This window comes from Pinus tabuliformis, chromosome X (assembly GCF_031772625.1).
Source record: "Pinus tabuliformis cultivar Carrire ecotype Pingquan chromosome X, CPIR1, whole genome shotgun sequence".
NCBI classification, from domain to species: domain Eukaryota; kingdom Viridiplantae; phylum Streptophyta; class Pinopsida; order Pinales; family Pinaceae; genus Pinus; species Pinus tabuliformis.
Window position 1 is genome coordinate 1,575,317,354 of NC_142308.1, and position 288,358 is coordinate 1,575,605,711.

Consider the following 288,358-nt stretch of genomic DNA (forward strand, 5'->3'; position numbering starts at 1 on the left):
GAGGATAACATTTGCTTGATTATAAGCTCATCCTTTGGATGAGTCCAATTTAGTTTAAATTCGAACCCTAAGAAGGAGTGGTCCGTTCCTATTTCTAATTGAAGAAGTCCTTTACTATTAGATTTTAATGAGTCCAGTATAGGAGAAACTCAGCGTTTTTCAATTTTAGAGAGTCCGAAAAGCATAAGAAGACTCCATGGTTGTCTTTTTTCGTAAATTTGTGTCTCTCAAGCCTGAAAAAGTATAAAATAATACTTGAGAGAACCACTTGATCATTACGACAAAGGAGTACTTTTCATAATTAGTGCCTCTGATCTGGAAAAGTAAAAAAGTGATCAACGACACATCATTTTATAACCAATATCGAATTTGAAACAACAAAAATCCGGTAACCTTTTCATGTTTTTACGATCACAAAAGGGCTGTAAGTGGACTGTCTTTTTAGTTCCGTTTTAACGAGCTTGAAAAGAAAAACTCGGCAATCTTTTCATGTTTTAGGAGTCAGAAAAGAGCTTAAAGGTGACTCTAATGTTTCACTTTTTCGTAAGTTTTAATGAGTTCGAAAAAATGATAAAAATGTACTCATATGGCTGACTTTCAATTTAATTTACGAGCAGGAAAAGAAGGAAAGAACTCAGCATTTTCATTTGTTTTATGAGAATGAAAGATAGCAAAATAATCTCGGGATTTTCATGAGTTTAACAAGTCTTGAAAATAACTAAAATTGACTCCAGATAGGTTTCATTTTTACAAAAGCTTGAAATAGAGAAAAACTATGCTTCAAATTAGTTTCATTTTTACATGAGCTTGAAATAGAGAGAAAACAGTGCTTCATGCCCCCTAAGTGTAACTGCTAGAGCGCATGCCCCCCAGCTTCATTTCATTCAACTAAGTACGTTGCTGGTAATTAATAGCTGGATGGAATGAAGGTTCAGTTACGAGATCATTTGAATGACTCGACCTAAAACTGTAAGAAAATTATGCAAAAGACTGAAATAACTAACCTAAATATACAACTTAACATTTATGAGATCTAGTCAAACTCTCGACTCAATTAGAGGAGGATTTGTTTCATTTTTAACGAGCTTGACACATGAAAAGAACTATGCTTAGATCTAGTTTCATGTTTACGCAAGCTTGAAACGAAAAACTATGCTTGTTATAAGTTCGCATGCCCCCATCATAATGATGCAAATCAAGGTACATGGCCCGCAAGCTTCATTGCATTCAACCAGGTGGATGAAATGAAGGTTTACTTTCGAAATCTTGGAAAGACTCGTGGGAGTTGTTTCATTTTTTAGTGAGGTTGACACAGGAAAAGAACTATCCTCAAAACCCTTATTTCATTTTTTAAACGAGCTTGACACAAGATAAGGAACTATGCTCATAACTACTCTCTACAATCTACCTAACAAGGAACTATAATCTAAAAAACCTTGATTCATTTTTTAACGAGCTTGACACAAGACAAGGAACTATGCTCTAAAATCCTTGATTCATTTTTTAACGAGCTTGACACAAGACAAGGAACTATGCTCAAGTCTACTCTCTACAATCTACCTATATAACCTATGACTCCTTGTTTCATTTTTTAACGAACTTGACACAAGACAAGGAACTATGCTCATGATTCCTTGTTTCATTTTTTAACGAGCTTGAAATAAGACAAGGAACTAAGCTCGCAACATCTAGTTTCATTTTTTTAATGAGGTTGAGACAGGAACAAACTATCCTCACTCACCGATTCATTTTTTAATGAGGTTGACATAGGAAAATAACTATCCTCAAACTAACTGATTCATTTTTTAATGAGGTTGACACAGGAAAAGAACTGTCCTCATGACAGCCTATTTCATTTTTTAACGAGGTTGATACAGGAAAAAACTATCCTCGTGCTCACTGATCATGGCTTCCAACTGGAAGAAAGACATGTCAATGGACACACCTTGATCATGACTTCCAAGAGGTCTTCATCAGAAGGAAGAATAGTTCTCTGGAAGGAACACATGTCAAGGGACTCAAAAGGGATAAGAACATCACATTCAAATAATCCCATAGAGTTTTCCATGTCAATTACCGGATCTAAATCAAAGGACGGTGAGCAAAAAATGAGAGGCTCACTTACATCGGTAACTGAAAATATGGGACCAGTTGCCACATGATTAACCCGTGGCGGGGCAGGTACGACTTTAGAATCAGGAACATTTAGGGGTGTCATATTATTTGTAGTTGAAACAAGACTAGGGAACGAAAGCCAATCTACAGTCACAATATTGCCATTGTGAGGGAAAGACATCATGTGATAGAGTGTCGATACGACAGCTTTCATTGCATACACATAGTCTCTCCGAAGGAGTAAATTGAAATCCAAGGGACCTCGAACTAGCATAAGATAAATATAGACAGTTTTACCTTCCAAGGTAATAGAAAAATTAGGAAGGATCCCTAAAGGTTCACAAATGGTTCTGTTAAAATCTTTCAGATTCTGCGTAATAGGTGCAAGCTAAGGGGAACCCAAATCTTTCCAGGTAGTTGAGGATAAAATACTAACAGAAGCACCTACATCTACCTGTGTGTGGTGCATGTCCCTACCACCAACCTTGACAATGATTTGGAAAGGGATGGAGGAAGGAAGACGAGGTTCTGCCAGTCTATTCCAATCAAAGGAAAAGACCTCAGTACTTGGAGGGGGTTCTGTAGAAACAGGTGAAATTCCCCTCGGCATAGAAGAATCTGATGTAACAAGAAGAACTTGAGTGGTATGAAGTTCACTCTCTAAAGGGAGAGTGGGATCGACCGAATGTGAAATTGAATCGACCACTTGATCAATTAATGGATCATCAACTTGAGTGATATTAGTTTCACTCTCCAATGGAAGAGTGGGATCGACTGTACTTGAAATTAGATCAATCACTCCGTCAATTGATGGTAGGTTGGGAGAAAGTTTACGGTAACCAGTTGGAAACTCTTGCTCTAGAATAGTAAGGTTTTCCAAAAATTTTGAGGCTTCGTCCATGTGAGGGAAAATGTGAGTTTGATGACTCCCTTTGCATAACTTACAAGGAAACCTAACTTTATCCTTTTTCCCAAGCACCTGACTATCACTAGTTGATGGATCAATCGAAAGTTGATGAGATTTTTCTGACCATACTTCAAACACCTTTGGAATACCAGGAAAATTGATAAGGATGTGGTCACCCTTACAAAGCCTGCAAGGGTATTTGGGTTTACGATGCATGTTGGAGGTTTCCTCAACACAACTAACACTTACAGCCATGGTTGGTTAGTTGACTTCTTTCTTATTTTGCTTCTTCTTCTTCTTCTTCCCTTTCTTCTTCTTCTTAGCCACCTGGTTACTAGCCTCAAGGCTTTTACCAAGCGAAGAGGAAGAAATGGAAGAAGAAAATTAGGTGAAGAAGGTAAAGGGTCAATAGAAGCTTGGTGATGTTGAGATGGTGAACTCTGTTGAGGTGAAGCATTCAGTTGAGGTGGAATAATTGGAGTATTTGGGGCCAACGAAGTTGAAAATAACCATATCGGTAAACCTATTATAAATCCAGGTAATGACAAAGTAGCCATATAAGGAGGACCAACATTTCCAAAGTAAGGAAAAGTACTAGGATTCTCGTTAAGAGGGATTCCTTGGTTGGTAAATTCCAGAATAGTTGCCATTATATTCAACTTCACTTAATTTTATTAACAATTTTAAACTAAAATTAACAATTCACAATTCACACCTATGGTCTCTAAAAGTAAAAAACAAACAAATTAACACGCGTTATCAAATCTAGGAGTCAAACCACACACAAACAGTAACTTTCCGTACCGAAAACACTAGTTGGTGATGAAATCCAACATCGCAGAATTCAATATAGAAATGGCAGTTGGAACAGTTACCCTGACAACCTGCTTAATGAATAGACTAACACAAGTTTCTCCACTAAACCGTCTCGAGTGAAGAGAACCCCCCAGAAAATCCAAGTGATTCTAGTCGACATCTGCTCCAGGTACAGTGGGATCTTCCCTCCACCGTCACCTTAGGAAAGAATCCTATAGATTATGGTCACTATGGTTACCAACAGAAACAAATATACCTGGGGGAACAGTCTGTGATCCGATACACACGCAAGGGCAGAGTAGCAAGCTCAATCCCCTTGAAGGCTCCTTGACATAATCCAAGGTTTACCAACAAGTGACCCTAGGCTCCTCGAAAATGGTTAATCTGAGGTTTATTGTTTTTAATACGTGTACATCTTCTATCATTCCCAATGAGGAAGGATTGATTACCCCACTGGTTCGGATACGATCTTGTGCTTGACTCCTTTAAGAGGAGCTTCCCAGAGCATATATGCAACAGTTGGAATTTATTTCCTACAGCAAGATTGACTACTTGTTTGTTTTATTGTCTTGGAGAGTTAACTAAAACCTATTCCAAGACACTAGCCTAAGCTAGATTGGTGGAAAGAGCCCTAAAAATGTAAAAATTACTAGATGAATTTTAATTAAGCACTGTGTTATTTAGGTTGTTATTACTCAGAAAGGTAAATGGATATGAAACCAATGGTGTTATGACCCGACCCAAAACTGAATACAATCGAATATTATAATGTAATCTTTTCAATTCGATGAATCCTAACTAAATTAAGGAGAGAGTTTCCATTCACTTCCAACAATGCAAAAAATTGATCACTAAGATAAAATATAACAAATTCTCCAATGCACTAATTTCATAAAGAAAAACTAATGAAAATAAAATCCAAAATAGTTTTTATTTTTATTTTTGTGTGTTAAAAACAGGAATAAAAATATGTAAATTCAAATCAAAGAAAGCTGATCTAAATCTATGATTGATTTTTCAGAATGTAAACTATGCAATTGTAATCTATGCACAATTCATTTGAAGAGTATGCAAATGTAAGCTATGCACATTTTTCATTCATATTCTGAAAATGAGAATTCTAATTATGCAAACGTGATCTATGCAAGAGAATTCTCAAACACAAGATGATTCTAATGTAATCTAAGAACCAATCAAGTGCAAGTCAAGAAAATTGGGTGAGAGTTCCAAAGATCAAAAAATAAAAACACTCAAAGGGAAATTTTTTTGCAAAAACAAAAGCAAAAAGATGCAAAATTGTGAAAACACTGAGACAAACCTCCAAGTAATGACCAAAGGAAAACAAATTAATAATTTCTCAAAAAATAGACTCAAAACACCCAATTAACTTAATGGAGATTGATGAGATGAGCAATTCGCTGAAAGAAACTCATGAACAAGGTTTTTTGACAGAACACATGCAGATCTAGGTAGAGGCTAAAACACAAACAAATCCTAAGCTGACTGAATCAGAAAATTTCAAGTTTTTCAAAATTTTGACAGGGTCCGCAGGCTCCCAAATTACCTAGGTGCGGGACTGCTCTGTGTGTAAAGCAAAAGTGCGGGTATGTCCGCACTATGTTACAAGCAGAGGGTGTGGTCCTCTCCCAAAAGTACGAAAAACAAAAAATAATTCAAGATCTACTAAACCTTCCCAATCCCACATACATCAAGCCAAAACATAAACAAAAACACAGTTTCTCAAGTTAAAGTAAAAACAAAGGAAAAATAAAAAATTCAAGTTCCCAGCGAGGTTGCCATTTTGTCGGCCGGATGAGTCGTTCTTGCGGAAAAGACTGACCTCCCTAGTATCTAATGATATCTAGCGACAAACAAACCAATCAACTTCTATCTTTCTCTAATATGCAATTTATAAATAAAGGCAAACAAGTGTTTTAGGCCTACCTTGGGTCCAATGCAAGTTTGTGGAAGCCTCGCTCCGTTCATCCAAATGAGCTCCCTTGTAGAGAATCTTCAAACACAAATAATCACACAAATTAAATAGCACCTGAAAAGCCAATATAATAAAGCATACTTATCATGATGATCAAGGAATTCATGAAACAAATCACATAAGACAATTTGTTGAGAAAAATGAATCTGATTGTATTAACTTAAATCAAAGAAAAACTTTACAACCTGTGCCTTGATGTTGTACAAGCTCCTCCCAGGGTCCAGTAAAAAGTCTCCTCTACTTTGACAAGTTTCACTCTCTTCCCAATGAAGCCAAAAGGTATGTGATCTCTCCTCTCAAGCTTAACTAGGAAGTCTCAATTCCAATAGCATTTACCCTCAAAAATGTTCAGCTTCTAACCTCTCTAGCAACCAACCCAATGCCTTAATTTATAGTGCAATGGAGGGAAGTTACTAGATCCACCTTCAAAGGGATAAAGCCCTCCTTCAAAGAGATAAGCTCCTCTCATCAAGGGATTAGCTACTTAATTTTTGGGATGCATGAACCACCTAGGAGCGAACCATCCACGTCAAGATTCCTTATAGAATCATCTAGAATTAACTACAAGTGATTTTTTAAGAATAAACTTCTGCCTTTTTGACTTTCACAGGGGTCCGCACCCACTCCTTTAGAGACAAAGCGGGCAGGTCCACAGGTAACGTGAACAAAGGGTGCGGGACCGCAGACAACAGTGAGAGAAGTTGCGAAACCAGAGCTTTTTTTATTTTCAAAGTCTTTCTCTCATTTTCAAAGCTTGACATGAAGAGCTGAGGTTTGAGACTTGCTTAGGAGGACAGTATGAATGATGATAGACCCATACTGACTGTAAATAGTCATGGTGACAATATTTTGTGTAACAGTTTGTCTCTATACATACTTTTAGAACTTTTTTAGGATTATTTAAACAATCATCAAATTCATTTCCATAAACATTAAAATCATCCATGTAAACTTCAACACATTCATGTATACGATCTACAAAGATAGCTAAGATTGCTCTTTGAAATGTAGCAGGTGCATTACACAGTTCAAAAGGAAAAACATTGTAAGAATATGTATCCCATGGAGAGATAAATGTGGTTTTATCCTAATCTTCTAATGCTATCTTGATTTGATTATATCCACTAATTCATCAAGAAAGGAAAATAACTTTTTCCCTGCTAATGAGTCCAGTACTTGATCAATGAATGGTAGTGGGAAATGATCTTTCAATGTTGCTTTGTTCAGTTCCCTTTAGTTTAAACATATTCTCCATTTTCCAATTTTCTTTGGTATCACAACTAAAGGAGAAACCCATTGACTATCATACATAGGGTAAATAAATCCTAACTGTAATAGTTTCTACAATTCTTCTTTCAATGTCTCTTTGATCATTGGATTCATTCTTCTTTATGGTTGTATTACTGGCTTGATTGTTTCATCTATTTAAATGTGAAGGAAACATGTTTTTGTATGGATTCCTTGCATGTCTGTATAGTCCTAGGCAAAAGGTTTTCAATATCTCCGTAATAATGCAATTACCTATTGTCCCTGTGATGATTGTAGATTATTACCAATATTTAGATTCTTTACCGGATTTATTTCAATAGTTTTTCTTTGAGAATTGGTAATTGAGTTTATAGGAAAATTGCTTTCAAATGAATTCTGCAATGATTGGATAGTACAACTTTTCTGAAAACATTGATTTAAAAGATTATTTGCAGCTTCATATTGTGTTATTCGTAATTTTTCAAAAATATTAGCTTCTGAGATAAAAAGGTCTATTAAATCCTCATTTTTTTCCTCTTCTCTAAAATTAAAGGCTTGATTAATGCTTAAAATAGGTTGAGTATTTCCTTGTTCATCATCAAGACATGATAGTAAATAAGGAGATTGAGTGGTAGGATAGAGTGTAATATGTTTCCTTCCATCTCCATGTTCTATGATCATGCTTCCTGATCTGCATCAAATGAAGGCATCTGATGTGGCTAACCATGGTCTACCAAGAATTAAAGGATGGCCTCCTAGATTTGTTTTTGGTTGCAAGATCAAACAGTCTACAAGGTATTTCCATGAATCCAAAGAAATAATGATTTCCTCAAGTATTCCTTCCGGTACGACTTTAGATGTATATTCTAGTTCTAAAATTGTAGTAGTAGGTTGGATATTTGGAAATTTTAAATATTTCATAGTTTCTGTTGTCATGACATTTCTAGCAACTCCTAGATCAATTAATGTTTTAGGAACTAAAAAATTATTGATTGAAATGGTAACCATAAGTATCCCAGGATCAATATATTTTTCAATTGTTGTTTTTGTAGACATGAGACTAGCTAACTTTCCAATGACATGGATTGTGGGTGGATATATTTTCTTTCTTCCAGTTTGCTTAATGCATAATTCCTTTATTATTTTTGTATAAATTGGAATTTCTTTAATGACTTGCAACAAAGGAATTTTTACATAAACATTCTTTAATTCATCTATAATATTAAATTCAAGAAGAGAAATTGAAGGTTTATGATCCACTAACCTTTCTGAGAAAGGTGGTGTTTGAGTCATAATAATTTTACTTTTCTAAATTTGATTCCTTAGATAGATTTTTTAGATTGTTCTCCTTATTCAATTTTGCTTCTACGATTGGTGGAGAATCTTTTTGTAGTACTTTTCCAGACCTCAAGTGGATATCTTGAATAGTAAGAATAGAATATGTAGGAAATATTGTTTTTTCTTCCATATTATATGTGGGCCTTTCTATTATATGACTCAGATTTGGTACTGGCTGAGCTGGTAATTGAGTTGGTCTAGGTGGTGGTTAATTAGAAGGTAACTGAAGCTGATGAGATTTAGTTAGTACAGGCATTGGTTTTTGTGTAAATGGATTTGATTGAGTGGATTGTTGGAATTGCTAATATGGGAAAGATTGTTGAGGATATGGTTGTTGATATGATTAAGAATATTTATATTGTTGAGGGTAAAATATTTGAGGAGGTTGGGGTTCATAAGAATATCCTTGCCAAATTTGTGAAGGTTGATTTTGGTTTTGCTGAGGAGACCAAACCTACCATGGCATAGGTGTATTCCATGAATTCTGATATTGAAAATTTTGGGGAATTTGTTGAGGAAATTGTTGATATGTACCTGCAAAACATAGTTTACAAGATCTTCTTGGTGCCATATAATAAAATTGTTCAGTTTATTCTAATTGACCTTATTGCAACTCTTTTAATGTTGGACAATCGTCTGTAACATGATTTTATATACATAGTCCACAAACATGTATACTATCCAAAGGAAATTCTTGTAAAAGATGCTTCTTCCTACACTTAGGACAAAAGATTGACATTGTTTGTTCTTATTCTTGTTGTTTCTTCTTTGATTTTAATACATAAACTTGTGTTCCTAAGGTACTCAAAAAATCTATTTTAAATTTTTCTAACAAACTCCCTATTTCTGCTCTTGTCACTCGTCTTGATGCTTATTTAGAAGCTCTAAAAGTTATATCTCTTTTTCCTTTTTTGCTTCTACCTCTGGAGTACTTTGGACATAATTCAGTAATCTCATCAAATGGTAAGCATGAAATGTCTCCTTTACCCATCACATTTAGAACATCAAGATATTAATCTCGTATTAGTTTGAGAAAAATTGTTCTAATGGCATCAGGATTTACAGACCGTTCTTTTGATTTTTGTAGGTTGTAAAGAAATCGTTCTAATGTTCTTCCAAACTCTCATATTCTTGTTGAGACATTCTAAAAATATCTTCTTTCGAATCTCTAGACCTGCCATAGGCTTGATATTTCTTAAGAAAATGTTTCTTCATTTCTTCCCAAGAAGTAATATAGTGTTCTCGTAATCCCATGAACCATTTTAATGCAGTTGCTTTAAGAGTAGCAGGAAAAAGATGAAGCTTATGTGTATCATCAGTGTAACCATAAGTTCTACATAAGATATCAAATTAAGACATGAATGAATCAATATGTTTAGAAGACATTCCATAGAAATTTGGTATAACTGAAGGTGGAATATTCTTCATTTTTACTTTTTCTCCTAGGATTTCTCTAGTATCTACAATCGGAAATCCAAAAGTAGCTTCCTCATATTTTCTTCGCTTATTATCATATTCTCTTTTGACATCTTCTTCTCTTTTCCTTTCTTCTTCTCTTTTTGCCTCTTATTCTCTTCTTGGTTTCCATTCTTTTTGTTGTTTTTCATATTGTAACCTTTGTTTTGGAGTGAGGATGGTAGATCATTTCCCTTCTTCTGCCATAATTTTTCGGTAGTTTCAAATGTTTCAATATCAATTTGAGATTCAGCTTGTTTTATTTGTGCAAAGATAGGTTGATCTATTTGTTTAAGAGTAGACTGATCAATTTTTTTTTTTGTTTCTCTTTGTTTTCCTATGGAAAGTATTTCTGTTTGTTTTTGTCTTCTTTTTACTTCATAAGCTAACAAAGTTTTCCTTCAACAAGAGTTAACATTTCTCCTGAAAGTTGTTTTTCCTCTAATTATTCCAAAGTTGGTTTTCCAGCAACTAGTGTAGTTAATTCCAATGGAGGTAGACCTAATTCTACCAATGGTTTAGTAGTTGGGGGGTCTTGTTTTATGTATCTTCCCATTTCATCTCTATATCTAGGCATAAATGACCATAATGAAAAATACTATTTATTTTTTATGTGTGTGTGTGTGTGTGTATATATATATATATATATATATATATATATATATATATTGGATATAACTGAATAGGAAGATCATATATAGATATATGATCTTCCTAATCAGTTATATCCAAAATATGCTTCCCCAGAAACGACGCCAAAAATGCTAGCTCCATTTATTGTGTAAATTAAGGTATGTATTTTGCTCTGAATCCAGGTTGGTAATCTTAGAAGCAAACCACAATTTATGTATTTTTGGATAAGAACTAATATAAAAAGTAGTTATGATAACAGAAGTGCATATTACAATTATAAATCATTCTACGTAACTAAGAAAAAACATTTAAGTCTATTTCATGAAAGCATACATGATTGGTCAATAAAATTAAACTATTTTAGAAAAAAAAGGAAGAGACCCTTTTCAAAGAGAGCTAGTTGTCCTTCCTCAATATTTCTATAATGACATTGCGAATATCTAAGTAAGCATAAGTAAATGTAATGAAAGCATAAGAATTTAATCTAAGAAAGTTTTGAAAGAAGTGAATCTTGTTTAATTTTATTCCTAGGTCACAGAGAAGAGGTTCTTTTCTAAGAGACCCGGTTGTCCTTCCACATTCAAGATAAATACTAAAAAGAAGAAATATTCACATAAAACATGGCCATAAAATGAATTTGTATTAAATAGATTTAAAAATATTTATAGCAAATGAAAATAATAAACATGGGGAATTAAACTAAGATATGCACAAATATGAACATCATACAACAAAGTGTAGTTAGCTTGCTATGGGGGCCCTCCAACCTTGTTGGTACACTATTAAAATACTCAGCTACAGAAACTCATTCACTCAAGAAAACACAAAGTAATCATAAAACAAAAGCTTTGTCCTCAATTATCTCAAAACAATAATCTTGAAGTTTTTCTACACGTTCTAAGTATGAATGTCTCTCTTTAAATAGGCAAAATAATAACCATATAAGCTAAAAATTTGAAACAACCATCATTACTTTTATCCCACTTCATCAGGTCTAAGGCATCCACTAGTTACAAGAAATATGGAAGAATTCAAAAAAATCCTAAAACTACCCCTTTCAATAGGGATTTCTCGGTGATAGGTTAAGTTTTACCATCATTGACCGGGCCTGTATTTTCTCAGTTTGATTGAACCAAGAGATGTTGATCCATCTGTGGTTCCCAAGATTTCAAAATATGTATTCAGCTCGTGCCCAGGTGTCCTACACATATCACTTTAATGGAGATATTACGAGAATTTTTACTGCAGTCTAAAATTAATTTTAAAACCCAATTTTTACAAAAAAAAAATTAAAAATTAAAAAACCTAATCTTATTACTTGAATATGAAAAATAAGGGTAAAATGAAGCATATTTGAGTGAAATAGGGTGGAATATGATGGTAAGTAAGTGGGCTTATGATAAACGAAATGACCAAAATTGAGGGCTAAGAATGTGATCCTCCACTCCTTGAACCTTAGAATTTTCTCATAAAGATGATGTGATGTATGGTGGATGATATCCATAAAGTGCCATGAGTGAGGTCATTTTTGCTATAGTATGGACAAATTATACATCCATTTAGCTAGAGGTAACCACCTGACCCATTATGTTTGTTTATCAGATACAAAGTAACAAAGGTATCCTTCCAAACATTTTTCACTATATCAATTTTCCCATCAGATTGAGGATGATAAGATGAGTTATGAGCTAATTGAATACCAAGACAAAAAAATAATTTTGTCCAAAAATTTCCACTAAAAATGGGATCTCTGTCACTTACAATAATATTTGGGTTTCCATGAAGCTTTTGATTTGTCTCCATAAATGCAGTAGAAACTATATTGGCTTTAAAAGGATGAGATAATGCACAAAATTGTGCATACTTGGTAATTATATCAACTACCACCATGATGATACTCTTTACATCAGACTTGGGTAATCCTATGATAAAGTCCATTGATACCTCCTCGCAACACTGACTTGGAATGCCTAAAAGTTGTAATAGACCCAAGCTCTTAATTATCTCAACTTTATTTTGTTGGCAAACCAAACATTCTGCCACAAAACTTTGAATATCAGATTTAAGGCCATCCCAAAAAAAATCTTTCTTGACCCTGTGGAAAGTTTTTAAGAAGTTTGAGTACCCTTCTAAGGGAGAGGTGTGTAATTCCAAAATAATCTTTTGTTTGAATTGGGAGTTCTTACAAAGATATAAGCAATCTTTGTACCATAATAAATCATTTTTCCAGCTGAATGTATCAGATGTATTGGGATCTTGCTGCAAATTTTGAAAGAGTTTCCACACTTCTTCGTCATTCTTCCATTCATCTATTACTTTTGTTATCCACTCAAGTTGGGTAAAAGAAATGGTACAAATCAATTCTTTGACATCCTCATTCTTTCTTGAGAGTGCATATGCAACAACATTTTTCTTCCCTTTTTTGTAAATGATTTCAAAGTCATAACCCAACATATTTGTGACCCATTTTTTCTACTCTTCTGAAGATAATCTTTTTTCCAAAAAGCATTTAAGACTATAATGATCTATTTTTACATTTAAGTGTATTTCCATTAGGTAAGATCGTGTTTTCTTTAGTGCATGTAGTATTGTCGACATTTCCTTCTCATAAATAGGTTTTTATAAATACTTTACTTTGATTCGACGAATTTCCTGAGGCATCACATTCCACAATAAAGGCTTTTGTGAAGTCTAGTGTAGCTAAGACCGATGCTTAGAGAATTGCACCTTTAAGATGTTCAATGGCTTTAGTTACTTTTGGAGTCCAAGAAAATGTGTATTTCTTTAGTAATGATGTTGGAGGTGTCATTGTTCTCCCATAATTCTTAACAAACTTGTGATAATACCTTGCCAACCCAATAAATCCTCGAAGATGCTTTATGGTTGTGGCAATTTTCTATTCCTTAATGCCTTTAATTTTTTTAGGGTCTACCTTAACACCCTCATGAGATAAAATATGACCCAAATATTCCACCTCCTGTACTCCAAAAAAACACATAGAGGTTTTCGCATATAATTGTTTCTCCTCCAATAGTTTGAGCACCGTATCAACATGTTGAACATTTTCCTTACAAGACTTGTTGTAGATTCATCAATATTAAGACTTTCTGTAAAAATACTAACACATATTTTCTAAGGAAGGGTTTGAAAATCAAACTCATCAAACCTTGAAACGTGGAACGTGCATTAATAAGGCCAAAAGCATGACCAAAAATTCATAATGACCCTCATGAGTTCTGAATGTTGTTTTCAGAATGTCTTCATTCTTATTTGATGATATCCTTAATGAAGATCCAACTTGGTGAAGTAAATTGCTCCATGTAATTCATCCAACAATTCATCAACGACAGGAATGGGAGATTTATCTTTAATAGCTATCTTGTTGGGTTCCCTATAATCTAGAAACATGCACCATGATCTAGCTTGTGCACCAATACTATTGGAGCAGAGAAAGAACTTTGATTAAGTTGAATTATACCGACCTATGGCATTTCTGCAACCATACGTTCAGTTTCACTCTTTTGGGCATAGGGACATCTGTAAGGCTTGATGTTTGGAGTAACAATTCCTGGAATCAAATGAATAGTGTGATCATGATAAAAAATAGGTAGGAGGCCTTTGGGAGTATCAAATACCTTGGAATGATTGTCCAAGACTTTCTTTAGATCTAGAGAAATAGATGATTTCAATGTTTGAACCTCTAGTGAGCATAATTGTGAAAGTACACACCATTATGATTTCTTTAGAAACTTTTCCATGCCATTAAAGCTAATTATATTTCATGGTTTTCCTATGATACCCCTTAGTTAAACTTCCTATCCTTCCCAAAAACTCAACGAATGTGCTTGAAAGCTAAAAGCTACCATCCCCAATGATTGTAACCATTAAACTTCCAATACAACATCAGAACCACCCATTGGAATGGAAGCATAGGACTATTCAATACATATTCCCCCATGGATAGCTTATTACTATGGAACTTTCAAGAGAAATGTATAGTTCCTCCATTTGCAACCATCACTTGACACTCTGGTGTTGGATATAGGAAGAAATTCAATTCCTTGTCTATCTTACAAAATTATGGGTACTACCTGAATCAATCAACACGATTACCTTTTTATTCTTGATATGTACTTCTATCTTGAGAGTTTGAGGAGTGGTAATTCCTAACAATGCAGTACAATACATGGTTAAATTGATTTCTTCTTTCTCTGGGGTTGGTTCCTATTGTATATCCTCTTCTTTTAACACTTCTTGTTCCTATTCCTCCTCTTCAAAATCTATGTAAAATAATTTCTTCTCAGCACACTTATGACCTTTAGTGTATTTGTTACTATAATTGTAACAAAGCCCTTTTTCACTTTTTTCCTCTAATGGTTGTGTCATCAACCTTGCAGGTTGTGGAAGGATAAGAGTAACAACATTTTCATAGTTATAGTTGTGAGTGGTAGACTTCTTTATTGCCATAATTTTTCTTTCCACCTTAATGCCTTCTCTAATGAATTAGGTTCCGAAAGGTGAACCTCATGTTGGATGTTATCATTTAAATTACCGGTAAGGACGTCAATCCTATACTCCTCCGGAATATCATTTACCCTAATATTTGATTTTTGGAAGTCCTCAATGTGCTTTGGAATTGAACTCTTTTGTTTTCAATTTATCGAATGGCTAAAGAAGTTGTTTCTCTTTGTATCCTCATAATGTGCTATCATTTCCTCTGTAAAAATTGACCAAGTGGAAATTTGTTTACAATAGAAAATCCATATACCATACAAATTGATTAGGTTCTAAATATAAATATGCATTGTGTGCCTTTTGTGTGTGTTTCACATTATGCAGATCAAAATATTGCTCCATTTGTAGTATCCATGTTACCCAATCCTTGCCATCAAAATTCCTCATATCGAACTTTGGAATATGGTGGTTCTTTAATCCAAAGTTAGAGCCCATGAAACCATTATTAACAATTTTTTTCTCATCACGAGTTTCATCTAATATCGTTTCACCATTAGGAAGCATTTCTTGTAGCAACTTTGTCAAACCTTCCTTCAAACATTCCATTTCTGCTTTTAAACCATCCTTCAAACCTTCCATTTTTTATTCTAAAGCATCTATTTTCGCTTTCAAACCATCCATCTTAACATTCATCATCACTTCCAATTCATTTATGGTAACTCTTTGTGAGAGTGAAATTTGTTGCACTTGGTCTCATAATTTTGATATATCATCTTGCATTTCTTCCTCTTCTTCATGCGTTATAGAAGAGATTTCTGTTTTCTTACTGTGTGTCCATTTTTTTGTTTTGACGCATTTTGGAATCAAACAATTATATCTATGCTTCTCTATGCCCTTTGAATCACTTCAAACTAATTTTTTCAATCAAAAGTTACAAAAATTTTAAAAAATTGCACACATTTATTTTTTAGGAGCTCGATCTTCAAACAATTGTAAATCTGTAATTTTGGATTTCCAAGGTCTAAGATTTTGTCCTATGGTAGCCCTCTAAATAATATTTCCAATGGCACAAGTCAGACCAATATTGGATTATCCAATTAAGGGTGATGCCAAATCTTCTCAATGACTTAACTATGGACTAGGTCATTAGAGCGATGTTGTATTGGATTCCACATGTCACTATTTCAACCTTCAACCCTGATAATAATACAAAAAATACTACAATCCATGCACATTTAGAAAAAATTTACCAAAATTCCAATCTGATGCTCAAATAGCAAGTTATGATGATTTTCCCCCAGTCACCTATTTAAGACTAAACTTTGGAGCCTGCAAAAGCCATAACTTCGTCAGATCATATTTCCAAAAATATAGTGAACCAAGATATTAAATTCTTACACAATTTTCATCAATATTTCCTCTCCATGTGATTAATATTTTAGTTTCTGAAGCCTCATAGAAAAAAAATTATTGTGAAAATTCCAAGATGTCCTGTTTGAAGAAGCAAAAACCTAGAATTCCAAAGCTTTAATACCAAATGTTATGCAACCAGCTCACAAAATAGAAGAAAAGATATATCAACGACCTAAAAATTATCCTCTTCGAGGGGCAAACCTCATTTACATTACATAAATGAACAATTCTTGGATGATACAAATGACAATACCTTGTTTGTATATATAGGAGTCTAACGGGTCACAATATAATCAAATCCTACATAACAATAATAATGTAAGGGCGCAACAATAAAAATAGTGGGAATATGCGGGGCACAAAAATAATAATATGGGGGATACATGGGCACAACAATAACAATAAGGGGGCTACACTAGTATTATAGGGATGTAACAAAAAATCAAAAGGAGGAACTATCTTAAACATCCTTTAAGGTAACTTTTGTACAAAAAAATCATCAAGAAGACCAAATCAATGGAAATTTGGATGGAGGAATAAAAAATCAAATAAATATGACAAACACATGAAAATGGAATGATATTTCCATGCTTTCCATAACATAACCAAACAATTTCACTCAAGTTAGGATCCTCATTAGATAAAACAAATGGAAGAATAGATTAACCAAGTTGAAAGGAATGGAACATGGGAGCTAGTACCACATCCAGAGGATAAGAATGTCATATGAACCAAGTGGAAGTATAAGAACAAAATGAATGAAGATGGAGAAATCATCAGAAGTAAGGCAAGATTGGTACGCAAGGGATACACTCAAATTGAAGGAATTGACTTGTAAGATACTTTTACTCTTGTTGCCATACTACAGGCTGTAAGGATGTTTTTAGCATTTTCTTGTTCAAAAGGCTTAAAAGTCCATCAAATGAATTTTAAGTCATCCATTCTAAATGGATATCTAGAAGAATAATTATTCATGGAACAAAAAGAAGGGTTTGACTTGTCTAAAAATAAGGACTTCGTATCAGAACTCATTGTATGGATTAAGGAAAGTTATAAGAGCTTGGTATGCTAAAGTTGATCACTATATTAAAAAAAAACGATTCAAGAAGGTTTTCAAGAAGTAAATTTGCATGAATATGGACAAAGAAAAAATTATAATCACACTACTATATGTGGATGCTCTAATATTTGGAAGAAACAATGATGAAATGCGTCACAAATTTCCCAAGATATGTCAAAATAATTTGAAATGTCGATGATTGGTGAGTTGTCTTACTTTCTTAGACATCAATTAATTCAAACTGAACCAAGAATGTTCATATCACAATAAACAAATGATCTCATAGATATGCTTAAGTGATTTGCGATGGAAGAATGTGTTATTGTGAGCACACCTATGACTGCAGGTTGTAAGTTATGTAAATATGATGAATACCCTATGCTAGATTCTACTCTTTACAGTTCAATGACTGGAGGTCTTTTATATTTGACATATTCATGACCAAATATCATGTATGAAATAGGAATGGTGGAAATATTCCAATCAATCCCTAAGTAATCTTAGATGCTAGTTATAAATAGAATACTCAAATACCTAAAAGGAACTCTTGATTTTGGGATATGGTACCATAATATCACAAATATTACTTTGAAAACATATACTGATACAGATTGGAATGAAGCATTGGTGATTGAAAAAGTACTAGTGGGAATGAATTCTTCTTGGCAGACATTCTTGTGTCTTGGCTTAGCAATAAACAATCATCTATATCTCTCTCTCTATAATTGAAGCTAAGTACATAGTAGTAGTAGATTGTTGTACACAAATCCTATGGATTAATGAAACCATGAAGGATATCAACATAGAAAAACATTATCCTATCACCATCTACTATGACAATACTAGTGCAATCATCCTCTCAAAGAATCCATTCATTCATTTAAAGAGAAACGTACCACATTGTTCCAGAATAGGTTGGAGAGAAAAACATCAAAATGGAGTATGTCAAAACTAAGGAACAAATTCTAGATATCTTCACAAAACACCTACCTTGAGAAGCATTTGAATATCTTCATCAAAATATGGGGGTCATGTTTCTTCCATCCCATTATAACATCATTTTTCTATTGATGTCAAAGGGAGGAAATATGACAGTGGGAGTAGAAGAATGATACGAGGAGTAGCATATGAAGAGATTATTTGCATCAATACCAAATGAGGAGATTTTTGGGAAATTAATTTTTTATTGATTTCAAAGGATTATTTGATGAAACTAACGATGCTATGGATTTTTTCCCTCGGGGAAAAATCACAATTTTTCATTAATATAGAAAAATTACATGTAGTAGATTCCTGTATGGAATATGCAACATGTTTGGCCATGGCCATAAAAAATATAAATCTGTGGAGTAGATGCATGTATGGCATGTGAAGTAAGTTTGGTCGAGGCCATAAAAAATATAAGTTTGTACACAATTTACGACGTAGGGTATACTAAAACTATTCATAGAAGGGATATATACAATGTATAAAAACAAGTATTGAAAGTAATCACTGCTACATACAACAAAAATTATGGCCTGTTAGCCCTCTGATAGAACCGGTCTATGTAGGGATGATGATAATATTGGTAATTTTCTTCTCCCTACTACTTCTGAATTATCCACAGTCCTCTGGGATACACCGTGGTCACCTTGGAAAGCTGGTTGGCAAGCCATATTATGCTCCCTGTAAATATGTTGACAAGAAATGCAAGTAAATTGAGATTTTAGGAGCATGACTTCATCCAAAATGTTTCTGGGAGAGTGCATATGACATGCAGATATGTTGTTGAACTAGTTTATGATGATTTTACAATCTCGAAATATCTGAATATGATTGCATGCATTTGCAAGGGAAAAATGGAGGAGGTGTCTAATATAGATTAGTTCAACATAATTGCTTGTCCCCATCCCCAATCCCATCTAAATTTTGAAGTAGTGATTTCAGATTTATGCAATATTATAAACTCTCCCCCCGCCACCAACATCCCTTTTCTTGTGCTGCCCCATCAAAATATGTCCAACATAGGTTGTGATCAATGACTTCAGGTGTCACAACTTGGCCAACATGTGTGATATTTTCTTCCGTATTCCATGGTAGGTAGATACAAGTTGGGCAATAAATGATGGCGAACAAGCCACCCTATCTCTGAAAATGATCATGTTTCTATTGAGCCAAATGGCCTAGTAGGTTATCAGTGGAAGACATTCAAATTTTAGGTTTGAGGACCCATCCCTCCATTGGTTCTAGGATTCTAAAACATTGTGTTTGTGACATCCATTAGGCAAGAATAGAGTAGCTATAACATGATCCCATAAGTGATTCACTAAAGGGTATAGAAGAAAAAGATGATCATTTCATTCCTCTGCTTGTTGATGGAGCACACACCAAGGGGGTCTAGAGAAGGATCGTTTCATAAGATTAACCCCAGTTAGTATCTTGTCCCTTAACATATTCCACATGAAAAGTTTAGTTCAAGGGGGTGCTTTTAATTTCCAGAGACTGCGCCACAATTCCATTAGCTCAGGTAGCATGTGGGCAACATGAATGATGGGATAGCCAGCTTTGAGAGTGTATGCATCATGCAGAGTAGACAATGCTATAGATTTCAATATCACATTAAGACCTTTCCAATGAGTTATAACATGCCTTCGCCCTATTCCAAATATTGATATGATAAATTTTGATGGCAAGGATACGGTAACATGGATACTACAAATGGAGTAATATGTTTATCTTCATAATGTGCAACATACACAAAATGTATGCATTGCAAATTTATATTTAGAACCCAATTAGTTTGTTTGGTATCGATGGCTTTACTCTCGTAAACCACTCGTCACTTTTTCAATTTTTACAAAGGAAATGATAGAACATTATGAGGATACAAAGAGAAACACCTTCTTTACCCAATTGATAAATCTCAAACAAAAGGGTTCAATGGTAGAGCACATTGAGAACTTCCAAAATTGAATATAAGGGTAAATGATATTCCAGATGAGAATAGTGTTGATGACTTCATAGCGACTTTAAGGGATAACAACAAACATGAGGTTCTCCTTTGGGAACCTAATTCATTGGGGAAGGCATTATGGTTAGCAAGAAAAATTGAAAGAAAAATAATGGCAATAAGGAAGCCTACCACTCACAAGGATAAAGTTGGAAGTGTTTTTGCTCCTAGCCTTCCACAACCTACAAGGTTGACACCACAACAAATAGGAGAAAAAAGAGAAAAAGTGCTTTGTTATAGTTGTGATAGAAAATACACTAAATGTCATAAGTGTGATGAGAATAAATTAATCTACATAGATTGGGAAGAGGAGGGAGAAAACGAAAAAGAAACATCAAAATAATACGATATACACCATGAACCGACCCCATACAAAGAAGAAATGAATCTGACCATATCTTGTAATGCATTGACAGGAATTACCACTCCTCAAACTCTCAAGATAGGACATATAAAGAAGAAAAAGGTAATAGTGTTGATTGATTCGGGTAATAACCAAAATTTTATTCATTTTAAGATAGCCAAGGAATTGAATTGCTTCCTATATCTAGCACCAGAGTGTCAAGTGATGGTTACAAATGAAGGAACCATAAATTGCGCTAGAAATTTCCACAATATCAAGCTATCCATGGGAGAATATGTATTAAATAATCCAATGCTTTCCATTCCAAGTGGTGGTATTGATGTTGTATTAGGAGTCCAATGGTTACAATCTTTGCGTATGATAGCTTTTAATTTTCAAGACAATTTCTTGAAATTTTTTTGGGAAGGAAAGAAAGTTGAATTAAGGGGTATCACCCAGGAAAGATAATAAACTCTAATGGCATGAAAATTCTTATAAAGAAAGAACAATAGGGCGTAATTTCACAATTATGTTCACTAGAGGTTCAAACATCGAAATCATCTATTTCTCCAAATCTCCAACAAGTCTTGGAAAATCATTCTAAGGTTAAAGTAGTAGAAGATCACATCAAGCATCAATAACAAGTTCTCCAAATCTTAAAGGATCACCTCACTTTGGTGTAGAATAGAATGAAAAAACAAGCATATCAACATCACAATGAAAGAAGTTTTGATGTAGGTGACTCACTATTTTTATGGCTACAACCATACAAACAAATGTCCCTCAAGCAAGCTAAGAAGGATAATATAGTATCACCAAAGTATTATTGTCCTTACTGTTGTCCTTTGAGATAACCTAAGGTCAATTGTTTATGCCAAAGCATATATAACGTTTTTTTGTTTTAAATGGTTGGATGACCAGTGAAATGTTTATAAACATGTGCATTAAACTTAGATAGATTTTCAATAAAATAAAAGGTTGTTCTTTACATGCACATGGTTATTTTTATTTTAGTGGGATGGATAAGTAGAATATGAAGAAATATAATTGGTTTAATATTCAAACTGAGTATTTAACCTTTTATAATAAGAAATCAAGAAAAAAATGTTTCCTTGATCAGCATAATATAATTAAACTGTTACAGAAATTTAGTGTAATTTACGTTCAAAGGGGAATTTACAATAACAAATAGTTCTGCAAATTAATCTCTTATTTAAATTACAACTTCACAGAGGATTCAAAATGAAACTTATATTCAATTAAATTTTAAATTGGATATCTATAAAATAATTAATTTAGATGAAGAAGAAATAATGAATAAATAAGATGAAAACAACTCCCTGAGAGATAAACCATATGAGGAAAACCCAAAATCTTTTATTATCTAAAAAATGCTCTAGCTAGTACAAAGCTTCTTAATAACTGGTTCAAGGGTTCAACCCTGAATACTTCGATAGAATGAAGTATTTAAGAAGAATTACAAAAATATTACAATTAATGCATGAGTGACATGACATTCTATTACTAACTTAGAACTAATAGAAAAGAAGTAATACGATCAAAAGGAATGGATATGCACATCTCTCCCTGCTTTGAAGGAGAACTGTTATTGAATGGCCACTATTCAAGTGCTGCACTAGTGAAGTTAACATGTCCTTTAATCCTAAAATTCACACAACTTATCCCACCGTTCTAAATCTGGAATAGAAATATTGGTTACCTTGCAGTAGATTTCATCTACCTCAGTATACCGAGAAGAAGCAGCTTTTACTGTAAAAATGTGTTTTATCTCATGTTGGATAAAACTTATGTTGCTGATAACTTCATAAAAATCTCTACCTATCATAGAACCTTTGATGTTGGAAGACTTAGTTGTATCCTTGGAAATTTCCTGAAGCTTCTTCATGTAGTCTTACCTGGTCTTTAATTTGTCATTGATTAAAAAACATTAGAGGTAGAACTTTCTTGTTCAATGCATCAATCCTAGTGAACAACATGTTAACTGCTACCTCTAGAGTGTGACACTTCATTGTCAGTTGTACAACTAAGTTCTTCTTTATTAGAACTTTATTTACCTCAAGAATAGTCTCTATTCTGTCATCCACTCCTAGATCATCCAGCTCATATCTTTTTTTGGAATTGAGGAACTTTATGATGTTGTTGGTTGTAGCAGGCATTTCTCCCATTTGAGCATTGATAGTGGCAATGGTCTGCTTTGGCTTTTCCATGAGTTCCTTCCGTTCGAATATAATCTGGATACATGGCCAGATTTCATCTATTTCTTCAATGATATTATTCTAGATGATTTCTTTAACATGACCAAGGGTTTGGCCAATAGAAGATTCAACTGCTAACTTCTTCCATGTCTCTATTTGATTTTGAGCTCTCTGAAGCTGTGTTGCATGAAAAATATCAGTTTTCTTTTAATGATCCTTTAGAAGTTTCACTTGATCATGTAGCTTTTTGATCTCTTTAGTTTGGAGAGACATGTTTTGTACTGCATTTGCCAACTGATTTGCAACATCCCCTGTAGTTTTTGTAGAAGATACGGTTGTAGGAATGGTTATAATAGGGAGTTCTTGCAAAGGGACAATAGCCATTTTGGGAGGTTTCTCCTTCATCATATCTGTCTTTTGTGTCTCTTTTTATTCAATATCCTCGGCTAGAGGATCTTCTGTAGATGTCAACTTTAACTTCTTCGTTAATGTTGCTATGTATAAATTATTTTTCTTTATTATCTCTTCTGTAACATCGATGTTCAAAGGCTCATAACCCATTTTGATTACGAAATCCTCCAGAGTTTTAGTCTTGGTGTCTTTGGCAAGTGCAAAGAACTTCTCCATCTTCAGTTGTGATTGGGAATTTTCTAAGGTAACCTATAGTTTTGACAAACTCATGGCAATATTAGTGATAGTTGAAAATATCATTTCCCCAGTCTTCTTATGCATATCAATTTGTTCAATGGGATGTATATCTTTTACATCAAATTCAAAAGTTGTCTTCTTGTAGTTTGATGTTGCCTTGGGCTGGGGAACCTGTGCCTGGAGGAATGCCATTTTCATCTTCCATTTTTATAAATCAAAGGTTGACAACAGCCTGCTTTGAGCACTAGAAGTCTGCTTCTAGAACTGATTGTAGGTGTTACTTTTCAAGGCCTCATTCCTCACTTTTATCTCCTTAATTATGTCCATTATACTTTTCTCTGTCTCCCCTAAAGTAGATGTGATGGTCTACATAATATGTTGTTCCTCCTGTGAAGTCAATGATGTGGTGGGAGACTGTGTTTTCTTCTCTGCCACTAATGTGGAAACAAGTGGCTCATTAGTGGTGATAATGGTCTCCTGCTCTGAATCTTTATTGAGGCTTAGTTTGGAACTAAGATTGGCCTTATTTTTGTACATGATATTGAATCCTTCACTGACAATGTCAGTCCCTAAAAGGGACTCTTCCTCTCTTCTTCTATTAGTTGTTTTCTGCTGCATGGTAGGAGTATCTACTGTAGATGATGATACAACTGTTCTTCTGCCTCTTGCAAGGTATACTCAACCCACTCTAACTTATTTTTGTACTTCTCTATCTTTGGCCTAGCTATGTGAAAATAAGGAGTAGATTCAGTTTCTACTCATAATTTAGAAATGATCCCTAATGGATTATATGACTAAATAAAGCTTATGCTGAACTGCATTTCCTTTAGTAGCTTGTCTTCTTCTTCCCCTGCTTCTTTTGTGTTGCAAATTAAAGGCCCAATCTGTATTTTGATTTTAAAATAGGACTTATTCTTATCAAAAACAAAGTGGATTTCATCCATATTTAGCATCTGCCTTATGTACTCTAGGGAAATAATCCTGATTGGGAGGAATTTAGGTAGCTTGTAAGGTGCAAGCTCACATCCAAATATTATCAATTCTATATAGTTTTGGTAAAGGTACCAATCCCTTGTCTGAACTTGGTCTGGTAGTTGCAACACCTTTTCAATTTGCTCACTGATCCTTGGTTCTATCCTGTTACTCAGAAGATTGATTGTTGGATGAACAAACATTTATGTAAACTATTTATATGTATATTCCTTTTGTTCCTTCATCACCAAAGTAGTCCAAAACATGACTAACTGTTGGTTCTCTTCTGCATCCAACTTTGGTAAGGAATGATTGATGTTGTCTCACTGAAAGTATAAGAACATATTAACTAATACAAAAGAATACTTCAATACCCCCTTAGTTGGGAATTTGATAAGCTACTGATGAATTCATTCTCCAAGATATTGGCTAAAGTTAAACACAATGCAGGGTTTAGAATCAGTAGAGAAAATGGACATAAATCCTATTATGGCCTCATCTACCCACTGATCTAAGGAGTAGCCAAGGAGATAGGAGACAAATATGATGATTTGTTTGGCTCTCTCAGGAAAAATACAAGAAATATAGGGGGGAATTTTCTTTGGCAATTGGGCATATTGTGTCAAAAACAACTCAAGAGTTTCATCCCTTTTGGCAAAGTCTAATTTATGGTATTACTCAACAGGTGCTTCATAGGAAAAGGGGGTGGCATTCTCTACTATGGGGGCTTGCATCATATGTTCTATATCCTGAGGAGTAATAGTAAAGAGAATTTCTAAATTGGGGGTAGTGATGGCCCTTTGGCTTGGTAAATAAGATGGATGGCACTTCCTAACAAAATCTGGGGTGCTATGGGTACGAGGAAAAATATAGTGGGGTAAATTGGACTCCCACAGCTGAATGTCATCAAATTTGTCAACGTATTTGTCCTCAAGACAACAATACATCTCAAAGAGGTCCTATTCATAGAGAGTGTCATGGATTTTAAAGTCTCTATCAGCCAAAGGTATGTGATGAAAATCTATGGGAGGATAGATAAGAAGATTAACAGGTTTCTCTTGTCCTTTGTCCTTTGGAGGAATTTTTGAATAAAGCTAAGGATAATAGTGAAAATTGGATGGAGTTTTCAAAACATGGAGAGGATTTAGGTTTTGTAGGGGAAACAGAGACAATAGGATGAAAAGAATGAGTAGAGAGTATCGTTGGCAGGTAGAAACAGTTGAAGTTTTAGTCCAGCAAACCTGTAACAAATCAATAATAGTGATAATGCATGAATTCAGTAACATGTTCACAAGCGAAAGGGAGGTTTATATAATTATTTTTTTTTTCCATTGGAGGTGGTGCAGATCCGTTGGGTTAACAGCTAAATAATTAATTTCTTAATAGGTTAATTCTGGAGGGAGTGGAAGTGATTGGTGGATTTAACGGGCAAATGTCCTAGTGGAAAGTGAGTGGCGGGAGTGCAACAGTTAGGATAATGGTATCGAAAGTAAAGGAAACAACTTTTTAGAGGGTGGGGAGAGTGATTAGTGGTTTCACCTGAGGGGGGTCCAAAAAGCCATGGTGCCGACATGTAGGTGCGGCCGCAGTTTTGTATACTGCCTATTTCGAACCCCGCCCCCCCCCCCCCCCCGACGTAAAGTTTGTATGGTGAGGGGGGGGACTAAATACAGAATGGGTCGTTAGATTTTGAGAGATGAGTGCAGATGGAGTGAGAGGTGGCAGATAATTATCGTGATATGGTAGGACAACCGATGGTGCCAACCGGAATTATTTAATGCATAGAGGGATATTTGTAATGTATGAGAGAGGTGTTAAAAATTTAGGTTTAAGTGAGTGGAGGATAATATGAGTGAAGTGATGATTTGGGGGTTTCAAACATAGGAATAAGGATTAATACCAAAATTAATTGATACATAAAACCTTGGAGTGAAACCTTTACTCGCCTTTTTGCTTCTGCACATGAAAATCACATTTGATATTTGACTTGTGGTGCATTTTGACTAGTAGCCTGTGCATTTATAAGATATGAAATGAAGCCATTCTTTTCTTTTTGCTTCCCTAACATTTTATTTCTCTTTTGCCTTCTTTATTGAGAGCAGCTAACACCTAACATTTTATTGACATGTATGCCTATAAAACATTAAATTGGCCTTACATTTTAACTTTTCTTACTTTTGCATCCAAATCCTAACATAACATTCTAAAATTATTTTTGGCTAATATACTAATTTATCAAAACTGAATGATGTTACAACATCGGATCCATTTGGGGACTGCTTCGCCCTGTGGGATGCAAAGAACAAGCAGATCCAAATGCCTTCTACTCGGGCTATGCAGTCTTTGCTGAAATAGATACTCACATGAAATTTTTTCAAAAATCAAATAAACTCTCTAGATATTTACAGATGACGAATGAATGAAATATCAATAATGAATGTAATTTTTCAAGTATGTCCCATTGACTGGCAATGAGGAATACTCTCCTTCCAGATTCTATAGGATGAATGTATTATTCCATTTGAATTCTGCAATGCTAAATGAACCAAACGAGAGGTTTTCAAATTTTTCATGTTTTCCTTTAGCTTCTCTCCTTGTATCGCATCTAAGCACTAGGTTGCCTTTCTTGAAATTTCTTTCCCTAGCCTTTCTGTCAAACAGTTCTTTCATCTTGTTTTGGTATTTCCTTAGATTGTATTGAATTTCATCCCTATCTTCATTCAACTCAATAATTTGATTAATTCTTCTTGAGAAATCATATTTTTCTTCATAGGATTCTTGAAGGAATCTCATAACAGGTAAAGCTAAATGAGTAGGAAAAATTGCTTCCTTGCCATAAACTAATTGGAAAGGAGACTTTCATGTTGATCTCTTACGAGAGACTTTGTTTTCCAAAATTGCATGGATTAGATGGTTGTCCCAACTATTTTTATGGTATTCATGAGTCTTCTTCATGGCCTTAACTAAGCTCTTGTTGGAAGACTCTGCTAGGCCATTACCCCATGGATAGTATGGTGTAGAATGATGTAATACGATTGAACGCTTTTGACAGAACTCAATCATTTTAACACTACTAAAATCTGTTGCATTATCTGTAACAATCTATTAAGGACATCCAAATATTGATAAGATGTTTTCTTCAATAAATTTAATGAAAACAGTATTAGTCTCATTTTTAACAAGTATAGCTTCTACCCACTTGGTAAAATAGTCTGTAGGAGTTAAAATCCATATGTGTTGATTACTTGATCGTGGAAGAATTTCCCCTATAAAGTCAAATGCCCATTGTAGAAAAAGAGCATGAACCAATACTGGAATGAAAGGAAGTGCCGACAGTTTCTGTTTTCCTAAAAATAATTGGCATGGTATGCAACTTCTTACTCTTGCTCCAACTTCTTTAAAGACTGTGGGCCAATAGAAACCTCCTTTTAAAATTGTGTAGGCTATTGCTCTCTAGGCATAGTTTTCACCACAAAACCCTGCATGGAACTGATCTATAATTCCCTCTGTTTCATTTTCATTTAAACAAAGAAGAAGGATATTAAGAGTGTCTTTCAAATATACATTACCACTAATAATGCAATATTTTACTACTTTAAGCTTCATGGATTTGCAATGCCTTAAGTTAAAATCAACTCGACATTGAAAATCCCTAAGAAACTGCACAATATCAGAGTGTTAATTAGAGAGTAGACTTTTTTGATCTATGTGAACAAGAATGGATTAATCTAAAGAAATACGTTGTTGTGGATTATCCCCTTCTATAAGAGGAGGAGGTTCTTATGGATTCTCCTCATATATTAAGGAAGGTTCTTGTGAATTCTCCCCAAATGTTAAGGAAGGTTCTTCTGGATTCTCCACTGATGAAATTTCAAAAGCCAGATTTATTCCCAATACTTTCCAGTTGGATTCAACCAACAATTTGACCAAGCATTGGCCTTTTAATAGCTTTGTGGTCTTAATTTCAAGGTCAAATTCAAGGATTTTAGCAATCCACTTCCCTCTTCTTCCATCATTATCAGGCTGGGTCAAAACAATTTTAACAACATGATATGGGACATAAGTTGTAATGTGTGAATGCAGGGCAAAGCTTCTAAAGACTTTGAGGGATTGAATTAAGGCATAAGCTTGTTTTTCAATAATATTGTACCTAATTTCAACATCCCTCATAACTTTGGAAAAGGAGGCTATAGGCTGGTCATCACCATTTGTGTTCTTTTGTAAAAGTACAATAGCTAAGGTTATCTCGGATGCAAAATAATATATGCTAAAAGGTGAATAATAATCAGGGTTAACTAATGTAGAGGCCTTGGATATATCATTTTTGATCTGATAAAAAGAATATCTAGCAGGAACTATCCATTTCACTTCATTGTTTTTCTTTAGCATATCTATTATATCTTTAACTATCTCAGCACAATTTAGGATGAACCTTATGAGAAAATTGATCTTTCCAAGGAAGGTTTGAATCTCTTTCTTATTCCTTAGTAGAGATAGGATCTGAATATATGAAACTCTCTTTGGGTCAATTATAAATCCCTCCTTAGAGATTATATGCCCTATTAATTTCCCATCCTTTACAACAAATAAAGATTTCTTTGGATTGATGGATATGCCAAATTTCCTGCACCTGTCAAAAAACTTGCTCAAGTGTTTTAACTAATTTTCATCAGAATCAGAGAAAGAAGTTAAATCATCTAAAAAAATGTCAGTAAATTCAAATGTTTTACCTACAAATGATAAATCCATGTCTCTCTGGAAATTGGCTCCAGTGTTGGTTAACCCAAATGGCATTCTAGCATACATAAATGTACCCCAAGGTGTGGTGAAAGGAGTTTTGTCCTAAAGCTTGACATACCATGATCTGGTTGTAACCAGAAAATCCATCTAGCATAGAAATCCTATTTGCAGTTGAAACTTTTGGAAGTAGATGTTCCATTTTGGGAAATGGATAATTATCCTTTAAATATTATTTGTTTATATTTCTAAAGTCTACACATAGCCTAATCTCAACATTTTTATTTCTGCCAGGAATTGGGTTGACTACCTAATTAGAATACATTAAAGGTAATATGATATGAGAATCAAGCAGCTTTTTAAGTTCTTTTTGAGTGGTTGGAAGTAGTATGGGATTGATTCTTCTTAGTTTTTGCTAAAAGGGTTTTTCTTCTGGTTTCAAGGGAATATTATGCTCAATCAAAGATGTATAATAATTTTTTAACTCATTATAAGACCACGAAAAAACATATTTGTAATTTTTAAGAAGAGTTATGTATTTTATTTTTACATTCGAAGGTAAGAATGATGACGATTTAATATTTATCACACCATTCAAAGTACCAATATTACATTCTTCAATTTCTTCTTCAGGTGAGTTAAACAAGGTATTTCTATAGACATCATTATTATCAAATAGTTTTTCCAATGGAACTAATCCTTTAGGAATACAATTATTAGATAATTGGATGATATCATGATCAAGAATTTTAGGACTGAATGGAGTTTTTGGACGTAGGTGATTTGATTCTTGAACATCATTTTGATGTTCTTCAATTTGCATATTTGAGAATTCATCAATGACTTGAAGAAAATATTTTAATTGTTCATCATCTTCAAAAATGTTCTAGTGTTTAAGGTTATCAAGAATTGATGGTCTATACTTTACTTGAATTTGGTATTCTAACAATACTGGCTTAGGGATTTTGAAAGAGCTTGTTGATACAACTAGTGAGTCAGCATGCATATTTTCATCTCTGAGAATAGCAATTATGTTAAATCCTTGAAATAAATTTTCAATTGTGTCCCAAGCTGCATTTCTATAGGACCTAAGCCTTGGGTGTTTTGTTTGACAGAGATTTCTAACTTGGTTCACTATAAGCTCAGAATGAGAAAATACAGTCACATTTTTAACCTTTAAACTCCTAGCTAGCTCAAGAACAAGAATAAAAGCCTCATACTTAGCCACATTATTGGTGACCTCAAATTCAAGTTTTAATGACTGAGTTATGTTTTCCTTATTTGGTAAAATTAAAACTATTCCTGCTCCTGCTCTTTCTTTTGAGCAAGATCCATCCAAATAAAGTTCCCAAATATATGATTCTACAACTTTAGGTTTGGAAACTATATTTTCAATGGAAAGTTGAGTTTTTGATGCATTTTTGTGAAGATAACTGAAAGCAACCAAAATCTTGATCTATTGCATAGATAGGGTGTTTTTTTTCTTGATGAGATCTACAAACAATATGAAGGAATCTGAATTCCCTATATAACCTTAAATATTCACCTTTGTAGACTGGAATAATAGCAAAAGACATGTCCATCCAAAGTGATCGTCCAAGTTTAGCACAACATACTCTAGATATAAGCATGCGAAAATTGGTAAGAATATTAATGACAACTATGTCTTAAACTATACTCTTGACAGGTATTTGAGCTAAGGTTACAACTAGGTCTTTGATCAATTCTAGGCATGGTACTTTCTTTGAATCAAAGGTGTAAATATCATGATAAGAACAGGTAACTTGTAACTGAAGCTAGTCCATAATTACCTTTGGCATAAGGTTATGCAAACATCCAGAATCCAACATGCATTTATACGAAAGAAAATCATGAGCCTTTAAAGTTACATACAATGGTGTAACAATTTCATCGATCATATCAAAACTAGGGCCAAACACTACTGAGGGCTTTTCATCTTGCAAACTAATAACATCTCTCTATGCATCTACACTAGAAGACTGTATCCATTTACACACTTTCTTTTTATAACCATGGTTTTTAGAAAGTTCAACTAAAGGTATAGGAATTTTGACCCTTTCCAATTCCTTTTCAATATTAAAAGTTGTCAAAATAGTCTTGTCAGATGAAGAGGTTTCAGTGGTTGACTCTATAGTCTGAGGTGTTGGAGTTTGTGTTTGAATGGATTTTATTATAGGTTCAATTATAGTGGTAGATTTTGAAGGTCTATTATGACCTGATCTAGGTCTTAGACCATACCTCTTATTCAATTCTGCAATAAAAAATTCAGAGAATGCTAGGTACTTTGAAAGCTAAGCATTTGCATGTTCTTGTTCAAAAGACTGAGGTGAAGATGAAGGAAATGTTTGCATTTGTACTGTTGAAGAATCAATATTATTGATATCTTTAGTGATTAAAGTGCATGTATCATGTGGTTGTTGATCATAAATCAACAAAGGTGCTTGAACATTTTGATCAGAAACTGGTCTCTGAAGAATCTACATTTGAGGAGTTCTTCAAAATTAGAGTTTGAGCTTCAGGTTTGACAATAGTTTGCTAAATAGTTCAAGGCTTTGTTTCAATTTTATAAATCCTATTAGAAAGGTTTGTGAGTAAAGATGTAATTTCATCAATTTTCTGATCTTCAAGTTTAGATTTGGAAGAAGATGAGTCATCAACCCTAGCTTTTATTTTTCCTTCTTATTTTTCTACTTTAGCTTTGAGTTTTCTAGAAGTTGACTCTTGGCTTGTATGGGCCTGACCCAGGTTTAGAGGTGATTTAGCCAAGAAAATCCCAATATTACTAGCCCTTTCGGCAATAGTCCATAGAGCGTGGACTGAGATCTCACCCGAAGTAGTATGGGAGGTTGCTAGAACCAAGTTTCTGCACCCTGGGGATGTCTGATGAGCTTCTGGAGGTCCACGATCTGACCCGTCGCTACGCGCACTTGCTATCCCTTTGCAACCTGTGATGTTGCTTCCACGCAGCCCTACTCAGGGCACAACCCATATAATACCCAAGTCCCTTGCTATTTAATCTGTTATTATCCGATTACTTAACTTGTTTAGGTAAGACTAATGATTATTATAGAATATTCAACAATCATATTAGTAGGCGTGATAAATAAAACCGTATAAACATAAAGAAGGCAATGCATAGCAGATACACAAAAATAGGAATCAACTTCTCTTTATTAATCTTCAATCTATATTACAGACTCGACACCGCCCTATGCACTTAACTACAGGGGTCCACACACTCAGCTGTGGACTCTACTAGGCCTCTGTGCACTCAGCTGCAGAGTCTCTTCCTACTACTATGACCCAATACACTTAGACTCCTACTCTAAGCTCGAACCATTAGTATTATTCTCTCTTATTCCTTAGATATATTTACAACTTAGAGCCTAACTCTTATTTATACAATCCCATGGTCTGCAGACCATGGGTAGGCTGACATGACTTTACATTACATTACAATACTTTAGGGTGGACAACCCTATAACTTAACCTATACTCTGCGTCTGTGCTTTTCGGACTCTTACCAAACTGTCATGCGGAAAGAGTCGACAGTGCGGACACAACCGACCTCCCTAGAAGCCTAAGACTTTCTAGTGACAAAAAAGACAAATAAGAGCAATCCTTCTCTAAATATGCTTTTACAATATGAGAAATCAAGTGTTTAGATCCTACCTGTAACCCAACGATGTTGTAGTAGTCCAGCTTCGTTGTTTCAGACGAGCTCCTCCTTCCCTTCGAAACCTGCATTCACTAACAATCAAACGATTAAATAGCACCTGAATATCACATAAAATAAAACATATTTAACATATAGACCAAGGAGTATATGAAACAACTCATAAATAGCAAATTGTTGAGAAGAATGGACTAATTTGTATTAAAAGGTAACAAAAGGAACCATTACAACCTTAGCCTTGGTGTTGCGCAAGTCCCTCCCAGGGTCCACAAGAGTTCTCCTTTACTCTGATCAGCTCACCCAATTCCAAATAGAACAAGCAAAGATGGTAATCTCTCCTCACAAGCTTCTACAAGGAAGTCCTAATTCCAGCAGCATCTACCCTTAGGAATATTCAGCTTTCAACCTCTCCTCCCTTTGGCCCAATGCCTGTATTTATAGTGCTCTAGAGGAAGTTATTCAGGTCCACCATCAATGGGATAAGCCCCTCTTTGGATGGGATAGCTCCCCTCTTGATGGGATAAGTTCCTCTTTGGTAGGGATACATGAACCATCTGGAGGCGCTTCATACACGTCAAACAAGCTTCTAGAAGACTCTAGAAATGACCACAAGTAACTTTTTTGGAGTGAAACTTGCGCCTTTTGACCTTTACAGGAGTAAGCACCCATTGCTTTACATACAGAGTGTATAAGTACGCAGGTATTGTGAACTTGGGTTGCGTACACGCAGGTAAGGCTAAGAGAAACTGCGTACCAGAGATAATTGACTTTAAATGACTTTTCTCTCTTTCTTGAAGTTTGACATGAGGAGCAGAGGCATGAGACTTGCCAAGGAGGATAGTATGACAGTGGATGGAGTCATACTAACTGCAAATAGTCATGGTGGCATTTTTTAGGGTAACAGATTGCCCCCTAAAGTGCGAAGCCTGTAGTAGATTAGGGTTTTATATGATCTAGGAAGGGTGAAGTACTTTATCATTTCAAGGAGTATCTTGCGGAGAGCCCAGTCAGAACCTGCAAGTATTCAACACAAAATACATATATAAGATCATATCATCGCTGAGGTAGGCATTCCCATACTCAGATCAAAAACTTTAACTAAGAAACTAACTACTGCTCTGATACAGGAATGATTCTGCAGTACATCATAATCATAGACTTTTGTAGACACAGTATGGATGCATCCATCTGTTTATGATTAGTCTACTGTACAATGAATACAAAACTCCTTGCAGCCTGGATGGTGGAAACTAGATCCAGGGTCTTCATTTCTACTTCCCGAACAGGTACGATTCTATCCATGCGAATAAATGAGTTGATGTCGAACATGGTAGAAACCACTTGATTACCAGTCAATGATGTAAACTGTTAACAAGCGTGAGAGAGACCACCAGTGATGTCAATGGTTCTCAAAGTACCCAGTACAATCCATGAGATGTGAATGAATGATTTGATGTCGAACATTTCACGGAATCCTTCGATCGAAAGTCAATGATGTAAACTATCGTCAAAGGCGAGAAACCTGCCATTGATGCATGCAGACTTCAAGGTACTGACGATTCCTAGGTCATCTTTCTAGATAATGTGCTGATGTCGATAGAAAGTGACCTGTTGCAGGCAAGCCCACAACATGAAATCATAGATCAAGTTGAAGAAATGTAGCTGTAAGGACTGACTCAGGGATGGTCAAAATGGATGACGAGTATTTTGTAGATGAATGTTTATTGAAGAGACCTCTTGAACACATAACGACACGACAGATGGCTCGGTGACATTTGACCCAAAGTTAATACCCGGCTAAAGACTTTCAATGTGTTTGATCAACTGTGAGGCAAAGGATTTCCCAACCCAGGTGAATGAAAAGTGTCGTGTTCAAGAGTGGTAATAAGGCTTCTTCTGAGACAAAGGATAACAAATGGTCTCATTTTTCTCTCTTTTCCCCCACCATTTCTAGCAAGTACCTCTTTATTTTTTACAAGCTTGAGGAGGATAACATATGCTTGATTATAAGCTCATCCTTTGGATGAGTCCAACTTAGTTTTGATTCGAACCCTAAGAAGGAGTGGTCTGTTCCTGTTTGTAATCGAACAGGTCCTTTACTGTGAAATTTTAACGAGTCCAGTATAGGAGAAACTCAGCATTTTTCATTTTTAGAGAGTCTGAAAAACCTTAAGAAGGCTCCAGGTTGAACTTTTTCATAAGGTTGTGTCTCCCAAGCCCGAAAAAGTATAAAATAATACCTGAGAGAACCGCTTAGTCTTGCGACCAAGGAGTACTTCCATGATTAGTGCCTTTGACCTGAAAAGTAAAAAGCGATCAAGGACACGTCGTTTTATTTCCAGTATCGAATTTGAAACGACAAAAATCCGGCAATCTTTTCCTGTTTTTACGGTCAGAAAAGGGCTATAAGGGGACCGTCTTTTAATTTCGTTTTAACGAGTGTAAAAGAAACGCTCAACAATCTTTTCATATTTTAGGAGTCAGAAAAGGGCTTAAAAGAGAACTCCAAGGTCTCACTTTTTCGTAAGTTTTAACGAGTTCGAAAAAATGATAAAAATCTACTCATAGTTTTCACTTTTTCATAAGTTTTAATGAGTTCGAAAAAGGGATAAAAATGTACTCGTATGGCCGACTTTCAATTTTAATTTACGAGCAGGAAAAGATGGAAAGAACTCGGCATTTTCATTTGTTTTACGACAATGAAAGATAGCAAAATAATCTCGGGATTTTCATGAGTTTAACGAGTCTTATGGTATATCTTTCATTCTCATAAAACAAATGAAAATGTCGAGTTCTTTCCGTCTTTTCCTGCTCGTAAATTAAAATTGAAAGTCGGCCATACGAGTACATTTTTATCCCTTTTTCGAACTCATTAAAACTTATGAAAAAGTGAAAACTATGAGTACATTTTTATCATTTTTTCGAACTCTTTAAAACTTACGAAAAAGTGAGACCTTGGAGTTCTCTTTTAAGCCCTTTTCTGACTCCTAAAATATGAAAAGATTGCCAAGCGTTTCTTTTACACTCGTTAAAACAGAATTAAAAGACGGTCCCCTTATAGCCCTTTTCTGACCATAAAAATAGGAAAAGATTACCGGATTTTTGTCGTTTCAAATTCGATACTGGAAATAAAAGGACGTGTCCTTGATCGCTTTTTACTTTTCAGGTCAAAGGCACTAATCATGAAAGTACTCCTTAGTCGCAAGACTATCCTCAAAACCCTTGTTTCATTTTTTAAACGAGCTTGACACAAGATAAGGAACTATGCTCATAACTACTCTCTACAATCTATTTACTTAACCTATCCTTATTTCATTTTTTAACGAGGTTGACACAAGACAAGGAACTATCCTCGTAGAAGTTCGCATGCCCCCAGCATAATGATGCAAAGCGAGGTACATGCCCCCCAGGCTTCATTGCATTCAACCAGATGGATGGAATGAAGGTTTACTTTCAATATTTAACTTGAAAATAACTGAAATCGACTCGAGATAGGTTTCACTTTTACAAAAGCTTGAAATAGAGAAAAACTATGCTTCATAGTAGTTTCATTTTTACACAAGCTTGAAACAGAGATAAAACTGTGCTTGATGCCCCCTAAGCATAACTGCTAGAGCGCATGCCCCCCCAGCTTCATTTCATTCAACTAATTATTAGCTGGATGGAATGGAGGTTCAGTTACGAGATCATTTGCAAGACTCAACCTAAAACTGTAAGAAAATTATGCAAAACACTGAAATAACTAACCTAAATATACAACTTAACATTTATGAGATCTAGTCAAACTCTCGACTCAAGTAGAGGAGGATTTGTTTCATTTTTTAACGAGCTTGACACAGGAAAAGAACTATGCTCGGATTCGGTTTCATGTTTACGCAAGCTTGAAATGAAAAACTATGCTTGTTATAAGTTCACATGCCCCCAGCATAATGACGCAAAACGAGGTACATGCCCCCCAAGCTTCATTTCATTCAATGAGGTGGATGGAATGAAGCTTTACTTTCAAGATCTTTGGAAAGACTTGTGGGAGCTGTTTCAATTTTTAGTGAGGTTGACACAGGAAAAGAACTATCCTCAAACCCTTGTTTCATTTTTTAAACGAGCTTGACACAAGATAAGGAACTATGCTCATAACTACTCTCTACAATCTACCTACTTAACCTATCCTTGTTTCATTTTTTAACGAGGTTGACACAAGACAAGGAACTATCCTCGCAGAAGTTCGCATGCCGCAGCATAATGATGCAAAGTGAGGTACATGCCCCCCAGGCTTCATTGCATTCAACCAGATGGATGGAATGAAGGTTTACTTTCAATATTTAACTTGAAAAGGGAGTTGTTTCATTTTTAAGGAGGTTGACACAAGAAAAGAACTATCCTCATACCTGATTCATTTTTTAATGAGGTTGACTCAGTAACAGGAACTATCCTCATACCTGATTCATTTTTTAACGAGATTGACTCAGTAACAGGAACTATCCTCAAAAACCCTACTTTCTACAATCTACCTACATATCCTAAAATCTACCTGATTCATTTTTTAATGAGGTTGACTCAGTAAAAGAAACTTTCCTCGTACACACTGATTCATTTTTTAATGAGGTTGACACAGTAAAAGGAACTTTCCTCACGACCAACTGATTCATTTTTTAACGAGGTTGACACAGTAAAAAGAACTTTCCTCGTGACAGCCTATTTCATTTTTTAACGAGGTTGATACAGGAAAAAACTATCCTCGCACTCACTGATTCATTTTTTAACGAGGTCGACACAGTAAAAGGAACTTTCCTCATGGACACCTGTTTCATTTTTTAACGAGGTTGGCACAGGAAAAGGAACTATCCTCGCTTCATCCAGTTTCATTTTTTAACGAGGTTGAGACGGGAACAAACTATCCTCACAAAATTGATCATGGCTTCCAACAGGAGGAAAGACATGTCAATGGACACACCTTGATCATGGCTTCCAAGAGGTCTTCATCAGAAGGAAGAATACTTCTCTGGAAGGAACACATGTCAAGGGACTCAAAAGGGATAAGAACATCGTGTTCAAGTAATCCCATAGAGTTTTCCATGTCAATTACTGGATCTAAATCAAAGGAAGATGAGCAAACAATGGGAGGCTCACTTACATCAGTAACTGAAAACATGGGACCAGTTGCCACATAATTAACCCGTGGCAGGGTAGATACCACTTTAGAATTAGGAACATTTAGGGGTGTCATATTATTGGTAGTTGAAACAAGACTAGGGAATGAAAGCTGGTCTACAGTCACAATACTGCCATTGTGAGGGAAAGACATCACGCGAAAGAGTGTCGATACGACAGCTTTCATTGCATAAACATAGTCTCGTCCAAGGAGTAAATTGAAATCCAAGGGACCTCGAACTACCATAAGATCAATACAGACAGTTTTACCTTCCAAGGTAATGGAGAAATTAGGAAGGATCCCTAAAGGTTCACTAATGGTTCTGTTAAAAGCTTTCAGATTCTGCGTAATAGGCTCAAGCTGAGGGGAACCCTAAGCTTTCCAAACAGTTGAGGATAAAATACTAACAGAAGCACCTTCATCTACCTGATTACGATGTATGTCCCTACCACCAGCCTTGACAATGATTTGGAAAGGGATGGAGGAAGGAAGAGGAGGTTCTGTCAGTCTATTCCAGTCAAAGGAAAAGACCTCAGTGCTTGGAGGGGGTTCTGTAGAAACAGGTGAAATGCCCCCTAGCATAGAAGAATCTAATGTAACAAGAAGAACCTGAGCGGTATGAAGTTCACTCTCTAAAGGGAAAGTGGGATCGACCGAATGTGAAATTGAATCGACCACTTGATCAACTAATTGATCATCAACTTGAGTGACATGAGTTTCACTCTCCAATGGAAGAGTGTGATCGACTGTACTTGCATTTAGATCAATCACTCCGTCAGTTGACGGTAGGTTGGGAGAAAGTTTACAGTAACCAGTTGGAAATTCTTGCTGTGGAACAGTAAGGTTTTCCAACAATGTTGAGGCTTCATCCATGTGAGGGCAAATGTGAGTTTGATGACTCCCTTTGCATAACTTACAAGGAAACCTAACTTTACCCTTTTTCCCAGGAACCTGACTATCACTAGTTGATGGATCAATGGAAAGTTGATGAGATTTTTCTGACCATACTTCCAGGACCTTTGGAATACCAGGACAATTGACAAGGAAGTGGTCACCCTTACAAAGCCTGCAAGGGTATTTGGGTTTACGATGCATGTCGGAGTTTTCCTCAACACAACTAACACTTACAGTCGTGGTTGGTTGGTTGACTTCTTTCTTATCTTGCTTCTTCTTCTTCTTCTTCTTCTTCCCTTTCTTCTTCTTCTTAGCCTCCTGGTTACTAGCATCAAGGCTTTTACCAGGCGAAGAGGAAGAAATGGAGGAAGAAAAAATAGGCGAAGAAGGTAAAGGGTCAACAGAAGGTTGGTGATGTTGAGATGGTGAACTCTGTTGAGGTGAAGCATCCGGTTGAGATGGAACAATTGGTGTATTTTGGGCCAACGAAGTTGAAAATAACCATATCGGTAAACCTATTGTAAATCCAGGTAATGACAAAGTAGCCATATAAGGAGGACCAACATTTCCAAAGTAAGGAAAAGTACTAGGATTCTCGTTAGGAGGGGTTCCTAGGTTGGTAAATTCCGGAACATTTGCCATTATATTCAACTTCAGTGAATTTTATTAACAATTTAAAACTAAAATTAACAATTCACAATTCACACTTAACAATTAAAATTCACAATTCACACCTATGGTCTCTAAAAGTAAAAACAAACAAATTAACACACGCTATCAAATCTAGGAGTCAAACCACACACAAACAGTAACCTTCCGGACCGAAAACACTAGTTGGTGATGAAATCCAACATCGCAGAATTCAGTACAGAAGTGGCGGGTGGAACAGTTACCCCGGCAACCTGCTTAATGAATAGACTGTACCAAGTCCCTCCACTTTAACCGTCTCGAGTGAAGTGAACCCCCCAGAAAATCCAAGTGAGTCTAGCCGACGTCTGCTCCAGGTACAGTGGGATCTTCCCTCCACTGTCACCTTGGGTAGAACCCTAAAGATAATGGTTACTAAGGTTACCAACAACAACAAATGCACCTGGGGGAACAGTCTACACTCCGACAGCATGCAAGGGCAGAGTATCAAGCTCAATCCCCTTGCCGGCTCCTTGACAATAATCCAAGGTTTACCGACAAGTGACCCCTGGCTCCTCGACAATGGTTAATCCGAGCTTTACCATTTGTAATACGTGCGTGTCTGGCGTCGTTCCCAATGAGGGAGGATTGATCCCCTCACTGGTTCGGACACGAGCTCGTGCTTCTCCTTTAAGAGGAGCTTTCCCAGAGTACAAATGAAACAGTTGGATTTATCCTACCACAAGATGAGCTACTTGTTTGGTTTTACTGTCTTGGAGAGTTAATTACTCTCCTACTCCAAGACACTAGCCTGATCTATATTGGTGTTTCAGAGCCCTAGAAATGTAAAAATTACTAGATGAATTTTAATTAAGCGCTGTGTTATTAAGGCTGTTATTACTCAAATGGGTAAAATGGATACGAAACCAATGGTGTTATGACCCGACTCAACTGAATGCAATCGAATATGATAATGTAATCTTTTCAATTCAATGAATCCTAACTAAAGTAAGGAGAGAGTTTCCATTCACTTCCAACAATGCAAGAATTGATCACTAAGAGAAAAAATAACAAATTCTCTAATGCACTAATTTCATCAAGAAAAACTAATGCAAATCAACTCCAAAATAGTTTTTTTTATTTTTGTGTAAATTCAAATCAACAAAACTGATCTAAATCTACGATTGATTTTTCAGAATGTAAACTATGCAATTGTAATCTATGCACAATTCACTTGAAAAGTATGCAAATGTAATCTATGCACATTTTCCATTCATATTCTGAAAATGAGAATTCTAATTATGCAAATGTGATCTATGCAAGAGAATTCTCAAACACAAGATGATTCTAATGTAATCTAAGAACCAATCAAGTGCAAGTCGAGAAAATTGGGTGAGAGTTCCAAAGATCAAAAAATAAAAACACTCAAAGGCGATTAACACTCAAACACAATTTAGCCCCCCCCCCCGGCGAATGAGGGGGAAATTTTTTTGCAAAAACAAAAGCAAAAAGATGCAAAATTGTGAAAAGACTGAGAGAAACCTCCAAGTAATGACCAAAGGAAAACAAATCAAGAATTTCTCAAGAAAGAGACTCAAAACACCCAATTGATGAAAGCTTAGAGTAGGAATGCCTATGAAACAAGCCTAGATGAAAACTTCTGACAGGTAACCAGTGGATCTGGGCAGCAACAAATTAAAAACAAAATCTAAGAGGCAAAATGAAAAATTTGGAATTTTCTCAAATTTGACAGGGGTACGCAGGCGACCTATTTGCACAAGTGCGGGTACGCTCTGTGTACAAAGCTGCAGTGCGTACAGGTACGCACTGTGCCTAACTCAGAGGCTGCGTACTGCTGGAAAAACTAAGAAAAATAAAAATCTAACTTAACCCTAAGCTATTCCACCCAAATACACAGTCAGACAACCAAAAATCAGAAAGCAATCGACTTTTCTCAGATCAAAATACCAAATCAAAAAGAACTCAAACACATTCATGGATTCCCCAGCGGAGTCGCCATTTTGTCATACGGAAAGAGTTGACAGTGCGGACACAACCGACCTCCCTAGAAGCCTAAGACTTTCTAGTGACAAACAAGACAAATAAGAGCAATCGTTCTCTAAATATGCTTTTACAATATGAGAAATCAAGTGTTTAGATCCTACCTGTAACCCAACGCTGTTGTAGTAGTGTAGCTTCGTTGATCCGGACGAGCTCCTCCTTCCCTTCGAAACCTACATTCACTAACAATCAAACAATTAAATAGCACCTGAATATCACATAAAATAAAACATATTTAACATATAGACCAAGGAGTATATGAAACAACTCATAAATAACAAATTGTTGAGAAGAATGGACTAATTTTTATTAAAAGGTAACAAAAGGAACCATTACAACCTGAGCCTTGGTGTTGCGCAAGTCCCTCCAAGGGTCCACAAGAGTTCTCCTTTACTCTGATCAGCTCACCCACTTCCAAATAGAACAAGCAAAGATGGTAATCTCTCCTCACAAGCTTCTACAAGGAAGTCCTAATTCTAGCAGCATCTACCCTTAGGAATATTCAGCTTTCAACCTCTCCTCCCTTTGGCCCAATGCCTGTATTTATAGTGCTCTAGAGGAAGTTATTCAGGTCCACCATCAATGGGATAAGCCCCTCTTTGGATGGGATAGCTCCCCTCTTGATGGGATAAGTTCCTCTTTGGTAGGGATACATGAACCATCTGGAGACGCTTCATACACATCAAACAAGCTTCTAGAAGACTCTAGAAATGACCACAAGTAACGTTTTTGGAGTGAAACTTCCGCCTTTTGACCTTTACAGTTGTACACACCCATTGCTTTACATACAGAGCGTATAAGTACGCAGGTATTGTGAACTTGGGTTGCGTACACGCAGGTAAGGCTAAGCGAAACTGCGTACCAGAGATAATTGACTTTAAATAACTTTTCTCTCTTTCTTGAAGTTTGACATGAGGAGCAGAGGCATGAGACTTGCCAAGGAGGATAGTATGACAGTGGATGGAGCCATACTAACTGCAAATAGTCATGGTGACATTTTTTAGTGTAACACAAACCTTTGACCAAAACTTGGGTCTTAAGCCCCAAAACATGATGTGGGGGGATTCCATGCCCAACAGGCCCCTAACACAATCATCATGACTTGTCTCGAGTCACTCTGCTGGTGCAGTGACCTTGGTTTGGAGCCCCTCCAACTTGTCCCATACTGCTCGGAGGTCTGCGATGCACTATTCTATACTTTGTTGGACCCGCTGCATGCACTCTTTTGATGCTTCTTTGTGAGGATCTGCTACCTGTCTTAGTGCATAGATTCCATGCATTTGTGCGAGCTTCCTCTTAATATTAGTCGTAATGGTGAAGGCCTCATCAATCCATGGCTGGACGCATGCCTTGAGAAGTGCCTCTTTTTGTCTGGCAACATCCACCTACTCTTTTAGTGCCATTGCTTGCTACATATTGGCCAGTTGTTGGGTGAGGATGACTATTTGTGCAGTTCCCCTCATATTATCATAGTGTTCCTACAGTTTGTGTGCCTCTGTTTCTAGGCACTGTATGTTGTGGTCCTCTTGCAAGGATGTGAGGGCGTCAAAAGCTTGGTCCAACATAGTAGTACAGTCCTGCACTGCCCATCCAATTTCTTCTAGTCCTATTTGAATCATGCTAACGCACTGCTCTCTAACTTTTGGAGGAGTGGAAGGCTGCGCCTTCAGCTGTAGCTTGACAATCTGGAGGTTCATCTCCAGCTGCACTCGCATTGTTTACTTGTGTTTGCTTCGGACTCCACTTGCCAAATAGTGGATCCGCATCTCTTTTGGTAAGTCTATGGTAATGGACAACTCGGGGACTTGCCGACATGCTTCATTAACTGTTTTCACGATCTACTGGTTTTGTGACACCAGTTCGTCCCGCTGTAGGCTGAGTTGTTTGATGTTGATCTTCTGCTCAATCATTACTTGGATCGTGTGGCCCTCCCTGGCACATAGCTCTACTCTAATGCCATCCTATAGTTGATAAAATGTTTCTCCCTGAAGGGCAGCCAAATTAAGGCCCTTTCCCTTGATCCTGCTTACTGCAACTCTGTCATCCTCTTTCTCTGTTGTTAGTGCTCCTTTTTTTTGGTAGCACTATGGTGTTGGCCATCTTTGCGCGTAACAGCTACTCTATTGTTGATGTGCCTGCTGCACCATAGGTGGCTATGGTTCCTTCTTGTGGTGGCCGCACCTGTAGTTCCTACAGCTACACCCTTATGGCCCCCAACACAATCTGCTGCTCAGACATGGCTTCCTAGAGCGCTTCCTTGGTGACTTCGCGAACTGTGTTACCGATGTCGTAGAGGTCACCTTCTGTTAATGTGATTGGCTCGATGGCCAATTTGGATGCCTTAGAACTTTTTCTGTGGACCTGATCTCTCTGTGATGCTCGGTCATTTCAGCTGGGTGGAAGTTGTGCCCGGATCTGTGCTTTCTTCTCTGTCCTTTGCTCCCTATCCTGTAGAAAATTCCTGACCTTCTTCTTGCTGTGTTGTGGTGGTCCTTGTTGCATGCACTGTTGTTGCTTCTTCAATTGCCTTTTCCTACTTCGAGGCTACCTTTGTTGTCTCGCAAACAACCCTTACCTGCTCGGTCGCTTGCTCATTATGCCTCTGCTGGGCCAACATCGTGACACTCAACTTGGTTGCATCCTTCTACTTTTGTGCTACTGTTCTATGCATATGCCAGATTCGGGGTGTGCCACTCGAGAGGCCATGATTCTAGCACTGGAAAGATCACATCATCAATAATGATGAAGGGGGGCTTGGTACATTGCTGCACTAGATCCTTACCTGCCTTGATGTACACATTATGCATGTCTACCTTGAAGTCTACAAAGCTCTGCAAACTATTGTACACCGTGGGGGACAGGCATGGCTATTTGTTGATCCACATTGAGATTCTCACCTCGATGAGCACCCAGAAGATCTTGGTCTCATGAATTCGCTTGGTGTCCTTGGTGGCCCAAAGCGACGAGTACCTTGCAGCCTCTGGTAAGTCCTGTCAATGCTGGGCAACTGACTATCCTCATGTAGTTCCCCTGTCACCAGTAAAATGGACAAGAGAAATCATGCATAGTGGAAGGTCTTACCCTGCTCCTGGGCTTCCTTGCAGTTAGTTAGGAACTCCTCATAGAGGAACTCGACCCAATTGAATTGGACCCATTCTGTGCATTGCTCTGCCAATGCAACTACCAGCGCTGGTACCTCATCTCCATGGAATTTTCTCATTACCTTCCCGGCCAGGAGTTGGGTGTCTACGCACACCCTTTTATCTTTAATCTTGTTGATTATGTAACCCTTGTTTTTCTTCTCCAATCTGTATTTTTTCTTCATGGCCTCTGCGAGCGCAAAATCTTCGCTTTTTCCTGCTATCATCGCAGGGTCCTTTCCCTTATAGGGGAGCCGAGAAATCCTATGGATGAGATCCGCTGTGATGGGAATAGGCACCTCTAGCCATAAGTACCAGTCGTGCACCAGGCAAAGTAGCTGCCTGTTGACGAAAATAGTGATAGGCACATGATGAAAGTGTGGAATCCATAACAGATGAAGTAATCTAACCTTCTCCATACCGCGCAGCAACTTCCATAGAGCTAGTGTCGTGACTGACCCCTTTTTGCTTTGCTTCATGAGGCTCTCCATCTACAATTGTGGGAAATTATCACTATCCACGAGGTCCCAATCTCCAAACATCATTGTGGGTACACGACCCAGGTGCGAGCCCTCAAACACAATTCCATCAGGGAGGAGCGGGGTCTGGAGTGTGCTCTTAGTGGCATCCAAGCCGTTGGGTATCTTAGCTTTCCCTTTTCACAGAGGGACGTACTTGCGCAATTTCGCTGTAGCGCGCACTGGATGGGTGTCCTATTGCATGTCTGCTACTACCTCTATCTCATTGATGAGAGCCTGTAGGTCCTCCTCCTCATCATCTGTCTCAATAGTGATAGCCTTTCCATTTTCTTCCATTGAAAGTTTACCGAACAACATATTCCTTGGGGACATGCGAACTGGTCCTGCTGCCTGGTTATCTTTCTTGGGCCTCGGCATTGGGGCGATTTCAGGATTTTTGGCGCGCCCCAAGTGTCTCTAGGAACATCATTTACTGTGGGGTTCTGTGGCCTCATCAGTCGTTCCTTCTGCCAAGCCCAAACTTCTCCTGCTAGCCGTCATCCTATTTGAGTTGTTTGTGGTCATTTACAAACTTCAGGGCTCAAATCTTGCTCGGCGCTCAACACTCTATGCTCTAATAAACTGCTCAAATCTCAAATGAACAAGTGTTGTCTCGTGGTCAGCCCCTAGAGTTTTATAGCACCTTTTGAATTCAAATTTGACCGTTCCCCCCTATTCTGAGCCATCAATGCTTTCTTGGTGAAAAATTGCCCCAAATATAGCCCTTAATTTGTGTCTTAAATGACCACCGCCTACTGCCTTTTGCCTTAAATTGGACATCTCATCATAAACAGTGACACCAATGGTTACTTCCCAGCCTACCCGTGTGGCAGCACAGTCCCCCGTGCATAGGTGCGAACTTTGTGTCATGCTGATTCTACACACACCTCCCTCATCGCGCAGCTCCCAAACAAACTCTTTCATAGTCCCGTGCTCTCTTTCAACTACCTGGGGTGCTGAGACTGTGCTCCCTATGGCTAGTTAGGTGGTCACACAACCTCTGCAAGACTTCAACTTGCCTTCTAGTATAGTCCGTGGAAACTCCTCAATTTCTTGCATGACCATCGGCACCGTACATTCTACTGTATGCAGTGCACTCCCCTGGTTACCGGATTTGGTGAGGTGCAGTTGTAGCCATGGCAGTAGAGTCATAACTTCTCAGCGAAAATCTTCTAATGTAGTGGTATGATTATCTGTATCGTGTCTTGTCATTCTTGCCTTATCGACGAGACATGCTTGCATGATCTTGTTTTCCAGCCTCTTGATCGCAGCGTCCATTAAAATGCTTTTCTTCCTCAATCCAACTTGGTTCTTTTCGAGCTCATGAAGTCTAAGGTTCCCTTGCCAAATGTTTTCATGAATCCTTATATGTTCCACCTCATGTAGATGTGTGATTTCTTCCTCCGAGTCATCATGCACTATCACCATTGCGGGGGCCAATACGTGCAGATTCCTTTCTAGATTTCCCTTAATAATTATAGTTTTCACTCTGTTTCGTACCTTTGGAATCGTCTCCATGTTCAGGGTTTTTCACATGGTCCTATATGCCCATCGAACTATTGGTACATGCAAGTCCCAATCAGTTCGTCTCGCTTAGTGAACCTTGTTCAATACTCTGCACACTCTATCAAATTCTTCGTCGTGGAGAATTGGTAGCGCACGTCGCCTTTCTTGCTACTGTGGTTTGTTTTGATTCTCTATTCTGGGGGTGGTGTGCACTTGTGTGGACTGTATAACATATATTTATACCCATGGGGATAGGTGGGCATGCAAGTTGCCCGCCCCTACTAATTGGCTTTCATTCGAAGCTGAGGTTTTCCAAACCATAGGTGCATCATCCTTCTGCATCCATGCCAGTCCTCAAAATTTCCTTGTTTTCTACCCCACCATCGTGTAGGTGTTGTGTGCAATGCCCACATCAGAGCATCAAATCACTCTTGTTCTGGTACTACGCTTTCAAATTTACTTAGAAATTCATCCACCGTTGTTAATCCATCATATGTCAGCAACTCCCTTTCCTCTATTGTCAAACAACGCAATGATCTAATCATCATGTTGCAATTAAGCTTTATTACTTCGTGCAGCCAATTCTGCCATCTCTCTATCTCTTCGCCTGAATCCGAAGTGTAGGAGCTTTCATGCTCCCACGAAAGCCTTCCATCTACAGTCAGATTCACCCAATCCTCCTCTCACACAGTTATCTTGTAGATACAATTGAGATCGTCATCACTATCATCGTCGCAGACCAGTTTAGTGTATCACACTCCTTCGGCTAGATCTGATAGTACTATTACACGTAGTTACTTTTTCTCAAAGATCATTTTGTGCTTCTTCATATTTATGACTCCATTCATATCGGGAGCCCAGTTTATTTCTAGTAGCGTGAGATAGGTATTGTTGTCATCGACAATCTCCATTACTTCAAAATCTGCCTGTACGCTCGCACCTTCAATATCGATTGTCACCCCTTGCAATATTCCCATGGGAAAAATATTTTACTGCTTCACCATTCATAACTGAATAGGAGACCACTTTAGTGTAGGTCTGCCTATGCATTCCCATGTTAATCCATGATTACCTAATCCATTTCATACTTGTCGATTTGCGCAGTCAACCTCATTTTTGTTCCTATGCGCAATGCATGCTCTCCAAGTTTTTGGACCACACATAGTTCTTCTGACCTCGCGCACCTAGTGATAAGTTCTTGTAGTCTTTTGACTACCTTGCTATCGCGCATCAGTTTCATGCATGTCCCCAGAAAGGTAGTGAGCATTGAAGGATCCATCCCTGGTTCTAGTTGATCCTTACTACCTGAAGTGGAGTCCTCCTTGAAGCTCTTCTTAACTTGCATGAATGTCTCCTTCACGCGTTCTAAATCAAATTCAGGTTCCTCTGTAGGAGCCTTGCGAACCCATGCACATTCTTCTGGCTACTTCCCTTTATCATCTCCCATAGTCATATTGCTCTTAAGCATCATATTTACATTTGGGTCTTCTTCGCACGGCTCGGACGTCATCATCTATAAGTTCTGAGTCCAAGGGTGCTGGAGTACCCTCTTTTCACGCAACCTTGCTATCAGTGAAGAACAATCTTCTACCTCATGGTCAAACTGAGTATACTATCTACATGATATTCTTGTCGGGTTTGTACAATCACGGGCATAGTGCCCTAGCCCTCTGCAATTGTAACAAATTAGTTGTTCGTGACCCCTTCCTATCCCCATTTCGCCTCAACCTCATCCGCACCACTAAAACCCAGCGTGCGCCATCACTACATTTGAGTCAAGGGATCGCGTTTTAGTTTGTACCCTATAGGTAGGAATCCGATCCATCATTAGTTCATAGCTTTGGCAGGTGCGTTCGTCATGGCCTACCGACCTGCAAAAATTACGAAACAATTGCTGGGACATCTGCATATACTTCTGCAACAGATGACAATTATCCGTGGTGTGTTTTCCTCCTATCTAGCAGATCGCGCACCGTAATTCAGACGCTACACTTGGCCCTGCCTATGCCTCAGGTCTTAACGGCATTGACCCTCCTCCTGCCATGTAGTTCATGAACACTGGACATTGGTCCTTGTCATGCCCCGAGCCTTTGCATTTACAGATTCTGTAGTTGTGCATGGATTTTTTGGACTCCCAACCCCGGGTCTTGTATAGGGGTCTCGTGTAATCTCATTACCATCTCCAATGCTTCAGCCTAGGTGGAAATTTTTTGTTGTGATATCACCATCCTTAAGTGTGGCGTAAGTGAGGCCACAAACCATGTGTGATTTTGTGCATTTGTTAACATCATATGGGCTTCACAGATCGTACTCTTCAGCCTTTGGTCTAGATCCGAGGTGGTATGGCCTGAGAGCATCACAATCTCCTTAAAACCGATGATTGATTGTGTTTTCTACTAAATTCCATGTTCAATGCAGCCTGGATCTCTGTGATTCCTATGTTCAGGTGGTCATTATAATGCTTGATATGCCACGTTAATGTGTGATCCTGTAGCACACTCACTAGTGTAGCCTTTTTAATACTATCATCCATGACGCATTGTTCTTCCCATACTGCTCTTACCGCAAACCATAATTGGTCTGGATCTTCACTTCCCACCCCTCTCAATACTGGTAGTTTGATCGCACTTGCCATACTGAACTATGGTGGTGGCCAAGGTGGGGTGGGTGGAGATGGAGGTGAGGAGGGTGAGACGAGTGGCGGTGTGGGTGGAGGTGGTAAATGCAGAATACACTGCCTTGTCACACTAACCGCACTTCTTGGAGAAACTTTAGTGAGCTCTTCCTCACTTTCCCATGAGGGTGAAATTAAGGGATTGTTTTCCAATTCTTCACTACTTATGCTTCTGTAAATCTTCCCACTTCGCGTAGTCCCAAACATTAATTTATTCGTAGAAATCACTTTTCACATAATAGCATCTTAATCTAAGTGTTCAAAGATTTAATATACTTAGCTCGTGGTCCCTTGAGAAAACGTCGCTCCGCCTCACTGTAGCTGACAATCGTGTCGACCGTGAACTCAGTGATAAATCCTCCTTTTATTTGATCGAGCTAATGGTCCACAGCTCACACTATCTTATCTCCTGATGCTTCTAGTTTGCACATTAATTTCGGAGTCCACACTATTGTTTTGTCAAGCCTACACCTTCCCTGGTTGTCTGCTAACTTCGCGATCCACTCATACAACTCAGTAGCAAAGGATGCAAAGAAATTTTGTGGATTTCCGTATACAGGTAGCACTCCAACCATTGTTCCTTAGATACTCGTGGATTCCTATTCTCATGCGTCGCAAACTCGTGAACCTTCTTGTCTAACCACTCTTCAACTTCTTTCTTTGTTGGATTCCAGAGGCACGACATTAGACATCCTTTATGCATATCCCGGTCCCAGCAATGAAACCATTTGTTGGCTTGTATGGGCCTGACCCAGATTTGGAGGTGATTTAGCAAAGAAAATCGCGATACTACTAGCCCTTTCAGCAATAGTCGTGGAGCGCGGACTCAGGTCTCACCTGAAGTAGTATGTGAGGGTGTTAGAACCAGGTTTCTGCACCCTTGAGATGTATGATGAGCTTCTGGAGGTCCGCGGTCTGACCCATCGCTATCTGCACTTGCTATCCCATCACAACCTGCGATGTTGCTTTCACGCAGTGCTACTCGGGCCGCAACTTGTATAATACCCAAGTCCCTTACTACTTAATATGTTATTATCTAATTACTTAACTTTTTTAGGCAAGACTAATGATTATTATATCATATTCAACAATCATATCAGTGCGCAAAATAAATAAAACAATATAAACGTAAAGAAGGAAATGCACAACAGATACACAGGAATAGGAATCAACTTCTCTTTATTAATCCTCAATCCAAATTACAGACTCGACACCATGATGTGCACTCAGCTGCAGGGGTTCGCGCACTTAGCTACAGACTCTACTAGGCCTCTGCGCACTCAACTACAAATCCTCTTCCTACTACTATGGCCCAACACACTTAGGCTGCTACTCTAAGCTTGAACCATTAGTATTCTTCTCTCATATGCCTTAGCTATCTTTACAACTTAGAGTCTCACTCTTATTTATACAATCCCATGGTCCACGAGCCATTACAACACTTTAGGGTGGACAACCCTATAACTTAACCTATACATCGCGCTCCGCGCGCGTGATTCATGGAGTCTTACCAAACCTTTGACCAAAACTTGGGCTTTAAGAGCCAAAACATGTTGTGGAGGGATTCCATGCCCAAAATTGACCTATTCGCTTCTACCTCTATAACATTTGTTTGCATACCTTCTAATACATTAGAAACCCTTTCCCTTAGCATGACTACAAATTCGTCATCAAATGCTTTGGAAAATCTAACCTTTGGAGCCGCTACTGGTGGTTTACAATCAACAGACATTTTATGATAGAGTTTGTTAAAACTTTTGATGAATTCAACAACTAGCTCACCAGGGTTTCTCTTCAATTCTTCAAATTTAGTGAGAAAGTAAACATTATATTTCTTTACCCCACATTGGTTTTTAAAGATAGTTATGAGCTCATTCCATGTTGTAATATATTCAGCTCTAAGTTACTTAAACCAGATCCTAACATTTCCTTCTAAAGAGTGTACAAATAATCTCATATAAATATTTTCCTCTTATATGTTCATATTGTCAGCAAAATCAAGGAAATATGATACGTGATCCTCTACTGAGGGACCTATTTCTCCATCAAATCTTGGTAGATGTTTTAGGTATCCCTCAGGAAAATTTCCTAAGTTTGCAGGGATAACTAGAGCAGCATAGCTTTCTTCCATAATGGGTTGAAAGGCCATAGTAGGAGGAGGAGTATGGGCTGGTTGAGTGGATGATGATGAGGAAGAGGAGGATGATGAAGATCAAGACGAATCTGTAGGGGTATTAGTATGTGGAGGAGAGAAAGAGGGAGGAGACCTTTTTGAGGATTTCAAAGGGTTTTTAATAAGAAACTTTTGAACTCCTGGTGGAAAGTATTCCTTATTATCAAACAAAGGATTCAAATAGAGAGAAAATGTCTCTTCAAGATTAGTAGAGGTTGATGGAATAGAATAAGGAGTTGTAGTAATGAAATCTTAAGGCTTGAATTCAGGTAAATGTAAACCCAATTCTTCCTCAGATGAAGGTGACTTGATAGGAATGGATGGGACTCGATATGACTCAAGTGATTGTATTAAAAAGGTTGATTGAAGGTCTACTCCTCTAGAATGGAGTTCAGAAATCCTAGGAGGTAGTTCAGCCTAATTACGATGAGATGGTATAGATGAAAAATGATCTCTATGTAAGATGTCTTCAACGTGTAAATATGAAGAAGAAGGGGTTCTATGTCTTCTCCTTGAAGAGGCTCCCCTAATAAGTCTTTCTGGGTTTGGTAGAGGTTTAACAATCTCAGAATCAGAATGTGATCTAGTGTGCTTAAAAGGATCTAGCTTGGACGAGTGGAATCGCCAAGTGAAATATTTTGACCTATATCCTTATCCTTTATTCACCTTAAAGGAAAGGGAGAATCGTTGCCCCAAGGAAAATATAGCTTTCAATTATTCGCTCCCCAACAATGGCGCCAATCTGACGTTGCCCTTTGAGATAACCTAAGGTCAATTGGTTATGCCAAAGCATCTATAATGTTTTGTTTTTTTAAAAGGTTGGATGACCAGTGAATTGTTTATAAACAGGTTCTTTAAACTTAGATAGATTTCAATAAAATAAAAGGTTTTTCTTTACATGCACATGGTTATTTTGATTTTAGTGGGATAGATAAGTAGAATATGAAGAAATATAATTGGTTTAATATTCAAACTCAGTACATAACCTTTTATAAGTAGAAACCAAGAAAACAATTTTTCCTTTATCAATAGAATATAATTAAACTATTACAAAAATCTAGTGTAATTTATGTTCAAAGAGGAATTTAAAATAACAAATAATTATGCAAATTAATCTCTTATTTAAATTACAACTTCACAGAGGATTCAAAATGAAATTGATATTCAATTAAATTTTAAATTAGATGGCTTTAAAAGAATTAATTTATATGAAGAAGACATAATGAATAACTAAGATGAAAACAGCTCACTAAGAGACAGACCATATGAGGCAAACTCAAAATGTTTTATTGTCTTAAAAATGCTCCATCTAGTAATAGATGACATCTTTTAAGTACCAAGTTATGATATGGATGGCTTATTTGTTTCTCAAGGTAACTCTATTTTAGGTGTTCATGTATACCTTTATTCAGATGATGTCCATGAGGTGAAATTCCCTCAAAGAAGCTCCTTGGACAAATCAAGCGCTTTGTCATGCAATATCTGATGCATATGGGAAATTTTCTTTTAGTTTTATTCCATGTGGAAAATGAAGGTTATTGCAATTCTACAAGGGTGAGAATACAATATTTGATGTTTCACTTCCATCTATAGAGGTTCTTGTTGAGCACAGACATGTTAATATATATCAACCATTTCAGGTCATAGGTTTCTGAGTTGGAGGACATGTGGTGACTTCTGAATGATTTTGTTTTGAAGGTGTTAACATATTAGTTGTGTTAGTGTCGGTATCTTCATCCCTCCATCAGTGATCAAATTCTCTTATTGCATCACATATTAGGCGTCTCATCTGATCAGCTGCATTCCATTAGGATCATGGATCATCTGATGGTAGGGGAATATTATACATTTTCCCTCATGTTCTTTACCTACTGCCCCATTTTCATTCATCTAGATCATCTGCGGTCATTTTTTGTCTTTAAATTTGCAAAAGTCATTTTTAGGGTTTTAGGTTTCATTAGGTCTAGGGTTTCATCAATAGGGTCTTGTAAATGTTCAATAAAGGTCAGCAGGTGCATGAGGCAATAAAATAAATTTTCAGCAACAATAATTTCCATAATCACATGCTCAGTGATTGATTTTTCCTCAAAACACTGTTTTGAGGAAAAACAGAGTTTTTTATGTTTTCATGTACAAATTTGTTGTAATTTCATTTGTTCCATATGTAATAACTCCAGAGGCAGCCCTGGTCACCTTGCCAAGCCTCTACAACTCCATCACCTGCAAAGCAAACAAAAGGTCAAAGCATTCAGTCCACCAAAGGCAAAAATAAAGAAAACTGCCCAAAAACAGAGTTTTAAAAGAAATTCAAAGTCAAACATTAGAAGAATGGGTTTTGTAAATGAAAAATCAAAACTATATGTATATAAACCATTTTTAATGTTTAAAGAGTTCATTTGTATCAAAGGAGAAAGAGTGAGCAATTGAAAAGTTGTGTTGAAAGCAAAGGAGGCAAAAATCGTAGCAACTTTGGTATTCTCAGTGGCGCGACGCATTGAAGGAGCATGGTGCATTAGGCAGCGCTCTACAGTGTAAATCTTGAATGGGCGCGACGCATTGAGAGGGCGTGGTGCACTCGATTTGTGGCGCGGCGCATAGGACCACAAGGCCGATTTTACTCACAACCTCCTCTAAAATTGCAAAATTGCTAAATCCTTACATTTTCCAAGTAAGTTAACATTCTTCCATGACCAATGAATGAGTTTATATTGGTGCTTATGGTGATTTAATGGGAAAAAATTAAAACCCTACCTCCTTGCATTTCTTGTCAAAAACAATTGCATCAGGTTTATAAATTGCATTTCTTGCTGCTAATTCCACTCCTAGCCATTTCTCACTCCTTCATTCCCTCACTTCATTTTCTCCCTCTCTTTATCCACTCCCTAATCCCAATATCCCTAAAATTACTAATCCTAAATCTCTAATCCCACTATCCCAAACCTTAGTTAAATATCCCCAAACCCTAATTGTTGTCCCAAATCCTAAATATTATTCCCTAAACTCTTCTATTCCCCAAAAACCTGACAAAAATATTCCCAAAAACCCTCATACACATTCCCTCCACATTACCTCATACATTCTTATATTTGGCAGCAAAAACCTAAAGACACCATAAAATCTCTTCATACTCATCCAAGAAAACTCAAACATTGGCAAACATGGAGTCGAATTTTTCCGATGACAGAGATGAGGAGATAGTCAGTGATTCTTCTAGAGAAATGTGTGCACCAAGGAGACCTCACAAGGGTGGTAAACATAATCGAGAGGAGCCTACTTCACTTGCCGAGTTGTTGGCCTGTCCTCTAGCTGTCACATGCTTTCAACACCAATCTTGTTATCAGTTCTGTGAGAGGGTAGAGAGAGTTAAGTACCACCATGAGCTGGCCATATTATTCGTGCTCCATCTTCATAATGTCCAAGTCACTTTGGAAAGTGTGACATTCACCTTGACACCTGCGACTATTTCTCAAGCAACTGACATTCCAAATCTCGGTGAGCAGTGGAATAAAAGGCAGCTGATTGAAAGAGAGCATTATGAGTCTTACATCAAGGTTGGTTTTCAGAGACATGTCAGTGGATTTTTCCCCTTCAGGTATCTGAAGGACACATATGCTCCCTTAATGAAACTCATAATTAAATATTTCAGCTGTGAGGGCCGATTTTCTCGCCTGTATGCCTATCACATCAGATTGTTGATGCACTTCACTAGGGTGAGAATGATGAATCTCCCCTATTTTATTTGTTGGAACATTGAGAAGATGACCACCTTAGTGCACAAGAAACCTCCTCAGCAGTAGTATAACAACACATATCATTTTTCACTAATCAAAATTGTGGTCTTGCATCAGCTTGGTTTACTGAACATCTCATGGGAGGATTTCATTTCACATGAGGTCTTTACCGGTCCTCAAGTACCCCCAGTAGTTTTTCATGAGATAGGATGGTCTTCACATCAGCAGCAGATTCATGAGACACAAACCACTAGTGTGCCAGTGTTTGTCACCTACCAAAGGGGCACTAGAAGGTTGTTTGCAGCAACAAATCAAGTACTATCTCCACCCGCGGTGGAATGGGTCTTATTTCCTCCATCAGTAGAGCAGGTATAGGACAAGGGTAAGCAGCCATTACATGATGAGGGGCCTTCAGGAGGAAAAGAGACAGATTTCATTCTTATTCAGGATGATGACACCGATTTGGGCTCAGAAAGCTCAAAGTTTAAAGAGATCATTCGGGAGCAGCAAGAGGAGATTCATGATTTCTCTCTCGACCTGGAAAGAGCGAAATGGATAATAAAATATCTGGAGCAAAGAAACAAAAAACTAGAGGATCAACAAACCGTTATGGAGCTACAAAACATACGAGAAAACTGGCAAGCTGCCAAGAGGAGGAAAATCACGATGACACCACTTGAACAAGAAATTGATGCTGATCATGAATATTGGCTTGAGAGAGAAAATATGCATTTGGAAAAGATGATATAAAAGGCCAACAGAAAGAAAAATATGTTGAGGCACATGGCCTACCACTACCTGGCGAGAAACAAGGTATGTAAAGCAAGAATTAGGATTTTGAAGGCCAAGTTGAAGAAAGCATCGAGGAAGCAAAAAGAACAATATAGACTCTAGATCTTGGCTAATACTTCCTTGGCCCAACATATCACTTAATGAAGGACACTCAGCCCAAATTTCAAGAAGTTTGGGACACTTTTTGCAATTTTGAAATTTTTGGCCTAAAAAACAGGTTTTTCTGCCTGATGCGCCGCGCCACTTGTCGTGCGCTTTTGCTAGAAACCTCCTTTTGAGGGAAACTCAGCATTTTTGGATTTTTCATGAAAAAAAAATGAATTCCCTCACATGGGCAAGATATTTTGACAGGTTTTGAGCTTCCAAAAAAGTCAAAAACACCTCAAAAATGACCTTTCTGCCTCTTTTTGGACACACAGGAAGCAATGTTGGGAGAACTCATTTTTGGAGGGTCAAATGGAGGCCAAATTCCAAAATTACACTTGTTATAGAAAGTAGACGGGTAGGCCTTTCCAGAAAGCCTACTTGGAGCAAATTTGGTGCACGGGAATGCCTCCAAAATCAGCATGGAGCATAGGATTAAATTTTCTCATTTTGGCCAAAAAACTCTGTTTTTCGCCTAGTTTCTTCACAGTTTGACTTTTCTCTTTCTAATAGTCAAACTCATGATGTAATTTAATTTCACTTGATGAATTTTGATGTAATTATGCAAAAGTTTCACTCATAGATGTAGATTCATCCATGAAAAGGTATTTTCCAACTGAATGAATCAGTTCCCTAGTTTTTAAAGGCAAGCTATTCCACTGCCTAGTTTCTAGTTCTCAATGTAGACTTTGTTGGAACAGCTCATAAACTTATGAGCTCGACCCCTAGAGGCTAGGATGAGTTTTTGGTTGCCCATATCTTGTAATTTTTCAGTCATTGGCAAGGGTTGGACTTTTGGGAAATCTTGGAGCTTCATTGTATACTCATTTCAACAGTTTTGCAAAGGAATAGACCAGGGTTTGAAGCACTTCATGGGATTCTTGTGGAAATTTTATTTGGTATTGTGTTTCGTTTTATAATTGCAATTTTACATGTGTTTTATGTATGCCATTATCTCTCTATGTTCATATTAACTAAGTGAAACAAGGATAAAGGTAGAATTCATTGTTTTGCAATGCTCTACCTAAAGTTTTGTTTAGTTTTTTATGTTTTCAGTTGTTTGAAGAGGATTCTTGAGACTTTCATGCCCTCTTCAACTCCCCACCAGTCTAAAATATCTCCACCTCACTCAATTTGGAGTACCAAACCATTTGCCTACCTCGCCCCATAGAGATCTCTGCAAAACTTAGCCTCATTCCCCAGACCCGAAATCTGCCTTTCACATTTGAGCCAACAAAACATCATCAAATTCAATCAAACTCTTCTGAACACATACCTAGCCCAAGATCAGTATTCACTTCAGTCATATCAAGCCTCATTGACCATATTTTGTTGACATTGACAAGGAGAGAATCCTCTCCTGACCTGGTAGGGCTAGATACTAGGTTAAGTGTGGTTTGATGTTATCCTAGATCATACCTTTCTTAGCCTGATGTATATTTGGGCCCTAACAAGTTGATGGAGAAGAAAGAGCTACAACAGATGTCCAGTGATATTACAAACTTGATCATGATACATCAAAATTCTACACAACAAAGGATAAGAAGGATCACTTTGAGTTTAGTAGTTTCGAGAATTTCATGGTTGTGCCAAACATGGCTTCAATCCCAAAGATAGAAGCAACACATTAGAGTATTTTTGGTTCCTTAAAATTAGTGACAAATTACTATTATGGAAATCATCAAGTTGGCTTGACACATGGGCCAGACAATGTTAATCCTCAACTAAAGAGGATTGATGATATGGGAAACTTCTGCTTTTTGGTTCAACCATGTTAATAGCAAATATCCCCACTGACCACAATAGGAGAACGTGATTTTGGTCTTCAATTCTCGGAATCACATATTGATGTGACAGTAACTAGACCAATGTTTGGCATTGAATTTATAAAGGCACTTGTTGATATCCATGGATCGGTGATATTCAAGGAAGGATGTGACTCCTCAGTTTCTATATCACTTACTTCTACGGATGTTGAACTCTAGGTTCAGAGAATCTTAACTCTTTAAGTTTAATAAATGAGAGTGGTGACTTAATATTTGAGAAAGTCTTACCTGGTGCATTGTGTCTTGAGGTAAAGCATGGACCTTCATCTGATTTGTTAGATTGGGATGATGACTGGTGTTGGGAGATAAAGTTTATTGATGTCAATGTTGGTGTTTCTGATCATTAAGAGATAGTCTTTATTCAAAAAGGATATTGGTTCCATATTATGTCTACTCATCTTGTGGCTCCTTACATCGTACAACCAAACAAAGAACCAATCAATTTGTTGATTGAGAGAGGATGGTAGAAAATCTGCTTAAAAGCTTCTCGTGTGCACATGCTTAATTTCTTGAACTTGTGCATTTTCTTTGGAATGTCTTCATTAGAATTCAATGTATTGAACCATAAGCCTATATATTTGAGTGGTCAAAAATATCTACTGAGTGGTGAAATACATGTTGATTCAAGTTCTTATCCCAAATAAAAAGAGTTGTCTCTAAGCATTATTATAGACATATGGAAAAAGGAGGGTGCATTTATAGATATGATCAATAATGTCAAATGTTTTTCATGTGCTAATGGACCAAGCAACATTGTTGTATATCAGTACGCTGAATGGGCCAATCTTGGAGATTCAATGGTCTTTGTTATGAGAGATAAAAGGAATGCTAGTGAGAAAAATAGTTTTGAAAAGGTCTTGTTTTATCCAAGAAGTTGGCATGTTGTTGTTAAAACTAATGGGTGCCAACCTATTGTTCCTTCTTTTGTAGGGTACCTAGGAAAGTACATTCAGGGCTAGTTCTGCCATCAATCCTAGGTGTTGACATTAAAATAATTGCTCAAAATGACAGTAGCAATGGTCTTCTAAAAAAGGGCATGACTTGGTTCTTCACACTTCGACAGGATCAGATGGTCTATTTTTGGGTGGTCCTTTGTATGATGATATTGATTACCGTGTTGAAGCTTCCAAGGGATATCATTTAAAAGCACATGCATAGGACCCCTTTTGAAGCTTACCTGTATGCTCATCCAATTTGATTGGGCACCCCACTCAACTAGCCAAACCATAAAGAATATTTGATCGTCAGTGTTCAACCTTCTATGCACTCCCTGCGTTTGTGGTCCTCGGTAGAGGAATCACTGAATTTGCATCAAAAAATCGCTAGATATGGAAAAAACCTCTTCAATCGCATTACTTCAAACTACAACCATGTAAATATAGATTTCACTATTACTTTTAATGCTTTACAATGAAACTAGTGTAAATGCAAGTTGTATGTGGATAAAATATAAACCATTGTAAATGCATGTTGTCTTGTATGTGTATGCAGGGGTATACATGATAAAATATTTGAGAGTGAATGGGATACTATTTCAAGAGATTCCATGGTCTATCTTGAGACTCAATATGCAACATGGAAGTAATTTGACCGTATTAGAAATGGACTCATATGCCGATAATGTATACAATTTCATTGTGGACATATTGATTGAGGTGATGGGGAGATTTAAATCATTAAAGGAGTTAGTCATATGCGTTGTGCCTTTTATTAAATAAATGTGTGTCTTCTTAATTTGTTGTTCGAGAGGCTTCCTAATCTCTAATGTTTGTTAATGGGTGAAAACATTATCTTGGTAAAAATAGAATTTCTGCTTTTGTTTTACATGTGCAACGAACAACGTGTTTCAATGTTTAGGAATTTTTTCATTTGCTACTTAGTTGTTAGGTATAGCATAAAAAAACAGTATACAAAGAATATATTGATGTAGCTTAGGTTGACTATTATGCTTTGGTTCATTATTATGTCATGTTTGCAAATTTAGTATATCCCATAGATATAAAACAAAAATAAGTAACAAATTTATTTCATATCTATTCCTTAATGAAAATAAACACTACCTAAACTAAAAAAGTTAACCTACTATAGGAAGTGAAAATACCATAAAATTCTTCCCTAGTTTTCTTCCATGATGTTCATAATGAATATTTATGTCTTTTACCTCATAAATGATTGTAGAGTTGGCTTATTATAGTTTTGAAATGTAATGCAAGAAATTTCAAAATATCCCATACCTCGACGTCTCAAATCCCCACTCTCTCATCTCTATATATACAGGTTTTTGTAGACATAACTGAATTTCATGATAGGGAAATCAGTGTATTAGGTTGCTTTCTTTAGAGCACCCCTACTCTAGAGATGAATGAACTTCATTTAATTGATGACTTGAATTATGACGATCCATGATATGTAAAGTTTTTGGAGGAAGTGATGTATTTGAATGGAGGTTCAAAGCAAGCAAGGATATTGGTATGAGAATCTTCTTTTTAAATACACGCTTCAAAATCTTTAAACTATTGACTAGTAAAAAGGCTTTCGGGCTTCATTTTCTTTTATTTTTTTATTTACAGAAGGGTATGACCAATACAAGTTGTATGTTTATACGAGGATGAATTCTACTGTGGATACGAGGATGTGGACACTAGTTGAATGACCTGCTTAGTATTGGGCAACATCGAGTATGGAAGTGGATGGAAGTCTCATGGAGTGGGTATGCAACATTTTGCCCCACTTGCATTTTCTTTATCATTTGTTGTTTGCACTGGTTCTAATAATCAATTTTAATTATTTATATTTTTATCATTTATATCATTAACATTCCATTTTTCCCAGGCAAGGTAACATCTTCGGTTGCTTTAGATGGGAAACCTATAGGTTTAGGATATTCCCAATCAATTTTGAACATTTGTCCAATATGTCTTGTGAATTTCGGATTGTCATTGCGGGTTATCACTTTAATTGTTATCTGGTTTGACATTTGATTGACAACGAAATTCCATGCTCTGATAAATTATTTGTATGTTAATTTTTAAAATTATTTAAGAAAATTGTCTTTAGTAGCCACACTTCAAACAATGGATTTCACACTACTAGGTTTAAATTTTGGGTTATGTATTTGGTTAAAATTTCTGAAAGTTTATATCATATCTCAAGTGTCAGGTTTGGGTTACTTATTTGGTCAAAATTTCCCAAGATTTATATCATATCTCAGCGTTTTGAAATTCATGCATTCATGCCATTCGAATGTAACACATCATGACAAGGATGAGCCCTATTAAGCTCACCAACTCTGTTACTATGCTTCATGAATCATAATTCAAATGGACTCTGAATATGGTTCTTTTCCTTGATTAAACAATATTAAGAAAAATCCTCTCATTCAAACTCAACCCCTAGTCATAATCAAAATTTTGACATGTGAATAAAATTGGCTCGGTAGCAAGTTTGACACCCAAGTCCTTGCAAATTAGACAAGACTGTCCATTTAAAAAAAAATGATCACATCCTTAAATTGTTAGCCCTTGGACTCCTTCATTAAAGAAAATATAATTCTATGATCTTGATAATTGGTCTATCAAAATGTGGATGGGGTGAAATATGAGTTAAGGAGTAGAGAAATAAATTTTCCTTGACATTTCCTAGAATATTATCAAGTTTTGGGGGCACATCACATGACACTACCATCATGAAACCAACATTTTTTGGTAAAGTTCCACTGCAAGAGACATCCACTGATTCACATTCCTCAACCCATGACCATAAAGATGATTATTCCTAAACATTTTTCCTAGATGATGATAATGATATCTAGTCCTTATCATCATAAATTATGAATTCTCTTTCTTCACCCATGCTCCACCTTCCCCCTCGTAATTGTATATAAGCATCAGTTTCTCTTGCATGCTTCCCTCCAATTGGAAGGTTATACCCATACCTGAAATCCTTGTCTTGAGCTTGTTTCTTATGCTTCTCTTCTTCTAAGCTAAGAAATCGGAAAGGCATCACCTCCCTACCACCACAAATAGATAAACCATATTTCCTACACTATATTTCAAGCTCCACACGAGGAATACTAATCAATTCTCAAGTTGTTGCTCCCTCTCCAATCACCATAGCAACATCTTGATTTGGACCAGATCCATATTTTATGCCTGTAAGATTGGATTCAGAACTATCAAGTTCCTTCAATGGTGGGGAATCTTCACATATCGAATGGAAGGGAGGGACCCCTGAATTTCCAAATCGGAGAAAGGTAGCTCTCTATCCATTCACATAAGAATATGAAAGGAGAAACCAATCTGACCAAACCTGTAGAACTTTCATCACTCTCTCCTTCAAGGATGTCATAATATAAATGTATGAAAATTCAAAAAAAGATCCACAAATTCATCACACTAATTATGATACTTTTTTTTTACGAGTAAAACTTACCAGTCACCTTGCTAATTGATGACCAATAAGGGGCTTGATCTTAATACATGATCTATTTTCATCATTACTATCCTCAACATGTTTTATTATTTAGAGTGAGATTTCGTAAATTGGTAGATGTGTTTTTCCACATTTCTATTTTTATATCCCACACAATTGGAATCCTGCTACATTTGGCCTCGTCTACTTCGTTAGGCTACATGTGTTAAAGAGGTTACAAAACACTAATGATATGTTCTTTTTCTATAAGTTCTTCTCATTTTTTGGATGAATTCTGTGGAAATTTTATTCATGCCAATTATGTGGCAGGAAATAATGTTCCGTTGTTCATTTTTATCATCTCTTGGTTATGAGTTAGCATGCTTTTATTGTACTAGTTCATTACGACTATGTAATGTAACCATCAAGTCGAGTGGGTTTTACATTTAATTTCCATTGTAGTCAACAAATGAATATATAAGTTCTCTATTAGGTTGAATGATGGGACAACACACTTTGATTTCCACTAGTGCTCTATTTTTCATATACTATCACAAGTGCACAAATACAAACCCACTTTTCTTTTTACCTGGATAAGAAAATGATGACAACTTTGTATTTTGTAGTGACGAGGATAACTATGTAATGGAGCTAGACCTTGAGCCCTTCAATTCATCCTTTCCTTACCCAACACGACCATCTCCTATTCATAACAAAGTTCAATTTTTTAACCTACCTTTGCCTTCAATACTATTTCATGATAAAGAAAGAACACAACCATTGTTGGATTTCCCCTGAGAACACAAATACCAAAGCCATGCCATTTTTCTTTCCTTGTTTAATATATTACATCATTGTGTTTGATAGTTAATTCATTATTATTCTATGCCAATAAATCTCCATCAAATAGTAGAGAAGGATGACCTGACTATTTTAGAGATATATAATATTAATCAATTAAAAATTCACAGGGTTATTTCAATTCTCATATTTCTATTTCACTTCTTTAGAGAAAACTATATACTCAAATAAAAACTCAACTCAAACCAAACTAAAATAGATAATCCTAGTTATGAAGATGTTTCTCTCTCCATGCCTTATAATGACATTATTTTTTTGAATTATAGTTGAAGTTCACTGATAATAACCTGGATTTATACACTTCTTTTAGCACCAAATTGAAATCATGGTAAAAATACAAATATCCCATTAAGTATGACCTAAAGATGATTCAAAGAATATCACCTTTAATGTGAGCACATGGTAGAGTAGTTTTTGAGGTGTGAAGTTTTATTAGAGGCATTCTTTGTTTATTTGTTTTGGTTAGAAAATGGTTTTCTCTTGCTTTTATGTGACTTTCAATTTATCATATCTAGAATGTTTAGAAATGGGAAAGAATAATGTGTGACATTTATCTTGTAGAAATTGATGTTGAATGAAAGGATAAGGAGTCTAACCAAAGTACAATCGGATTTGGTAAAGGTAGAGGGACATCCTTAAAAGTTACCTAAGAATACACCATATATATAGTTTGAACATAAGTAACATATGGATTTTTCATCTGTAGATATGTTCCTTTTTCTATCCAAGATATCATAGCAAGACAAATATTGATATTGTAGAAATTGTTAGAGGACCTCATTGCGGTCAATTTTTCTAATGTTCTACTTGATTGATACATTCTCATGATAGAGAGGCTTTAAATATAAATTAATATGTTACCAAAACAAATTATATTCAAAGTTTATACATATAAAAGATAAAAACAAATGTCAATTCCTTCATTTGATTATTACATGACTCTGGTGTGGGCAGGTTACATGAAATGTGACTGGAAAAAGGATGGGGAGACAATATGGAGATCATGTCTTGGATATGATTAATTTGTTGTTGGAGATCCTTCAGGCACTTCAACCATCAACTTTGGAAATGTTTCTAGTAAGTATTCCTATGGTTTTTAATGTTTTGATTCTTTCGCCTCATGGTTATTTTGGGCAAGAAAATGTTTTAGGAATGCATGAAAAGATATCGATGGACAGGTAAACAGTTTTTTTATAATTGCAATGTCCATTCGATGATATCCTCTCTTTATTGTTTGATTGTATTTTCAATGTTTATTTCAATTTTTCTTTGTATTTTAAAATTGAAAGTACTTGGTATTATGTCTATTTAAATAACAACCAAAGTTTGAAGATGAAATTAATATTACACAATCTTGATTAAAATCCTTTTAACTATTTTGAATTGAAAGATTTTCCTAATTATTATAGAAGTTTACTTTCATGTTGTTATTTGAGAACATGTTGTTTATATACTTGACTAAGTTCATGCATTAAGCAACAAATTGTTGTTGTGAATAAAATGGTAAAGATTAGACATCACACGTCAGAGTATTTGTTTTAACAAGTTATTTATAGCTTGAGCTTTTTAGCATGTAACTTAGTTGGTATGATTCTTCCTAAGCTTTCCTTGAAGGTTGAATACTAAGTTACTAAGGTGTTCTTTTCTATGGTGACTTTAACTTGTTTATACAGGTCATCTAGCCACATAGTGGCCACTATCGCTCAATTGAAGAAAACTTGTTCGAGTTTGTTGCTCTTATGGGGAAGAATGGATTTAACATTGTTGATGTTGAGGTATATGTAATATAAATCCTTTATAGTCTACTTTCATTTATATTCTATTGTTCATCATCTTTCATGTCTTACACTTTGCATTCTAGGTTCTTTTGTTTTTAGAAAAGGAACTCAGCATTGATGGTAAGCAGCGAGATTTGAAGAAAGAGGGGAACATTAACACTAGAGTGACAAATGCAAAAATAGAGAGAAGAGAACCAGTCTAGTGGTACCCTTAAATCCAATATCCCATATAAGACACACACATAGACATTGATGTTAATGTCTTCATAGTTGGTGAATTCACCTGCAATAACTTGACAACACAATGATAATGTTTTATAGTGATGAAACAACATTTCATGTGTAAATTGTAGTCCAGCCAATGTTATGTTGGAAACTCATATTGTAATACTCGACATTTCATATAATATAATTTCTGTGGCTGAAATTATTTATAGTTGCACTTTATATTGTTTAGTATTTTAACTAACTTATGTAATTTTGAATTTTCATATTAGATGAACCAATTCACATTGTATGATGTTTTTTTAATTTAGTTGCAAAATCATACTAATTAATCTATGTTGATTAATAATGAACACATAAAATCAATCTAAAACTACTAAATTAGTAGTTTATATTGATTAATGATGAACACAAATAAAATGAATATATGACTAAATTAGTCATTTCTAATGATTATTAATCAAAATAAATGAAATGAATATAAAATACTAAATTAGTCCTTTATATAATGAATTTGAAACTACCAAAAAAATATAAATGACTACTGCAAATGATTAATTTTTCAATACAAATGACAACTAAATTTTGCATATATATGACTATTAGTAGCCAATTTACAATATGTTATAATGCGACAAAAATTTAGGAATATTTCTTTGGTCATTAATTGGTTTCAAACGACAAATAAAATTTGCATATATATGACTATTAGTAGCTAATTTACAGTATTTTATAACACGGCCAACATTTTGGTCATATTTCTTTAGTCATTAATTGGTTTTCTTGGATGATCATATAGTAATATATTTTGTTGTATATTTGGTCATTAATTGTGGCAATTAATGACTAAATCAATAACTAAATTAATGACCAAATTTATGACTAAATATACTGCTAGATGATAAAATTGAGACAATTAATTAATGACTAAGCTAAAAATGACTAAAAGTTGGTCGCATTATAAGATACTGTAAATTAGCTACTACTAGTCACCGACTGAAAAATAGTCATTTATATGCAAATTTTAGTCGTTGTTTTAGTAACTAATTAGCCATTTTGTACTAGTGTGCATAGTTACTGTTAAAACCATTTTAAAATGTTTCATAAAAATTAAATCTATGATTTACTTAATACTTATAAGTAATGAAATTGAAATTATAAAACTTCTACCCAAAATAAAAATACGTATAATTATATCTATAAAATATAAGTATATATATTAAATATGTGTGCATTTAAAAATTCTAATTATATATAAAGTTTAAAAATCTCAAATATCTTCAAGGTAATACATTATAAATATTGAATAATTAAAAATTAAAACAAATCCCAAACACCAAATATATATAAGAAGCAATACTCTCAAAAACTAAGACATCATGGTGATATCAAATTTCCTACATTGTTTCAATTCTATAAGACTCTAGTAACCAATTCCACCTTGAAGAGAGTTACTACAAGTGGTTCGTAACAACAACGACAACAACATGTCTTAACATGTTGATTTTTTCGTATACATTTCAAAATCATTGCAAAAACAATTTAAGAGAACAATGATTCATAAAAATAGTCATCTTGGACAGGACCAATTATAAAATCAATCGAACATTATGAAGGTAGAAAGGCCTCTCCATCGCTTCTTGGGATTTATAATTAAATTTTTCCATGTATATATGTATGTTTACAACCAACCCAACATAGACCAAGAGATTGCCAATTTCTGGGATATTAATGAAGTGGCATTATTTTCCAACACATCTTTGTTTTCTTCATGATTATTATTTATTCAAAAGCACAGATTCAAATACCCATTATGTTTCACTAAAAATATTTAGGGTTTTGCCAAAGTCACTCCCAAAAGCCTTACTCCTTTTTACGTCATGGTTACCAATTCTTATGTCGTTGAGCATTCAACAGGTTTGACAAAAGGATGCAGATGCTCAATATTAAGCCTTCCATCGCCAGGACTAAGTGACTTTTTTAGGTTGAGACACAAGTCCATAGGTTGCGATGCATCACAATTAATGTCATAAATCCTTATTCAGATCATTTGATTAATGGGCAGCCCTAAGAAATAAAAATAAATTGTGTCATTAATGGGGTTTCATATCACATAGCAATGTAGGATACCTTCTCAAATTCTCAAATACGTCCGAGTCTCTGCTATATCTTGGCACAAAACTCATTTCACTACCCATTCTCTCTAGCTCTTGAAGGTTCATTTCCATTGATCTGGGTGAACCCCAATCCTTCAACATAACTACATCCTGCTTCGACTACCATCTGCTCTGTGAGATCCCCATGGCCAAAGAGTCTGATGCTTCTATCGTAGCTCTCTAGATGTCATCATCATGCCTGCCTTCTATGGATCAATGACCCTTCATTGCTTCGTTCGTTGTATGCTCTTCAGCTTTATCGCTACCAAACTGATCTTGGAGGGCGAGATCATGATATTGCATCCTCTACAACTTCATTGACAAAACAAAACTAAATAGGGAAATAATATGCAAAAGAGCAAGATTGCCTTTTTGAAAATATTTGAAATGAAGGAGGGAGATACAACTGGGCGTTTTGAAAATATTTGAAATTTGAAAATGACTATGGGGATAGGTTGTAGCATCATTAAAGTGTACAGATAGATGAAGCATTAAAGTGTACAAACATTGGAGGTATTTTCTGTTGACAGAGCTGTGAAGGAATCCAAATCCGGTTTCTCAAATATCAATGTTATGGTATGTATGATCATCCATGCCAATGTCACATCTATCTTCTAAAAGTTTCAATATAGACAACTCCTTTGTTGGGTACCCATAATACTAGTGATTACCCCATTACTATTGTAGTTATACCCCTTATTTATATTGTTGTGCCCCTATTACCCCCATGTTGTTATTTATGTGCCCCATAGAATCCCTCTATTGTTATTTTTGTGGCTTTATATTATTATTGTTAGGTCGGTTGGATTATATTGTGACTCCTTAGACTCCTATATATAGAAAGGAGGTTTTGTCATTTGTATCATCCAAGAATTGTTCATTTATGTAATCTAAAGGAGGTTTCCCCCTCGAAGAGGCTGAATTCTAAGGCGTTGATCTATCTTTTCTATCTTTTCTTGAGCTGGTTTCATAACATTTGGTATCATAGATTTGGATTCTAGGGTTTCCCTGCTCCAAACAGGTCATCGTGGCATTTTCGCTATAACTTTTTTCTGTGACATTTCAGAAATCGCAAAAAAAACACATTTGAGAAGAAATCGTGTTGAACCTTGGGTCCGAATTTCAGAGCTTTTCGCGTGATATTTGCGGAGATATGATCTGAGGAAGTTGGTCTTTTTGCAGACTCCTGAATTACATTCAAAACAGGTGACCTGGGGAAAATCGTCATAACTCTCTCTCTGGGGATTGGATTGAAATTTCGTAAGAAGGTACAGTAAGAGGACAGACTGTAGTTTCTTGTATGCATGTTTCAGATCCAAAGGTTGAAACAGTGACTCGTGGCACATCGTACAAGTTCGATCTACTGAACTAGTCTAAAAGCAAGTCACTGTGGGAGATTCACATAACTCTTCCTTGGAGAATCCAATTTGGGTCAGACTTGTGGCATTGGAAAGAGGACGTAGAAGGCTACTACAGGTCAGAACTTCAGAATTGGATGATCCAAAATTACAGAGATACATCAGATTCAATATCAGGCTTCTATAAACTGAAAAACGGTGTGTAGTTTTTTAAATTTTTTTATGTAAGCTTGGTTTAATGGAATTCAAAGGGCATAGTAAAGCATTATTATCAGTAACTGATGCCCCCAAGAAAGAAAATGCAAACACCTAGTAAGGAACCTGAAAGCTCTAGCATGACTCATGAAGAAGAGGAAGAAATGCTACATGATATATCAAAATTACAAGAACAAGTGCAACAAATGTCACGCTCACAAAAGCTAACAGAAGCTAAGATAAACGGCGTGGAATCTATGATAAGTGGCACGGAATCTAAGATAAATGGCGTAGAATCTAATATAAAGGGCATGGAAGCTAAGATGGATTATTCGAAGACAGATTTGAAGAGAGACATGGCAGATTTGAAGACAGCTTTGAAGACAGACATGGCAGATTTGAAGACAGATTTGACAAATTTTCTACAAGAAATACTTACTAATGGTGAAAAGGTTGTAAAGGAAACTCATGATGTGAACAAAAGAAATGTTAATCATGATTCCATAGACTCTAATGTTGGATCAAAGACCCACCATATTCCAAAAATCGATATGAGGAAGTTTGATGGCAAGGATCCCGCCACATGGATATTACAGATGGAGCAGTTCTTCGATCTCAATAATGTGAAAAACACAAAAAAGGTACGTATGGAAACTGTATATTTGGAACCAAATCAGTTTGTATGGTATCAATGGCTTTTCTCTCGTAAAAAATTTATCACTTGGGCAATTTTTATGAAAGAATTGATAGCACATTATGAAGATACAAAAAGCAACACTTTTTTTAGCCAATTGATAAGTCTCAAACAAAAGGGTTCAGTAATGGAGCACATTGAGGAGTTCCAAAAATTGAACATAAGGGTAAAAGATATTTCAGAGGAGCATAGGATTGATGTGTTCATAGGGTCTTTAAAGGATAATATCCAACATGATGTTCGCCTTTGGGAACCTGATTCATTAGAGAAGGCATTCAGGTTAGCAAGAAAAATGGAAAGCAAAATTATGGCAACCAGGAAGCATACCACTCACAACTATAAAGACGGAAGTGTTGTTGCCCCTAGTCTTCCACAACCTATAAGGTTGACACCACAACAATTGGAAGAAAAAAGAGAAAAAGGGCTTTGTTACAGTTGTGATAGAAAATACACTAAAGGTCATAAGTGTGCTGAGAAGAAATTATTCTACATAGATTGTGAAGAGGAAGAAGAAAAGGAGCAAGAAAGGTCAAAAGAAGAAGATATACTCCAGGAACAAAGCCTAGATGAAGAAAAAATAAATCCGACCATATCTTGTAATGCATTGGCGGGAATTACCACTCCTCAAACCATCAAGATAGAAGGACAAATCAAGAAGAAAAAGGTAATAGTGTTGATTGATTCAGGAAGCACCCACAATTTTATTCATTGTAGGGTAGCAAAAGAATTGAATTGCTTCCTATATCCAGCACCAGAGTGTCAAGTGATGATTGCAAATGGAGGAACAATAAATTTCTCTGGAAGGTGCCATAATATCAAGCTATCCATGGGAGAATATGTATTGACTAGCCCAATGCTTTCCATTCCAATGGGAGGTGCTGATGTTGTACTAGGAGTCCAATGGCTACAATCCCTGGGTACAATAGCTTTTAATTTTCAAGAACTTTTCATCAATTTTCTACGGAAGGAAAGGAAGTTGAATTAAGGGGTATTGCAGGGAAACCAGGAAAGATAATCAGCTCTAATGGTATGACAAAGCTTCTAAAAAAGGAGCAAAGAGGTGTAATTGCACAATTATGTTCGCTAGATGTTTCCACATCAGAATCATCTATTTCTCCAGATCTCCAAAAAGTCCTGGACAATCATTCCAAGGTATTTGAGACTCCCAAAGGTCTCCCACCTATGCGTGATCATGATCATGCTATTCATCTGATTCCAGGAAGTGTTCCTCCAAACATCAGGCCGTACAGATATCCCTATGTCCAAAAAAGTGAAATTGAACGTATGGTTGCAGAAATGCTAGAGGCTGGTATAATTCAACCAAGTCAAAGTTCTTTCTTTGCTCCAGTAGTATTGGTGCACAAGAAGGATGGATCATGGCGCATGTGTTCGGATTATAGGGAGCTCAACAAGCTCACTATTAAAGATAAGTTCCCCATTCCTGTCATTGATGAATTACTGGATGAATTGCATGGATCAATTTACTTCACCAAGTTGGATCTTCGTTCGGGATATCATCAAATCAGAATGAAGATTGAAGACATTCTGAAAACGGCATTTAGAACTCATGAGGGTCATTATGAATTTTTGGTCATGCCTTTTGGCCTTACCAATGCACCTTCAACATTTCAAGGTTTGATGAATTCAATTTTCAAACCATTCCTTAGAAAATTTGTGTTAGTATTTTTTGATGATATACTAATCTACAGCAAGTCTTGGAAGGATCATGTTGAACATGTTGACAGGGTGCTACAACTATTGGGGAGAAACAATTATATGCAAAAAGATCCAAATGTTTCTTTGGAGTCCAGGAGGTGGAATATTTGGGTCATATTGTATCTCATGAAGGAGTTAAGGTAGACCCTAGCAAAATTAAAGCCATTAAGGAATGGAAAATCCCCACATCCATAAAGCATTGCGAGGATTTCTTGGGTTGACAGGGTATTATCGCAAGTTTGTTAAGAATTATGGGAGAATAGCAGCACCTCTAACAACATTATTGAAGAAAGATGCATTTTCATGGACTCTGAAAGCAACAAAGGCCTTTGAACATCTTAAAGAGGCAATGTGCCAAGCACCAGTCTTAGCTACACCGGACTTCACAAAAACCTTTATTGTGGAATGTGATGCTTCAGGAAATGGAATTGGTGCTGTTCTAATGCAAGATGAAAGACCCATTGCTTTTGAAAGTCGTCCAATCAAGGGAAAGTTTTTAAGCAAAGCTATTTATGAGAAGGAAATGTTGAAATACTTCATGCACTTCAGAAATGGTGACCCGACCAAATGGGAAGACACTTCAAGGTAAAAACGGATCATGATAGCCTTAAATACTTTTTAGAAAAAAGATTATCCTCTGAAGAGCAAAAAAAGTGGGTCACAAAGATGTTGGGTTATGACTTTGAAATCATCTACAAAAAAGGGAAGAAAAATGTGGTGGTAGATTCACTTTCAAGAAAGGATGAGGATGTGGAAGCATTGTTGTGCGCCATTTCTATTATCCAACCAGATTGGATAAACGAAGCAAGGGAGGAATGGAAGAATGATGAAGAAGTGTGGGCACTTATTCGAAAGCTACAACAACATTCCAGTAAGTTTGATACATTTAGCTGGAAAAATGATTCATTATGGTACAAAGATCACTTATACCTCTATAAGAATTCCCAGCTAAAACAAAAGATTCTTGTGGAATTGCACACTTCTCCCTTAGGAGGGCACTCAGGATTTTTAAAAACTTACCACAGGGTTAAGAAGGAATTTTTTGGGATGGCCTTAAATCAGATATTCAAAAGTTTGTGGCGGAATGTTTGGTTTGCCAACAAAATAAAGTTGAAACAATTAAAACACCGGGTCTATTATAACCTTTATCCATTCCAAGCCAACGTTGGGAGGAGGCTTCAATGGATTTTATCACAGGTTTACCCAAGTCTGAGGGAAAGAGTGTCATCATGGTGGTAGTTGACAGACTTACCAAGTATGCACACTTTTGTGCATTATCACATCCATTTAAAGTCAGTATAGTTTCTACTGCATTTATGGAAACAATTCAAAAGCTACATGGAAACCCAAAGATTATTGTAAGTGACAGAGATCCCATTTTCACTGGAAATTTTTGGACAGAATTATTTTATTGTCTTGGTACTCAGTTAGCTCATAGCTCATCTTATCATCTTCAATCTGATGGGCAAACTGAGATAGTAAACAAATTTTTGGAAGGATATCTTCATTGCTTTGTATCTGATAAACAGACACAATGGGTCAAATGGTTGCCTCTGGCTGAATGGTGGTATAACACTTCCTTCCATATAGCAACAAAAATGACCCCATTTATGGCACTTTATGGGTATCAACCACCATCCATCACATCATATTTAAGAGAAAATTCTAAGGTTCAGGCAGTGGAACATCACATCGAACATCAACAACAAGTCCTCCAACTCTTAAAGGATAACCTCGTGTTGGCACAAAATAGAATGAAACAACAAGTAGATCAACATCGCAGTGAAAGAAGTTTTGATATGGGTGATTGGGTATTCCTACGGCTACAACCATATAAGCAAATGTCCCTAAAGCAAGCTAAGAAGGATAATAAATTATCACCAAAGTATTATGGTCCGTACAAGGTGTTGCAAAAGATTGGTACTATGGCATACAAATTGGAGCTTCCTGCAGCTTCTCGATTGCACCCAGTTTTCCATGTTTCATGTTTAAAGAAGGTTATAGGCGAAAAGCTCCCAGTTCCAACATATTTCCAGAACTTGATGAGGAAGGAAAAATTATATTGGAACCGGAAGCAGTCACAGAAACAAGAACTCGACAGCTACGAAATCGATCAATTTCAGAGTATCTTATCAAGTGGAAGAACTTATCCGCTGAAGATTCCACATGGGAGGATGAGAATTTTATGCAGAAGTATCCAGAACTACTCAAGCGTTGAGGAAAACACTTTTTTGAAGGAGAGGGGCATGTTGGGTCCCTATAATACTAGTGATTACCCCATTACTATTGTAGTTATACCCCTTATTTATATTGTTGTGCCCCTATTACCCACATGTTGTTATTTTTGTGCCCCATAGAATCCCTCTATTGTTATTTTTGTGGCTTTATATTATTATTGTTAGGTCGGTTGGATTATATTGTGACTCCTTAGACTCCTATATATAGAAAGGAGGTTTTGTCATTTGTATCATCCAAGAATTGTTCATTTATGTAATGTAAAGGAGGTTGCCCCCTCGAAGAGGCTGAATTCTAAGGCGTTGATCTATCTTTTCTTGAGCTAGTTTCACAACAAGTTAAGTACGTAAGTTTAACTAAAAATTAATATTTTATTTAATTTATGTTTATTGATTTTTAATTAATTGTATTTTATTTAATATGTTTTTTATATTTAATTTTGTTGTAATTATTTTAATAATAATGAGAATTATAATGAGAATTAGAACTTATAGTTAGATTATCTCTTCTGAAAAAATAAATTTAAGATTAGAATTTATTACTTTCATTTAATGTAATAATTTCTATAAGTTATAATGATTACTATAATGACCAACTTAGTGCAGGGAAAATAAGAAAATTCTATCATGAGAAAATGAGAGGAAGTCATAAGGAGAAACTAACATAAGGAGTCAAGATCTGATTGGTGGCAAATTGGTGACAACATTTGGCTCCAACTGGGGGTGATGCTCCCCTGCAGAGGATCAAGAACATAGATCAGAAGCCTTCGTATTGGGCATGTAGTAAAAAAAACGAAATTGAAGGGACAAAAAGTAATAAAAGGAAAATATTTTTCATCTTAAAGGCTCAATCAATCGATAACAAGAATGAAAAAAGAATAAATGTGAGGCCCCAGTACATATAGAATAATAAGTTCAATGATTATTCACATACATAAGACGTTTGTTTTAATACTAAGTTTATTGGGGTATGATAATCATTAAGGGAAAATAATCATAAATAACAAAAGTCTCACTTCATAAGAGAATCCAACACTACAACAAGTCATACTTTCTTACATTGAATGGTCAACAAAATACATAAATCATAGAACTAATTAAGATTCATAAGAGTGACTTCCATTTTTAAGTAAAATTTTATTAAAAATAAGGAGACTAGTCATTAGGGATTTGGCTACATGACATAATTTTCTAGAATTGGATGTCGCTCCAATGCTAGCGAGCATCTGTAGCCCCAATAAAGTCATCCACTATCTTAAGATAAGGAAGTTTAATTATTCTTGTTTTCTCTTCATGTTAGATGTCCTTCCTTCAATTTGTTTAGCCAACATAGAATTCAGATCATGGGAGGATTACACACTGGACTTAGTCCTATACAACTGACCTTGCTCCACTTCCATTGAGCCTTCATAACCCCATGAAGATGTCAGAATGACCCATCTAAAGTTACCTCAAGAGAAGGAGTGGGAGGATTACACATTAGATTTTAATATTATGCCACTGGCCTTGCTCTACCGCCATTGAGCATTTATAGTCTCGACGGAGATACCAGCATGCCCCACCCAAGAAAACTTCAATTCATATCCCTAGGTAGTATGTTGATAAGGGAAGTTCTCATGCATGGTTGTGATGTGACTAACTAGTTCTACTAAAGTTTCAATTATATATATATATAAATATATATATATATATATATATATATATATATATATATATATATATATATATAATATATATATATATATATATATATATATATATATATATATATATATATATATATATATATATATATATATATATAGATATATATAGACCAATTCTTTAAGTATGCATTACAAAATCTCATTAATATGGTTCATACTAAGGACTCATCTATGTGTATTTAATTATACTATGATCGCATAAAGACTCTTCAAGATGCAAAAAACTTCATCTTTATTCATTCTAAACCTAGGAAGCATAAAATGTTTCTTTCTATACATGGTTTATATACCTATGTGTTTCAATGACAATATTTATCAAACAAATTGAAAACCAAGTGTAACCAAACAAACAATTTATGAATGGGAAATTTCCTAAGAATGGGATCCATTGATGGGACCAGCCCAACACTTTTATAAAATGTTGTAATGGGAATGATTTTGTAATTTTTATTTGGTTGATTAAATGATATGGTGGTGATTACACATGGATGAAATGCACATCAGATATTTTGGGTTTTGATTTATGTGGCATTCAATTAAGAAATAATGAAAGGTACTTGCCTTGGAGTTTGTATTTCCTGCTCAACCCTATGCTTGTTCCCTTTGTTCGTTGGTCTTTTCGGTCATTTTTTATTGCCCGTCGAGGGTTTACTCCAAAGTGCTCTACAATATTTTGGTGGGTAGCTATGCTGCAAGTCCTAGGCACACCTCTGGTTGCTCCTTACTATGAATGTGTTGGTCTTTAATCCTTGGTTCGTTGACAGTTGTGGTTTGTCCTGTGGTTGCCTAGGTAAGTGACCTCTGTTGCCTTTTTATTTCCTTCTTCCATGGGTTCTACAAGCCATTGTATGTCAACTCATGCACTGATATTGCTCATTCTGGTTGGAAACTCAATGTTTGTTTGTTTCCAGGCTCGGCTCAATGGCTTTCATCCTTCTCCAACATAACACACAGGTAATGTCTCTTTCTCTGTTTCAACTTATGGTTTTTTTCACACAATTCCTGACCTAGGTTGCTCCTTTTTCTTCATAGTCAGTCAGAGTTGTTGGTGGAATGTCGGTCTTTGGTCTCACTGTAAATTCCCAGGTAAGATGAATGTAACCTTCATTGTTTTGTTTCCTTTTCCAGTTCTGTATTTCACTTCTACTACAATGTGTCTGCTAACACTTGTGTATCATGGTTGTGCAGGTGTCAAGGGTTTGTAGTTGGAGGGTTTGGTCAAATACATCTCGGTCTTGTCTGGTAGGCTCTGCCTCTTCGAATCTCTTTTAGTCTTCATTCTGGTCTTTAACTCCTCCTTCGGGTTGTATGGGTTTGTCATCCATGTTGCTTGTTGAATGGTTCACTGTGAGCGATGCTCTACGGCTCTGGAATTATGGGCTTCCACTGTGTCTTGACTGCAATATTCTGATTGTAACTGCAATTTCTTTCTAATCCCTCACCTATGGTGTTGTCGTTCTAGGGTCTATGTGTCTATGTTGTGTATGAATATGTGGCTGAACCCTCACCTAGGGTTTATCGTTCATGGTTTGAATGCTCACAACTTTGTCTTTACAGTTATGTTATGTAATTGTAATACGATGGACTTTGCAATTTTTTTTTGAAAGGAAAATTCTTCAGGGAGATGTAATAATATTAGGTTTGATTTACCTAAATAATGTTCGATGTTTGTTTGCTCTGAATTCCTAGTCGGAACTACCATTATGCTTGTTTAGTTTGCTTGATATATAACATATAAATATACACAAACCCTATAGTTATACTGGCAATTTTATATAGCTGCCAATTTAAATGTATTGTGGAAAGTTCCGCCCGGCCTATGGGTGTTTGGCCAGTACTAAATCCTGGTTGTATTACTCGTGGTTTATTTTCATTGTTTGCTTCGAATAAATTACAAACCCTTGTACTATATCTGCTCCTCGGTCTCACTACAAGAACTGGTTATTTCTCTCAAGAAACAAAAAGAATTTATTTTCAAGAATCTTTATATGGTTAGTTGCATGCTCAGATAGCCATCAATCAAAAAACATAATAAATTACAGTAGACATACAGATGGAGAGAACTTTGATTTCTCTGTTGTTGTTTTTATTTGAGTGCGAGAGGTATTGAACTGAACCCCTACATGATTTTGTCTTGTTACATTTATAGCTTCCCTGTTCCAGTTAATGAAACTGTACAGTTGCTTTTCAGTTACAAACTTTTACAGTTATTTGGTTACTAGTCATTCGTTCTATCTCATGACAAGATTTTCCCTTAAAATACATTTGTCTTTTTCTTTTTAAAATAATAGGACAATCATTAATCCCTGACTTGTTAACAACAGACAAACAAATGACCCTAACTGATCAACTACCCTTAGCTAAGTTGGAAATTAAAATAAGAATAAAAGTCCTACCTACTATTCTGTCAACCAACATAAAGACTAATAAAAGTAAATTCAACTTTTCTTTTTGACCTGGCAGAGACCGACACCCGGTCATGGTGCCTAAGTTGGATGCTCCTGCATCATCCATTCTTAACCAAATATTTAGTATAAGAAGAAATGAGTAAGTTTTTTTCAACTAAAATGCATCCTAGAAGAGAGTAGATGTATGAGCAACATGACATAGATGTTATTTTAAAAACTTGATTCATCCATTCCTCCACAAAGTCATGATATCCCATTTGAAAACTTAAATGATTAAAATTCTCAAGCATGAAATTTTTAAGAATTATTAAATAGAATGGATTCTTGTTGCTTTCGAAAACCATAATAGAGTTAGTCCCACAACATTCTTCAAATTCATGATTTAAAATAGATAAAGAGTATTCTTTGAAAAAGTCAACATGTTCCAAATCAAAGCTTGTAGTATTATGATCCAATTCCTTAGCATGTTGTGAAAGAGATTGTAAATAAAAAGAATTATGTCATCATAAGATGCAGTGACACAAAATTTTTGATTGAAAGTCTCATCATTAGAAACAAGAGAAATTACATTTTCATCATTATAAGACTTATGTTTAGAAAAATGTGAATTTAAATCATGATTATCTTGTAGGTTATTTTATCAATTATAGTTACAATAAATAGGAGGAGATGAAAGGAGAGAATTTATATTTTTAATTTCAATTTACTTTATAAATTCATTCTCCTCATAGTTATCATAAACATGACATTAAAATGTTGATTCAATTAAGTTATAATAGCCCTTATTCTGGTAAATATTAAAAATATATAAAGTATGTTCAAAGCAATAACTAAACTCGTGATCCTATTGTAAGCCCACTTCATTATTCGATTCATCATCATATTGATCATAAACATGGGGTTGGCAAAAGTCAACATGAACACCAGGTGAAGTTGAGTCAAAATAGTCAAAGATAAGTTCATGTAATAGTTTTCCTGTTGGATCACAAAAAGGTTTAAAAATAGGATCAATTGGGGAAGAATATCTTTGTTGATAAATTGTTGTTGAAGACTTTCAAGAATATGTAATATAATGTCTGGTTGGTTAGGTGTAGAATCAAATATTTCAGACATAACCTCTCCTTTATTACTATCATTATTATCATCTTCTAAACATGATATCAAAGATGGATTAGATCCACTAGGAGTTATAGAATCTGAATATTGCTTTAAGCATAAATTTGTTGTATGATATTCTATTAAAGAAAGAGAAGTGTCTTGTTCATGATCTTCAATCAACATATCTGGTTCATTAGCACATATGATAGAAGATGATTCTTCAAGCTTTTCAACGTTAGATTCATTAATGTGGTTCTCTATTTCATATTCATAATGCATTTGAGATTCTTCATTTTTTTCATCATATTCATTTTCAAGGTTATTATCATTATTATGTTCACAAAAGTCAAAGTCAAGTAATCCTATATGATACATACATCTATGATAGTAACGAAAACTTGTATGAAAATATTTGAGAGAGGAAATTGTACCAAGAGGGAGACTTTTGTACCACTTCCAAGTATCGCCTTCCAAGGACATCATGAATAACTTCATTAGAATGCCTTCGTGGTGTACTTCCATCTTCACAATGTTTTCATCGAAGTATCTGAGATGTTGTGCTAGATTATCCCCTTCATCATTTCAAAAATGGGGTAGGTAAGAATCCCATATATCTATATCAAGTAAATCATGTGGAGAACCTACAATATAAAAAACATTCAAAGGAGAAAAATGTGAAGAAATCCACGAAAGCATCATCGAAACAAAATCAACAATAAAATTAAAATAAGGAGTCACCAAGTGAACAAATAAACAAGAAAGATTTGCTTTGATAGCCTATAAGGTGCATACAATTGTAACCTCGTCAACCAACATGTCACAATCTTAACTAATTACCTTAGTTACCAAGAAGCCTAAACTTTAACAGTTTGTTCCCCGACCATGGCACCAAAATAATGTTGTAACTCAAATTGTTCCAAGGGGTAGAATGATCTGAGGATGCATTCACTGATGACTGATAAGCCCTCCCGCTATAGGAGTTTTAGGTAACATCCTTCAATATGCCGAAAAAAACTATTTGGAACAATATTTTACATCTTCTTTTAAATGTCTAGAATTTTGTTTCATTTTTAGTTCTTGTAACTTCCCAAATGAAATTATATTAATGATAATTATTCTAACTAAATGTAATACATATTCCGTTCTTTAAATAAATCCCCGCTCAAATCCTCCACGCTAAAAGTCCTTTAAATAATGTTTCCTGCATTAAAAGAAAAGATATAAATCAATTCTCAAATATAAAACATTATAATAAATGAAATTAAAATATAAATCAGCCTTCAAAATGTTCTCCTCATTATCTCACATACATTATTGTTGGGATGCGGTCCCATGTGTTAGTTTTGGGGTAAAAGCCCAAGTTTTGATGTAAAAAGATGTAAAGTCTCTGCAAATTGTGGTCGCAAAGTGCGTAGCTAGTTAATAGTCAAAAAGGGCTTTACCCTTATTTTATGTAACTTGAATCAGATTTTGAAGATCTACCCATGGTCCATGGACCATGGGATTGTATAAATAGGTGTGTCTTACAGACTCTAAATTAAGTAAGAAGAAGTCTATGGGTACGAGCGACGAAGTCTAGCGTAGAGATAGAAGTCTTAGAGGAGGGAAAGGATCTGAAGCTAAGTGCACAAAGGCCTAGAGAAGTGTCTGCAACTAAGTGCATGGACCCTCGGAGCTGAGCATGTGGACCCCTGCAGCTGAGTGCGAAATAAATTCTTCAGTCTGTAAGCTTAGCTGAGTATCAATAAAGAAGATTGTTGCACAAATACAATTGTTTTATCTATTAACTTCTTGTTCATGGTGCTGGGCCTGCCAACATGTAAGGGGATATCCCCAGTTAGAAGTCCCAATTAGACCTCAAACCATTTGGTGTAGGAGTCCCAACAGTGGGTCGTATGGTAATGACTTGAACACGATTTCGCACATAGGCAAGTAAGATGATTATGTTGGTACCAAGGGTGTGACAATTGTAGTGAGTCAAGGAAGCTGCGCGAGAGGTTCTAACACATAGGGGGTTGAGATGAGTGCACACCTTGGAAACCTATAATAGTACTCGGATGAGAAGGGAACACATGAGCAAAGACGCATCACAAGCTAGAAAGCAAGTTAGCTGGCAATCCAATGTGATGGTTAAACCAATAACACATTTCAGAAAGATTCATACATACTCATACGGAATACTCCATACATATTCCATTTAGAGTAAACAAGATAGCTTGAATACAATACAACATATACATGAAACATGTTGGCTCTTATTATATAAAGAAGTGTAAGTTCCAGTCATACAATACATCCATGTCCAATCACTAGCTCCAATAGTGGAATGTTATAGCCACATCCTCCTGATCCTGCAAAGAGATGTACTAGCTACGTGTAGTGGAGAAGCCAAAGTGTGTTACAATACTATCCAAGCTCTCTCCAAGATAGTCATATCAGAAGCTTGGATCACCAAAATCCTTTACAGTGAGTTATGAGGGACTATATATAGCAAAGGGTGGGGTGACCCTTGATATTACCCATTGTGACAGTTCATCTATCCTCATGAGTCTTCACCTACTCTATGACTGTTACATCCAACTATCGACCCTTGACTTACACTTGATAATACATCTAATTACAATGCACATGTACTCATGTGAGACAACATGGCTTGAGCAAGCCATGCAAGACATCACTGAAACTTGGTCCGTTGTGATGAGACCAACTATTTGACATGCTTGGGATGGCTAAGGTGGTGAGTTGATGCCAATCTTGGTTGTTGTGATGGTGTGCATGCACCCCATGGTGACATCTTGCTGAAGTGAACTCTTGCCTCCATTGCATTTGGTGCATTGGTATGGCTCCTTCATCCAACTAGTCCACTAACATGTGCATGGCCTTCTTGGGTGTAGTTGAACCGGCAACACACTAATGCATAGTGTCCATGTTGATATTAAAGTGTGTGTTCATGGTCATGTGCATCAACTTGCCAAGGTACATGTTTAGATCTAGTTGGACTTGCTTCTTGTCTTCTCCTTGGTGAGTGTGTTGAATGGGTTGGATCACATGTGTGCACATAATGAGATGCATGTTGTTGAATCCCTTATATGCGATCAGCAACACTGCTCACCATGTCTACCCCATCCCAGCTGGCGGGATAGATCTTTAACATGTACGGGCACAGTTTCATCCGTGAGTGCATGTTGCGCCCACTGCAATTCTTGTTCCTACTACAACTCATTCGTCTGTCTATGCAGCTTCATCTTGTTCCTTGAGTTTCTACTTCGGCACATGCAACTCCTTCTTTTCTCCATTCTCTATCTTCGTGCGATCTTCATGTCGTACCGTCACCTCATAGCCTGAGTCTAGAAAGTTTCTTTCATCATCAATGGATCTTCTTGAGCTCACAACTTTGCTCTACCTTTGTGTTTTCAACAACCTTCCTCTTACATTCGTTCCATTCGGTATGCTGCCTTCATCTGTTGTTCATGATGTTGCTCGATGTGATGCTACTAATGTGATATCTTGGTGTCCTTGTCTATGACCAACTTGATGTCTTGGTGGGTAGGCAAGTCCATAGACACTTGATCGACTGCAGTGTGCTATGAACAGTGTCTTCGACTCTCCTCTCTTAGAAACCATTGTACCTGTACTGCTGAGAGGCAGATAAACACCTATGATACCTGGAGATATGGAAACACTCATGGCAAGAAATCTGCCAGTTAAAAACCAAAATGAACTTGAGAACTCACTTGCAACATACCTATGTGACTGATCATGAAAGTTACACAAAATTGGCCAGGAGGTCGAGAGATTGACTGCCAAGACTGTCCAAGGCATAGTCTGAGCTGCTGGGAGGCTGAGTGAATGCTATAACTGTGCAATGCATAGTCCAATATGGCCACTAACTACTAGAATTGCGCAATGTCCAATCTCAATCGGTAGTGACTGCAAGTTCAGGGATTGCATTGCGCAATTTTTTGGGCTAGTAGTCACTATCCCTAAGAAATGCACAAAACAGTCCTAGAGGATAGTGGCTAGGAAGAAATGCACATTTTTAGAGAGGAAGACAAAGCCTTCCTTCCCCAGATTGCGCAATGTTTTCTTAGTGAAGGCAGAGTCTGGGTCGAGGTTTCCTAGATTCGGAGATGGGCAACTGTATGTGAATGTCAGTGCATATGTTTGGTGATACTGAGTCTAAGCATAAGTGAATGACCATGCATGCAAGCAGTGAATGACAGATTGAGAAAATGGAAAAACATGCACGTGGGTGAGGCGAGTTGTTGAATCGACATCCATTCGTCAAAAATATTTCATGTATGCGACATCAATGAGATATTGACAAAAACTAAAATGGTGCTAGTACAAGATAGAATGTATCAAAACTACAACAAGAGATCATTGAAATCAAGAAGACAACGTTCATACAAAGTGAAATACAAAAATCACTAGAAATGCAACAGAAGTCATTGAAAGCGGGCTTACCCCAAAATGGTTGAGCTGAGTGTGCTGACGACTCCTAGATGTGTTGTGAGATGTTAGAGCTGCAAGGTTGAAGTGAGGAATGAGCTCTACAATGTCTAGTTGATGAGTTTTGATAACATCGAGGTTGTGACGCATATGCCACAAATCTAGGGAAAGCGACACTTGGCGGGAGGCTTTTGAAATGATCCTTGCATGTAACCTCCAACCTCTAAAAATAGATCCTTAAAACAAGGGATGCCTTTGCATGTTGCCTTTGGAGAAGTAGTCCATGCATTCAAGTTGGTTTTTCTCTGTCCTAGAGGGAACCAATCATATCAGCTGCACATGAAAGAGACTGCTTGACTGCTGGGATAAAATGCACATTTTTGGTTGGGATTTGGGCTACCTACCTGGGGCATTTGCACAATTTCTAGGCAGAGAAGCTGACTACTACCTATATTTGCGTGAATTCTGGGCTAAGTAGCCTTGGTGGGGAAAATTGCACAATTTTCCTCGTGAGTGTTAACTGCCAGAACTGCGCAATTCTGAAGCCCAGCAGGCTGTGAGTCAAGATTGTACAATTTTTGGAGGGAATGTTGGTTCCCCTCCAAAAATGCACAATTTCTTAGGGGATCTTGTTACCGGGAAAACTAGTGTCTATGTAGAGCTGCTAGTCCCACTAAGGCTGGTAGCTACATTAGAAACAAACAAACTAAAACTACTTTTGTTTTCCTTTATGAGAAATAGATAAGAGGGGAATAAGGAGGCCAACCCCTATCTTGTGCTTGGTTCCTTGCTCGATTCCTCTCCCTTCTGATAGATCTTTGCTACTCACTTCCTTGTCTATCTAGCTTCAAAGAGCACATGTAGAACCAAATCGGCATAACACTATCCAAGAACATAGATCTATTATCATAAACAATATAGGACCAGATACATATTGACCACATAAATGCACATAACATCAATCATACAAGAATGTGGAGGAAAACTTGAATAGCTTTACTGATAATCAAGAAAGAGCAAAGAGGATTACAACCAATTGTTCTGACCCAGCATCATCCTCTCAGCAAGAAATCCCTTCTTCACCTCATGAAAAGCTTAGATCAGCCAACACTATGATATTGCACCAAGAAACCAGTAGCACTTCCTTACAAGATACAAAATTCCAGCCTCTGGATCTCTGGGATGAGGGATCCATATATAGATATTTGCAAGGGGGGTGAGTCAGATTTTGAGAGTTGATTAGTGTCCTCTCTCTGATAGTTCTTGATTCCACTTGGAGATTGATGATCTCTTACTCATCCCTGGGCGAATGCAGAGAGGCAAGTGTCACAGGTGAAGTTTCTAGAAGATTCCATGATCCTCCACCTTGCAGATTGATCCTGCCATTTGTCCACTCTCACCCATCACACCTGATAGAAGGGATTTTCAAGATGCATCACACCTACTCTGTGTGTTTAGGTGGGATGCAGCGCACTTTGACCATGGAGCAGGTGAGATGGTCTAGTTTTGACCAGTTCTGAGCAGTTTTTCATGGAGAACTTATGGGAGAAGATGTAATCAGTTGACCTTGTTCTTTTAGAGGTTGGAAAAACACTTTTAGGGAATTAAGAGCCCTTAGTTTATGGACATTTATGATTGGGGTTGCAGTGCCCAAAAATGTCTTTAACAGTTACCCACTAAAGCATGATGTCGTTAATCTGTTGATGTCGGGTGAAATGCTTTATCATGAGGATCTGAAGTTTTTTCAAGTTGGAAGGTGACCTATAATAAGATACAATACAATACATTATCTTCATAATATTTTCATGATCTAGCTGAGGCGGGCATTCCCATGCTCAAATTTATAAATTCATTTTCATGTACATAAGACAGGCAATCATCTGAGTGTAGACTGATGATTCTGGTAGAGCCATCATCCCTTAGGTTGGATGATTATCTATGCAGTAATTTTGTACATTTGATGTCTTTATTTTCATGAATATATATTGCAGCCCGGATGGATGAAACTAGATCTGGGGTCTTCAATCTCGTTCGATCTTCACTCAAAGTACAAGTCGATCCATGTGAGATATTTTCTAGAGTTGAACATGGAAAGACATCGCCTGATTACCAGGCAATGATGTAAGTTGTTAATAGGCGCGAGAGGAATCATCAATAATGATGATGACCCTCAAGGTACTACAGTACAATTCACGTGATGTGAATAAGGGACTTGGCGTCGAACACCACGCAAAATCATTCGGTCGAAGGCCATTGATGTAAACCTGTCGCCGGAAGTGAGAAACTTGCCATTGAGGCATGCAAGCTTCAAAGTACTGAGAGGGTTGTTCCTAGATCGACTTCTTGGATAATGAGCTGATGTCGACAAGAAGCGATCCATCATAGGAGGGTCGTAATGAATCCCACATCAATGACACAGAACGGAGCAAATGATGTTAATGGAGGTGAAAGAGATCTGGTGATATAAGGTTTAGGGTGGCAGTCATGAAAGAATGGAGCGTGAATGTATTGCAGTGGGTGAGACACAGGTGAATTCTCTGATCGACTTCTCTTGAACATATTGGTGACACTGACATGATGGATCGGTAGCATTAACCCCAAATATGGATGGTGTGATGGAACCACGGTGATGTGACCAGTGAATGGAACAACCCAACCCGACTCGGATGTGGAGTGAAAGTGTCATGTTCAAGAGCGACTTGCTACCAATAAAGTTTTTTTCAAGTTTTCTTCCCCATTTTTCCTTAGTCATTGCTGACCACTAACTCTTTGTTTTGTCAAGTTTGAGGAGGATAGCATATGCTTGTTCTATAATTTTCCCTTCGGGCAAACCCATCGCTATGTTTTAACGAGCCTAGCGATAGTGAAACTCATTCTTGTCTATTATGGACAAGTTTGTCGCTATTCGGTTTTAACGAGTTTAACAACAAGGATAACTCGGTCCTTTTCAATTTTAGAGAGTCTGAGAAAGGGACGTAAAGAAAACTCCAATGATCCTTTTTCGTCATATAATCCCTTGAGTCCAAAAAAGTATAAAACAATACAAAAGGGATGAATCTTCGATACTTTTAACGAGCCAAACAAAAGAAGCACTCGATCTTTTTGTGTAATAATCCCTCAAGTCCAAAAATATTAAAATCTAAAGGAGGGATAGCACTTCCAGTCCCTTTAATGAGCTAGAGAGGCCAATCGCTCAGCAATATTTTCATATTTTACGAGTCAGTTTAAAAGAGCTTAAAGGAGACTCGTTTTTTGAGGAACGAGTGATAAATTCGGGTAGCAGCTGATTCCAGGTAAGGTTTGGAATTTTCCAATCACGGCAGTGTCACAAGGATGGCTAACAGGATCACTCTTCACAGCGGTTCCTCAAAAAGGTAAACAATTAGATGGAGGTGAATGATCGGCCAAAACAAAGTGGAGGTGATGATGAGAACACAACCAAGGCTTCAAAGGATGATGGTAATACATTCACAATGGTTATTTACCTGGGAATGGTTCATTTTTTAATGAGCTTAAACTATGGGGGAACATTTGCTCATTGCTTATATTTATTTTTTAACGAGCTTGAAGTCTACATTAAAACTTCTCGATATAATAGTCATTGATTGTCTTGATTTTACCATTAACAACTTTGTTCTTTCAAAGGTTGTACCGCGTGTTCAATTCCTTCATCAAACTAGTTAGAAACGAACAATATACGTTTAAAAACGAGTTAAAACACTAATATTTTACTTGAATTACGTGAAAATTAATTTAAAAGTGCTTTTTACCTGTCATTTTTCCATTTCATTTGAACATTGGTTTGTTGGAGCTTTGGAGGTGCTTTCCCCTTGATTTTCACTAGCTGATTCTGGGAGATTCTGTGGATGATTCTCGATGCCGTCTGGACCACGTAGGAGATAGATCTGAGATCTTTAATTTCATCCTTTCCATTTTGCATTCTGGGCATGTTTTCTGGTTTTTCTGAGCCTTTGGGTTTTTAAAAACTCACCCTAGCTCCATCACACCTCTTCTACATCGAAAGGTGCGATGCATGCTATCTTGGCCATTGGCTAGTCATCATTCATCCCACCTAGAACACTGTTGGGGGTGCAATGGGCGCAAAGAGGGCCATTTATGCACAGTTTTCATGGAATTTTTTTCCTATTTCTCACCAAATCAGGACCTTGACTCTTCTCTTGTTTGTTTCAGAGATTCATTGGAGCAAAATGCCTATTACATGGTGAGAACGTGAACATGAAGAAGAAGACATTCTTGCTGTACATGATCCGGTTACGGTAAACGCACTGCAGAACTGTGGCCTGATCAAGTTTTTCCACATCTCTTGAATGAGGCAACAAATAAACTTGTTGCAGTATTTCCTTGATGCATGGGATCCTACCACCCACGTGTTCTAGATTAGGGGCAAGTCCATCCCCTTGACTATCGTGGACATCTATTTTTTGACCGGCTTATCGAGGCGGGGTGCCCCTATCTCATTATCAAGTTTGGCCGGTGGGGGTGAATATGTGAGAGACTACATTCGTAGGTATTTTAGAGAGGGATCTCAGCCGAGTAAGGATGACAAGATCATTATCCAAGATGTCACTGACAGGTCCCTAAGGACCATTCTATTCACTTTTGCTAGACTAGCCGGTAGTGTGGCACTTCACGTGGCCAAAAGGTCTTATATGCAGTACGCCTTGGAATGCCTTGAACCAAAGGTTTTCAACTGGTGTGATGCAGTACTCTCTATGATGAAAGAACAACTGACCAAGGTGAAAAATGGAAGATTGAAGAACTTTGGATATGGTTCTATCTTGACAGCTTTCGCCTTGGAAAAGATCCCGCTGATGCAGCCGCAGTATGTTTCACTTGGTTTACCTCCACCGACTGAGCCATGGATGCAGAGATGGGTCAACCTTATGGCTATACATGCTGGTCAATCCCAGATTTCTTTCTTTGATACCTTTTTCGAGTGGTTTAACCGTGAAGAGATGGTTTTTTCCGAGTATCCATATGCTGGTATGGACTTCCGGGGTGATCCGGATTTGGTACTGCCTGCTGGCGAGTAGTGGGGTGTCATCGGTAAATTCTTTGACCATATCTTTGTTTATCATTTCTCTTTATAATTTTCTTGTGCTTTCTTCTATTAGGACTAATCAAAACTCATGTGCTCATGCAGATGTTGGACCAGTTCGACCAATAGTATGCCTGAGAGTGCCAGCCACTGCTCCAGCAGGAGAGGGTGTGGGAAGGGTTATCCTTCGTTACCTTGATGTGGACAAGACTCTTTCAGCATTGTAGGATCAGGTCGAGGGCCTTACTCTTGGTATTCTAGATGTGAGGACCGATGACCTACCCCTGAGGTTTGCAGCGACATACCACTGGTGTGCCGAGTCAATGGACTAGGCTTTTACACATGATTGCATAGGCGGTGACTTGTTATCACCAGCATCATTAGACTAGGGTGCCCCCTAGCATTTTGAGTTTTGGGTAATTTGACCAATTTTGGCTTGGTTACAGAACATTATGTGTAAACCATAAACAATTATATATATATTTTTGATTTTCGGAGTTTTATTTTGGTTAAGTTACATGATCCTGATGCAAATAATAATGAAATGCTTCTTTTCACAAATGTCGTAAATGTCTATCTAACACATAATTTGCCAATGAGTTTGTTAATGTGTTTAAGTTTCTTGAAATATGCTGATATTGAATGAAATCAAATTGTCTTTCCAAAATCTTGACCCTCAGGAACATACGATAGATAGCTGGATTTCGGATGGAGTAGATACCAGTGAGTTGTAGTATGATGAGCTGTGAGTCTAGCCCAATGACAAGTCAGCTTATACCATGTGTGATGGCCTCAGAGAGAAGTTCTATCAACGCACTATATTCAGCAATGTTATTCGTTGACCGACCAATACATACTCCTTTGAAACTTACTAACTCACTGCTTGGATCAGAAATGGCCCAGGCCGCAGAAGATAGGTTCCGCGAACTACGACTCGCTCCGTCAGCATATCCAACAAAAGATTCCAATGGGTCTGACATCTGTGACAAATGTAAAAACTGGATTACTTGACCAAAACAATTACTCTTAGCGAAAACAAAAATGTAACAAAAGCACATAGGTTACCACATTGAATCATGCGTAGTAACGCTTAAGGTACAACCCATTACGGGGTTGCGCCAGTGGAATCTTATCATAATCCATTAACTCGTAGGCTCCTTTTGCTAACACTCACTTAACAATATAGGGGCCCATCCATAAAGACTTGAACTTACCTGCTCCCAATTTATTGGATTCCTGGTCATAAAGTAAGACCAAGTCACCTTCTGAGAAGACACGGGGTTTGACATTCTTGTCGAACTGCACCTTGGCTCGTTTCTTATGGGCTTCATTAGCCAAAGCGTCATCATGACATGTTTCATCCAATTGGATTAGTTCCAAGAAACGAGCCTCCTCTTCTGAAGTTCCGGGGAGAAGGTCCACTGCGAGTTTGAGGGACGAGATTTCACACTGAACTGGTAAGATTGCTTCTAGGCAATACACTAGTTGAAAAGGTGTAAACCCGGTTGCATTTCTTACCGATGTTCGGTATGCCCACAAGTCTGAGTATGAGATTAGGTGCCAACTCCTTTTGTGGACTCCAATCATCCTTTGTAGCATCCGCTTCAGAACTTTGTTGATTGCTTCAACTTGTCCATTGGCCTATGGGTAACATGGAGTAGAGCTATCGTGGGACAACCCTAATTTGGTAGCCAATTCAACCATCATGTGATTGCGAAAATGCAATCCGTGATCTGTGACTATAGCCGGTGGAACGTCGAATCTGGTGACTACATGATTAGAAAAGAAAAGGGCAGTTGATTTGCCAGTGTTATCTAATGTAAGCATCACCTCGGCCCATTTGGTAAAATAGTCTACGGCGACTACGATATACCCATGCCCCCTGGTCGAGGTGGGGTTACATGTCATGAAATCAACGCCCCATTTGGCAAATGGCCCAACAGCAACTATCGGTTTCATAGGAGCGGGTGGTTTTCTGGTTTTTCTATCGAAAATTTGACATGCATGGCAACTTCTGACTGCGGTTATGCAATCTTTGAACATTGTTGGCCAGAAGTATCCTGCTCGTAAAACTTTTTGCACTGTAGCGTAACCAGATTGATGCCCCTCACACGCGCCTAAATGGCAATCATTCAGGGATTTTTCGGCCTCCTCGCGGGTGAGGCACCTCCTCAGAACTGTATCAACACCACGATGGTAGAGTGTATCACCGACGATCATGTAGTCTTTTGATTGGTATCGAATACGTTTTTGTTCCAAGCGGTAGGTATTAGAACTATATTTTTGGGTTTGGAGATATATGATTATATCTCCATACCATGGATTGCTTGAAGATATCAGAAATAATGATTCATCCACGATTGTTTCTTCGGATGTTTCATCGTTGGACAACGATGGGAGACTGCATAGTAATTCCATGAAAACCAGGGATTTCTTTGATTTGTATTTTACGAATTCTAGATCAAACTCTTGGAGAATCGCTATCCATTTCAAATATTTTCCCCCCAGCAACTGTCGCGACAATATGTAGGTCATGGGGTTGCAATCTGACAAAATGGTAGTTTTTCGAAAGAGGACATAGTGTCGAAATCTCTGTATCGCTTGAGCAGCTGCGAGAGCCAACTTTTCAATATAAGAATACTTGCTTTCTGTATCATTTAAGTTTCTACTCAAATAATATATAGGATTTTCAATTCCGTTGTCTTCTTGAACTAAAACCATTGCGATGGTTGTATCCGCTGCAGCCAAATACAGGTTAAAGTCTTTCTAATAATCAGGAGTGTACATTAATGATGCTTTCATTAGGGATTCTTTTAAAGCATCAAAGGAAGCTTGCGCGACCTTATCCGAGACGAAGGGTACCTCCTTCTTCAATAGACGTGTATAACCTTTAATAAGTTCGGCATAATTTGGAATGAACCTCCTCAGAAAGTTTGCTTTCCCTTGGAGTTTCTGAATGTGAAGAAAATTTGAAGGTGGAGGCAAAATTATGATTGCCTGAACCTTACATGGGTCGAGACGAATCCCGTCTTTTGAGACTACAAAGCCAAGCAAATGACCAGAACTGACACAGAACACACATTTGTTTGGATTAAGTCGTATATTGCAGTGTCAGCAACGTAGAAATATCGCTCTGAAATGCTGTGAATGACGGTCCGCTTTCGCGAATGAGCCGGAAGGTCGTCGAGATATGGTTGAACGATGTTTTTGATGTCATGAAAGGCATAATTCGTTGCCCTCTAAAATGTTTCCCCTGCGTTCTTTAAACTAAAGGGTAATTTTCGATATGCAAATGTGCCCCACAGACAAATAAATGCAGTCTTTGACTGGTCATGTGGGTGGATATTTATTTGATTATACCCGGAGAATCCATCCATAAATGAAAATATTTCACATCCGATGCATTCATCAATTATCTGGTCAATAAAGGGTATAGGGTAGTTGTCTTTTGGACAAGCTTGATTTACATCCCTATAATCGATGCACACTCTAATCGTTCCTTGTTTTTCCATCACAGGAAAAAAGTTCGATACCCAATCGGTTAGAGGAACCGGGTAAATAAAACCAGCATGGAGAAGTTTCTCAACTTCTGCCTTTATGGCAGCAGCTTTCTTGGGGTGCACCTGCCGTAGCCATTGTCATACCAGTTTGACATCTGGATACATCTTGATTTCATGTTCAATTATACTCGAGTCAATGCCTGGCATTTCATCATATGACCAAGCAAAGACATCTCTAGATTTGCGAAAAAGAGCGTTATATATTTCCAGTTCTGAAGGAGAACAACATTTGACAACATAAATATTCTCTACAACATCCGTTTTGGTCGAGATATTTATGGCTATAGTCTCTTCAATATTGGACAAGTTTCGATCGAAATCCACCGTGTTTACAGTATTTGATAGGAAATCAAAAATTGAAGGATGATGCAGGTCATTAGGAGTATCTTCTTGACAATCCGGAAGATGGGAACGATGGTGGTAATCTTCCCATGGCGCCCTTTCAATTTTCATTGACTGAGCAATTCCTTCGTCAGTGTAATGAACTTGCGACCAAGGGTCTGAAGGGGTGCCATATTCCTTAGACCTATCTGTCTAGACGCTCGATGAGTGTTGATTTGGGTTTGCCTCCCATGCCAAAAACATTGATTGCTACAATATTTCTATTGGGCTTGGAGGCAATACCTGCGGATGATCCATGTTAATATCGTTTTTTGAGATCTTTTGAGTCGAAGATATCATATTGCAAGTTCCTACCATCGCCACTTCCGCTAGATTGATTGGAGGTGGGAGTGAAAAAGTCCCCATTAATATAGGGTCTTTTAGTAGGCCTACTCCGATATTTTGAAGCGAATGGGGGATTCCATGGATCATCAGAATGCTTCCCGTAACTTGAGAACTATTGGGGAGAAAATTTTGTTGGTCGACGATTGTAATTCCTCCTTGAAAAGGAAATGCAATCTTTCCAAAGTAGGTCGATACAACCGCAACCATAGCATATATCCATGGTCTTCCCAGTAGGATGTTGTAATCGAGGTTTCCATCGATTACTTTGACATCTATTTCTACTATTTTCCCCCCTAGTTCGACTTGCAAGTTACTTAGAATACCATACGGGGTATATGTTCGTCCGTCAAATGCTTTTAATGTCATCAAAGATTGTGACAAGGTCGGAGATCCTAAAGTTTTCCAACAACTCATCGACATAATACATGTAGATGCCCCCTCATCAATAATTGTTCGATGAATAGTTTTGTTGGGGGCTTTCACCTGAATGAGGAAAGCTAGTTGAGCTGGTAACTGAGGATCATATCCTTTGTGATTAAAGGACACAGGATTAGAATCCTTTGGGTCTATTCCACCTATAGCTGATAATAAAGCCTGCCTTTGGGATGGGCAATTTTGTAGTACTTCAAGTGTCGACATAGCAGATGGCGATTGGCCTAGATCTTCCACTATGTTATAATGTTGTGCTGCTCTGGCACAAGGATTAAATGTCGACTTGTGTACTACTCCCTTTGGTCGTTTTATTGTTAGCTCCGGAATGATGGGCGGAACAACTTCTGTCAAAGTCCTTGTCGAACTACTAGGTTGATCCTTATCCTTGTTGTTTGACAGCTGTGGATTCCCGTAATCTTTATTCCTTGTCGATATCAAAGCATCATTTTGCTGTTTCGAAACCGACAACATCAGCACTTGGGATGGGGAAGCATTTTCACTAGCAACCAGATTTGTCCCTGGATTTGGAAACGGATCAGTCAATACCGCCGAAGTTTTTGAATTCTTGAAGAATATTTTAAGCTCAGCTTTATGTGGACATTCTCTTGTCCAATGATCCTCATCACATATTAAGCATGGAATTTTTGGTTTCCTATCTCCAGGAGGGTTTGCAGAAGAATTTTCAGGTGATGATTCCTCCTATTTATTCTTCTTCACTTTGTTTTTCTTCTTGCCTACTGGTTGCTTGGTTTCTTTGCCTTTGTCAGTCGAGACGGCATTTACTTCCGAGGTGATAAGTTCTTCATTTTCATTTCGACTGGAAATCTTACGGGCCTTTTTAGACGTAGCCTTTGTCGATTTCATGTCTGTCGTGCCAATCACACCATCACCGGCATGAGAGTCATTATTTGATTTAGGAGGAGGAGGGACAGAAAATTCCGGTCTAGGAGAGTCAGGGATTTTATCGTAGAGCATGCCAGACTGGGTATAAATAAAGTGTAAATATTACGCACGAGAAATTACTTGCTCTTCAGTGACGACTCCTCCTTTTGCCACATCTTCTGTAATGGAAGGTAATAATGACTTAATAAACCATTCAGCTAAAAGCTGATCAGGAACATATGTTTTTACCATTCTACGACGACGTCGCCACTGATGAATATGATCGGATATGTGAGTGTCCATTGTTTGCTTGAAATTGGTAAGAAGTTCTATTCCCATTTCGTACCTTATCGGTAACTGAAAATGGGTTAAAAAGGTTGTGGCAAGGGCACTGAAGTTGTCAAATGAAGCTCTAGGTAACTCGATATACCACTTTGCTGCCAGACTAGTTAACGTCCTTTGAAAAAGGTGAAGCCTAATCAAATCATCGTTTAGGGTGTTTGATGAACACCAAAGATGAAATTTCATCACATGATTCAATAGGTCTTTACCCGGATTTCCATTAAATTTAGGAATATCTGACGGAAGTTTATGCGGAATCGCTGGCCACCAAGGGGCGTAAGCAATTGGATCATTTCTTAGCCGATTTAGATCTGGTAACTCTAAAGTTGCCACGAAGGGTAACTGTTGATTCAGGTTTGGCGAAGCATACCCAAGATATGACGGAATTTCCTGAGTAGTTGGTATTTGCATACTAGCATAATGCATTTGATGCTCGTAACTTTGGTAAGGTTGATGGGCATAACCATTATAGAATGGTTGATTTTGACTGTTTTGAATATATGGCTACCCACAATTTGCAAAGATTTGTTGCTCAGATCCTTAGTATACTTGTTGGAATTGCGATTGTTGGTATTGCAACAGCCATGGTTGCGAAGCCATGTGCTGTTGTCCAATACTGACCGTTTGACCAAGATGAGGGGTAATTGTACCCGTTTGGGCCTGTGTCATTCCACTAGTTGGCGATTGTGGTTGAGTCGCATAGACAAGAGGTTGTTGCATTACAACTTGAGAAACCTGAGGTTGGCATACAACAGACAACACTTGTACTTGCGACACCATTACGATAGCTGGCGTAGTTGGTATATTTGACATAGGTAAACATTGTTGCATCGAATATACAACTCTTGGTTGTTGAGGCAGTATTGGCACCAAACCGCTAGATGTAATTCCAGCGCAACCTAAATTTTGTTGTGAACTCACGTATGGTTGTCCTCTAGGAGGTGACAATGAAAGGGTATACTGCCTCCCATACGGCGGTAATTTGATACTCAAAGGAATTATTTGTCCTTCAGAACTAGACTGCCGAAATTGACACCCTGGAGGATCAATTTGCTAAGACTCAACATAAGATTTCCCGGATACTATTCTAGATGAACAAACAGGAACAGACCATCCTGTCAAAATAGCCCCTAAGTGGGCCCCTTCTAGCGATTGAGAGCTAGTTGGGACAGATGGTATGTCGGCGAACATTGTTGTAGTGATAGTAGGAAGTTCTGCCGTCACTGTGTCAGATGACATAGTCCTAGATGTCGACAGTTGTTCAGACATTTCTAGTCTATCCAAAAGATTTCCTAGTGATTCTATAGGAGTTTCCAATAACGGAAGACTAATTTCTGATGAAAAAGGATATAGGGTGATCCCGACTCCAAACTGCGATGGAGTACTAGATGGAGGATCTTCCATAATCTCTTCTATAGCAATCAGACCAGGTGGAAGAGGTAGACCGTTAGGTCCGTAGAATATTTCTGGTGCCGAAGAAGGTATAGAATCTGCAGCGATAGATGTTTGGGGAATAACACCTTCTGAATCAGCTGTAGATGGAGCTGGTTTAGTAATACAAGTGTTTACCTTCACACTAGGATCAGTTCTACTGTCCTTTGGTGGCTGCTAAACTTCTTCTATAAAGGCAGGGATACCAGAAATGTTTGGAGTAACTGGAATCTCCGATGGTGTTGGAACACTTGTTCTAACTTTACCAGGGGATTTGGAACTGGTTAAATGAGTTCGCTTTGTCTGTAACAGTTTCGATTCTGGAGACAAAGACGGTTGACTCGTAAGCCTTCGTGAATGACGGGGTTTCAATTGAATTTCTTCCACGATTGCGGATTACTCGATCAACTAAAAATCAAGGGGATGCATGTTTCCGAATTAGATGAATTTTAGATGCCTTTACACAACTTGTTTTTTCAATTTTAGGAGTCGAGAAAAAAAAAAAGATGACTCTAGTCTCCTTCGATTTTTAATGAGCCTGAAGTGACAAGTGCTCAGATGGACCTTTTCCTTTAAGAAGTCTGAAAAGGAACGAAAGGGACTTCTCTGGAAATCTAGACAGAGTGATTACCAAACCAATCACAAAACTGCAGAATACTTGTTATGGTACAGAAGTCAATCTTCCCGAATGCTATGTTCAGTGTATTGCGATCAATAGGGCGGCAGACACAGCTTCCTATGGATAAAGGATAAAGCCTATTGTGGTATCCCAATATATACTCGACGGTACGTGGGAGCACAAGTCCGTACTGGCACTTGTCGTCTCAAGGTGGAGGAATCACCCAACCAACAATGAGAGCAACAGTTACCAGGCTTTACGACGCCGGAATACGTCTCTAGCCTAGACTTCTAGATGTTGTGTGTTAGCTTCCAAAGCGTTTTTAGATTCATTAAATTTATTTTACAGTTGATCTTTCTTAAGAAATTTTCCTTTCAGGTTCACCGCGTGATGTAGATGTACAATTCCTAAAATGCAATCTAAGATGATAAACAGTCGTTTAATATTCTTTTTGCAATGAAAATCCTAGCTACTAAGGAAAGAGAGATGGCATTCTTTCAACATAGAGCAGAGAGCACACACTATATGCATTGTCCTAAATCAAACCAACAAACAGTCTAAATGCAAATGCATGTGCATGTATTTGTTTTCAACCTTCTCAATGTGTGAATGATAAAAAGAAGGCTAAGCACAAATCTGAATTATTTTTCAAAGCGACGTTACTAACAAGTTTCTTTTCAAGACAAAATGAGGACAATGACGACACTTTGCGATTTGGAAATGAAAAATTGCTTTCGACACTTGAAAAACTACTAATTCAAATCAAATACAAGAGTAACAGTGTAATCAACTATCAAGAACAATCAGATTCTCTTCTATGAATGAAAACGACACTTGCGACACCTTCAAATCAAGAAACGGCAGTACGATTACGCTACTTCTTTGTAAAAGAGAACTGAAAATGGATCAAAATACATAAAAACATTTACATTCCTTTGCACAATAGAGGTGGAATGATGGCAAGGAAGGGGGTTTCAACATAGGTGTACTGACTACAGGCAGCAAAACTCTTGAATAGAGCTGAAAAAAGTGAACATAGAAACCAAATCTAGGAGTAGGAAAGGCCTTGTCTGATCAGCGCACCTGTAACATAGTGAACTAGAGATGCAGCGTACCTACTACACTAGGGAAGTGCGATGCATCTGGAATTCACAGAAGAGATAGTGCGTTGGACCAGGGACGAGACTTTAACTGGGTTCCGGGTCACAGTTTGCATCTCAGTTCAGGGATTTAGGCCGAGCAAGTGGTAATGAGTAAATCAAGCATAGGGGTATATCTAAAGAGGTTACTAGAGCCACCACAAGGGCAATTAGAGAGTTTATAAATCAATTGTTCAGTTCATAAACAAAACCCGGAGATAGACTGAAGTAGCATTGATCTAATTTGCTCTTGCATAGCAAATGCAGTTCGAAGACTAGCTGGCTTAACTTCAGGCTCCGTCTGTAAGTTTATAAAATGAACAAATGTATATAAACAAACCATCGCACCACACAAAAGGGCTTTTCAAGATGAATCACACCTACTGTGTGTATTTAGGTGGGATTCAGTGCACTTTGACCATGGAGCAGGTGAGATGGTCCAGTTTTGACCAGTTCTGAGCAGTTTATCATGGAGAACTTCTGGGAGAAGATGTAATCAGTTGACCTTGTTCTTTTAGAGGTTGGAACAACACTTTTAGGGACTTAAAAGCCCTTGGTTTATGGACATTTATGATTGGGGTTGCTGTGCCCAAAAATGTCGATAATAGAGCTGCTCAGCATGCAGCTGGACGATTTCCATGTGATCAACTTGTGAGAGGAATACATCGAGCTGTGATCGATAGGCTGCATTTGTGCAAGAAAAACATTGAATCTTGTGTACTTGATGAAGAAAGACATGATGTTGTGAAGGTTGGAAGGGAGGGTCCAAAATGAAGCATAGGAAAAATTTTAGAGGGTGGTTGTAGCCGCTAGAACACTTGGTGACACACTGGTATAACTCCATCTCTCTGAATGGGCCTTGTTCATGAAAATTATGTTTAACACCTCTGAAAGTATTGTTCAGTTCTCAGCTCCTCTTGGTTTCCACACTAGCTTGATTGTAAGATGTAGCACCTACCAAGCTCTTGGTCGATTGACACACATTCCAAGCCAAGGAAACATAGCTTTTTTTATTGGGGTTGAGGGGTATAATGCTGCACAAGCAGTATAGTCGTCAGAGTCTTAGTTTTGTTTATGTTGTTGCTCCACTGCGAGCAAGCCTAGACAGTACCCCGACAGAGTCATATAGGAACACAAGCATGGCTCTGCTACCAGCGAGCCTAGTCAATACCCTGGCAGAGTTACTTGCATCACCTCTCTGTGCATGAAGCCTTTCTCTTCTTTCACCTTCTTCATTTTCATTTTTTCAAACTTTTTTCACCTTTTCATTTTTTCATTTTTCATCTTCGTAGCTATGCATAGCAATTATTCATTCTAGAGGCAGAAGAGGGGGGTTTTGAATTTGTTTAAAAAGAGAACATCATAGACCAATGTCTTGGATAGATTAACAATGATTGAATCAACATCATGATCAGATTAGGAAGTGAATAGATCATGACAACCAAGATCAAAAAATTTGAGATGTTCGTCTACATCCTCATGATTTAGTGAATTGGGCAGAGGGGTAGATGGGAAGAAAATATGTTCACCCTTTGTGTTTTCAAGAAAGATAGATGACAGATTGGATGGATTTTCGATGGGAGATGTGTCTTCTCCACACTGTGATGATAGACTGACATCTGACGTGTTCTATAAATGATTGGAAGTAAAAGCATCCAAAAATGAGTTTTTACAGGAGCAATCATCAACGAAAGAATCACAAGGGATGTTAGCATGAAGCAGATGAGGCATGGCTAGAAGGGAGTCATCCTACACCACAGGTTCTTCTCTAGATTCCCACACACACTCATCATTAATGATGGCGCAGGTTGGCTGCATAAAACCAACTCCGTCAACAACTTGATCCTCATTCACAATACGTGAGGAGTCCGGAATGGAAGAACACAAGAGAGTACAATCTGGAGGATAAATAGAACACGACGATGGAGGTCAAGGGAACAAATCCAAGTGAAACCCAATAGCTTTGCAATCCAAATCTATGTAGATCTCAATAGTAGGTGGCGTGGGAGGATGTGACAATTCAAAATATCTATGCACATGTTCTCCCACATCACTTAGTGGTGGTGGAGTTTTTTGATGAGGTGAAGGTGCACAGTCACTTGTGATAGTGACTCCGCCTACTCATGATTGCATAGTTCCATCATTGGAGTACCATGTCTTTCACATGAGCTTACAACACCGACTACATGCCTAAACCAGGATACATAGCGTCCACCATCAAATTCCTTATGAGAAAAGTTATCTGAGATCATCTCTGAGATGAAGAAATCGTTCCCATAATACATACATTCCGGAAGAGCAACTCGGTAGTTAGTGATGGTAGATGTGTAGAGATTCAAAATAGATGTGAGGACTTAGCTTGTCATCTGGCCCTCCTTCAGGCACCAAAATGTTGATGGTGTTGGACCCACCAACATGTAAGGGGATCTCCCTGCTAAGAAGTCCCAATTAGACCTCAGACCGTTTGGGTAGGAGTCCCAGTAGTGGGTCGTATGGTAATGCCTTGACTGTGATTTCGCATAGAGGCAAGTAGGATGACTCTGTTGGTAGCAAGGGTATGACAGCTACAGTGACTCAAGGAAGGTGCATGAGAGGTTCTAACACATGTTGGTTGAGATGAGTGCACCCCTTGGCAGTCTGTAATAGTAATCGGATGGGAATGGAACACAGGAGTGAAGATGCATCACAAGCTGGAAAGCAAGTTAGCCAGCAATCCAAGGTGATGGTTAAACTAGCAACACATTTTAGAAAGATTCATGCATACTCACACAGAATAGTCCATAAATGCATGCGTAAGAAAGAAAATGCATATGCCATTTACAGTAAACAATATAGTTCGAATACAATACAACATATGGATGAAATGTGTTGGCTCTTATTATATAAAGAGGTGTAATTTCCAGCCATACAATACATCCATGTCCAACCACTATCTTGAATAGTGGAACATTACAGCCACATTCACCTGCTCCTCCAAAGAGATGTACTAGCTCCAGGTAGTGGAGAAGCCAAGGCACATTAGAATACTGTCCAAGCGCTCTCCAAGATAGTCTTATCGAAAGCTTGTATAACCAAAAGTCTTTACAATGTGTTATGAGGGACTATTTATAGCAAAGGGTGGGGTGACCCTTGACATTCCCCTTTGTGACAGTTCATCTACCCTCATGACTCTTCACATACTATATGACTGTTACATCCAACTATTAACACTTGAATTACACTTGACAAGACATCTGATTACAATGCACATGTACTCATGTGAGACAACATGGCTTGACCAAGCCATGTAAGACATCACTGACAATCGGTTGATTGTGATGAGACCAACTCTTTGACATGCTTGTGATGGCGAAGGTGGTGAGATGATTCCAAGCTTGGTCATCCATGATGGTATGCATTCACCCCATGGTGACATCTCACTGAAGTGAACTCTTTCCTTGGTTGCATCTGGTGCATTGGTATGGTTCCTTCATCCAACTCATCCGCTAACATTTCCATGGTCTTCTTGGGTGTGGTTGAACTGGAAACACATTGATGCATAGTGTCCGTGCTGATCTTCAAGTTTGTGCTCATTCGTCTGGGTGGATATTGGAAGCCACCACCAATTCCACTTGGACCCCCACCATTGTTTCTTTCTTTCTTTCAGTATCCTTAATTGTAGCACAATTTACTATTTTTAGCAGTTTTTTTGGTGCTAAAATTTTAGAGCCATTTTGAGGCCCTAAACGACATATTTTTGGTAATATATGCCAGCGGTTTTTTCATAAAATCATTTTTTCTATCATATTCCTCGAAGAGATCTTTCTAATGGGGTATCATGCATCTCAAACAGAGATAATATGACCAAGTCGTGACCCTGGGAAGTTGGTTGTCGAACTAACCCCAACGGGACTCATAAACTCTTGGCATTACATCTCCTTGGGTTATGGTTTTGGTTGTTTAGGGTTTTATCTTATTGTTAAATAATAAAAAGGTCGTTGAGCCTCATTGTAACATAGTTTAGAGGCATTTAGCTGTCACATCTCTTCTCAGACATAATCTACCATCGCCCGAGCTAGTCTTATTTCCATTCTGTTTCTAAGCATATTTTAGTATTTGATATTAATGAAATGAAGTGTTGTTTCTACTGCATCTTTGTATTTATGGTTATATCTGTGATTTTTTCCATTCATGTTTGAATCTAGATTAGTGGTATCAGAGCGATTTCTCTTTCTCTGTTATTCTTTGCATGTCCCCAATAAGGTCAGGATATAAGGAGTTAGTGCTCAAACTAGTCGAACCTTTGGAATACCAACCTCACAAATCCCAAAGGCCTCCCATGGCAGATGAAAAGAAATAATAGGGGCAGGAGATCCTATCAAAATCTTGCTCAAAGAAGCCCTTGAGCGACAAAGGAACGTGATGATGGACAACTTTTCCCAAACCCTTCAGAGGCTACCGAAGGGCAACACATCTACCTCCAGCAACTACTCTGGAAGCACCACACCCTTTAAGGTACAAGTTAACTTTGACATTCCCATATTTTAGGGTCAAATAGATGCAGACACTGTAGATAAATGGTTAAATCTGCTAGAAGGATATTTTTCCATTCATTATTTTTCTAGCCGGGAAAATATCACTTTTGCACTTCCCAAAGCAACCCCCCATGTCAAGGGCTAGTGAGAAACCTACTGTGAGCAGAAGGATGAAAGTATGAACTCACTACTTTTAGCCGCACCCACTTGGAACTCATTTTGGGATGCCATCAAGGAGCAGTACTACCCTGTTGGTAGCTATGAGGATAAATACATAAACTAGACAATGCTGCAATAGGGAAGGACCAAGATGTGCCAGATTTTACCAATGTTTTTCATACCCTTCACACGAAGTTGGGTATCAAGGATTCTGAGAAGAATTTGATTCTCGTGTATCTGGCTACCTGCACAGGTACATCCAGGATGAAATGGAATTCTTGGACATCTCCTCACTCGGCACGACATACCGTTATGCCATCAAGATCGAGAAAAATTTTAAATAGGAGAAGTGAGACTTTGGATCTACGAATCTAAAGCAAGGGAAAGGTGCCCCCAAACTATAGAAAAAAAGGAAAAATCCAAGGTGTGGTGGCCCAGGACAACCCACCAAAGCTAAAAGCAAACAACAACACCGTGAAGCCAAGTAAGGACATGGGAAATTGGTGTGAGTTCCATAAGAGCTCCACTCACAACACAAGTGACTGTCAAACCAAGAAATCACTAGTGGCCGAGCTAAAGGCTTCATAATCAGATGCATGTTCTAACTCTGAGCTAGAACCTGACAAGGGGAATGAAAAAGAAAAGTAGGTTATCGATGCGGAGCCCAATGCCACTATTTCCACAATGAAGATCCAGAAGGAGGAACCCAAAGATCCATAGGAGGAGGAGCCCCTCTTCCGCTCCCAAATGTGGGTAAAGGGTTCCCCGCTATAGTTCATTGTTGACAAAGGGAACCAGAAGAACCTCATTTTGGTAGAGATCGTGAGGTGGTTGGGCTTACCAACGATATCACATCCACAACTGTACACCATCGGGTGGCTTCACCAAGGATGGGATCTTCACATGAGCCAGCAGTATCGCCTTCCATACAATATCAATCCGTTCACAAATGAGGTATTATGTGACGTTGCTCCCCCTGATGTTTATGATGTATTGTTAGGCTATCCATACTTATGGAAGTGACATGTTGTGTATGAGTCAAGGCCTCATGCTGTTATTGTTATTTTGGGAAATAAGTTGTACAGGATATCGGAGGTAGAATCGCTTACCACCATCTCTTTGGTTACTACAAACCAATGCAGTAAGCTCATTTCCAAAACTAGGAAAATTATTTTCCTGATGATACGCCCTCACGAAAAGAAGAAGATGGTGGCCACCACCTTCAGACAGGGTCCCTCGGCATGACAACAACAAATGGACAAGGTCATGGAGGAGTACGAATACATCTTCACCTCCCCTGTAGGGGTGCCTCTACATTGTTAGGTCAAGCACTCCATCGATCTGAGCCTAGGTTCGTCACTACTCAATGGACCAATCTATCGGTGCTATGTTCTGGAAAACAATGAAATCAAGACGTAGATTCAGGATTTGTTGCAGAAAGGTCACATACATGTGAGTTCATGGACCTGTGGAAGCCCAATCGTGTTGGTACAGAAGAAGGATGGGACTTGGAGGCTCTGTATTGACTATCGAGCATTGAACATGATCACTGTCTAGATTAGGTACTCGATCCCACAGATTGATGACCTTCTGGACCAACTGAAGGGGGGGAATATTTTAGCAAGATCGACTTGAAATCAGGATACCACCAAGTACCAATCAAACCCTCCGATGTGTGCAAGACTGCCTTTAAAGCCAAGGAGGGCCTTTTCGACTGGTTGGTTATGCATTTCGGTTTGATGAATGCTCCTACAACCTTCATCAAGCTAATGGATGACATCTTACAACCATTCACCAACTCATTTTGTAGTGGTGTACTCTCATGACATCCTGATCTTCAGCCAGAGTTGGGAAGAGCACCCCCACCACATCCAACAGGTTCTCCAAATACTACGGTAGCACAATCTATGTGCCAATTTGGAGAAATGCACTTTTGGCATGACCCAAGTTCAGTATCTGGGATACACTATTGATGAACGGGGGGTGTATGTGGATCTAGCCAAGATCCAAGTCATTCAGGATTGGCCAGCTCCAACCACTCTGATAGAGCTCTGCAGCTTTCTAAGTCTTGCCTATTTCTACCATGGGTTCATGCTCGGATTCTCTCATATCACTTTGCCCTTGAGTCAACTCACCAAGGTAGGAGCGAAAGAAAAATTATTTTTGTCTGAATCTCAACGAAAGGAATTAACAGAGTTGAAACATCGCCTCTGCTCTGCACCATTGTTCACATTACCAGACTTACAACAACCATTTGAGATCAAGATAGGTGCCTTTGACTATGCTCTTGGGGCAGTCCTTATTCAATAGGGGCATGCAGTGGCATATCACAGTGAGACACTTTCAGACACTATCCTGAAGTATCCCACTTATGACAAAGAGATGTATTCCATTATGTAGTCCTATCGACAATGGAAGCATTACATTTTGGGGAAGGAAATGGTCATCCACATAAACCATTAGCCCCTGCAGTTCATACAGATGCAAGGGAAGTTGCAAAATGATTGCCATCAGAAGTGGTCCAAATACCTACAACAGTTCCATTTGAATATAAAGTATAAGAAGGGAAATGCCAATAATGTTGTAGATTTCCTCAGCTAACCAATGATCATGGCATTAACCACCATGCTCAACTCTTGTGGGCACGAGATTTCTAACTGGCCACTTCTTTACAAAAGTGACCCAGAATTTAGCCACACATACCAGACACTCTTGTAGGGTCAGCAAGTTCCAGATTTTCACCACCAGGATTCCTTATTATGCCACCTGGGACACCTTTTTGTTCCTTCAAGCGAGTGTGCCAAGATGATTTTGGAAGCACACTATTGTCAGACCGTTGGGCACTTCAGGGTCAAGAAAATGGTGGCAGTACTGTAGAAGTATTTCTATTGGCCAAATCTTCGACGGGATGTCGGGAAGTACATAAGATCCTGCATTGCCTGTGCCATTTCCAAATTGACAGGATGTCGGGAAGTACATCAGATCCTGCATTGCCTGTGCCATTTCCAAATTGAACCTGTTCCTCCCATGCAATTGGTTTAAAGGGTGGTGAAGTCGACGTCTTCAAAAATGTAAAACTACAGTCTGAGCATAAAATTGCAAGCGCCGTCTTCCGTTTGTATGAATTGTTGTTGAAGTATATGTGGGGTTTTCTACAAGATTTGATTTATAATTGAGCCCCTGTCAAGGCTCATCTGTAGATAATCTTCACGAATTGTGTGCATGACAGAGGCATAATTCTACGCTCTGTCCCAAAGAAATCTGAAAGGCCATCTTTTGATATGCACCCGCCACCTCCGGTTAACATAGCAGGTTGTCACCATGCTGGGTGGATTCATCAGAAAGGAACCGACAGACTCAAAGAATCTAAGGGAGAACCCTGAGGTGGTGGAACTGTTCACTCGTGCGCGATGGATGTCGTTCTGCGACAAACTTCAAGGTTATGATGATGAGGTGGCAGAGGATTTCTTGCGAGCTCTGAAGCCAAAATCAAAAATGCTGGCCACTGTCAATTTCATGGGTTTGAGTCTCAGACTCACCCCACAGTTCATCAGCAGAGTCACTGAGCTCCCAATGGGGGTACTGTGGGACAAGGAGGAGAGGAAATTGGGCCAAAAGGCTAAAAAGGAGTTCTTCCCACCAGAGGAGCAATTCTCAGAGGATAAGAACGGGGTTCGTAGAGCTAGCTTACAGCCACTTTGGAGCGAGGTCAGCCTCCAAATTATGAAATACATCACATGCGAAGGACGGTCCTTCGCATGTGATGTATTTCATAATTTGGAGGCTACTCACAGAATTAAGGCATCATATGGACCTACCTGCAGAAAGCAAACTAAGTATTCCCTACTTCCTCCTGCAGTCTATGACTGAATGTGCCACCAAATTACGAGAGGGCATGCCAGACCAGGTAGCTCATCATGGGCTCATTAAGCTCCTCGTGGAGAATGCACTCCACACATACAAAGTCCCTCTCTCGTGGGAAGCCTTCCGGAATCTGACTAAGGATGGCGATATCAAAATGTTGACCGAGGAACTCACCTCCTCCAGTAGCAAGGAAAAGGGGTCTGTACGCACAGAGAAGAAAGGGAAAGGCCAAGAACCCATGGCAAAAGCACCGAAGAAAGAGCAAAAAGGGAAACAAGAGAAAAAGGTTGCCGAAGAGAAGGATGACAAATCCACATTGACACCCAGGGAGAAAAGGTTACAAAGTAGGGTGGACAGGACTGAGTAAGTCCACGTCAGTAAAGGCACCTCGACAGCAGCCTCAACCAAGTCAAAAAGAAAAGCACCTGCAGTCAAACAAGCTAAAACGGTGCCACCTGTTTCTACAGGAAAACCAAAAACGACGTCTACACGAAGCCAGAAATCAGCTGATATAGGGCCTTCTACAGGAAGCCCTGAGAAAGGAAAACCAAAGGAAAAGAGAGCCGAAATTCTTGCAAGGGAGGCAGCAGCCGTGCTGGCCGCCCTTAGTACACCTCCTAAGACGAAGGAAAAGTGAAAGAGGGAGATCCCTCTGTATTTTAAAGCCCGGAGAAGTGTGAGAATCAAAACAGGTAGGCCACAGCCTCCATCCAGCAGCCCAATTACTATAGAGGATGCCCCTACTTCGCCTAGGGAGAGGTCCCCCTCAAAAATATCAGTCACTTATGAGCGGGGGAGCCCAAAGACAACCACTTGGAAAGAGAGAATGGATAGGTTGGCTTCACAAGGCCGGCTACAGGATGCTGAGGCCGCTCTATAGGAAACCTTAGCCCGGCTTAAGGAGACAGAGAGGATGGAGGGAGAGGCACCCTCATCACCACCGAGGGAAGACGAAGTGGAGCCACCAAGAGAAGAAGAGAAAGAGCATATTCCGGAGCCTAGTCCCCAGCCAAGTCTGAGCTCATATTATAACTTCTTAGAAGCTAGAAAAATTATACCACAGAAATTCACTGTGCCACTTTTCTTCGTGTTGGAGGAAGAAAGAGTGAGAAATCACACGTGGATGAAATTAGCTAAATCAAAAGGAGTGGCTGATATAGGCCCCTTGGAGGAACAACTCAAGGAGGCACGAAAAGAATTAGCTATGGCCAAACACATGGCAAACTGCCAGCGGGTGTTCCTACAGGAAGAGAACGAGAAACTTAGACTGTAGCTACAGGAGCTAAAGAAGGAAAAGGGCACATCCTCAGGGGACACTACAGCAGAACATCAAGGCAGAGAAGGACTGCAAGTCGGTCTTGGGGAGCCAACCTCGCATCTACAGGAAGGGGAACTGCAAGCACAAATCGAGATACAAGCTCTCAAATAGCAGTTGCAGCAAAATGAGGCACAACTGGCTTGCATGGCCAGTTGGGCCATGGATGCTATACAATGCAGACAGCCGGCCAAATCCGATGGCCTGTACCTACGAGACCAGTGGCTGCAATTTCAAATCAACGCATTAGCACAGAGGGGTATCTCCCAACTCCAAGACCCGCAGTAGTTCACAGCATTATGTAATAGCAGCTCATCAGAGGATAAGGCCAAACTCTCGAAGTTCTATCTCCATAATTTGGCCCTTCCTAACGTGACTACATGGGATCCCAACACAGTTGTAGGGGATATGCAATTGATGGCATTTGCCTCATGGTTGAACCATGAAGAAAAGAGGGCAGCAGAAGTCAAGGAGGTCATGGACCGAGAATTACATGAGCCACTGCTGATCAGAGCAGAGCCAGGGGATCCCACTGCGTTGATATCGGCCCACCAACACTTAGCCACCAACCCTCAAACTTTATTGAAATACATGGATCAGCAGGCACAGGCCATAGCACATTTCGAGGATATGGAGCAACTATTAGGGGACAACTGTGTTCATGCTTGCACCCGCCAATGGAACTCATTGTCCCACAGCCTTAAAATCAGGGAATCCCATACTCCAACTCGAATGAGGGAAGCTCTAGCACGGGTGCCCCTATACAAAAAGTCCATACAGAACCTTCAAGCCAGTTGGATTGGCCTCAAGCTAAGCCCACCTCTGCTGTTAGGATTGATGGAAGGCAGCACAGAAAAAGAAGAGAAAAAGCAGTGGGAAGAGGTGGAAAGGAAGGCTGGGTTCCATGACAGTAAGGAAGAAACCACTTCAGAAGCCTGGGATGTGAGGGTGGCAGTGAAAGCAATGAAGGACGAGGAGCTGGATTAGTTGCTCAAGGATGAGCAATCATTTTAGCTGGGGGGTGATGATGAGCCCCAAATTTGGTAACATTTTGGGCTCATTTGGCCTAACTACCCTTGCTCAACCCTTCATTTTTCATAACTTATGCATCATTTTTTAGTATATTTATGTCATTTGTACGAATAAGGGCAGTCACTATTCCTAGGTGGCTAACACGTGCTTATTTCAGGTTTTTTGACACATGATTGGAACAAAACTGAGCAGATAAGGACAGAAGACAGCCAAGATGGGGTTGCGGATTCGTAGGAGGGTTTTCCACAGCATTAAATGACCTTCCTCGGGATCTTCACCCCCAACTCCGAGCTCCAGCAGCCACCACAACCGGATTTAAAGACAGCCAAACAGATTTTGAGGAAGCAGCAGTTCACTCTTAGTTTGGTCAGCCAAGCCCCACTGATTTAGGAGGCCAGCTTGGGGCCTCGTGATGTATAAATGATGAGGCTTTAGCCTTCGAAAAGGACTTTTGAAACCTTGTTGCACACTCTGGACTACGAGCTGCTAGCTCTATTTTGCTCTTTTGTAGCCATTATTGGCATGTTATTAAACTTATGATTATTATCTTTTAATGGAAAGCAGGCGGATTTGAGTTCAGTTTTGAGTTCTTAAAGGAGCCATAGCTCTCGGGGTTGGGCCAAACCGGAGAGCCTAAGGCCTCCTTCCTTTCTATTGTTATCTTTCTTTCAGCATTATGGTTTTTATTTACATGCAATTGAAACACAGTTTGCTGAGATAGATTTCTTGGTGTGGTTAAGTAGGTCATTGGTAGAATATAGAGTTGCTTTAGCTGTTTAGAATAAATTGAAGAGATTGGAGTTGATAAAAGTTCCAGAAAAGGGTTGCTTGCACACTCATTTTCACCTCTTTCTAGGGGCTAGAATTGCAGACAGTGCTACCCACCAAAAACATTGGTTTACGTGTTCATGCAATCTTTGATGCAGTATTTTTGTTTGTAAGTTTCCATGCATTCAGATCTCTTGGAATGTTTCTTTGTTTCAGTACCATTCATGATTCTCCTTAGAAACAACGTTGCTGTTCATTGGTTTTATTAAACAGTTAGAATAGGTTAATAATATTTCGGTTATGTGCAGGATGTGGATGATTTGTTTCGGTTACATTGTGCAGCGCTACTCCCTCACTCTCTTGTCCTTCTAAGCCGTGCCCAAGCCAACTACTCATCTCCCAATTAGACCCCTTGTCTCTCAACTATTCTATTACCCTCGTTATTCTACCTTCTTCGGCCTTCCATTCCCTCTGCCCTCTTTAACAAACTTAGCCTTGCACACCCCCTCTTCATCTCATCTCTCTATCCCTAAGTCATTATAAACCCCTCTCCTACCTCTCTATCCACCCATGCAGCCTCTTCCACACACCCATCACCCAAAAATCCGATTGTAGAACATCCATTAGGAATTACTGAACTTCCTGTAGAAATTCTGAACATCCTGTAGAACCCCTGCAGACTTCCTGTAGGAGCTCATAAACACTGTTGCTTGGCATCCAAACTTTGTGAAACTCTCTGAAAGGATGTTAGGGACTCCTTAGACCCTCTCTGAGCCTTCCTGACCTCTTCTAAGCATTTCCCCCCTTGATCTACCTTGCACAGTAAAGGTCCAGTTAGAAGCACATGCATAAAAATTCCAACAACTTGAACAAAAATACAAAAATATGTTCTCTTCAGATCAAAGGAGTCTAGACACATGCATTTCACCTTCATAGAAGTAATGGCATCACTTTCAGTAGTTTTCATCCCCATCTCTGCATCAGTAAGACTAGCTGGTAGAATTAGGGTTTGCTAGGGTTTGCGTTTCTTGTTGGCTTTCAGTTCCTTTTTGCAAATAGACTAGCTTCTTTTGATATTAGCTTTCGCCCATCAGTTCAAAAGCTTCTTCTAAGAGCTCATAGAAGTTGGCTTGAGCCCCTAGCGGACTTGTGCCAGCTGACCAAGTGACAGTTGCGACAAGAGCTAGTACTTGTGCATACAGCACTGTCGCTTCCAAGTTTGTTACGAACTACCGGGTTGATAAAATTAGAGAAGGAAGCTCTAGGAGTTGTAGCATTATTGCTACAGTACTGGAGCCCACCAATGGTCCGATAGTGTTGACCCCGGATCTCATGCAGAGGTTGCAAGCTTCTGAAGATAAGATCGTGCGCATAGTTGATCACTAGCTTGATCAAGTCATTGGAGGATTTGTTACAGGTTTCATGGTTGATACCTCAATGAGTTATAGCGAAGCAGAGCTACACTTCTTCAAGGTACCATGAGGTAAGTATTTGATATCTTTGAATACTTGGATTAAGATGCTTTTCTATGAAAAAAGGGTCATACCATTACCTTGATGTTTGGATCGACACGAAGTGGACAAATCTTTAGAAATCAGGGAAAAACAGGTCTTGAATATAGTCCATTGATTGGACACCCTTCAAATGATGATGAGAGAGCAGCACAGGCTTCACTATGGAGTATTGTCTAGTTGATAAGACATGTTTTTCCATGGATACCTCTTTCTCCCACACCACCTCCACCTTTTCCTCCACAACATACACCTTTACCCACACCACCACCACCACTGCCACTAGTCAACATGTCGAATACAATGAAGTTGCCAGTTTTCGAAGGCTTAGGAAGTGAGGATCCAGATCAGTTTTGGTTTGTTGTGAAGGTTGTGTGGATAACACAACAACTTACGGAAGAAGGTGGTTGGGTTTGCAAGGCTCCACAAAAGGAGGTTGGCTTTGATCTAGATTGTGCGAAGGAAACATTCATGGAAGCGAAGAAAAGATTCGTTGAGGCCTCCACCTCAAGAAGTCAAGACAAACTATCTGCAGAAGTTGGCCCCTCTATGCTTACCACCTTCTTGGAGACTTGTATCAAACTATCCGTGATATCAAGCTTGTGAAAGGGCTACAAGATTTGATAAAAAAATGTGTCAATAAGTATAATACTTCTGATGGACCCTGTGTAGTCAGAAAGATGGGTAAGCATAAGGCAAGAACAGGGCGTGAGATGAGGCTTACCGCACAAATAGGAGACTATGAGATGGACCAGGTTATTTTGGATTTTGGGTATGACGTGAACGTATTGCCTAAAAAAACCTGGGAGAGAATGGGAAGACCTACGTTGCAGTGGTCTCCAATTCAATTGAGGATGGTGAACTAACAAGTGATTATCCCTATGGGACGATTGCAGGGAGTCATTGTAGATATAAAAGGTGCGAGTGCGCTGGCTGATTTTCAAGTAATAGAGATTGTTGATGATATAAATCCATACCCCACGCTCCGACGAATTGATTAGGCTATCGACATGAATGGGGTCATCAATTTGAAGAAGCAGATGATGTCATTTGAAAGGAAATCACTCTGTGTTGTAGTACCATTGGACCCTGCAGAAGCACCACGTTATACTGAACTAGCCCGCTACTATGAGGAATGTGATGATGATTTGGATCTGATCTCTAAAATAATAATGCAAGACCAAGACTGGGTTAATCTAATAGCTCATGGATGAATTGCATGGGACCAAGAATGTTCCTGTACATTGGATTCAGACAAAGAGTTGGAACATTGGCAAAACAGTCTCCATGAAGTATCCACACTGCGCTGCAACATGATGACCAAATCGTTGTGTTGTGTGTCGTCAGACGTAAGATGTTTACCTTATTACAATGGGTTAACTGACGTAGATAAATTTTTGGATTCTTTTGAAAGATAATTTCCAGAGGGTTACCGCTGTCAAGTGTTGGACTGGGCACTATGCATTATGCCTGCTAAGTGGCAGGGTATGCACAAAGACAACTTTGATGAGTGGTGTGATTACAGAAGGATGATGAGAACGTGATTTGGTCATCCTAAAGTATGGGTAACTGAGAAGTATGATGGGAGGAATGATCCATGCGATCATTTGGCCAAATGGACTAAGGTATATGGAACGGAGCCACAACCAGAATGGGTGCATTTATTCTATCACACTCTGGACCCAATCCCTATGAATTGGTATTTGGAAATGGAGCTCCACCATGACACCACAGAGTGGGATGTCTTAAGATAAGGGTTCATGTGGGCATTCAATTTTGAAGACGGGTTATAAAGCATCGATGAAGCACTATAGGAGGTTAAGGTAGTGATCTTCTAAATCCCACAAGATCCTTTGGAATTGGTTCAACCAGATTGGAGCACCCAGCTACGTCATGCACTGGAATGCTATAATATGATTGCTGAAGCAAAGGATGAGGATCCAAGGAATATCAATATCCCAGAAGCAGAAGGCCACCTCTAGGTTGAAGGTCCACATATAGAGAACCTAGATATCACCACACCGTTGAAGACTAGGAAGGTAAACATTGGTCCTAAAGAAAAGTCTAAATTCACAAATATTGGATATTATTAGGATGATGCCATAGTGGATAAAGTTGTTGAGTTACTCCACGAGTATCAGGATATTTCTCCTAAAAAAATTTCAGACTTGAAAGGTATCATAAGCGATTTTGGAGTGATGAAAATAACTCTGAAACTAGAGGCAAAGCTCGTTAAGAAGAGGCCATATTGCCTTAATCCCAAATACAAGGAAAAGGTCTACTTGGAGTTGGATAAGATGCTTGAGGCGGGTATTATTGAACTAGTGGAGGAATCTCATTGGGTTAGTGTAATAGTTGTTCAAGAAAAGACACAGAAGGGAGAGATTTATGTATATCTAAGAAAGCTTAATAATGCCTGTGTTCATGATCATTTCCTGACACCATTTACCGATGAGGTACTGGAGAATGTGTCAAGAAAGGAAGCCTACTGATTTACTGATGGGTTCTTTGGATACCATTAGATCAAGATCAAACTAGAAGACAAGAGTAAAACAACCTTTGCGATGGAATGGGGGTGCTTTCAATACACAGTATGCCCTTCAGACTCAAGAATGTGCTGGGAATATTCTCTCATGTCGTCATCGCGACATTCAAATAATTTATACACAAATTCTTGGAGGTATATTTTGATGACTGGACAATGTTTGGGCTTGTAATGTGCCATGTAGCCAGTCTGTGCTTGATGTTGGATACATGTCAAATGTATCAGGTCATGCTAAACCTGAAGAAGTGCTCATTCTGTGTCCCCTTTGGGATTTTTCTGGGTCATGTGGTATGCAAGAAAGGGCTCATGGTGGATCCTGCCAAGATCATGGTAATAATCAATTTGGTAGCCCTATGGAGTGTCAAACAGTTGTTCACAATGTTGGTCCATACTAGGTATTATGCAAAGTTCATCAAGGCTTGTGCTCATATTATCATTCCCATGGAGAAGTTGCTAAAGAATTCTGCTACATTCTATTGGGATGAAGAGTGTCAGCACATTCTCGATGTCTTGAAAGAAAAAATGGTCACCACACCGATATTGGTCTTCCCGTATTGAAAGAATGAATTCCATATACACTTTGATGCCTCATGTATTGTGTTGGGAGCAGTACTAACATAGGCTGGTGAAGGGGAGATGGATCATCCTATAGTATTTGTGAGCAGAAATTTGTCAAAGGCTGAAAAGAACTATTCGACAATAGAGTGTGAAGGGTTGACTATGGTGTACACACTCCAAAAATTTAGACCCTATCTGGTGGGCAGGCATTTCAAGATGTACACAAACCATTCTGCATTGGAGTATCTAGTCAATAAGCCTGTGTTAGGGGGGAAATATGTAGATGGCTATTGTTATTTCAAGAATATGATTTTGAGGTAATTGTGACTCTAGGAAGGTTGAATGTAGGCCCTGGTCATCTGTCGCGTAGTGAGACAGGAGATGAGCCTACTAATTTAGAGGAAGACTTTCTCGGCGCGCAACTCTTTGTGGTGTGCTTAGCGGACAACCAATTTATAGATATTATCCATTTTCTGACCACAGGGACAGCTCCAGAAGGATACACCAGCTAGCAAAAAAAGAGTTTGTAGTGTGCGCATGAGATTTCTCTATAATACTGGACATTTGTATAAAATGGTATCAGATGAGATGCTTCGACGACATGTGCCTGATTTCAAACAAAATAGTATCCTCACTAAAGCACATGGAGGAGTTACTGGAGGGCACTATGTAGGACATGCAATAGCACAAAATATTTTGCGTGTTGGGTATGGTGGTCAATGCTTCATAAATATTCTAACGCATATTGTAGGACATGTGATGCATGCTGAAGAATAGGGAGACCATCCTGGAGGCATGAGCTACCTCTGAATTAGCAGGTGTCATTGTAGCCATTTGAGAAATGGAAAGTGATTTTGTATGACCAATTCAACCCCCAAGTAAGAAAATTTTTGTGCAATATATCATCACCGTGACCAAATATTTGACCAGATGGGTGGAGGTAAAATCAAAGGACTATACAGGGGCAATAGAAGCAAAGTTTTTTTTTTAATATGTGTTCACCAGGATTGGTTGCCCAAAGCTATTGATGAGTGAATGTGATACACATTTTCTCAATGAAATGATCAGCGCACTGACAGAAGGGTTCCAGGTTTACCATCATAAAAGTGCACCATATCATCCTCAGGCCAATGAAACAGTTGAGGCTTTCAATAAGATATTGGAAAATGCGGTGTCAAAGGTTGGCAATGTGTAGCTGACTGATTGGCACATGTGCGTACCAGTGATGTAATGGGCATACAGGAGTACTTGTAAAAAGCTAACAGGTCAAACAACTTTCTGATTGGTTTATGGTGTAGAGGTTATAATACTGATGGAATATATCATGCCTAGTCTACACATAGTAGCTTTCACAAGAATGGCGAACCATAGACCCTTAAAAAAATAGCTCACGTAGCTAATGGAGCTTGAGGAAGACAGATTTTTGGCTAGATTCCATCAACAGGTTCAGAAGGAACATGAAAAATCTTTCCATGATCTGCATATCAAATTGTGCACCTTCATGGTAAATGAATTGGTTTTATTACATGATAGCAAGTTTCATAAGTTTCGAGGAAATTTTCAAATGCACTGGCTAGGGCCATATGTCATCAAAGAAACTACAGATGGTGGCATAGTTCAGCTTGCAAATTTGAATGGAGAACCATTTTCGGGAAGGGTAAATGGCAGCTGATTGAAGCCATACACAGGGGATCTGGGTCAGTTACTACATGACGACAGGATATTCTTAGTGCTCCAAGCAACTACAAGGGAGTGCGGGACTATAAAATATACTGCCTAGTTGGTGGAACTATGCAACAGAGAGGTTGTGTAGAAATGGGTGATGTCACAGTATCAGAAGGTGCGCGAAGGGACCTACGCTATGAGGGGAGATACCACGCAGCACAACTAGAAAATGACTGTTACAGTCATTGTTCATGACTTAATAGTCGGGAGACACTTATGAGGAGTGGGGGGGGGTGGCATTTAAGGCTGGAATATTTGAAGATATGCTGCCAAATCAGCATTTATGGGCGTGTTTTAGGGAATGGTCGAATTTGAATTCAAATTCCCCTATAAATTACACGTGGCCATCCAGTAGAGAACACTTTGCATCGTTAGAAATTTTGAGTTGTGTTGTCCATCGTTTATGAATCCTCAGTTTTTCGCAAATTTGGTCGCAAGATCCATGTTTTATAATTTACGTAAGGATACCCAGCAGTTTATTCTTAGGACTATGTCCAAACCAGGTGAGACCGCAAGCACCTGAAGAACTGTTGCCTTCAAAGGAGCGGCTCCAGAAGTTGTCAGCATGGAGGCTCCAACACCTGTGCCTATGGCACTAAGTTCACCTAGGCCGAAGCCAACACCGGTGCATCAAAATCCCAAGCCCAAGAAAGACAAGTAGAAGAGGCCAATGTCGTTGCGCGAGTTGCCAAGGAAGCACTCTGCTACCCAAACCTAGAAGAAACATAAACAAATGGCGAACGATAAGGAGAAAGTTATAGATTTGGAGACCGAAGAGGGCGTGGAGGATATATGTTCCAAGGGCATGGAGCCCATCTCTAGATTGTAGGATTACATCCCTATGTCTAAGGTAAATGTGAAGGTCACTAAGTGTTGGGATTGGTCCCTTAAGGTCAATTTGGGTCAAAAAGCCAAAGTATTGTTGTAAAGAATGTAAAGTCTCCGCAAGTTGTGGTCGCGGAGTGTGTAGATAGTAGTGTGTCATAAAGGGGTTTACCCTTCTTTTATGTAAGTTGTGTCGAATTGTATAGACCTACCCTTGGTCTGTAGACCACGGGATTGTATAAGTAAGAGAGCCTTAGAGAGTCTAAGGCAAGTAAGTCATGAAAAAATATCAAAGTAATGGGTCAGTAGAAGAAAGAGAAAAGAAGTCTTAGAGTAGAAGAGAGGCTCTAAAGCTATGTGCACAAAGGCCTAGAGTAGAGTCTACAGTTGAGTCCGCGGACCCCTGCAATTGAGTGCACAGGGAATTCTTTAGTCTGTAAGCATAACCAAATTATTAATAAAGAGATTATTCCATAAATTCTAACGTTTATCTATTTTCTTCTGTTATGAATGAATAGGCTACTATGTTATGATGAATGATGGGTTTATGAATTAATGTTGTATTGATGTGCGATTTTACATGATTTATATTGTCATATGAAAGCAAGTCATAGTAATTGTTTACACGAAGAATACCTTATTGCATGTTAAAGTTATCAAATGATTAAACCGATTTGGGTAAATATGAGATTAAGGGTAATCAGAGAGGTGTGTAATTGTTTGATTCACTTATTTAGGGTCCACAAAAGATAGTCATGAACGTTCGCGGAGGTATAGAATCTGATTTAGGGAAGCTATATTCATAAGCCCTAAAGGCTTATTGATTTGCGTGGACGTATATTTATTGCATAAATGGAAATTACACTAATCGCTAGGTGTGGAAACTTGATTCCAGCAGCCCCCCATACTGCTTCGGGTGAGACTTCAGTCTGTGCACTGTGAGTTGATGCGAAAAGGGCCAATAATGTAGGGATTTGATTGGCACAACTAACTCTAAACCTGGGTCAGGACCCACTAAGGCAACAAATTTTTCCGTTGTTGGGACCTGGATCTTCATAAAGAGATCTGTGATGTCGCATCACAGGAATGAAACAAAGAAAGAAATTGAGTGGTTGGATAAAAAGATCCACGAATTTGTGGCACAAGAAACTAGAAATATGCACCTGAAAAAGAAACAGTGGTTAGATAGGTATTTGTACACAAAGATACATGAAATTTTCTTATGTTCCTTCCCGATCGACATATATCAGTGGATCACTAAATTGGTAGAAGGCGAGGGAAGTTAGAGCCTTGACAGTCCAATAGTGTGGACCTCAGAGCTAGTGTGGAGATTGGAAGCCTCTAAAGATAAGGTCGTGCATGCTGTCGATCACTGGCTTGATCACGTCATAGGAGGATTCGTGACAGAAGTCGCGGTCGATACCTCAGTCAGCTACAGCAAAGCAGAGTAGCACTTCTTCAAGGGACCACGAGGTGAGTATTTACGATATTTGAATACTTGGATTAAGATGATCTTGTGTGAAAAGTAGGTTTTGCCATTACTTGTATGTTTGGAGCTACGCGAAGTTGAAAGTTATTTATGGATAGAGGGAGAAAAGGTCCTGAATATAGCCAGCTGATTGAGCCTCCTCTGAGTGACAAAAAAGGAGTTACATAGGCTTCATGGTAGATTGCTATCCAATTACTAGGGAAAGGATTTTCATGAATACCTCATCCATCCACACCACCTCCACAGCATACAGCTTCACCCACATCGCCACCACCACTACCACCATTCAATATGTCGAATACTATGAAGTTTCCTATTTTCAAGGGCTTAGGAAATGAGGACCTAGAATAGTTTTGGTTCGTTATGAAGGCCATATTGACATCCCATAATATTACAGATGACCATATGAAGAAAGCGCAATTGGTTACTGCACTACAAGATCGCGCATTGACATGGTACATTAAGTACTGCATTGATAACCCATTGGAATCATTGGCGGACACTCAGAATGTGCTGAATAAGGAATTCAGTAGGCCCAAGTATAAGTCGTAATCAGTTGTCGAATTCAAGGAAATCATGATGAGGCCTAGAGAAAGACCCTGAGAACTAGATCAGATTGAAATGCGAGATCCATGAAGATAACATGAATCTTACGGATGGACAACATCGTGAATGGTTTGTAGCTTTGCTCTTACCCCATATAACGGTTTCTTTATTGCAGCAAAATATTGCGACCTAAGTGGAAGCCTTGGAAATCACCGATTCAATACACTGCTTTGAGAGTTTAGTAGATTCATGTGGAGTTGCAGAATCTTTGCCTAGAGTTTCAAAGCCTGAAGAAGGATAGAGCATCTCGTCCAGAGATGTGCGAAGAAGTTTGGTGTCTGAAATGTAAGAGTCAAGGTCATGATAAGGATCACTACCTTGTCTTCGTGAATTATGTTGCAAGAAGAGGGCCAATGCCTATGAGGCTGGAAAGTAAAGCAGGGCCAAGAACAGGGCCCATGCTGTGGTGTGTTATCTATCACGTAGCTGGAAAACATGTAATATACAATTGTCACTTGCTGCAGAAATTTGTGTAGACACCACAGCATCTCTTCTCCAACTTCTGTAAATCGGTGGGCCATGACGAGCGTAACTACCATAGCTATGAGCTGATGATGGAAAGAACCCCGACGTGTCAAATGCAGACAGAGACTCGACCTACCGATCAAGGTGTTGGGGGAGCGCATGGAGGATATCAGGTGCGCAGACGGGGCCAAGGAGGAGGAGGACCTGTGAGAGGTCAGGGAGAAGTTATTTGTTACAATTGTGGAGTGCCCAGACACTACGAATAGAGTGTACAAGCCACATGCATCTGTCATGTCGATATTGTACTCAGTTTGACCACGCAATAGAAGAATTCCATATATTAATAGCTAAGATGCTGGAGAAGATGGCGCAGCCTCAACAACCTACCCAAAATCTACACATGATGAGGGTCGAACCCTGTGAAGGGGATCGTTATGTGAATATCATGTTGCGAAGTGGAATGACGACTGGAGAAGGTAAAGGAAAGCAACCTAAAGAAGGTGAGTGGGTCTGCAAGGCTCCAGAAAAAGAGGTTGGGTTTGAATTGCAGCGTGTGAAAGAAACGTTCATGGAAACAAAGAAAAAGCTTCACTGAGGCCTATACCTTAGGAATTCGAGATAAGCTGTCTGAAGAAATGGACCTTTCCATGCTTACTACGTTCTTGGAGACCTGTATGAAGCTACTACATGACAGCAACGCCATGAAAGGATTATAGGAGTTGATAAATAAATGTTTCGGTAAAGAAAATTCCCCTGGAAGACCTCATGTAATCAGAAAAAATGGTAAGCATAAGGTAAGAATAGGGCGTGATATGAGGCTCACCTCGCAGATAGGAGAATATGAAATGGACCAAGTTATTCTTGATCTTGGGTCAGATGCGAATGTTTTGCCTAAACAGACATGGGAGAGAATGGTGAGACCTGCACTACAATGGTCTCTAATTCAATTAAGAATGGCAAATCAACAGAATATTATCCCCATGGGAAGATTGCAGGGAGTGACAATAGACATTGAAGGTGCAAGTGTGTTGGCTAATTTTTAAGTGATATAGATCGTGGATGACAACAATCCATACCCCGCGCTCCATGGGATCGATTGGGTTGTTGACAAGAATGGGGTAATCAATTTGAAGAAGCGGAAGATGTCATTCGAAAGGAAATCACTACTCATAGTAGTACCTTTTTACCCTATAGAAGGACTGTGCTATACTGAATCAGTCTGTGATTATGAGGAAAGCAACAATGATCTAAACTAGATCTATAAAATAAGAGTACGAGATCAATATTGGGTTAATTCAACAGATGATGGATGCATTGCATGGGACCGCGAAAGTTCCTATACATCAGATTCAAATGAAGAGCTGGAGCACTAGCAGAATAGGTTGCATGAAGTATCTACATTGCGCTGTAACATGATGACAAAATTGTTGCACTGTGTATCATCGGAGGTACGAAGTTTGCCTTATTCTTAAGGTCTACCTTACGTAGATAAATTTTTGAATGCATTTGAAAGGGAAGTGCCTGAGAAGCATCGCTTCCAAGCACTAGAATTTGCGTTGCGCGCTACGCCCGCAAGGTGGTGGGGTACACATAAAGACAGTTTTGATGGATGGTGCGAATACAGAAAAATGATGAGATTGTGGTTTGGTCACTGTTAGGTCCCTATACTACTAGTGTAACCACTATTATTATTATTGAAACCCTCTTATTATATTGTTGTGCCCATGTAGTCTCCATATTGTTATTATTGTGCCCTATATATGCCCACTATTATTATTGTTATGTCGGATCAGATTATATTATGACCCGTTAGACTCCTATATATAGAAAGGAGGTCTTGCCATTTGTATCATCCAAGAATTTTTCATTTGTGTAATGTAAAGGAGGTTGCCCCCTTGAAGAAGCTGAATTCTAAGGCATTTATATTTCTTTTCTATCTTTTTGTGAGTTGTTTTCATAACATTTGGTATCATAGCTTTGGATTCTAGCATTTCATTGCTCCAAATAGGTCATTGTGGCATTTTCACTATAACTTTTTCACTACAAAACTTCAGAAGCTAAAAAGAAAAAATATTTGAGAAGAAATTAGTCTGATCCTAGGGTCCGAATTTCAGATATTGTCTCGCTATATTTTCGAAGATATGATCTGAGGAAGTTAGGGTTTTTGAAAGCTCCATAATTGCATCTCCAATAGGTCATTGTGACATTTTCACTGTAATTTTTATTCTAAGAAGGGTTAGACTCTAAAATTAAACCCATTTGAGCCGAAATCTTGGTGAATCTCGGGCCGAAATTTCATATCTTTTGTCGCTATATTTTAGGAGATATAATCCGAGGAAGTTAGGGTTTCTTTAGAATCCCAAATTACATTCTAAACAAGTGACCTTGGGAAAATCATCATAACTTTCTCTCTAAGCATCAGATTGAAATTTGGTAGGAAGTTACAGAAAGAAGACAGACTGTAGTTTTCTTTTTGTAATTTATAGATATGAAGGTCAAACACTGACATGTGGCACATCATACAAGTTCACTCTACTGAAACATTATATAATCAGGTCATCTTAGGATATTGGGAATAACTCTTCCTTAGAGAATCCAATTTTAATCAGACTAGTGGCATTGTAAAGAGGACTCAGAGGAATACCATAGGAAGTAATTTCAAATCCTGGAGAGCCGCAATTACATAGATACAACATATTCAATATCAAGCTCTTACAAAGTGAAAAAATAGGAAGAAATTCAACATGATATACCAAAATTACAAGACCAAGTGCAACAAAAATCACTCTCACAAAAAGTAACAGAAGCTAAGATGGATGGTTTAAATAAAGACATGGAAGATAAAATGGATGGTTTAAAGAAAAGCATGGAATCCAAAATTAATGTCGTGGAAGCTAAGATGGATGGTTTGGAAGCTAAGATGGAAGGAAAAAATGGACGATTTGAAGATAAATTTGACAAAGTTTCTACAAGAAATGTTTACGAACGAAGAAAAGGTAGTAAAGGAAACTCATGATGAGAAAAAAATAAATGTTCATCATGATTTCATAGACTCTAATGTTGGATTAAATACCCACCATGTTCTAAAGATTGATATGAGGAAGTTTGATGGCAAGGATCCCAAAACATGGATAATACAGATGGAGCAATTTTTCGATCTCCATAATGTGCAAAACACACCAAAGGTACGTATTGTAACTTTATATTTGGAACCAAATCAGTTTGTATAGTATTGATGCCTTTTCTCTCGTAAACAAATTCTCACTTGGGCAATTTCTATGGAAGAAATGATAGCACATTATGAGGATACAAAAAGCAACACTTTTTTTATCCAATTGATAAATCTTAAACAAAAGGGTTCAATGATGGAGCACATTGAGAACTTCAAAAAATTGAACATAAGGGTAAAATATATTCGAGAGAAGCATAGGATTGATGTGTTCATATGGACTTTGAAGGATAACATCCAACATGAGGTTTGTCTTTGGGAACCTAATTCATTGGAGAAGGCATTCAGGTTGACAAGAAAAATGGAAGGAAAAATTATGGAAACAAGGAAGCCTAACACTCACAACTATGCAAGTGTTGTTGCCCCTAGCCTTCCACAACCTACAAGGTTGACACCACAACAATTGGAAGAAAAAAGAGAAAAATGGATTTGTTATAGTTGTGATAGAAAGTACACTAAAGGTCATAAGTGGGCTGAGAAGAAATTAATTTACATAGGTTGTGAAAAGGAGGAAGAAAATGAACAATAAACGTCAAAAGAAGAGGATATACACCAAGAACAAACCATAGAGAAAAAAGAAATGAATCCAACCATATCTTGTAATGCATTGGCCGTAAATAATACTCTTCAAACTATTAATATAAAAGGGCATATCAAGAATAAAAAGGTAATAGTGTTGATTGATTAGGGCAGTAACCATAATTTTATTCATTGTAAGATAGCCAAGGAATTGAATTGCTTCCTATATTCAACACCAGAGTGTCAAGTGATGGTTGCAAGTTGATCCAGATTTAAACAGGAAAGCAACAAATTACAGAGATAACCATATACACAAAGATGCAGCGGAAATAATACTTCATTTCATTAATGGAAAATACTGAAATATGCTTACCACCAGAAATGGAAATAAACCAGCTAGGGCGATGGTAGCTTATCTCTGAGAAGATATGTGGTGGCTAATTGCCTCTGAACTATGTTACAATGAGGCTCGAAGGCCTATTTATTCTTGAGAAACAATGGAAAACCCTTAACATTCCAAAACCTAACCATGGGAGATGAAACGCCAAACTGTGGGCCCCGTTTGGGTAAATTGGTACATCAACTTCCCGGGGTCGTAACTTTGGCATACGATCTTCGTTTGACGCGTACAATAGCTCATTAGAAAGATCTATCCGAGCACTACCACTTTGGGACCTAGATTTCCCAAAAAACGTCGTTTAGGGCCTCAAAACGGCTCTAGAAGTTCAGGACCCGAAAAACTGCTAAAAATAGTAAGTTGTGCTACAATTAAGGAAACTGAAAATGCTGAGAGAAACAAGGGTGGGGGTCTAGGTGGACTTGGCAGGTGGCCACCAATATCCCCCTGGATCACAAGTAGATGAACCATAATTGCTCTGGAAAGTGCCATAATATCAAGCTATCCATGGGAGAATATGTATTGAATAGCCCAATGCCTTCGATTCCAACGGGTGGTGCTCATGTTGTACTAGGAGTCCAATGCCTACAATCCTTGGGTACAATAGCTTTTAATTTTCAATAACTTTTCATGAAATTTTCTTCAGAAGGAAAGGAAGTTTAATTAAGGGGTATCATAGGGAAACCGAGAAAGATAATTAGCTCTAATGGAATGAAAAAGCTTCTAAAGAAATAAAAAAGAGGCATAATTTCACAATTATGTTCGCTAGAGGTTCCCACATCGAAATCATCTATTTCTCCATATCTCCAAAAATTATTGGACAATCATTCCAAGGTATTTGAGACGCCCAAAGGTCTCCCACCTATTCGTGATCATGACCATGCTATTCATTGATTCCAGGAAGTGTTCCTCCAAAAATCAGGCCTTACAGATATCCATATGCCCAAAGGAGTGAAATGGAATGTATGGTTGTAGAAATGCTAGAGGTTGGTATAATTATCGAACCAAATTCGATAAAAGAACAAAGGGACAAATGGAAGAATGACGAAGCAGGGTGAAAACTCATTCAAAAGTTTCATAAGATCCCAGTTCAAACAATATTTACAAAACTTGACAAGGAAGGAAAAATCATATTGGAACCTGAAGTAGTCACAGAACCGAGAAATCAACAGCTACAAAATCGATCAATTTCAGAGTATCTTATCATGTGGAATAACCTACCCACTAAAGATTCCACATGGATGGATAATAACTTTATACAAAAGAATCCGGAACTACTCAAGCATTGAGGACATCACTTTTTGAAGGAGAGGGGCATGTTAGGTCCCTATACTACTACTGTAACCCCTATTGTTATTAGTGAAACCCCTTTATTATATTCTTGTGCGCATATAGTCTCCATATTTTTATTATTGTGCCTCATAGAAGCCCACAATTTTTATTTTTGTGCCCTTATATTATTATTGTTATGTCGGCTCTAATTATATTATGACCCCTTAGACTCCTGTATATAGAAAGGAGGTCTTGTCATTTGTATCATCCAAGAATTGTTCATTTTTGTAATGTAAAGGAGGTTGAACCCTCAAAGAGGCTGAATTCTAAGGTGTTTATATTTCTTTTCTATATTTTTGTGAGCTAGTTTCATAACAATCGCCCAAATGTTTAGCTAACAGAGAAATATGATGGAAGAAGTGATCCGCTCGATAATTTAGAAAAATGGACTGACATTTATGGAGCGGATCCACAAGTTTAGTGGGTACATTTATTATGTCATACTTTTTATGTAATACCAATGAATTGGTACGTGGAAACAAAGCTCCGTCATGGCACTAAAGAATGGGACGTTTTGAGACAGGGATTTTTTATGACATTCAAATTTGAAGATGGATTTCAATGCATCGATGAAGCATTGCAGGAGGTCAAGGCAGCGATATTTAGAATACAGCGAGATCCCTTGGATTTGATTCAATCATATTGGATGTTATGAAACCATCTCACAAAAAGATAGAAAAGAAAGATCCACGCCTTAGAATTCAGCCTCTTCGAGGGGGCAACCTCCTTTACATTACATAAATGAGAAATTCTTGGATGATTCAAATGACAAAACCTCCTTTCTATATATAGGAGTCTAAGGAGGCACAATATAACCCAGCCAACCTAACAATAATAATATAAAGCGACAAAAATAAAACTAGAGGGATTCTATGGGGCACAGTAATAACAATATGGGGGCAATAGGGGCACAACAATATTAATAAGGTATACATCTACAATATTAATGGGGTAATCACTAGTATTATAGGGACCCAACATGCCCCTCTCCTTCAAAAAAGTGTTGTCCTCAACGCTTCAGTAGTTCTGGATGCTTCTGTATAAAATTATCATCCTCCCATGTGGAATCTTCAGCGGATAAGTTCTTCCACTTGATAAGATACTCCGAAACTGATCGATTTCGTAACTGTCGAGTTCTTGTTTCTGTGACTGCTTCTGGTTCCAATATAATTTTTCCTTCCTCGTCAAGTTCTGGCAATATTGTTTGAACTAGGAGCTTTTCACCTATAACCTTCTTTAAAAATGAAACATGGAAAACTGGGTGCAATTGAGAAGTTGTAGGAAGCTCCAATTTGTATGCCATAGTACCAATCTTTTGCAACACCTTGTATGTACCATAATACTTTGGTGATAATTTATTATCCTTCTTAGCTTGCTTGAGCGACATTTGCTTATATGGTTGTAGCCATAGGAATACCCAATCACCTACATCAAAACTTCTTTCGCTACCATGTTGATCTGCCTGTTGTTTCATTCTATTTTGTGCCAACACAAGGTTATCCTTTAAGAGTTGGAGGACATGTTCTTGATGTTCAATGTGATGTTCCACTACTTGAACCTTAGAATTTTCTCTTAAATATGATGTGATGGATGGTGGTCGATATCCATAAAGTTCCATAAATGGGGTCATTTTTATTATTGTATGGAAGGAAGTGTTATACCACCATTCATCCAGAGGCCACCATTTGACCCATCATATTGAGGATGATAAGATGAGCTATGAGCTAACTAAGTACCAAGACAAGAAAATAATTCTGTCCAAAAATTTTCAGTGAAAATGGGATCTCTGTCAATTACAATAATCTTTGGGTTTCCATGTAGCTTTTTAATTGTTTCCATAAATGCAGTAGAAAATGTACTGGCTTTAAATGGATGTTATCATGCACAAAAGTGTGCATACTTGGTAAGTCTGTCAACTACCATCATGATGACACTCTTTCCCTCAGACTTGAGTAAACCTGTGATATAATCCATTGAAACCTCCTCCCAACATTGGCTTGGAATGGATAAAGGTTCTAATAGACCTGGTGTCTTAATTGTTTCAACTTTATTTTGTTGGAAAACCAAACATTCTGCCACAAACTTTTGAATATCTGATTTAAGGCCCTCCCAAAAAATTTCCTTCTTAACCCTATGGTAAGTTTTTAAAAATCCTTAGTGCCCTCCTAAGCGAGAAGTGTGCAATTCCATAAGAATCTTTTGTTTTAGCTGGGAATTCTTACAGAGGTATAAGCAATCTTTGTACCATAATGAATCATTTTGCCAGCTAACTGTATCAGACGTACTGGAGTCTTGTTGTAACTTTCGAATAAGTGCCCACACTTCTTCGTCATTCTTCCATTCCTCCCTTGCTTCATTTATCCAATCTGGTTGGATAATAGAAATGGCGCACAACAATGCTTCCACATCTTCATCCTTTCTTGAGAGTGCATCTGCCACCACATTTTTTCTTCCCTGTTTTGTAGATGATTTCAAAGTCATAACCCAACATCTTTGTGACCCACTTTTGTTGCTCTTTAGAGGATAATCTTTGTTCTAAAAAGTATTTAAGGCTATCATGATCCATTTTTACCTTGAAGTGTCTTCCCATTAGGTAGGTGTTATAGACATTTTTGGGCCCTACAACCCCAAGCATGAAATGTCCATAAACCAAGGGCTCCTAAGTCCCTAAAAGTGTTGTTCTAACCCCTAAAGGAACAAGGTCAACAGATTACAGCTTCTCCTAGAAGTTCTCCATGAGAAACTGCTCAGAATTGGTCAAAACAGGATCATTGCAGTTGCTCCACTAGCTAAGTGCGTTGCATCTCACCCAAATACACTATGAGGGTGCGTTGCATTTCAAAATTCCCTTCTGTGGGGTGCGATGGGCGAGAAATGACAAATGGCAGTGTCATTCCACGAGGTGGAGAGGTAATGGAAGCTTCCAGAATCTTCTCCTGTGAAACTTGCCTCACTGAATTCGACCAAGGATGAGTAAGAGGCCATCAGTCTCCAAGTGGAAGAAAGAACTATCAGAGAGAAGACAATAATCAAATCACAAGCTAACTCATGCCCCTTACAGATATCTATATATGGATCCCTCATCCCAGAGATCTAGAGGCTGGAATTTTGCATATTGTAAAGAATTGTTGTTGCTTTCCTGAGACAAACATAAGATTGTTGGGTGATCTAAGCTTTGTTTGAGGTGAAGAGGGGCTTCTTTTGCTGGGAGGTTGATGCTAGGTCAGAACAACCGGTTGTAACTCCTCTTGGCTCTTTTCTTGTTTATCAATAACATCTATTTGAGTTTTCCTCCATGCTTTTGTGTCATTAATGCTTGTTACATTTGTATGGTCAATTTACATCTGACCCTAGATTGTTTATGATTATAGATCCATGTCTTTGCATAGTGCCATGCTTCTGTGATCTTACAGGTACTTTGTCAAGCTGGGCGTGCAAGGGAGCAGGTAGTTGAGGACTATCAAAGAAGAGAGGGATCAAATCAGGAGATTGGCGCAAGACAGAGGTTGGTCTTTCTGTTCCTCTCTATCTATAATTCATAAAGGAAAAACAAAAGTAGCTTTTCTCTGTTTGTTTCTAAGGCAGCTGTCACACCTTAGTGGGATAGAGCAGTTCTAAATAGACACTTTTCCCTATAATAGTAGGGTCGCCATTTCTTAAGTGCATGGAGTAATGCCAACATTTCCTTCTCATAAATAGATTTGTGCAAAAACTTCCCCTTGATTGGACGACTTTCGAAAGAAATGGGTCTTTCATCTTGCATTAATACAGCACCAATTCCATTTCCCGAAGCATCACATTCCACAATAAAGGTTTTTGTGAAGTTTGGTGTAGCTAATACCCGTGCTTGGTACATTGCCTCTTTAAGATGATCGAAGGCCTTTGTTTCTTCTGGATTCCATGAAAATGACTCTTTCTTCAATAATGTTGTTAGAGATGCTGCTATTCTCCCATAATTCTTAACAAACTTGCGATAATACCCTGTCAACTCAAGAAATCCTCGCAGATGCTTTATGGATGTGAGGATTTTCCATTACTTAATGGCTTTAATTTTGCTAGGGTCTACCTTAACTCCTTCCTGAGATACAATATGACCCAGATATTCCACCTATTGTACTCCAAATAAACATTTGGATCTTTTTGCATATAATTGTTTCTCATCCAATAGTTGTAGCACCTTCTCAACATGTTCAACATGATCCTTCCAAGACTTGCTGTAGATTAGTATATCATCAAAAAATACTAACACAAATTTTCTAAGGAATGGTTTGAAAATCGAATTCATCAAACCTTGAAATGTTGAAGGTGCATTGGTAAGGCCAAAAGGCATGAACAAAAATTCATAATGACCCTCATGAGTTCTAAATGTTGTTTTCAGAATGTCTTCAGTCTTCATTCTGATTTGATGATATCCTGAACGAAGATCCAACTTGGTGAAGTAAATTGATCCATGGAATTCATCGAGTAATTCATCAATGACAGGAATGGGAAACTTATCTTTAATATTGAGCCTGTTGAGCTCCCTATAATCCGGACACATGCACCATGATCCATCCTTCTTGTGCACCAATACTAATGGAGCAGAGAAAGAACTTTGACTCGGTTGAATTATACCAGCCTCTAGCATTTCTGCAACCATATGTTCAATTTCACTCTTTTTGGCATAGGGATATCTGTATGGCCTGATGTTTGGAGGAACACTTCCTAGAATTAGATGAATAGCATGATCATGATCACAAATAGGTGGGAGACCTTTGCGAATCTCAAATACCTTGGAATGATTGTCCAAGACTTTTTGGAGATCTGGAGAAATAAATGATTCCAATGTGGAAACATCTAGCGAACATAATTGTGTAATTACACCTCTTTGTTCCTCTTTTAGAAGCTTTGTCATACCATTAGAGCTGATTATCTTTCCTGGTTTCCTTGCAATACCCCTTAATTCAACTTCCTTTACTTCCATAGAAAATTTCATGAAAATTTCTTGAAAATTAAAAGCTATTGTACCCAAGGACTGTAGCCATTGGAGTCCTAGTACAACATCAGCACCACCCATTGGAATGGAAAGCATTGGGCTAGTCAATACATATTCTCCCATGGATAGCTTGATATTATGGCACTTTCCAGAGCAATTTATTGTTCCTCCATTTGCAACCATCACATGACACTCTGGTGCTAGATATAAGAAGCAATTCAATTCTTTTGCTACCTTACAATGAATAAAATTGTGGGTACTTCCTGAATCAATCAACACTATTACCCTTTTCTTCTTGATTTGTCCTTCTATCTTGATTGTTTGAGGAGTGGTAATTCCCACCAATGCATTACAAGATATGGTTGGATTCATTTCTTCTTTATCTAGGCTTTTTTCCTGGAGTATATCCTCTTCTTTTGACCTTTCTTACTCCTTTTCTTCTTCCTCTTCACAATCTATGTAGAATAATTTCTTCTCAGCACACTTATGACCTTTAGTGTATTTGCCATCACAACTGTACCAAAGCACTTTTTCTCTTTTTTCTTCCAACTGTTGTGGTGTCAACCTTATAGTTTGTGGAAGACTAGGGGCAACATTACTTCCATCTTTATAGTTGTCAGTGGTATGCTTCCTGGTTGCCATAATTTTGCTTTCCATTTTTCTTGCTAACCTGAATGCCTTCTCTAATGAATCAGGTTACCAAAGGCGAACATCATGTTGGATATTATCCTTTAAATTCCCTATGAACACATCAATCCTATGCTCCTCTAGAATATTTTTTACCCTTATGTTCAATTTTTGAACTCCTCAATGTGCTCCATTATTGAACCCTTTTGTTTGAGACTTATCAATTGGCTAAAAAAAGTGTTGCTTTTTGTATCCTCATAATGTGCTGTCAATTCTTCTGTAAAAATTACCAAAGTGATAATTTGTTTATGAGAGCAAAGCCATTGATACCATACAAACTAATTTGGTTCCAAATATAAAGTTGCAATATGTACCTTTTGTGTGTTTTGCACATTATTGAGATCAAAAAATTGCTCCATCTGTAATATCCATGTTGCGGGATCCTTGCCATCAAACTTCCTCATATCGATTTTTGGAATATGGTGGGTCTTTGATCCAATGTTAGAGTCTATGGAATCATGATTAACATGTCTTTTGTTCTCATCATGAGTTTCCTTTACTACCCTTTCACCATTAGTGACCATTTCTTGTAGCAACTTATTCATATTTATCTTCAATTCTTCCATCTTATCATCAATAACATCAATTTTAGCGTCCATGCCATTCATCTTAGCTTCCATGCCATCTATATTAGCTTCTACGCCTTTCTTTAAACAATCCATCTTAGCTTCTACACCTTTCTTTAAACCATCCATCTTAGCTTCTACATCTTTCCTTAAACCATCCATCTTAGATTCTGTTGCCTTTTGTGCAAGTGACACTTGTTGCACTTGGTCTCATAATTTTGATATATCATGTTGCATTTTATTTCCTCAAGGCATCAATTACCGATTCAAACTAATTTTTCAAACCAAGCTTATGCAAAAATTTTAAAAAAAACTACACACCTTTTTTCACTTTGTAGAAGCTTGATATTGAATCTGATGTATCTCTGCAACTTCAAATCATATAGTTCTAAAATTGCAACCTATAGTAGCCCTCTGTGTCCTCTTTCCAATCCCACCTGTTTGATCCAAGTTGGATTCTCCAAGGAATAGTTATGCACAATCTCCCAAGATGACCTGATTATAGACTAGTTCAGTAGAGCGAACTTGTACGACATGCCACGAGTCATTATTTCGACCCTTTGGATGTATAAATAATAGACAAGAAACTACAGTCTGTCCGCTTTCTTTATCTTCTTACGAAATTTCAATCCGATGCTCAGAGAGAATGTTATGATGATTTTCCCCAGGTCACCTGTTTGGAATGTAATTCAGGAGTCTGCAAAAACACCAACTTCCTCAGATCATATCTCCATAAATATAGCGTGAAAAGATCTGAACTTTGGACGTGTGATTCAGCACAATTTCCTCTCAAATGGGTATTTTTCTTAGCTTCTGAAACATCACAGAAAAAAAAATTATAGCTAAAATGCCACAATGACCTATTTGGAGCAGCGAAACCCTATAATCCAAAGCTCTGATACCAAATGTTATGAAACCATCTCACAAAAAGATAGAAAAGAGAGATCCACGCCTTAGAATTTAGCCTCTTTGAGGGGGAAACCTCCTTTACATTACATAAATGAGAAATTCTTGGATGATTCAAATGACAAAACCTCCTTTCTATATATAGGAGTCTAAGGAGTCACAGTATAACCCATCCGACCTAACAATAATAATATATGTGTGGTTATATCTTCCAGATCCATCACATTTCGTTATTTTATGCATCGACGTTTCGAATGATCCTTTGTGGTTCATCATCGGGATTTAAATAGAGGGATTCTATGGGGCATAGTAATAACAATAGAGGGATTCTATGGGGCACAGTAATAATAATATGGGGACAATATGGGCACAACAATATTAATAAGGGATACAACTACAATAGTAATGGGGTAATCACTAGTATTATAGGGACCCAACATTGGACTACCCAGCTGCGCCATGCGCTGGAGTGCTACAATGTGACTGTTGAAAAAGAAGACAAGGATCCAAGGAACATTAATATTCTAGAGGTAGAAGGTCATCGTGAAGTTGAGGAACCACAAATAGAGAATCGAGATATCACCGTCCCACTAAAGACTAGACATGTGAATATTGGCACAGAAGTAGAGCCAAAGTTCTCGAAGATAGGGGACTACTAGGATGATCCTACGATGGATAAGGTCGCTGAGTTGATTTGCAAATATCAAGATTTATTACCCATAAAATTTTTGAACTTAAAAGGCATCATCGACGATTTTTAAAACTTGATGCGAAGGCTGTTAAGCAAAGACCATATCACCTTAATCCCAAATACAAGTGTTATAGACATTTTTGTGCCTTACAGCATGAAGCATGAAATGTCCATAATCTAAGGGATCCAAAGTCCCTAAACATGTTGTTCCTACCCCTAGAGGAACAAGGTCAGCAAACCACAGCACTAAATAGCAGTTCTCCACTTGAAAACACTCAAAAACAAGGCAATTCTGGATCATGTCAACTGTTCCACTGAGCATTTGCGCTGAATGTCAACTGCTCCACTGTCTACCTGCGCTGAATGTCAACTGCAAAGAAGGCTACCTGCGCTGGGCGAGTTGGGACATGTGGCACAGTCATTCCTCAAGGTGTCAATGCCTAGGAAGCTTCCAAAATGACACTTGGATCAGGGAATTCGACTGGTGATGAGTAAGAGGGTCTAGATCTCCAAGTGGAAGCGATAACCTCCAAGTGGACTCAAGAACTGAAGAATAACTAAAGTGAGAGAGGACACTAGTCAGATTCATGCCAGCCTCAAGCTGACTCATCCTTTCTCCAAAACTCCTATATATAGAGCTCTCTCATGAGGTCTAAAGGGGGCTGGAATCTTGTGAATGTAAGGAAGTGCTGTTGGTTTGAGTTTAGAACTATTGGGTGATTTGCTTTGAAGGAGGTGAAGAGGAGATTTCTTTCTGCTGGGAGGTGATGCTGGATTGGGCCTTTTATGGTTGTATCACTTCCTGAACTTTACTTCTTCCATTAAGAAAGCATTTGAGGTTCTTCTATATGCATGTGTCTCAATGGTGTATTGTTATACTTGTGTATTTGATTTATTCTAATCCTTGAATCAATTATGAATGTATGCTTCTTGTAGTTTCCCTCTCTTGCCATTTTGCAGGATCTTGGTGTAGCTGGGCCAGTGAAAGAGCAAGGAGCTGGGAGCAAGCAGCAAGGAGAGAAGATTGGATCAACCATTAGCGAAAGACATCGGTTAGTGGATCTCTTTCTCCCCTATTTTACTTTCATAAAGAAGAAATCTTAGATAGCTTTGCTTCGATTGTTGCTGAGGTACTATCACCCTTAGAGTGGGATAGGGTCATTCCATATTGGATACTTTTCCCAACAACAACAAGGAAAATGTCGGCTTGGAGATAGATAAGATGTTTGCAGCAGGTATTATTGAACTGGTGGAGGAATCTGATTGGGTGAGCCTAATGGTAGTTAAGGAAAAGGAGCAAAAGGACAAAATTAGAATTTTCATAGATCTCAGGAAGATTAATGATGCGTGCATTCATGATCCTTTCCCAACTCCATTCATAGATGAGGTATTGGACAATGTTGGAGAACAGGAAGCATATTCATTCACAGATGGGTTCTCTCGGTAACATCAGATAAAGGTCATGCCAGAAGACAGGAGTAAGATGACCTTCGTAACTGAGTGGGGATGCTTACAGTATATGGTAATTCCTTTTGGGCTTAAAAATGTGCCATCAATCTTCTCATGCGTAGTCATCACACCATTCAAAGAGTTCATTCACAAGTTTTTGGAGGTATATTTTGATGATTGGACAATGTTTGGATTGGTAAGGTGCCATGTAGCTATTTTGCACTTGATGTTGGACACATGATGAAGGTATCAAATCATGCTAAACTTGAAGAAATGTTTGTTCTACATCCCTTTAGAAATTTTGTTGGGTCATGTGCTATGTAGACAAGGATTAATGGCAGACCCTACTAAGATCACAATTATAATTAATTTGGAGGCACCAAGAACTGTCAAACAATTGTGTGCAACACTAGGTCATACTAGATACTATTAGAAGTTCATCAAGATTTATGCCCACATTACCATGCCAATGGAAAAGCTACTAAAGAAGGATACTACATTCTGTCGAGATGAAGAATGTCAGCGGAGTCTGGATGTATTCAAGGAGAAAACAATCACCACACCAATCTTAGTCTTCAGGGATTGGAAGAAGGAATTTCATGTGCATGTCGACACTTCATGTATTGCGCTAGGAGTAGTGATAACATAGGTCGGTGAAGGGGAATTGGATCGCCCTATAGCATTTGCAAGCAAGAAGTTCTCTAAGGCTAGAAAGAATTATTTTGCGATAGAGCGCGAAGGGTCAGCAATGGTGTACATGCTCCAAAAGTTCAGACATTACCTAGTAGATGGACACTTTAAGATGTATATAGACCATTCTGCATTAAAATATCTAGTCAACAAGCCTGTTTTAGGGGGGGGGAATATGTATATGGCTGCTATTATTTCAAGAGTATGATTTCGTGGTAATTATGATGCCAGGGCAATTGAATGCAGGGCTAGACCATTGAAACAAGAGAGAAGCTTACCAATTTAGAAGAGGGGTTGTCAAACGCGCAACTCTTTGTGGTGCACGTAGCAGATAATCATTTTGTAGACATTATTCACTTCCTGTCTACGAGAATGGCTCTAGAAAGATACACTCATCAACAGAAGAAGGAATTCATGGTGTGCATCACAGACTTTTTTGTTATTACAGGCCACTTGTATAAGATGGGATCAGACGAGATACTGCGATGCTATGTCCCTGATTTTGAACGAAACATTATTATAGCTGAAGCTCATGGAGGGGTTGTAGTAGGCCATTACGCAGGAAAAGCAATAGCGCAGAAGATTTTATGCATTTGGATGTGGTGGCTGATGCTACATAACAATTCCAAAGCATATTGTAGGGCATGTGATGCATGTCAGAGAACCAGAAGGCCATCGCAGAGGGATGATCTTCCTTTGAATCCGTAGGTATCACTGCAGCCATTTGAGAAATGGGAAATTGATTTTGTAGGACTGATTCAACCGTCGGGAAAGAAGATAGGTGCGTGGTATATCATCATCGCAACCGAGTATTTCAGTAGATGGGTGGAGGCATAGCCCATGAAGGACTGCACAGGGGCAACACCAACCAATTTCTTATTTACATACATGTTGACCAGGTTTGGTTGCCCAAAGATTTTGATGAGTGATCACGGTACGCATTTCCTCAATGAAACGATCAACGCACTGACAGAAGAATTCCAAGTTTATCACTGAAAGAGTACACCATATCATCCTTAGGCTAATGGATGGTTGAAGAATTTAATAAGATATTGGAGGGTGCACTGACAAAGGTTTGCAATGTGCAGAGGAATGATTGGGACGTGCACATACCAACAGTATTATGGGCTTATAGAACTACTTGTAAGAAGCTTACTGGTTAGATGCCTTTTAGGCTGGTCTATGGCGTAGAGGTTGTGATGCCTATGGAGTACATTGTGCCTAGTCTACGCATAGCAGCATTCACAGGAATGGAATACTGCGAAGCCTTAGAAAAGTGGCTCGCACATATAGAAGAGCTCAAGGAAGATAGAGTTTTGGTTGGATTCCATCAGCAAGTTTAGAAGGAACACGAAAAGGCATGGCACGATCGACACATCAAACTGTGCACCTTCAAGGTAAATGATTTATTTTTATTATGTGACAGTAAGTTTGAAAAGTTTCCAGGAAAATTTCAGATGGAATGGCTGGGGCCATATGTTGTCAAAGAGATTATTGATGGTGGAGTAGTTCGGCTTGTGAAATTGAATGGAGATCCATTTCTGAAGAAGGTAAATGGAACTCGATTGAAGCCATATAACAGGGATCCGATCCAATGACTACATGACGGTAGTACATTCTTAGCACTCCAGGCATCTACAAGGAGGCACAGGACTATAAAATACACTACCTGATGTATACAGCGGCGTGATAGGGGCTCTACGTGAAATAGGAGGGCGTCACAGTACCAGAAGAAGCACAAAGGGAGATGCGCTATAGAGGGAGAAACCATGCAACGCATCCAGAAAGTGACCATCACCCTCAATGTTCATGATTTGACAGTGAGGAGACAGTTGCGGCAATTAAGGAATTTAAGGCTGAATTTAAGAGTGAAATATGTGGAAAACTGCTGCCAATCTAGCATTTATGGACATATTTCGGGGGGAACAGTCGAATTTGAATTTAAAATTGCCTATAAATTACGCGTCGTCATCCAATGAGAAACACTTCGCATTTATGTCTTGAGTTGTCGAATGTGTATGAATCCTCAGTTTTACATGGATTTGTTTGCTACTTCTGTATTTGAGAAGTTACATGCAGACACCCAACAGTTTATCCACAGCATAATGTCCGCACCAGCAGAGACCACTATTATTGGGGGAGCTGCTCCAGAAGTGATGACTATGGAGGTTCAAGTAGTAGTGCCTACGGTGCAGAGGTCGTCTAGGCCAAAGTCTACGCTGGTGAGAGAGGTCCCCAAGCCAAAGAAGGACAAGCAAAATAAGTTAGTGCCAGTGTGCGAGTCACCGAGGAAACATGCATCTACCCAGGCCCAGAGAAAAGAAAGTTGAGCGCGAAGGAGAAGGGGAAGGTGGTAGATCTGGAGACTGAGGAGGGCATGGAAGATATTGACATTGATGGGGTAGACCCTAATTATAAGCTACCAGAGTATATCCCTCCATGCAAGGGCAAGGTGAAGGTCCCAAAGGACCCATATGTAGGACAATTCCTCCTCAACACACCCCTATTGCTGGAGAACATCACCTTTGAAGGTCTTCGCTTGGCATGGATCCCACACTTAAAGCTCGAATACTAGGATTTGGTGGACCATGAGTGGTTCCCCCACCTGGCTACCGACACCTTCATCTAGAGGGTCTTCTACAAAGAGTCTGGTGTCACCGCATTGGAGCCAGTGGAATGGATTCGCCGAGTCAACAAGTCAAGGTTGCTGAACCTGTTCTGGGTGCCCCACTAGCATCAGTCAAATATAAACCTAATTGTCATTAAGCAATTGTTGTTCTTGGTGAATGGCGGGTGCTTATGATTAAATGCATCGATCCCCATCACCTATATGTTGATCTGTCGGGTCATGCTATTGCTCCATTCATGACTGAATTTAGCCAAGGCGTTTAGCAGAAATATGAGCGAGCACGACCCCACTGAGAAGATGAAGGACAAGTTTAAACTTGTCAAGAAGCCATGCGGATACTCGATTACTTCAATTTCTAACCCCGCGGTCATGATTGCTACATAGGTTTTGGCTGGACAAGTTATGAGAAAGTGTCACACAAACAAGGTGCTGACACCAATGGTTTCATTGCCAGCTTAGTGCGCAAAGAGTGTACAGCTCAACTGGGCATGCTACCTATGTAGTGAGTTCCTCGCAAATAGCAGAGAAGCATAGAATGACAGTAAGACATTCCACTATTCGTGATCATTGATTTCGATAGTGCTCATTGTGTGGGATTTAATGGATGACAACTAGTTTCCTCCAGTGGAGAAATATTTACTAGAAGCCGCCAAGTTTGCATCTCTCTGGGCCAACAAAGACGTTGCACAAGTCATAGAGAGAAAATTATTTTGGGTGTTGATGGAGGCGAGTATTCGCATGGCCATCAACCAGAAGCTACACTTGTCACCAACCATGTTTGAGCAACTTTTGGGGTACGTGGATTTCAAAGAGCACTTCCACCATGTCTATATCCAAGTGCAAAACGACCCTGAGCAGAAATGGTTCAACCTACCATACCTTGCTACGAATGACGCTATTGAAGAGGTCATCAAGCGTTGTCCAACAAAGTGGCATTCTCGTTCTGACCTAGCCGTAGGGACTAGCAAGTCCGCGAAGAAGAATAAAAAGTAAGCTTCCAAGTAGAAGGTTCAGTAGTTTGCTGAGAAGAGGAAGAAAGAGGGTGAGGAAAAGGCCTGAGTTGAAGCGGCTTGTGCCGCAAAGGAATACATAGAGCAGGAAGAGCGCGGCTCTGAATGAAGTAAGAAGTCTCTGTCGCCCCAAATGGAGGAGGAAGAACAGCTAGAATATGGTGGTAGTGATCAGTAGGAAAGAACTCCATTCCAAATAAAGTGGTACAGGGAGCAGGAAAAGGAAGGACCGCGAAAGAAGATGAAAGCCACCAGGTCATCGCTAGATTCAATTACTTTGACAAATGTCGACTTGGATGAAATTGGAGACAAGGTGTGGGATACAATAGAAGAACTACTGCAGTAGTTTGAGCATCAACAGAAGTAGACACTAAGCACCATCTAGACCAGGTTGCATGAGCTATAGATCCAAATGATTAGACTCCAGGCAGGTGCAAGACAGAGCAGTGCAGCATCAACCAATTTGGCATTGGGGACTACTCAAGCAGCAGAGATAGTTTAGTCATTGGATCTCTAGGAAGTCACTACCTGATGGAGATTTGAGCATAGAGGTGGCTGCTAAAAAGGATATTGTTAGCAATTTTAAGAATATTGGCCTGAACCTAGCCATGCTCCCCAGCGAGTTTCTTCACACACTACAAGCAGGTGTGATAGTAGATGTTAAGGCCTGGGAGTAGCGCATGCTAAGCCTGATCAACGAGTACAAAGTCAACAACGAATAGATGTTCATGGAAAAATCAGCAGCGCTGGAGGCCTAGAAGAAAGTTCAGTTGTAGAATGACAACTTGCAGCTGTAGTAGCCGAGGCATGCAAAATAGTCCTTGAATTGCATATCCCAGAGGAAGCATCGTTGGAGGCGAAGATCCAGAAGTTGGCTGTAGGTGTGTGTGATGCAAATATGGAAGTGACCAAGGTTTAGTTTGAACTAAACCTGAAAATCATAGTTAGAGTTGAAGTCACAGCCTTCAACTCCGCCAGAGTTCAGAGAATAGTGCGAAGCGCAATGAAGGATGGAATTGCAGCAATGGATGTCATGGTGGTGGATTGTACCGCACTCTTCGAGAAATCCATGGAGGTAGTCACAGCTCTGTAGGAAGATCCTAACCTGTAGAGGTTAAAGACAAATGCCTGTGAACTGCAGTAGCGGTATGATGAAGCGAGAGCGATGGTGCACACCATCGTTATAACACAACGATTGGCCACACTGCATGAGGCAAAACAATTGCTTGAACAGGTGGAAGCGGTGCAGAGGAAAGAGGCGGTCCTCAAGGCCATATTGGGGCCTTGGTTGGATGAGGCCTACGTTATCTCTACCAACATGGAGGAGAAGTTGGCAACCCTACAGAGAACGTAGCAGAAAATCAAGGAAGACAGCGCGCGACCAGCAACAGAGTAGCTGGTGGAGCAGATCAAATAGGTAGCGGCACAGAGCGCGACCGAGGTAGCAGTGGCAGAAGTAGAGTTGGGAGGTCTCCGCAGTAAGTTTTTTCCACTAGGAGAGTGACTCGAGGGTGAGCCACGATATTTTTGTTGGGGGGCTGTTGGGACAAGGTCCCCTAGGGTCAATTTTGGGGTAAAAGCCCAAGTTTTGGGGCAAAAAACCCAAGTTTTGCTATAAAGAATGTAAAGTCTCTACAAGTTGTGGTCATGTAGCGTGTAGATAGTAAAGTGCCATAAAGTGTTTTATAATTCTTTTATGTAAGTTGTGTCAGCTTGTATGGACCTACCCCTGGTTCGTGGACCATGGGATTGTATAAGTAAGAGAGTCTTAGAGAGTTTAAGGAAAGTAAGTGATGAAAAAGATGAATGTAATGGGTCAGCAGAAGAAAGAGTGAAGAAGTCTTAGAGTAGAAGAAAGGCTTTGTAGCTGTGTGCATAGAGGCCTAAAGTAGAATTCACAACTTGTTGGCATTATGATACAAGTGTTGTCCTTGATGGTAACTCACACAGATGACAGATCATAGTGCTGCAGATCAGTAGCAAAGAATTGATGATCAGACTACAAAGAATGAAGAAAGAAGAGTATATATGCAGGTTCAGAGTATATACGCAGGTTCACTATATACCAAGTAGGGTATACACAGAGGTTATACACAGGTTCACTATGCACCAAGTCGCGTATATATGCAGGTTAACTATATACCAAGTAGGGTATACACGCAGTTTATCTATATACAAAGATGCGTATACACGCGGGATTGCCGATCAAAAGTCGCGTATGCATATGCACGCACTTTCATGCATGGAAAAGCGCGTACATGTGGGAAAGATTATTTTTGGGTCCGTGGTAGTTAGACCTATGGTTTTGGTCCTTGGTATTGTGTCCGTAGTGTTGAACCCAGGTATTGGGTCCCTAGTATTGGTTCTCAATGGTTTTGGACCATGGTATTGAGTAAGGCCTAAGACTATAAAAGGAGAAGAAGATCATTAGGCAAGTGCAATGGAAAAAGTCTTGAATATCTGATGAAGTACGAAATTTAGTATGCAGGCTATGGGTTTATGATGCATTGTTTGATTTGAGTTAAGGAGGAATCTCACCGGTTGATGGAGAACAAGATCTAAAGATAGATCGAGATCAAATGGTTTGAAATGAACTATCTCTATATGGTTGATTATGCTTATTCTAGATCTTTATACTGATGCATGCAATGTTCTGAACTGGGTATAACTTAAGTTTGAAATAGTTGCAAGTCTTGATTGAATATTTATAGATCTCTACGTGGGTTGGCTTTGGTAAAAGCGCGTATGTACGCAGGTTTGGTTCATCGTAGTAGCGTATACATTATGAAGTATGATATTTGAAGTTGCAGTTGGGTCTGATTGTTATTAAAGAGTTATATTGTTTTCTCTGTGTCCTGGTGACTGTGTTGTTGACATGGTTTCAGTGTTTCAGTGATTTAGAGATTGATGATGCTAGTATTGATTTATTTTGTGCTTCAATGATATTGATGGGTCCAGTATGAAAATTGGATGAAACGTGGATTTTCAAATTATAGTGTTGTGCTTCAGGAGTATCCAGTCTGAAAATGTATGAAATGTAGTCCCTGGAGGATGGAAGGAAATTGTAGGCCAGTGCCTACGTACTAGTACATCAGCTAGTACAAGAGCTAAGGGGGTGGTAGCTCCCTTCCAGTAGCAGCTAGGGATTGAGTGAATATTGGAGCATTCAGTAGGCAGGCACCTACGTAATAGTAAATGGATCGGCTGGTACAAAAGCTAAGGAGGTTCTAGCTCCCATCTAAGAGAGTCTAGAAAATGAGAGAGGGTTGTAGCCCTCTGCAGGTAGAAGCCGGCATACTGGTATAAGACTGCACTAGTACAGAACTATTGTAAAATGAAGTTTCTTATTAAAAGAAGATAGAGACGAATTGCAGTAGGTGGTTTTCACCCACATTGGGTTTCCACCTTATATCATGGTTTTCATGTGTGCTTCTTGTGTGTGATGATCTGTTCGGTTTTACTGCACCTGCTTACTGTAGATATGGTTAATGAAGTTCTGATGCACTAACTAAAGATCAACATTTAATGGATTAACTGAATCATAAGTATTCTGGATATATGCTAGTTGCATTAGACACAATTGCGTATACACATGGGTTCCCTTAATTGAAGTAGTGTATATATATCTAAGTATGGAAATGAAAATTTTTTATTGATTTGATAATACTGATTCACCCCCCCCCTCTCAGTATTATTTCCAACACAGCTGAGTGCATGGACGCCTGCAGGTGAGTCCACATGGAAGTCTTGAGTCTGTAAGCAGAACCGATGTATTAATAAAGAGATTATTCCATAAATTCTTGTGTTTATCTATTTTCCTTTATTGCGAATGTATAAGCTATTACGTTACGATGAATGATGGTTTTATTAATTAATACTATATTGATGCGTGATTTTAAATGATTTATATTGTCATGTGAATGTAGGTAATAGTAACTGTTTACGCAAAGAATATCTTGTCACATGTTAAAGTTGTCAAACGATTATACGGATCTGGGTAAATATGGGATTAAGGGTAATCACAGAGGCACGTAAGTGGTTGATTCACCTGTTTAGGGTCCATGAAAGAGAGTCATGAACATTCATGGATTTATATAATATTAGTAAGGGAAGTTATATCGATAAGCCCTACAGGCTTATCAATCTATGTGAAGGCAGGTTTAGAGCATAAAATGACATTACACTAATTTCTCGATGCGGAAAATTGGTTCCAGTATCCCCCAATACTACTTTGGATGAGACTTCAGTCCATGCACTGCACATTGATGCTGAAAGGGCCAGTAGTGTAGGGATTTGTTTGGCAAAACTAACTCTGAACCTGGGTCAGGACGCACTAAGCCAACACTAAGGACCTAGATGCATCAGAATTCCTCATCAATATGCCCCTGCTACCAGAAAGTATCACCTTTGAAGGCCCGTGCCTGGTGCGGATTCCCCATTTAAAAATGGAAGACTTGGATTTGGTGCACCATAACAGGTTCCCCCACCCCGCAATAGAGAACTACATGAAATGGGTGTACTATAAATAATTTGGTGTCACCGCGTTGGAGCTAATCGAGTGGATTCGCAGTGTGAATCAGTCAGGGTTGTTAAACCTACTGTGGGTGCCCCACTATCATCGCTCCAACATCAATATCATCTGTATCACGCAATTGTTGACCTTGGTACATGGTGGGTGTTTTTGGTTGAGCGCAACGAGCCCAATCACAGAGTTGTTGATCCATCGAATCATTCTCCTACCACATGCTGGCTTGAATCCGACCAATTCATTTAGCAGAAAAACTAGTGAGAATGAAATGGAAGAAAAGATGAAGAAGAAGTTTGATATAGTTAAGAAGTGGTGCGGGTACTCCATCACATCTATCACTGACCTCGCAATGAAAATTTCCATGCAGATCCTCGCTGGTAAGGTCGTGAGGAAATGTCGTGCGGACACGGTTTCAGTGCCAGTAATCGCTTAAGCTACACAGTGCACAGAAAGCATGCAGTTTAATTGGTCGCGCTACCTCTGCAGCAAGTTCTTTGTGAATTTTCGTGAGGCTTAGGATAAGAGAAAAACCTTCCACTACGCATGGTTGTTTTTCTCCATTGTGCTAGTAGATTGGGAGCTACTGGAGGACATCCAATTTCCTCCCTTCGAGAAAGGATTGTCGAAGGTGATGAGCCTCATAAATGGGTAATTATATGGGCTCATTTTACCTCCTAACCTAGTCAAATCAATCACTCTCTTAGCTTATTGTATGATTTTATAATTATATTTATGCTTATAGAGTGAGTTGAGTTAGTTATGATGCCATGTGGTCTAATATGTGTTTAATGTAGATTATTGATGAATTTTGTGGTCAAAGTCAAGGATCCATTGGAAAAATGGTAGCAATAACTCAAAGTGGAAAAAGGAGAGGACTTATAGGAGGGAATCCCCCTCATTTATTAGTCCTCACTTTGACTTCCCCTTCATTTAGCTCAGAGTACAAGTAGCCAAGTCATGCACTAGAAGGCAACCAAGCAAGTGAAGGATGATTGATGATTATCTCGAGTTTTAGGAGCCAAGCCTCCCTGATTTTAAGGAAGCTATTGATAGCTTCATTTGTATAAGTAGAAAGCTATAGGGCCTCACTAGGGTCGGATTTTTGTTGGATTTTTGTTGTAGTTTTGCTTATGTAAACTCTCCTCAAGTTCGAGCTTATTATCTTGACAGTTCACGTAATCTTGTTATTGTTTTGGAAATAAAGATGGAATCCTTTTTGAGTTAGCACTGAGTTACCTCAGAGGTATGAAGCTCTTGGGTTAAGGCCCAATCCAAGTAGCCAAGCTCCTATTTACTTGTATTTGTATTCTTTATTTTAGTTGGTAGATCAGGTTGCCGTTAGATGCATTTCCTTTCTGGTTAGGAATAGGTTTCTTTTGATGATATAGTAGTTTGCTTCCATTTGTGCCTTCTATGGCAGGTTAAGAAGTGATAAAGAAAAGATCCAAAAGGCTAGCAATAGTGCCTTAGCCTTTCTTCCTCCCTTTGGGACAATGATTTGAGGCAAAGACCCTCTTGCTACCCCAAAAGCGCAGATTTTCCTCATTCAGAGGACTTTTAGTGTTTGCAGCTTTTTAGTTGGTTAATAGTCTAGTTTTTCTTCGCTTCAGAACTTCTTCATCATGCAGCAGTGATCAGCATTTCCTTTCATTGATCATAGTTTATTTTGATGCAAAAACTCTGTTTTCCTATATGCACTTATTTCACTATTTGCGTAATCTCATTGGTTGACTATCAGTTGCTTATGTATTAGATATCTTCTAGCAGCAGGCTAGCCTATCAGCTATCCCATATTCCATCTGATCCATTCCCTACCAGTCACCCAAGTCTCCCCTCAATTTTGCCTTAGTTTTTGACATTTTCCATAGAACTTCTTCCTCCCTCATTGGGCAAATCCAATCATCTTTCTCTCTCCTAATGATTCTTGGTAGACCCTAGGTGCCGTAACACTTCATTCCAACCTTCATCCACATTTTCCACCCGCTCTCACACCTTCAAAATAGCCAAAACTTCTGTCGGCCTCCTCCTGTAGGCCTCCTGTAGAACGTTGTTTTTCCTCCTATAGATTTCCTGTGTCCTCCTGTAGATTTTCCTATAGGATTTCTTCTGAAGGACGAGTGTGGGAAAAGCCTCCAAGAGGCCACTTGAGACTTCCTAGGACCCAACCACACCACCCTACATCCTCTCAAGTCCCAAAAACACCCTTCAACACCACCTATTCGTTATCACATTCACAAACATTAAATTACATGCATGTCAAATTCACATAAAAATACATAAAAATCCAAAAAGATATTTTTTGCTCATTTACTTCGAGAAATAGCTTAGTTAGATGTTGTTTACTTCTTTGAATAGATAATGGCATTCTTTTCATGGTTTTCATAGTGTTTTCTGCAAAAGTAGGGTTAGTTGGTTAATTAGGATTTACTTGGTTTGCTTTACATTTCAGTCTTTCTCCTTCCTGCAATTAGAATAGAATCTATATTTCTTTCCTTTCATCACATATAGGGCTTCTTTTGGAATCCATAGAAGTTTGCTTGAGCTCCTAGTGATCTTGCACTAGCTGACCAAGTGACAACCTGTAGTAAGAACTAGTACTTGTGCATACAGCATCGTCGCTTCCAAGTTTGTTACGAACAATCAAGTTGATAAGAGTAAAGTAGGTAGCCCAGGAGTTGGAGCATTATTGCTGCAACACTGGTGCTCACCACTTTTTGGCGTCGTTTCCTCGGTAGCGTCAGAGTATTCTATGATTACTTCTTTCTTCTATTTTCTTCTTGCAACATTCTGCTAATAGTTTATTTCAGCAAAATTAGAATAGTCTTTTCCTTTCTTTCAGTTCTGCATTTATTTTACTTTCCTCTTCAATTTTGCAATTTCCATTTCAGCAAAAGTACATTAGTCATTTCCTTCAGTTCTTCATTTCCTTGCTTTCCTCTTCAATTCTACAAATTTCATTTCAGCAAGTTCATTTCAGTTAGTTGCAATTTGTTTTGATCAATCAATTTTAGTTTTGCAGGTACTATCAATGTGGGGAAAAGAAACAAAAAACAACCAAACAAATTTCATTTCATGCCTCATAGGAATAGAGATAATTTAGGAAAATTTTTTCCTAACACCCCAACTGCTTCACACAGCCAACCTTCTCTCTTCTTCAGTGGCTGTGATCAAGAAGAACCCTTAGGTGAACAACCAGACATATTTGAAGAACCTATAGGGAAGAAGAAAAAGAAAACATTCCTTTGGAGCCAATGGCTGAACACAAAAATTCTAGGGGGAATGGAGAAAGAATAGAGGATACCTTTCCCATTCAGGAAACCAATGGGGACACCAAAATGAAGAATATAAGCCCTTCTGCCCTACCTCATTTCCATGGTCTGACTAAAGAAGATCCTGACACCTTTTTGTTTGAGTTTGCTATTATCTGTTGAACCTATGACTATGCAGAAGATGAGAAAAAGTTGAAAATATTCCCTTCCACTCTCAAGGATGCAGCATTGCGCTGGTTCATGGGGTTACCTAGCAATAGCATCACAACTTGGGCTCAGGTGCAACACGCCTTTAACAGCAAGTATCGAGACTATTATAGGTCAAAAGATACTAAAGAAGAAATTTTCTGAATGACTATAGGAAGTGATGAGTCCCTAGAAGATTATTAGGAGTGGATCTAACTCAGTTACAAAAGGGTCGGGTGTACACTTGACCCTAAGTCTCCGAAGCTAGTCATGCTCAGGGGAATTCACGAATATCTTTTAGACACCCTCCATCTATTTCCCGGGGGAGACATCTACCAACTATCCTATGAGGACATAAAGACTATTTTTAGAAACCATTCTAGAGTAGCCAGAAATAAAGGTATGGGGAGTCAACCCATAGCCAGTACCTCTTCGTCTAACTCATCCATTAAAGGATAAATTGGAAATATGTTGGAAGACTTCAAGAGTGAGATGTTGCAGACTCTTGCCATGCAAATGGATACCTTGCATATCAGAAGGAAACAAGAGGAAGCATAGAGGGCTTTGGCCACTTTTTTCCCTAGGTGTTGTTGGGAAAAGTATCTATTCAGAACGCCCCTATCCCACTCTAAGGTGTGACAGTGCCTTAGCAACAAACAAGGAAAACTACTTGAGTATTCTTCTTTATGAAATGTAAACGAAGAGGAAGGATAAACTAACCTGTGTCTTGCGCTAGTTTGTTGATCCAATCGCTCCTCTCTTCAATAGCTCCCAGCTCCCTACTCCCTTACTGGCCCAGCTTCACCGAATTCCTACAAGATCACAGAAGAGAGAAACTACACGAAGATATAGATTTACATTCATAAAAAGCTTAGGATCAGATTAAGCTAAACATGCAAATATAACAAAACATCATGGATACACAGCATGTAGGATAAACTCAAATAGTTTTATTGATATGATAAGAAAGTCCAAGAGGAGATACAACCAAGTGAGTCATGATCCAGCATCTACCTCCCAGCAAAGGAATCCCTTCCTCACCTCCAACAAAGCATAAATCACTCAATGTACTAATCTCAATCTCAAACCAACAGCAATTCTCTGCAAAGTACAAAATTCCAGCCTCTGGATCTCTGGGATGAGGGATCCATATATAGATATAAGCAGAGAGGATGAGTCAGCTTATGTTTTGACTTGTGGCTTCTCTCCATCAGTTCTTGCTTCCACTTGGAGGCTGAGAGCCTCTTACTCATCACTTGGTCGAATTTAGTGAGGCAAGTGTCATTGGAGAAGATTCTGGAAGCTTCCATTGTCTCTCCACCTCGTTGAATGACTCTGCCACTTGTCATTTCCCGCTCAACACACCTGGGTAGTGCATTCAAGTGCGTTGCAATGCACCTAGACAGTGTATTTGGCTGCTTTATAACGCAGGCAGCTAGTGGAGCTTCTGAATTGATCCTGATTTGACTAGTTTTGAGCAGTTTCTGGTGGAGAACTTCTGGGAGAAGCTGTCATTGGTTGACCTTGTTCCTTTAGGGGCAGGAACAAGACTTTTAGGGACTTTGGATCCCTTAGATTATGGACATTTCATGCTTAGAGCTGTAAGGCACAAAAATGTCTATAACAGTTGGCCCCTAAAGTATGAGGCCGTTTATCGGGTGAAATGCTTTATTAGGAGGATCTGAAGTTCTTTCAATGCTGGGAGGAGACCTGTAATAAGATACAATACAATACATTATTTTCATACTGTTTTCATGATCTAGCTGAGGCGGGCATTCCCATGCTCAGCTTTATAAATTCATTTTTATGTACATAGGACAGACAATCGTCTGATGGTAGACTGATGATTCTGATGAAATCATCATCCTTTTGGTAGGATGATTATATGTTCTGCAGTGCTGCACATGTCAATGTCTTTATTTTTCCTGAATATATATCGCAGCCTAGATGGATGAAACTAGATCCGGGGTCATCAATCTCGTCCGATCTTCACTCTAAGTACAAGTCGATCCATGTGAGAAATGTTTTGAAGTCGAACATGGAAAGACATCGCTTGATTACCAGTCAATGATGTAAACTGTTAACAAGCGCGAGAGGAATCATCGATAATTATAATGACCCTCAAGGTACTGCAGTACAATTCATGTGGTGTGAATAAATGACTTGGCGTCGAACACCACGCAAAATCTTTGGGTCGAAGGTCATTGATGTATACCTGTCGCCGGAAGTGAGAAACTTGCCATTGAGGCATGCAAGCTTCAAAGTACTGAAGGGGGTGTTCCTAGATCAACTTCTTGGATAATGAGCTGATGTCGACAAGAAGCGATCCATCAAAGGAGGGCCTTAATGTATCCCACATCAGTGACACGGAACGAAGCAAATGATTTTGATGGAGGTGAAAACGATCTGATGATATATGGTTCAGGGTGGCGGTCATGAAAGAATGAAGTATAATGTATGGTAGTGGATGGGACATGGGTGACTTCTCTTGAACATATCGGCGACACTTATATGATGTATTGGTATCATTTACCCCAAAGGTGGATGGTATGGCGAGACCATGGTGATGTGATCGGTGAATGAAACAACCCAACCCGACTCAGGCACAGAGTGGAAGTGTCATGTTCAAGAGCGACTTGCTACCAATAAAGGTTCTTTGAGTTTCTTCCCAATTTTTCCCCAGTCATTGCTGACCAGTACCTCTTTATTTTTGTCAAGCTTGAGGAGGATAACATATGCTTTTTCTATAATTTGCCCTTCGGGCAAACCCATCGCTATGTTTTAACGAGCCTAGCGATAGTGAAACTCGTTGTCGTCTAAAGACAAGTTTGTCGCTATTAATCTTTTTAACGAGTCTAACGACAAAGATAACTCGGTCCTTTTCATTTTTAGAGAGTCTGAAAAGGTACGTAAAGTTAACTCCGGAATTCCTTTTTTGTCATCTAATCCCTTAAGTCCGGAAAAGTATAAAACAATACAGAAGGGATGAATTTTCGATAGTTTTAATGAGCCGAGCAAAACAAGTGCTCGATCTTTTTGTGCAATAATCCCTCAGGTCCAAAAAGATTAAAATCTAGAGGAGGGATAGCTCTTCCTGTCACTTTAACGAGCTGGAAGGCCAAAACTCGGCAATCTTTTCATATTTTATGAGTCAGATGAAAAGAGCTTAAAGAAGACTCATCCTTTGAGGAACGAGTGATAAAATGGGTAGCAGCTGATTCCAGGTAAGGGTTGGAATTTTCCAAGCATGGCAGTGTCACAAGGATGGCTAGTGAAATCACTCTTCACAGCTGTTCCTCAAAATGGGTAAACAATCATATGGAGGTGAATGATCGGCCAACGGAAAAGTGGAGGTGACGGTGCAAACACGACCAAGGCTTTAATGGCTGATAATGTTACATTCACGGTGGTTATTTACTGGAGGATAGTTCATTTTTTAACGAGCTTAAACGTGGGTTGAAACACTTGCTCGATCTTATGTTTATTTTTTAACGAGCATGAACTATGTGCTAAAACTGCTCGATAATCCAGTCATATGATAAGAACGTCTCATATAAAACGGCAACATTTAGATTTTTGCCCCACATCCTTTCTTTATGCAAGTTAGGAAACGACTAATCCTACGAGTTTAAAGGGTTAGCCTACAGGTTTAAAGGGGGGACCTATAAATTTAAAAAATAAATAGCCGCCCCTTGCTTGCACTCCAAAAGGTTTGCATGCCCCCAGGTATAAAACAGAGTTTCGAGGTCTCCCTCTATTCGAGCTGACAAAACATTCGTTTTATCAGGAAGGGTCACCCTTTATTCGAGCTGACAAAACATTTTTTTTATCAGGAAGGGTACTACCTCTTACAGGTTACCCAAAGATTGTTCTATTTACAGTGTAAACAAAACACTTCTCTAGCGATGTCTACCGAGATAAACAATGGTGAGCGACGATGCCCGCCAACTCACATAACTTTGAAAAAAGAATCTTATTCTAGAATAACCCCTATCTCAATCACGGACGGGGTACAGACTAGTCATATTCTCCTGCGGAAACCTACCCTATACCTGAAGTTTTCCTGCCGAAGCAGACCAGGACGCATGCCCCCTGGGTTCCAGTCATATCCCTCTGAATTAATCGCGCTCATCGGGAGGATGGACTATGGGTTGAGACATTTCTTGCGTGAAGAGACCATTTAGGGATGGTATATGACTATTTGCGATGCATGATCCGGGAAATGAAAGCTGGTCCACGAGCTTGACCACTCTTCCTTCGTGCGGAAAACCCATTACTCTAAAGAGTGAGGAGACGATGGCTCCCATGCAATAAATATAGTCTCGTCCAAGGAGTAGGTTATAATCCAAGGGTCCTTGAACGACCATCACGTTCATTTGAACGGTCTTCCCTTTCATTGTTATGGGCACATTGGGGAGGATCCCTAAAAGTCGACTGGTTCCTTTATCAAAGCCTGTCAGATTTCTCATCTCAGGCAAAAGCGATGGCGAACCAAGCGCTTTCCAAGCAGTAGAGGAAAGGATACTCACAGAAGCCCCCTCATCGATGATGGTACCAGCCATGACCATTCTATATATTTGGACGATAATTCTGAATGGTATGCTTGCTGTTAAACGGGGTCTGCCTAGTTGATTTCAGTCGAAGGAGACAACTAGGTTGCTTGGAGGTGGGACCGACTAGACGGCCGGGTACGGCTCTGACGAACTTCCTTCCTGTGATAAAGGAATGGGTAGGTTGCCCCCGTGTTCATCGGAGTCTGTGTTGATGAAGAGAATTTGGACAGTGTCATCCTTATTCTCCTCAGTGACTGTATCATTCGAAGATAAAACCTCTGAAGGCAAGACCGGGTCAACTGCCACCTCAACCTTTTGACTTTCATCGGGTATGGATTCAGCTGGTTCATCTTCAATGACAGGCACTTTAGCTGACCACTTGAGCGGGCCAGCTGGATTTTCAACTAACGAAGGACTTGGCAAGAGTTTTTTATATCCAGGAGGGAGTCGTAACGGTGAAACCGGACGATCATCCAAAACTCTTTTAGCTTCGTCTAAGAAGGGACAACGGTGGATGGCGTGATCGCCTTCGCACAGTCTACAGGGAGATCTAGCTCTCCCTTTTCGTCCTGGGACTTCACTTTCGCTAGTTGACAGTGTTCTTTCAACATGGCAATCAGAGGTTGATGCCACCAGATTGTGCAAACGGGGAGACCAGTCCCTTAGTATCCGAGGGATGCAAGGACAATCTCTGTGAAAGTGGTCTCCCTTGCAAATGACACATGACGATTTAGGCCTGGTCAGTGTTGTGTGTGGATTTTCATTAGACGACACTTGTTTTACCTTATTTGCCTTTGGCTCCTTCTTCTTTTTCTCTTTCTTCTTCTTTTCCTTCTTCTCCTTAGGAACTTGGTTTTTAGCTTTGCCAGTCCTGTCAAGCGAATAGGAAGGAAGAGAGGAAGAATTAGAGGAAGTAGAAGGTTGGTGGGAAACTCTGGACTGGTCTAATTGCTGATTTGACTGTTCAGGAATAGTGGTGTTCTGAACGACATTGGTTGAGAAGAGCCAGACTGGCAAGCCAATTGTCAGTCCTGGAAGCGACAATGTGGCCATATGGGGCGCACCAACATCTCCCCAAGAGGAGAAGGGACTAGGATTTCCACCAAGGGGAATTCCTTGGTTGGTAGGCTCCATTTTCTCAACGTAAAGATCAACGCGGGAAAAAGGGTATGAATATTCCATTTAAAATAAATTTTAATGACGCTTGGACACAACTTGCTTTTTCAATTTTAAAGAGTCGAGAAAAAGCAAAAGATGACTCTAGTCTCCTTCGATTTTTAATGAGCCTGAAGTGACAAGTGCTCAGATGGACCTTTTCCGTTAAGGAGTCTGAAAAGGAACGAAAGGGACTGCTCTGGAGTTCTAGGTAGAGGGTGTGCCAAACCAATCGCAAAACCGCAGAATACTTTTTAAGGTACGGGCGGTCAATCTTCCCGAATGTTGTGTTCAGTGCATTGCGATCAGTAGGGCGGCCGACACGGCTTCCTATGGATAAAGGTTTTATGCCTATAGGGGTCTCCCAATATATACTCGATGGTACGTGGGAGCACAATCCGTACTGGCACTTATTGTCTCACAGTGGAGGAATCACCCAACCAACAGTGAGGAGAACAGTTACCAGGCTTTACGACGCTGGAACACGTCTCTAGCCTAGACCACTATGTTGTGCATTAAGTTACAAAGCGTTGTTAAGTTCATTCAATTTATTTTAGGTTGATCTTTCTTAGAAGTTTTCCTTTTTGGATCACCACAAGATGTAGATACAATTCCTAAATGCAGTCTAAAGATGATAAGCAAGCTTTTATCTCTTTTCAACAATGAAAATCCTAGCTACAAGGGGAAAAGAAAGACACAATCTTTTCTCAAAGAGCATAGAGCACACTGTAAATGAACTTTTCCTAAATCAAACCATACAAACTGTCAAAATGCAAATGCACTTGTGCATGTATTTGTTTTCACTTTCTTAATATTGATGCCTAAAAAGAAAGTTGTTGTACAAATTTGAATTCGATTTCAAGTGAAAACACAAACAAGTTTCTTTTTGAAATCAAAAAGATGATTACGACACTTTATGATTTTGAAGTAAACACTTGTTTCGACACTAGAAATTCACAAATTCAAACCAAAAGACAAAAGTAAAAGTGCAATCAACTGTCAATAGCAAACAAACTTTCTCCTAAGATCAAAACGACACTTACGACAGGTCTAGATCTAAGGGCGACAGTATGACTAGTTTACTTTTGTAATGGGAAACTGAAAATGATGTAACAAATACACAAAAACAAATACAGTTTTTTTTATACAACTGAGGTGGAATTAAGGAAAAGAAAATGGGTTTTCAGATAGGTACACACACTGATAACAGGCTGCAAAAATCAGAGATAAAACTGAACAAAATGAAGCAAAGAACCACAGCTGCACAGGGCAAAGGCTGATCAGCGCACCTGTTGCACAGAGAAACTGAATTGCAGCGTAGGTAGCCCTCTCGGGACCTATGTTGAAATGCAGAACCTCTTCACAGAGCCTGCGCTGAAGCAGAAACGAGAATTTTCTCTGGGTTCTGGGTCACGGTTTGCAGTTTAATCTATGGTTTTTGGCCGGATAAAAGCTATCAGTAAGGTAAAATTAGAGGGATGATTTAAAGGAGGACTAAGAGATATCACAAAGGGTAGTTAGAACATTTGTGGATCAGTTGTTCAGATCATAAACAAGCTCAGTGAATGGACTAGAGTAGCAGATCTCTACTTTGCATTTGTAAATGGCAAATGCAGTTCGATTCGCCACTCCTAAGTTTATGAGAAGAACAACAATAGAAACACAAATAAACTAACTAGATACGTTCCCTAGTGGAGTCGCCATTTTGTTGTTGGGAAAAGTATCTATTTAGAACACCCCTATCCCACTCTAAGGTGTGATAGTGCCTTAGCAACAAACAAGGAAAACTACTTGAGTATTCTTCTTTACGAAATGTAAACGAAGAGGAAGGATAAACTAACCTGTGTCTTGCGCTAGTTTGTTGATCCAATCGCTCCTCTCTTCAATAGCTCCCAGCTCCCTACTCCCTTACCGGCCCAGCTTCACCAAATTCCTGCAAGATCACAGAAGAGAGAAACTACACGAAGATATAGATTTACATTCACAAAAAGCTTAGGATCAGATTAAGCTAAACATGCAAATATAACAAAACATCATTGATACACAACATGTAGGAGAAACTCAAATAGTTTTATTGATATGATAAGAAAGTCCAAGAGGAGATACAACCAAGTGAGTCCCGATCCAGCATCTACCTCCCAGCAAAGGAATCCCTTCCTCACCTCCAACAAAGCATAAATCACCCAATGTACTAATCTCAATCTCAAACCAACAACAATTCTCTGCAAAGTACAAAATTCCAGCCTCTGGATCTCTGGGATGAGGGATCCATATATAGATGTAAGCAGAGAGGATGAGTTAGCTTATGTTTTGACTTGTGGCTTCTCTCTGTCAGTTCTTGCTTCCACTTGGAGGCTGAGAGCCTCTTACTCATCACTTGGTCGAATTCAGTGAGGCAAGTGTCATTGGAGAAGATTCTGGGAGCTTCCATTGTCTCTCCACCTCGTTGAATGACTCTGCCACTTGTCATTTCCCGCTCAACGCACCTGGGTAGTGCATTCAAGTGCATTGAAATGCACCTAGACAGTGTATTTGGGTGCTTTGCAATGCAGGCAGCTAGTGGAGCTTCTGAATTGATCCTGATTTGACTAGTTTTGAGCAGTTTCTGGTGGAGAACTTCTGGGAGAATCTGTCATTGGTTGACCTTGTTCCTTTAGGGGCAGGAACAAGAATTTTAGGGACTTTGGATCCCTTGGATTATGGACATTTCATGCTTAGAGTTGTAAGGCACAAAAATGTCTATAACACTAGGTGCACCAGGAGGCATCCTAGGAATGAATTCCCATTGAACTCTATAGATGTTTTTTCAGTTTGTGAGAAAAACATTCTACATATAAGTGCCCTTCCTTACCCAGAATTAAATTTGTATATCAAGGGACTGAGGGAGTCACTGAACAACTCTATTACATAAACCAAAGAAGGCTGCATGGACCTAGACCATACCAGCATGGGATGCAAGGGACAACCCAGGCATACTACAACCCCAACCAAGTCACTTCCATACCTTCTTGGGGTCCCACTGCTCATCCTGTTATAGACAATTTTGTGCCTTGCAGCATCAGGCATGAATTGTCAATAATCCAAGGGATCCAAAGTCCCTAAACATGATGTTCCTGCCCCTAGAGGAACAAGGTCAGCAAACCAACAGCTCTCAGATCAGTTCTCCACCTGAAAACACTCAAAAACAAGCAATCCTGAAATCAAAGCAGGTGCTCCACTAGGCTTCTGCGCTGAAACTCAACTCCTCCATGGTGTACCTGCGTTGCAAAGCAGGTAGAACAAAGGCCACCTGCGCTGAGCGAGATGGGACAAGTGGCACACTGAGTCATTGCTCTGGAATCTTCCAAAAATGACACTTGGATCAGGGATTTCGCCTTGTGATGAGTCAGAGGCTCTGTTTCTCCAAGTGGAAGCAAGGTTCTCCAAGTGGACTCAAGAACTGAAGATCAACTGAAGAGAGAGAGGACACAAGGCAACTACACATCAGTCGCAAGCTGACTCATGCTTTCTCAATTCATCTATATATTGAGCTCTCTCCTATGAGCTCAAGAGGCTGGAATTTTGTGCAAAGTAATGATATGCTGTTGGTTTCACTATAGAACTATTGGGTGATTGCTTGAAGGAGGTGAAGAGGAGAAATTCTTTCTGCTGGGAGGTGTTGCTGGATTGGGGCCTTCAATGGTTGTAACCTTCTCAGAACTTTACTTCTTCCATTAATAAAAGCTATTGAGGTTCTTCTATATGCACTTGTTTCAATGATGTATTGTGATGATTGTATATTTGATTTATGCTAATCCTTGAATCAGTTATGATTGCATGCTTCTTGTAGTTTCCTTCTTTGTTATTTTGTAGGATCTCATTGTAGCTGGGCCAGCAAAAGAGCAAGGAGCTGGGAGCAAGCAGCAAAGAGAAGAGTTTGGATTCGACATTAAGCGCAAGGCAAACGGTTAGTGCATTTCTTCATTCTCTCTTGCTTTCATAAAGAAGTAAACCTTAAGTAGTTTTCTTTACAGTTGTTGCTGAGGTACTATCACCCTTAGAGTGGGATAGGGTCATCCGAGTCGGATACTTTTCCCTACAACAAACTGGCGACTCCACTGGGGAACGTATCTGTTTGATTGTTTTTAGTATTTTGCTATTCATTTCCTGAACAAAAGAGTACCAAATCGAAAAGCTTTTGACTATATCAAAAGCGAAGTAGAGGGCAGCTACTCTAGCTCATTTCTGAGCATGTTCATGATTTGAAGAGCTGATCTACAAGGATCCTTGTAAGCTCTTAGTGATAGCTTTTCATATTCCTTGTCATCCCTTGGTGTGTGCTTGACTGATAGCTTCTGATTTGAGCAAAAACTGTGAATTTTTGAGAAAATTGTGACCCGAAAACTGAGAAAACGCAACTTTCGTTTTCCAAAGCAGGTAGTACACAGGCTACCTGCTTTGCAACGCGGGTCCCGAAGGGGCTACCTGCGCTGAGAGCCAGACTGGCTGTGCAGCACCTGCGTTGGCCCAATTTTGCCTTGTGCATTTGGGGTTTCCTCCCTTTTTCTTGCCTGTTTTCACTATAGATTTTGCAGCCAGTTACCAGTCTTATACCTGTTCTGAAACCAGCCTTACTTGCCATCATTCCACCTCTGTTATATAACGAAATTGTACTTGTTCTTTTGTATTTCTTACATCATTTACAATTTCCCATAACGAAAGTGAACTAGTCTTGCTTTGGCCTCTTAGATCTGAACCTGTGTTAGGCATTTTGCTGGTCTAAAGAGTTAGCTTGTTTGCTGTCCATAGCTGATTAGTCTTTTTACTTTCGTCATTATGGTTTGATTTCATGTATTTCCAGTGATTAAACAAGTAAATCTTAAGGTGTCTTTTGATTTTGGACAAGCTTGTTTGTTTTCACTTTAAATCGAAATCAAAGTTATATAACAACTTTCTTTTTGTAATACATCAACATTAAGAAAGGGAAAAGAAAATACATGCATTGTGCATTTTGCATTTGACTGTTTGCATGCTGATTTAGGAAATTTTGCATTAGTGTGTGCTCTATGATCTGTGTGAAAAGATTTTCCTTTCTTCTCCTCAGTAGTTAAGATTTTCAAAGTTGAAAGATTGAAAAGTTTGCTTCTCATCTTAGACAGCATTCAGGAATTTGTTACATACATCTCGTGGTGATCCTTAAAGGCAAACTGCTAAGCAAGATCAACATTAAAATAAATCCAATTTACTTAACAACGCTTTGAAACATAACGCAAACACATAGAGGTCTAGGTAGAGACGTGTTCCGGCGTCGTTAAACGTAGTGACTGTCGATCTCTACGAAGGTGGGTGATTCCTCCTGAGAGTCGGTGGCACTAATACGGACTTGTGCTCCCACGTACCGTTGCGTATATATTGGGAGACCCCTATAGGAACAAAGCCTTTATCCATAGGAAGCCGTGTCGGCCGCCCTACTGATCGCGATGCAGTGAACACAGCATTCACGAAGATCGACCACCCGTACCGTAAAACGTATTTTGTGGTTTCGCGAAAAGTTTGGCACACCCTCTGCCTAGAACTCCAGAGTAGTTTCTTTTGGCCTTTTTCAAACTCTATAACTGAAAAAAGTCCATCCGAGCATTTGTCACTTCGGGCTCATTAAAACATCGAAGGAGACTAGAGTCATCTTTAGCTTTTTCTCGACTCTTAAAACATGAAAAAGCAAAGTTGTGTCTAAAGCGTCGTTAATAAAATTTATTTTAAACGGAACATAATCACCTATTATTCCCGCATTGATCTTTCAGTTGAAAAGTATGGAGCCCACCAACCAAGGAAGTCACCTTGGTGGAAGTCCCAGTCCCTTCTCCTCTTGGGGAGATGTTGGTGCGCCCCATATGGCCACATTGTCACTTCCAGGATTGACAATTGGCCTACCTGTATGGCTCTTTTCAACTAATGTAGTTCAGACCACCACAAATCCTGAGCAGTCGAATCAACAGTCAGACCAGTCTAGAGCTACCCACCAGCCTTCCACTTCTTACAATTCTTCCTCTGATCCTTCATCTTCGCAAGGTAGAGCTGGCAAAAGTCAGCCTCCCATGGAGAAGAAGGAAAAGAAGAAGAGAGAAAAGAAGCAGAAGGGGCCTATGGCGAAGGCGACTGGGGGCAAGCAAAAGACATCTGACAAAAATCCACACACTGCACCGACCGGGCCTAAATCGCCATGTGTCATTTGCAAAGGGACCCACTTCCACCGTGATTTTCCTTGTATTCCCCGGATACTAAGGGACTGGTCCCCCAGGTTGCACAATCCGGTAGCATCAACCTCTGATAGACATGTTGATTGCATTCCGTCAACTAGCGAGAGTGAAAGACAAAGAGGGAGACCAAGATCACCCTGCAGACTGTGTGAAGGCGATCACGCCATCCACCGTTGTCCATTCTTAGATGAGGCGAAGAGAGTTTTGGAAGATCGTCCGGTTTCACCGTTACGACTTCCTCCTGGATACCAAAAACTCTTGCCAAGTCCCTCGATAGTTGAAAATCCAGCTGGCCCGATCAAGTGGTCAGCTGAAGTGTCGGTCATTGAGAATGAACCTACTGAATCCAGACCAGACGAAAGTCTAAAGGTCGAAACGGCAGTTGACCCGGTTCTTCCTTCAGAGGTTTCATCCTCAAATGACACCGTCATTGAAGATTCATCTTCGAATGACACCCTCACTGAAGAGAATAAGGATGACACCATCCAGATTCTTTTCATCAACATAGACTCTGATGAGCATCAGGGCAACGTGCCCATTCCTTTATCACAGGAAGGAACATCGTCAGGGTCGTATCCGGCCGTGTATTCGGTCCCACCACCAAGCAACCTGGTTTTGTCCTTTGATTGGAATCAACTAGGCAGACCCCGGTTACCAGCCAGTATCCCATTCAGAATCATCGTCCAAATCTACAGAATGGTGATGGCTGGAACTATCATTGATGAAGGGGCATCTGTGAGTATCCTTTCCTCTATTGCTTGGAAAGCACTGGGTTCCCCGGTGCTTTTACCTGAGATGAGAAATCTATCAGGTTTTGATAAAGGAACCAGTCGCCCGTTAGGGATTCTCCCCAATGTTCCCGTTACATTGAAGGGGAAGACAGTTCATATGAACGTCATGGTCGTCCAAGGACCCTTGGTGTATAACTTACTCCTTGGACGAGACTATATATATTGCATGGAGGCGATAGTGTCCTCACTCTTCAGAGTTATGTGTTTTCCGCACGAAGGAAGAATGGTCAAGCTCGTAGACCAACTTTCATTTCCAGGATCACGCATCGCAAATAGTCAAATACCATCCCTTAACGGTTTATTCACTCAAGGAATGCCTCCACCCCCGGTTCTACTTCCCGATGAATGCGAGTGATTCAGAAAGATGTAACTGGGACCCAGGGGGCATGCACCCTGGCCTGCCTTGGGCAGAGGAAACCTTGGGTATAAAGTTAATTTCCGCAGAAGAATGGGACTAGTCCGTACCCCGTCCGAAAGAAGGAAGAGAGGGTTGTTCTAGGATAAAGTTCTTTTGTCAAAGTTATGTGAGTGAGATAATCAGCTTCTCGCTCCCTTTGTCTAAAAAGTAGGCTCTCCTGAGGGAGGAGATCCATTTGTGGCGGCAAGTAGCCACCATCTTTGAAGGCAAGCCTCACCCATTAAAACATATGTTTTGAAGGATAAGTAGGGGCAGCCTCCAAAGAAAGAGATGAAATTGCTGCAACAAGTAGTCACCATCCTTAGCAACCTAATGATAGACATCGCCAGGAAAAAGAGTTTAGTTTGCGGCAGCGAACAGAACCATTTTTCGGATAGTAAGAAAGAGGCAGCGCCTTGAAATTATACTTTATACCTGGGGGCATGCGAACCTTTTGGAGTGCAAGCACGGGACGACTATTTATTTTTTAAATTTTTAGGTCCTCCCTTTAAACCTGTAGGTCTAACCCGTTAAACTCGTAGGATTAGCCGTTTCCAGCTTGCATAAAGAAAGGATGTGGGGCAAAAGTCAAAACTTTCCAAATAGGAGCATAGCTTCGTGAGATAAAGCTCCTTAAAAAATAGCTATCTCACCTGAGGCGTTTCTTGTATTATGACTGGTATATTTGGGCAGTTTTAGCACACAGTTCATGCTCGTTAAAAAATAAACGCAAGATCCGAGCAGTTTTCGCACATATTTCATGCTCGTTAAAAAATAAACATAAGTTGTGAGCAATCTTCCCCTAGAGTTCAAGCTCACCCAGAAAAAATGAACCGGTAAATAACCTTGGTAAATGTAACCTTTGACAGCCATATTAAAGCCCTTGGTCGTGTTCTTGCAGTCTCACCTCCATCCGTTCATTTGGCCAATCGTTCATCTCCATATGTTTGTTTACCCATTTTGAGGAACAGCTGCGAAGAGTGATTTCACTTAGCCATCCTTGTGACACTGCCGTGATTGGAATATTCCAACCTGTACCTGGAATCTGCTGCTATCCCTGTTTATCACTCGTTCCTCAAAAGACGAGTCTTCTTTGAGCTCTTTTCTCCTGACTCGTAAAATATGAAAATTTTGCCGAGTTTTGGCCTTCCAGATCGTTAAACGACCGGAAGAGCTATCCCTCCTCTAGATTTTAATCTTTTTGGACCTGAGGGATTATTGCACAAAAAGATCGAGCGCTTGTTTTTTTCGGCTCGTTAAAGCAATCGAAAATTCATCCCTTCTGTATTGTTTTATACTTTTTCGGACTTAAGGGATTAGATGACGAAAAAGGAATTCTGGAGTTGACTTTATGTACCTTTTCAGACTCTCTAAAAATGAAAAGGACCGAGTTATCCTTGTCGTTAGACTTGTTAAATTCATTAAATAGCGACAAACTTGTCTTTAGACGAGAACGAGTTTCCCTATCGCTAGGCTCGTTAAAAAATAGCGATGGGCTTGCCCAAAGGGCAGGTTATAGAACAAGCATATGTTATCCTCCTCAAGCTTGATAAAAATAAAGAGGTACTGGTCAGCAATGACTGGGGAAAAATTGGGAGAACCTCACAGCTTTAATGGTAGCAAGTCGCTCTTGAACATGACACTTTGTCCTCCGTATCACATCGGGTTGGGTTGTTTCATTCACCGGTCTCATCACCATGGTCCTCGCCACACCATCCACATTTGGGGTTATGCTACCAATCCATCACATCAGTGTCGTTATATGTTCAAGAGATGTTGTTCTGCAAAGAGTCAACCGTGTCCCATCCACTGCCATACATTGTCCTTCATCCATTTCATGACCGCCACCCTGAATCATACATCACAGTTTGTTTTTCACCTCATCACAATCACTAGCTCCGTTCCGTGTCACTGATGTGGGATTCATTAAGGCCCTCCTTTGACAGATCGCTCCTTGTCGACATCAGCTCATTATCCAAGGAGTTGATCTAGGAACAACCCCTTCAGTACTTTGAAGCTTGCATGCCTCAATGGCAAGTTTCTCACTTCCGGCGACAGGTATACATCAATGACCTTCGACCAGAAGATTTTGCATGGTGGTCGACGCCAAGTCCTTTATTCCCACCATGTGAATTGTACTGCTGTACCTTGAGGGTCATCATCCTTATCGGTGATTCCTCTCGCGCTTGTTAACGGTTTACATCATTGACCGGTAATCAAGCGATGTCTTTCCATGTTCGACTTCAAGAAATTCTCACATGGATCGACTTGTACATCGAGTCAAGATCGAAAGAGATTGAAGACCCCGGATCTAGTTTCATCCATCCAGGCTGCGATATATATTCAGGATATAAAGACATTTGATATGTACATCATTGCAGCAGATGATCATCCTTCTCAAAGGATGATAATTTCAGCAGAGAATTATCAGTCTATCATCAGACGATCGTCTGTGCTATGTACCAAAATGAATTTATAAAGCTGAGCATGGGAATGCCTGCCTCAGCTAGATCATGAAAAAGAATGAAAAATAATGTATTGTATTGCATCTTATTACAGGACACTTCTCAGCAGATTGAATGAACTTCGGATCCTCCTAATAAAGCATTTCACCCGATAAACGACCTCATACTTTAGGGGGCATCTGTTATAGACAATTTTGTGCCTTGCAGCATCAGGCATGAATTGTCAATAATCCAAGGGATCCAAAGTCCCTAAACATGATGTTCCTGCCCCTAGAGGAACAAGGTCAGCAAACCAACAGCTCTCAGATCAGTTCTCCACCTGAAAACACTCAAAAACAAGCAATCCTGAAATCAAAGCAGGTGCTCCACTAGGCTTCTGCGCTGAAACTCAACTCCTCCATGGTGTACCTGCGTTGCAAAGCAGGTAGAACAAAGGCCACCTACGCTGAGTGAGATGGGACAAGTGGCACACTGAGTCATTGCTCTGGAATCTTCCAAAAATGACACTTGGATCAGGGATTTCGCCTTGTGATGAGTCAGAGGCTCTGTTTCTCCAAGTGGAAGCAAGGTTCTCCAAGTGGACTCAAGAACTGAAGATCAACTGAAGAGAGAGAGGACACAAGGCAGCTACACATCAGTCGCAAGCTGACTCATCCTTTCTCAATTCATCTATATATTGAGCTCTCTCCTATGAGCTCAAGAGGCTGGAATTTTGTGCAAAGTAATGATATGCTGTTGGTTTCACTATAGAACTATTGGGTGATTGCTTGAAGGAGGTGAAGAGGAGAAATTCTTTCTGCTGGGAGGTGTTGCTGGATTGGGGCCTTCAATGGTTGTAACCTTCTCAGAACTTTACTTCTTCCATTAATAAAAGCTATTGAGGTTCTTCTATATGCACTTGTTTCAATGATGTATTGTGATGATTGTATATTTGATTTATGCTAATCCTTGAATCAGTTATGATTGCATGCTTCTTGTAGTTTCCTTCTTTGTTATTTTGCAGGATCTCATTGTAGCTGGGCCAGCAAAAGAGCAAGGAGTTGGGAGCAAGCAGCAAAGAGAAGAGTTTGGATTCGACATTAAGCACAAGGCAAACGGTTAGTGCATTTCTTCATTCTCTCTTGCTTTCATAAAGAAGTAAACCTTAAGTAGTTTTCTTTACAGTTGTTGCTGAGGTACTATCACCCTTAGAGTGGGATAGGGTCATCCGAGTCGGATACTTTTCCCTACAACACATCCTTCCTGGTCCACGCCTCCTCCTTGGTCCTTCACATCTCAATATCATGCCCAACCAACCAACCATTCATTCCAATCCTATGCTCAGCCACCACCTCAGTGAAATGCACCTCATCAAGAGTGGAGGCCCCAATAAAACTCTCCACCTACTCTTTTGCCTCCACCACTTACCCAACCACAACCATTACCTCCTGTTCCACCAAAGCAACCCTAAATGCCTGCCCAGCCAAATCCAAACCCGAACAATAGACAGGCTCAGCAAGTGTATAGTGGGGAATCATCATGCCCAACTTATGCTGTTGAGATTCAGGAAATTAACTTGCAATCTGGGAAAGTTCTCCCAGATAGCCATCCTTCACCTAGGGAGGTTCAGGAAGATAAATAGGAAAGTGAACCTAAAGCAATTCCACCCTTTCCTAAGAGACTATCCGTGACAGACCAGCCTACCCTAAAAGAAACTGAACTCTTGGGGGAATTGAAACACTTATGTGTGAAGATACCACTTCTCCAAGCCATAAAAGATGTGCCTATCTACAACATGTTGATCAAAGAGAAGTGCTTTAGGCATCCAGGGAGGCACAAGAGAGATGCCCCAACCATCAATGTCATAGGGCAACTGTCTGACCTGATGTTGGGGAAAGTAATCTGTCCAAAGTATCTAGACCCTGGAAGCCTAGTAATGGATGTCCACATCAATGGCACCATGATCCCACACACTGTGATTGATCTAAGAGCCTCCATTAATGTGATGACAAAGGACACAATGTTCAAACTCAACCTCCAGGGTTCCTTGAGGAAGACCACAACCATGCTACAATTAGCAGACCGCTCCACCATGACCCCTGAAGGGATTGTGGAAGATGTGATGGTATCCATTGATTCTTGGGAGTACGCTACTGATTTCTTAGTTCTCTAGCCAAAGGAAAAGCTCACTGGGTATCCTCTCATTTTGGGAAGACCCTAATTGGTTACCGCCAATGGCTACATCAGCTGTTGAGCTGGGAAAATGACCATAAAGAACAGGCATATGTCCAAACAGTTAATCCTATATCCTCCTTCCCAACCCTTGTTATAACATGATCTATCTCTCTGGTTGGAGGAGGAAGATGAGGATGAAGTCTATTCTGCACCGCTTTGTGCATTAGAAACTGCCATGGGGGGAAAACAACAAGATGAGGATGAGATGATCAAAAATCTGATTCAGATTCCACCTACCAGTGTATAGCCCTTAGAGTACATAATAATAGAAACCCAAAACAACCCCTCAATTTATCTTTGTGCAGCCGACTCCACTTCTCCCCATGTTAAGAATATAGAGTGTGATCCAAAAAGAACCTTGAAAATCAATCCATCCCTATCCACTTCCTAGGAGAAGGAGCTGTGCAGCTTGCTGAGAAAGCACTTAGATGCCTTTGCTTGGAGTTATAAGGAGATCAAAGGAGTGCACCCTTCAGTATGCACTCATCATATATACCAAGGATGGTTGCAAACTAGTTAGGCAGCCTCAAAGGAGGATGAATCCAGCACTTAAAGATATTGTTAAGGAAGAACTGCAGAAATTGCTTGATGCAGGATTCATCTATCCCATCTCTGACAGTGAATGGGTCTCTCCTTTGGTGCTAGTGCCAAAGAAAAATGGTAAGTGGAGAATCTGTGTCGACTATTGGGAATTCAACAAAGCCACTTAAAAGGACCATTTTCCTTTACCTTTCATAGATCAAGTGTTAGATGGTTTGGTAGGGAAAAAGTTTTTCTCTTTCCTAGATGGGTTTAGCGGGTACAATCAGATTTAGATCAGTCCAGAAGACCAAGATAAGACCACGTTTACTTGTCCTTGGGGTACCTTTGCATACTGGGTCCTTCCTTTTGGTTTGTGTAACGCTCCAGCCACTTTCCAAAGAGTGGTACTGAGTATATTTTCTGAATTAGTTCATGATGCAGTAGAGATATATATCGATGACTTTACTCCTTATGGCTCCGACTTTTAGGAAGCCTTATCTAATCTAGGAAAAGATCTAGACAAATGTATTGAGATGAACCTGTCCCTCGGTGTGGAAAAATGTGAATTTTTGATGGTTGAAGGGACCATGCTAGGTCATGCAATATCTCAACAAGGACTGCAAGTGGACCCCAACAAAATCGCCATCATACAAAGAGTCCCACCTCCTCAAAAAGTGAGAGATGTCAAAGGTTTCCTAGGCTTAGTTGGATATTACCAGATATTCATTAAAGATTTTAGCAAGCTAGCCTCTCCTTTTTTTTTCCTTTTAGGTAAAGATGTTGAGTTTATATGGTTGGAAAACTGTCAAGAAGCCCTAGATACCTTGAAGAGCAAACTCGTGACTGCCCCAATTTCGAGAGGCCCAAACTGGGCCCTATCTTTCCACATTCACATAGATGCCTTGAACAAAGCAATAGGAGTAGCCTTGGGACAAATTGATGAAAATTTGTCTTATGCCCTATACTTTATAAGCAAAAACTTGTCAAAGGTGGAGTTAAACTATACAGTGACTGAGAAGGAGCTCCTAGTTGTTGTGCATTCCTTAAACAAATTCAGACATTATAGCACAGGCTATCAAACCTTTGTACACACTGATCATGCTGCAATTAGATATTTAATGAACAAACCGGATGTAAATGCTCACATTATTAGATGGTTTCTTTTACTGCAGTAGTTTTATTTGACCATTGTTGATAAGCCTGGTAAAGAAAATGTTGTTGCTGACTTTTTGTTTAGAGTAAATTTGCCTGCAGGTGAAGAGGGAATGGTGAATGATCAAATGCTAGATGAACACTTGTTTGTTATCTCAGTACTCTCTCCATGGTTTGCTGATATAGCAAACTACTTGGTTTCAGCACAGTTGCCACCACACTTGTCCTCAAAAGAGAAGAGCAAGATAGTAAGGAAAAGCACCCCTTTCACCTGGATAGGGGGCAATCTCTTCAAACTTGGCGCAGATCAAATCTTGAAAAGATGTGTCAAGGAGGAGGAAGTCTTTGACATCCTCCTGACCTGTCATGATGGGCCTTGTGGAGGTCATTTTGTAACAAAAAGAACTGCCTTGAAGACACTGCAAGCAGGCTACTACTGGCCCACTCTTCATTGGGATGTGAGGAGATATACCATCTAGTGTGATTGGTGTCAAAGGATGGGCAAACCTACTCCAAAGGATGAAATTCCCATGCAACCTAAAGTGACCTTTGAGCCATTTGAGAAGTGGGGCATGGACTTTGTGGGGCCTATCAGCCCTCCTTCAAAGTAGAAGCAATACACTTGTGTGCACCGATTACCTGAAAAAGTTGGCAAAGACAAAAGTAATCAAAGTAGTGATAGAGGAAAAAGTAGCTGAATTTTTGAGAGAGAACATCTTCTACAAGTTCGCGTATCCAAGTGAGTTGGTCACAGATCAAGGCAGCCAGTTCACTTCCAGTTTGATTGAAGACCTGCTCACACATCATAGAATCAAGCACAGGACTTCCACCCCTTACAATCCACAAGCCAATGGGTAGGTGTAGGTCACTAACTGAGCATTGGAAGGGATCCTGACAAAGGTAGTGAGCAGCAATAGGAAAGATTGGGCGGACAGATTAGTTGAGGCCACTTGGGCCTACAATACAACATGGAAGACCACTACAGGGTTCACACCCTATGAGCTGGTCTATGGGAAGAAGGCTTCGCTATCAATAGAATTTGAATTCAATACCCTGAGGATGGTAGCTTAGCTAGACCTAGACCTCAGCCATGCACAAAAAGAAAGATTACTCTAGCTCAATGTATTGGATGAACACGGAATGCAGGCCCTTCTCCACACAGAGGTAGTTCAGCTTCAAAGAAAGATATGGCATGACAAAGACATCAAGGAGAAGCAATTCCAAGAGGGAGATTGGGCACTACTCTATGATTCAAGATACAAATATTTCAAGGGCAATCTAAGGACAAGATCGCTATGACCATACACTTTGGAGAAATGTAATGACAATGGTTCAGTTCTGATCAAAACCATTGATGATGAAGCCATCTCCGTGCTTGTCAATGGAAACCGGTTTAAAGTCTACAAGAAACCCCTATCCAAGTGAGAGTTAATTGAATATTTGAATAAGACAATGATGGTAGTGGAGCATGTCTTAGCCTCCACTTCACCCACTCACTGAAAAAAAAGAAAAAAAAGAATAAAAAAATAAGGACTCAAGTGAAAACCTCCATGAGGCGCTTGAGTCCCATCATTGGGTTGAAAACCTCTTTTGAGGTGGCCCAGTGATGTCAAAAAAAAAAAAAAGATAAAATAAGATCCTTGGGTGAAAACCACCCTCAGAGATGCCCAGGCCAGGCAATTAGGGTGAAAACCTCCCTGAGGCGCCCTCGTTGTTTTCAAAAAAAAATAAAAAAATTCTAGTTGCATTGCAGGTTTGTGAGAGGACTACGGGAAGCAAAAGAAGGTGCCAAGGGAGCCCTAAAACCAATACCAACACCTATTATACCTTCCCACACATTTCTCCATCATTCTTTGCATTCTTTTCACCTCACTGTGCTTCTTTTCAAAAACTGTGTTTTCTACAAGAGGCTCCTATAGGAATTACAGAGAGCCAGAAATGGAGATAAAAGGTAATTTTAGGGAAAGGGAAGCTTCATAAAATATTTATAAATCCTCCTGCAGTATTCAAACCTCCTTGCTACCATTTCCAAGCCTCCATCACATCCCAAGCATCATTCTTCTTCCTACCCAAGAAAAATAAAGAAAAAAATAGTTTTTTAGGAAAAAACAAAAAAAAACAAAAAATAAGAAAGGAAACAACACCATCCACCTCACCTGAAGCCTACCTATTACCTCTCCATGTCTATCTACACCTCTGGCATCATCCTCATAGCTCCAACCACAGAAAGAAGCTGAAGTTTCAAAGGGAGAAGCAGCTATAGGAGCTCCTGTAGGAATTCCTGTAGCAGTTGATCCCATTAAAATCTAGCATCAACAGCAAGAGGGTGAAAATATGAAGGTTGAAGAAGAGACATGAAGATTAGATCTAGCCAGAGATGAACTTGCACAAAGCATAGCCACACATCAGCAAGCAGACAACATGCATCAAAAGAAATAAAGGCATGTTGCAGAGAGAGAGAGCCACAACACCTCACAGCAATTGCTTTCGGATCTCAGGTAAGTAACTAACATGCTCCTCTGTTTGCATTTGTGTAATTACAAGGCATGCAACATCAACGAGATGGTTGAGGTTGAATGAGGGAAAGGTGGCCAAATAACTTGGCCACTTCATCTAGTTGACTCCACTCATCGGAAGATGTCGCCCACTCGTGCACACAGTCAACTCAAGAAAGATGTCAAGGACAGGTAGTGGAGGAAGTGTGAACTCTGATGCAATCATGAGGGATGATTACAAGGAGAGGGACATGATGACAAGGTAGGTGGGGACCAATGTTCCAAATATGGCCAACGTATGCTTGGCCAACTCACCCTCCATCACCGGAAATATCCATAAAAAGCAATAAGTACTCCTCCCCGAGCACTCTCACCACCTTTTCCTTCATTCTTTCCTCGAAACTCTGCTCCTGCAAATCTCCTCGTGCCCCCACAGCCTCATAATCATCATTCTTCATTGATCTCTCCCATATTCCCGCTCTCATCGTTCTCTACAGGAGCACTTACAGGTTCTACAGGAGCACCTACAAGAATTCTACAGGAGGACACAGTAGTCTTCTATAGGAGGGCCAGTGAGTTTTTTTGAAGGGAGAAAACATGGGTTTTAGCACAATTCCTAGGCTAAGGAGGTAGGTTCTATACATACCCCCATTGAATATCAAAATATGCAAGCAGTGGTTTAATTTTCAAGAGGAAATCAAGCCTTTAGGTGGAAGAAATAAAAAATAAAATTTCTACGTATTTCTTTAGAAAAACACAGTCTCTTTGTTTCTCTGTTTTTCTCCAAAAATTGTTTTCTCCTTATCCACATTTGGTTTCCCAAAGAAGCATAAACAAAATGACAGGAGGTTTTATGAGGAAGGAGCCCACCAACTCCTGTAGGCTCCATGCACATCCCCAAGTAGTGGACATATTCACAAGAGCAAATTGGATGAACTTTTTTCAGAAATTCTGAGGGTTTGACGAGGAGATTTCTCAAGAATTTGCCCACGCTTTGGTCCCTCACACTATAACACATGCCACTATCACTTTTAGAAGTCTTTCCATGGAGATAACCCCTAAATTTATCAGTAGAGTCACTACCCTTCCTCTTGGGTTGCCTTGGAGTAAGGATGAAAAGCCAATTTTCCAGGCTGCCAAGAAAAAGTTCTTCCAAAACAATGAAACCCCTGTAGAAGATAAAAATTGCATAAGAAGGGCTAGCATACCATATCCTTGGGATGAGGTTAGCTACCAAATAATAAAGTATATTTCCTATGAGGGGAGGTAGAACATTCTCTATGGTTACCATTTTAGGATCCTTCATGAATTAAGGTATGGTGTGGACGCTCCAACCCCTTAGAAGCTCAGCATCCTCTATTTCCTCCTGTAGTCCCTCATTGACTCCAGTACTAAAGTAAAGCAGGAAATCTAGAGTAGCTAGCTCACCATGGGTTAATCAAAATTTTAGTGGAAGAATCCCTCCATACATTTACACTCCCTATAGCATGGGAAATATTTCGAAACATGACTGTTGAGGATGACATAAAGACCCTGACCTATGATATCAGTCCTACTGGCAGTGAGGAGGAAGAGCAGCAAGGGGGAGAAGGTGAAGCAACTGGTGATTTAGAAGAAGAAGAAGGGAAGAAGGAAGAAACCAAGATATAGGAGGAGAAAGCTGAAGAAACAGAGTAAGAAGAAACATAGCAAACAGAGACAGAGAAAGAGACAGAAGGAGGAGAAAAAGGGGCAGAAAAGATAGAAGTGTTCCCTGAAAGAGAGGCAGCAACTGCTCTCACTACCCTCAACACACCAATTAAGCCAAAACAAAAGAGGAAGAGGAAGACCTCAATGTATTTCAAGGCTGGGAAGAGCACAAGAATCAAAACAGGGAAACCCCAACCTTCTTCAAAAGTGCCAATTATAATTGAAGATTCACCCTCTGCCCAAGGAAATGAATCCCCTTCTAAGGCACCGATCACATATGAAAGGGGGACTTCTAGATCTCCCACATCCAAAGAAAAGGTAGAACTACAAGACCCAAAAACAGTCCTACAAGAGGCACAGACAATTCTACAGGAGACCCTGTCAAAACTATAGGAGACCCAAAAGCTTGAGAAAAGGGTAGAAGGATAGCCACAGGGAAAGGAGGAAGAAACAGAGCTACAAGAAACTGATCCCCATCCTAGTCTTGGCTACTACTACAATCTTCTTGAGCGAGGAAGAATAATTCCACAAAAAATTGTAATTCCACTATTCATTGAATTAGAGAAAGAAAGAATAGGGAACCATAAGTGGATGCAAATAGCCAAATCCAAAGGAGTTGAGGATATTGGCCACATGGAGAAAAAACTTGGAGAAATGGGCAGAGAGTTAAGTGTTGTTGGACACAGAGAAGCAATTGCAAGAAGCCACCTTGAAACTAAAAATGAATTGCTAAGAAGACAGCTGCAAGAGAAAGAGACCCAACTGGCATGCATGGCAAGCTGGTCCATGGAGGCATTGCAATGTAGGACACCAACAAAATCCTATGGCCTATATCTCAAGGACCAATGGTTGCAATTTCAGATAAAGACTTTTTGACAAAGAGGCACAATGCCTTTCCAATATTACAGGCAGTTTATGGACATGTGCAACCAAAGCACATCAGAATATAAGGTGAAGATGGCAGAATTCTACCTGCATAACATGGCCCTCACAAACATGAATGTGTAGGACCCCAATGCTAGGCTAGGAGACCTGCAACTAATGGCCATGGCCTCATGGATGAACCATGAAGAATTAAGGGCAACAAAAATAAGAAGGTTGATGATAAAGGAGCAGAATGAACCATTAATGATTATAGCTGAGCCATCAGACCCCATGGAACTCATCAGCACACATAACGTACTTGCCAATTATCCTCATATTTCCCCTAGATATATAAGTGATCAGGCACAAGCCATAGCATACTTTGAGGATATGGAAAGGTTACTTGGGGATGACTGTGTGCATGCATGTATGACGAGATGGAACACCTTACCACACAGTCTGCAGATTAGGGAATAACATTCCCTAATGAGGATGAAGGAGGCACTAAGGAGAGTGCCCATGTATAAGCGCTCCATGCAGAGGCTGAAGGTCAATTGGATTGGCCTCAAATTGAGTCCCCCACTGCTGCTAGGCATGTTAGAAGGCAGAAGAGAAGAAGAAGAAGAGCCGGAATAGTAGGGAGAAATAGACAAGAAGGCAGGATTCTATGATAGGGAAGAGGAGACCGCATCAAAATCATGGGATGCTAGGGAGGCGACCAGGGCCATAAAAGATGAGGAGATGGATTAAGCTGCTCAAAGGATGAGAAACACTTCCAGTAGGGGGTGATGATGAGCCTCATAAATGGGTGATTATATGGGCTCATTTTACCTCCTAACCTAGTCAAATCAACCATTCTTTTAGCTTATTGTATGATTTTCTGATTATATTTTTGCTTATAGAGTGAGTTGTGTTAGTTATGATGCCATGTGGTCTAATATGTGTTTAATGCAGATTATTGATGAATTTTGTGGTCAAAATCAAGGATCCAGTGAAAAAATGGTAGCAATAACTCAAAGTGGAAAAAGGAGAGGACTTATAGGAGGGAATCCCCCTCATTTATTACTCCTCACTTCGAATTCCCCTTCATTCAGCTTGGAGTACAAGCAGCCAAGTCATGCACTAGAAGGCAGTCGAGCAAGTGAAGGATGACTAATGATTATCTCAAGTTTTGGAAGCCAAGCATCCCTTGTTTTAAGGAAGTTGTTGATAGCTTCATCTGTGTAAGTAGAGAGGCCTAGGGCCTCCCTAATGTTATATTTTTGTTGGATTTTTGTTGTATTTTTGCTTATGTAAACTCTGCTCAACTTCGAGCTTATTATCTTGACAGTTCATGTAATCTTGCTATTGTTTTGGAAATAAATATGGAAACCTCTTTAAGTTAGCATTGAGTTACCTCAGAGGGATGAAGCTCTTGGGTTAAGGCCTAATCCAAGTAGCCTAGCTCTGCTTTACTTGTATTTGTATGCTTTATTTCAGTTGGTAGGTCAGGTTTTTGTTAGATGCATTTCTTTTATGGTTATGAATAGGTTGCTTTTGATGATTCAGTAGTTTGCTTCCATTTGTGCTTTCTATAGCAAGTTAAGCAGTGATAAAGAAAAGATCCAAAAGGCTAGCAATAGTTCCTTGGCCTCTCTTCCTCCCTTTGGGACAATGATTTGAGGCAAAGACCCTCTTTCTGCCCCAAAAACACAAATTTTCCTCATTCATAGGACTTCTAGTGTTTGCAGCTTTTTAGTTGGTTAATAGTCTAGTTTTGTTTTACTTCAGAACTTCTTCATCATGCTCACTTCTTTATTTACAATAGTCCTCTTTCATGCTTTCCTTTCCTGTAGCAATTATCAGCATTTCCTTTCATAGATCATAGTTTATTTTGATGCAAAAACTCTGTTTTCCTAGATGCACTTATTTCATTGTTTGCTTAATCTCATTGGTTGACTGTCAGTTGTTTATGCAGCAGATATCTTCTAGCAGTAGGCAAACCTATCATCCATCCCATCCTCCATCTGATCAATGCCCTACCAGTCACCCAAGTCTCCCCTCAATTCTGCCTTAGTTTTCTACATTTTCCATAGAACTTCTTCCTCCTTCCTTGAGCAAATCCAATCATCTTTCTCTCTCCTAATGATTCTTGGTAGACCATAGGTTCCCTAACACTTCATTCCAACCTTCATCCACCTTTTCCACCCACTCTCACACCTTCAAAAAAGCCAAAACTACTCTCGACCTCCTCATGTAGGCCTCCTGTAGAATGTTGTTTTTCCTCTTGTAGATTTCTTGTGTCCTCCTGTAGATTTTCCTATAGGCTTTTCTCTGAAAGCCGAGTGTGGGAAAAGCCTCCAGAAGGCCACCTAGACATCCTAGGACCCAACCACACCATCCTACTTCCTCTCAAGTCCCAAAATCTCCCTTCAACACCACCTATTTGCTGCCACATTCACAAACAATAAACTACATGCATGTCAAATTCACATAAAAATACATAAAAATCCAAAAAGATGTTTTTTGCTCATTTACTTCCAGAAATAGCTTAGTTAGATGTTGTTTACTTCTTTGAATAGATAATGGCATTATTTTCATGGTTTTCGTAGTGTTTTATGCAAAATTAGGGTTAGTTGGTTAATTAGGGTTTACTTGGTTTGCTTTACATTTCAGTCTTTCTCCTTCCTGAAATTAGAATAGCATCTATCTTTCTTTCCTTTCATCACATATAGAGCTTTTTTTGGGATCCAGAGAAGTTGGCTTGAGCTCATAGTGATCTTGCATCGGTTGGCCAAGTGAAAACCTACAGTAAGAACTAGTATTTGGCCATACAACATTGTCGCTTCCAAGTTTGTTACGAACTACCAGGTTGATAAGTGTAAAGTAGGTAGCCCAGGAGTTGCAGCATTATTGTTGCAATACTATTTCTCACTAGGAGGTTGCACAGTTTGCCTCCCTTTGGGAAACAAAGCACTCCACGAAGGTCATGGAGACAAAAACATTCTGGGTGTTGATGGAGGTGAGCCTTTGCATGGCTATCAACGAGAAGCCATGATTGTCTCCGATTATGTTTGAGCAGTTACTAGAGTATGAAGAGTTTAAGGCATACTTCCACTGTGTGTATACCAAGGCGTGGAAGGATCTGCAGCAGAAGTGGTTTGATCTACCTTATCTTGCCACAAACGATGTCATTTAGGAGGTTATCAAGCACTCACCGACAGATTAGCATTCTCCATCTGATCTGGCCACAGGCACTAGCAAAGGTGCGAGGAGTTCCGCGTAGAAAAAGAAGAATGAGGTAGTAAAGTAGGCAGTCTAGCATTTGGTCAAGAAGCAATGGAAGGAAGCCGAGAAGAAGGCCTGACTAGAAAATGACCACGCTGCACAACAACAGGCTGAACATGAGTAGCATGACTTTGAGCAAAGTGGTAAATCACCTTTGCCCTAGACCGAGGAAGAGGAGCAGTCATAGCAGGGAGGTGGCAGAGATGAAGAACAAAGCACTCCATTCTAGGTGAAGAGGTACAAGGAACAATAGAAGAAGTGACCTCGGAAGAAGTTGAAAGTGACGAAGCCACCGCTAGATCCCATCACACTCACAGAAGGCGATCTCAACAAGATCAGAGATAAAGTGCACGATACCACAGTGGAACTATTGCAGTAGTTCGAACAACAACACTTGCATTCATTGGGCACTATTCAAAAGGATTTGCATGAGCTGTAGATCTAGACCAGTAGGATACAGGTGGGCGCAGGGCAGGTGAGCGCCACACAGACGAGCTTGGCACCAGGGACTAGTGAGGCTACCAAGATGGTGACGTCAGTGGATCTTTGAGCAATTTCTCTACCTGAAGGGTGTTTGAGCACGGAATTGGTCGACGACAAGGTCATCGTGAGTACTCTGAAGAACATTGGCCTCAAGCTCATAGCACTCCCCAATGAGTATCTTCACATGTTGTAGACAAGTGTGACCGTTGAGCTCAGAGTGAGGGAGTGGCATGCTCTCAGCTTAATCAACGAATATCGGGTGAACAATGAGCAAATGTTCACCGAGAAGACAGAGGCCTTGAAGGTGAAGAAAACAATCTAGATGAAGAGCACCTAACTCATGGCCACAATGTAAGAGGCTTGCAGGAGAGTATCGGAGTTGCACATACCTGAGGAGGTGCTGCTTGAGGCCAAGATCAGGAAAATTGCAGCGGGTGTCTATGATGCTAAGACAGAGGTGGCCTAAGTTCAGTTTGAGCTCAACCTAAAAATCATAGAATTGGAGCTTAGGTCATAGTCTTCGACCCCGCTAGAAGTTAGGAAAGAGCGCAAAGCTTCCGTTAAGAATGCAATAGACATTGTGGAAGTTACAGTTGTGGATTGCACAACATTGTTTAAGTAGGCCATGGAAGTAGTGGCAACACTATAAGAAGATCCCAACCCATAGAGATTAAAAACATAGACACCTGAGCTTCAGAAACAGTACGAGGAAGTGCAGGCGACGATGCACATAGTGGCTGCAACACAATGCCTCACCAAGTTACAAGAGGGGAAGCAACTCCTCACACAAGTGGAAGCTGCACAACAAAGAGAGACAATCCTTAAGGTGCAGTTGGATCCTTGGTTGGAAGAATCATACCAAGTCTCCGCCAATATACAAGAAAAGTTGGTGAACCTATAGATTACATAGTAGAAGATCAAGCAAGACTATGAAGGACCAGCCATAGAACAGTTGGTCAAACAAGTGAAGAAGAAAGCCACGCAGCGTGTGGCTGAAGTAGCAGTGGTGCAGGTGGAGTTGGGGCATCTTTACAGTAAGATCTCCATGCCAACTGAGTGAATCGAGGATGAGTCACCATATTTGTGTTGGGGGGATGTTAGGATGGGGTCCCCTAGGTCAGTTTTGGGGAGAAAGGACAAGTTTTGATGTAAAAAGATGTAAATTCTCTGCAAAATGTGGTCATGGAGCACGTAGCCAGTTAAGAGTCAAAAATGCGTTTACCCTTCTTTTATGTAATAGGAGTTAGCTTTTGAAGATCTACCCATGCTCCACAGACCATGGGATTGTGTAAATAGGTGTGTCTTAAAGAGTCTAAAGTAAGTACGAAAAGTTTATGGGTACGAATGAAGAAGTCTAGCGTAGAGATAGAAGTCTTAGAGGAGGGAAAGGATTTTCAGCTGAGTGCGCAGAGGCCTAGAGAAGTGTCTGCAGCTAGGTGTGTGGACCCCTGCAGCTGGGTGCGTGGATCCCCGCAGTTTGGTGCACGGACCCCTACAGTTGAGTGTGCATGAAATTCTTCAGTCTGTAAGCTTAACTGAATATCAATAGAGAAGATTGTTGAAGAAATTCTTGTGTTTTATCTATTAACTTTTGTTATATATGAATGCGCTTTACGCTTTTATGACTAATGGTTTTATGAAATAATGATGTATTGATGCATGAATTTACTTGATCTACATTGTTCTTTGAACACAATTAATCTTGAGTGATTACATGAATATTATAACGCTTTCCGTTAAAGTTATCGAATACTTAAGTAGATCTAAGCAAATAATGGTCTAAGAGTAATCTATTGTGCACATAAGTAGCTAATTGACCAGTCCAAGGTCTGCAAAAGCCAATCATAGACCTTCACAGAGGTCTAGAGGTTGATTGAAGGAAGTAACAGTAATAGTCCAGAGGAACATAGAGATTTACGCAAACAAAAACCAAGGTCACAAAAGGACATCGTACTAATCTCTAGGTGCGGAAATTTGGTTCTAGTATCCCCCCATACTGCTTTGGGTGATACTTTAGTCCATGCATTGCGGATTGATGCCGAAAGGGCCAGTAGTGTAGGGATTTTTTTGGCAAAACTAACTTTGAACCTGGGCCAGGACACCCTAAGCCAACAAATGGTTTCATTGTTGGGACCGGGATCTGCATAAAGATATGTGTGATGTCGCATCACTGGAATCCAACGAAGAAGGAAACTAAGAAGTGGTTGGATAGAAATATCCATGAATTCGCAACGCAAGAAAATAGGAATCTGCACCTGAGAAAAGAAGAGTGACTAGACAGATATTTGTACACAGAAATACACAAAATATTCTTCTACACCTTCCTGATCGAACTATACGAGTGGATCGCTAAATTACAAGACAGCCAAGGAAGGTGGAGGCTTGACAGTCCGATAGTGTGGACCCTGGAGCTTGTGTGGAGGTTGGAAGCTTCTGAAGATAAGATCGTGCATGGAGTTGATCACTAGCTTGATCGAGTCATCGGAGGATTTCTTATAGAGTTCGCAGTTGATATCTCAGTCAGTTACAGAGAAGTGAAGTGACGCTTCTTTAAGGGAACGTGAGGTAAGTATTTGAGATATTTGAATACTTGGATTAATATGTACTTGTGTGAAAAGAGGGTTACACCATTACCTTGATGTTTGGATCTACGCGAAGTGGACAGAGCTTTAGAAGTCTTGGAAAATAGGTCCTGAATATAGTCCATTGATTGGAGCTACTTTAGGTGGTGACGATGGAGAAGCATAGGCTTCACTGCAGAGCATTGTCTAGTTGATAAGATAGGTTTTTCTGTGGGTACCTCATCCTCCCACACAACCTCCACCATTGCCTCCACAACATACACCTTCACCACACCACCACTGCCATTGGTCAACAAGTCGAATACGATGAAGTTTCCAGTTTTCAAAGGCTTAGGAAGTGAGGATCCAGATCAGTTTTGGTTTGTTGCGAAGGCTATGTGGACAACACAACAAATTACAGATGATAATATAAAGAAGGCACAATTAGTCACCGCTCTACAGGACCGCGTGCTGACATGGGATGTTAAGTATTGTATGAATAATCATTGGCATCGTTGACAAATATATAGACCGCTTTGAACAAGGAATTCAATAAGCCTAAATCTTCCTCGCATCTGGTAATTGGATTTAAGGAAATCATGATGAAGCCCAATGAAATGCCATGGGATCTAGATCAAAGACTTAAGTGCAGTATCCATGAAGCTAATATCAATCTCACAGATAGTCAACACCGCAATTGGTTTATAGATGTGTTCCTGCCCCACTTAAGGATTGCTTTATCACAATAAAAGATAGGAACTCAGGCAGAAGCCCTGGAAATCTTGATGAGATTGCATGAGACACCTATCCAGCATGCTTCTTTAGGAGTTCAATAGATTCATGCAGAGTTGCAAAACCTTTTCTTGTAGTTGTAGAGCTTGAAAAAGTACAAAGTGGCTCGGCCAAAGGTGTGTGAAGAATTTTGGTGTCTCAAGTGTAAAAATGAGGGGCATGATAAAGATCAGTGCCCTATCTTCATGAATTGCATCACAGGAGAGGGGCCTTTTCCGCTAAGGGAGGAAGCTTCAGCGAGACCAAGTGGGGGCCTGTGCTATTTGTCAAGTAGCCAGAAAACATATAACAGAAAATTGTCATTTGCTGCAAAAGTTTGTACAGACACCACAGCAATTGTGTTTTGAAAAATTCATTTTTATGAATAACATGTGTTTCCACCTTTTAGCTTCCTATGTCATTCATTCACTTAAAAATGGATTATGGGTTTTAATGTTTAATAGAGTATAACATTAACTCTCTTTTTAAGTAACATGGATTCACATAATGAACTTGAGTGAATGGAGAATTCAATGAGTGAGGAGTTATTAAATATGTTTTATGTAATGATCCGGATTTAAACAGGAATGCAACAAATTACAGAGATAACCATATACACAAAGATGCAGTGGAAATAATACTTCATTTCATTAATGGAAAATACTGAAATATGCTTACAACCAGAAATGGAAATAAACCAGCTAGGGCGATGGTAGCTTATCTCTGAGAAGAGATGTGGTGGCTACATGCCTCTGAAATGTTCCGAACTATCTTTACAATGAGGCTTGAAGGCCTATTTATTATTGAGAAACAATGGAAAACCCTTCACATTCCAAAACCTAACCCTAGAAGATGAAACGCCAAATTGTGGGCCCCGTTTTGGGGTGAGTTGGACAACCAACTTCCTGGGGTCGCGAATTGGTTGTATTATCTATATTTGACGCGCATGATAGCCCGTTGGAAAGATCTCTCCGAGGACTATGACAGAAAAGACGATTTTTCTCGGAAAAATTGATGGCGGTAGATTTCCCAAAAAACGTCGTTTAGGGCCTCAAAACGGCTCCAGAAGTTTAGGAACCGAAAAACTGCTAAAAATAGTAAACTGTGCTATAATTAAGGAAACTAAAAAACTGAAAGAGATAATGGTGGGGGTCCAGGTGGACTTGGTAGGTGGCCACCAATATCCACCTGGATCATTCCTCCCCCCTTAGGAAGCAATGGTCCCCGTTGCGTTGAGTTCCTCCATGAGATGAGGAAACTTTTGCTGAACTTGTTCCCTGGTGAGCCACTTGCCCTGTTGAAGGAGTTGGCCTGCTTTGACAACTCGATACAGTTGGATATTCTATTGTCGAGTGTTCTTGATCTGTGTGTCCATGATCCGATCAGTTGCAGCTTGTTCCATGCAATCTGGATTTAATTCTGTGGGTGTGAGCTGTTCTGCAATGTCGGATGTGTCTAGCAATGGTGGAAAGTATGGCCAAAGGCAGTCCACATTGAACACTGGGTGCAGGCCAAGGAATGGGGGAATGTTGAGCTCAAATGCATTGTCTCCCATAGCCTTAGTAATGGTGTAAGGACCATATCGGAGTGGTCTCAGTTTCTGATAGGCTCCAGTAAGGCGTTCCTTTTGCAAATGCAACCAGACTTTCTCGCCCACCTGAAACTTGTGTGGCACCTGATGTTGATCATGTCGCTACTTGTACTTGGCATTTGATTTCTCCAGAATGTCATGGACCTACTGGAGAATATGTTGGATGCACTCAATGAAGCTGGTGACCTTATCTGTTTCGGACTGGACATGAGCTGAATTTATGTGAGTAGCTGCAAGTGGCATGGCCACATGAATGGGGCATAGTGGCTGGAATCCCAAACCCACCTGAAAAGCGCTATGGCCAGTGGAGCTGTGAAGAGTTCTGAACATAGGGGAGGCTCTTGTCCCATGTACGTGGATGCTTTGAGTTATACATGCGCAGAATGTGCACAATCATCCTATTGACAACCTCTGTCTGGCCATTAGTTTGAGGATGGAAGGCTGTGGACTTCGTGAGTTTGGTGTCCAGCATTGACCAGAGACTGGACCAAAATGTGCTGAGAAACCAACTGTCCCGATCTGAGATGATAGACTGAGGGATCCCAAAGTGCACCCACACTCGTTCAAAGAAGAGTTTAGCAGTGGCTTCTGCTGTGATATTCTTCTTGCAGGCCGCCATAATGGCCATCTTCGAGAACCTGTCAACGAACAAAAAAACACAGTCATTTCCATGCTTAGTGTCAGGAAGGCTTGACATGTAATCCATGGAGATGGATTCCCAAGGTCGACTAGGGGTAGGCAACGCGGTATAGAGGTCGTGCTTCTTAATGGTTGGTTTGGCTATGGCACAGGCAGTACATGATCTGATGTACTTCCCAACATCCTGTCGAAGATTCGGCCAATAGAAGTAATTTTGCAGTACTGCCACTGTTTTCTTGACCCCGAAATGCCCAGTAGCCCGACTGTAGTGTGCTTCCCAAATCATCTTGGCACACTCGCTTGAAGGAACACAAAAGTGACCCAAGTGGCATAGCAGGGCATCCTGGAGGTGAAAATTTGGAACATGTCGACCCTCCAAGAGTGTCTGGTATGTGTGGCCGAATTCTAGGTCGCTTTTGTAGAGAAGAGGCCAATCAGAAGTCTTGTGCCCACAAGAGTTGAGCACGGTGGTTAACGCCATGATCAGTGGTCGACTGAGGAAATCTGCAACATTATTGGTGCTACCCTTCTTATACTTTATATTCAAGTGGAACTGCTGCAGGTATGTAGACCACTTCTGATGGCGATCATTCTACAATTTCCCTTGGGTCTGTATGAACTGCAGGGGTCGGTGGTCTGTGTGGATGACTGTTTCCTTCCCCAAAATGTAATGCTTCCATTGTCGGTAGGCCTGTACAATGGAATACATCTCTTTATCATAAGTGGGGTACTTCCGGACTGTGTCTGAAAGTGTTTCACTGTGATATGCCATTGGATGTCCATGTTGAGTAAGGACTGCCCCAATAGCATAGTCAGAGGCATCTGTCTCGACCTCAAATGGTTGTTGTAAATCTAGTAACGCGAGCACCGGTGTCGTGCAGAGGTGATCCTTCAACTCCATGAATGCCTTCTATTGAGATTCAGACCAAAAGAAATTTTCTTTCGCCCCTCCCTTGGTGACTTGACTCAAGGGCCAAGTAATATGAGAAAACCCCAACATGAACCTGCGGTAGAAGTTGGCAAGACCTAGAAAGTTGTGGAGCTCTGTTAGAGTGGTTGGAGATGGCCAATCCCGAATGACTTGGATCTTGGCTGGATCGACACGCACCCCCTGTTCACAATGATGTATCCCAGATACTAAACCTGGGTCATGCCAAAAGTGCATTTCTCCAAATTGGCACATAGCTTGTGTTGCCGCAATGTTTGGAGAACCTGTCGGATGTGGTGGAGGTGCTCTTCCCAACTCTGGCTGAAGATCAGAATCATCCAAGTATACTACTACAAAGGAGTTTGTGAATGGCCGCAAGATGTCATCCATTAGCCTCATGAAGGTTACAGGAGCATTCGTCAATCCGAAAGGCATAACCAACCATTCGAAAAGGCCCTCCTTGGATTTGAAGGCAGTCTTCCACACATCAGAGGGCTCGATTGGTACCTGGTGATATCCTGACTTCAGATCGATCTTGCTGAAATATTTCACCCCCTTTAGTTGGTCTAGGAGGTCATCAATCTGTGGGATCGGGTACCTATTACGGACAGTGATCTTGTTCAGCGCCCGATAGTCAATACATAGTCTCCACGTCCCATCCTTCTTCTGTGCCAACACGATCGGGCTTCCACAAGGCGATGAACTCGAATGGATGTGACCTTTCTGCAGGAGCTCCTGAATCTACCTCTTGATTTCATTGTTCTCCAGAACGGAGCGTCGATAAATTGGTCCATTGGGTAGCGGCACACCTGGGGTCAGATCGATGGAGTGCTTGACCTGACAGTGCAGAGGAACCCCCGCAGGGGAGGTGAAGTTGTCCTCGTACTCCTCCACAACCTTGTCCATCTGTAGTTGTCGTGCAGAGGAACCCTGTCTGGAGGCAGCGGCCACCGTCTTCTTCTTTCCTTGAGGGCGTATCATCAGGAAAACAAATTTCCTGGTTTTGGAAATGATCTTACTGCATTGTTTTGCAGTAATCAAAGAGATGGCGGTAGGTGGTGCTACCTCTGGTATCCTGTACAACTTATTTCCCAATGTAATAATAACAGCACGGGGCCTTGATTCATACACAACATGTCGCTTCCACAAGTATGGTTGTCCTAATAATACATCAAAAACTTCAAGAGGAGCAATGTCGCACAATACCTCATCCGTGAAGGGCTTGATGTTGTATGGAAGGCGACACTGCTGGCTCACACGAAGATCTCGTCCTTGGTGAAGCCACCCAATGGTGTATGGTTGTGGGTGTGCTGTGGTTGGTAAGCCCAACCGCTTCACGACCTCTGCCGAAATGAGGTTCTTTTGACTCCCGCTATCAACAATGAAATGTATCAGGGAGCCCTTTACCCACATCTGAGAGTGGAAGAGACGCTCCTCCTCCTCTGGATCTTCGGGTTCATTTTTCTGGATCTTGGCGGTAGCAACAGTGGTGTTGGGATCTGCATCAATGATCTGCTTCCCTTTATCATTCCCCTTATCGGGTTCTGACTCAGATTCGGAACATGCATCTAATTCTGAAACCTTTAGCTCAGCCACCAGTGACTTCTTGGCCCGACACTCACTTGTGTTGTGGGTGGAGCTCTTATGGAACTCACACCATTTTCCCATGTCCTTTATCGGCTTCGCGGCGCTGTTCTTTGCTTGTAGCTTTGGCGGGTTGTCTTGGGCTATCTTGCCTTGGCTTTGTCCTTTGTTCTGTGGTTTAGGGGCACCTTTCCCCTTCTTTGGATTCACAGATCCAAAGTCTCGCTTCTTTTGTTTAAACTTCTGCTCGACCTTGACGGTATATCGGTATGCTGCGCCGAGCGAGGAGATGTTCAGGAATTGTATTTCTTCCTGGATGTACTTATGCAGGCAGCCACGGTATTTGAGTATCAAATGTTGCTCTGAATCCTAGATACCCAACTTTGTGCGAAGGGTATGGAAAATATTGGTGAACTCCCGCATGTCTTGGTCCCTTCCCTGCCGCAGCGTGGTCCACTTTATGTATTCATCCTCATAGCTTCCGACAGGGTAGTACTGCTTCTTGATGGCATCCCGGAATGAATTCTAGGTGGGTGTGGCTGAAAATAGTGAGCCAGTACTTTCATCCTTCTGCTCGCAGTAGGTTTCCCACCAGTCCTTGACGTGGGGGACTACTTTGAGAAGAGCGAAAACAATATTTTCCCGACTCGAAAATTCATGAACAGAAAAATAACCCTCTAGCAGATTTAACCATTTATCTACAGCATCTACGTCTATCTGACCCTCGAATATGGGGATTTCAAATTTAACTTGTACCTTAAAGGGTGTGGCGTTTCCAGAGTAGCTACTGGAAGCCGATGCGTCACTTTTGGGTAGCCGCTGAAGGATCTGGGCAAAGCTGTCCATCATCGCGTTCCGTTGTCGCTCGAGGGCTTCTTCGAGCAAGATTTTGATGGGATCTCCTGGCCCCTCATCTTTCTTCTCATCCGCCATGGGAGGCCGTCGAGATTTCCGAGGCTGGTCTTGCAAAGGCTCGACCAGTTCAAGCCCTAACTCCTTATATCCCGACCTTGTTGGGGACATGCAAAGAAAAACAGAGAAAAAGCAAACCGCTCTGATACCATTGATCTGGATTTAAACAGGAACGCAACAAATTACAGAGATAACCATATACACAAAGATGCAGCAGAAATAATACTTCATTTCATTAATGGAAAATACTGAAATATGCTTACAACCAGAAATGGAAATAAACCAGCTAGGGCGATGGTAGCTTATCTCTGAGAAGAGATGTGGTGGCTACATACCTCTGAACTATTCCGAACTGTATTTATAATGAGGCTCGAAGGCCTATTTATTATTGAGAAACAATGGAAAACCCTTCACATTCCAAAACCTAACCCTAGAAGATGAAACGCCAAATTGTGGGCCCCGTTTTGGGGTGAGTTGGACAGCCAACTTCCTAGGGTCGTGAATTGGTCGTATTATCTCTGTTTGACGCGCATGATAGCCCGTTGGAAAGATCTCTTCGAGGACTACAATGGAAGAGATGGTTTTTATCAGAGAAATCGCTGGCGGTAGTTTTCCCAAAAAACGTCGTTTAGGGCCTCAAAATGGCTTTGGAAGTTTAGGAACCGAAAAACTGCTAAAAATAGTAAACTGCGCTATAATTAAGGAAACTGAAAAACTGAAAGAGATAATGGTGGGGGTCCATGTGGACTTGGCAGGTGGCCACCAATATCCACCTGGATCATGTAATGTGATGAGAGATGAGGTAGGTTAAGTAGGTAAGTTTAATTAAAAATTAATATTTTGTTTAATTTATATTTGATTTTTGTTTGCTAATTTTTAATTAGTTATATTTGTTTTGTTTTGTTTTTTAATATTTATTTATTTTAATTATTTTAATAATAATGATTATTATAATGAAAATTATAATTTATAGTTAGAGTATTTTTTATGCAAAAAATAAATTTAAGATTAGAATTTTATTATTTTTATTTAATGCAATAATTTCTATAATCTATAATGATTACTATAAAAACCAACTTAATGTAGGGAAAACGAGAAAATTCAAGGATGCGATTTTTGATCATGAGAAAACGAGAGGAAGTCATAAGGAGAAACTAATAGAAGGAGACAAGATCTAATTGCATTGAAATTGGCGACAACATATGGGAATAGGTTTTATAGGCCAAAATTAATTAGTTCAATCTCAACCATATTTAGCAGTCAAATTTAGACTTCTCTAATGTCACCCACGTATGCGAAAGGAAGATGAGACAAAAGGGGAAATAACTTGATAGAGTGGGCCAATGTGCCTACTTATTATGGAACATGGAATTTGACATGGTAGGTGGGGGCCAACTCATATAACATTCTGAGCCCATCACTTCAACAAATAACTACTTTTTTTAGCCCCCCTAAGTCTAATATTGGATGAAAAGTTTATTTTAAACACCAAGGAGGTTCACTAGTGCTACAGTTGGTTGATATAGCCAAAACATTACATACGCATACTGCTACAGGAAGCTACAGGGTTCTATAGACCAATTCTATAACAAGTTCATAGAGTGTTATAAAAAGCTCATTTTATACAAGAATAGCCATGAAACCTCAAGGAGTAAAGGAAAATCATCAGAAAGAGTGTAAGTGCAATTTATCCTCACAAACATTTAATACAGGGACCTAAGATACCATCTCAATTTTCAGGAAAAGCACTTTGTAATTTTCATTGTTTTGAATTTCAGTAAGGAAAATACTGAATATGATACACATTTACTTCAAAGATATGGTGTGTTGAAAGGATAGTGTGTATTGAAATAATAAATGCATGTTGAATTTTTCTTTCCTTTGGCCTTATAGAATAAACAATCACATTTTCCTATATTTCGACATCTTCCATTACACAGGAAACCTTAGGATCTGATAGTAGCAAAAGGAAAAATCCTTGTTCCACTAAATTAGAAGTTTATTAAAGCCATGGGAGAGGATTTAAAATAACGGAACCTACAGACCCCTCCAAGATCTATCAACACCTATATGTTAGGAGTTTTTTTGCAACCTGTCAATGGATAGGGTTTTTCAAGAGGCTACGAGGCTTTGAGATGAAATTTCCCAAGAGTTGCCTCAAAAATGCAACACCCAGAAGGGAACGAGGCCACCACTTTGGTTAGAGGGCTCACCATTTACCTAAATGAAAAAAATATCAGTAGGGTAACCACAATCCCTAATGGAGTCAAATGGAACAAATAAGAGAGGTCTAAGGAACCTACAACCAAGAATAATATCTTCCTTTCGAATGAGAATCCCATATGATATAAAAATCGAGTGAGGAGAGAGACCATGACATACCCTTGGGATGAGGTGGCTAATTATATCCTCAAATATATTTCATGTGTGGGTATGTTAAGCATTTCATATTCCTATCATTTTAGGTTGCTCCATCACCTCATATTTCAAGAAGATTTTACTCCCCAAAATAGGCTCAACATTCCTCATTTCATGTTTCAGTATATAAAATAAATGAGCCTAAGTGTGAAAGGAGGAAAACAACATTATCTATTTCACCATGGGTTAATACGATTGATAGTCATAGATGCCTTGGAGATCCTACAAAACCCTATTTATTGGATTGATTTCATAGACATGGATAGAGAAGCCATTTTAGAAACCTAAGTTTAACCTCAATTGGAGCTAGAGGAGGCAGAATCGTAGGAGGAAATTGAAGCAGAAGTAGAATGGGAAGTTGAGATTGAAGAAGATAAATCAAACAGAAAATCAAAGGAAGAGATAGAAAATGAATCATAATGAAGGACATAAACAAATGTTGAAATAGAGGAAAAGGTAAAAATGGCTGAGGAAGGGATGGATAAGCTTAATTTGGTAGAATTAGAAGCTCAAAAGACCAAAAGGGTGATTGGGACATCCTCCAAGCCACCAAAGAAAAGAAAAATGGGGGAGAAAGAGAGAAATTCAGAAGGAAAATTAGAATAATACATTGTTTTTCCTTAGCAGCCTTAAGTACCCCAATAAAACCCAAAGTAACAAAACCAAGGGAAACCCCCCTTTACTTCAAGAAAAAGAAGATAAACAAAATAAGGAAAGGAAAACCTCAACCCCTTTATCCAACTACAACCACCATTATGGAGTCAATTATCCATAAGGAGGAAGGATCTTAGGGAGAAGAGTCACAAGAAGTTGAGACGACCTCCATATCAGTTAAAGCAAAAGAGCCACAAGATCAGCAAGAAGGGTGAAGCACTAATGAAGCAATGCTTATAGAACAACCCAAAGAGATATAGGAGAAGATTGTAGAACCACAAAGATAGACTGTAGAATTATAGGAAAAGGTGTGGAACTATAGGAACAAAATCTAAAGTTACAAGAACCAGATCCTCAACTAGACCTCAAATCTTATTATGCTTGGATTTATGCAGGGAAGGTGCTCCCTACTCACTTAACAGTTCATCTATTTTTTGAATTAAAGAAAGAGAGAAGAAGAATGTATACATGGATGAAAATTAGCAAGTCAAAAGGGATTGAATATGTTATCATTATAGAGGAAAAAATGAAGAAAATGGGGGAACAGATGGCCAACATTAGGCTCAAGGAGGAAAACATAAGGGACCATCTAGAAAAGGAAAATAAGGAGTTGAAAGCCCAGTTGTAGGAAACTAAAAGGTTGTTATAAGTAGAAATAAGAACAAATTGCCACAATGGCTAGTATATATGATGGAAGTTATACATTGCAGACACCCATTGAAAATATATTCCCTATTCCTAGAATATCAATGGTGTCAATTTCTAATTATGTAATTGTCCCAACAAGGTTCCCTTACTCTGTAAGATGTCTAGAACTTCATTGATTTTTTTCTCACATGTAGCATTGAGGATAGGACCATAATTTTATATGCATAATCTAGTATTTCCTAACATGAGTATTTGTGACCCAAATTCTCAATTGGTTGATTTTCAATTAATGGATTTAGCTTCATGGTTGAACCATGAGAAAACCAAGGTAGATGTGATCAAGAGAATTCTATCCAAGGAGGTAAAAGAGCCACTTCTAACAACATAATCATAGTAAAAAATCCTAAAATGAAAACTAGCTATAAAGACAAGCAAGAATGGGAATTTATTAATTTTGAAAACACTTCAAATTATTGGGGGGTGAAAGCGTACAAAAATTCCAAAGAAGGTGGCATACCGTGCCACATAGTTTGAGAATAAGAGAATACCATTCACTAGAGAAGTTAAGAAGTTCATTAGCTAGAAGACGTTTATACAAACAATGATCCAAAGGCTCAGACTTCACTAGATTTGACTCAAGCTCAATCCCCCTATACTATTGGGCATATAATAGAATAATAATTAGGTAGAGTAAAACAAGGAATGGACTAGTATTGAGGATACTGTAGGATTTCATCCTAAGGGGTCCACCACATATGAGACGACTTCAGATATTAAGCAAGCCATCAAGGTAATGAATGAGGTGCATCAAGAATACTAGGTTACTCAAAGGATGATCAACAGTTTCATGAGGGGGGTATGATGGGCCTCCCAAATAGGTACATTTTAAGTCCCATCTAACCATACTTAATCATGTTTAACCTTTCTTTCTACACTTGATAATTCCTTTTTGAAATTTAATATATTCCTAGGTGGGTTAGGAGATGATTTCTATATATTGTGTTCCTAACACATTAAATATGTAGGATATTGATGATATCTTGTGAAAATCACACAGGATTATAGCAAGATAATATTATGGGGCTTATTCCCTGCTAAAGGATAGTCACAACTTGGCTGACTCAAGAAAATTTACTACCTCCATGTAGGTGTGAGGACACTAGGGAACCAAATCCACACTTTTAGGGATTTTTGAGGGAAACAATCATCCCTTAAAGGAGGCTTACCCTCAAAGCACTTTTTGTATAAATAAGGGGACTTCGCCGTCCAATAGGGATTTGAAACTCTAGAGGAAGATAGTTAGCATCAGAGAAAGGCCCTTGCCTACCAATTTCGTTTCTCATGTTTCATGTCTTAACACATTTCTAATTTTCTTCTAAGGGACTTCAGTCTCCTTGGGTTAGGGCCTAACCTATGTGCTCAAACTCCCTTCTTGCAAATTTTCTTCCCATGCATTAATTTAGTTATGATTTTTGTAAAATATCATCTCTAGAAATTGTCTTTGCGTGCTTTATGAGTACGCTTTTTTTTAGTTTGTTTATGTACCTTGTCCTAACGAACATAAGAAAAGTTTCTTTCGTGTAGTAAGGGTTCATTTCAAATTCAACTCATCCTTTCCATTATCATTTTATTTCCTATAGTTAGTATTTTGAAAGTTGTTTATGCATCTTTCTTTTATCAGTTATGTTAGATCCTAGATTTGTCTCAGGCTAAAAAGACAAGGTTCTAGGTCCACATCAAACCACGCTCAACCTCGTAGCTAGCCCTACGAGGACAGGAGAGGGCTCTCTCCGGGTCGATCTCGGAAAAAGACAAATGATAGGGCTCAAGATGACTGAAATAAAACCTAATTTTAGGCTAGGTATAAAGTACAAGGGTTTGATTTGAGTTTTTTTTTGGGGGGGGTTCTGTGTTGGAAACAGGGTAAGGAAAATTGGGCTCGGGGATGAGGCACAGTTTCTGCAGAGTTCTGATTGGGGCAAGGAAGGAAATCTTTTTGATGCTTTAAATTGAGTGAATGGATATATCATACCGGTGAGGAGCTAAGGAGAGCAAGAGAGTCTCAAGAATTCTACTTAAACAGATGAAAACATGGAAATTTAAACAAATTCAAAGGTAGAGCATAACAATTAATGGATTTCACCTTAAACACTCATTTGTTCAAATTCAGAAGAGAAGACAGGAAAATGATACACATAACACTAAGGAACTTACAATTACTTAGAGAAGCACCCCATCAAAAACATAAAGCCACATGGATCCCAAACAGTGCTACAAATCCCAAGTGTCCAACCCTGAAAATGACTTAGGCATTACATGATATAGACTAGCCCAACACATTCCCTTCCCTCTAGGGGTCGAGCTCATCATTTTATGAGCTTTTTTAACCAATTCTAAACAAAGCACTAAAATCTAGGCAATCAAAACAACTTGCCTCTATAAGATAGGAAACTGATTCATTCATTAAATTTTCACTTTTTAGTGAATGAATCCTCTAGAACAAGTAAATAAGTGCCAAAATTACATCATTTTTATCCAATTACATCAAGATAGATAAAAAATTACATCACAAAGCAAAACTAGTCAAACTGGCCAAATTTTTGAGCTGGAAGGTGAAAAATTGAGCAAAAATCCTTTATGCGCCGCGCCAAAATCTGTATGCATCGCGCCATTTTGAGGTTGTGTTTGAGGCACTTCCTGAAGTCCAAATTGAGCCCAAGTGTTCTTGTTGGAAATCCCTACCTGCATACTTTCCAACCCAAGTAGAATTTCTGAATTTGGTGCCCATTTGCCCCTCCAAAACATCAATCTCCCAAGACTGCTTCCTGTGTGTCAAAATAGGGGCAGTGAGGTCATTTTTTGAGTGTTTTTGACCTCCTGGGGACTCAAAACTTTCCCAAACTTCTTGGCCATGCACCAGAATTCATGATTTTTCATGTCAAATCCAAAAATATAAACTTTTTACAGTTTGGATCTCCCTAGCAAAAGTGTGCGCCAGGTGGCGCGGCGCACAGGGAGAAAAACCTTGTTTTTTGTACCAAAATTTGCCAAAATGCCAAAAATGACCCAAATTTCTTGAAATTTTGGCTGGAGCTTCTTCATTGAGTGTTATACTGGGCTAAAGAGGCTTTAGCCAATATCTGAAGACAATCAAGCTCCCTTTGCCTCTTTTTCTTCCTTATTGCCTTCCTCGATTTTGCCTTTAAATTCCTGATTTGTGCCTTGCAGACCTCGTTCCGTGCCATGTAGTGGAAAGACATGTGTCTCAGAAATGCATGGTCCTTGTTGGCCTTGTCCAACAGCCTCTCTAAGTGCATGTTAACTCTCTCGAGATTAGCCTCCCAATCCTCATTAATCTCTTGCTCCAATGACGTGAGCTCAATTCTTCTCCTTTGTGCAGCTTGGCGATTCTCACGGATGTTTTGTAACTCCGTGATTGCTTGCTAATCTTCAAGCTATTTGTTCCTCTACTCCAAATATTTCATGGTCCACTTAGCTCTCTCCAAGTGAAGGGATAAGGCTTGGATCTCTGTTTTCTGCTCCTGGATGATCTCCCTAAGTTTGGCACTTTGTGGGCCCGTATCTGTATCATCAACATGAATGAGAATGAAATTGGTCTCTCTTTCACCTGAAGACCGCTCATCCTGCATTGGCCTCTTGCCTTTGTCCTGTACCTATGATACTGATGGAGGAAACAAGGCCCCTTCCACCCCGGGTGGAGATAACACTTGCTTTTCCGTTGCAAACAAATGTCTGGTATCTCTCTGATATGTGATGAATACTGGCACACTAGCGGTCTCATGGAACTCATACTAATGAGAAGGTCCACCTTCATGCTTAATCTCTGATAATCCCTGTGAAGCTCTTAAGAAGTCACGCGAGATGAAATCATCCCATGTGATGTCCTGTAATTCAAGCTGATGAACCACCAAAATCTTAATAAGAGCAAAATGATAGACACTCTTAAGTTGCTACTGAGGGGTTTTATGTTGCACAAGGGTGGTCATCCTCTCTATGTTCCGTTAAATGACATACGGAATGTTCATCATCTGCAGCCTGGTGGAATGCATGAGAAACCTGATGTGATAAGCATAGAGACGAGAGAACCGTCCCTCACAGCTGAAATATTTCATTATCAATTTCATTAGTGGAGCATATTCAACCTTCAGCGGAATAGGAACACTCCCTTGAGCTACCTCAAGAAACCGGTTTTAATGTATGGCTAATAATGCTGCCGGTCAACCTTCTGCTTCTTGTTCCATGGTTCACCAATGTTAGGTATGCCAGTTGCTAATGAGACAGATTCTGGTGTAAGTGTGAAGGTGACACCAGCGAAGATAGCTTGATCTCCATATAAGTGCAGCACAAAAAGACAAGCCAACTCATGATGAAATTGAACACTAGCCACCTTTTGACAAAACTCATAGCATGACTGATGCTGAAAACAAAACATGGCAAGAGGGTAGGCCTGCAATTCCGTAAGGGTGATCGGTTCTTCTCTATCATGTCTGCCACTTTTATGAGGCCTCCAGGGTGCCTGTTCTTCTAAGGGTGAGTCACTTTGGGTTTCCACTTCATAATCCAATGAATTCTCAGATGTCATGACTATTGTTTTGCAAACTACCTTGAATATGAAGATGTTGATGTATGAAAACTGTTTAGACTGCTATTTTAGTAATGTGTGCCAACTCTGCCACCAAAGGGGAAAACCAATGAAACAAGGACTGTTAGGAAAGGGAGATAATATCAAGGGATTAGGAATTATTGGGAGAGATTTATTTGGGAAATATGGGAGGAGGTTTAGTAATTTATGTATGGGAATAGGTTTTAGGGTTTTCCACATTTTAAAGTTTTGGGAAAGGGAATTTTAGGATAGGGGTTTAGTAAATTTTAGGGATAGGGAAGAATGAAATCTAGGAGAAATGGAATAAGGGAGAAGAGAATGAAGGAGAAAAGACTTTGGTAGCAAAACAGTGAATTCTAGAAACCACAACAATTTCCTTTGAGGCACGTTTGAAGTAGGGTTTGGTTTTTTTGTTTCAAACATTAAGATCCATAAAGCATCATCCCTTATCAAAAAAATGGATGAAGCATTAAGATGTCGACCCTACCTGGAAAATCCATGCAAATGAATGGCAATTTGGAGAAATTTGAAACGTTTTCGGGCTTTCAGGTGAATACGTTGCGCCGCATACCCAATGCACCACGCCGTGCCAGTGCGTCAAACCCGTTCAGATTTGCACTGGGAATTTTCTCCCAGTGTGTCGTGCCTCCCTAGTGCGCCGCGCCACCTGCTCTATGCACCGCGCTGGCCAAATTTCCTCTAACTTTCCCCAAATCGCACACCAACTCAACCAATTTGCTTTGAGTGGCTTTCTCCTTGGTCTTGGCATGCAAATAACATTGATCTTCATGAAAATGTCTTTATAAAGGCATGAATTTAATTTTTGACTCTCCAAGACCCATCTTTATAATGTTTTGGCATTGGCACTTTTTCTATTTTAATACAACTCTGTTTTTGAATTTCCTTTTGATTTTTTGACTGAAACAATAAAATTTCTTGGAAAATTTTTGCAGGGATAGCTGACATGGAATTTGCAAAGGAGACCAAGGTTGTGCCTGAAGATTTCAAAAACTGAAAACTTTTAAAAATTATTACAGAGGACAAAATGTTCACTATTCTTCAAAATAGATTTTTGAAGAACAGTCATAATCCATCGACGCGAAATAGAAAACATGTGTAGAACCTCCCTCTGGCCTGCTGGCGTTTGAACACTTTAACGACTCAATTTTTGAAACCCTAGACCTATGATTGACATGACTCATTTCCCATTAAAAGATCAAACATTGACTGTCATGGACTTTAATAAACACCGATTAAAAAACCTAAGCCAGCAGGTATAAGACATGAGGGGAATGAATGACAAAGCCCTTCCGTCAGATTTATGGCATGCTCCTAGCGGAATTTAAGTGATCGAGTAGGATGGGACACCTAAAAATGAAATGCAAAAAGAGTTTTGATCTCTAACAGAGGACTGACAAGACCGAATCTAACATTGGCTCCAATGGAGATGGTAGCTCCTTGGAGGTGCCAAGAATAGTAGACCTCTAGGAGAGCTAGATAGTGCCTTTGTCCATTGGGCTATGGAGTCATTATTTTGACAAACAACACAAGACTCTAACTCAATTTAGGTGACTGAAATTTGACGCAAAATGACTCGATTATGAAACTGAAATGACTAAAAAAAATGACTCGACAAACTGAACTCAACACTAAAATCTTTCTTCAGAATAGCCTTCACTTCGGGCCCCAGACTGAAGAAAAGATCACAGCACACACTTGCAATGAAACTGAAATAAAATGGTATTTACAATGACAATGATAACAACAGAAATAACTTAGAAAAGGTACCGCTTGAGCAGCCGACCATTGACTGGCCCTCCGAGACAATCTTCCCCATTCATCTCCTTCAGAAGAAAGGCATTCTGACCCCAATATGCTACAATCTTAAAAGGACCTTTCCAGAGATTTTTCAAACTTTCCGTGCTTGCCCTTTTCCTCATGGCTTGCATCCCATTTTAACACCACATCATCCAACTGAAATGTGTTCGCCTTTGCTTTTCTGTCATAAATCTTTTTAATTCTCTCCTGCAACTTGAATGTGTTTTGAAAAACATCTTTCCATGTCTGCTGCAAGTGGATCATTTGATTTAGTCTTCTCTGCATTGGGTCATCTTCTCTACCAGCCTCCTGAAGAAGTTTGACTACTGGAGCTGCGAGAGAGGTAGGGAATACTGTATCAACTCCATAAAATACCTCAAAGGGGGACATACCAATGGATTTCATCTGACTCACTCAATCTGCCGAAAGTGCATGGACCAACTTCTTATGCCAACTCTTCTTGTTGATTTCCAGCATCTTCATAATGATATTAACCAAGGATTTGTTGGAAGACTTGGCCAATCCATTGCCTTATGGATGATAGGCGATTGAGTGCCCCAAAGTAATGTGATATTTACTACAAAACTCAACCATCCTTTTTGACTTGAAAGCTGCTACATTATCAGTGATTAACTTACTCGGGAAACCAAAACGAGACAAAATATTATTCTCAAGGAATTAAATTATTACCACATCCGTAGCTTTCCTAGTGGGAATTGCTTCGATCCACTTCATGAAATAATCTATCGTTGTGAGAATCCATCGATGTTGACCTAAAGAAGCAGGATGAATTTCACCAATGAAATCCAACCCCCACTGCTGAAAAGGGGCACTCACCTCAATGGGCTTAAGCGGCAAAGGTTGTAATTTCTACTTTCCTTCAAAAATCTAACAGTTATGACAGCTTTTGACAGTCTTGAATACATTAGCAAACAATGTCAGCCAATAATATCTAGCCCTCAGAATTTTATTTGCCATTGTTTTCCAAAAAAAGGTGACTGCCACAATCTCCTTTATGGAAATCCTCCATGACCTACTTCGCTTCTTCTTCCACCAAACAATTTAACAAAACGCCACTGAGATCTTTCCAATAAAGTGCAGAATTCAAAATACGAAACTTAGCAGCCTTTAACTTAAGAGTTATAGCTTTGTTTCTAGCCATACAAGGCGGTGTGGACAAATTCTGAAGCACATATATGATATCTGAATACCATGGAGAAAGAACAAAGATTTTAGCTACCTGAATTGACGAACTTTCCTCATTCTCATCGGACATAACAGTAATCAGATTTATGTCTAAGACGTGCAGATTTGATTCGGCCATTAACTTTTCCAATCCCTATCCTTTAAAAAGCTTCATGGGCCTTATCTCCACATCATACTCCAGCAAAGTTGCAATCCACTTGCCACGTCTTCCTTCAGGACCTGTCTGGACCAAAACATCTTTAACAGCAGCATTAGGAACATAAGCTAAAATATGGGAATGCAGAATATACACGTGGAAATCTTTTAGTGATTTTACAAGTGCTAGAGCTTGCTTCTCAATAATGTTTTATTTCAAAGCAGCATCTCTTATAGTTCGGTTGAAGAAAGCGATGGGTCTTTCATGCTCATCTTTTTTCTGCATTAATAGAGCTACCATAGTATGCTCCGAAGCAAATGAAAATAATATAAAATCATGAGTATAATCCAGGCTGATTAGAACCGGGGCTGAAGAAACAACCAATTTTACTAAATTGAAATATTTTACAGCCTCTTCTGTCCATGTCACTTCGCTACCCTTCTTAAGCATGTTTGTAATATCCCTTAGATGTTCAGCAAGATTAGGAATAAAGCGGCGCAGAAAATTCATCTTACCATTAAACGATTGAATTTCCTTCTTATTCCAGGGTAGGTCAATTTGCTAAATCACTTCCACACATGCTGTATCAATACGAATGCCATCCTGTGAGATAATGCGCCCAAGTAATTTGCCTTCTTCCATGGAAAACAAGCTCTTCTTAGGATTCAGTGACACACCATATTTTCTGCACTTTTGAAAGATAATTTTTAAATGATACAAGTGTTCTTCATCTGATTTGGAAAACACAGTCAAATCATCAAGGTACATAACCAGGAAGACATCCTTCTCATTTGCGAAAGCCAAGTCCATTACCCGCTGAAAAGTGGCACCCGCATTCTTCAAACCGAAAGGCATTTTGGCGTAATGAAAGGTTCCCCACGGAGTGGTGAACACTGTTTTGTATCGCTCATATTCGTGGACTAAAATTTGGTTATATCCAGAATAACCATCGAGTAGTGACATGCAAGATGTTCCAACTACTCGCTGAAGTATGTGATCCATTTTTGGCAGTGGATAATTATCCTTCAATGAAACTTTGTTGAGATTTCGAAAATCAATGCACAAACGAATCTCACCTGTCTTCTTTCATACGAGCACCAAATTATATATCCAATTTGAAAATCGGATGGGAACAATGATTCCTGATTGGTACAACCGATTGATCTCCTTCTCAATTGATGGCAGCAATTTTGGATTAAGCCTTCTTAACTTCTATCTGAAAGGTTTTTGATTAGGCTTAATAGGAATTGTGTGCTAAATTATATTGGTGTCATATGTCTTCAGATCAGAATAGTCCCAAGCAAACACATTGGCAAAGGATGACAACAAACTGATATATTTGGCCTTTACCTTTGGTGGCAATGTTTTGGACAGCTTTACCACCTTCGGATGTTCGGCTGTTCCAATATTCACCTCTTCGACTCCCTTCTCTGTTGGTTGCAATGTTGGTTTGCGGGCTACGTCATCCTAATCAAAGAGTTCTTCCAAAGGTATCAAGCCTTTAGGAATCACATTATCCTTGATTGATTGATCTGCACGTCATTTTACCATCATCATGTTCCACATCAATTGAGGTATCTTTTAACTTACCTTTGTTTTGTAGAAAATCATCAATCTCCTCATCATCTTGGAAAACTTGCCAATATCTCTGATTATCTCGGACAGTCGGACGATGTTTCACATGAATTTCAAATTTATTACTTGAATTCATAGGAATCTTCAAATTACTTGCTGCCTTAGCAAGTGCATCAGCAATACTATTTTGAATATGAGGCACACACGTCAAGGTGTAATCTGAAAACAACTTCAAAATGTCTAGAACAACATTCTGGTATGCCTGCATTCGAGGATGCTTTGCTTGATATTCACCTTTAAATTGCTTAATCACCAATTCAGAGTCGCCATATACAAAAATCCTCTTAGCATTCAGCTTTCTTAGGATCTTTAGGCCAGCGATCAAAGCCTCATACTCGGCTTCATTATTTGAGCAATCAAAATAAATTTTGTAAGAACATACCCGCACATTATTCGACACTTTATTTGGAGCAGAAAAAGGACTGCGTACCCAAATTCTAATTCCGGCACCATCATTTCCCACTGCTCCATCGAAATCCATAGTCCACAGGCCATCTTCTTCTTCTTCTAAGTGTTGAAACTCTATTTGCTATATTTTTTCTGCTTGCTATCCATTACCCTTTTCTGATCGCTGAATGGTATTGCCCTATTCTTGACTTTCTTTCTTCAAAACTTCTCTGAAATTCTCTGCTATTTCTGGAATATCATCTGCTGCAACTAACTGACTATCAATCTCATTGAAACTATCTGAATACAAAATAAAAGACTCTAAATATGTATGTACATAATTAATCGGATGATTAATTGGTTTCTCCTTGCTTGTAATCATGTATTTCATTTTCTACTCACGATAAAGTTTTCTCATTTGGACAAGCACAGGAATCATTGCATAGGATAAATCAAGCTGCATAGTTCCTTTAATATTTGCTCCCCAAGATCTGGAAAGAAGCATTCCAAATCTAGGCGGTATATCCACTACCACCACATCCATCAAAACGTTTTTTCCGGAATCTGATCCAAACTAACCACCAAGTATTTAATGAGCCCAATACATCTCACCCTGCTGGAATCGAATGAATAAATATCATGGTATTTCCTGGTAATGTCCAAACCCAACTTTTCCATGATAGCCTTCGGCATAATATTGTGGGAGGTGCCAGAATCGAACATAGCATTATGCAACACAAACTCATGCACTCGAAAACTGATATAAAAGGAGGCACATCACTATTTGGAGACTCACCATTCAATGTTGGTCCAAAAATTAGTTTAGGTTGATCATCTTCTACACTCACCATATCAGACATTGGATCAAAATTCAAAATTTTAGAAACCTGACCTCTATAACTGCTATTCCTCGTCAGCTCTATCAAGGGAATGGATACCTTTAATTTAGACATTTCATTTTCTAAACTAAAAGCAGAAGTCTTCTCTACCTCTTTGGCTGGAACCTCTTTCTTTTCAGCTTTATCTTTTGATACAATTGGCTGATTGACTCTTTCATTTGCTGATGGAGATTTTCTAGGAGTTGGATCAACAACTTCTTTTCCTTTATTTGGTGCAACAGGCGGCTCATTCTTAGATGTTGGACATTCCTTTCTCTTCTGGATTGGATTTATGGGGAAATTTCTATTTCTTAATGAATACTGACATAGCTGGGCAGATAAGGCATGCATATACCCTCTCTAATACTCATATGACTCCTCTTCAAGCGCTGTATCATTTGCCAAGATAAAATATACATCATGTTGTACATCTGAACTTTCTACATACTCATCATCGTCAGTGATAAAAGTGGGCATATCATCAGGGGTAAAGAAGTGATTTTCTTCCCCTATTACATGGTCTTCATCATCAGATTTGGGACCAACAAAATTCTGCTGAAGAGGTGTCTTTACTTGATGTTGTTGTGATGTCGGTTCTTGTGCTCGCTGCTCACGCTATTTGATCCTGAATTGAGGTTGCTATTGTGCATGGAAATTAGGATTCCAGATCTGCGGCTCAGGCTTATCAAGTGTTAACCTTTCAATCATATTTTCTACCTTGCAGAGCCCCTGATCTGAGGTAGAAGCTTCTTCCTTTATTGAAACTCTCTTCTCGGTTTTCAATCTAGCTCTCTTGTCATTCAAATTTTCCTCAACACTAACGACGATTTTGTGCATTTCTTCTAAGGTAGCTGGATCTCTCTCTCTTAATTGATGAGCCATGTCCGGATCAAAACCATGCAGGAAATTTAGCAAAGCTGACTTTCTAGTTGGCCTTAAATCATGAGGAATTGCATTATAAACTGCATTAAATCTAGTACAATAGTCTTGCATGAACTTGCCAGCATTCCGCTTGATCTTGGTATATTCAGAAGTGATCTGAAGAGGATGTTTCTTGACGTCCCAGTGATCCAAAAACTGTATTTGAAGCTCTTCTAATGTGGGAATACTTTTGGCTGGCAAAGCTATGAACCATTTTCTCACCTCACCTACGAAAGTCAGCACGAATAATCTCATGGTCACGTTTTCTGCATCAATCTCATGAAACTCAAAGAAATCCGTCATCTTATCCACATGTTGCTGAGTCGTGGTACTTTGAGGAGTGCCATCAAACAAAGGAATTTTACTCTGATAATCTGCGGGCATGTCACCCAAAACTTGAGGCAGCGCGAGAGGTGCAAACCGAGCAGCCATTGCTCTTGGTGGATTTGCAATCGGCCTTGGAGATGTTGGGGGAGAAGGTGTAGCTGATGTGTGAGGTGAATGAAGAGGTGTATGTGGAGGTGAAGCAATTTTGGATGTAGAAGGAGTAGATTGAGGTGAATTTACAACAGACTTTTGATCAGCAATATTAGGCTGCGGGGAAAGGGTGGGAATGAAAGGCGGCTCCTGGGAACCCTTGAGATAGATGGAGTTATGGCAGCCCCAAGAGTTGTAGATGAAGTTTCTAGTAAATCAAGGATATTTGCAGCCTCAATGTCAGTTTGGAGCTGTCTTAGAATGAAATCTTCAATGGACTTATTAGGTTTTTCAATTTCTAGAGCAGCAAGAAAGTCTGGTTTCAAGACGATAGACTCAAGAGTGTTTTCGGATTTGGTTTTAAACAATGACAATTCAAACTTTTCATGAAAATCAAGCTCTTCAAGATACTTGAAAATTGCAGGACAGGAACGGGATTTGAACACGGGAGTGACAGAGCTCTCTTGACGAACAATTCTTGAAATCAGATTGGGATTTTCGTAAAAAGGGGGAGGATTTGGATCTGGATTAGCTCTGGTATATCTCTTTGAAGCCAGCGTGTTAATTTAAAGAAATCAAAGGAACACAAACAACCTGTTCAGCCTTTCAAATTCTAAACTTATCATCCAAAAGCTTAGAATTCTTAAAGGTACCGGGGCAATTTATAGGTCGAGTGTCACGATTACAAGCTAGACCAGAGATTGACTGAAGCAGCATTTATCTACTTGCGCTAATGCAAAGCAAAAGCATTTCGAAGCCTTCCTGGCATAACTTCAGGCTCCATTTGTAGCTTATAAAACCAATGACATCAACAAGCAAACCATTTTTTCCCTAGTACGGTCGCCACTATGTTAGAGCCTAGATTTGTCTCAGGCTAAAAAGACAAGGTTCTAGGTCCACATCAAACCACGCTCAGCCTCGTAGCTAGCCCTACGAGGACAGGAGAGGGCTCTCTCCAGGTTGATCTCAGCAAAAGACAAACAATAGGGCTCGAGATGACTGAAATAAAAGCTAATTTTAGGCTAGGTATAAAGTACAAGGGTTTGATTTGAGTTTTTTTTGGGGGGGGGCTTTTGTGTTGGAAACAGGAAAAGGAAAACTGGGCTCGGGGATGAGGCACAGTTTCTGCAGAGTTCTGATTGGGACAAGGAAGGAAATTGTTTTGATGCTTTAAATTGAGTGAATGGATAGATCAGACTGGTGAGGAGCTAAGGAGAGCAAGAAAGTCTCAAGAATTCTCCTTAAACAAATGAAAACATGGAAATTTAAACATATTCAAAGGCAGAGCATAACAATTAATGGATTCCACCTTAATCACTCATTTGTTCAAATTCAGAAGGAAAGATAGGAAAATGATACACATAACACTAATGAACTTACAATTACTTAGAGAAGCACACCATAAAAAAAATAAAGCCACATGGATCCCAAACAGTGCTGCAAAACCCTGGTATTTCCATAGCCAAAAATGCAGATATTGAATGTACAATGATATGCCAAAGCAATCCCAAGTGTCCAACCCTGAAAGTGACTTAGGAATTACATGATATAGACTAGCCCAACCCATTCCCTTGCCTCTAGGGGTCGAGCTCATCATTCTAGTAGTTGTTTCAACCAATTCTAAACAAATCACTAAAATCTAGGCAATCAAAACAACTTGCCTCTATAAGGTAGGAAACTGATTCATTCATTAAATTTTCACTTTTTAGTGAATGAATCCTCTAGAACAAGTAAATAAGTGCCAAAATTACATCATGTTTATCCAATTACATCAAGATAGATAAAAAATTACATCACACAGCAAAACTAGTCAAACTGGTTGAATTTCTCAACTGGAAGGTGAAAAATTGAGCAAAAATCCTCTATGCGTCGTGCCAAAATCGGTATGCATCGCGCCACTTTGATGCTGACTTTTAGGCACTTTCTAAAGTCCAAATTACACCCAAGTGTACTTGTTGGAAAACACTGTCTGTCTACTTTCCAACCCAAGTGGAATTTCTAAATTTGGTGCCCATTTTCCCCTACAAAACTTCAATCTCCCAAGACTGCTTCCCGTGTGTCAAAATAGGGGCAGTGAGGTCATTTTTTGAGTGTTTTTTACCTCCTGGGGACTCAAAAATTGCCCAAAATTCTTGGCCATGCACCAAAAGTCATGAATTTTCATGCCAAATTCAAAAATATAAACTTTTTGCAGTTTGAAGCTCCCTAGAAAAAGCGTGCGCCAGGTGGTGTGGCGCACAGGGAGAAAAACCCTGTTTTTTGTAACAAAATTTGCCAAAATGCCAAAAATGCGCCAAATTTCTTGAAATTCGGGCTAGATATTTTTCATTAGGTGTTATGCTGGGCTAAAGAGGCTTCAGCCAATATCTGAAGATGATCAAGCTCCCTTTGCCTCTTTTGCTTCCTTATTGCCTTCCTCAATTTTGCCTTTAAATTCCTTATTCGTGCCTTGCAGACCTTCTTCCGTGCCATGTAGTGGAAAGCCATGTGTCTCAGCAATACATGGTCCTTGTTAGCCTTGTCCAACAGCCTCTCTAAGTGCATGTTAACCCTCTCGAGATTAGCCTCCCGATCCTCATTAATCTCTTGCTCCAATGACGTGAGCTCAATTCTTCTCCTTTGTGCAGCTTGGCGATTCTCACGGATGTTTTGTAACTCCGTGATTGCTTGCTAATCTTCAAGCTATTTGTTCCTCTACTCCAAATATTTCATGGTCCACTTAGCTCTCTCCAAGTCAAGGGATAAGGCTTGGATCTCTGTTTTCTTCTCCTGGATGATCTCCCTAAGTTTGGCACTTTGTGGGCCCGTATCTATATCATCATCATGAATGAGAATGAAATCAGTCTCCCTTTCACCAGAAGGCCCTTCATCTTGCATTGGCCTCTTGCCTTTGTCCTATACCTATGATGCTAATGGATGAAACGAGGCCCCTTTCACCTCGGTTGGAGATAACACTCGCTTTTCCGCTGCAAACAAATATCTGGTACCTCTCTGATATGTGATGAATACCGACACACTAGCAGTCTCATGGCGCTCATACTAATGAGAAGGTCCACCTTCATGCTTAACCTTTGATAATCCCTGTGAAGATCTGAAGAAGTCATGAGAGATGAAATCATCCCAAGTGATGTCCTGTAATTCAAGCCGATGAACCACCAAAATCTTAATAAGAGCAAAATGATAGACATTGTTAAGTTGCTGCTAAGGGTTTTTATGCTGTACAAGGTTGGTGATCCTCTCTATGTTCTGGCAAATGAAATATGGAATGTTCATCATCCGTACCCTGGTGAAATGCATGAGCAACTTGATGTGATAAGCATAGAGACGAGAGAACCATCCCTCACAGCTGAAATATTTCATGATCAATTTCATTAGTGGAGCATATTCATCCTTCAGATATCGGAATGGGAACACTCTCTTGAGCTACCTCAAGAAACCAGTTTTAATGTATGGCTCATAATGCTGCCGGTCAACCTTCTACTTCTTGTTCCATGGTTCACCAATGTTCAGTATGCTGATTGCTAATGAGACAGATTCTGGTGTAAGTGTGAAGGTGACACCAGCTAAGAAAGCTTGATCTCCATATAAGTGCAACACAAAAAGATATGCCAACTCATGATGAAATTGAACACTAGCCACCTTTTGACAAAACTCATAGCATGACTGATGCTGAAAACAAAAATGGCAAGAGGGCGGGCCTGCAATTCGGTAAGGGTGGTCGGTTCTTCTCTAACATGTCCGCCACTTTTATGAGGCCTCTGGGGTGCCTATTCTTCCAAGCGTGAGTCACTTTTTGTTTCCACTTCATAGTCCCATGAATGCTCAGATGTCATAACTGTTGTTTTTCAAACTACCTTAAAGATGAAGATGCTGATGTATGAAAACTGTTTAGACTGCTCTTTTAGTAATGTGTGCCAACTCTGCCATCAAAGGGGAAAACTAATGAAACAGGGGCTATTAGGAAAGGGAGATAATATCAAGGAATTAGGAATTACTGGGAGAGATTTATTTGGGAAATATGGGAGGAGGTCTAGTAATTTAGGTATGGGAATAGGTTTTAGGGTTTTTCACATTTGAAAGTTTTGGGAAAGGGAACTTTAGGATAGGGGTTTAGTAACTTTTGGGGATAGGGAAGAATGAAATCTAGGAGAAATGGAATAAGGGAGGAGGGAATGATGGAGAAAAGACTTTGGTGGCAAAACAGTGAATTTTGGAAACCACGGCAATTTCCTTTGAGGCACGTTTGAAGTAGGGTTTGGTTTTTTTCTTTCAAACATTAAGATCCATAAAGCATCATCCCTTATCACAAAAATGGATGAAGCATTGAGATGTCGGCCCTACCTGGCGAATCCACGCAAATGAATGGAAATTTGGGGAAATTTGAAACGTTTTCGGGCTTTCAGGTGTATGCGTCGCACCGCATACCTAACGTGTCGCGCCATGCCAGTGCACCGCCCTCGTTCAGATTTATACTGGAAATTTTCTCCTAGTGCACCGCGCCTCCCCAGTGCGCCACGCCGCCTGCTCTATGCACCGCGTCGGCCAAATTTCCTCTAACTTTCCCCAAATCGCACACCAACTCAACCAATTTGCTTTGAGTGGCTTTCTCCTTGGTCTTGGCATGCAAATAACATTGATCTTCATGAAAATGTCTTTATAAAGGCATGAATTTAATTTTTGACTCTCCAAGACCCATCTTTATAATGTTTTGGCATTGGCACTTTTTCTTTTTTAATACAACTTTGTTTTTGAATTTCCTTTTGATTTTTTGACTGAAACAATGAAATTTCTTGGAAAATTTTTGCAGAGATAACTGATATGGAATTTGGCAAAGGAGACTAGGGCTACACCTGAATATTTCAAAAACTGAACACTTTTGACAATTATTACAAAGGATAAAATGTTGACTATTCTTCAAAACATATTTTTGAAGAATAGTCATAATCCATTGATATAATGATGAAATTCGCGAAATAGAAAACATGTGTAGAACCTCCCTCTGGCCTGCTGGCATTTGAACACTTTAACGACTAAATTTTTGAAACCCTAGACCTACGATTGACATGACTCGTTGCCCATTAAAAGATCAAACATTGACTGTCATGGACTTTAATAAACATCGATAAAAAAACCTAAGCCAACAAGTATAAGACATGAGGGGAATGAATGACAAAGCCCTTCCGTCAGATTTATGGTATGCTCCTAGCAGAATGCAAGTGATCAAGCAGGATGGGACACCTAAAAATGAAATGCAAAAGAGTTTTGATCTCTGACAGAGGACTGACAAGACCGACTCTAAGAAGTTCACCATGCAATTTAATTTCAAATAGATGATAATGTTTCATAGGAAAAGTTAGTGTTATTTTAATGCATCTGGTTCACATACAACATCATCCTTACATCCATTTTCTTAGCTCTCTGCAAACTGCTAGAAAGCTAAATTCTACCTAACAAAGTTGTAGGAAACCCCCAATTTTCTCTTCCTTATATAATTTGATCCATTGGGTGCGATCGTTCTTGAAAAGGACTTTTCCTCCCTTCCATAACCCTCCTCCTCCTTTTCCACTCTTCAAGCCACATCTAGACCTCATAAATTTTCTCTTAGATGTTTCTTGTAGCAAAACATGACCATCCTGTAGTAATATGTAGATTGCCTTAGAACACCTCTAGAATTGCACCAAAATATTTCACATCATTCATCAACACTTCACAACATCCAATAGACCATGGAGATGAATTTTAGAGGATTAAATACCTCCTAATAACTTTACCCTAATTAATATAATTTTGTTTTCAATTAGGGTTTGTTGTTTATGTCTTCTTTTGGTTGAAGAATTGGTTTAACATGCACCATAGTGTAGGATTGGTTTTCCTCCAACATTCTTGAAGTGTTTCCTTTGATTCCTTGTAGTAGAATAGGTTTATTGCATTCACTTCCGTTCCTACAATAGCATATATTTACCTTTTGAAAAATAGAGTAGAATTGGATCTTGTCATTTACCTTCGTGCAATTTGATTAGGGTTTTCTTTCTGTCATTTAATTTCCTGCAATAGAATAGGATCCCTTTAAGTTGTTTTCTTTATTGCAAGCTAGAATTGATCTATTTAATGTTCATTAAATTTCATGAGTATTTCCTATAGCATAGTGGTATTTATGCACTTTTTCTTCTCTCTAGCTACATCAAATCAACCTATGTGGAATATATTTCTCATTTTACATCTATTAATGATACCTCTTAACTTTGTATGAACCTCATGTTGATAATTAAAGTTGATATAGTAAGGAGTTTGAAAATTATTGTTATGATACTAAGGTCCATCCCCCCCCGACCATCAAGTCCCTTAATATTAAACCATGGATGGCCCTCATTTAGAAGATAACCAATCACCTTGAGAGTTGGACCTTTCATTCCCTTAATATTTCTAGTCGGTTTGTGATGCCCGAATAGATGCATCAGTCCCTACCTATCTACCTCTTTTCCTTATTGGAGGCTCACAACTTCATTCTAAACCAAATACAAACTTAAAATTTTCTTTCTAATAGGGGTATCCTCCATAGAAAGAAAGAGGGAACTATTCTCTTGTGTAAAACTCTTCCTACCCAAAGCCAAGGGAGGATTGGGCCTTTATGACCCTATAACTTTAAGCATGGTCTGAGGGGCCAAATTTTGGTGAAGATGAAACCAATGTGGTTTGGAGCTTTGGTGAAAAATATGAAATAAAATAATACAGTGTTGAGGCATCTGCTTAGCAACAAATTTTGATGAAATAATTCCATTTAGGTTCTTTTATGTGGAATCTTACCTACAAAGGTAAGAAACTAATTCAAAACCACTTCTTTTGGGAAGTCTAAATGGGAAGAAAACTCAATTTTGGGATGATTCCTTGAATAAATTCCTTTCCTTGAGTAAAAATTACCTATCCAAGATGTCATCCAAACATTGAAGTCTCATCAACTCTTCTTGGTAGCAAACTATTTGACTGGTTCCTCCCAGGAAATAGATTGGCACCTCTACAAGACCATTTGCTTCTGGAATTTTAGGCCTTCATTTCAAGCCTAGAGAAAACTATAAGAAAACCTACAACAATGAAACATCTCTCTGTTAAAGAACATGAAAAAATTGGGATGTGGGTACATGTCTCATGACATCTTCATAGTTAAAGAATCTTGCATATGGAAGCTAATCATTCTCAGTCTCCTCACCTTCATATCTGGTCTCAAATATGGGATGAAAATATCTAGCCAAAAGTAACCCACTTTATCTAGATCCTTTCACAACAGAAAAACATTACATGAGAAAATATTATGACACATGGCTTTAAATTCCCTTCACTATGTATTTCATTGTTCTGAGGAAGATAGTGAGAAAATGTTTAATCATTTCCAAATTGAAAAAGATATTTTGAAATTAGTAGTGTCCCTTTTTTGGAAAACCAATCGATACCCCTCTTGTATAATCAAAAATATAGTAGACTGGAGATCCTATCCTTTATATATTTTATCCTATATAGAGAATGGACAATGGCACTAGGATTCCTGCTATGGACATTCTAGAAAAAAATAAAAGTCACATCTTTGAATGTTAAATGATTTTAGTGGATTGTCTCTAGCATCTTCTTTTGGTGCATCTTCAAGAAAATGTTACCTTAGCCACATGGGAAGCCTCAATTTCAAAATTTTATACTATTAAAGATCCCATATTTGAGAATTTTAGTTGTTTATATCAGATGGTGAGCCCTCACCTCCCTTAGGTTTACCTTCATCATCTTTTCCCCTCCACTGGTTCTATCATCCATCTAGCTTCATCAAACTTAACTTTCATGGAGCATTGAAGAGGATCCCAAGGAATGCGGAATTTGGGGCTGATTTTAATTAATATTATAGAGCTCTTATTCAAATTTATGTTGGCCACATGGGCATTAAGGGAAAAATTAAACTAAACTATTTTTTCTATAATTTGGTTTGAGGAAATTCGTCCTTTTAAACTTTTCCAAGTTATTTATTGAAGGGGACTTTTAGTTCATGGTATCTATGGTCCATAAACAATGGTGTAACTTGTATCCTCTTCAAATCTTTCATAGTTTCCAACTTGATATTTTTTCATCCATATTATCTTCCCTTCTCTCTCAAATTATGATTCTTATTCCTTCTCATGCCAGGTGTTAGGGAAACAATGTTTTTGACATACTTTTCAACGAAGGTTGTAAATCATCTTCTTCCTTAATTAATAGTCATTGGGTAGTTATTCAAGTATCTTGTATTAAATAATATTGCTGTGAGCTAACTCAATGATTGGATTCCTAAATAGGTATAAATTAAGGCCCATCTGGCCATCCTTTAGCATAAATTTACCTCTCTCTTTGCATTTGATGACACCGTTTTGGACTATAATGTGTTCATTAGGGAGATTAAGGCATATTTATCATATCTTGTAGCCTAACATGATAAATGTGCACAAAAAAAAAGTATTTATTGTGTAGAAGTATGTTGGAGACTAGTTGGAGTAAATTTAGGAGGCTCATTACTTTCATCGACTCACCAACAACTTGACTCGCTATTGGGAAGGTACTAAACTCAGTGTCTATGATGATCTCAGGAGAGTAAATCCATTTTTATAGGGATTTTTGAGGGAATAAAACCTCCTTCCAAGGATCTTTCCGCACACTCATTTTGTAGAAATAAAGAAGCCCAAGAGGTTAGTAGAATCTTACTTGTTTTGAGGAGCATACTGACTACTAGAGCTAGAGCTTCTTACTTATCATTTAAATTTCCATATCATGTACATGAAAACTTTTTGAGATAAATGAAAAGAATTTTGTTTCCTTCAGTCTGAGTGTGTTTTAGAGGGTTGAGTTCCCTTGGGTTAGGTCCCAACCTAAGCACTCCAGTCTCTCTCCATTTTACATTTTTTTTATGCATTTTCTCTTCTGCAATTAGTTTAGCTTCATTTTTGCAATATTTTCTTATGTGAAAAAGTTTCCTTTGCATATTTTTCAATAATTACTCTTGAAAAGTTTGGTTGTAGACATTTTAATGGAAAGCACAAATGTATAGTTTCTATCTTGATTCAGTAGTTAGGTCTCGCTTAAATTCAACTGATCATTTCCTTCACAATTTCATTTTCTACAATTAGTATTTTTCACATTCCTTAGAGTTTGGATTTCTTGCTAGTTGAATAACCTTCTTGTGTGTGGGTGATGCTATTGGATTTTAGGTAAAAGAATCATAATTTCCATTTGTAGCCATACCCATAGCACCCTCCTTTCCATTCTCATCCATTTCTTAAAGCAATTTGCATATAAAAATATCATCATAGATTTGTTAGAGGCCCTTGTTCACATTCTCTCCTTGTGCAAGATGGGCTCCTAAGGAGTACTAAGATTGAAAAGGTATTCCATTCTCAAACCGTATACCATCATCCCTAACATTCAGATCACTTTCTAAGCCCTTGGAATACTCTCAAATTCAGTCCTGTAGAAATACAGGGCAATCCTGTAGCATCTTGTATCAATCTTGTAGCATCTTGTAGCACTCTGCCAAACCCATCAGAACTTAACTAGAATTGATCCTTAATCCTAATTTTTTCTTCTTAAACCTTCACAATGTCTTCAAGCCCTTGTGAAAAATCTTGAGGAGGATCAAATACCTCTTAGAACATTTATTTTCATCACTACAATTTATTTGAACAATTAGGGTTAGTTGTTGTAAGAATGAATTCAATAGCACAAGAATAGCCTACATTGTTATTTCATGGAGTATTTATTGAAACTTGTAACTAGCATATGATTTACTTTGGATGAAATAGTTTAGGTTTGATTTCATGCCATTTACTTTATGTAGCTAGACTACGTTTATTTCTTGGTCGTTTATTTTCTGCAATAGATTCTGGTTTCAATTACAACCATTCCTCTCCTTGAAATTAGATCAAAAATTTATTTTATGAAATAGGACAAGTAATATTATTCCTTTCTTGAAAAACTAGATTCAGTTAGAAAAATGGTCTTTCTACTACACCTTGGTTTGATTCACTACCTCATAACAACTTAAGTAGAACATGGCTTACTGTGCATACAACACTGTCACCTCTTAAGTTTGTATGAATCCTAGATTGATAAATTAAAGTTGTTCTCCCTACGAGCTGCAAATTTATTGTTACAATACCATATCTACAAGGAAGCATACTAGGAAATTGAAAGGATACTACTCACAACTATAAAGACGGAAGTGTTGTTGCCCACCACGCTTCCGCTTTCACTTTGAGTTGCTTTCTCTTTTCATTTCATTTCCTGAAAAATAACAATTCTTTTTCTTTTGCATTAGTTTTCTATCTATCTAGAAAGATATAAAAACAAAAACAAACAACAACAAAAAAAACATTTATTTCATTCCACATAGGGTTAGGGACAACCTAGGTAAATTTCTACCAAAAAACCCCCACTCCTACAAGCAGTCAACCATCACTCTTGTTTGGTGACTGTGGACTTCCTCCTTTGACCATAAAGGATTTGGAGAACCCTTTAGGTGAGAAACTAGAGGTCTTTGAAGAACCTATAGGGGAGGAAGAACCTATATCACCTACGAAAGAGAAGGTTGAAAATAGGCAGCCAAAGCTCTTTCCTATCAAAGAAACCAATGGGGAGGTGAGAATGCAGAAAATACACCCCACTTCACTCCCACACTCCCATGACCTAGCTTTTGAGGACCCTGATACATTCATATTTGAGTTTGTTATGGTTTTTTGAACCTACCATTACACCTCTAATGAGCAAATAGGCAGCCAAAGCTCTTTCCTATCAAAGAAACCAATGGGGAGGCGAGAATACAGAAAATACACCCCACTTCACTCCCACACTCCCATGCCCTAGCTTTTGAGGACCCTGATACATTCATATTTGAGTTTGTTATGGTTTTTTGAACCTATCATTACACCTCTAATGAGCATAAGCTAACATTGTTTCCTTCCACTCTCAAGAATGCATCCCTATGTTGGTTCATGAGTTTGTAAGGAGGAAAAATCACGACTTGGGCTCAAATGAAATAACCCATGACTAGCCCACGTAATTAACCGGGGGGTTGGGGGGGGGGGGGTAGAGCCGCCCCTTCGTTGCGACGATTGCATAGCGGGGGGGCTCATAGGGGGTTTGAGGGATGTAGGTAACCCCACTCTATGGGGTTCAGGGCAGTGCCCCAGAAAATTTTGGTTTTGGAACCTATGTTAGGTTGGGCGGACCCACCTATGGTTTTGTGCATGATTTTCGCACATTTTTTTGGACGCAATGGTTTTTGGTCCATGGTCTTGGATGCAATGGTTTTCGGTACATGGTATTGGATGCTTCAGCATGTATAAATATGTATTATAACATTGAAAGGAACATAATGAAAAATCAAGCTGGTAGTCCCAGTATTGGGATCCAAGGGAAAATCTCTGTGTATATGTGTTAGGCTCTCACATTGTTTATTTTATGTGTTTTAGAATTTGTATGCAGGTAATTTTTTTACGGGGTTAAAACCTACATTTGGTATCAAAGTTGTTTTGGCTTCAAGGGGACACCTTTGTTGCTGAGGGGTTTCGCTCAAGCCTATTGTAGACCCTATTCAGTGGGAGATATGCGAGATCAATTCTAGTGGTGAAAGAAGATGGTGATTAGTGGAAAGATAGAGATCAAGAAATTTAATGGTCAAATTTTGAGTTGTGGAAACTAAAGATGGAGGATCTGTTGGTGGATAAATATCAGTGGATCGTGGTAGATCTGGGTACTAAACCAATGGGAGTGTCCGATGAAGAATCGAAGAAGTCGGATTGGAACACAAAGAGGAAAATACGATTATGTGTCTCAGATTCAGTATTTTTAAATGTATCAGGGGAAGCTACGATGAAGGCTTCGTTGGACAAGTTAGAGACTTTGTACCAATCTAAGTCTATGGTGAATAAACTGTTCTTGTGTAAAAAGCTTTATAACCTAAGGATGAAAGATGGAGACTCCATGACAGAGCATCTGAACACATTTAATACTGTGGTAAGTCAGTTAGCATATGTTGATATTAAAATTTCAGATGAATATAAGTGCATCAGATTGTTGTGTTCTGTACAAAATTCGTGGGATAGTCTGGTTATTGCAATAGGTAGCAATGCAACTGCCTTGCATTTTAATGAAATAGTCTCATCCTTGCTGACAGAGAAGATGAGATAGAAAAATAAGGAGAGCCAGAATGGTGATGCCTTGTCTGTATGAGGACGGTCCCAGAACAGAAAAAAAAAAGAAGTCATCGAGTGGGAGATCTAAATCTAGAGGGAGATTTAAATCTCCAGGAAAACCTGTAAAGGTGGTGTGCTGGAAATGCGGAAAGGAAGGGCACTATAAAAGGGATTGTAAATCTAAAGCTCCTGATAAAGGAAAGGGATCTGATGATGCTCCTTCTGCAGAGGTGAAAATCACCTCAGATGAAGGTGGGGATGTGTACATGGCTTCTTCAAGTACACATGTAGATCATGAGGCATGGTTGATTGACTGAAGTGAATCCTTTCACTTCACTCCCCATAGAGAGTGGTTCTGTGAGTATGAGAAATACGATGGTCCTGATGTCTTCCTAGGGGATGATAGGAAGGCAAGAATCGTTGGTCACAGAAAAGTAAACTTGAAGTTGCAAGGTGGAAGGGTTAGAACACTTTTGGGTGTTCTACATATTCCTGCATTAGCCAGAAATATGATTTCTATAAGCAAGTTGGATGATGCATGTGTAAAAACAATGTTTGAGAAGGATACCTACAAGATGGTTCAGGGAGCACTGATATTTATGTGGGGAGTTCGGATTGGAACTTTGTACAAGCTAGAAGGTAGCACGGTTGTTGATGGGTGCAACAGTTCCGTGGTTCCTCAAAGTGGAGCAGAAAATCTAGTGGTCTCTGGAGAGAAGACCATGTTGTGGCATCAAAGGCTTGGACATATTGGAGAGAAGGGCCTTCAAATACTTCATGGTAAATGTATGGTAGAAGGTATGAGTAATAGTTCTCTGGATTTTGATTTCTATGAAAATTGTGTATATGGGAAGCAGAATCGGGTGAGTTTCCCCTCTGGTGGTAAGAGGGTGAAACATATATTAGAGCTTGTGCATAGTGATGTGTTTAGACCTATGAAGGTTCCATCACTGGGTAAGTCTGTGTACTACGTATCATTTATAGATGAATTCTCATGCAATACATGGATATATTTCCTTAAGAAGAAATCTGAAGTCTTTGACAGGTTTAAAGAATTCAAGGCTCTGGTGGAAAACCAGACAGAGAAGTAGATAAAGGTGTTTAGGACAGATAACGGTGGAGAGTTTTGCAGTAAGGAATTTGAAGAATTATGTAAAAAGTGTGGTATAGCATGGCAGAAGACTACTCCATATACACCTCAACAAAATGGAGTTGCAGAAAGAATGAACAAGACGTTGATGGAAAGGGCAAGAAGCATGCTCAGTGGTGTCAGGTTAGGACAGGATTTCTGGGCAGAGGCGGTGGAGACAGCATGTTACCTGGTCAACAGATCACCTTCATCAGTGTTGGAGGATAAAACTCCACAAGAGGTGGACTTGTAAGAAACCCTCTCTCTCACATATGAGGGTATTTGGATGTGATGCATATGTACATGTTCCAAAGGAGAAATGAACCAAGTTGGATAGTAAATATGAAAAGTGCATCTTTATTGGGTATAAGGATGGTTTAAACGGTTATATGCTTTAGAACCTAGTAACAAGGAAGGTTGTTTACAGTCAAGATGTGGTGTTCAGAGAGGTGAAAGATGTTATTAAACATGAAGTACAACCAAAGGAACCTAAGAAGATAGAGTTTGAGCTAAAGGAGGAAGAATCAGACTCTACAGCAGAGGAGGAATTAGAAGATGAAGAGCCACAAACTCCGGGTGTGAGAAGATCAGTTCAAGAAAGAAGGTAGCCAAAATGGTATAGTCCTTCTAATTTTTGTTCAAATTTTTCTTTATCTACTACTGATGATGATCCCAGAACTATGAAGGAAGTAGTAGATTCAGAGGATGGAAAACTCTAGAAAGAGGCCATGGTTGAATAAATGGCATCTTTGCACAAAAATGAGGCTTGGGATCTGGTGGAGTTGCTGGCTGGAAGGAAACCCGTTGGTAGAAAATGGGTGTTCAAGAAGAAGACAAATACTGAAGGAAAGGTGGATAAATACAAAGCTTGATTGGTAGCAAAAGGTTATTCCCAGGTGCCGAGAATTGATTTTGGTGATATTTTTTCTCTTGTTGCCAAGGTAACTTCTATTAGATTAATTTTATCTGCTGCTCCTGCTTTTGATTTTGAGGTAGAACAGATGGATGTGAAGACAACATTTCTTCATGGGGATCTGGAAGAGGAAATTTACATGAAGCAACCTGAAGGCTTTGTGGTGAAGGGTAAGAAAGAACTAGTATGGAAGTTAAAGAAGTCTTTGTATGGGTTAAAACAATCACCAAGGATGTGGTATCAGAAATTTGTTACATTTATATGGGGACTTGGCTTCACCAGTAGTAAAGCAGATCACTGTGTGTATTTAAATTAATTGGTGACCATGTTATTTATTTGGTCTTGTATGTGGATGACATGTTGCTAGTTGGAAATGACAAATAAATTATCCAAGATTTGAAGACCCAATTGTCCTCCAAATTCGACATGAAAGATATTGGTGCTGCAAACTATATTTTGGACATGGAAATTAAAAGAGATTGGGAAGAGAGGAAGTTTTGGTTAAACCAGAGGAAGAATGTCGAGACAATATTGTAGAGATTTATGATGCAGGATAGTAAACCGGTGAAGGTTGTTATTCCTGTAGGTGTAAAGTTATCTGTTGAACAGTGTCCCAAGACACAAGAAGAGGAAGAGGAAATGTCTCATGTTCCATATGCAAGTGTAGTCAGTAGCCTGATGTATGCAATGGTCTATACTAGACTAGACATTGTACATGCAGTGGGAGTATTGAGTAGGTTTAGGTCAAAACCAAGAAAGGAGAATTGGATAGCAATGAAGCGGGTTTTCAGGTATTTGTGTGGCACTAATGATTATGGTTTGTGTTACCAAGGAAGACTAGGATTGGACAGATTGTTGGATATTCGTGGCTTTGTTGATGCAGACTGGGATGAAGATCTAGATTAGAGAAGATCTACAAGTGGGTATGTGTTTAACCTATTTGAAGGTGCAGTCAGTTGGATGAGTAAGAAACAATTTGTAGTAGCATTATGAACTACAAAGGCAGAATACATGGCGGCCATTCATGCAAGCAAGTAAGCAGTTTGGTTGTAGAGATTGTGTTCAAGTATGGGGTTAGTATAGGGAGCTATAAGGATAGGCTGTGACAACCAAAGTGCAATTTTCTTGGCAAAGAACCCTGCATATCATTCAAAGACAAAGCACCTTGATGTTCAGTATCACTTTGTGAGGGATATGATAGAAGACAAAAAGGTGTTGCTGATAAAGGTGGACACTTTGAAGAATACTAAAGATGCATTGAAAAAATCTGTGAGCTCTGAGAAGTTCCCTTAGTGTAGAGAAACAATGGGCGTTGCAGGGCTAGATAAATCACTAAGCTCTCTTGTGGCCCCTTGTGGAAAGAAAACAACAAGTGGGAGAATGTTGGGTTGTGTTATATTCTTTCCATGACTAGCCCACATAATTGACCGAGGGGTTAGAGGGGGCCGCAGAACCCCCTTCCTTGCGTCTATTGCGTAGTGGGGGGGTTTAAGGGATGAGAAAACCCACATATGGTTTTGTGCATGATTTTCACACATGATTTTGGATGCAATGGCTTTCGGTCCATGGTTTTGGACGTGATGGTTTTCGGTCCATGGTATTGGATGCTTCGGCATGTATAAATATGTATTATAACATTGAGAGGAACATAATGAAAAATCAAGCTGGTAGTCTCGGGGATTTTAAGGGATGGGCAATTAAGGGATGGGCAAACCCACATATGGTTTTGTGCATGATTTTCACACATGCTTTTGGACGCAATGGTTTTTGGTCCATGGTTTTGGACGCGATGGTTTTCGATCCATGGTATTGGATGCTTCGGCATGTATAAATATGTATTATAACATTGAGAGGAACATAATGAAAAATCAAGCTGGTAGTCTCAATTTTGGGATCTAGGGGAAAATCTCTGTGTATATGTGTTTTATGTGTTATGCTCTCGCATTGCTTATTTTATGTGTTTTAGAATTCGTATGCAGGTAATTTTTGTATGGGGTTAAAACCTACATTCTCTCCCACACTACCATGGCCTAGCTTTTGATGACCCTGATACATTCATATTTGAGTTTGTTATGGTTTTTTGAACCTATCATTACATTTCTAATGAGAGTAAGCTAACATTTTTCCTTCCACTCTCAAGGATGGATCCCTATGTTGGTTCATGAGTTTGTGAGGAAAAAACATGACTTGGGCTCAAATGAAATAAGCCTTCAATCAAAAAAACAATGACTATTGTAGATCCAAGGACACAAAAGAGTTAATATTTAGGATTACCTGGGGGGTATATGAGTCTATAGAGGACTATGAAGAAATATTCCAACTCAGCTATAGGATATCCAACTACAACCTTGACCCAAAGTCAGTAAAGTTTGTGTTACTTAGAGGAGTTAGAGATGAGCTAATGGAAACCCTTAACACGTTGTCTGTTGGAGGCATGTACTAGCTGAATTATGATGAAATCAACAAAATATTTAAGAATCACACTAGGGTTGCAAGGAAAATAGATATATCTAGTCAAGGTCTAGGAAATTATTCACCCTCTACCTCAACCATCAAATATGAAATAGGGAATATTTTAGAAGATTTAAACTGTGAAATATTGCATGCTTTTTCTTTACAAAAGGACACCATGCATATTAAGAAGAAACAAGAGGAGACATAAAGGGAACTAGTTATATTCTCTCCTAGATTCACCAAGGGGCACCCTAGAAATGAGTGCCCACTAAATGTAATAGAAATATTCTTAGTTTGTGATGAGAATCATGCAACTAAAAAATTCCCAACTCTTCCAATCTTGAAGGAAGTATATCAAGGGACAAAAAGTGGTTTGGTGCAATTTTTATTCATCAACCAAAGGAGGTGACAAGGCCCTTGAACGTATCAGCAAGGAATGCGTGGTGTACATTATCCTTCTTTAAATCCAAATCAAAACACACCTTTTCAGTCTTGGTATCCTCTAGCCAACTCACCTTGGTCCATACCTTCTCCTTGGTCCTACCCTCATTACTACCTTCCTCAGCCTATCAATCCACCCTTCCAGCCATATCAACCTCCACCTTATCTATTGAGAAATCCTTCACAAGGATGGAGGCCTAAGGTAGCCCAACCACCTACCTTGATTTCTGCTCCTCCTCCTAAACCACAACTACCCCACAATAATCTACCCAAGAAACCTCAAATGCTTTCTCAACCCAATCCAAACCCAAACAACAAGAAGGCACAATAAGTTTATAGTGGGGAAACATCCTACCCTACTTATTTTGTGGAAATTCAAAAAATCAACCTTCAGTCTAGGAAGGTACTTCCATATGCTTAGCCATCCTCTCCATCAGAAGATATTGAAGAAGAGAAGGAAGACAATACCCCTCAAGCCAATATACCTTCCATGAAAGGTTCTCCAACCTAAGTACCACACCCCAGAAGGGGTCGATTTTTTGGGATAAAAAAGGAACATGTGTGTTAAAATACCCCTCCTCTAGGCCATCAAATATGTTCCCATCTATAACAATCTCATGACGTAACAATGTTTCAATAGGCCTGGAAGAAATAAAAGAGATGTAGCGACTATTAATGTTGTTGGGAAACTTCCTGATCTAATGTTTGGGAAGTTCATCTTCCCAAAGTATTTGGATCCTAGTAGCCTAGTAGTGGATGTACATATTAATAGTATTGTAGTCCCCAACACATTGATTGACCTTGGGGCTACAATCAATGTCATGACCAAGGAAACTATGTTTAAGATCAACTTCTAGGGAGCCCTAAGTAAAACCACCATGGTGTTGCAACTGGTAAACAGATCCATAGTCACTCTTGAGGGTGTTATTAAGGATTTGATGGTCTCCACATATTCCTAGGAGTACCCCACTAATTTCCTTGTCCTCCAACCCAAGACCAAGTTCAATGGGTATCCTCTCATGTTAGGGATACCTTGGTTAGCTATTGTTGATGCTTGTATTAGTTGTAGGGTTGGATGCATGAGAACAAAAAATGGAAATCTCACAAAGAAACATTATACCCTCTTTATCAACCCCTTGTTGATCATGATTTTCATATATGGATAGAGGAATAAGAATAAAAATAATTCTATCATTCATCTCCCTATTGGATCAGTATATTAGAAACCACTCTAGGAAGCTGGAAACTTGATGAGGATGATATTATTAACAATTTTTTACAAAGCCAACATCTTCTTGACATGAAAATTGTTGAGCTAATATAGGAATATTTAACGAAACCTAATAATAACCCATGGACATAACTATTCACTATTATTTCTAACTAAATTCGTTCCTAATTTGTGGAAATAATTCCATCTAAATCCTAAAAATCAATCCTTCCCTTTCAACATAAGAATAAGAGCAATTTTTCACTGTGTTGACACAACATGTTGATGCCTTTTCTTGGGACTCTAAAGAGATGAAAGGGATTTATCCCCTAGTTTGTACACATCACATATGAATTAAATGGGGGTTTAATCTTGTGTGCCAAGCCTGGGGAAGAATGAACCCTGCACTTAAAGACATTGTGAAAGAAGAATTGCAGAAGTTATTGGATGTAGGATTCATTTACTCTATATCAAATAGTGTGTGAGTGTCACCTCTTATTATAGTTTCCAAACAGAATGGGAAGCAGAGAATTTTTGTTAATTACAGGGAACTTAATAAGGATACAAATAAATATCATTTTCCCTTACCTTTTATTGATCAAGTTTTGGATGGTCTTGCAAGGAAGAAGTTATTTTCATTCTTGGATGGTTTCAGCGGGTACAATCAAATCTAGATCAGCCCTGAGGATTAGGATAAGACCACCTTCACATGTCCATGGGGGACCTTTTCCTATAGGGTCCTTCCCTTTTGCTTGTGTAATTCCCCTGCTACCTTCCAAAGGGTAGTGTTGAGTATTTTTTTATCTTGTTCATGATATAGTTGAAATTTATATGGATGACTTCACTCCTTATGGGGATGATTTCTAGGAAGCCCTCTCCAACCTGTGTAAAGTTTTAAAGAAGTGCATTGAAATGAATCTCTCACTAAGTCTAGAAAAGTGTGATTTTTTTATGAATGCAAGGATTGTCCTAGCTCACTTCCTCTCTAAGGGATCGAAGTTGACCCCAACAAGATTTTCATTATGAAGAGGATCCCTTTCCCTCAGAAACAAAAGGATGTTTGGAGAGGACTAGATGGATATTATATGAGATTTATTAAGGATTTTAGTAATATTTCCTCACCTTTTTTTGAATGTTAACTAACGATTCAATTTTTTGTTGGATAGGTAAGTGTCAAGAATCACTTGAAGAGATGAAGGATAAATTGACCACTACACCAGTTCTCAGAGTCCTAAATTTGGCCTTGCCTTTTCATATTCACACAGAAGCATCTAATAGAGTTGTAGGGGATGTCTTGGGATAAGTGCAAGGTAATATTCCTTATGCCATCTATTTTATAAATAAGAATTTATCCAAGGTTGAACTCAACTACATAGTTACTAAAAAAGAGATTTTATATGTTGTACAGTCCTTGAAAAAGTTTATCCATTACATCACAAGGTACCAAGTTTTTGTACATATTGATAATTTAGCCATTAAGTGTTTAATGAACAAACCTTATGTCAATTCTGGGATCATTATATAGTTATTTTTGTTACAGTAGTTTGATCTTACAATTGTTGATAAGCTAGGAAATGAAAATGTGGTTGCAGATTTTTTGTTTAGATTAACATTTCCTACATAGAATGAAGAGATGATAGATGATAAACTCCCTAATGAGAATATCTTAATAATTTCATTGATGTTCCCTAGGTTTTCTGACATAGAAAATTTCCTATTTGTCGGGAAATTTCCTCATAATCTCTCCTACAACGAAAAGAGTAGAATTGTCAAAAAATTGACCTTTACACTTGGATTGGGGATAACCCTTTCAGATTGGGACCAGATCATGTTTTTAGGAGGTGTGTAAGGTAATATGAGGTCTTTTACATCCTCTCAGCATTCCATGATGGACCCTAAGGGGGCTATTTTTCTTCCAAGATAAAAACCTTCAAAATTTTCCAAGCAGGATACTATTAGCCCACCCTACACCAAGATGTTAGGAGGTACACCTCTAGATGTGATGAATGTCAAAGGATAGAAAATCCCACACCAAAGTATGAAATTCCACTATAACGTCAGGTGACTCTTGAGCCATTTGAGAAGTAGGGCATGGACTTCATTGGACGAATTGACCCTATGTCCAGGCAAAAGAGGCACATCATTATATGCACTAATTATTTGACGAAGTGGGCTAAGGTGAAGGAATTTAAAGAAGCCATAAAGAAAAAGGTGGAATATTTCTTAAGGGGAAACATCTTCTATAAGTTTTGTTTCCCAAGGGAGCTGGTCACTGACCAAGGGAATCAATTCACTTCTAATTTGATATAGGGAATCACGAAGCAACATCACATCAAACATAGAAAATCCACTCCCTATCATCCTCACGAAAATGGGCAAGTGGAAATGAGAAAAGTGCTTTGGAGCATCTTAACCAAGGTTGTTAGAAATTGCAAAAAGGATTGGGTAGCCAGACTTGTGGATGCCACTTGGACCTAAAATACCACATGGAAAGCCACCACTAGGTTCACTCCCTTTGAGTTAGTTTATATCAAAAAGACACTACTATGCATTGAATTTGATTACATCACCCTAATAATCGTAGAACAATTAGACATATACATCACCAAATCTCAACGCGAGAGGCTGCAATAGCTCAATTCTCTTAATGAACTTATGTTGGAGGCTTGCATTCACACCAAGGTGGTCCAATTCTAGAGGAGGAATTGGCATGACACAAACATCAACGAAAGGACCTTACAGGAGGGTGAATGGCCCTCTTGTATGACTCCAAATTAAAGGACTTCAAGGGAAAGATCATGATAAGATGGCTAGGTCCCTATCTAGCAAAAATTTGTTACGAAAATGGTTTTGTCTAGATCAAAATAATTGATGAGGAGAAAGTTCCATTATTAGTCAATGATTACTACTTGAATCTTTGCAAGAAACCTTTGACAAAAGATGATTTTATCGATTCAATAAGAAGAGAAATGAATGTGGTTTGAATCCTCAAAGTTCCCAATCCATCCAGCCTTTAATCATCATAGAAAAAAAGGATAAAAAACCTGGGTGAACACCTCCATGAGTCACCTGAGGCAAGCTCTTGGACTAAAAAATTCCATAAGGTATTCCAAGAGTATAAAAAAACAAAAAAATATGAGAAGAAATAAAATACCGCCAGGTGAAAACCTCCTTTGGAGCAGTTTGCAAGTCTCAAGGGAAAAGAGAAAAGGAAAAAAAAAAAAAAGAGAAAAGGGGACCCTTACATTATTTTTCTAACAATTATGTAGGGTTCAAGTGACATTCAATGGAGGTCAACATATAAGGAAGTATCTCTAAAAAAAATCATCTCCACAACCTCCAAATTAGCTCTTTGAATGCAGTTCATCCCTCCATTGATTTTCGCCAAGTTTTCCCATCATTTGATGGCCTTCCTCACCTAATTCTGCCACAATCTTGAATTACTACAATATTTTCCCATAACTATTATAGGATACTGACCGTTTTAAGAAGAAGAAGAAATTTGTTTTTTTTTCACTCATGAATGAGGGAGGGGGGCCACAGTAGCCTTATCATCCATTTTCCAAACCCGCTGACCTCTTCTCCACCTTCAATCCCATCTTTTTCCATAAAAAATCTTAGTCTTCCACCCCTTCATTCACCTTCCCTATCACAACAAAGCTCCCTAACACCCATATTTAGCTTTCTTATAAATCATCAAAAAATTATGAAGTGATACTTAGAGAAATTATAGGTCCTAGTAGGATCTTTGTGACTACTATAGGAATACATGCAATCCTATAGTAGTCTAGACATACCCTATAGGACCATATCTAGAACACCAAATCCAAAAGTTAATCACCATGAAGCATTGGAGGACTACAACCCTAATCCTAAGCAACTACATAATCCTTCTTCACCAAATAGCAGCAACATCTAATCCACAATGACACCTACATTTTGAAGGACCTGCATCATGAAGCTAAAATAAACAAAGGACATTTAAATAAATTTCTCAAGCCAAAGCATGGAGAAATGAAGACAAAGAAATGAAATCCCAGAAGGAATTCAAAGAAGCCTCACCCATGTCCACCAATTTCATGCACGCATCAAGTGATCAACACATTAGCAAGCATCATTAGGTAGGCACATGTATGAAAAATTCCTAACTTCTCCCCTTGAGTGCATATTGGTTTTAAATTTTTTGTCAATGCATGACAGACGAGGTTTTGTAGGCTAGAATTAGTTTAGTAGTCTTCACTACCCTCAAATAGTTAACTGGAGTTGTCTTCCTCTCTAGCCATACATGTGGAAAATACAGAATCCAAATGGATGATGACTACGATGGGTGGGCGAATGAGCCTATTTTTGAGTTGTTAACGTAGCAGGTGTGGAACAGCTCACACAGTGCCCTGAGCCCACCACCCAACCACCAATAGCATAGAAGCAAACTTGAGCCTCATTTGGCATAAAATTACATTCTAATAAAGAAAATTAAGCCCACTACCACCATTTCGAGTCAAGATATCTATACCAGGGGTCTCATAGACTACTCCAGAGTTTCTACAAGATAGAGAGATAATTACTACAAGATTGTGAAAATTTTCTATATGATACAAACCGTGTGCTACATGATCGCTCTCAAGTGCTACACAATTTTCTAGATGGGTACAAAAGAGCCCAAACTTGAGAAATTTCATCCACAAAACCCTATATTCACAAAGGGACCTCCAAGGGAAGGGTAAGTGTCTATGTTTCCTCATTACCTATGGATAATAAGCATGTGCAATTGTTCATTGTTTTTCCACAAAAATTCTTGTAGCGAATTTATAAAAACAAAAAGAAATTGAATTATGAATCTTCCTTGTGAATCAAGAACGATAGTAGGGAGATAGAATTTTTTTTTAGTTGGGGATGCAATTTTTCATTTTCCTAACCAACACGAGTGAACTTGCTTTTAAACCCTAGTTTACTCATAATATCTCTAAAATTGATCATTGATAGGAGAATTGCCTTGCAAAACTTTGCAACAACCATAGTGGAATTCATGGGGGTTGGTATTAATCGAAGATAGACCACATACTCATAAAGGATTCACCAAAACCCTCTTGCCATGGATATCTTTGCAAATCACCAATGGTTTGGATCTTTGATAAATTCAAAAGGTTGGATGATGAGATAACTCATGAGTTTGCAGTAGGCCTCCAACCTCAAGGAGAAGATAGTGCTACTACTATTGTAAGGGGGCTCATCATCCATCTAAACAAAGAAATAATTAGAGGAGTGACCACATTGTCTCTAGTAGTAAGATGGAGCAAGGAAGAGAAAACATAAGCTATCAGAGCCAGTAAGAACCTTTTCCTCCATGAGGAGTAGCAAATTGAAATCGAGAATGGGGTTAGGAGGAATAAATAATCTCCCTCAAAGCCAAAGGGAAACAACCCCAAGCGTCATAGAAGAAGCTAAGAAATAGGATATCCAAGACTAAACAAACCCTCAAGTTGTAAGAGGAATCTTCCATACTATAGGAAGGTACGGAAGTTCTAGAGGAAGGTAGAGAAGTGCTACAGGAAGGTAGGGCATTTCTATAGGAATTTGTTGCACAACTACATGAAGGAGGTGAAGGGACACAAGAGTTGCAAGAACCTGATCCCTAACTAGACCTTGGGTCCTTTTATAAGTTTTTTAAAGAATGAAAAATAATACCTACCAAGTTTGTAGTTCAAATCCTCGAGCTAAACAAAGAAAGGGGTAGAAGCCATTGATGGATGCAAATTGCAAGGTCCAAAGGAGTCGAGGATGCAGGTCTGATGGAAGAGAAGATGAAGAATATGGGTGAGGAGATGGATGATTTAAGACTTCAAGAAGAAAATATGAGGGAGAAAATGCAAATAGAAAATAGGAGACTAAAGGACTAGGTGCAGGAGAAACATGAGAAGCTTACTACTATGGCAAGCTTGGATATTGAATCCATTCAATGTACGAACCCATCAAAAATCTATGAAATGTTCCTGAGGGAACATTGGCTTCAATTTAAAATAAAGGCCCTAGCACAATATGGTTCACTTCCTTTCCAAGATTACAAAAATTTTATTGAATTATGTCATAAATGAAGTGTTGAGGACAAAGCTAGAATGGATGAATTTTATATGCATAACTTGATATGGAGTTATATGAACTTTTGGGATCCCAATTATAGAATGGGAGATGTAAAACTAATTTCATTGGCCTCTTGAACTACTCATGAATAAGAAAGGGATAAGGAGACCAAAAGGGTCATGACTACGGAGTCAAATCAACCTTTATGGATCAAAGTAGAATTGAGAACCCCTAGACTTGTCACTAGTTGTAATAGCCCCTAGTTGATTTTCTATGTAAATAAAATATGACCAAGGCCATGGGACACATATTCCAAGCTAAATTTTGGGAAAAACATAGCGATGGGTATCAGTGGTGATTAATTAATGGAAATGGAAATTTGCAAAGGCATTTCCATAGGCAAAGTGGCATTAATTGGAATTTTATTTATGAAATAAAGGAAAACATGAGAAAAGAAAGATGAAGAGACATTGATTTGTATGAGAGGAAAATTGAAGGGAAAATGAAGGAAATTGAAGAAAAAATAGGCCTCAATGATAAAAATATTGTTGAGGACTAGTTCACAACTTTTGTGAGTTGAGTTTTTGTTGGTTAACCTTTTGTCAATTTAGCTTTAGATCTCTTGTTTATTCTATCACTCTTTCATACCCTTGCATGCTTAGAGTATTCTTGGAGCGCTCTGGCATACATTGGATTTGGAGAAACAACGAAAATGAAAGCATCAAAGCACAAGGGAATAGTTGCATTACCAACTATAGCTAAATTGCTTGGCAGGTAATAAGTTACATGTATGATTTCCTTATTGATTTATGGATGCATGGTATATGGATGTGATTTTATGGTTATGTGTTATCATTGGAATAGAGATTTTCCTAGATTGAAAGTCGTTTTAGCCTTGCCTTGTCATTTCCTAGATAGCCATGGTGTTGTGGATTTTTCCTTTTGATTATTTTCTAATTAGTGTTCATAATTCCTTATGGTTGTGGGTTAGAACAAACACTCTAGAAGCCCTGGAAGAACTTTGGTTGAGTTACTAATCTTTAAGCCTAGGTTGGGACAAACGCACTAGAGCCATTGGTGGGTTGATTTTGTTATTCCCTATAGCCAGGTTGGACAAATTCTCCATAGCCCTAGAAGGATGTGGGTTAGCTTACTAGTTCCTAGACCCTTGGACAAATTGGGTAGAGACTAATTTGGTTGGAATTAGTGATGTCCAACAGTGGAGATGGAATCATTGTGGTTGACGGTTGAGGTGTTTTTTCCTTTAGAAGCATCGATTTGGGTTTTCCTTGGTTTACTCCATGTGATCCCACATTCATGATTGGAATATGGCCTAGCGGTGATTGGCTGAAAGAGATTTTTGGTTCAGCCCAGTCTATGGTTGGGCAGTATGTCGAAGTCCCTGACTTGGTTGGTATTTTCATATATTAATAAGAGTTATTCTTCTACTATGATTTATGTATACTTGTAGTGATTATGTTGGTGATATTATGGCTGAGTTGTAATGGCTTCCATGTTGGTTATTTTCAAGTTATATCTTGATTATATGATGAGTATTATTTATGTATCTTGTCATCAGTTGTTAATTTATTGATTGTTTGATGAATGTATGGACTAATAAGTGTTGTTGCAGGTATGCGGAGAGGGAATAGAGACTTCTTGGTGATTCTCAGTGAATCTCATACTATTATGATCATATATGCATTCATGACCTGTCGCTTACATGGTTTCCATGTGTTTAATGAAATGTATAATGTGTTCTAGGAAATGTAGGTCAAGTTCTTGATTCGAGTTTGAATTTTTAGCTTTATTATCATATTGATAATGATTCTCGAATGTCTAAGGCATTTCCTGACATTTGTTGGGAGGCTAGTCTGGAATTGTGGCTCAGATCTTGGGACCGCACCCTCTAAACTAGGAAAGTTAGGTCACAATAACATGGAGGTAGTGTTGTGCATGTAGTTGGAGGCATATAATTGCACCCAAGCCTTGTCATGCAGTTGGGGGTCTTGGTCAGTGAAAAATAGCCCCAACTTAGGGTTGGTCACTTGGGGTGGTTATTTGGCCCCTGAGTGTCTTGTAGCCCTAAGGGATGTTGTAAGTTGTTAGTTTGTTGTTAGTTTGTAGACCCCACTTCCTTAACTAGAACTTGGAGGTCAAGTCATGTCATAGTAATTCTTTGTCTCATTTTTACCCTGGTAGGCCAGTGAAATTAGGTAAATTTCGGAGGGGGCAGTTATAGGATGGTATTAGAGCAAGGTTGTAGCACTAGACCTGTTGTAGATCTGATATGAAATAGCTCTGATACCACTTGTTGTAGATCTAATCCAAAGACATATGAGAATAAAAATAACCCAGAAACAATAAGATAGAAATAGATAGAAATACTTCTTTATTGATCAAACCCTTAAGGTAGGGCAACACCATACATTTACTCCTTAAGGAAGGAGAACACTCCACAAGCCATATGCCTGTTCATACAATAATCCTTCACTCCCTTGACATGGAGTCTCTAGCCACTATATAGGCCTCATACATACAATACCATGGGTCATTACCATGGTTCCATCATACCATCAACTAATACCATGGGCCCATTACATTATTACTAACTACTTGTGGTCCCTTACATGATATGGGTTAACCACCTTATTTATTACTATGGCCGATCCCATTATTACATTATTACCTTGGATACCTCCCTTAGTACCCCATATTATCCCCCCTAGGTATATAACATTCCACCCCCCTAAGCATGTTTTGTCCCCGAAACATGGGAAGAACACAAATAATAAGATCTACTCAAAAGAGTAGTCCACTGATACCATGCACGTGCATCTAGCCATCCAAGAGAAAGGTGAACCCTCAATCTCGCTGGTGCCTCGCTCGCCTGAGATGGAAGTTGACCGTGGCAGCTCTTCTGTGTTGATGTGTAGTGGGTGGATCTTCTCTCCTCGTTATCCGTCATGTGACTACCTGGTTTCCATCTTGATGGTTGTCTTGCGAGGTGATGTGGGTGATGATATGTTGAAGTTTTAACCCAGGATGTCTTTTTCTTTAATTCACCCCTTACTGGAGCCTGACTGTTATCTGGTGCATGTTGTGGTGCCTGATGTGGTGCCTTATCTTCCAATATTACTTCAACCACTGAGCCCTCATCTGATGTGTCAGCACCTGTAACATTTTCTGCTTCAGCCTCTGTTTGTGTTTGATTGTTGACCATCAACTGCTCATCATTTGATGTGTAAGTGTCATTAGAGCTTTGTGCTTCCGCCTCCATAGTCTCTGCTTGGGTCTTAATGGAAATATCATGCACTATAATTTTCTTCTTTTTATACCAGAGCTTCAGGAATTTCTTCTGCACATTAATATTAATAGTACCCACGGATTCCATCCAAGGATATCCCAAAACAACATCCATGTTATCCATATCTGAAGTATAAAAATCACCATGCAACACATACTTATCCATAGAAAGCTTCAAATCCTTATAAACTTGAACATCCTCATCATCAACCTGTGTATTTTCAATGTGTTTTGCTGGCACTTGTAATTTTTTTGCCAAGTTGACATTTATGAGATTTTGCTTGCAACTCGAATTTATAGACACAATAATTTTCTCCTTCTGAATCAATCCATGAACCTGCAATAAAGAGACACTAGTAGAAAATAACCCCTTACATGTCTCATTCTTTTTTCTAGCACGAGACCATTTGTCCATAAGGAGTTTTTCAAATTCTTCATCCGAATATTTGGACAACTGTTGGATGCCAAGTGAGTTCCACCATATGGCAGCCTCTTCTTTCAAATTAAGCCATAAGAAACTTTTCCAATATTTTGGATGGTTTTTCTTAAAATCTTTTATGAATTCTTCAATAGTAGGACCATTATCTTTCCCTGTAAAAAATAGAACCGCCATGAAGAGGGTTTGAAAAAAATTCACTTACTAGGTGAAAATTTGAAATTGTCACAGTTTCGTCAATATTGCTCAGAATCCTTATTATGACCTGTTTTCAGAAATGGAACAATCATTCTGCATCTACCCATGTGATAGAAATCCTGATCCAGGCACTAGAATTCCAGATCTGCGCTGCAACTCTCCCGCCGTCACCAACATTTCTGTAAAAAGAGCTGATTTTAAATCAGCGATATCTCCCTCATCTGGACTCCGATTCGACTGAGTTTTTTTTTGAAATCAGCTATTTTTTCACTTAGAATCCAGATCTACAATTATATTTTGCAGATTTTGCACCAGGACGTCTAGATCTGTGCCACAAACTCGCTGCCCCGAAAAATTGTCTACAACACCACTGATTTTTGGATCAGCGATATCTCCTTCATCCAGACTCCGATTCAACCGATTTTTTTTTTGAAATCGGCTATTTTTCCACAAATAATACATATCTATAATTATATTTTGCAGATCTTTCACCAAAATGTACAGATCTGATCTGCAAACTCGGCACCCAAAAATCCCTACAAAAAATAAAAGAAATTTTCACTTTTGTGCCCAAGAAAGTGCTCTGATACCACTTGTTGTAGATCTGATATGAAATAGCTCGGATACCACTTGTTGTAGATCTGATATGAAATAGCTCCGATACCACTTATTGTAGATCTGATCCAAAGATATATGAGAATAGAAATAACCCAGAAACAATAAGATAGAAATAGATAGAAATGCTTATTTATTGATCAAACCCTTAAGGTAGGGCAACACCATACGTTCACTCCTTAAGGAAGGAGAAGACTCCACAAGCCATATACCTGTTCATACAATAATCCTTCACTCCCTTGACATGGAGTCTCTAGCCTCTATATAGGCCTCATACAAACAATACCATGGGTTATTACCATGGTTCCCTCATACCATCAACTAATACCATGGGCCCATTACATTATTACTAACTACTTGTGGTCCCTTACATGATATGGGTTAACCACCTTATTTATTACTATGGCCCATCCCATTATTACATTATTACCTTGGGTACCTCCCTTGGTACCCCATATTATCCCCCCTAGGTATATAACAAGACCTCGGGGTAGATGTGATTGTTATGCATTGTTGATGTGTTTGTTATGCATGCATTGTGATGGCCATTGTTGCAGTTGTGTCATCATGTATAGGTTGATGATGTTGATGTTGAGATGATTGATATGTTGATTTCATTATATGTACATATGTTGTGCTAATTCAGATTGATTGTGTGTACGAGATAAGCTCCCCTTAACTTCACTGAGGTATGTTGATTATGCTTATATTTGGTTTAAACAATGTAAACTTAGAAATGGGAACTGATACGATTACCCGTTTTGTAGAGGTAGCAAAAAAGTGACCCGATTTTGAAAAGCGTTGATGCAGAATACACTCTTTTTTTCGGAGCATAATTTTAACACTTTAAATTTTCTTATATATATATGTATATATATATATATATATATTAAATGTTAATGATTTTCATGCCGATTTTGAAACGTGTTGATGCAGCATCAACCTTTTTTTTAGAGTGCTTATTTTTTACGCTTTAAATTTTTTAATGTATTAACTGTGGATATTTTTTTAAATGTTACATTTTTTTACACTTTAAAATTTTTTATGTCAAATTTTTTTTGACATAAATATATATATATATATATATATATATATATATATGAGACAAAAAAAGACATAAAAAATGTAAAAAAAAAAAAAAAATCTTGTAAACCATAAAAAAAAATTGCAAAAAAAAAACCTATAAAATTAAGTTACTAAAAATTGAAAAATTTTAAAAAGCATTAACAATAAACTAAAAAAAAAAAAAATTAAAACAAACCAGATTAAAAAAAAATTAGAAAATAAAAAAAATAAAAATAAAAATAAAAAAACTATTAAAATTAAGATTAAAAACATAAAAAAAAAAAAGCCAAAATATACTCAAATTAAAAAAATAAAAAACAATTAAAATTTAAAAAATATATATATATATATATATATATATTTTAAAATAAATAAAAAAAACCGAAAAATATATTACATATATATATATACACGATTCTTTTCTAAAAAACCATTTAAAAATTAAAAAAAAAACATATATATCCGATTTTTTAAAAATAAAAAATATTTAAAACTTTAAAGAATATAAATTTACGATTTAAATAAAAAAAAAAAAAAAAAGTTTAAAAAATTAAAACGTACATTTTTAATAAATAAAAAACATTTAGAATTCAAAACAAAAAAAACATATATTTTTTAGATTTTGAAAAAACATTTCAAATATTTTAAAATCTTAAAGATTTAAAAAATAATACATTTCAAATTTTATATATATATATATATATATATATATAATTTAAAAAAGAAACAATTTACAACTCTTTCGGATTAATCACATTATTATTATTTGGTCAACATTTCGAACCAGCTAATGTGGTTTATCCTCATTAGCTGGTTCGAAACATCGACCAAATAATACTGATGTGATTAATCTGAAAGACATGCTTACTATATTATGGATCAAAAAAGCCTAAGATCTAACAAAAACATTTAACTGTTGAATTTAAGCTTCTGTGATTCATATCAAGTTTTGAGAAGATTTTTCAGCATAAATCACATTCGAATGCATTTGTCAATGCATTTTGAACCAACGAGTAATTCATTGTCCTGATGATGAACCACACGCGTTGGTTCAGAATGCATCAACAAAGACATTCCAATGTGATTTGCTCTGAAAAATCTTCTAAAAAACATTTAACATTAATTTTATTTTTTTAAATACATTTAACGTGTTTTAAAAAAAATATTTTTTATTTAAAAAAAAAAAAAATCGACCATCGCTCTCCCACCTATGGGGTCGCGACCCTGGGTGGCGGAGTTGCACACGAATCTGCCGCCCAAGGCCATGCCCCCACAGGTGGTCGGACGGTGTCCGATAAAAATGTTTTTTTTAAGTAAAAAATATTTTTTTAAAATAGGTTAATTGTATTTCTTTTAATTTAAATTCTAAATGTTTTTTTAATTATATATATATATATATATATAATATGTTTTTTTAAATCAAAAATATATTTAGCTTAATTTAATTTTAAATGCTTTTTTTTTTAAAGAAAAAATATATTGCTTTTTTAGTTTTAAATGTTTTTAATCTTAATTTTAGTAGTTTTTAATTTTTTTTCGGATTTTTTTCTTAACTTTCTATTTTTTTAATGTAGTTTTTTTTTTTGTTAATGCTTTTAAAAAAAAGATTATTTTTACTTAATTTTATAGTTTTTTTAAATTTTGTTTTTTTTTTTTTTTTGCAGTTTTTTTTATGGTTTACATTAAAAGAAAAAATGTTATTTTTTTAAATATGTTTTTCTTATTATTTATTTTTTTAATTTTTTAATTCTTATCTTTTTAGGTTAATTTTGGATTTTTTTTTTTACATTTTTATGATTGATTTTTTTTTATTATTTTTTTTAATGTTTGATTTTTTTTTCTCTTTTTTGTATATTTGATTTTTTTTTATTTTATTTTATGTTCTGCTTTTAATATATATTTTTATTTAGGTTTTTCTATTTTTTTAAACTTTTTTTTGTTTTTTTTTCATTGTTTTAATTTTTGTTTTTATTTTTAATTTTATGTTTTCATTATTCTTTTGAAATTCTAATGTTTTTCGAAGTCATGATAAAATCCTTTACACCATTATTTCTAAATGCTGAAAATTACGCTAGAAAAAAAGAAGTGTTATTCGAGCGTCAACACTTTTTGTTTTGAGGGTATTTTTTTACACAATTTTTGCACAAAAATTTGGTTTTCATTGCCATTTTTAAAACATGTTGAAAATTTACACTAGAAAATAAATAAATAAATAAGTGTTATTGTAACATCAACACTTTTGAAAAAAATGTCTATGACGGCTCACGGGCTCTGCTAGGGTTCTGTGAACACCTGCACACGGCGCCGACAACAGAGTAGAACACTCAGGCTCAGACTCTGAGCAAGCTGCAGCTTTCTGTCCTGAAGCTCATACGAGACAAGAATGGAGCAGCCCCAGGGGGGGGCGACGGAGTCCTCCCCACCGCAGTCAAATTCTGAACACCAAGTAATCTTCGGATCAGTGAACGAAGAAATCCTGAACAGAGGGAAAAACCCTCAATCTGATCTCAACGATGACAATAACCGCAAAGAAAACAATGGCACATCGCAAGAAGAAAACGATATACCTGGAGAACAGCCGCAAATCACCTCTAGTACCTGCCGACCAGCGGCTAAGGTCAGACCCAGAATCGAGCTGCCTGGAGACAAGATCGATGATAGAATACAGTTCATGACGGACCATGCCCTGATTGGCAAGTTCATCGGCTTCTGGCCAACCGAACGGGCCCTAAAGGGATGGATAGCTGCTAAATGGAAACCCAAAGGGGATGTAACGCTACAACTAGGGCCGAAAGGATTCTTCACTGCGATTTTCTATTGTACGGAGGATAAACACAGGATTCTAGTCGGAGGACCCTATTTTTTCAACTCGGCTGGATTATACTTACGCGACTGGATCCCCAAATTCATCCCGGACAAAGAAGACTTATCATGGGCTCCTGTTTGGATCAGATTGTATTCGCTCCCGGACGAATACTGGGGGGAGGAGCTCCTCAAAAGAATCGGCAATGGGATCGGCGAATTTATCAAAGTCGCGGAGGAAACCCTATCTCGTAAGTATACCTCCTATGCTCGGATTTGTGTTTTTATTCGCCTTAATGAGCCTCTCCCTGAGTCTGTTGAGCTTGCTCATCGGGACGAAGAGTGGATCCAGCCCCTCGACTACGAGCATGTCCCGTTCCGATGCAGGAAATGTCATGCCCTAGGTCATCTCTTCAGGGACTGCCCTCTGAACAATCATTCTAACCCTTCTGATCCCTCAGGCTCCTCAGCTCAGGATGGCTTCACTAAAGTCTCCAGCCGGAAACGTGCGCACAAAAAGCCCTCTAATGGTCCCAAACCCCAGCCCCGCAAGCCGCATGGCCCAGTAACCAAGAACAGCTTCGGCATTCTTGGTCAATCCTCTGACGATCCCCCCTCTAGTAAGGAGACCGCTCAAGATCTTCCCTCCTCATCCTCCCCTCCCCTTTCCTCCTTCTCCCCTCCCAAATCCTCCGCCCCCCTATCCAACCCCATCATTCTGCAAAAGGATCAGACCAGCTCGGATGATAAACTCCACAATATGGAGGTGGATGGTAAAAATGACATTTCCCAGAATCTTGACCCAGACAACGAAGACAGCAATCAAGTGCAGATAATGGACGAGGAACCGGAAAGCATAGACTTGCACGGTCTTGATCTCTTAGAAATGGAGGCCGCATGCAGAAGGAAAGCATATGACGCCATCCCCGAGTTTCAACTCGACAAACTCGAACTGGTCATCTCTCGAGCCTATTACCAAAACCAACTAGGAATTCAGCCAGGTAGCCAATGGGACAGTACTCAGCGACACAAAGACTCAAAAAAAAGAGGAAGAAAGACAGATTTGCAAAGGACGATGGAAATTGGGAAAATCTTAGTTGATTCTGGTCGCTACGCCAAATTGACTAAGTATTTCAAGCCCTCTACCAGTAGTTAATCATGAAACTTATATCATGGAATATAAGAGGGCTTAACAGCCCTGGAAAACTCAGGATGTTGAAAAATTTGGTAAAGATGGAAAAGCCCCAAATTTGCTTTATCCAGGAGACTAAATGCAACAGCACTATGTTAGACAGTTTTTTTTTAAAAGCCTGGCCAGGATGCAGAACTGTAGCGGTTGATGCTTGTGGAGCCTCAGGCGGTTTGGCTATAGCCTGGAACCCTCAAGCAGTCGCCCTTACTGACTTTCAAGCGACGCATCATTTGATTCAGGCCACCTTTCACATTTTGGGGACAAACATTCACGGCAACCTGTCAAATGTCTACTTCCCGCAAGACACCAGCAGCAAGATAGAGCTTTTGGACACTATTGAGGTACTCAGCAACAGTAGGAATTTCCCGCTTTGGATAACGGCAGGGGACTTCAACATGATCACAAAAACAGAAGAAAAGATGGGAGGAAGAAGTAGATTGGAGCCTGAGGTTGGTCGATTCAAAGAATTCATAAACTCGGCCTCCCTCATTGACATGCCGTTCTGCAATGGCACCTTCACTTGGAGCAATCGCAGGGCAGGCAAGCATCAAATCGCCTCCAAGCTGGATCGATTCCTCCTTTCGGACAATGCGGTTCACATCGGAGGGGATTTCTCTGCATCAATTCTGGCTCATTCCGGATCAGACCATTGGCCAATAGCTCTTCAATGGCGAAGACCCGGCAACACAACCAAAAAACCTTTCAAGTTTGAGGGATTCTGGCTCACTCATCCCAACTTCAAAGCGTTTGTCAAGAACATCTGGACCTCATTCATCCCCCCAGAAGGAGCTAAAATGTACCAATTTCAGAAGAAATTAACTTTCCTCAAGAGCCATCTGAAACGATGGAATAAAGAAACCTTTGGCAACATCTTCGAGGACAAGAAAAAGCTACTACAGGACCTGGATAACCTTCACCAGCAGATCATCACAGAGGGACACACGGAGGAAACGTTGGAAAAGGAACGCCATATTCACAACCTATTAAACGAAAGAGAAAAGCAGGAAGAAATCTATTGGAGGCAAAAGTCAAGAGTTCGATGGTTGAAGGAAGGGGAGCGTAATACCAAATTCTTTCATAGAACCACAGTACAACGGAGAATGACCAATAACATCCCCTTCATTCAAAATCGCGCAGGAGACAAGGTAGAAACGCATGAAGGGATTGAAGACGAGCTCCTCAATCACTTCCAAGAAGTTCATCAAGAGCAGGGTGAAGATAGGCAACAAGCCATAAATAAAATCACCAGCAATATTCCAAAAACTATCACAGAGGAACAAAATGAACACTTAATGCGCCCCATCAGCTTAGAGGAGGTGGATGATGCCATGAAACAACTCAAAGAGGGCAAAGCTCCCGGTCCCGATGGGTTCACAACGACTTTCTTTCATGCCTTCTGGGATATGCTAAAAGAGGAAGTCTGGCAAATAGTAGAAGAATCCAGAGCAACACGATGGCTTCTCCCATCTCTTAATGCTACCTTCATAGCACTCATTCCCAAGGAGGCAGAATCCATCACTCCAGACAAATTCCGTCCCATTGCACTTTGCAATGTCATTTACAAAGTTATTTCAAAGGTCATAGCTAATCGGCTCAAACCGCTTCTGCCAGCACTAATATCCAAGGAGCAATCAGGCTACGTAGAGGGGAGACACATAATGGACGGTATCCTGCTCTCGCACGAAATTATCCACTCTCTCAAGAACTCTAAGCAAGCAGGTATGCTCCTTAAGCTAGATCTCTCAAAAGCATTTGACAAACTGAACTGGCACTATATTCATCATATGCTAAAAGCCTTTGGTTTTTGTCCTTCGTGGATTCGATGGATCCTGAACATGATTAACTCCACTCATTTCTCCATTTTGATCAACGGCTTTCCTTCCCGCTCGTTCAATCCCTCCAGGGGTATCCGGCAAGGAGACCCCCTTTCTCCCTTTCTTTTCGTCCTAATGGCCGAGGGGCTTGGAAGGCACATCAAGCAAGCTCTTAACCTGAGGAAAATTAAAGGCATCTCTGTGCACAACTCCCCTGCCCTGTCCCATCAGCAATTCGTCGATGACACTATGCTGTTTGGTTACCCCTCGGCTCAAGAAGCTCGTCGACTCAAAGGTCTCCTCCAGGACTTCTCTCTGGCGTCTGGCATGTCTATCAATTGCTCCAAATCGCAAATCTTTTTTTTCCACACCCCCCCGTCTGTCAAGACTGCTGTCTCCCGCATTTTAGGCTTCTCCTCTGCCTCTCTTCCCTCCAAGTATTTAGGAGCCCCACTCACTGCATCTGCTATCAAGAACCCTGCTTGGCGCTCCCTTCTGGACAAAATTGAAAGTCGCCTCAATCTCTGGACTCACAGGTCGCTCAATCTCGCCAGTCGAATGGTGCTCATCAAATCAATTCTGCAAGCCATGCCTCTTTACTTGTTTTCTTCTTTGGCTGCACCAAAATGGGTTTTAAAAAGTCTCAGAAACATGCAGAGAAATTTCTTATGGAGCAGCACGGCCACCAATCGAAAATGGGCCTTGGTCAGATGGACAAAAGTCTGCATGCCCAGGGACAAAGGAGGAATTGGGCTAAGAGACCCTGAACACAGCAATGCCATCATGAATGCCAAAATCTGGTGGCAGTGGCTCACCAACCCAGAAAAACTTTGGGGAACGATTTGGACAGCGAAATATGCAGACAATAGACCCCAAGAGGAACTCATAAGGTTCACTCCCACTGAAAAAGGCTCTTTGATATGGAATGCTGCAAAGCAACACCATCACATTATACAACAGCATAGCTTCTGGGAAATCAGAAATGGTTGCAGTGCAAGATTTTGGACGGATGCCTGGAATCAAATGCCAAAACTCACAAACATTCTACACCCCACACTGACACCGACGAGGCAGGAACAACTTCAGGAAAAGGTCCAATCTTACTGGCAACCAGAGCTTGAAGAAGGTTTCAGGAAATGGAAAACCAGCAGCCAAACCCTTAACAGCGACGAGGATAGAATATGTCAGGAGCTAGACAAGGAACTAGGGAAAAGAAGAATAAGACAGAACAATGGCGAGGACATTCTCCGATGGGGATACCTACCTAAAGGAACTTACACCACTGCTGAAGCCTATAAAACTCTTTGTAACTTCGCCGCTAATCCCGACCCTCTATGGAAAAAAATTTGGGAACTTGGTCCTTGGCCAAAAATCTCCTACTTCCTCTGGCTGATAGGGCACAAAAAGATTCTCACTTGGGAAAATCTCAGAAAGCGCAACTTCCATGGCCCCTCGATCTGCCACAATTGTCTAAAGGATGAGGAAACCCTCCAGCATCTTCTGAACACCTGCCCTTTTGCCAAGCTTCTCTGGAACAGGGTCAGCTTCAGATGTCAACGACAGTGCATAATGGAGGACGATATTATTATTTCCTTAAGGTTATGGCCCAAGCAACCTTATCAAAGCTCTCTTCTCAATCATCTATGGCGTATCATCCCAGGGATAGTTCTTTGGAACATTTGGAAGGAACGAAATCAACGTATCTTCAAGAACAAAAAATCGACGCCAGAAATAATATGGGGCAAAATCCAAGGAAACATTCAAGAAACCATGGCACTCCAAAGCTGGACCAAAGAAGACAGACCAACTGAGGACAGTGAGCAGAACATTCTGAGAAATTGGCAGCTGCAGATACCTCAAGATCCCCAAGATAGCAACCTCCACCATAGCAGCAGCAATAGAAAAGACTGTCACTGGATTGCTCCTCCTGAAAACTCATACAAGCTGAACTTCGATGGAGCCTCCAAAGGTAACCCAGGGGCTGCAGGGTTTGGAGGCATCATTAGAAACCATGAGGGCTCCCCTCTTCAAATCTACCTAGGAAGTATAGGCTGGGATACCAACAATTCAGCAGAGTTGGAGGGGCTCTGGCAGGGCCTTCAAATTGCCTGGAACCTTAATCTCCTACCCTTAATAGTTGAAGGGGACTCCCAAATTCTCATAAACATGGTAACCCGTATTCATAATGGTTCACAAGCTAGGAAAATTGCACCCAGCTGGAGACTTGAGGCAAGATTAAATGATATTGCGCACAGGATTGATAATGCAAGGGCTATCTCCTTCAATCACACCCGACGAGAAGGAAACAAAGTTGCAGACCTCCTGGCCAACATAGGGGTTGAGACCAGCACCCCTCTAATCTCAGGCAACACAAACATCATTTCCAACAGGCAGCAGCTCCACAAGTGTGAAAGCTTAATTCAAGAGGAGGCTGCTGTCCCGGATGCGGGTGCCACCGTGCATGACCTGGTAAGGCCACTTGCCACGGTCGACAGGACACGCGACGGACGGAGAGCATTAAGGCTCCTCGCCGCCACCTCCCATCGACCTGCAATGCAGCATTCGAGCCTTAATGAAGGCGCAGGTTTCACAGCGAAGGCGGATGGCCGCATTCAATGCGGGGACATTCCGACGGAATGCAGAGGTCGTTAAATATGTTGATTTGGAAGCGGACGAAGCCCACAGCGATGGTGTTCTTGCTCTGTGTCCTGAGAGTTCTGGAGTCTTTGTGGAATTGGGGGAGACTGGTCGACTGCTGGTCCTCCCTGGTTCATGCCTACAGTCTTTTGTCTGTCATAGTGAGCCGAATTGGGAGAAAGCTTCGTCTGAGGAAGTGGAATTTGGGAACATGGTGCGTGAAAGAATGCCATGCCGTCGGGGCAGAGGCTCAGGGAGAGCCAGATCCGCTCGCGGGCCTGCAGCTGACCAACACCACCATTGTTGTTGTATTTACTGCCACCGACGAGGAGGAGCACCTCAGGTGCAGGCGAGTCAAGTTGTGGAAGCTGGAGGGTCCAACAATGGCGAGCAAACTCTACCAGCATTCGGCTCTGTCATCTTCTCGCTGCGCAATCCCAGAGAAAATCTGGGCATCAATGCTCATATTTCAGTGTTGTTTACCAGAATACCGGACGAATTTGAAGAAGGCATGCCTCGGCCACCTGCAATGGAGCACCCCGCGGTCACTGAAGAGAGACTCCACCCGGAGCGAGAGGAAAATCTGCCTCAGGCTATGGAGGCAGAGTGTAGGCTCGTGGATAAAGGCAAAAGGCCTGTGGGGGAGGCCTCAAGCTCAAGGGAGGCGGAATTGCGGGAGAGCGAACCTGTGCTGCCGGCTTTCATGGACGGCCTACCAGAAGGACATGGCTGGGCGTGGATTCGGGAAGCTAAACCAGGGGAGGGCGAGCCCGGGGATGACGAGAGAGAGGGCTAAGCCCAGATGGCTCTCATGCATGAAGACTGGACGCGTGTGGGATCGTGGTCGGTTCTCTCTCCTGCTGTCTTTAGTCGTTCTAGTTTGTTTTTTTCTGTTATATGTTGGTCGTTCTCGGTCATATGAATCATCTGCTGTTTCTGGGTCACTCTTCCGTTATGGAATGGAGTTTTGTTTGGCTTGGGCTATCTCCACAAGCCCTGGTTCTATGTGACAATCTCTGCCCCTGCGAGGGCTTTACAGAGATGGTTTTTGTCTTTTTGTTGGAGGTTTTAAGGAGCAATCTAGGTACCTTCAGGTGGGTTTCTCAGAAATGTAATGGGTTGGGGGACTATGCTACAGCTGCCATGGGGCAGCAAGACATACTGCATGTAATTTTCCGCTGTAAATATTAATACAAAGTAGGTAATGTTGCTTAGAAAAAAAAAACATCAACACTTTTCGTTTTGAGGGTGCTTTTTGCACAATTTTCGCACCAAAATTTTGTTTTCAACGCTATTTTTAAAACATGTTGAAAAATTATCCTTGAAAAAAGGTGTTATTCCAACATCAACACTTTTCGTTTTTAGCACTATTTTTCATTTTTTTTGGGCTTTTTTGGCTAAAGTTCTCGCTTTGAGTTTATAATTCCCATTTCAAAATTTACATTGTTTTTATCTGACATTGTATATTTGTAAGAAGTAGAAGATGAGTCCATATGAGGCACTAAATCTGAAATATCTATTGGAAATACATCCTAAAACCACTGCAAAACATGATACATCTTCGAGAGTTCAACATCCATCCCTTTGTCACTAGAAATATGAACTACAAACAATACACACCCTTTCTTCTAACCACACTTTTCCTGTACATTTGTAACCATTATAATCATTGATGTAGGCTTCTTGTTAGGTCCCATTGAGTCCTTGAAGATGAGTCCATTTGAGACACTTTATGGGTGGAGTTGTAATATGCCTATCAGTTGTAGTGATCTAGTGAACAAGGTATTGATTGGAATGGATATGTTGACTGAAATGGAATAAGAAATGCATGTTTTTAAGAGGAATTTGAAGGCAGCACGAGAGATGAAGAAGATTTATGCAGATCAGTACATGGTATTTAAGGAGTTTCACGTTGGGGAACATGTGTACTTGAGCGTCAAGCCCAAGAGAATCTCCTTAAGGATTGGATCATGTGCCAAGGTAGCACCTCAGTATTGTGGGCCTTTAGAGATCGTTCAGAGGATTGGACCAGTAGCCTACTAACTTGCACTTCCTCCAACAGTGAAATTCCATAATGTATTTGATGTTTCATTGCTTAAGAGAATTTTTGCAGGATGTTGATCATGTGATTGATTGGTTTGTATTATAGGTGGAACGAGTGTGAGAATTCCAGCAAAAACTACAATGCATATTGCAGTGGAAATAGGTCATGCTCTGGAACAGAGAAATCGAGCAAGTTAAAGAGTGGTGGAAGCACTTTGGGCCCGATGAAGCTACATGGAAGATGACAGATCATATGTGGGCTATGTATCCTTAATTATTTGCTGGTTCAAGAAAATGAGTTTTTGGTATATGTATATGCATATATGGATGTTGTTGTAAATACCACAATGAGATGTGTTATAAACCTTAAATAAGTGGTAGGGTTGTCATGTTTGTTATGTTGGTCACGGTTTGCAGTAGTTGTTCATTGTAAATACTGCATCAAGTTATGTTATAAATATGCATGGGTAGTATGTATTTGTTTTTTAGTGGTTTTCTGGTCATAAGTGTCACTGAACATTGAGGACGACCTTCCCCCAAGGGGGAGTGGTTTGTAACATCCCCTCGTTGATTTTATACATAAATAAAATAATACCAAGGTCATGGGACAGGTATTCTAAGCTAAATGTTTGGAAAAACATAGTGATGGGTATCAATGGTGATTAATTAATGGCTATGGAAATCGACAGAGGAATTGGCAAAGGCAAAATGGAATTAAATGCCATTTTATTTATGAAATGAAAGAAAATAGGAGAAAAGGAAGATGAAGAGAAACATATTTACATGATGGAAATTGAAGGGAAAATGAAGAAAATAGAGGCCTTAATGATAAAATGTCTTTTGAGGATCAATTCATAGCTTTTGTCAGTTGATTTTTTGTTGGTTAATATTTTGTCACTTTAGTTTTGGAGCTCTCTTTTATTCTCTCACTCTCTCATACTCTTGCACGCTTAGAGTATTCTTGGATCATTCTCGGTGCCCTTTAGCATACATTGGATTTGGAGAAAGAAGGAAAAGGAAATCAAGAAAATTCAAGGGAACAGTTGGATCAACCACTACAATTCGATTTCCTCGCAAGTAATAGGTTGCATGTGTGATTTCTTTGTTGATTTCTGGATGCGTGGTATATGCATGTGATTTTCTGGTTATGTGTTGTCATTGGCATGGATATTTTACTAGATTTATAGTGGTTTTAGCCTTACCTTGTCATTTCCTATATAGCCATGGTGTTGTGGATTTTCCCTCTTGATTATTTTACGATTGGTGCTCATAATTCCTTATGGTTGTGGGCTGGAACAAACACTTTAGAAGCCCTAGAATAGCTTAGGATGAGTTACTAGTCCTAACCCTAGGTTGGGACAAATGCTCTGGAGCCCTTGGTGGGTTGAGTTACTAGTGCTCGAATTCAGGTTGGACAAACACTCTAGATCCCTGGAACACTATGGGTTGAGTTACTAGTTCTTAGAGCCCTAGACAACTTGGGTAGAGACAGATCTGATTGGGGTTAGTGATGCCCGACTGTGGAGGTGGAATCACTATTGAGGGTTAAGGTGGTTTTTCCCCTAGAAGCCCTCATTTGGTTTTGTTTTTGCTTATTCCTTGAGATCCCACATTCATTCTTGGAATATGGTGCGGGGGTGATTGGATGAAAGAGAGTTTTGGTTCATCACAATATATGGTCGTGTAGTACATGGAAGTCCCTAACTTGGTTCGTATTTTCTTATATTAATAAGAGTTATTCTTCTACTATGATATATGTATACTTGTAGTAATTATGTTGGTGATATTATGGTCTGGATTCCATGGTTTCCATGTTGGTTATTTTCTGGTTATATGTTAGTTACATGATGAGTATTATCTATGACTCTTTTCATCAATTATTTAGGTATTGATTGGTTTATGAATGTATGGACTAATAAACATTGTTGCAACTATGTGAAGAGGGCATAGAGCCTTCTTGGCGATTCTCAAATGAATCTCAGACTATTATGAATAGAAATGCATTCATGCCCTGTAGCTTACATGTTTTCCATGTGTTTGATGAAATTTCTAGTGTGTTCTAGTAATTCTAGGTTAATTTCTTGATTCAATTTTGAATGTTTAGCTTTGTTATTATGTTAATAATGATTTTGGAAAGTATCAGACATTTTTGGGTAGTGGTCTCGAGGCTGACCTAAAATTGTGGCACAGATATTTGGACCACACCCTCTAAACTGGGAAAGTTGGGTCACAACTACATGGAGGAAGTGGTGTGCACATATTTGGAGGCATATAACCACACCTGGGCCTTTTCATGCATGTGGTTTGGGGTATGGGTAAGTGAAAAAGAGCCCCAACTCAGTGTTTGGTCACCTGGGGTGGTCCTTTCGCCTGTAGTGTCGTCTGGCTCTAAGGGATCCTGTAAGTTGTTAGTTTGTGGTCAATTTGTAAGCCTCATTTCCTTAACTAGACCTCGGAGGTTGAGTCATGTCATAGTAACTCTTTGTCTCATGCTTACCTTAGGAAGTTGGTGAAATTGAGTAAATGTGGGAGGGGGTGGTTACACCAACAATCATAGACTTATTGATGAAGAACCTAGAATGGCACCATCCTACATATAAAAACAATAAAATGCCATCCTTCACTTTGAATATATTTTCAGGTTACTAGGAACCAAGAGTTCACAGGCTTCTTAAGGGAGATGGCACACTTTACCACATTTCCTATGAATCAAACTGTACCATTCTCTAGAAAGACTAAGAATTCCTTGGAAAGGATACCCTTGTATAAAATAATAGTTCATAGGTTGAAGATTAACTGGATTAGGCTTAAATTCAACCCTCCTTTTCTATTAGGGCTACAGGAAAGAAGAGAGCAGGCATAAGAGAAACAAGAATGGACAGAAATAGAGAAGAATGTGGGTTTCCACCATCAAGAGGGCATTCCATTAGAGGTACCATGGGATGTCAAGGAGGCCACCAAGGCCACGAATGAGATATAATTAAGTGGTCGAGTTTCTAAAAGGGTGAGAAAATATTTTGTATGGGAGTATGATGGGACTCCTAAATACGTATAAGTCAAGGCCCATCTAACCACCCTTCAACATACATTTACCTCTCTCAATGAATTTGAAGACACCTTTTTGGACTATAATGTGTTCATTAGGGAGACTAAGGAATATTTATCATATCCTATAGCCTAACATCTTAAATTTGTAGGAAAAGAGTATTTATTGTGCAAAAGTACATTCGAGACCAGGTAGAGGAAATGTATGAAGCTCATTCCCTTCTTTAACTTACAAAAAACTTAACTAGATATTTGTTAGTTAATACAATTAGTGCTTGTGAGGATCTCAGGAAACTAGATCCACTTTTATAACGATTTTGGAGGGAAGCAACCCTCCTTCCAAGGAGACTGCCCCCTCATTTTGTATAAATATAGGAGCCCAAGAACTCAGTAGGAATTAACTTTTTTCCAGGAGCATAGTGACCGCCAGAGCTAGAACTTGTTACTTATCATTTCAATTTCCATATCATGTACTTGAAAAAATTTTGAGATCAATGAAAAGGATTTTGTTTCCTTCAGTCTGAGTGTGTTTTAAAGGGTCGATTTCCCTTGGGTTAGCACCCAACCCAAGCACTCCAGTCTCTCTCCCTTGCTTTGAAAATTTTTCAATCATTACTCTTGAAGAGTGTGGTTTTATATCTTTTCAATGGGAAGCACAAAAATATAGTTTCTCTCTTGATGCAATAGTTAGATCTTGATTAAAATTCAACTCATCCTATACTTCACAATTTAATTTTCCGCAATTAGTACTTTTGACATTCCTTAGAGTTTGAATGTCTTTCTAGTAGAATAACTTTCTTTTGTGAAGGTGATACTACTAGATTGCTGAGAAAACATCGATCATTATCATTTGTAATCCTACGAATAAAACCCCCCTCTCCACTCTCATCTATTTCTTCAAGCGACCTGCATACAAAAAAAATTGTCATAGATTTGTTAGAGGCCATTGTTTGCATTTTGTCGTTGTGCAAGATAGGCTCTTGATGAGTACTAAGATTGGAAAGGTCTTCCATACCCTTCTCCAACCTTCTACCTTCATCCCTCATCTTTAGATAAATTTCTACCCATTATGCATACTTTTGAGAAGACCCACATTGATAAAAATTGAAGATACATTAAAATGGTGTATTCAACATGTTTTTTAAATGTATCTTCAATTTTTATCAATGTGGGTCTTCTCGAAAGTATGTATAATAGGAACTTGTTGGATGTGGAATTTAATTCCACATCTAACGAGTGTCTAGGCATAAAATTTGAGTAAACCTATAAGGAGATAAGCCAAAAGTACAATTGAAAAAAGTAGTTTTTCTTATTTTCCATCCAAAATATTTACATGTACCTCTTTCTAAATTTAAATGGTTTTTATTGGTTACATATTATGACATGAAAATTTCTTGGGCACTTTTAGGCTAAAATTTCCTCTAATGGTAGTTTAGAGTTGATTTCATGCCATTTACTTTATGCAACTAGACCATGTTTATTTCTCTGTCATTGGCTTTCTGCAATATATAAGGGTTTCATTTCCAAGCATTTATTTCATTGCAATCATATGAGGGATTTTTCTCTTATGCAATTGGACAAGTAATTATTTTCCTTTCTTGAAAAATTATATTCAATTTGAAAAATGGTCTTTGTACACCTTCATTTGATTCACTACCTTAGAGCAAGTTAAGTATAACCTAACTTATTGTCCATATAGCATTTCCACATCTTAAGTTTGTATGAAGCTTGAATTGATAATTTAATCTTGCTTATTATGGGAGTTTCAACATTCTTGTTTCTACACCAGAGCTCATCACTCAACATGGTATATCTCCCCTGATTAAGGTATCAACACAAAGGGATGAGGTGGCTACTAAACAATGGGCCTAGGATACATTCCATGGATTGTAACAACTTCCCCTCATGTCATTAATTAAAGACTTTTCTCCTAATTCTCACTCACCACCCTACATGGAATTTCAAATTACTCGCAAGCATGTGATTGAGGTCTCCAGAACCAACATGGGGGCATGCATAGCTAGGTCCCTTAACAAGCTTGCCATTCTCATTTTGGAAATTGTTCCTTGGTTGTTTCCATATATTACCATGATTTTAGCTTACGATATCTCCATGTTCAATAAAATGGTGGGAATTTTTTCTTAGGCCTTCCTATCATTGTCACCTAGATTGTAACTAAGATAGGAATTCTATGTCATATCTTCTAGTTTAACTAACATGTCACTAATTGGTATAAATTGGTTACTGAGGTTGCTCCTCCTCCAGGACACATTCTTAGGTTGTATTTTCCCTACATGTATTTTTCTTCATCCGACTATGATCACCCTCTAGAGATCTCACTATACACGAGGAAAAATAGGTTGGGGGCATGTTGGTAGGGTTATAATGTGTTACAAGGTTGAGGATTTAGCTCATAGTTACTAGTTTCACATGACATTCAACGTGTAGGATGAGTTTCACAAGGCCAAGGAATAATTTTGGTAGGAATGATATAACATTCTTGACCAAGGAGAAAAAGTAAACTTTCTTCGTAGATCCTGAAGAGAGGAAACACTAGAGGCTACCAAAATCATTACTTACACATGGTTGATTTATATTGGCATATAAAGTTCCTAATAGGAAAAGTCCTCATTGATAGGAAAGAGTCCAAGGACAATGTTCTACAAAAATTGGATGAGATAAAGGAGCTTCTTCTGTCATGGAAGGAAGGTTGTAGCACATTGAACTGGGTTCACCCCCAAGTCCATCAATTCCACCCTCCAACAAAGAATTTAACCATCTTACAGACTTGGACACTTCTGTGGATAACTAATTATTAGGTTTTTATTTGATAGTTTTGTTGTGATGCTTGGTCTTTTAATTCTCATAGTTTTCATTTTCACTATAATTATGGTTAGTTACACTCTATTATGGAACAACCATGCTCATTTTGATATAGAATTTTCAAACTACTCTTAGGACCTTAAACTCTCACCTAGTTTTCCGAATTATTAGACAACTTTTATTTGTCTTTGAGTTTGATTATTTTGGACTCTGATAGGTAGTCAATTATTTTGTCTCTAGTCTAATTTCCTAAGTGGTAGGCCATATACAAATAACCTCTCAAGTAATTTTTACTCTATTTGATTAAGTAATGAGATCTTATCTTACAAAAAAGTAAGTTATAGAAAGAAATGTTGTGGGGTTCATGAATAGATTTAACAATTTGCTAGAAACGGGTTTACTGATTTGTTGGAGAAATAAAGGAAAATTAATTATAGAAAATTATTATTGGGAACCACTACTAAAGGAGAGAAATAATGTGGATCAATTTTCAAATATGAATATAACTTTGCAAGGTCAAAGAGTTGTGGATAAGTTGATTGTTGACTTTTAACTTTTATGGAAAATAAGAAACCTATTTTATTAAAAAAATTAGATTTGGATTTACTTACTCAATTTTCATTATCATGACTAAAAAAACTGTTCAATAGAAGCATACAACAATTAACACTTGGCAATAGTACAACTTATTTCTACATTAATGTAGTTGGTGGCTATTTTTGAAATTCTAGTCCTAGAAAGTTGTTGCTAACAAATAATTTTTGTTAGAGTTTATTTTTCTACAAATTCAAGGATATACTTGATACCAAGAGTTTGAGAATTTTTCATTTGTAAAAGTTTGTGATTGTCGATAATATTATTTTATAAGCCCGAAAGATTTAGTCATTGTTATAGCGATATTCTATTTAGAAGCTTTGTAAAGTCTTTTCCTATCAATGAAAAGAATTTTATTCTTTATACTTGTTCCTCTTTATATGAACAAATTTTAAGTGTGGCCATTGAGTATTACTTCTCCTTTCACATATGTATACATAATGTTATGAAAATGTGATTTTTCATTAAGTTATTGAAGAAAAATTCATATGACCATACTAAGTATATTGTGTGACTACTAAATTCAATTCTTAGTATGTATTCCAACATAGAAGTGTTTTTCTAGTATTAGTTTAATGTTCTAATTATTCTGTTTTTTTTGTCTTGTGTTCCTTGTCTCTTCCATTCTATCTAATTGTTTTCTATTACAATTAAATGGTACATGAAGAACGGTAATTATAATTGTATTGTCATTAAAATTATTGACGAGGTGATATAAATCCAAACTAAATCAATGATGTTAGTGAATTTGTACCTTGGCATAGTTCTCTAGCCAAGAAAACATCAAGGAACAACACATGGGATGACAACCTTCCATTTGTTTAGCTTAGCTAAAACAGATCTCTCCATAGCTCTATTAGCCACAACCCATTTTAGGTGTTCTTGGGGTTCAAACCATTGCCCCCCAATGATATATCCCTTCCTACTATATCTTCACTAATAGAGTCCTCCCACACTTAGATCGAGGCAACTTTATGTTCGTTTAATATATCCAACACCTCTAACAATAGGGCCATGATATCTCATATGAGGCCAATGGTAAGAACAAATAGCAACATGACCAACGTTGGGTTCCACACAAGTTTCAAGTTGGTGATAAGGTGTGGTTGCATTTATAGAAAGGCTACCTCACAGGTCCCCACGAGAATCTTAGAACATTCTAATATGAGCGTTACACCATCATAAAGGCTATGGGTGAAGATGTGTTTGAATTGAGTATTGCTCCTTTCCTTGGCTTGCACCCAATATTTAATGCGGAGCTACATTGATCATATTTCCCACCTCTAATGGACACCTATGAGCTAGTTGAGCAGTTGGCCCCTATAGATATTGATCCCAATTGTATGAAACAGGATATAGTGGATAAGATTATGGAGACAAAGATTAAGGAAACTTGCCAACAAACCATACTAGTCAATCATGTTCTCAAAGTAGCACAAATTCTTTAGAAAGGAAAGTGGCTCACTAAGATTCAAATCCAAAAAAAAATTCCCCATTTACCACATGAACTTGACATAATGAGGATCATTTCTTCCTGAACAAGGAGTATTAATCTAGGTGGATATTGGTGAATAACCATCGTTAATAATTATTTTTTACAATTAGTGGTTTACAAGCCCATGGTTTTCGTAAATCATGACATTCAGCCATGGTATTTGCAAGGTGGAAGAAAAATATATGAAACAAATAATAATGAAGTGGTATATGATCCATTTGAAACATAAGCATAATTATTAAGTAGTTTTTTTTACCATTAAGGGTTTTTGAACCCATTATTTTTTGTAACTCATGGTATTCACCTATGGTATTTGAAAATAAAACTAATAACAACAATACATGACTCCTAACTGAAAGAGTTTTGGTAAGTACTCTCTCTCTGTCTCTGTCTCTGTCTCTCTCTCTCTCTCTCTCACACACGCTTCATCGTGATAAAGAAAGCACAATTCCATGAATGATGTAAAGTATTATTCTAATTAATTGAAAAACAATAGCTATTATAATATTCATATCCTTTCTACTTTATCTTTTTCATTTTTGTGTTATTTTTCATTTCATTTCTCACATACTCTAGATCAACACTCTCTAGTTGTGGGCCAAGAAGCTAGACCACATGATCACATTGTTAGCAAAGAAAATGCCTAACTTGAAGTTCTTAGTTTTCAGTGGACTCTCTTTAAGTTTAGGGTGAGAAGGGTTCTAATTTTTGTTTCCATGTTTCCAAACAACACGATTACTCAATTTTGTAAGCATTTACCTAGAATTAATAGAAGATTTTCAAATTATAACAAGATTTTTTTGGTAATAGTTTGATTTTATGGTTAAAAATATAATATTTTGTGTTTTTTTTTTTTTGCCTATGTTATTAGTCTAATTCTCTATTAACAAATAAATAATAACTTACATATTTAAAGTTATTTTTGTTTAATACAAAATTTCCCTATAACTTTAAAAAAAAAATCTAATAATTAACTTGTTAGTTTGAATTTACAAAATTTACAAAATATGAGTGACTTCGTTATTCTAGTGATCCCTTTTACACATACAATGAATAGTTATTTTCTAGATTCTACTAAAATTATAATAGTCTTTGGACCAATCTGGTTTTCACATTCATGGTTGTACTCCTCTACCTTGTAAAATCTATGAAATCAATACTCAAATCACCAAAACCAACTTTTCGTTGGGTGGAAAAGTTGTATTAGTCATTTCAATGAGGGAGCATTGTTTTAATTATGTCAATCATATAGGGCCTAGGATCCTACAATGCTTAAGTGATAAAATACTAAACTATTAGAGTTCTCTAGATTTCATTGAGTTACTATTTCTCCAAGAGATGGTAGGGAGATGATACAACCACCACCCTATGATGTCTTTGTTGATTGATTGGGAACACAGTATACAAGACCTTACCCATTTCCAACTCCTACACCCAACCCTACCCAACCCCTTTAAATATCTCTTGACTTAGCTTACATCCGTAGTTTCCTACCTGTGTGGTTTTGTCTTGTCGTTGTCGTTATATCTCAACGCCATTTAGCAACCAATATATTCTATGGAAACGTCGTCTTCTGGTGGGGCTCATTACAAATACAAATCAAGGCCATATCTTAGTGGGTTAAATCAATCTGCATGGAAAACATGCCACGTCACACTTTCCATGTGGACTATTGCATTGAACTCCTTTCTTGACGCAGACAGTGATAATATCTAAATCACATTTTGACATCAAAACTTACGTGGCTAGGTTGGTTGACAACTGACAGCTGTAATATTTAAGAAAAGGGAACATAGTCATGCACGAGACAAATGAAGGGGTTGACAAAATCATTGTAATAGTCACTGGTATCAATTTCTACGTATTAAATAAGGCCCTACGATAAGTGACTATCCTTTTCAGTACATATAATATTAATAATAACGTTTAAGGTCAAGTACATATAATATTAATAATAACGTTTAAGGTCAGTGTGTATAATATAATTGTTACTAACATTTAATGTCACGGGATAAGGCTTCGTTTGCAGAGTCAGCTCAACGTCAGCTGCAACTGTTTCGATTCCGGGAATTAATACCATTTACTAAAAACGAACGACGTCCGGTCTCGGAAATGACGATGGACGTGAGATCACAAATGACGTCATTAGTTGACGGAAAATTTTGCAGTCGGATAACACACTTTTGAGATCCCAGTCATTACCCGTCAACGATTGCGATTCGATGACGTCATGATAACGCTGGCGCAAATTTTCTACTCACTGTCATTTCGTAGCGTCGGCATCTTGTGCGAGTGAAACACGTGGTAGACGACAAAGATTTTGGTTCATCTTGACCGTTGAATTTCTACGATATATTTCATAAAAATAATTATGATGATGATCACAATTTTCTCCTAAGAATTGTTTCCTCACCCAAAAGCAAAAAGTCATGCCAAAGGACTCGGGGAACTTCGTTTTGGATGCGTCGGATGAAGAATCTGTTCGGTTGGTTCTTCATTTGAGGTCAATGAAAATTGTCGTGAGCGTAGAACCACGGGCTATGGAGCTACATTCCTCTTGTGTGTGAGTGTAAGAGAAGGGGTCGTGCGAGAGGGCCAGGTAGCCCAAAATTTGGTTATTGTAAACCAAAATTTGGTGTTTTAATAAAAGTTGAGGGTGCAGCCTAGTTTTTGTAGAAGTTTGGTGTTTACTTGGGAATTTTGGGTTTCTTTGGTTTACATGCATGTTTTGTGTTTGTTTTTAATTATGATGATGATCCGGGAATGTGAAAATGCAATGCTATGTTATGAACATTGTTATGATGTTCGATTAAGTAATACACATAAAATTTAATTAACCAGTATTGTTTTGTGAGGTATAGTTTGAGTGAAATAACTCTATTCTAGAACTAGTCGGTTGTGAAAGACGTTGATGTTGTATGTTTTGGGGTTATGGTGCACCAAAAGTACCCTGTAACCACACAGAGCCCCTTGGGTTGTGATAGGTGGTATAAAAGTAGATCAACGATATGGAGATGTGCACGAAAGAAGGTATGTATAACCTTTATTAATTCTTGTTCACATGATGATTCTTGTATAAGGATTGGTGTCTTGGGGAAGGAACATGACAGAGGAACAAGTTATACTTTGTGAACATTGTGGTCAACAAAAGCGTAGTACTAGCAATTGTTGATACAGGTGCATTATGCATCTTCATAAAGGAAGATTGACAGAGTAGCTTAGATTGCAAGTAGCCGCAAGAAAGACAATGGTTAAGGAAGTAAACTCCAAGGCTAGAGTAGTGAATGGATTGATAGTAGGAGTGTTGGTTTAGATTAATGGATGAATGGGTTTGTTGGACTTCAGGGTGATGCCTATGGATGTCTTTGATGTGATATTGGGATTAGGATTTCTTTAGAGGCAACAAGGTGATCCCATTACAATGGATGGCTTAACTTATTGTCTTGGGTGATGACGAGACACAAGTTGTGTGCACAACTGCATGGAAGCAAAACAGAGGTGTGCAGATTGCCTCTCCACTAGTTATGAAGAGGGAAACACGAAGAATGGAAGCTCAATTGTATGTGGTTGTGATCAAGGAAGTACAAGATGATGGAATGGTGACACCGATTTCCACCTAAGATTTTTGATTTGTTGGGGGAATATACAAATAGGATGTTGGATGATTGTTGAAAGTAATCCCACCTATATGACTAGTTGATCGTTGCATTAGCACTCCACCACAAGCATGAGCTCCTTACAAGTTGTTGGCTCCCAAGTTGGATGAGTTGAGGTGTTATTTGACAAAATTCATTCTCACTCTCCTTATGGTTCTCTAGTACTCTTTGAGAATAAGAAGGATATCAATGAGTTCAGGATGTGTCTAGAGTAACAAGAATTGAACTGGTAAAGAACATATACCCACTTCCACTTACATCGAATTACTTCGAAAAGTTAGGTAAGGCCAAAATGTTCACAAAGCTTCGTTTGAGATAGGGATATTATCAGGTTTGGATAACAAAGGCACTTGAAGAAAAGATGGTCATGGTGACAAGGTATGGAAGTTATGAGTTCCTAGTGATGCCTTTCAGTCTATGCAATGCCCCTCCTATGTTTTCAACCTTAATGAATGAGGTACTTCAACCATTCTTAGACAAATTTGTGGTGATATATTTTGATAATTTTGTAGTGTTTAGTGATAACATGGATGAGCATAAGAGACACCTAGCATAGGCCTTTGAAGCACTAAGGAACATTATTTGTACTTAAAGAAGTCGAGGTGTATGTTCATTTAGAGTGAGATACCATATGCAGGCCATTGATTTGGACAAGGATGTATTCACATGGATCTTGAGAATATTATGGCAATAGTAGATTGAGGAATCCCATAGCGTGCATGATGCAAGGGTCTTCATAGGGATGACCAAGTACTACTGAAATTTTTTAAAGGGATATTCCAAGGTGGCCTCATTGTTGGCAAATTTATTGAAGAAGGATAAACCTTGCGAGTGGAAAGAGGAGAACAAAATTTCATTTGAAGAACTCAAGCATAAGACTATGATAACTCCCATATTGAAGTTTCTAAACTATGATTGGTTGCTTGATGTATAGATAAATGCATTTGATTTAGCCATTGGAGGAGTTTTGATGCAAAATGGTCACCCTGTAGCTTTCGAGAGAAAGAAGTTATAATATCAGGAAAGGAGATATCACATGCATGAGAAAGAGATGATGACAATACTACATTGCCCACAAGGATGCATTAGCTATTGGGAAAACCATTTGTGGTAAAAATGGATAACATTGTGATGTGTTACCTTTTGACACAACCAAAGTTGTCACCGAAGTAGGCTTGATGGTAAGACTTCTTGGTTGAGTTTAACGTGACCATTGAGTATAGGCTAGGGAAAATCAATGTGATTGTGGATGCCTTAAGTAGGATGACATTGTTCACATCACTTAAGGAGGAGGAAGACTTTCCTACACTAGGAGAGAGATGGTTTCAATTTATTGAAGAGTTGTAGAGAAATATTTGTGAAGGATTGTGTAATGATACTACAATGAAGAACATTGTGAAGCATGCAAAGGAAGGCAAGAAAAAAAAGTTGTTCGTTGATTTGGATTGGATCATAATATTATTTGTCATCCATCTCAATGTTTTTAGAGTTGAAAAAGATGAGGAATCCATTCATAGGACCATTTTCACTGGTGCGAACTAGTTGGGAAATGTGCGGTCTAAAACATTCTAGGAGTAGTTTGAGATATCAAATGATGTTTTTGATCCATGTGGAAAGTGGTATTCTCCCATGGTATCCACCCATAGTATTCACCCATGGTATCGAATGATGTAACTCAAGGAGGAACTAGAAATACTATAAATAACGAGCCTCACCTTTCAAAAGGACGATGAGTATTCAATGATGTAGAGGTTAAGAAACTTTCCCTCCTATTTAATAAAGAGGTGAGTTTTATCGTATATCTTGTTCTTTCTCCTTTCAATATTTTTGGGGATGTATCTAGTTCATGCATTTTTTTAATCAGTTTTTCCATGCATAGTTCTCTCTTCCACTTTTACCATTCAAGCCTCTTGGATCTTAACCCCCAAGATCCATGTTAGTGGTATCATAACCTTAGTTCCTGGCCAACATATTATTTCCATCATTTCCAAGGTCAGGCTAGTGTTGATCATATGTTGATCATCGTAAGCTAGTCCCAACAGTGCTATATAATAGTAGGCATTCATAACAATGTTCATTAGTAGTTAATAAATATCCAATAGGAATTGAAAGGTGGTGTTAGGTTTTATTTTTTGCTATAGATACTACATTGGAAATTATCAGACAGCCAAATTATACCAACCATGCTTATGGAAAATGTGTGCATGATGATCGAAGCATAGTTTGTAGGCCAGGTGAGAGCACCACAACTCTTCGAATGTTGGAAAAATCCCTCGGGCTCTGCGAAACATGAGCAGTGAGATTCCTAGATGTCCCCACTAAATAGATTCTTGAAGGGGATTGCCTTCTCTCGAGCTTCAACGCCCTTGTTGGCTTGTTGGGGCCTGACCCAGGTTCATAGGTGATTTAGCCAAACAAATCCCAGTATTATTGGCCCTTTCGGTAACAGTCCATGGAGCGTGGACTGAGGGTTCACCCGAAGTAGTATAGGAGGGTGCTAGAACCAGGTTTCTGCACCTGGAGATGTCTAATGAGTTCAAGTGGTCCGCGGTTCGACCCTGCGCACACGTCGCTACGCGCACCTAACCATACCTCGCAGCTTGAGATGCTGCCTTCACGTAGCCCTACTCAGGGGCCGAACGCTGTTATTACCCAAGTCCTTACTAGGATTCCACTGTTAATTGATTAACTTATCCTACTTTTATGCATTAAGTTATACTTAGCAATGTAAATCATTCATACAAGTGCATACAGTAAATAAACAATATGATTGCAATTTATATCAAATAGGTAATAACCCAAGAACAGATACATGAGATTAAAATAAAACTTCTCTTTATTATTATCCTCCTCGGTTACCGACTCAACTCCACCCTACGCACTTAGCTGCAGGGGTTCGCGCGCTCAGCTGCAAACAACTAGGCCTCTGCGCACTCAGCTACAGAGCTGTTTCCTACTCTGTGACCCAAAACACACTTAGACACTTAGACTCTTTCTCTTCACCTCTACTTTTCCATCTATTACTTTGCTACTTTTATGCTTAGAGCCTCACTCTCTTTATACAATCCCATGGCCCGCGAACCATGGGTAGGTTGACATTACATTTATAAGACTAGGGAGGACAACCCTGTGACTCTATCATACATTTCGCACTCCGCGCCTGCAATTTGCGAAGACTTTACAACAATATTGGGTCAAAACTTGGGCTTTGAGCCCCAAAACATGCATCGGGGGGATTCCATGCCCAACAAAAATCTCTCGAGCTCTGCGAAACATGAGCAATCAAATTCCTAGACCTCCCCGCTAAATAGATTCTTGAAGGGGATTGCCTTCTCTCGAGCTTCAACGCCCCTGACTTTTAGGTTCCCTTGCAAGCTTAGTGGGAAGCTAAGCACAAAGTCTTACTAGGTATTGTAATTAAAATAATGTTGGTACAAATAATTATTTCTCTATGGGTTATCCCAAAACCCACTCGATACGTGTGTGATCAAATAAGTGATAATCCCTAGATGCAATGCATAGATACACATAGAATTTTAAATGAAAAGGAAAGAAATGTTCACCTGAAACCCTTGCAGGCTAGTGCAGGAAATATGAAGCTAATGCTGGGGAACATGCTCCTACACAAAGATATTTCTCTACGCTACCTTGATCTAAATTCTTATACACATGCATTGACAACCAACGAAAATATTTCCTTCCACAAACGAAAGATTAATATATATAAAACATATCTGCATCAACTGTAATAGCATAAACACAATGAATACATGGGATGAGAATAATCAACTTTTATTAATAAATAAAAATAAATACATATTATACCTTCAACATGAGGGAATGGAAAGGAAATACCTACCCCTGCATGCTAGGTCAAGAGTTACACACATAGGGTCTAGTGGATGTCACAATAAAAATGCAATCCCATCTTGTAAAAACCATCTAGAAAGACTAGACCCATGGTTAAATCACTTAATGAAAGAAATAAAACACAGATTAGGTAAAAACATGACCATATAGTTTTGAATATTTTGGTTTTATTATTTTTTTTGGATTTGTTGGCATATATGAGGTACCAATCACATCACACAGCAAAATAAATATAATATACATATGTACAAGGTGCAACAAAATCTAGTAGGTCACATCAAGTTATGCCACCATTAGGCTCATGCCAAGCATTCTCATACATTAAATCATGGGCTATTGTGGGTACCATATGGAGCACCATAATGGGTCCATGCAATGCAGAGTTGAATTTCGATATTCCTAAAGGATTATGATGCCAGGGAAATCCTAGAACCATATCATTATTAGGAACAATCCGAGGACATAAAAGGTGAGTAGACTTATGAGGTAATGCAACTCCTTGACAAGGGCTATGAATACATAAAGGAGATACAAACCAATCATTAATGGGAGGATGTGGGTTGGAAAATTCATTGGCATTTTAAGTATCAAAAATACAAGATTTGACTCAGTCAAAAGGTGGCATTTTCATGGATGGCCTATAAAATGCCCTCAGTTGATTCAAGATTTAATTTTCGAAACTCTACCAGTTCCTATTGAGGGTAAATAGATGCATAAAGAGGCATAAGCTCCTTGAGATTATCAATAGGATTCATGATCTCCAAGATGACTTGTTGATAAGGAGACTCGTCATTAACAGAGTAATGTGGAATAGGTGGAGCGATAACCTGTGTGGAGAAGGAATCCTGATCAACCTCCATTTTGGAATGGAGTTTCTATCCAAGGTGAAGAGGTGTTGACATGAATATTAGAGAGGCAATATCTTTTGCTAATGGTGGCATATGCTCACCATACTAATTTATTTCCAAAGGAGAAGGAACCACCCAAGGGTTAGGAGACATATGGGGTCCACAAGTGATGGAAGAGATCATGTGCATAGTAGAAATTGAAGATGAAGGAGCATCGAGTGCGGGTATAGGAAACACATCAATAAGTGATGTGATTTTAAATAGTCCCACACGAACACTCTCATAAGCCATAGGGATATCTCCAACAAATGGCACGTAGTTTCCTGTAGTGGTATGCTTCATTGTTAGTACATAGTATTATAACTAATTAAATGTGACAATATTCCCTTCATGAGGAAAGTGAAGCACACAAAACATCTAAGACATGAAAGAAGTCATGGAATAAAATCAACTATGGCCAATGAGGAGATTATAACCTATGGGATTGTCAAAAACTTCAACATCAAAGGTTATATCTTTTCCCCCTATCTCGATGGAAAACCATGGAAGACACCAGAATGCACAAAGGTATGACCATCAAAGGCCTGAAGAATTGTAGTTGACTTGATAAGTGTTGGAGAACCAAGAGCTTTACATCATGGCACGAGCATAATAAAAGTTGAAGAAACTTCATCAACAAGAGTTCAATGTACAACTCGATGGAATATGTGCACTGAGATATAGAAAGTGATTTGATGAGTGAGTTTAAAATGAGGGGCATCAATGTTAAACATAATCAAACTGGACTCGAAGGGGTAAACCACTCTGATAGAAGTCAACAATTCTTTGCATTTCATAAGAAAACTCTTAAAAAACTTTAGAGCAGACATGGCCTGAGGTGCTTGGGATAAATCATTAATAATATTGTAATGTTGGGTAGACCGTGAATTGGGATTAACTGTCAAATTATGAAGGAAAATGTTAGGTGGGAAATATACTAGTTCCAAAGGATTATCTAGTGTGAGAGGTCTAATGAGCATAGTGTTGGCATTATGGATAAATGTTTTCCTTGATGTCAACCTATTTCACAGGAACATTGTATGATTCACAGGAACAACACAATAGTTACTTTTACTCAATGGGTTAATGAGCTTTGATTTGGTACTCAATTGATTCACGTTGATTGGTTATTACTTAGTTGGTTAATGTTATTTGGTCATTGGCTATAGAAATTAGACGTGATTCTTATGATTGTAGAGATTAAATCTATTGGTCCAATCCAATTACAAACAAAATGTTTCACTTATTGTGGAGTTTGTCGCTAGTGGTTATACTATATTCATTTATGGACCAATTCACTTATGACAGAGAAAATTCCTTTTTAGACCAAATAAATAAAATATTATAGTTGGTCATTAACTGGCTATCTTCCAATAATGATGGTAAGTAATTAAATCAGCAAAAAAATATTCTTTGGTTAATACGATGGTCAAAATGGTCCAATAGTGATGGTCCATGTGAGTTGGTAAAAAATTTAAAATATCCCTAGAATTAGTCACAGTTCTGGTCATTTGGAGTGAAACTATTTGGACTAAATAAATAAAAATACATTAAAGTTGAGGCTATGGTGTTATAATTAAATAGTTTTAACATCGAATTCATGCATCCAAGGGTTTTGAAATAGTATAAGTAATACCATCGATTTTTCCTATGGTAATAACAAGGAGAGAGGCTGTAAAAATGAATCAATCTTCATCATCCTTTGTGCATCTATGAGATTGATCTATTCTCTGGTATTTTTTTTTCTTTATGGATTGGTAAAGGAAGAAGATCTAAAGTGAATATTTAATGAAGGTCAATTTGGGTATGCACAACTCCTGATGGGATGAATTTTGTGATCTATGCATCAATTGAAGCACACTTGTGAGACCAATTTGGTTCATATTGTCTTTGTTTCTTTATGATCTAGCATAGAGAAAAATATCTAAAATATGAAGATCTAGAAAGAACACAATGTAAAATTTGTTGTGCACTCAAGGGAATGAAAATATAATACACAGAGGTTTGTGTACACATGGTACGTTATGTAAAAATTTTGATGATGTGTTTTTAAATATAGACAATAGTTTTTTTCTCTCCTTTGTGCACTTAGTTCTTTGTGGCTCACTGGTTTATATGCAAAGCCTTCTTATTGACTAGACTTTGGCTATGGAGAAAATATTTAATAAGATTTTGCAGGGTTATGCACATCCTTTATCTTGTAATTGTGTGTGATATGGTTAAATCGTAAATTGGACATTGATCTATGCATTCAAATTGTTTTTGAACAGATTTGTCACAATTCACTGAAGAACAATGCACACAGTATTTTTGGTCCCATATATTTTAAAAATCCATTTTATATGTTGATTTTTATGTAGAATTGTGGTTGGAGTTTTTTTCTTTTTTGGTAGGGAACTATGCACACGAGATGGAATAAATTTCAAGATCAATCTCATAAGTTTTAAATGCTTTTATGCCAATGTACGATGTTATATGGTTTGTTTGCATAAGGAATGTGTAGAGATTAGAGATGTATTTCAGAAATTATGCATACATTCATACAAGAATTTTGTTTGATAGCTAAAGATTAGATTCATATATGTAGACATCACTAGTTTGGAAAACCTAAGCTTGATTTCTAATTGGGTAATATTTTTTTAAAAGATCATGTATGGTAGAACCCATCATTTTCAAGATAGAATTAGTGGCTCTCATGCTTATTTCTTTTCCCTAGGTGATGGAAGTGTTTGGTGTAAGGAGACAGATTCTTTTGTTTGTCTTCTGTTTCATGATGGTAATGTGATATGTCTAGATGTTTTGAGTTTGTTGTTATTAGTAGGAATGTTTGACAGTGATGTTGCATATTGAGAATGGTGTGTATGACAAAGGCATAGTATTGACAAGGTTCTTGTTACACTAATGTACTTCCTCTGACAATAGTTGTATTTTTGTGACAATACTATTATTCTTGTGACAGAGTTGTGTAACTTTCTTACGTTGCTTGTATTCATGAATTAATTGATGAATTTGATATTAAAGAAGGCCTTAATAGTGACATTACATATTGCATACATGTTATTTTCTTGGAATTTCTTGTGGTATTTTGTGGATTACCAATTATGTTATGAATCTATGCTACTATAGGTATCACACATGTTATTTGAGATGCATTGAATTATCATTACAGTGAGTTGATAGATGAATCTTGTTCACATTCAGAGATTGTATTTGTTACAGAGTGTGCTGGGAATTATTGAGAGTTTTGGGCTTATGATATGATGATGTATTTTTTGTTTTTGGTATAGTTTCACAATATTATGGCAGGATTTGGCTTGGTATCGCTTGACACTGTTGTGTAGCTTGGTATATTGGTTTGATATGGTTGCAATGGTGTAATTGGTATTCAATGATTGGTCTATTAGTATTCAGTTATTTAGCTTGATCAATGTTTGGAATAGTGGTATTCAATTTGAGCATATGATTAGTGTGGGTGGTGGCCTACAAGTTTTGATCATGGGTTGAGACAGGTGGATCCACTATTAAAATTTTGAATGTGGTCTGCACGACTTCACTTAGTGAACCTTTGACATATCACGTGCGTTCATGGCATATTAAGCAATACACTTAATTTGAATATCTATTGGAAATACCTCTAAAAATCACATTATTTAACCCCTTACCAATATGAACCCAATACACCTTCCCAATTTAAAACCCCCTAATTTCACTAGATATTGTAGGCATCCATTTTTTCATTAACATTTTTTATACCCCTTTATATTTTTCATTAACTTTGAGCTCCATTTGTTATACCTTCCAATATAAAAACCCTTTACCCCCTACATATCCCCCAATATATGTTATTTTTTCCTCAATATATGTCCCCCAATATGAACGCACGTGGTACAGTATTTTTCCTCTAGTGAAGTCGTGGGTCTACAAAGGTGTTATGGGTCATAGCCTTTAGTAAGGGAGTAAGAGCTTCATTTCAGTGGTAGCTGATAAACTTGTTGAGAGAGCATAATATCCCCCAATATAATACGTAATTTTTCTCCTCAATATATGTTCGCCAATATGAACCCACATGGCATGGTATTTCTCCTCTAGTGAGTCCCTCGTGGGTCCACAAAGGTGTTGTGGGTCATAGCCTTTAGTAAGAGAGTAAGAGCTCCCTTCCAGTGGTAGCTGATAAACTTGTTGAGAGAGTATAAACTTCCTTCTAGTAGGAGCCATAAAATTATTAGGGAGTAATGGCTTCCTTCCAATCAGAGCTAGATAATTTGTGTAGGTTGTAGCCTCCTGTAGGTAGAAGCCTACATACTAGTAAGAGTATACGATAGTACAAGATGTAAAATATTTTCTATACAATAAGAAATAAGAAAATATGATAGTAGTGGTGATTTTCTCCCACATTGGGTTTCCACCTAAAATCCAGTATCCATATGTGTTGATGTGTTTTGTATTCTTATGCTTTACATGATTTTATAATTAATGTTGCTCATGGTTTGTTGAATAAGATATAATCTATAACACAATGCTATGATAATGAAATAATTGATCAAGACAGCTTTGAAAATGAATGCATAAACTAAGTAAATTTGAATTTGGAATGAAATATTGATTCACCCCCCATATCAGTATTTCTAACACATAGTAGGGATGCCTAGTTCCTTAGAAGAAAAACTTAAGTCAGGAGCATCAGACAACTTAAGCTCTCATGGACAAGTTAAATTGTTTAGTAAAGACATGTATAAGCATATAGCCTGCGAGAAGATTATGTGGCCCCCCATTTCCCCTTGGAAGAAGTGGAGGAGCTTTCTCAACCATTTGTTGTTGTGGTTGGGTGGGGAATGAGTTATTCAATATGACCAACTGTTGGGTGGCTGCCAATGGTGCAAGAATATGGTGAAATTCATCCATACATGGACACTTGTGAGTCAAATGATCTCCCTAACAAATTTTATAAGGAAATTCAACCTTACAAAATTTCTCATTTGTGCCCCATCCCTAGTTGGGTTGGTTTAGAGTAGGTTTAGAGTTATTCTTTTGTTTAGTTGTTTTCTTTTTCTCGCTAGGTTGTTGAGGATTATTTGGTGTTGTGGAATTCACCATGAGAGCCTTAATCGTCTTCTCAGAACACTGTGCTTGTTGAGAACTAGATGCACTTTCAAAGGCTTGGGATGTAGTAATCAATTTCTTTAGTTGAGCATCTTACTAGCTTACACCATAAGAGGAAATGGAACTGATGAAATTGTTAGAGTGAAATCCCATCTTGGGTTGTTGTGAATCAGTCAAAGGTTGGGGAAACATAGGAATGACATCATATAAAGTGTGTGACTGAGAATAAATCGAATTAAGATGTTGATCACATAGAATGGCCTACTCCTCTGTAGTCACCCCAACCATAGCAACATCCTTGGCTATGGGTGGAAAAAAGCACCGGGTAAAGCAATATTTAAGTACTTCATCATGAAGTTTGGTTATAACTAACATCTTGCATCTCCTCCAATCATATATATAATAAAAAATGTTATTAGAGTTATCTTATTTAAATGTGGACAAGAGGTCAGTATCGATCTCCTGCTATGAAGGTGACTAAAAATGGTTTAAAATGGTACGCGCCAAGGAAGTGTACTCACTATAGGATGCTCTATCGAGTTCAACGTGCCATTTAGCAACATTATCGATTAGGTTTCGTTGGAAAATATGAAATCTCATAGAATTATCCACTAAAGAATTTGAAGAACACCATAAATGGTAGGTGGTTATATGTGTGGATGGGATTTCTCTCAGTTTCTCTTCAAACATAGGAATATCAAAATGTAGTTTGGTAGGCACTCGTGTCCACTAGGACCATGGCATATGGGATCATTTGTGAGTTTATCCAAATATGGAAAAATCATTGGATCCTAGAAGTGGAAGTTGTTGTTAACTAAATGGATCAGGAGGTAAAAATATGTCTCTTGATGGACAATGTGGTCCCCCTTGTTGAACCCTAGAGAAAACTCCTAACTATAGGGAGTTAGTGCCCAGGATATCTCTCAAACTTCATAATTTTTTTTTAAAATTACTCGTTGGAGTTGGGCTTATATAAAATGAAATAAATGAATATAATTCAGAAAATCATCATTTACAAAAATACTGGCAATATTTTTGAGGGTTGCAAACCTTATAATTAAATATGATGAAAAAGACAACGTAAGAGGAAGCAAGGTTTAATAACTTAAGCAATAAAAAATTCAAGTTTTCAACCCTAAGAATGAAATAATGAATAAGACAAGAAAACAAAGAATATGTGAGGTATTTCTAAAAAGGATGGAGAGCCCATTAAGGCACTTAAATCAAATCATATGTACCATTTATAATAGGAAGTCACATAGGAAAATCCATAATCTTGATTCAAGTTTATCTTCTTTCTATAAACACCATTTTCAACAAAAGAAAATTGGAATCAAATTGGAATCAAATTTATTTTTATTGACTTGTCCTTGAGAGATTAATTACATTGCATAGGTATCATAATTCTCTGAACTCCAAACCCCTTCTTAGTTCTTCTCCCGCACTTTTATTTTACTTTAAATCCAACTATCTAATCAATTATAAAACAAATTCTCTCTATTTTTTTAAAATTTATAAAAGAATAATGAGTTTTAACAACTCAATATATCTATATATATATATATATATATATATATATATATATATATATGGATATGATCAATTATAAAACTAATTCTCTCCATATTTTTTTTTTAATTTATAAAAGAATAATGAGTTTCAACAACTCATTATCTCTCTCTCTCTCACTCTCTCTCTCTATCTATCTATCTATCTATCTATCTATCTATATATATATATATATAACCTTTGAAAAGTTTGAATGGACAAGTGGGCCCCATTAAAAATATATAATAATGTTCAAAAGCATATGAGGGCCCAACAAAACCACTTGGTGTTTTGATTACCTAGACACCCTCATAGTTTTGCAAATTCTGTGGGGGAGAGGGTGATCATTTAATCCAGACCATGGATCCTTTCCACAAGTAGTTCCAACATATTGCCCATTGAAAAAATCTTGTTGCGAAATGGCAACATGAAATTCCAATTTAATTTGTCCTTGAATTAAACTAGTAATTAAAATTGAATTCTATTCTCATAGCAACTTGTAAATAGTTAGTTAAGTTTAATTAACTTAATTAGCTTAGGAATTTCAATTTGGAAGTATTTTTGAAGTCATGTATATGTTCTCCCTATATTATAGGGGTCTAAGATGAGTTAATTGTTTGTTGTAATTAGATAACTCAATTTACTAAGTTAATTTCAGTTAAATTGGTTCCAAACTATTTGAGGAACTAATAATGAGTCAACAGTTAATTGGTGCACTAATGCATTAACTAGTATTACTCAAGTTAACTGAAGATTCCCTCATCAGAAACTCATGCATGCCGATTTTGAGAAAGACCCAGTTGAGACTAGAGTGCAGGGATAGTGTACTATCAATTGTATGATTTAATGAGTTTTATAGAGCATGCATGCAATCAGGAACTGAGCCTTGAAGGGATTGCATAGTTTTGGATGCAATGGTTTCCCATTAATATGGGATAATCAACCATAGGAATTGCACAAGGAAATAGGTGCTCAGAGAGCTGGAGAATTGGCTAAGTGTCGGCCAAGAGTTTGCTTGTGAGCTGGAGATTGATTTTAATGAGTGCTCAGATTGTTCTTGTGAGAACAAGCATTGTATTATCATCTTGTACTTCTCATATATGCAATACAGATAGTGGGGTTTTGAGCTGTGGATTTCCCTAGATATTTATTATGTTTTGTGTGTTTGATTATCTTCCTCTTGTCGATTATTGTTTTCATCAATCTATTGGCTTCCACTGAATGAAATTAGAAGTAGATTCATGTTCTATTCTTTAGTACATTGCATAAGCTTGTGAATATATAGGATTTTCTACATGGTATCAAAGCTGAGAACAATATACTAGAGGATATTTCAAAGTTTTGAGTTTTGGGTTACAGGTGAAATTCAAATTTGCAATACATACTTCAAGATTGGCAGATGGCATTCTACGGTTTGCGTCTTGGTATGCGTTGGAAAGAAACCCAAATTTTATAGCCTAGAGGGATAGAATGGAGGCTGTGCTAGAAGTTAATGGCTTGAAGGAATTTATTGGTCAAGAAATCCCTAAGCCAATAACATTGGATGCACAAAGTTTAGCTGAATGGAAGAAGTGTGTGGTGAAGGTGTTGTGGCCAACAACAACCCCCCCCCTTTTTTCATTTAAGTGTTGTCCGAAATACTAAATGAATGGGGACCCTTAGTTAAAACTTTAGGAAAAACAAGAGTTTCCTTTCTTCAAAATAAGGTCACCATCGTAAGCTTAGGAAGATCTTTTGAATACTTTAAAACCTAAGTTTATGATAAGAAAAATCTTTAAAAAGTCGCATCATAAAATGACAAAAAAACTCCTCCATTTGGGTATAATCCTGGTATGTGCAAGATTCTCGTACTAAGCGATATATCGCATCACAATAAAGTAATGCCAATGGGAAAGCCTTCAAGATTTTCTGATTTGCGATAAACCTGATCGCAAGATCGCATATCGCAGGAATGGGCTAACAAAAATATGGCAAGCATAAAACTTTTGCGATCTGCGATGTGTGCGATATTGCGATAACGCGATGGTGCGATAATGCGAGAGCGTGATGGTGTGATAATGCGAGAGTGCGATGGTGCGATAATGCGAGAGCGCGATGGTGCGATAATGCGATGTCACGATCTGCGACGATTGCAAACGAAATCGCAAAATCACCCCATCGCGATACTTTTGGGCGCATTATTCAAGAAAAGCCACTTACCATAATCTGACTTAAGACCATGCGCTTTTAATGATAATAAAGGAATTAGTTGTCATCTATTAAATGTAGATGCGTGCTTTTGCAAAGAATTACTTCAAGTAAGGTGGTATATTTGATATATCTGCTGCATTTAAGACTCTCCCATCACCTTTCTTGATCAATCATTTCCATTTGTGAGCTGTAGAAACGAAGAACGAAAGGCGATACAAAGCCATACGCAGGAAGAAATGGGAAAGAAAAGTAAGGCTCACGGCTCTGAGGTGAAGGAGATGGCACCTTTATATACAGACACAGCTTGTAACAGAGACGCGGGGATATCGACGTGGGAAAGCATGTACAGACTGCTTGAAGAAGAAAACCCCAGAATAATGAAGGTTACCGCTGTCGCAGATTCACAGGGCTCTTTCGAAGCATCCTTAGAAGAACTGGCATGCTCATTCCTTCATCAAATAGCAGCAAGGCCTAAAATTCTCCCATATACAGATATGATCAAGTGGATACTTGACAATGCAGAAATGAACGACAGATAGTTCAAGATTCAAGGACATGGGCTCATCGGGTCATTCGCTGCACAAGACTTAAAGCTCATGTATCATCTTCCTGAACTGCAGGCGACTTACAATGCACAATTCATTAAAAAATTTGTGGCAGAGAACCCGAACCTATCAGAGACCACTAAAGATTGGTCCAGAAAAGGTGAACTACTCAAAAAGGATAAAAATGGTATGTACAGCACTGGTTCCCTCACCTCTCCGTATTGTTTTGCTGCGGCCATGCTTTGTAGATTATTTGGGATGCCAGATATCAATAAGTTTTCGTCTGAATGATTACCATTGATTGATGCTGCCACAAATGCCGTTATTATAGATTGGGCCAAGATCTTTTCTGATAACATGTTCACAGCTATTATCAAATACCGGTCTAAGAGATCCATGTCTCAAAGGATCTATCCTCCTTTTTACCTATCTGCATATGTTATGGATTCTATTTGTTATGTGTCTAAATCTCCCTCTATGGGTTGGAAATGGACAACTCAGGACCCATTATCCATCCATATTTATCATAAGATATTATGGGATTCTTAGTTCATTCTGCATTTCTACCAAATTTGTCATGGGCTTATCTTACCCATGTATAGAATGATGTATGATAAAGAACCCCTGAGGTGCTCACCTGAGGAACAGATAGATATCATCCCCATCGCAAGATGGTTCGGGGAAGAATCGTTCACCTATATTAGAGTATTTGGAAGCACCGTCCCTCCTCATGTCCTACCTTTATATATTCCTGACAAACTGCTGGCTCGAGAAATTGCATATCAAACCTGTTCAGAGGACGGCCTAACCAAAGACCTAAAAGACAAAAAGAAGGCCATATGGCCGCAGTTTCCTATAGCTTGTGGGGCCTTTTCATTGTTTGATGTGGGTCACGCGTTCACCGAAGTGGAGAATATGACGTGTCTACAATTATTTAAACTCCCATCAAGGCCATTTGACCCAAATAAAGTTGCCCAAGATTTCACAACGAACGTCAAGATAAAAATATTCGTTGGAAACAAGGATTTATTTGACGATTTATTTCAGAATAAAAGCTCACTCCAGGAAATTTTGCGGGAAGCTCAATCGCAATTGTCTCCAGATGACCTCCAAAAATTCATGGTATACAGGGAAAGAAGACTAGCCACTGTTCCTCTAGAAAAGCTGCAACTACCTGCCAGAGAACCTACTCCAAGCATTAGCCTTCGTGAGAATTCAAGCGCTGCTGGATCTAGATCTAAGAGTGGACAAGAGATGCCTGAGCATTCTAAGAAATCCGTAAACAACGAAGATAAAGGCGAAGAGTTAGTTAAGGACACCGCTCAGTCAATGGAATTTCCACAACAGCAAGTTATCTTCTCCTCGTCAAGAGATGTTCCCCCTCTCATTGTTGAAGCACCACCCGTCACAACAGAATTAGACAAAGAATGGGAAACCTTCAACAAACTGATCAATCTTGAAGGACAGGCCCCAAAAACACCTGTGAGCAATACACAGGTAACACAAGAAGTGTGCTCAACCATAGTCAGCAATGTCACAGAAACGGAGCATATTCTTGTCGTTCCATCTTTTGAGCTTCTACTCAATGTAGAAGAAATTTCCCCACTGGACATATTTTACAGTCCCCAACATAAAGCAGTTGTAAGAAGGCAAAGAAAAAAGGGAAAGTTAGAAAACATACTTTCTCAGGATGCTGAGCACTTAGACATCCTGTGGAGATCCTGTCAATAATCCAACTGAAAATCTCACCAAACTGTCTCAAATCGCAGGGGCGTAAGCCTCCGCGACAATTGACAAAGCGTCAGAAGTACAACAATTGCTAAAAGAGCAAGAAAATCAGATACAGGTACTGCAACTACAATTGCAACAAGCCAATGCCAATAATGAGGTACGCAAATAGCTTGAAAAGTTGCAGGAAGACTTCCAGCAATGCAAATAAGCTATCAAAGAAGTTTGGATGAAAAGGGAAAACAATTGCAGGATGTACAGGAGATGCACAGAGACGACCTCAAAATTACAGAGTTCATTTCAGAGTCTATTGCCTTGAACCAACAACTACTGCAGCAACAAGAGGAGTTGGGACAGAAGATATCACAGTGGAGTTATTATTGCGAACTGAGTGATAAAATCACCAATCAAGTGGTAGACTTGCGAAGTGACTATGATCAGATTGACAAACGAGTGATGGAGTACTTGGCTTGGTAGGAAGAAGACGAGGGAAAGAGAGCAGGCGCACCATAAATGAAAATCATAAAGACTTGCTCTTCAACAAATGGGACGATCAAATCAGGGAAGCGGAACAAGGAGCAGAAACAGCGGCTACGACAGCGAGCATTCTTGTCGACTGTGTAAATGAAAATTTGCACAGAGAAAACTTGATCGAAGAGACCACCCCAGGGTATTTGCCAAATAAACTGCGACTAGAAGCAGAATGGAAATAGAAGGCACAGGAAAAGGAAAAGGCGGTCCAAGCACTAGACAGGTTAAATTGGGAGTTTTACTGGGCATACTTAGTGAAGCCGCATAGTCAGCAGATGATTGTGAAATGTATCATAAATGCGGCCGAGAAAGTAGTGCCATCTCTCATAGATTCTGTTTCTTAGCCCAGCTCAAAGCAGAAGTCAGCCAGCCGACTCTCCTCAAACCCCTGATGAATGCATGCAGCTTTAAGGATTAGATTTAGAAGTAATTTTATTTAGAATGTTGTTTTTTCTTTAAAATTAGATTAGAAAAAGGACAGTCATTTGAAAACCACATCCTAAATTTTGTAAATTAACTATTATTAGAATTAGGAAGTAGTATTTTAACCCTTCTCATGCATTTGGAGAAGGGTCCAGAAATTTGTCAAAAACTTGTCCTCAAAACATGCACTTCTGCACCCTTAGAGGAGGTTTTGATGAATGGATGGATCGGGGTTTATTAATGTTTGCATTTGATGTCTGCTACTGATGTTGCACTTTTGTACTCTTAGTAGATGTTAGAACAAGTAGAGATAAATCATTTTTGCTTGAAGCTTATGAGTAGGACTAGTCATAAATGGTACTTTTATCTCTTGGCCATTTCTGCTTATATTCTTAAAGTGATATACAGTTTTTAGTTGTTTATATGTTATTGCATGAATGTGTGAGTTACATTTGGCACTTTTGTACAGTGGAGTCATTTATTTATGTTTGATATATGAATAACTTATTATGCGATATGCTGTTCACAACTGTTTTGCCTAACTTTTTATGCAAAGTGGTTCATCTTAATTGATTTCCATTCTTATGATAGCTAAATGATCTTTATCACCAGTTATTGTCTAAAATCTCTTTAGATCGCATAATAGAAGAAATACACCCCGGGTTAGCATAGATTAGATGTGCTGTTTTCATTAGATTACAATAGCATAGAATTAGATTAAAGTATTTTAGATCAGAACTCTTAGATCAGCATAATCCAACTCTACACACACACACCCTTAGATTAGGAAACTGGTCCCATTATCCCCAGTCGGACCCACTATACCAAACGGATAAGGAGCTGCCAACCAAGGTTCGGACCGAGTGGGTATCCCCCTTGTTGTCGACCCGATTTTCGGGGCTTCAACAGAAGGCAAGGAAGATAATCCTTGAGGGAGTTCGAGACCACATTTTCTTGAGTCTCGAGTCTCCATGACAAGGAAAATCTATATGCTATGTGGAAATCATTGACGAAATTGTATAAGAGCAATAGTTACCAAAGGAAATTGGCACTAAAGGACAAGTTTTGAGAAATAAAAATGGAGAAAGGCAAGACTATTTCCAAATACTTGAAGACATTCACTCAATGTCATGATGAAGTTGGAAGTGTTGGAATCACAGTTGCCGAGGAAGATATGGTGAGTTTTTCTCTTCTAGGATTCCCAAAGAGTTGGCATAGTTATCAAGACTTTGTCAATGGTCGGGAGAAGCTGCCAGATTAAGGCGAAGAAGGGGAAAGGGAAAGCTTTCCATTCAAAATCAGATTCTTATCATGGAGGTAAAAAGAAACACATGATGAACGTTAATTTTTTTCATTGTCATGAGATGGGCCATTTTTCTACAAATTTTCCACCCAAGAAGTCCAAGTAGAAGTCCTCAGGAGGAGCGGCGGGTGAGGCTTTGGCCTCTCAATTAAAATTGGAATTTTCCCTCATTGCATGCATGGATTCATCAATGATGGGAAGTGTATGGTACTTAGATAGTGGATCTTCATTCCACATGATTGGCGACAAAGAGTTATTCAGTGACTTGGAGGAGAAAGATCTCCAGATGCATATCAAGATGGGTGACGATGGGAAGTATAGTGTTACTGGATTGGACATGATTACTTTTCAGAGGGGGCATGGGGCTCCACTCACCTTGAAGAATGTTATGTATGTGCTGAGGTTGAAGAAGAACTTGGTATCCATTTCCATGCTTGAGGATAGAGGCTATGATGTGATCTTCTCGAAAGGAAAGGTGTTCCTTCGACACATAGCCATGGGTCAGGTAAAGAAGATAGGGATTCGAGTGAAGAATCTCTATAAGTTGGTGGTAGAGCAGTGTGTTTCTTTGGGCTCAAAAGAAGAAAGCGTGCAGAGTTGAGATGTTGGTAAGTTGTGGCACAAGCGATTGGACCACTTGCATCATGGGGCTTTGAATATATTGCAACATATCTCTACCCATCTTCCCAAAGTTATGCTTGAGCAAGTTGATACATGCAAGGGGTGTACTTTGGGAAAATACACCAAGCCTTCCTTTCATGATAGAGACAGTCGAGTAGAGGCTATTCTAGAGAGATTCCATTCATATGTATGTCAACCATTCTTGAAAACATCCATGGCCAAACATAGGTATTATGTTATATTTTTTGATGACTATTTGCATACATGATAGATATTTTTCATGCAGAAAAAGGATCAAACTTTTACAAAGCTTTGTGAGTTTAAATAATTAGTGAGAAAGAGTCAGATAAGAAGGTTAAATCTCTATGAGTGATAATGGTGGTGACTATGTCTCAAACGATTTTAAGAACTTCTTTGCATCGAAAGTGATTAAACGACAGTTGACGACACTCCATAACCCTCAGTAGAATCGGGTGCCGAGAGGAAGAATAAAAGCATAGTAGGGGCAGCAAGGGAAATGTTGCATGATCAAAGCCTACCACTACACATGTGGGCTGAGGCATGCAACACAATGGTTTATATTTCTAATCCTAGCCCACATCAGACATTTGAAATGAAGACACCAGAGGAGGCTTATTTGTGTAAGATGCTAGATGTTGGTCACTTTAGGATTTCTGGGTCATCGGTATATTTCCATGTGACCAAAGTTGCATAGAAGAAGCTTGAGCTAACAACAGAGTTGGGGATATTTGTGGGGTACACTAATACACCTCACAACGATGAGTACGATGACAGTGGCTCGCAGGGATGTTCGATTCGATGAGGAGAAGGCAATGTTTGTTTCCCTTGAGAGGGAGCTTGAGCTACATGCGGATGAGGAGCTTTTAGTTACTAAGGTTAAGAAGCCTCAGATTGATGTGGAGAAACCACACGTAGAGGATCTGGGAGTGGAGACATCCACTCAGGAAAAGTATTCTAGAGAGGGAAGAAAGCACACCAGAGAGGTCAACAGATTGTTGTATGATGCACGAGAGAATGTGGGAGCACCCACTTGTCAGCGTAGAAATAGGAGGTCACCTAAGAGGTACACTAGAGACAAGGATCTTATGAGCAAATGTGTTCTGAGAGAGCCATCTTCCTTTAAGGAAGAAGTGTAGTAGCCAGTTTGGGTTGATTCCATGCTGGAGGAGTATAACTCCATAGTTTGTAAAAGTGTTTGGGATGTGGTCCCGAGTCTAGAGGATAAGTCAGTGGTGAGATCATGTTGGTTTTACAAGCTAAATCAAGATGCAGATGGTATATTGGAGAAGAATAAGGCTAGATTTGTGGCCCTTGGCTTTTCACAGGTAGAGGGGATTGACTATGATGAGACCTTTGCTCCTATTGCAAGGTACTAATCAATCGTATCTATATTGTCACTATCAACATAGATGGGTTTGAAAATCCATTAGATGGATGTGAAGACAACCTTCCGTAATGGCATGATTGAGGAAGAGGTGTACATAGAGCAAACTAAAGGTTTTGAAACATTTCACCATGAGTTTCATGTATGCCGGCTCAAGAGTGCATCGTATGGGCTGAAGCAAGCACCCTGTTCTTGGTGCACCAGGATAGATAGCCACTTCACTAGGTTGGGCTTCACAAAGATTGAAGTGAATGAGAACTTGTACCACATAGTGGTGTAAGGTAAATTGTTGATCATTGTACTTTGATTGATGATATCATACTGACAGGTGATGATGATTTGATCAAATCTTGTAAGGAGTACCTTGCAAGAGAGTTTGAGATGAAGGAAATTGGGTTCATGCGTGACTTCTTTGGCATGGAGATATGGCAGGGAAATGGGGATTTGTTTGTGTCTCAGGGAAAGTATGCCAATGAGATACTTAGGAGATTCTGCATGGAGAGTAGAAAACCCATGGGGACTCCTCTAGAAGGTAACTAAAGGAAGGAGGATTCTACTTAAGGGGAAGTAGTGGAAGCTACTGTATATAGTCAACTTGTGGGTTCACTCATGTACTTGGTGAACACACGACCAGAGATGTGTTATGCAATTAACCAGCTTAGTCAAGCGATGGTTAGGCCTACCAAGTTGTATTAGAAGGCAGAAAAGCACGTGTTGAGATACCTCAGGGGCACTTCTTAGTATGGATTATGGTACAAACAGATAGAGGGAGTGAAGCTTCAAGGCTTCACCAATGTAGATTGGGTAGGGAGTCCATCTAACAGGAAGAGCACATTAGGAGGGATCTTCATAATTGGGTTAGTGGAGATTTCTTGGTATTGTTATCACTAAATATTTTCCTTAGACGTTATTAGAAGAAGGAAGCAACCGAGGTAACCACAAACCAATCTTTTAGGCTTAGGCTCTAGCCAACCTAAGTCTAGAGAGGGCTCTCTCTTTATGATTTAAATTTGTTTTTATGGGATTTTAGGCTAGTTCTTAATGTTTGTTGGGGTTTTGATTTTGAATTGAACATTGGGTGGTGGAATTCTTGGAGCAGATGGATAGAGATAGGTCTTCAAGCCATTTGGATATGGAGTCAACAAATGGATAGCATAACTAGATCAGATCATTAAAGGGAATGTTCATAGGGCACACTAGCAAAGCAACATGAAAATCTTTAGGCCTAATGGGTGAAGTAATTCTGACCAAGGTGAAAGGGCACTTAAGAATCCTTGGATTGTGATCAGAATGAAGAATAGAGGATGATCATGAACAAAGGGCAACTAAGAATCCTTTGCTATATATTAGAGGAGAAACTATAGAAGTTGAGGAGCAGTTAGGAATTCCATAGCTAAGATAGTTTAGGAGAAAACATTAAGAATGTAAAGTAGTCAAGATAGAGTGCATTCAAGCAATTTCTAAAATATCATTCCTTGCTATACATTTAGATCTTAGAAATTTACAAAAAAGATTATCGAAAATACATAAGGAAAAACAACATTGAGCATAAGATAATACTTATTTGTATTTTGCTTTACACAAGAATCCTGTAAAATATCTTATCTTTATTCCTTGATCCAGCAAGCCAATCCAGTAATTGATACAATAAAATTTTGATTTGAGAGAAAAAGTATATAGAAATGTCTTGGAATCCACCCTACGTACTTCGAAATGTGAAGTATTTATACAAAAATATTTACAAAATATCTCAAAACAGCTTGAGACTTAATCTAGGGAATAAAAATATCTTCTTGCATGAATATAGAGACATATGTTAAACTACTTCATGTTGTCCCTTTTATTGTGGTGTTGTTGGATGTTTCAGTGAAGTTGGAGCCCTTTAATATGACTGATATTTGTAGCATCTCTACGCTGAAATATTCTCTACTTTTATCTTTCAACTGATAATCTTTGACCTTGCTATTCTACTTTTCACTGTTTTCCCTGGCTGCCTTCATTTTCTGTGCAATAACTTTCTAATGTAAATTTATTATAGTAAATCTGTCATGTTTTTCCACCATTCCGCATCAGGTAATTTTACATTCATCATCCTTCTATAGATTTCATCGGCCTCTGTGTACTTTGAAAAATTTGGCTTAGTGAGGAAGAAGTGTTTCACCTCATGCTCTAGGAAAAATAAATTTTCAAAGGTATCATATAACACTTTTCCTTTTGGCAAAGCTTTAGTAGCTAAAGAGTTGGATTGTTCCTTGGCAAACTTCCTGAGTCTATCACTATACTCTAGCTGAGGCATGAGCTTGTCATTTATGACCATAGGACTGGGAAGACCGTTATCACTAAAAATCTGAAACTTAGCCATGAATATATCAATGTCTACCTGCATGTTATGGCACTTCTCTTCTAGGTTAAGCATAAGGTTTCTTTTGGAAAGAACCTTCCTAATCTCTAGAATAGCCTCAGTCCTATCTTTTATGCTCATGGAGCTCATATCTGTTGTTGTTGTTTAAGAAGTGGATGAGTCGATTGGCATCCTCTTGTTTATTCCCCAGTTCTTCCCTTAATTTTTGGATAGCTTCAGTAGCTACCTTCAGAAATTCTGTCTGCTCAAATATGACTTGAATTGATGGGAAAATATCATTGACAGAGTCAATGATATTGGCCCAGAACATTTCTTTGGTTTTTTCCAGTGGTTTCAGTAGTGTTAAATCCTTCTCCAAGATTTTGATTCTTTCTCCCATTCTCAGTGCTTTTTGTGTTTCTTCCTTTTTCTGGAGTTGAGCAAGTTTATAATCAGTTTCCAGACTTGCTACCTTTTCCTTTAGTCTCTTCATCTCTATAGCCTGGATAGACATCTCTTCCATGGCTTTTACTAAATTTGCTGCTTTCTCTCCCTGTGTACTTGTTGCTATAGTAGGTTCTGTTGTTACTGGTAATGCTATGGTAGGTGGAGCTGTGCATGACAATGATGTTGCCAATGTGGATGGAACTACTTTAGATACTGTGTGGATGACAATTCTAGAAGTTGTGGCCAAGTCACTTTGCTTCAATTGAATTAAAGTGTCCAAGTCCTTCTCCGTCTCCTTGAGTTGATCGTTTACCTTCAAGACCAAGTCCATGAGCTCTTTATGTCCTTGTTGTGCTTCTAGGAATTCCTGTGTCTGTGGGTGATGCAGTTGAGGTATCTTTAGCTACTTCTTGAGTGCAGTGATGTCATCATTTTTATTCTTAATTAGCTGCTCTGCAGCTTTTACATTTTTGGGATCATGTCCCAATTCAATCACTAAGTCCTCTAAGGAATTGATTCTACTATCCTTGGCTTGTGAGGAGGCCTTCTCCAACTGAAATTGTGCTGATATATTGTTTAGGGAGTTTTGTAATTGATGGGTAGCAATGGCCTTCCCTGTTAATGTGGAGTATATCATCTCCCCTGTTTTCTTGTGCAGTTCACTCTGGTCAATGGGATGGATATCCCTTGCTAGTACTTCAAAGTCCACCTTTCTGGAATCTGATGCTACTCTTGGCTACTGAGTGGTTGGCTTGATGAAAGTCATCTGCATTTTCCCCTCTTTGACATCAAAGGCTGACATTAGCCTTGTTTGATTGGTGGGGGTCATATTATAATATGGTGCATATATTTGGGCCTTAAGCCTCTCATTCCTAGCCTTGATATCTTTGTATCTCTCCTTAATATCTTGGTCCTTATCTGCAGGCATTCTGAAGGAAGATACCTCAATACTTTGTTGCCTTTCCAACATCTGAGTTTGTGATGTGGAAGGCTCTAGCATGCCTCCAGATGGAGTGGCAGGCTTGCTCCTATTTCATTTTGCACTAGTGACCTCTGTTGTTTCCTCTGTGTATTCCTGTGCAAATACAAGATTCCTTTGTCTTTTAGCTTGGCTTGTTTCTGCATAAGCTTGTGAAGTTGCTCTTATTGAAGTGGTGGCCCCTTCCCTATTTCTCTTTAGGTTTTTCTCCTCATTTAGAGGATTTTGTACAACTAGGGGGGTGCTCATTGTTGTCTCTGGTCTATTTGGTATGTCTGATTGCTCTGGCACCTATGATTTCCCTGGTATCTCTGATTGGTCTGCCACCTGCATGAAAGAATCCTCATCAAGTTGTTTTTGTAGATCTATTAGTGTGTTTTCCATAGCAACTTCAGTATTATCCCTATCCTCTAAAGTGTTTTCCACCCATTGCAATTGGTTGGCATACTTTTCTATCTTAGGGATGCGGTGATGGATATAGGGAGCCATCTTGTTTTTTTTGCCTTCTTTTGCAGATGAAATACAAGGGATCATATCTCCATATGAAGCTTTGTTTTAGTTTAAGCCTTTGAAGGATCAGGTCTACCTCCTTTCCAGCTTCTCTATTATTACAAATAAAAGGACCCAATTTGTCTTTGATCGTGAGCTGGGCTTTCTTTTTGGATTTAACAAATTTTACCTCATATGAATTTATTATCCGCTTTTAGTACTTTACGGCAAATAACCTCATTAGGAGATATTTAGGTAGTTTTTATGGGGCCAATTCGCAGCCATAAATCCTAATCTCAGCTTGGTTTTGGTACAAGTACCAATCTCCCACCTAATGATTGATGTTTAGGTGAAGGACTCTCCTAATCTTAGGACTGATTCTTGGTGGAAGGGTTCCACTGAGCATGGTCATCACAGGGTGGACAAAGGAATATATGAATTCATTATATGAATAGGGGGAGGAATGTTGATGAATTAATGGGGTCTAGAAGATGACTGGTCTTGGTTGGCCCTTGGTGTCCAACTTTTGCAAGGTAAGTGGAAATTTTTCTGACTGGTAATATAGGAAAAGGTGATACAAGACCGACGAGTATTTGAAGACTCTCTCATTACTCATTCCGAGGAACTGTTCATGCATCCTGTCAGCTATGAACTGAGCATAGTCATATATGATAGCAGGAGGTTGTCCTGGAGTGTATATGGACATGAAGGCTAAAATAATCTCATCAATATATTCACTGGTGGTATAACCCAGGACACTAGATATCATATCCACAATACTTTTGCCCCAAGGAGAAAATAAAGCTGCTACATATGGAGGGGGGTCTTTGGGGGTATACTTCTCTTCTACGATGAAGGTTTGGATTACTTGGGCCAATCTTGTAGGGTTGAGTTTGGGATATAAGTCCAACAGGTCTCCAATGGAGAGGGGAGTCAAGTTTTGGCTAGGCTAGAGTTGTAGCATCTCATTTATAGATTCAACAATGATAGTGAAAATTATGGCCTGGTTGGGGGACATGATTGCTCTTTGACATGGGACATAGTTGGCATGGCAATAATGTACAATTTCTGGGAAAATGTGGACTCTGGGGAACTGGTACTTAGGCAAATTGGACTCCCATAGACCAATTTCATCAGTCTGGTTCAAGTATCTATCCCTGATTTGGCAGTATACTTTGAGTGGGGATTCATGGATAGAGGTGTCTTTTATCTGGAAATCCCTATCAGCTAGGGGGAGGTAATTTAGGTCTAAGTAGGGTGTAGAGATGGGTCTCACATCCATGGTGATTGGGGTAGCCATTCTCAGTTCTTGTGGATTTAAAAATGGGGGAGGTAATTTGTAGTGTTTTTAGGGCAATGGTGGTTTAGCACAGAGTAGGATTGGGTTCTTTGAGTTTCTTTAATTAATTTTTATCTTAACTAAGAACACTTAGTGACTGGTTTTGAAATTAGCAGGATTTTTTTGTGAATTGTGGCTTAAATACCTGGAATTGAGGTAAAATGGCTCTTAACAATGCAGTTGGTAACTGCAAATGGTCTAAAGGGCTCTGTGTAGGCTAGAAAGCTAACTGGGTGCTCTGCAGCATCTCTGGAGTGCAATTAGAAGTGAGTTGATGACTTCCAATGTTTGCAGATGACGTGCATGTGTGAAGAGGTTTACCGTTGAAATTCCAGAGAAAATAAATGATTTGGGGCTTTCTTGGCTTTATGCACAAAAGTCAAATTTTGCGAGTACGGGGTGAACAATGCTTGTTTTGTCATGTAGTGGGTGGGCAGTAAGTGGTTTCTATTGCACCACTTACAGGTGCTCAGTGGTATTGGGGAGAGGCCACCTGATTCCACTTATTGTATGACACATAGTATCTGGGGCGGGGTGGAAAACCACCTTTTCAAGTGGGTATTGTTTGGATGTTGGGTTGGCCCAATATGGATAAGGGCCATCGGATGTGGAGGGAAGCGATCGCATGGTGATCGGGCGAGGAAATTGCACGGAGGGTAGTGGGGGGTCCGATGGGCACTTAAGTGCAGAGGTATCGGGGTTAATGATGGGTTAAGGTGGGATTAATGACTATGGGCAGGATTTTAATATTTTTGAGGGATAAAGGGTAATACTATAGTTTATAACTAAGCTAATGGGTGGGATTTTTTTTATATAGAGGAGTTAAATATCTACAGGATAGTGGGATTTCGGGAATTAATATATAAAGTTAATAATTAATATGAATGGGTGGAAAATGGACACAACTCACTAAGAAAATGCTTTTTCACGATTTAAACGTTTTTCACATATTAACATTAACACTTAGGGTAATGTGTTTTGGTGGGTTTTTGATATGAAAATGCTTTATGTGGGGGGAAAATGCTTTTCCTAGGCCAATAGTGTTTTAACCTTAGGAAAAGGGGTTTTAATAGGGAAATGAATTAACTGAAGGGGGGCATGAACTTTTATGAGGGGAATTTAGTACTTGATATCCATAAATCATTGAGTTGAGTGTCTGGTCCCTCTAAAAGTCATACAAATGCTCTGAGCCTCTTTGACTTAAAGGTTTAAGTATTTTGAACTTTATTTATGGGAAATTAGTAAAGTAAATGGTGAAATGAATGGAGGAATTTAATTAATTGACTTTGTAAATAATTTGCATGCTTGACTGTTCACTCATATCCGGAACTTTTATGATGAGAATGATAAATATGCTTTTCGTCTAATCAATCATCATACTTCTGCAACCTTCCTTCTATTTACCCATCTACTCATCCTACCATTTTTACTTCTCTTTATTAGGGTGCATTCGAGCTAGAAAACCCTTATGAAATACTTTTTCTTTTCCTTTACAATAGTAAACTAACTAAATCTAACATTATTACATCCAAGGGCTCAGATTAAATAGTTGAGCTCCTTTTAATTACTCTAGCTATCTAATTTTCTACTAAGGTTACATTGTTTGGCCAAATTTTTATTCTCTATCTATAGACATGAAATTTAAAATATGAAATAGTTAAGTTTAAGCATTTTGACTGTCATGGATTGTGGCAAGAATTAAAAACTGCACACAATCATTTATTATGCACAAAATAAATAGTAGTGGCATTTTGGCTTGCTCACTTTCATGGTCTTTTAGTTTTCTTGGGGTTCATATTTTTTCATCTTTTTTGACCTTTTTATTCTTTTTGTCATTTTATTATTCTTTTAGGACATACCCTCTTTACATTTTTTACTTTTTCAATATGGAAGACATTTGCAAAAAGCAAAGGTATGTACATATTACAAAGTTTAATCTCAGTCATTCAAAAATTATGACTCCTATTGGTATAGGAACCTTTCCCTTTTGTGCTTCTGCATTATTACTATTTATGACAGTAAAATTTTTAAAGCTTAGGGCCTTCTATTTGGGCTTCAACTTCAAAGATCACCATCCAATCAACTCTAGACTTTTGAAAGTAAAGTATGTACAAATGATAAGTGAAATTAGTAACTAGGATCAATATAGTGTTTGAGCATTCAACCATTCACTGGTCCTCCTCCTTCAGTATCATCTGGTCCTTTAAGGAAGAAAGCATTGTTCCCTATGTAAGCATAGATGATATAGGGGCCCTTCCATAGAAAATAAAATTTCCCATGTTTACCTTTATCTTCTCTTCTTGAATCCCATTTTAGAAGTTTTTCCCCTAGGTAAAAATATTCAGCCTTAGTCCTTTTATCAAAAGTCTTCTTGATCCTTTCCTGCACAACCTGAGATCTGATGTACACTTCTTCCCTGGTTTGCTGCAAGTGAATTGTTTGATTGATTGTTCTTTGAATGTCATTTGGTTCAACCTACAATTCTTGGAGTAGCTTCATTACTGGTGTTCCCAAGGAAGATGGGAAAACAGATTCCATTCCATAAACTAATTGATAGGGATAAGTAACAATTGATTTCTTTGTGGTTAGCCTGTCTGCCCACAAGGCATTTAATAGCTTTTTGTTCCATGTTCTCTTGTTATCCGCTAACAATTTTTTGATGATGTTTACCATAATTTTGTTTGAGGATTCTGCTAGTCCATTTCCTTGGGGTTAATAAGCTGTGGAATGGCCCAAGGTTATATGATACTTACTACAAAAATCTATCATTTTCCTAGATTTGAAAGCTGCTGCATTATCAATGATGATCTTGGTGGGGCATCCAAATCTAGATAGGATGTTGGCCTCAACGAAGGTTATTATAATAGTGTCAGTGGCTTGCCTTGAAGGTATGGTTTCTATCCATTTCGTAAAATAGTATGTGGCAGTAAGGATCCATTTGTGTTTGGCTGAGGAAGGAGGGTGGATTTCACCAATGAAGTCTAGACCCCATTGTTGAAAAGGTGCTTCAGCAGAGATTGGTTTTAGGGGCATCGGTAAAAGCTTTTTATTTCCTTAAAAAATTTGACATTTATGACAGGTGGTTACATATTTCTTTACATCAGAAAACAAAGTTGGCCAATAAAAACCGGCTCTAAGAATTTTGTCAGCAGTGGTTTTCCAATAAAGATGTCCTCCACAGTCACCCGCATGAAACTCTTGTAACACTTTGTTAGATTCTTCTTTCAATAAACAGTTGAGAAGAATACCTTCATGATTCCTTCAAAACAAAGCATTATCTACTATGCAAAATTTTAGGGATTTCATTTTTAAAAACCTGCTTTTGGTCCTAGATAATTCAGGAGGAGCTTGTAGATTTAGTAAAACATATATGCTGTCAACATACCGTGGTGATTCAATAAAGTCCTAGCTTATTGGTGGAGTCGCCATCTCCTCTCCATTATCCATTTCTCCAATAAAATCTATATCTAAGGCTTGACAATTCGATTTAGCCATGAGCTTGGCTAAATCTTGGCCTTTGATTAACTTTGTTGGTTTTATTTCTAGGTCATATTCTAATATAGTAGCGATCCATTTCCCTCTCTTTCCATTTGGACCATCCCGAGTTAGGATACCCTTGACTACTAAATTAGGGACATAGGCTATTATATAAGAATATAAAATGTAAACTCTGAAATATTTGATAGCTTTGACCAAAGCAAAGGATTTCTTTTCCATTATGTTGTATTTTAAGGGAGAATCCCTCAAGGCTTTTCTAAAAAAGGCAATAGGTTGTTCATAACCCTGATAATTTTTCTGTAGTAGAACTGTAGCAATTGTATGTTCTGAAGTGAAGGAAAATAAAATGAAATCTCTGTAAAATTTTGGACTAATCAAAATTGGTGTTTTACTTAAGGCTAGCTTAATGTATTCAAAGGATTTCATAGCCTCAATGGTCCACTTTATGGTCGAATCTTTTTTCAAAATATTGTTCAATGACCTAATTAATTTTGCTAAGTTAGAAATAAACCTCCTATGAAAGTTAATTTTCCCCAAAAAGGCTTGTAATTCTCTAATGCTCCTAGGGTGTTGTATCTGTAAGATGGCCCCTATTCTTATAAGATCTATTTGGATACCATATTTTGAGATTATATGCCCTAATAACTTCCCCTCTTCTAACCCAAATAAAGATTTCTTGGAATTTAAATAAATTCCATACTTCCTGCATTTGATGAAAACACACCTTAGATGATCTAAGTGTTGATTATCAAATTTTGAGAATACAGTGATGTCATCTAAGTATATTACTAGGAATTCATGATTTTCCTTAGCAAAAGCTATGTCCATGGCTCTTTGCAAAGTGGCCCCTGCATTCATCAATCCAAAAGGCATCTTCACATACATGAATGTGCCCCAAGGAGTAGTAAACGCAATTTTGGATTGGTCATTTGGGTGAACTGAAATCTGATTATAACTAGAAAACCCATCCAATAATGAGATTCTGGTTGACCCAACTACCCTTTGTAAGATATGATCCATTTTAGGGAGAGGGTAATTGTCTTTGAGTGAAACTTTATTAAGATTTCTGAGATCAACACAAAGTTTGATCTCACCAGTTTTCTCCCTTGTTGGCACTAAATTTGAAACCCAATCAGAGAATTTGATTGGTTCTATTATCTTGGCCTCATACATCCTTCGGATTTTCTTTTCAATATAAGGTAATAGGATGGGATTAATCCTCGTAATATTTTGTCTGAAACATTTCTGGTTTTCTCTTATTGAGATGGTGTGTTGTATGATGCTTGTGTCATAGGACTTGAGGTCCTCATAACTCCAAGAAAAGACATCTTGGAACTCCTTTAATAGTTCAAGGTATTTCACTTTTTTTTTAGGAGGTAATGACTTCGAAAGTTTGATTAATTTTGGATTTTCCTTAGTGCCTATATTACACTTCTCTATATCAGATTTTAAGGGACATCATTCGAATCAAACACGTCTTCCAAAGGGGCTTATCCCTTCGGCAAAAACTTGTCTTTTAGATTAATGACTTCAGAGTCTTCCTCAATTGTTTCATCAATCTCAACTTGCTTTAGGTTTTCTACATCTAATTTTGCAAATCTAGTGGGGTGAAATCTATCTATCTTTTCATCTTCTATTTCATTAATTTCTATTTCATCTTTAAAATTAGGATCTAATGTTATGTTAGTATCTATATTACTATTTACAAATTCTTCTTTTAAGGTTAAAAAATTGTTTGTCTATTTGTCATTAGCAAATACTTGCCAGTTTTTCAAGTTATCTTGGATAGCAGGTCTATTCCTGACCTCAGCAGTTTACTAATGGTTAGGTTGAAAAGGTAACTTACAAGTGTTGGAAACCATTGCTAAACTATGAGCCTACATATTGTGTTTCCTTGGGATGATTGCAAGTTTAGTTTCTAGGAAAGTATTCATTATTTCTACAATTGTCCCTCTATAAAAACTTAATCTAGGATCTCTGGTCATATATACAACATTAATTTGTTTTATAACTAACTCAAAGTCACCCATAACAGAAACTCTTTTGGCTCCTAAATTCCTAACTAGTTTGAGACCTAAAATGAGGGCTTCATACTCAGCCATATTGTTAGTGCATTTAAAATTCACTCTATAAGCATGGCTTTCTGAGTGATCATTCTCCAGATTGTATATCCATACTCCTGCTCCTACTCCTAACTTATTAACTGATCGATCAAATTCAAGGTGCCATAATATCTCATGTTCATAATTTTCACTATCAAGGGGAACAAAATTTTCATTGTCTGTTGCATTTTGATTATCTTGTTTATTGGAAATCTCTTGAGTTTGGATAGTTTCATTTTTAGCTGTAACTACAATATCTTTTGGTTCTAAAATAATATTGTTTGAAGTAGTTTGTTGTGTTTGTTAAGCATTATACAAAATAAAAGAATCAATGTCTAAATGCATGGAGTAGATAGGAAATTTTTGGGGCCTATCCTGGCTACTCACCACATATTTCATTAGCGTTTCTCTGTACAACTTTTTGGGTTGTTCAAAAATAGATATTCTGGCATATGACATGTCAAGTTGTAAAGATCCTTGGAGTTTAGTCCCCCATGATCTAGACAATAGCATACCATATTTAGGTGGGATGTTAGTGACTACTATATCTGTTACAGGGAAAAGTGTCTACTCAAAACTGCTTATCCCACTAAGGTGTGATAGCTACCTTAGAAACAAACAAAGTAAAGCTAATTTCATTTTTCCTTTATAAAATATAGATAGAGAGGAACAAAGAAGACCAACCTCTGTCTTGCACTAATCTCCTGGTTTGGTTCCTCTCTTCCTTGATAGCCTTTCGCTACTTGTTCCCTTGCACGCCCAGCTTCACAGAGTACCTGTAAGATCACAGTAGCATAGCACTATACAAAGACATGGATCTATAATCATAAACAATCTAGGATCAGATGTAAATTGACCATACAAATGCAGCAAACATAAATGACACAAGAGTATGGAGGAAAACTTGAATAGCTTTTATTGATAAACAAGAAAAAGCCAAGAGGAGTTACAACCCGTTGTTCTGACCCAGCATCAACCTCTCAGCAAGGAAGCCCCTCTTCACCTCATACAAATCTTAGATCACCCAACAATCTGATGTTTGTCTCAAGAAACCAACAACAATTCCTTACAATATGCAAAATTCCAGCCTCCGGATCTCTGGGATGAGGGATCCATATATAGATATCTGTAAGGGAGATGAGTCAGCTTATGATTTGATTAGTGTCTTCCCTCTAATAGTTCTTGCTTCCACTTGGAGATTGATGATCTCTTACTCATCCTTGGTCGAATTCAGAGAGGCAAGTGTCACAGGAGAAGTTTCTGGAAGCTTCCATTGCCTCTCCACCTCACGGAATGACACTACCATTTGTCATTTCTCGCCCATTGCACCCAATAGAAGGGCTTTTTGAAATGCAATGCACCCACACAGTGTACTTAGGTGAGATGCAACGCACTTAGCCTGTGGAGCAGCTGAAATGATGCTGTTTTGACCAATTCTGAGCAGTTTTTCATGGAGAACTTCTGGGAGAAGCTGTAATCAGTTGACCTTGTTCCTTTAGGGGTTAGAACAACACTTTTAGGGACTTAGGAGCCCTTGGTTTACGGACATTTCATGCTTGGAGCTGTAGTGCCCAAAAATGTCTATAACAGTTGCCCCCTAAAGCATGAGGTCGTTAATCTTTTGATGTCGGGTGAAACTCTTTATTATGAGGATCCGAAGTTCTTTCAAGCTGGGAGGAGACCTGTAATAAGATACAATAAAATACATTATCTTCATAATATTTTCATGATCTAGCTGAGGCGGGCATTCCCATGCTCAGCTTTATAAATTCATTTTCATGTACATAAGACAGACAATCGTCTGAGTGTAGACTGATGATTCTGATAGAGCCATCATCCCTTTGATTGGATGATTATCTGTGCAGCAATGATGTACATTTGATGTCTTTATTTTCCTGAATATATATCACAGCCCGGATGGATGAAACTAGATCCGGGGTCTTCAATCTCGTTCGATCTTCACTCGAAGTACAAGTCTATCCATGTGAGAGATGTTCTGGAGTCGAACATGGAAAGACATCGCTTGATTACCAACCAATGATATAAGCTGTTAACAAGCGCGAGAGGAATCACCGATAATGATAATGACCCTCAAGATACAGCAGTACAATTCACGTGGTGCGAATAAAGGACTTGGCGTCGAACACCACGCAAAATATTTCAGTCGAAGGTCATTGATGCAAACCTGTCGCTGGAAGTGAGAAACTTGCCATTGAGGCATGCAAGCTTCAAAGTACTGAATGGGGTGTTCCTAGATCAACTTCTTGGATAATGAGCTGATGTCGACAAGAAGTGATCCGTCACAGGAGGGCCTTAATGAATCCCATATCAATGACATGGAAAGGAGCAAATGATTTTAATGGAGGTGAAAACGATCTGGTGATATAAGGTTAAGGGTGGCGGTCATGAAAGAATGGAGTATAAATGTATTGTAGTGGGCGAGACACAGGTGAATTCTCTGAATGACTTCTCTTGAACATATCGGCGACACTGACGTGATGGATTGGTAGCATTAACCCCGAATGTGGATGGTATGATGGGACCATGGTGATGTGATCGGTGAATGAAACAACCCAATCCGATTTGGATGCGGAGTGAAAGTGTCATGTTCAAGAGCAACTTGCTACCAACAAAGTTTCTTCAAGTTTTCTTCCCAATTTTTCCCCAGTCATTGCTGACTAGTACCTCTTTATTTTTATCAAGCTTGAGGAGGATAAAATATGCTTGTTCTATAATTTTCCCTTCGGGCAAACCCATCGCTATGTTTTAACGAGCCTAGCGATAGTGAAACTCGTTTTTGTCTATAGACAAGTTTGTCGCTATTAAAATTTTAATGAGTTTAACGACAAAGATAACTCGGTCCTTTTCAATTTTAGATAGTCTGAAAAGGAACGTAAAGGAAACTCCAAAATTCCTTTTTCGTCATCTAATCCCTTAAGTCCGAAAAAGTATAAAACAATACAGAAGGGATGAATTTTCGATACTTTTAACGAGCCGAACAAAACAAGTGCTCGATCCTTTTGTGTAATAATCCCTCAGGTCCAAAAAGATTAAAATTTAGAGGAAGGATAGCACTTCCGGTCCCTTTAACGAGATGGAGAGGCCAATGGCTCGACAATCTTTTCATATTTTACGAGTCAATTGAAAAGAGCTTAAAGGAGACTCGTCTTTTGAGGAACGAGTGATAAAATGGGTAGAAACTGATTCCAGGTAAGGTTTGGAATTTTCCAATAACGGCAGTGTTACAAGGATGGCTAGTGAGATCACTCTTCGCAGCTGTTCCTCAAAATGGGTAAACAATCAAATGGAGGTGAATGATCGGCCAATGCAAAAGTGGAGGTGACAGTGCAAACACGACTAAGGCTTTAAAGGCTGAAGTGTTACACTCATGATGGTTATTTACCGGAAATTGGTTCATTTTTTAATGAGCTTAAACTCTAGAGGAACATGTGCTCATTGCTTATGTTTATTTTTTAATGAACATGAAGTCCGTGCTAAAACTGCTTGATTAATCCAGTCATGTGATAAGAATGTCTCATATATAAAAATGGCAACATTTAGAGTTTTTCCCCATATCCTTTCTTTATGAAAGTTAGGAAACGACCAATCCTACGAGTTTAAAGGGTTAGAGGACCTACAAATTTAAAAAATAAATAGTCGCACTTCACTTGCATGCCAAAAGGTTTGCATGCCCCCAGGTATAAAACAGAGTTTCAAGGTTACCCCTTCTTCCTTCCGTTAAAACATTTGTTTTATCGGGAGAGGTCTACCTCTTATTGGTTACCAAAGATTGTTCTATTTACAGCGTAAACAAAACACTTCTTCAGCGATGTTTATCGAAATAAACAAAGGTGAGTGGCGATTCTTGCAAACCCACATAACTTTGACAAGAGAATATTACTCCAGAATAACCCCCTCTTCCAATCACGGATGGGAGTACAAACTAGTCATATTTTCTCGTGGAAACCTACCCTATACCTGAAGTTTTCCTGCCGAAGCAAGCCAGGGTACATGCCCCCTGGGTTTTAGTCATGTCCCCCGAATCACTCACGGTCATCAGGCGGACGGACTAGAGGTTGAGACATTTCTTGCGTGAAAAGACCATTCAGGGATGGTATATGACTATTTGCTCTGTGTGATCCGGGAAATGAAAGCTGGTCTACGAGCTTGACCTCTCAATGTTATGGGTACATTGGGAAGGATCCCTAACGGTCGACTGGTTCCTTTATCAAAGCCTGTTAGATTTCTCATATCAGGAAAAAGCGATGGCGAACCAAGCACTTTCCAAGCAGTCGAGGAAAGGATACTCACAGAAGCCCCTTCATCTATGATGGTACCAGCCATAACCATTCTATATATTTGAACAATGATTCGGAATGGTACACTAGCTGGTAAACGGGGTCTGCCTAGTTGATTCCAATCAATGGAGACAACTAGGTTGCTTGGAGGTGGGACCGAATAGACGGCCGGGTATGACTCTGACAAACTTCCTTCCTGTGGTAAAGGAACGGGTAAATTGCCCCCATGTTCATTGGAGTCTGTGCTTATGAAAAGAATTTGGACGGTGTCATCCTTGTTCTCTTCGATGACTGTATCATCTGGAGATGGAACCTCTAAAGGCAAGACCGGGTCAACTGCCGCCTCGACCTTTTGACTTTCGTCTGGTATGGTTTCAAATGGTTTGTCTTCAATGATAGATGCTTCAGCCGACCACCTGAGCGGGCCAGCCGGATTTTCAACTAGTGACGAACTCAGCAAGAGTTTTTTATATCCAGGAGGAAGTCGTAATGGTGAAACCGGACGATCGTCCAAAACTCTTTTAGCCTCGTCTAAGAAGGGACAATGGTGGATAGCATGATCGCCTTCGCACAATTTACAAGGAAATCTATATTTTCCTTTTTGTCCTGGGGCTTCACTTTCACTAGTCGACGGTGTGTTTTCAACATGATCATCAGAGGTTGATGACACTGGGTTGTGCAAACGAGGAGACCAGTCCCTTAAGATCCGAGGGATGCAAGGACAATCTCTATGATAGTGGTCTCCTTTGCAAATGACACATGGCGATTTAGGCCTGGTCGGTACAGTGTGTGGATTTTCGCTAGACGACACTCGTTTGCCCCCATTCGCTTTTGGCTCCTTCTTCTTCTTCTCTTTCTTCTTCTTTTCCTTCTTCTTCTCAGGTACTTGACTTTTGGTTTTACCCGCCCCATCAAGCGAAGAGGAAGGAGGAGAGGAAGAATTGGAGGAAGTAGAAGGTTGGTGGGTAGCTCTGGAATCGTCTAGTTACTGACTTGATTGTTCAGGAATTGCGGTGTCTTGAATGACAGAGGTTGAGAAGAGCCATACAGGCAAGCCAATTGTCAGTCCTGGAAGTGACAATGTGGCCATATGGGGTGCACCAACATCTCCCCAAGAGGAGAAGGTACTAGGATTTCCTCCAAGGGGAATTCCTTGGTTGGTGGTGTTAACACCCAGGTTGTTCCCTATGACTCCCAAGGGAATACAGCAGGGGTAACCACTAACCAATCTTTGGATCACAGTTTCTAGCCAAACTGTAATCAGAGAGGGCTCTCTCTTTATGATTTGTCTCTGTTATGATGGTGTT